The sequence below is a fragment of the Oncorhynchus masou genome, chromosome 12 (assembly GCF_036934945.1).
Source record: "Oncorhynchus masou masou isolate Uvic2021 chromosome 12, UVic_Omas_1.1, whole genome shotgun sequence".
Taxonomy (NCBI): Eukaryota; Metazoa; Chordata; class Actinopteri; order Salmoniformes; family Salmonidae; genus Oncorhynchus; species Oncorhynchus masou.
Genome location: NC_088223.1, coordinates 54,401,692 through 54,668,743, shown reverse-complemented (window position 1 = coordinate 54,668,743; position 267,052 = coordinate 54,401,692). Strand labels below are relative to the sequence as shown.

General features: G+C 43.1%; 1 protein-coding gene across 1 annotated transcript; it reads left to right on the top strand.

The window, feature by feature from the left end:
* The first annotated feature begins 47,047 nt into the window (after positions 1-47,047).
* On the top strand, positions 47,048-198,871 carry LOC135550441 (gamma-aminobutyric acid receptor subunit alpha-3-like). The gene is made up of 10 exons (XM_064981235.1): positions 47,048-47,161; positions 82,989-83,095; positions 107,463-107,584; positions 110,703-110,773; positions 135,156-135,376; positions 160,568-160,650; positions 181,235-181,378; positions 183,855-184,007; positions 189,405-189,610; positions 197,262-198,871. The coding sequence occupies exons 2-10, from the start codon at positions 83,010-83,012 to the stop codon at positions 197,601-197,603; spliced, it is 1,428 nt and encodes a 475-aa protein (XP_064837307.1). The 5' UTR covers positions 47,048-47,161; positions 82,989-83,009; the 3' UTR covers positions 197,604-198,871.
* Positions 198,872-267,052: the final 68,181 nt, after the last annotated feature.

The window sequence follows — 267,052 nt, the reverse complement described above, 5'->3', positions numbered from 1 at the left end:
TGCAACCCATTAGAATGTTGCTAGTACCTTCCGGTGCGTTACATGCATTACCACTTTACCACATAGCCTATTTGAACACACATCAACACTCATAGGGTACTGACTGAAGACAACACACACACACACACACACACACACACACACACACACACACACACACACACACACACACACACACACACACACACACACACACACACACACACACACAATTGAAATGCAGCTAAATGCAGTTCACGTTACATCCATACAGTTGTGTAAGTAGATAAAGAACATACAGGCACTGCTGCAGCCACTTGAGCATATTAGATCAATAACTTCAATAGCATAAAACATTATTCAAGTATTTATTTGAATGATAACACATCACATGGTACAATCAGACAAGATGTGTTTCACACAGAAGAGGAGGCTTTCTGTAAGGATCTATGTGCTATCCAGTTGCTAAGCAACCCAGCGAGCACTGATGCAGTTATGGTGTTTCGAAGGCTATGTGCAAAAGCTCATTGAAAGAACCACTGCCACTACAGTGGCATCATCTGTGGGACAGAGGAGCAGACATTCAGATGTATAGGAACATGTGTGAACCATACTTCCAAATGCTAACATTGAATTAGGGTTCAGTGACGTGATGGGCCTGGAATACCTTTTGAATGATGTGTGTTCTCTTTGTCAGTGTTTTAACAGAGGCAAACTTGTTTTCCCACTGCACAATAATACACGTATTTAGCCTCCCCTGCATTTTAGAGAGACTGAACTCACTGCTATGGTTACACTTTGAATCTCCATATTGTCTCAGCTTGTTTTCAAACCTTACCACGGTCTTGTTATCTTTGTCAGTGTTTTAACAGAGGCAAACTTGTTTTCCCACTGCACAATAATACACGTATATAGCCTCCCCTGCATTTTAGAGAGACTGAACTCACTGCTATGGTTACACTTTGAATCTCCATATTGTCTCAGCTTCTTTTCAAACCTTACCACGGTCTTGTTATCTTTGTAAGTGTCTTAACAGAGACAAACTTGTTTTGCCACTGCATATTAATTCACTTAGTTGGCCTCCCATGTATTTTAGAGAGGACTGAACTTACTGCTATGGCTACACTTTGAATCACCCTGCCTCACCTCATCACCACCATCATCATCATGACAATAATATAGTGTAACACAATCTGGCAAGCTTTGAAATAGAACAAACAGAATAGAACAAACTTACTGTAACTTACTACTGTACACACCAAGTATGAAGAGAGTTTGCTAACACTTTATTTGGATAGTCCATCTCTAGATGCTCTACAGACCGTCTACAGACTATCAGTGACATTTCAACTATCTACTAACGCTAACCTTTATCCTAACCGTAACCATAGCAAGCAGTTGCTTCTCAACAGATAGTTTGTTGATAGCATGACCATCTGTAGAGCATCTACAGACGAACAATCTAGACTATCCAAATAAAGTGAGTGACTGAGAGTGGAGAGTTTGTATTGATCGTCTGTGCTCGAGAGCCAGCCACTCTGTCAGTGGTGCTGGACTGATTGATATTGAGGTCAAACCAGCAACTATTTGGGCTTTCTCTGTATCATGAACTTAATTGGTGATGAAAAAGTACACATTTGTACAAAAAAAGTGTTAAAACAGCTAATCTATAACAGTGGACAGCGCATCGTCAGGCGTGTCAATAGCTGACGCCGATCTTAATCAGTAGCAAGCTTTTATACACTTAAACAGCCTAAATCCACGGCAATATGCCTGGAAACATTTAATTCACTTTTATTCTCTGCCTCTATATTTACATTTTAAAAGTTAATTATATTTGTTGCATGAATAATTTAATTCAAATATACAGTGTTGTAGAGAGCATGATGTTGAATATGTATTTTTGTTATAATTTCATTGAATTAATTAATTTCCTGTATGATAGTAAAAAGACAAACTTAAGATGCATTCTTAAAGAGAAAAAGGGAGAGAGAGCGAGAGAGAGAATTGCATCTCACTGAAGCCAAGGCACTTCTTTTTGCTGACTCAATGAACACAGTCAAGCCTGCTGTTTGGAAATGCAACACTGCAATGGATTGATGGCAACACCCTTTTACTTTGTAAATATCACACATTTTGGTTGTTGAATCTCAAAATTGTATATGTCAAACATTTTCAACAATTGTTCTATTACATTTATTAGTTGCTTACTAGTGTAGGTGTTGGTATATGGTTAGGGCTGGCATACAGTATACACAAAAAGTAAAGATTCTTGTATATTCCACAATATCTTGCAAGAAGATGATTAGTTCATTGATATTGTTCCTGAACCAACAGAAAACGGGATGAAAATGTGGAAAATAGCTAGAGATTTCCCTTTCATTTCCTTTTCAGACAACCCTTAGCTATAGGTCTTCACCAGGGTGGGTTGTGTCAGAGGAAGATCGAGGGTCAGCTTAGCTGGAGCGCTAGCTAGCTGTGGGGAGAGAGACGGAGCGTCTCAGACAGTGTGCCAGATGGGTCCCCCTTAGCACAGTCTCTGAGGGACACAAAATCGACACCTCTGTCCACTTGCCTTTCCCCCCAAAGCCCATCCATGCATGCTGGAACCCTAGTCCCCGGGGTCACCTGAACACAGGACCTGGCTCTAATTGGCTCCTGTGGAAGGCCATCCAAGCCCCTGAGATGTGTGTGCTCCCTGCTCCTTTTTTCCCCTTTGCTCACATGTTGCATAACGCATGCGAGTTATTGGGTCACCCTTACTCCTCTGATATAAATAGTATCACATGCTTAATGCATTGCTGCCTCCCAGTCACTATTTTGCTCTTCTTCTCTAGCTATGGGTGGCAGGTAGCCTAGTGGTTAGAGAGTTGGGCCAGTAACCCAAAGGTAGGTCGATGTTTCCTTGAGCAAGGCACTTAACCCTAATTGCTTCAGGGGGCCGTACTCCTATGGCTGACCCTGTAAAGCAACACATTTCCCTGCACCTATACGCTGAATGTGACATGCCTGGGCACGATGACATACATAAAACCACATTGCACTTCTCTCTCAACATCTCCCTTACTGTGGTGGGTTCATCTATGAACTATGAAATTGCAATGTTTCTGCAGGATTATCTGTGGTGACTGTCACAATAGAAAAAGGTCAGATGGTGAAGGAAACCAACAATGTATAGCAGCGATTGGAGATTCAGCACCATGGACAGCGTCAGAATGGGAATCCCGAAGTTCAGCACCAGAAGACAATGGTCAGCAACCATCTAGGTGCAGCCGAGAATCCCTGGAAATAAATACAGGACTAGGCTACATCTACATCCAGCAAAATCTCATCCTTTACAGAGAAGTCCTTTGGTTATGCTTGATAAATGATAGTGGACATTTCTATTAGTTAAAACATGTAATCATGTGCCTCTCTTTCCTACAAACAGCACAGACTAACTTTAGGTAATGCGCTCATTCAAGCCACTCAGTGATTGCTGTGACATATCTGATTTGGGAGGGTCATATCGGCCCAAAAGTGGGATAGGGAGGATGACAGTGTTGGGTGAAGGGCTCCAGTCCATCTCCCGTGGACCACCAATTGTCTTCCTGTTTTCACCCTCCATAGGAAACAGAGAGGTCCAGCAGACCTCCAGGGAGCAACAGGGCTTGAAAAAGACTGCCTTTTCTCATGTTACACCTGACAACGACTGCATGGGCTAAAGGAAGAAAGGAATGTGAAAATCAATGGTTGTATAACTGATGTATGCTCTGGGCTTTCTGCTAAGGGTACCATCTCACTGATGAGTTTCTACATGCACTCACTCACACTTCTACTCTCTCCCTGGTCACTGTCGCAAGGCCTGATCAAACAGGAGGGGTTCAGTTCACTACATTTAGACAAAACACAAATCGTAACGGCCAGTAACAAACTGTGTGTCGTACGATAGGCAAGCAGGTAAATCCCCCTTACATGATGCTGTTCTCAAGGGGAGTTCATTGTAACTGTAACCCTCACATTTGCTTTGAAGACGTTCAGAATCCGGTCATTTGTTTGAGTGCTACAGTATATGCAATGGTATAGCAAAAGGTATAATGCGAATAAAGAGGAACTGAAGCAAAATGACAATAGAGAGAATTACTTTAGACTTCACAACAACATGACAATTCATAATAAACAACCACAGTGACACATTTCCACAGTGTATCGTAACCGTGTTATATAATACATGCTATGGGATGCTACTTGGGACGTCAAGCGTCATGTACAGTACTGTGAATAGTCTTAACGAGCCAAACAATGTAACTCACGGTTTGGGGGTTCCCATCCGTGTGGATCCACAACTGCCATTAAAAGCTGTGTTTACAGATGAGGGCATTTCAACACAGCCAATTAGGCCACACAATTGGATTACATATAGTTCTAGTCTGTACGTTGTTACTGTCATTATGTTAGGCTTATATTGGTCAGAGAGAGAGAGAGAGAGTTAAGGGGCAGATGAATAAGAAATACAGTAGATCTGAACCAAAATGGATGAGCAAATCTTGACAAAGCATAAACAGAAAGGGTAATGAACAAAACCAACTAACAGCAATGCTGGACGCAGCCAATCATGCGTTATGAGGCCTTTAGATCCCACAGCATTAGTTTGTTCAACTACCATGCTATCTCACTAATTTCAATAGGCTCCAAATGGCAGCAGAAAAACCATGCAGTCATTAAAAGGGTAATGAGTGTGTACTATTTTGCCCAAATAGATACCGGAACAGCAATGAGGCCAAAAAATTGCAATGTACGGACCCCTTGACTTTTTCCACATTTAGTTACGTTACAGCATTATTTTTCCTCATCAGTCTACACACCGTACCCCATAATGACAAAGCAACAAAAAAAAAAAGTAAAAAAAAAAATACTTTGCTGATAAAAAACTGAAATATCAAATTGACATAAGTATTCAGACCATTTACTCAGTGCTTTGTTGAAGCACCTTTGGCACTGATTACAGCCTGGAGTCTTCTTGGGTATAATGCTACAAGCTTGGACCACCTGTATTTGGGGAATTGCTCTGACATAAACTGTCAACAGTGGGACCTTATATAAACAGGTGTGTGCCTTCCCAGCTCATGTCCAATCAGTTGAATTTACAACAGGTTGACTCCAATCAAGTTGTAGAAACATATCAAGGATGATCAATGGAAACAGGATGCAACTGAGCTCAATTTCGAGTCCCATGCAAAGGGTCTGAATACTTATGTAAATAAGGTATTTCTGTTGTAATATTTCATTTGCAAAAATGTATAAAAAACTGTTTTTGCTTTGTCATTACTGTGAATTGTGTGTAGATTTCCGAGGATGTTTTTTAAAATTAATCCATTGTAGAATAAGGCTGTAACGTATCAAAATATGGAAAAAGCCAAGGGGTCTGAAAACTTTCTGAAGGCACTATAGAAGTGCTCCAGTTTGTGAAGATGCTGTCACTACTCACTCTTCCCCACATTCCACAGCACGCTGTACTCCCATATAGAACCACCTCCCTCCAGAACCCACGCTGTACTCCAAGATAGAACCACTACCCTCCAGACACCACGTTGTACACCCCATATAGAACCACCTCCCTCCAGAACCCATGCTGTACTCCCCATATAGAACCATCTCCCTTCAGAACACATGATGTACTCCCCATATAGAACCACCTCCCTTCAGAACACATGATGTACTCCCCATATAGAACCATCTCCCTTCAGAACACATGCTGTACTCCCCATATAGAACCATCTCCCTTCAGAACACATGATGTACTCCCCATATAGAACCACCTCCCTCCAGAACCCATGCTGTACTCCCCATATAGAACCATCTCCCTTCAGAACACATGATGTACTCCCCATATAGAACCACCTCCCTCCAGAACCCATGCTGTGCTCCCCATATAGAACCATCTCCCTCCAGAACCCATGCTGTACTCCAAGATAGAACCATCTCCCTCCACAACCCACGCTGTACTCCAACATAGAACCATCTACCTCCACAACCCACGCTGTACTCCAAGATAGAACCATCTCCCTCCACAACCCATGCTGTACTCCCCATATAGAACCATCTCCCTCAAGAACCCATGCTGTACTACCAATATAGATCCACCTCCCTCCAGAAACCACACTGTACTCCCCATATAGAACCACCTCCCTCCAGACACCACACTGTACTCCCCATATAGAACCACCTCCCTCCAGAAACCACACTGTACTCCTCATATAGAACCACCTCCCTCCAGAAACCACACTGTACTCCCCATATAGAACCACCTCCCTCCAGAAACTACGCTGTACTACCAATGTAGATCCACCTGCCTCCAGAAACAAAGCTGTACTCCCCATATAGAACCACCTCCATCCAGACACCACGCTGTACTACCAATATAGAACCACCTCCCTCCAGACACCATGCTGTACTTCCCATATAGAACCACCTCCCTCCAGACACCACGCTGTACTACCAATATTGAACCACCTGCCTCCAGACACCACGCTGTATTCCCCATATAGAACCACCTCCCTCCAGAAACCACACTGTACTCCTCATATAGAACCACCTCCCTCCAGACACCACACTGTACTCCCCATATAGAACCACCTCCCTCCAGAAACCACAATGTACTCCCGGTATAGAACCACCTCCCTCCAGAAACCACAATGTACTCCTGGTATAGAACCACCTCCCTCCAGACACCACGCTGTACTCCCCATATAGAACCACCTCCCTCCAAACACCACACTGTTAAACTGTACTTGCCCATACCTGACCAGCTCCTTCCAGAAAGCTTACTAACAGACCTTAAACACACAGCTGTCCTCTGAGCCAGGACACTACACATCTCACCGCATCATGTGATATGACCTACTCCAGAAGTTAGCTGGGATATGGCCATGTGGCTCCGCCTTACACTTGATTCATGTTAGTGACAGAGAATGTGTAAGACAATCCAAACGTGCAGAATGTATGTCTGTGTTATCTTCCCTATACTCAATCCTGTTCCCTCTCAATTTATTAACCTTTCGTTATACAGACATGGCATCCATTAATTCAAAACACATGAATAATTAAGTATTTGTAAAGGGCAAACAAAAGGTTAATCTTTGCAATGGTCTATCATTATTGAACCATATTCAGAGAAGTCATTGTTGCAAGTCCAGTCATGTTGCTTCATACACTAGCACATATGCGCAAGCAGGCACATGCAGGCTCAAGTGCAAATTCACGTGTTCACACACAGACACACCTGCTGTACACACACACACACACACACACACACACACACACACACACACACACACACACACACACACACACACACACACACACACACACACACACACACACACACACACACACACACACACACACGTAAGAGTGGCTACTGAGCCAGATGAACAGGCAGGGGACTGATGTCTGTGAAACCTCAGGTGTTGTGTTCACTTACGCCCCCATGTCTTAAGCAATCTGCTGGGTAATCATCAGTGAGGTGTCAGGTGTGTGTGTGTGTGTGTACATACCTATCTGCTTGGGTGCCTGTGTTTTGTGTGTATTTCTCTCTCTCTCCCAGTCTCTCCTCTCTCCCAGTCTCTCCTATCTTACTCCTCTCTCACCTCTCTCTCTCTCCCAGTCTCTCCTCTCTTACTCCTCTCTCACCTCTCTCTCACCTCTCTCTCTCTCCCAGTCTCTCCTCTCTTACTCCTCTCTCACCTCTCACCTCTCTCTCTCCCAGTCTCTCCTCTCTTACTCCTCTCTCTCACCTCTCTCTCTCCTCTTACTCCTCTCTCCTCTCTCTCTATTCTTTATCTCCTCTCTCTCTCTCTCTCTCTCTCGCTCTCACCTCTCTCTCGCTCTGTCTCTCCTCTCTCTCTCACCTCTTTCTCTCTTTCTCTCTCTCTCTTTCTCCTCTCTCTCTCATCTTTCTCTCTCTCTCTCCTCTTTCTCTCCTCTCTCTTCTCTCCCAGTCTCTCCTCTCTTACTCCTCTCTCACCTCTCACCTCTCTCTCTCACCTCTCTCTCTCCCAGTCTCTCCTCTCTCTCACCTCTCTCTCTCCTCTCTTACTCCTCTCTCCTCTCTCTCTATTCTTTATCTCCTCTCTCTCTCTCTCTCTCTCTCTCTCTCTCTCTCACCTCTCTCTCGCTCTCTGTCTCTCCTCTCTCTCTCTCTCACACCTCTTTCTCTTTTTCTCTCTCTCTTTCTCCTCTCTCTCTCATCTTTCTCTCTCTCTCTCCTCTTTCTCTCCTCTCTCTTCTCTCTCTCTCCCAGTCTCTCCTCTCTTACTCCTCCCTCCTCTCTCTCTGTCTCTCCTCTCTCTCTCTCTTCTCTCTCTCTGTCCCTCCTCTCTCTCTCTCTCACCTCTCCCTCGCTCTCTGTCTCTCTCCCCTCTCTCTCTCTGTCTCTCCTCTTTCTCTCTTTCTCTCCTCTCTCTCTCTCTTTCTCCTTGACAAGCTGCACTTCAGCCAGCACTTTGTTTATTATACATTTTGAGCCAATCTCTATCTATATGTGATGTGGACCCAACTTAAAGAGGCAAAGGGCTACATCTGGACATTCTCTTAACCCTCTATTCACAGTTGACATGTTTAACACAGTGTTAGTCTTGATGCACATTTAACCTGGATGGATCATGGGAAATTAAGACCATTCTAATGGATTTTCTTTCCTTTAAATTTAGACTCAATACCCACCTAACAGGCTCTCTTTCTAGCTAGTTTGAATTTGAATAAATTCATCAAGGCTTGTCTATACGAATATCATGTAAATTCATGAAAACTACAGAAGTCAACAAAATGTGCCATGACCAAAAATAAAGCCTGCATGGATTTACTATCATGTATCAAATGTGAGAAGGCTTCCGTAAATAGAAGCATCCCTGCCTGTTTGCCTATATGTATTCTACGTGGGATTTCTGCGCGGAACCCCTGCGAGAAAGGGTTAATGAATTCCTCTCACAGATATATATTGCCATGGAAACAGCAGCGTGACTGCTTGCAGCTTGTATTTGGTACACAGAGGAGGAAAAAAAACAATGGTGCTGGAGGTATTTTGAAATTCAGTGAGCAGAGGCTTTCCAGCATACATAGCTGCATTTAAAAGCATTACCACAAAGAGTGAGGAGTATCCACCTTGCAGCCCCCCCACCCCATCCCCATGTCCTCCTCCCCACTCTCCATCTCTGTCTCTTTCAGATTCAGAGGAGTGCGACAGGGACTGGGGCTGCATGTGGGGATAACCATGGAGATATGAGGTCCAGGCAGTGGAGAAGTAGGGGGGACATAATGCTTTGCTCTATATTCTGTGGGCTTACTATACACTGTGGATTTACAGCGTTCATACACACGACCAATAATAACAGAATACTTGATGGATTCATCCCTTCACGGGATATGGATGAGACGTTACGGAATGTGCCTGGGAGTCAGAGTGAGTGAAGAGGGGAGGAGAGATAGAAGGTTGTGATGACGTTTACACACATCCCTTCTCTGACACACACACACACATACACACACACACGCACGCACACACACACGCACGCACGCACGCACGCACGCACGCACGCACGCACACACACACACACACACACACACACACACACACACACACACATACACACATACACACATACACACAAGCACATACACAATTGTGTTTGTTATTCTTTACTTTGATGGATACTCCTAATGGTTCCATTATCAATGAACAATAGTGGCTACATAATTCAAAAGAGCCATAGGACAATAATATGGAGATGCAAGATAGACCTGCACATAACCAGCTAACCTGGTACCCTCTCTAAGCAGAGTAACATGTTTTTTCTTTGCCATTAAGTACTCTCCATGCCAATGGCAAGTAAATAATATCTAGTGCTGCCCAAATGTACTTTTATGCTTCAGTCTGCAAATCTGGTCCTATAGGTTTTACAACATTCACCATCGCTACAGAACTTAGAAACTGCAGTGATAAATGGATTTGGATTCATACATATTTTGAGATGCATTTTAAAGCTTTTTTAGGTCCATAGGGACTAGTACTGTCTGGCAAAGCATGGGTTTGTGGGTGAGAGAGCGGGGACAGAGCACAGTGTGTTCTGTGTAAAAACCCTTCCCTCTGGTGACTCACAGCACTCCATAGAGGGGCTTTCTGTCCATAAGTGAAGACTAAAAGGGCCTGCTCACCTCTCTAACCCCTCCTATTCCAACCCCGACCCAGGGAATTCACTCTACAGCTCAACCACATTCTTAACCTTCCACCTGATTCTTTGGGAAAATGAAGCCTGCTCTACCTATGTCAAAATGAGAAGGTGTGAACACACACGCACGCACACACACACACACACACACACACACACACACACACACACACACACACACACACACACACACACACACACACACACACACACACACACACACACACACACACACACACACACACACACACACACAGAAATAACACAAAGGACTTAGCTATCATGTTTGTTGTTCTTCTCTCTTTCTTCAGAAAAAAAGTATCAAATATCGATTGCAATCAGCAAAGAAATGTCGCAATTTCACTGTGGATCAGTCGATTCATGACTTGAGCCCAGGCCAGCATGTCAGCTGTGAAATGCTCCATTCTATCCGTTTCTGAGCCGTGTCAGCAGAGGTTAATTAGGAAGGGATGGATTTTAGCATCTGCCTCCAACACACATGGGGGCATAATTACAGAGCTGCAAGCAGGCCACAATGGGTTAATCATTTGCTAGAGTTCCTTTTGGGATCCCATCCTCATGTGGGAATTTCTAATTGACGAGATCGCTCAACTCTACCCTGTGTTACACGATTAGGTGGCTATTGTGGATCATTGCGGAGGTGCTGTGAATAGAGTTGTGCAGCAAACGAGAGAGATGCTCTGTGACATTGTCGGGCAGGCAGAGTATAATGTGATGACCACTAGCCATTATCACAGGGGCCAGAGAAAACAGGGGACCAGAGGTTCCTCCTGTTTGTCTGTAGAGACAGCAGACAGTTTACTGTAGGTTGTAGAGGCCATACAGCCGCTCGTACTGTGATGATGATATATGACTGTGTTTCATGTGTGAAAACCTTTATGGGACAGTTGGGGGATGGTCGGTATGGGAATGTAGAGGTAGGATATGGTCTCAGCACAATGAACAGTTGTTCATTTGATGTCTGGCGGTGCTACAATAGTGCCTTTGGTTTATGGTCATGATACAGTAGGAGAGGGACATTGCATAGTTACAGGTATGTGTGGAATCAAGACCAGCATGCATCACCCGATCAGACATCTGTTGTGGTGGACACGGTCATCCCTCAGGGCAGGCATCCCTCAAGGCAGGCATCCCTCAGGGCAGGCATCCCTCAGGGAAGGCATCCCTGGTCACAGAGGTCAACAGGAATCACACTCACCATCATACAATATATATTCACAAACATTGTAGTGCTTGTAAAATGATTTAGGACAAGATCATTAGGATGGAATCAAATATCAGAGGCGGAGGGGTGACTTCATTGTCCTAGCCATACATTTTAAACGGACACTTAAACCCTTTAGTAGCTGTTTACCAAAAGCAGCCTTGTGCCCAGCAAGGCGACCTCAATACAAAAGGAATCTTATAATGTGTTATGACATCGCCAGAAATTGTAGATCAGGACAATATTCTATTTTCTTCCAGGAAGGCTGTTGGAAATTGCCATCATCATAAAATATCCATCTGGACTTATTTGTTGGTAGATGACTGACAGCATATTGAAATATAATTTTACATATGCCCAAATGCGCTGTATGTCTAGATTTGAGACTTGGTCTTTTATAACAAGGGCAGATGAATGTAAACATTCTACATGGCAGGAGTCCAGTAATCAGTGCTTTACTATAGAATGCAAAGCTCCCATATTCTACGGTTAAATCAGTATGATACAGATACCATTGGTCTCAAATATAATGTCCTCTCCTACAGTAATGCACAATAACTTTGCTTTATGGCTGAATCAATATGGGCTTTGAAGAAAGGACAGCAAATGTGTCATTCCAAGGTCACCATGTCTACATTGAGACTGCTCCATTGGTGCACTAGACATGAGATCAGAGTGTGATGAGTGTAAAACAATCAATCCTGTGGAGCATCTCCTTTTATCGTTGCAAAGCACAGCCCTGTACATCCATCCACGCATCTGCTTCCACTGTGAGCTCAGTTATATTTGGAGATGTTTCTCAGGGATGACACGCTTTTCACATTTCTCCTCAGGCACTGTGGATATGGGGGTGGGGGTGTGAGGTGGAGGGGCAAGGGCTAGTCACCAAGGCTCGTCTAGGTGGACAGCAGAACGGTCAGAGCCACTGTGTTCATCCCTGTGCTGCCACAATGTCTGTTTTGTCAGAAAGGCTCCTAAATGAATTGAGATTGATGTGATTTTAACCTGGCCTATCTACTGTACCGTCTATGCCTCATTGGCCACGTTCATCGCGGTTGGATCAATACATTGATGGGGGGGGGGGGGTAGATTGGGGGGAGGTGGCAGTTAAACAGGCCTCCTTTTCTCCCATAATACCTGATGACTGATGATTCATTAATTTGACAGGCCATGCAGAGCACGGCTGGATTACACAAAACAATCACAGTCTGTGTTGGGCACAGCTAGCATACCGATGAGGAGGGAGTGTATTAAAAAAAAAGATTGGTGGAAGGATCTTCCTTAAAACAACCCTCAAGTGCAGGGTAAAACGACAACAAAGAATGTGAATGAGCAACATATTCCCATAATCAAACTAAAGGCTCTCCAAATGTTGACCCACAGTGTTCACATAGCGATGATGATGGGATTGAAATCCTACTAGAAACAGTTTAGATGACTAATAACGACATCCTCTCATAATGCCATGCACCGGAGCAGATGGAATTTCTTAATCCATCTATGTATTTCTATGTAGGTGTGATATTCAGTTATTATTGGAGGAGGGATAGAAGGCAAGTCCACGCCTTCTCAGTGATCACACTGTGCCTAAGTGTCGTTCTAGCAGAATACAGGAGGATTCTATGCGCATCCTTCCCTCTACATTTCATACAGTCTTGTCCTATGATGGTTTCACTATCATTTCTAGCTAGCTACATTTCAGTCAGTGATCCTCCTTAATGCTGTGGTCAATGGATAAACTAGCTATAAGTTGAACATGACTGGAAATTAAGTAGTTGCCAGTTGTCGTTGCCCATGGTGAAATCATAGCTAACCAGCTGGCTTCTGAAACCTAATGTGCCCATGAACTCTTTGTCTGTGTGCTAACAGGAATTAGCTGGCTAGCATTTTATTAGAAAATGGCTGAGATTACTCAAAACCTCAATTAGCTAGCAAGCCAGCATACTCTAGGTGGTTATGTGAGTAAGGTGCTGGAATGATATAGTAGCAAGGCAAATGTGCCTCAATTATGTGTAATTCCAGTTCCTCTTCCAATTTTGAGCTGATCATGCTTAGCCTAATGTACCTATAAGTTCTGGGTCGAGCTAGCTTGCTAGCATTACAACTTGCCATTTAACATAGGCCATCTGAGCTGTTGTATTAGAAAAAGTCTGAGATGACCCAAAACCTCAACGCAGCTAGCAAAGCTCGCATCTGTGGCGATGCAAGGGAATGTTTATATTAGTCTTTTAACTTTAAGATAAATTACATTGAAGTTTGCGGTTACAGATGCAAAGCGAGGGATACATGTCCACCATGTGTTTTGTATTTGTAACTCAGGGCCCAGAGTTGGCGTGTGCAAGAAGCCCGTATGCCAATTCCCGGTTCTGAGTGACAAAAACAAAAAGCAAAGTGGACATTTCCCTCGCCTAGTACCTGTAACCAGTAGTCACCACCAACTGTTCTCACGGCAAGTTGTCTCACAGAAGTGAAATGGAACAGGAGACGGAGTGGAGGAAGCAGGCAGGCACACCAGTGTCCCAGTCCAGCAGAGCAGCACTGGGGTCCTAGGTGAGAGTGACAGTGACACCCTGCCATGCTTTGCTATGTGAGGCCGAGGTGAGACGTTTCGATGTATAGACTGTATAGAGTCCTCTGAGAGTCCTCAACACACACTGGCCCATCAAGAGATCTGCCACATTAATCTTACTCTTGCTTTGTCCGGGGACTCTGGCACCTTGCAAAAGGTCAACGTTTAAAGTCCCCAAGATAAATCATTCTGCATAATATTGCAATGAAAATAGAAAGGGGGGATGAGGGTGGAGAGGCCTAGGATAGGGGGTAGTTTAGTCACTGTTCATGTTACACAGGCATGTGGGAAATTACACGTGATTTCTCCATGTTTTGACTTACAGTAACTGTTGGATTTTTTGGAGAGGGAGCGAAATTCTCTGTGAAGAACTATAAGGACACTAAGGCGATCTCAGGGGTCTTAATTCAACATAACTATAGAGTATATAAACCATATAGTCTTGTGATATTAAACATTTTGACCAATCAATCTGTTCTTGACTGCAGTATTCAGTAAAGCGACGAAACATTGGCTGCTCTATGTGCTTTGTTTTGCCTTCCTGTTGAGTCTTTACTTTTCATAAAGGCAATATACTGTAGCCTGGTTCTATAAGGTTCTATCGGCAAAAAGATGATTCTGAGATAATTGGCATTAAAATTCCGAACCCTCATTGGTTTGAATGGTGTCAGCGATATTATATACAGTAGGTAGAGAACATGGAACAGAACAAGGCTACGTCAATAACTTAATTTTGACAAAAATGCAGATAGAACCTTATAGTCCCAAGCTCTCGATATCTGACTGCTTCTATTGCATACATTTGAATCTCAAAGGTTAAAAAATGTGTATAACTTTAATCATACACATTCTTACATGTCTGATTTGTAGCCATAGCAGTGATCATAGTATTTTAGAGTGGCAATCTTTGGTATGCATGAACCCAATGGTTCAATTCAAGCAGCGTCTTAGATTCTCTGCAATTACGAAGTACTAAAGTACAGGACCTCTAGAGATTACTGAGTTCCTATTACCTAAAAAAAATGCAGGAAAGAGATGCTGTGGTACCTCCAGCTAGATGTTCCTAGTTTCTTAGGATGTAGGGCCTAATGTTGCATTCCTTTTGGTTTGTCGTCCCCAGGGAGCTCCTATTTGAGTCAAGTATAGGTGCATTTGGGAGCCAGCCTTCAATCAGGTTTTCCAGTATTCAGCTCATACTGTTACGAAATCAAATAACAATATGTTGCAGATAGGAATCACTGATTTGGAAAATAATCTCTGTATGAATGTCACCATAAATTTTGGAAGAAGAACTTGGACTGAGAGGTTTTCTGGTTTTAAATGGCTCATGGGATTGTAATGCAGGAGCACATAACATTCTGAGAACCATCTGTTTCTTAGAGCTTGGTGAGAGCGTGGTTGTCCAATGCTTATTTTGCGTACAACCTTCCCACAACATCCTGGGAATGGCACAGGATACCCAGCTAGCACATAACGTTCTGAGAACCATCTGTTTCTTAGAGCTTGGTAAGAGCGTGGTTGTCCAATGCTTATTTTGCGTACAACCTTCCCACAACATCCTGGGAATGGCACAGGATACCCAGCTAGCACATAACGTTCTGAGAACCATCTGTTTCTTAGAGCTTGGTAAGAGCGTGGTTGTCCAATGCTTATTTTGCATACAACCTTCCCACAGCATCCTGGGAATGGCACAGGATACCCAGCTAGCACATAACGTTCTGAGAACCATATGTTTCTATGTGGGAATTTCAGTAGCATAACTTTTCCTACAGGTTTCCTCATGGTTCAATTTAAAGTCATGTTCTTAAACTTTCCATAAAAACCACAAGAAAACATTAGTATTGTTCAAAGAACGTTCTAATAAAGGTGTTTAAAAACATTCCATTCTCAGCATCAACAAAATTCCATCTATACTCGATCTCAGGGCTCTCCAACCCTGTTCCTGGAGAGCGACCATCCTGTACAGTAGATTTTCACTCCAACCATGATCTAGCTGACCTGATTCTAATAATTAGCTGGTTGATAAGCTGAACCAGGTAGCCCTTCAGGACAGGATTGGAGACCCCTGATCTATCTTATTAAGTGTGTTCAGGTGTGTTGGCCGCCTCAAACTAATTGGCCACACCTTATCTTAATGAGTGCTTGTTTCTTTGAAATGGGGTCTGTTTGAATACACTAAAATGAACAGCTTTGTAAGAGCTTTGTAATTCCATGGATAGAAAACAGAAGCTCATAGGTTTGAATCTCGCTGACGCCGTGCCACAATAAAAAAAAACGTGTTTGCATGATTAATGCCTAAGAAATGAATTTCATGTGTCCTATCTGTGCTTCGAGTTCAAAACAGTTAACCCAAACTAAGCTTTTTGTTTTAGCTAGGTTTTTTTTGTTTATGGAGTAGATCAGCTTTAATATTGCAGACAGATTGTGTCTTCTATCAATATAACTGTCTGCATCATTTCCCAATCCCCCATATATATATGTGACTCGTTTCAGGAAACTAGGCTTCACAGGAGAGCCATTTGAACGTAAACATTTATTTTTGATCAAAATGCATTTTTTTTGGCAGAAATGCCTTCTGGAACATGTCATGTGCCTTATCAACAAATGTGTATTCCATCCATAAATACGAATAGAATTGTTAAATTACGAGCCTAGTTGGATTAGCCATGGAAAAAGAGAGGAACCTTCCCGCTAGCCATGATTGGCTGAGATAATGGATGGTCTGGCCATGGCGGGAGATGCGTTTGGATTGGTCTGCCATGTAGCATGCTTTTGTCTATAACGTGAGCTGTTCACCAGGTGTTGACAGTCCTTTCTACCGTGCCATTTTTGAAAGATATACCGTTAGCCATTGAGGACTACAAAGGTTTTGCTACTTTTCTCAACAACATTGATGCCCTGAATTTAGCAGGCGCTATCGACAGATCAGTGTGAACCGGAGTGACTTGACACAACGCTGGCCAAACAAGATGTAGCTACAAACAAAACAGAGTTAAATGGTTCCAGTCTGCCATGAAGCATTCATCCATTTATATGGGTAAGAGTCTTGCTACATTTTCAGATACAAGTTTCAAATTTTGTCAGAAAGTCATTGTTATTGTTAGTTAGCCAGCAAACGTTAGCTTGCTAGCTCACCAGCTAACGTTGTGTATGATCTGTGTGGTAATATTATTAGAATCAGAAATCTAGCTAACATTGAATCCAGATTATTATCTTTAACTACCTGCAGATTCATACTACAGCTATGCCAATATTTGTATTGGTAGTGGTATGGGATTATGTTGGTTCATTGTTTAGCTAGCTAGCTACATGTCTAAACAAAAGACTCCACTTCGGCCAGATTATTACATGACCCATCAAATTAGCCAGGTGTGTCTGGGGGTGATTACGACCATCTATTGTAATTCATGAACATGTATACATGTCTAGACAATAGTGACCCATCCACTTAGCAAGATGTGGCTGGGGGTGGTTATAGTATTTCCTTCACATGACCCCCCCCACACACACATACACACACACGAGAGAGAGATTCCTCTGAGATGTTCAGTTGAATTTGTCTTGAAGCCTGATTATTCATTCGTCCATAATGCAGCCTTCAGTGGCCACTAAATTAGTTGCAGCACTTTCCCTAGGGCTTATTTTTGCTTTCCTTGGTATATAAACTCCTATATATACAGTTGAAGTGGAAGTTTACATACACCTTAGCCAAATACATTTAAACTCAGTTTTTCACAATTCCTGACATTTAATCCGAGTACAAATTCCCTGTCTTAGGTCAGTTAGGATCACCACTTTATTTTAAGAATGTGAAATGTCAGAATAATAGTAGAGATAATGATTTATTTCAGCTTTTATTTCTTTCATCACATTCCCAGTGGGTCAGACGTTTACATACACCCAATTGGTATTTGGTAGCATTGCCTTTAAATGGTTTAACTTGGATCAAACGATTTTAGGTAGCCTTCCACAAGCTTCCCACAATAAGTTGTCTGAATTTTGGCCAATTCCTCCTGACATAGCTGGTGTAACCGAGTCAGGTTTGTAGGCCTCCTTGCTCTCACAAACTTTCTATAGGATTGAGGTCAGGGCTTTGTGATGGCCACTCCAATACCTTGGACTTTGTTGTCCTTAAGCCATTTTGTCACAACTTTGGAAGTATGCTTGGGGTCATTGTCCATTTGGAACACCCATTTGCGACCAAGCTTTAACTTCCTGACTGATGTCTTGAGATGTTGCTTCAATATATCCACGTAATTTTCCTCCCTAGTGATGCCATCTCTTCTGTGAAGTGCACCAGTCCGTCTTGCCGCAAAGCACCCCCACAACATGATACTGCCACCCCCGTGCTTCACAGTTGGGATGGTGTTTTTCGGCTTGCAAGCCTCCCCCTTTTCCCTCCAAACATAACAATGGTCATTATGGCCAAACAGTTCTATTTTCGTTTCATCACACCAGAGGACATTTCTCTAAAAAGTACGATCTTTGTCCGCATGTGCAGTTGCAAACCGTAGTCTGAATTTTTATGGCGGTTTTGGAGCAGTGGCTTCTTTCTTGCTGAGCGGCCTTTCAGGTTATGTCCGTATAGGACTCGTTTTACTGTGGATATAGATACTTTTGTACCTGTTTCCTCCAGCATCTTCACAAGGTCTTTTGCTGTTGTTCTAGGATTGATTTGCACTTTTCACACCAAAGTACGTTCATCTCTAGGAGACAGAACACGTCTCCTTCCTGAGTGGTATGACGCCTGCGTGGTTCCATGGTGTTTATACTTGCATACTATTGTTTGTAAAGATGAACGTGGTACCTTCAGGCGTTTGGAAATTGTTCCCAATGATGAACCAGACTTGTGGAGGTCTATAATTGTTTTTCTGAGGTTTTGGCTGATTTCTTTTGATTTCCCAATGATGTCAAGCAAAGAGGCACTGAGTTTGAAGGTAGGCCTTGAAATACATCCACAAGTACACCTCCAATTGACTCAAATTATGTCAATTAGCCTATCAGAAGCTTCTAAAGCCATGACATAATTTTCTGGAATTTTCCAAGCTGTTTAAAAGCACAGTCAACTTAATGTATGTAAACTTTCTGAACCACTGGATTTATGATACAGTGAATTATAAGTTAAATAATCTGTCTGTAAACAATTGTTGGAAAAAATACTTGTGTCATGCACAAAGTAGATGTCCTAACCGACTTGCTAAAACTATAGTTTGTTAACAAGACATTTGTGGAGTGGTTGAAAAATGAGTTTTAATGACTCCAACCTAAGTGTATGTAAACTTCTGACTTCAATTGTATATATAGTACCAGTCAAAAGTTTGGACACACTTACTCATTCAAGGGCTTTTTCTTTATTTTTACTATTTCTACATTGTAGAATAATAGTGAAGACATCAAAACTATGAAATAACACATGGAATCATGTAGTGACCAAAAAAGTGTTAAACAAATCCAAATATATGTTATATTTGAGATTCTTCAAAGTAGCCACCCTTTGCCTTCATGACAGCTTTGCACACTCTTGGCATTCTCTCAACCAGCTTCACCTGGAATGCTTTTCCAACAGTCTTGAAGGAGTTCCCACATATACTGAGCACTTATTGGCTGCTTTTCCTTCACTCTGTGGTACAACTCATCGCAAACTATGTCAATTGGGTTGAGGTCTGGTGATTGTGGAGGCCAGGTCATCACTTTATCACTCTCCTTCTTGGCCAAACAGCCCTTACACAGCCTGGAGGTGTTTTGGGTCATTGTCCTGTTGAAAAACAAATGATAGTCCCATTAAGCACAAACCAGATGGGATGGTGTATCGCTGCAGAATGTTGTGGTAGCCATGCTGGTTAAGTGTGCCTTAAATTCTAAATAAATCAGTGATTCACTTTTTTTTTAAAGTGTTATTTATTTATGTATTAGTTTTGATGTCGTCACTATTATTCTACCATGTAGAAATGGTACAAATAAAGAGAAACTCTTGAATGATTAGGTGTGTCCAAACTTTGACTGGTACTGTATATTATCTGACATTTTCAGAGACATGGGTTCTGAACAAATGGGCAGGTCTTGCCGGGTCAGGGTTTGGACCTTCCTCTTCCTGTTAGCAAGGCATTCTTTTACACAGAATACACCAAACCAAAATGCATGCAACACTCCTCAATGCAGGAAACCCCTTCTCCTTGTGGTGTCAAACCAAATGTAAACTAATCTATCAACCTAAATGTGCACAGCTCAGTATTCTGCATGCATGTAAGACCAGCTACTCATACAGTTTATGAAGGAGAGTGGAGATGAGAGCCTAATCAAGGGTCGTGAACACAAAATGGAAGGGAATTAATACAGTATGTACAAGCAGAGTCACAAAGACGAGAGACAGAGAGAGACAGAGACATTCAGTGGGGCAAAAAAGTTATTTAGTCAGCCACCAATTGTGCAAGTTCTCCCACTTAAAAGGATGACAGAGACCTGTAATTGTCATCATAGGTACACTTCAACTATGACAGACAAAATGAGAAAAAAAATCCAGAAAATCAGGAGGATTTTTAACTTATTTATTTGCAAATTATGGTGGAAAATAAACTTTTGTTAATGACCAAATACTTATCTCAATACTTTGTTATATACCCTTTGTTGGCAATGACAGAGGTCAAACGTTTTCTGTAAGTCTTCACAAAGTTCTCACACACTGTTGCTGGTATTTTGGCCCATTCCTCCATGCAGATCTCCTCTTGAGCAGTGATGTTTTGGGGCTGTTGCTGGGCAACACGGACTTTCAACTCCCTCCAAAGATTTTCTATGGGGTTGAGATCTGGAGACTGGCTAGGCCACTCCAGGACCTTGAAATGCTTCTTACGAAGCCACTCCTTCGATGCCCGGGCGGTGTGTTTGGGATCATTGTCATGCTGAAAGACCCAGCCACGTTTCATCTTCAATGCCCTTGCTGATGGAAGGAGGTTTTCACTCAAAATCTCCCGATACATGGCTCCATTCATTCTTTCCTTTACACGGATTAGTAGTCCTGGTCCCTTTGCAGAAAAACAGCCCCAAAGCATGATGTTTCCATCCCCATGCTTCACAGTAGGTATGGTGTTCTTTGGATGCAACTCAGCATTCTTTGTCCTCCAAACACGACGAGTTGAGTTTTTACCAAAAAGTTCTATTTTGGTTTCATCTGACCATATGACATTCTTCCAATCTTCTTCTGGATCATCCAAATGCTCTCTAGCAAACTTCAGACGGGCCTGGACATGTACTGGCTTAAGCAGGGGGACACGTCTGGCACTGCAGTATTTGATTCCCTGGCGGCGTAGTGTGTTACTGATGGTAGGCTTTGTTTCTTTGGTCCCAGCTCTCTGCAGGTCATTCACTAGGTCCCCCCGTGTGGTTCTGGGATTTTTGCTCACCGTTCTTGTGATCATTTTGACCCCATGGGGTGAGATCTTGCGTGGAGCCTCAGATCGAGAGAGATTATCAGTGGTCTTGTATGTCTTCCATTTCCTAATAATTGCTCCCACAGTTGATTTCTTCAAACCAAGCTGCTTACCTATTGCAGATTCAGTCTTCCCAGCCTGGTGCAGGACTACAATTTTGTTTCTGTAGGTGACCAAATACTTATTTTCCACCATAATTTGCCAATAAATTCATTCAAAATCCTACAATGTGATTTTCTGGATATTTTTTTTTTCTCATTTTGTCTGTCATAGTTAAAGTGTACAGGCCTCTCTCATCTTTTTAAGTGGGAGAACTTGCACAATTTGTGGCTGACTAAATACTTTTTTGCCCCACTGTATATAAACTGAGAGAGACATACTGTACAGAGTGGGAGCGACAGAGAGACAAAAATAGGAGAGACATATAGACAGTGAGAGACCAAGTACAGTAGGCTTAGCTCCTGTAAGCTCTAAAGGGGTGGGAGATCTTACTCATCCACAGCAGGACTATTATGAATATCCGACAAGTCTGTTGTTCAGGCCGAAGATAGTCCTATGTCATTTCACATGCCACTCCTACCCTAACAGTGCTGATTTGTGCAGATGAGGACAATCCTAAGGGAGCCCTCTGCACACGCGCTCTATTCATTTCCCAAACAGAGGTTACCTCAGCGACCAGGGGTCAGAGCCGTGTGTCCTTGCATAGCTCTCTATCCTTCTGGGGTGAGAGAAGCAACACAATATCCTGGGAAGACGTGTCACCCGTGTGATGTGTCAACGTGTGGATTTCTGTGATTTCCCCTGACGGATTTATTGCAATATTCATATGACACATACGACAAATGTGATTTTTGTGCAGTGAGAACATCCTATCAAAGCACAGGATGTTCGTAGACATCAGAGAAGACGATACACTACTGTACTAGACCAAACGTATGTGAACACCTGATCATCGAACACCTCATTCCATAATCATGGGCATCCATTTGGAGTTGGTCCCTCCTTTGCTGGTATAACAGCCTCCACTCTTATGGGAAGGCTTTCCATTCGAAGTTGGAACATTGCTGCGGGGACTGTCTTCCATTCAGCCACGAGCATTAGTGAGGTCGGACACTGATGTTGGGCTTGCAGTTGGCGTTCCAAATCATCCCAAAGGTGTTTGATGGGTTTGAGGTCAGGGCTCTGTGCAGGCCAGTCAAGTTCTTCCACACCGATCTCGACAAACCATTTCTGTATGGACCTCGCTTTGTGCATGGAGGTACAGAATTAGCTAGAATGTCATTGTATGCTGTGGCGTTAAGATTTCCTTTCCCTGAAACTAAAAACAGCCCCAGAACATTATTCCTCCTCCACCAAATTTTACAGTTGGCACTAGGGTAGCGTTCTCCTAGCATCCGCCAAACCCAGATTCGTCCGTCGGACTGCCAGATGGTGAAGTATGACTCATCACTCCACAGAACACGTTTCCACTGCTCCAGAGTCCAATGACGGCGAGCTTTACACCACTCCAGCCGACGCTTAGCATTGCACATGGTGATCTTAGGCTTGTGTGCGTTTTCTCAACCATGGAAACGCATTTCATGAAGTTCCCGATGAACATTTCTTGTGCTGACGTTGCTTCCAGAGGCAGTTTGGAACTCGGTAGTGAGTGTTGCAACCGGGGACAGAAGTTTAACTCGCTACGCACTTCAGCACTCGGCAGTCCCGTTCGGTGAGCTTGTGTGGACTGCCACTTTGCAGCTGAGCCATTGTTGCTCCTAGACGTTTTCACTTCGCAATAACAGCACTTTCAGTTGACCGGGACAGCTCTAGCAGGGCCTAAATTTGACAAACTGACTTATTGGAAAGATAGCATCCTATGACAGTGCCACTTTGAAATGAGCTCTTCAGTAAGGCCATTCTACTGTCAATGTTTGTCTATGGAGATTGCATGGTGGTGTGCTCGATTTCATACACCTGTCAGCAACGGGTGTGGCTGAAATAGCCAAATCCACAGTATACCTAGTCTACCTTCATGTTGTATGACATTAAAATAATGCTTAATCCAATGTCGTTTACAAGTCTTGTTTATGCCTGCATTTGTGTTTTGATGTGCTTTTATTCTGCAAGAAATTAGCAGAAGATTCATAGCAGTTTCTATTTGTCCTCTACATACCTGCCCTTGGTGGGGCAACTTGACTGGAAACAGTGAGACTGAAAAGTATCCTGGGCCATCTGAGAGATGTGAGAGATGGTTCAAGTGATGTTTACAGAGTGGGAGAGAGAAGGGACACAGCCTCACATTGGTTCTATTTTCTCTTCAGGTAGAGGGCATCAGAACCCACTAAATCATTCCACACAAACTGCAGCACAGAAGTGACGCACAACTGTCTGTCTCCACATTTATCATGCAATAAAAGCTGAGGGATGGTAAGCAAAGCCAAGAGAGGGTAAAAAGAAAGAATTGTACATTTCACGCCACATGGAATTTATCAATTTTGTCACATAGCAGTACATGAAGTGCTGTTCATTGGTCCAGTAGTTTGGTATCATTCCTTTCTCCATCAAAGCCATTTCCCTGTTCAAAACAAGTCTATATGCCTCTCTGTCTGGTGCATCAATGGTTTATAAAGTGCTGCCTAATAGAAGTTAGTTTCATGCGGGTTCAGCAGTAATGATTTTCTTGGTCTACTGACTTCTGTTCACAATGTCTTTAAAAAAATATGTTTTCCCCCGGAGCCAGGATGCATAATTTTTACAAAACTAATTTGTCCCCAAGCTGCTAACATACAGTATCTGCCTTGTCTTGCCGTTCTAAGTGCTGCGGGACAAGCAGGACCTGAAGGACAGGATTGATTTATGAATCTGCCTCCCTCTGCCCGGAGGTGTGGATAGACCACTCGTCACATCGCTTCTCATTGCCAATATTGATTGGACCGTATTTCAGGATGGTCGGCTGTGACCTCAGACACTGTTACAGATTGCCTGACTGTCACTCACTCCAGTCTGGGGTCGTACCCCCTCACCAAAGCCCATCATGTCGGCCGCATGAGATGCACTCTGTGATTATTCAGGTGCATACTCTCTCTCTCTCTCTCTCTTTCTCTGGACAACAGACTGCAGCCACTTTGCTTTTATTGCATCGTGAATATGTTCTTTTGAAAGGTAGGCAAACACTGAATGCCAACACAATCTTTACACAATGGATTGAACACACATACTGTAGTCTCCCCACATCAAGTAACGTGCTGTAGTGTATACTACTGTGTAATTAACAGCAAATCAATCAAATACCAATAGCTGCCTTAGGTATAGATTCTACATAAGTCATTTTCTGTACACTATAACATATGGTTAGTACATAGACTGCAGTAGTCTCAAAAACCCAATTAGCTGTGAAATCCAACTGGACTCAGCTAGGCCAGCCAATGCCCCCAGATATGCTCTGAGAGATTCTTAGGGAGAACAGTGCTTGTTTCAACCTGGTTCAAGCAGACGCTGGTTCTGTAAACCCTAGCAACCTCAGTTTAAAATGAAGATTTCTGGACATTTGTGTACTTTTGTGCACCATTATGTGTGTGTGCATGCATTTTTGTCTGTAATAGTTCTGGAAGCGTGACAGGTGTGGCAGGTGAAGCCGTTACCCACACAGCTGGCCATGCTGTGTCCACCTGCTCCCTCATTGGCAGGTGACGTGGTGGAGGCTGGCCTTGCTTTGTCCACCTGCTCCCTCATTGGCAGGTGACGTGGTGGGGGCTGGCCGTCGCCATGGAGAACGGAAGGACAGTGACAGGGCCACCTGGCGGCATCCTGGAGGACCACAGGGAGAGCAGGAGGAGAGCGTTTAGTACCCCAGGAGTAGTGAGCTCCGTCAGCAGCACCTCACCATCACATGGGAAGACTGGCACAGGTTGCAACTGATAATTACCTTAATTAATTATCTCACTAGCTTTTAAAAGCCTGCACGTTCACTATTTTTACCACAGGACTCAGTGGTTTGCAGGCCCTGCGAGTGTGTGGGTGTGTGTATGTATGTGTGAGTGTGTGTGTGTGTGTTTGTGTATGTCTACACATGCAGTATAAGCCTCAATGGTCCAGAGTTATTTCTGTCTTGTTTGCTAGCCTTTCATTTGAATGCCTCCTCTGAACCTCCCCCTCTAATGTGTCTATACAGTAATAGCTCCTGTGATTCTGTATGCATCAGTGTGGATATGCTGTTGTGTTTCTAATGCTACACTGAAGCCTCTAGTTATACCATGTTTGTACTGCCAGTCAGCGGCCACAACGTGACTATCAGGATCCCCGCTAGCAGGTACACATACAGGCACTCACTCACTCACTCACTCACTCACTCACTCACCCACACGTATACACGTGCACACCCTCACGCACACTCAGTAGATGGCAGACAACACAAGGACCAGTGGATGACTAATGGCCTAAACCCCAGCAGTAGAGTGACGTGCATGCTGAAGAGAATGCTCCTGACTAAACAAATATCCCGAGGAGGAAGTGGCATTACCTCCTCTCATAGATACGGTATCCAAGCAGAGACACGGTGGTGTACAGCACAGTGCATTTGATCCAATCCACGAGGATGCGGGTGAAAGAGAGGCACTGGATGCACAGTGGCATGTTTCTGCTGAGGGAGGAGGTGTCATGAGACACGGATGTGTCTAAAACCGAGGGAACCCCTGCACGAAGCACACAGAGATGTTCCGTTTCACAAAAGAAGGCCTCACACTGGTCGCAAAATGCATGGCATCCAATCGGATCTTTTGAGTGAGGCGTGGGATAGCGCAGATTTACTCTACAACAGCATGCCCATTGGCTCAGAGAGGAAAAGACAGCTCAATCCCACCCTGGGGGGAAGGGGGTGGTGAGGGGGAACACAGCATGGAGAGAGATGCAGGGGAAAGCATCATAAATTGAAACCGGTATGGCAAAATACTGATCTCCACCAAAGTAACAATTAGAATGGACCAAGAAGGCATAGAAAGCAGAAAAGGGGACCGTATTAGACAGTTAAGGCTTATAATACAGTTGCCATGGAGATGAGCAAATCTCCCAAGCCTCGTCATCTCTCTGACTCCTCCCGTGAACACGGGGATAAAAATAGACGTGGGCAGAGAACAAAGAGCTATTTAAAAAAAGAACTAATTAAGAAGAAAGGATTGGGTTGAAAAGGGGGGACACATGATGGGGGTGTGATGTGTATGGCAAGCGTGACACAGCCATGCTCTGCTTTAAAATGCCGGGTCAGATTGAGTGACAGGGCAGCCTGATTGTCTGGGCAAGGAAATCCCATCATTACCACTTCCATTTATTAAAGCAACAGAGCTGTCTGGGTCTGGTTGGGGTAGCACTGCCTCCTGGGCCCCAGCTGGGCCCACACACACTGGGGTCTGGCTGGGGTAGCACTGCCTCCTGGGCCCCAGCTGGGCCCACACACACTGGGGTCTGGCTGGGGTAGCACTTTCTCCTGGGCCCCAGCTGGGCCCACACACACTAAGATGGAAAGGTTGACTCAATAACTATATGGCACTGATATGGGTCTATAGCATAAACACAATCACTAAATGTATATAGTCCATGATGACTATAGTACCTAGCATACAGTCTCAAACACAGTATATAAAGGGTCATTATGCATAAGACTGTGACATAGACTGTATGAGCCTTCTTAAAGAAGTACTTAATTGATTTCAAAGTGTTTTTACTGGATTTCAAAGTCTAAATCACTGATTCAAAGGGCAGGATGAACATCGGCAGGTTTGAGTCCCTCCAGGAATTTGCTTTGACACCCCTGGTGCAGCTGATACACACTGAGTGTACAAAGTATCAGGACGCCTTCCTAATATTGAGTTGGACCCCCTTGTTCCCTCAGAACAGCCTTAAATTGTTGGTGCTTGGACTCTACAAGGTGTTGAAAGCGTTCCACAGGGATGCTGGCCCATGTTGACTCCCATTGCGTCCCACAGTTGTGTCAAGTTGGCTGGATGTCCTTTGGGTGGTGGACCATTCTTGATACACATAGGAAACTGTTGAGCGTGAAAACCCCAGCAACGTTGCAGCGTTCTCGACACACTCAAACCGTTACACCTGGCACCTACTACCATACCCCATTCAAAGGAGCTTAAATATTTAGTTTTGGTCATTGACCCTCTGAATGGCACACATACACAATCCATGTCTCAATTGTCTCAAGGCTTAAAAATCCTTCTTTACCCTGGCTCCTCCCCTTTCATCTCCACTGATTTGAAGTGGATTTAACAGGTGACATCAATAAGGGATCATCGCGTTGGATTCACCTGGTCAGTCTACGTCATGTTTCTAATTGTTTTGTACACTCAGTGTAAGTAAGCTCACAAAACCCTCAGATAATGCCAGAAGAACACAGAAACGCTAGCCACATTCAATGACATTTTCAGTGGTATGACTCATCAAGAGCTTTACTTTTAATTTATAATATTTAATCTAATTGTGAGATACAGCACTGGACAGTTACATAAAAACATACTGTACCGACGAGTTTGAAGTATGGCATAAAGTTGAAATCCCGCTGCCACGATGTAATATAATGTCAAATTCAGAAACATTCCCATAATAAAGTTCTCCTCACCGCTATGAAGCGGAATGCAGACGTATTCATGTGAAAGGGCAGAGTCTTTGTATTCTGGGATTGGCTGGCGCATGGGGGCTGAGGGGGACTACTCTGAGGGCACTGAACCGCCCTCTCAGAGTCACACAGAGTGGTAGCTGGCTCTGACTGACGGACACTGCTAATGGGATGCCCAAACCCCTTCACTCCTGTCCCCCTGCCTACCCCCTCTCCCTTCCATTCCTGCCCCCCTGTCTACCCCCTCCCCTTCACTCATGTCCCCCTGCATACCCCCCTCACCTTCACTCCTGTCCCCTTGCCTACCCCCCTCCACTCATGTCCCCTTGCCTACCCCCCTTCCCCTCCACTCATGTCCCCTTGCCTACCCCCCTCCCCTTCACTCCTACCCCCTTGTATACCCCCTCCCCTTCACTCATGTCCACTTGCCTACCCCCCTCCCCTTCACTCCTGTCCCCTTGCCTACCCCCTCCCCTTCACTCATGTCCCCTTGCCACCCCCCTCCCCTTCACTCATGTCCCCATGCCTATCCCCCTCCCATTCACTCATGTCCCTTTGCCTACCCCCTCCCCTTTACTCATATCCCCTTGTATACCCAATCCCCTTCACTCCTGTCCCCTTGCCTACCCCCTCCAATTCACTCATGTCCCCTTGACTACCCCCTCTCTGCCTTCCATTCCTGTCCCCCTCCCTGCCCCTTCTCCCTTCCATTCACGTCCCCCCACTCATGTCCCCTTGCCTACCCCCCTCCCCTCCACTCTAGTCCCCTTGCCTACCCCCTCCCCTCCACTCATGTCCCCTTGCCCACCCCCTCCCCTTCACTCCTGTCCCCCATTGTCCCCCTGCCTACCCCCTCCCCTTCCTTGCCTACTCACCCTCCCCTCCACTCATGTCCCCTACCCCCCCCCCCTCCACTCATGTCCCCTTGCCATTCCTGTCCCCCTGCCTGCCCCCTCCCCTTCCATTCATGTCCCCCTGCCTACCCCCCCCCTCCATTCTGTACCTTGCCTACCCCCCCCCCTCCACTCATGTCCCCTTGCCTACCCCCTCCCCTGTCCCCTCCTCCCCCTCCACTCATGTCCCCTTGCCTACCCCCTCCACTTTACTCCTGTCCCCTTGCCTACCCCCTCCCCTTCCACTCCTGTCCCCTTGCCTACCCCCCTCCCCCACTCATGTCCCCTTGCCTACCCCCCCCTTCACTCCTGTCCCCTTGCCTACCCCCTCCCCTTCACTCATGTCCCCTTGCCTACCCCCTCTCTGCCTTCCATTCCTGTCCCCCTCCCTGCCCCCTCTCCCTTCCATTCATGTCCCCCTGCCTACCCCCCCACCATTTCTGTACCTTGCCTACCCCCCTCCCCTCCACTCATGTCCCCTTGCCAACCCCTCCCCTCCACTCATGTCCCCTTGCCTACCCCCTCCCCTCCACTCCTGTCCCCTTGCCTACCCCCTCCCCTTCCACTCCTGTCCCCTTGCCTACCCCCCCCACTCATGTCCCCTTGCCTACCCCCTCCCCTTCACTCCTGTCCCCTTGCCTACCCCCTCCCCTTCACTCATGTCCCCTTGCCACCCCCTCCCCTCCACTCATGTCCCCTTGCCTACCCCCTCTTCCTCCATTCCCCTGTCCCCTTCCCTGCCCCCCACTCTCCCACTTCCATTCATGTCCCCTTGCCTACCCCCTCCCCTTCACTCATGTCCCCTTGCCACCCCCCTCCCCTCCACTCATGTCCCCTTGCCTACCCCCTCCCCTCCACTCATGTCCCCTTGCCTACCCCCTCCCCTTCACTCCTGTCCCCTTGCCTACCCCCTCCCCTTCCACTCCTGTCCCCTTGCCTACCCCCCCACTCATGTCCCCTTGCCTACCCCCCCTCCCCTCCACTCATGTCCCCTTGCCTACCCCCTCCCTTCCACTCCTGTCCCCTTGCCTACCCCCTCCCCTTCACTCCTGTCCCTATGCCTACCCCCCTCACTCATGTCCCCTTGCCTACCCCCCTACTCACTCCTGTCCCCTTGCCTACCCCCCCCCCACTCATGTCCCCTTGCCCACCCCCTCCCCTTCACTCATGTCCCCTTGCCTACCCCCTCTCTGCCTTCCATTCCTGTCCCCCTCCCTGCCCCCTCCCCTTCCACTCATGTCCCCCTGCCTACCCCCCCATTCCTGTACCCTGCCCTCCACCCCCTCCCCTCCACTCATGTCCCCTTGCCTACCCCCTCCCCTCCACTCATGTCCCCTTGCCTACCCCCTCCCCTTCACTCCTGTCCCCTTGCCTACCCCCTCCCCTTCACTCCTGTCCCCTTGCCTACCCCCTCCACTCATGTCCCCTTGCCTACCCCCCCCCCCTGTCCTCCTGTCCCCTTGCCCTTCCCCCTCCCCTTCCTACCCTCCACTCATGTCCCCTTGCCACCCCCTCCCCTTCACTCATGTCCCCTTGCCACCCCCTCCCCTTCACTCATGTCCCCTTGCCTACCCCCTCTCTGCCTTCCATTCCTGTCACCCTCCCTGCCCCCTCTCCCTTCCATTCATGTCACCCTGCCCACCCCCCCCATTCCTGTACCCTGCCTACACCCTCCCCTCCACGCATGTCCCCTTGCCTACCACCCTCTCCTCCACTCCTGTCCCCTTGCCTACCCCCTCCCCTTCACTCCTGTCCCCTTGCCCACCCCCCTTCACTCACTCCCCCTGTCCCCCATTTCTGTACCATGCCCCCCCTCCCCTTCCACTCCTGTCCCCTTGCCTACCCCCCCCCTTCACTCATGTCCCCTTGCCTACCCCCTCCCCTTCACTCATGTCCCCCTGCCCCTCCCCCATTTCTGTACCCTGACTACCCCCCTCCCCTCCACTCCTGTACCCTTGCCTACCCCCTCCACTCATGTCCCCTTGCCCACCCCCTCCCCTCCACTCATGTCCCCTTGCCTACCCCCTCCCCTTCACTCCTGTCCCCTTGCCTACCCCCTCCCCTTCACTCCTGTCCCCTTGCCTACCCTCTCCCACTCATGTCCCCTTGCCTACCCCCCTTCACTCCTGTCCCCTTGCCTACCCCCTCCCCTCATCCTGTCCCCTTGCCTACCCCCCCCCCTTCACTCCTGTCCCCTTGCCTACCCCCTCCCTTCACTCATGTCCCCCTGCCTACCTCCCTTCCATTCCTGTCCCCCTGCCTACCCCCTCCCCTCCACTCATGTCCCCTTGCCTACCCCCATCCACTCATGTCCCCCTGCCCACCCCCTATTCCTTCCATTCCTGTCCCCTTGCCCACCCCCTCCCCTCCACTCATGTCCCCTTGCCTACCCCCCTCCCCTTCACTCCTGTCCCCTTGCCTACCCCCTCCCCTTCACTCCTGTCCCCTTGCCTACCCTCCACTCATGTCCCCTTGCCTACCCCCCTTCACTCCTGTCCCCTTGCCTACCCCCTCCACTCATGTCCCCTTGCCTACCCCCATCCCTTCACTCCTGTCCCCTTGCCTACCCCCTCCCCTTCCATTCCTGTCCCCTTGCCTACCCCCCTCCCCTTCACTCCTGTCCCCTTGCCTACCCCCATCCCTTCACTCATGTCCCCCTGCCTACCTGCTATTCCTTCCATTCCTGTCCCCCTGCCTACCCCCTCCCCTTCACTCATGTCCCCTTGCCCACCCCCTCCACTCATGTCCCCCTGCCCACCCCCCCCTCCTGTCCCCTTGCCTACCCTCCACTGTCCCTTGCCTACCCCCTCCCCTTCACTCATGTCCCCTTGCCACCCCCTCCACCATGTCCCCCTGTTCCCTTCACTCACCCCCTCCCCTTCCACTCATGTCCCCTTGCCTACCCCCTCCCCTTCACTCATGTCCCCTTGCCTCCCTCCACTCATGTCCCCTTGCCTACCCCCCTTCACTCATGTCCCCTTGCCTACCCCCTTCACCATGTCCCCTTGCCTACCCTCCACTCATGTCCCCTTGCCTACCCCCCTTCACTCATGTCCCCTTGCCTACCTCCTATCCCTTCCATTCCTGTTCCCTTGCCTACCCCCTCCCCATTCACTCTGTCCCCTTGCCTAACCCCTCCCCTCCACTCCTGTTCCCTTGCCTCCCCCTTCCCCTTCATTCCTGTCCCCTTTCCTACCCCCTCCCCTCAATTCCTGTCCCCCTGCCCACCCCCCCCCCTCCATTTTTGTCCTCTTTTCTCCCCTCCCTTCCATTCCTGTCCCCCTGCCTATCACACCTCCCCTCCATTCCTGTCCCACTGCCTACCTCCCTCCCCGTCCTGTGCCAACCTCTGTGCAACTGGGATTCCTGAGTTCCCCTCCTACTGCACCACAGTTTTATTTACAGGCACATCCACAATTCTCCAATAACTTTGCTTACTTCCAATACGCCACAAGGCACAGCTAACACATGACCAGCTGGTAGATAGAGTATATCAGTGGGCTAATGAAGCCAGAGCTGGGGGAGAAAAAGACTTCACGTCTAAGCTGCTATAAGTCCACCACCTCCATTTTTCACTATGCCTACTTTATTAGGAAGAGTCAGTAAGCGTGAAGAATGAACGGCACTACAGTGCATCGCCCACAGCAGCACTCAGCCAAGCACTATTTGGCTGATTATCTTGGTGTGGATCTCATGCTCTGAGGTTTGGTGTTGAATGAATTATCATCACTATTGGCAGTTGTTATTTCATTAATGCCCCCTCATTGACAATTTGAGACCAGAATTGTATGTCATTTCTATTTAATCACAAAAAAAAACAGTGTAATTAACAACATTTTACACACTAGATGTGTATTCGTAGTAACAAAAAAATGGTTGTTTCCTCTCTTCAGAAGAGAGAAGAAAAGGCAGTGACTAACCCATGGGGTTTATTTGTGTCAGAAGAGTGCAAACTGTAGTGTCGGTCTGTCTGTCTGTATTCTGTGATGATAAGGTATAGTTCCTCCCCAGAGCAGTAAACACCCTCCCCCCAATTCATAAAGTATCCAACTCCCCTGTAGCCTGTATGACAGCCTCTATTCTCAGCAGCCATCACTCCCTTGTCTGCACGCCAAGTTATGATGATTATCCGAACATTGGTGCATCTCTACTTCCTCATCCCTCCATCCCCGGGAGTCCTACTGCTGCTGCTGAGCTGAGCAGCACATCGATTAAACCTCTGCAGCACCACCTGCTGGATACTGCATTGGCAAAAAAAAAGGAAAAATAATCATCCAGCCCTCATGTTTCTCTGACTGCATGTAGCCTGCAGTACCACCATGGTCCTCTGGAGGGTGTCTCAACCCTCTGTCCTTCACCCTCACCACGAGATTACATTATTTTAGTTTAAACCTGCAGTCAGGCACACAGAACAGCGGGAACGTTTCCCTAGTCAGCGCCATTATTAGTGCAATGCCCTTTAAAGTGTTGCTCTGTGCTACCCAGTGGGGCGGGGTAGGGGTACACCCCCCCTCCTCCTCCCTTCCCCATGGGCTAGGTCCGTCTGCTGTGCGCTGCTCTGCGGCCCGTCCCTTGCCCCCTGCCTTCATGCCTTGAACCTCATGCGCCCACCGCTGTCTCAGAGGATAAAGCTTGAGAACTGCAGGGCAATCCCATTGTGCTGGCCTCTGATTAGAGGTGATTTCCTCTCCACCACGGCCATGTGGTCGCAAATAACTGCAGAGAGAGAGAGCAGAAAATGCCCAAAGCCCCACAGAGAGAGAGAGATCCTTAAGTGAGAGGAGAGAGAGAGAGCTGAATGTACTCTAATCCCGGCCAGTGATTATTTTCACAAGGTTTCTTGACCTACAGAGGGAGAGTCTTTTTTATTGTATTTTTTTGCATTGTGGGATGAAACAGACTCATAGTGTGCCCATAGGGGGTGTTCTACAGTATGAACACCAAAACAACAGCAACATAAAAAGAGTATGATACAGAATATGAGGTCCAGGCATTGGACCATGCTGCATATTCAGGAAGTGGACTAACACCCAAATTATACAGTCAGATATTAGATATGGACATACTCATTATGAAGGGGAACGATTTAGTCGAGTGTTTTCATTTCAAGGGACGTAGCGTCAAGACATCATGCCATTTAACTGCAAGCGAATAATGTTTGGGATTTAATTACAAGTTTGATGTGCGGTACCAGTCAAATGTTTGGACACACCTACTCATACAAGGGATGTTCTTCATTTTTTTTCTACAATGTAGAATAATAGTGAAGACATCAAAACTATGAAATAACACATCAAATCATGTAAAAACCAAAAAAGTGTTAAACAAATCAAAATATATGTTATATTTGAGATTCTTCAAAGTAGCCACCCTTTCCCTTGATGAAACCTTCGCACACTCTTGGCATTCTCTCAACCACATTCACCTGGAATGTATTTCAATTAACAGGTGTGCCTTGTTAAAAGTTAATTTGTGGAATTTATTTCCTTCTGCGTTTGAGCCAATCAGTTGTATTGTGACAAAGTAGGGGTGGTATACAGAACATAGCCCTATTTGGTAAAAGACCAAGTCCATATTACGGCAAGAACAGCTCAAATAAGCAAAGAAAAACAACAGTCCATCATTACTTTAAGACATGAAGGTCAGTCAATCTGGAAAATGTCAAGAACTTTGAAAGTTTCTTCAAGTGTAGTCAGAAAAACCATCAAGCGCTATGATGCAACTGGCTCTCATGAAGACCGCCACAGGAAAGGAAGACCCAGAGTTACCTCTGCTAACTTCATCCCAAATAAATGCTTCACAGAGTTCAAGTAACAGGCACATCTCAACATCAACTGTTCAGAAGAGACTGAGTGAATCAGGCCTTCATGGGAGAATTGCTGCAAAGAAACTACTACTAAGGGACACCAATAAGAAGAAGAGACTTGCTTGGGCCAAGAAACACGAGCAATGGGCATTAGACCGGTGGAACTTTGTCCTTTGGTCTGATGAGATTTTTGGTTCCAACCGTGTCTTTGTGAGGCGCAGAGTAGGTGAACAGATAGTCTCTGCATGTGTGGTTCCCACCGTGAAGCATGGAGGAGGAGGTGTGATGGTGTGGGGTGCATTGATAGTGACACTATCAGTGACTTATTTAGAATTCAAGGCACACTTAACCAGCATGGATACCACAGCATTCTGCAGCGATATGCCATCCCATCTGGTTTGCGCTTAGTGGGACTATCATTTGTTTTTCAACAGGACAATGACCCAAAACACACCTCCAGGCTGTGTAAGGGCTATTTGACCAAGGAGAGTGATGCAGTGCTGCATCAGATGACCTGGCCTCCACAATCATCAGACCTCAACCCAATGGAGATGGTTTGGGATGAGTTGGACCACAGAGTGAAGGAAAAGCAACCAACAAGTGCTCAGCATATGTGGGAACTCCTTCAAGACTGTTGGAAAAGCATTCCTTATGAAGCTGGTTGAGAGAATGCCAAGAGTGTGCGAAGCTGTCATCAAGGCAAAGGGTGGATACTTTAAAGAATGTCAAATATCAAATATATTTTGATTTTTAAACACTTTTTGGTGACTACATGATTGCATACAGTATGTGTTATTTCATGTTTGTGTATGTGTTATTCATATTTTTGATGTCTTCACTATTATTCTACAATGTAGATAATAGTATACATAAAGAAAAACCCTTGAATGAGTAGGTTTGTCCAAACTTTTGACTGGTACTGTACATTAATTAAAAGTATGCATCATCTAATTATATTTAAACATTGATTCTGGAAATAGTTAATAGTAAAGCCAATGGAAACAAGTCCTGGAAATAGTATGGTGAAGCAGTCTTATGTAGCCTATAGCTTTGTAAGTAACCCTGAAACAATATTCTTATCTTATGGAAAGAGAAACAAAAGTAGATTACCTCATTGTCTTGGAAGCAGAAAACAAAGTTAATATATTCAGAAAGTATTCAGACCCCTTGACCTTTTCCACATTTTGTTACGTTACTGCCTTATTCTAAAATGGATTAAACTGTACCCCCCCCCCCCCCTATCAATTGACACACCATAATGACAAGGCAAAAACTGGTTTTTAGAAATGTTAATAAAATATATAGAAAAATAAACTGAAATATCACATTTACATAAGTATTCAGACTCTTTACTTAGTACTTTGTTGAAGCACCTCGAGCAGCGATTACAGCCTCAAGTCTTATTGGGTATGATGCTACAATCTTGGCACACCTGTATTTGGGGAGTTTCTCAAATTGTTCTCTGCAGATCCTCTCAAGCACTGTCAGGTTGGATGGGGAGCGTTGATACACAGCTATTTTCAGGTCTCTCCAAAGACGTTTGATTGGGTTCAAGTCCGGGTTCTGGCTGGGTCACTCAATGACATTCAGAGACTAGTCCCGAACTCCTGCATTGTCTTTGCTGTGTGCTTAGGGACGTTGTCCTGTTGGAAGGTAAACCTTCACCCCAGTCTGAGGTCCTAAGCGCTCTGGAGGTTTTCATCAAGGATCTCTCTGTACTTTGTTTGTTCAATTAATCTTTCACTCGTTCCAGACGTGACACTTGGCATTCAGGCCAAAAAGTTCAATCTTGGTTTCATCAGACCAGAGAATCTTGTTTCTTATGGGCTGGGTATTATAGGTGCTTTTTGGCAAACTCTGAGTGGGCTGTCATGTGCCTTTTTACTGAGGAGTGGCTTCCGTCTGGCCACTCTACCATAAAGGCCTGATTGGTGGAGTGCTGCAGAGATGGTTGTCCTTCTGGGAGGTTCTCCCATATCCACAGAGGAACTCTGGAGCTCTGTCAGAGAGGACATCGGATTCTTGGTCACCTCCTGACCAAGGCTCTTCTCCCCTGATTGCTCAGTTTGGCATGGCGGCCAGCTCTAGGAAGAGTCTTGGTGGGACCTTATATGGACAGGTGTGTGCCTTTTCAAAGCACGTCCAATCAAATGAATTTACCACAAGTGGTAAAGTTGTAGAAACATCTCAAGGAAGATCAATGGAAAAAGGATGCACCTGAGCTCAATTTCGAGTCTCATATCAAGGGGTCTGAATCCTTAATGCAAATTAGGTCTTTATGTTTTTTAGTCATTTTACATTTGCAAACATTTCTAACAACATGTTTTCGCTTTGTCATTATGGAGTATTGTGCATAGATGGATTGAGATTTTTTTTTTAATCCATTTTAGAAAAAGGCTGGTATGTAACAAAATGTGGAAAAAGTCAAGGGGTCAGAATACTTTCTAAATGCACTTTTATGGACATGTTTATTGTTTATTTCTAACACCCCTCAGCATCTGTCTGTCAGACAGCCCACAATAAAAGTCTGTTTCAGGGGTGAACTCCGACAAGAAATAAAAATGATAATTGATCATGAATGAAATGAGTTTCATTTGTGGGCTTCTGGGGTGGTGCCGCGGTCTAAGGCACTGCATCGGAGTGAGGGGTCACTACAGACTCGGGTTTGAGCCCAGGCTTTGTCACAGCCGGCCGTTACCGGGAGACCCATGAGGCGGCGCACAATTGGCCCAATATCATAAGGGTGAGGGGAGGGTTTGGCCGGCCGGGATTTCCTTGTCCCATTGTGGCGGGTCGGGCATCTGCAAGCTGACCCCGGTCGCCAGCTCGACTGTGTTTCCTCCGACACATTGGTGCGGCTGGCCTCTGAGTTAAGCAAGCAGTGCGGCTTGGCAGGGTCACGTTTCGTGGGACGCAGGGCTCTCTGCCGAGGGCTTACAGTGATTTTCCATAGAAGTCTCTCACAAAGAGAAAAACAGAAGAGAAAAACAGACTCTAAAGGTTTCACTCCGACCCAAGTGCCTCCTAAGCATAAGTTAAATTTAAATATATTTTCCTGTCTACAATGAGAATAGTTTATTAGGAAGTGACAAACAAGCATGATAATGTACTGTAGTATAAAGAGCTCACTTTCCTCCCCTCAGAGTCAGTATGAAGGCTGTCTCAGGCGTTGTGGGACCTGGCATCAGAGGGAATGTTTGAGTTGAGTATGACCTGGCTGTGGAGCTCACATCCTGTATTTCCTCCTCCTCAAAATCCAACAGCCACTTCGCTAAATCTACCTGTGTACAGAACTGTAAAACTTCGAGCTACATCCCTGAGCCAGGAGATTTCTCTTTGAGGAATCCCAGGTTTTGAAGTGAATGAAACAGAAAAAAACAAATCCATCCAGGGGAATAAAAGTTTCTGTGAGCGGGTGCTATTTATAGGTCATTCACTTAATTTCACAGCACAGAACATTTTCTTTACATCAGGGGGGATAATTGACTCAGGCCATTTAGGCCAAGGATCGATACTTATTTGGTCATTTTGATTGCATTACTTGGCAAATTAGTGAATTTGAGCTGAATGTGCCAGCGATCAATGAAAAGCTCTGTCAATTGTCAGGAGTAACACACACACACACACACACACACACACACACACACACACACACACACACACACACACACACACACACACACACACACACACACACACACACACACACACACACACACACACACACACACACACTAAAGCTTCCTGGCTCCTCTGCAGTGCTTCCCATCTCAGCTTAGTATTCAGGCTGTATTGGCTCGCATGATTAAATGATCATGTGGGTTGAGCTCCAGCAAGACGATTGGAGATAGTGATAGTGTAGTACGGGCTGAGAAGAGGCAGAGGAGGAGGAGGAGGAAGAAGAAGTAGAAGAGGAGTGGTAAAGTAATGTGAGAAGGAAGAAATAGGCCAAGGCTAATCCCCAACATTAGAGCCCAGCATATGATTAGGTGGAGAGGGAGAAACTGCATAACTAACTAAAATCCCATGAAGTCCTAAATATAATAGGATATTTGTCTGTCCTTTGTGACCTTTTCCACTTTCTCAGAGAAGCGTTTATTTTGGTAAACTGCCAAACATGACTTAAACTTATTCAGACTAAAAGCTTACTAGGACCCACTTGTCTTAACCAATGCTTCATCAATACTCATGGAACTATTATCACGCTCCATGATTACAGTACATGCATATTTATAGATTTTTTTTTTGTTAAAAAAAAATATTTTACTAGGCATGTCCATTAAAAACATATTCTTATTTACAATGACGGCCTACCCTGGCCAAGCCCTAATCCGGACGACGCTGGGCCAATTGTGTGCCGTCCTATGGGACTCCCAATCACTCCCGGTTGTGATACAGCCCAGGATCGAACCAGGGTCTGTAGTGACGCCTCTAGCACTGAGATGCAGTGCCTTAGTCTGCTGCGCCACTCGGTTCTGTGTATGTCTTTTAGAGTGTGTGTGTGTCTTTTAGAGTGTGTGTCTGTGTGCAGATGTCTTTGTTGTGCAGTGAATGCAGAACAACAAGCCAGAAGCAAACCCAACAGGAGAAAAGCCAAAACCCAGCTATCTTGAAGGACTGCGGTATGAAATTATTTGCATAAGCCTCCTTTCATCTGGAAGCTGGGAAGAAGTTTATGAACCCTTTTATATATTTACTATTTCACTGTGCCAAATACCTATTTTTGCTAGAATACAATAGCATCCTAGCTAAATGATTAAACCTTTTTCTGTGGCACACTAACTGAGGCAAAGGGAGTCACTTTGGGCTCATGGGGCTGATTTATACCAAATTCCCAGCATCTCACAGTCCTGCTCACTTAGATCGAATGAGGAGTCCAGGCCCATTTGTCATTGTGGCTGGCCATCGCCGGGGTAAAGGACCTGTATCAGTCTGCTGAACCTGCTCATTACATTCTCCCCCATGTTGTTGGTGCACACACACACACACACACTTCAAAATATTCCCAATAAATGTCTAGCTCTGCTCCACAAAGCATGTTATGGTTTTTGGCACAGGCTTGCATACGAACGGCTGAAAAATATTGATGAGGAAGTGCATGTGTTTCCCATTGTGATTTCTTGTGCAAATGTGCATCAATGTTGCTGTACATGCCTTGCCAAACATGCACTTTGAGGTGGTTCAGAGAGAGAGAGAGAGAGAGAGAGAGAGAGAGAGAGAGAGGGAGAGCTCCTTGGTATAGCTCTAGACCAATAACTCTCCTCCTTCACTGCTACAATCCATTCCCCACCCACCCAAAACCTGTTCAGGTGACTGTTGACAGAGGCTGTATTGGTCCTGTGGTTTCATATCAATACAGGAGATTCCAGAGCTGACATGAATGTGATGAGTGTATCCAAGCCTGTGTGCTTCCCCCTTAATGATGCCTTGGGGGTCCTGATGCTGAACATCCCTGTCAGCCTCTTCCTGTCTGCCACCAAGAAGATCTACCTGGGTTCCAGTTTGAGGAGGAGGCTACATACAAACCTTATTAGGCTGATTACTGCATAAGACCACACCAGTCTCACTGTAGCTCGCAGGTTGACATGAGCTGTCAAAGCAGCCCAAAAATACTGTGCAGCTGGACTGACTACAGCAAATGTTGAGGAGACTGAGTGTTTGCGAAAGAGATGAGACTGAATCCTTCCCACTCTCTGGGTTTGTCTGTGCCAAGCTGGCCAAGATGGCCTGATGTGGTGGGAAGGGCTGGAGGCAGAAGGAAAAGCCATAGCACAATGCCTCACCCCCACCAGCACTCTCAAAGGTGCTACTGCACACTCCGCTATGGGGCAGCTCCATTTCAAAGGACAGCAGTCTAATGCACAGAGAAGGCTCTCATGTACTGTACATGCATACACTTACTATTAGTGCCGTGCAAGCCTATATGTGCCTGCTAGAATTCAGTTTGTACAGATTCTCCATTTATAAGCCTCATCGATCTTTGTCAACTCAGGCCATTTAAGTCCATTAAATAAGGCGTAAAAATGTACCAACTCAATTTCAACCAGATGTCAAATTGGTGCCTGGAATGTGTTTCATTTAGTCATCTGGAAAGGAGGGGGGAAACAAGTCTAAAAAAAAATATCAATATCCATTTGTACACCCGAGGAAGGCAAGTGAGGGATTGGCCCGTTTAAACAGAGACAAATCTACAGGCTAGATTCAGAAATCACAATGTTAACAGAAGATTAAGCTATTCATCAGTCCAAACGCCACACAATGCCATCACACCAGTGTCTCAGTCAGTGGTAGTCTACATTATGAAAACCTTTGGAGAGGGTTAACTTTATTTCCTTCATTACCATCTTGCTGTAAGCTTTCTGCTGTGAACTGCAGGCAATATGAAATTACCCATAAATCATGAAACGCATGAACTGAATCTGCAACAAAGGGGCAGACAATATGTGTGCAATAAATATTGAATAAGGGAAAACACAAAGGAATATGGGCAGAGCGGGATTTTCCAATAACTTCTATTTTAAGTGTATCTGAGATTAAAATATAGGTTATGTGCTATGCAGCACTTGTATCCATTAAAAAGGGACGCTTTTGAGGAAAGAAGTTACGTACAATGTAGTGCACTGAAATTCCTCAAACATTCAAAAGTAAGGATTGTTGCAAATTATGGTATCAATAGTGATAGAAGAAATGTAAAAATCGTAAAATAAAATACAATAAGCAAGCACTGCACATGTGAAATAAACAATCAAATAACGAAGGGACATATTTGCGATGTTTCAACTTGTGACTCCGTACCAGCAACAATCTTACTGTCACGTTCTGACCTTAGTTCTTTTGTTATGTCTTTTTTTTAGTATGGTCAAGGCGTGAGTTGGGTGGGTTGTCTATGTTTGTTTTTCTATGAGTTGGTATTTCTGTGTTTGGCCTGGTATGGTTCTCAATCAGAGGCAGCTGTCAATCGTTGTCCCTGATTGAGAGCCATACTTACGCTGCATGTTTTCACCCTTGATTTGTGGGTGATTATTTTCTGTGTCTGTGTGTTCCACACGGAACTGTTTCGTTTTTTTGTTATTTCACGTTGTTATTTTGTATTTTTCTGTGTTCTATTAAAAGTATCATGAACCCTTACCACGCTGTGCATTGGTCCTCCGATCCTTCCTACTACTCCTCATCAGAGGAGGAAGAAGACCGTTACAACTACACTACAAATGCAGCTAGTTTTGTCTCTAAGCTATTAAAGGCTTAGCTAATTCACTATAGGTCTGTGACATGCTCTGTAAACCAAAAAATAGGTTGTCACTAACATTATTATTCTCCTGGCACTGTGTACAATAGATCACATCCATCTGCTAACTAAATATCGCTAGTGACAGAAGCTTTGATCCACGGACACAGGTTGGCAACTCATCATGACATGTTAGTTTAATTACATTAGAGGTCGACCGATAAATCAGAGTGGCCAATTAATTAGGGCCGATTTAAAAAATATATTTTTAAGTCAGTTAAGAACACATTCTTATTTTTAATGACGGCCTAGGAACGGTGGATTAACTACCTTGTACAGGGGCAGAACGACAGATTTTTACCTTGTCAGCTCAGGGATTCAATCTTGCAACCTTTACGGTTAACTAGTCCAACGCTCTACCCACCTGCCTCACGAGGAGCCTGCCTGTTACGCGAATGCAGTAAGAAGCCAAGGTAAGTTGCTAGCTAGCATTAAACTTATCTTAGAAAAACAATCAATCAGTCAATCAATCATAATCACTAGTTATAACTACACATGGTTTATGATATTACTAGTTTATCTAGCGTGTCCTGCGTTGTATATAATCGATGCGGTGTGCATTCGCGAAAAAGGACTGTCATTGCTCCAACGTGTACCTAACCATAAACATCAATGCCTTTCTTAAAATCAATACACAGAAGTATATATTTTTAAACTTGCATATTTAGCTAAAAGAAAGGTTAGCAGGCATTATTAACCAGATGAAATTGTGTCACTTCTCTTGCGTTCATTGCACGCAGAGTCAGGGTATATGCAACAGTTTAAACCGCCTGGCTCATTGTGAACTAATTTGCCAGAATTTTACGTAATTATGACATAACATTGAAGGTTGTGCAATGTAACAGCAATATTTAGACTTAGGGATGCCATCCGTTAGATAAAATACGGAACAGTTCCGTATTTCACTGAAAGAATAAACGTTTTGTTTTCGAAATTATAGTTTCCGGATTCGACCATATTAATGACCTAAGGCTCGTATTTCTGTGTGTTATTATGTTATAATTAAGTCTATGATTTGATAGAGCAGTCTGACTGAGAGATGGTAGGCACCTACAGGCTCGTAAGCATTCATTCAAACAGCACTTTTGTGTGTTTTGCCAGCAGCTCTTTGCAATGCTTCAAGCATTTCCCTGTTTATGACTTCAAGCCTATCAACTCCCGAGATTAGGCTGGTGTAACCGATGTGAAATGGCTAGCTTGTTAGCGGGGTGAGCGCTAATAGCATTTCAAATGTCACTCGCTCTGAGACTAAGTAGTTGTTCCCCTTGTTCCCCTTGCTCTGTATGGGTAACGCTGCTTCGAGGGTGGCTGTTGTCGATGTGTTCCTGGTTCGAGCCCAGATAGTTATACTATACATCCAATAGTATATGAAATACAAATCGTATAGAGAGAAATAGTCCTATAATTCCTATAATAACTACAACCTAAAACTTCTTACCTGGGAATATGGAAGACTCATGTTAAAAGGAACCACCAGCTTTCATATGTTCTCATGTTCTGAGCAAGGAACTGAAATGTTAGCTTTCTTACATGGCACATATTGCACTTTTACTTTCTTCTCCAACACTTTGTTTTTGCATTATTTAAACCAAATTGAACATGTTTCCTTATTTACTTGAGGCTAAATTGATTTTATTGATGTATTATATTAAGTTAAGATAAGTGTTCATTCAGTATTGTTGTAATTGTCATTATTACAACAACAAAAAAATTGTCTGATTAATCGGCTTCTTTTGGCCCGCCAATAATCGGTATCGGCGTTGAAAAATCATTATCGGTCGACCTCTAAATTACATCTCAGAAAAGCCACTATGTCTTAATAATGGAGGTGTTCATTTTGTGGCTTACTACATGGTAAGCACCTTTGTGGAAACTAACTCTGAATCATGAACAGTGTCTTTCCTGTTCATCGCAAAGCAACCGCCATGTTCTATACTTCTTTCTCTCTCTCTCTCTCTGCCACAGAGACAATGACTGACATTCCCTTTACATCACTGTGCGCTAAATGCATAAATCAATACCTTGCGTCAACTCCTTTCCAGGAAGTCAAATAAGGCTGGACTTTGAGGGAGAGACAACAGTGTATAATGTAATGAGGGTGTGTGTCATCACGTCTATACAAGGCAATCAGCACTTTGCTTGGAACCAGTCTCTTATAAAGGCCAATGATTTATGCTCCAGCATACTGCGATTGAGTTCCCTGTGCATTTAAAAGTGGTCAGAATCAAACACGTTCCTCTTGTCTGTTAGAGCCATCCTTCCTCCTGTCACCTGGCTCTAGCCGTAGACATGTGTTCAGCTCTGATCTCTGCCCAGAGGTGTGCAGCATGAAAAGCAGCCCAGAGAACCCATAGGCAACACACAGGAGGAAAAGCTCCTCTGACCTTTTGAGACAGCAATGTGCTCTTGAAGATTTCGAGGTTTGGATCGAGTCAGTGAGTCGACTCACTTCAGAAAATGACCCCGTCATCTTAAAATCTCACTCTCATGTCACCTCGGCTGTACGATCACCTATTTGCCACTGCTTTGAGTGGAAGGCTCGGTCCGCCATAACTACCTATTGGAAGCCAATGCTATCTGCTGTCCTAAATAGATTTTCAACAGTCCTTTGATTACGCTGAGAAACAAGACCAAACACATGATTAAGCCTTTCAAATCAATGTCAAGAGGAATACGTTTTATTTTTGGAAGTCTGCATCCATCTCATCCCAGTGACAATCTCTTTGATTTGCACTGATCTTTAAAAATTATGTTTGATCAATAAAATGAGAGAGAAACAGCACATCTTGGGTGAACTTCAGCACAATCAGTCTGCAGAACCAAATGTAGTGCCAGGTACAATACATTTCAGAAGTAGTTGACGGGGTTCAAGGGTCTGTAGTAAAATAATGACTAAATAAACAGACTGGAGGCGTACAGAAATATCAACAAAATAGAGCTACAATACAAGTATTTGGCAAATTAGCTAGAAAGTTAAACTCAGTTACTCTAATCAAACCTAGATTCCCTTATACACTCTTAAACTATGAAATAACACCTGGAATCATGTAGTAACCTAGAACGTGTTAAACAAATCAAAATAGATGTCTCAACCAGCTTCACCTGGAATGCTTTTCCAACAGTCTTGAAGGAGTTCCCACATATCCTGAGCACTTGTGGGCTGCTTTTCCTTCACTCTGTCATTCAACTCATCCCAAACCATCTCAATTGGGTAGATGTCGGGTGATTGTGGAGGCCAGGTCATCTGATGCAGCACTCCGTCACTCTCCTTCTTGATCAAATAGCCCTTACACAGCCTAGAGGTGTGTTGGGTAATTGTCCTGTTGAAAGACAAATGATAGTCCCATTAAGCGCAAACCACATTGGATGGCGTATTGCTGCAGAATGCTGTGGTAGCCTTGCTGGTTAAGTGTGCCTTGAATTCTAAATAAATCACATAACAGTGTCACCAGCAAAGCATCCCCACACCATCACACCATCACACCTCCATGCGTCACAGTGGGAACCACTCATGCGGAGATCATTCGTTCACCTGCTCTGCGTCTCACAAAGACAAGGCGATTGAAACCAAAAATCTCAAAATTTGGACTCATCAGACCAAAGGACAGAGTTCCACCGGTCTAATGTCCATTGCTCATGTTTCTTGGCCCAAGCAAGTCTCTTCTTCTTATTGGTGTCCTTTAGTAGTGGTTTCTTTGCAACAATTCGCCCATGAAGGCCTGATTCACGCAGTCTCCTTTGAACAGTTGATGTTGAGATGTGTCAGTTACTTGAAGCATTTATTTGGGCAGCAATCTGAGGTGTAGTTAACTATAATGAACTTATCCTCTGCAGCTGTGGTAACTTTGGGTCTTCCTTTCCTGTGGCGACTGCGCTTGGAGAAACGTTAAAAGTTTGTGAAATTTTCCAGATTGACTGACCTTCATGTCTTACAGTAATGATGGACTGTAGTTTCGCTTTGGATATTTGAGCTGCTCTTGCCATAACATGGACTTGGTCTTTTACCAAATAGGGCTCTCTTCTGTATACCACCCCTGCCTTGTCACAACATAACTGATTGGCACAAACACATTAAGAAGGAAAGAAATTCCACAAATGAACTTTTAACAAGGCACACCTGTTAATTGAAATGCATTCCATGTGACTACCTCATGAAGCTGGTTGAGAGAATGCCAAGAGTGTACAAAGCTGTCATCAAGGCAAAGGGTGGCAACTTTGAAGAATCTCAAATATAAAATATATTTTGATTTGCTTAAAACTTTTTGGGTTACCACATGATTCCATATGTGTTATTTCATAATGATGAAGTATACACTATTATTCTACAATGTAGAAAATAGTAAAAAAAAAATAAAGAAAAACACTTGAATGAGTAGCTGCGTCCAAACTATTGACTGGTATGTAGCCTAACTGGATTTTGTGCATAAGGAAGCAATATGGGACATGGGTCAGGGCAGAACATTGTCTGAGAAAAGTCAATGTACACGCCCGTTTGGACCATATGAAGTTGATGGAGAAGACATAGGCAGTGTGTGGTGGCTGCTTCTAAACTGATGATGAAAGTTAGTTAAAACGCATAGGCTGAAGTGTTTGGTGGCAGCTTAGCTACTTAACCCAAAACATATTTGGCAATAGACATTTTAAAGTTGTTTTGTGACCGTTTTCAATATTCATTTAGGGAACATGTATGGTAGCAACAGTAGTTGAACATGTGCGCAAACAGTGTTTTTGGAAATACGAACCTGCTACTGTAGTGTCAGTTCGAGCATCAGTCTGCATCGAAACAGGTGAGCGAACAGAGCCTACAACCGCCGTGAGCGGCAAACCAGTGTTTATTGGTAACCGGTAGGCTACTCGGGAGCCCTCAGCGGATGTCCACTGTCACCGTGTGTACGTGATGAGGGACGACGGGTTTGAAACACACCTCTGGGGTGGGGGATCTGCTGGTAGCCAGCACCAATCTGAGAAGGGTAGAAGGAGGGGGCGGGAAGGTTAGTTTGAAGAGGGCAGGCTTTCCACGATGACAGCGCTTTCCCTCTCATCATTTCCCCGTAACAAAAAAAAAACCCTTCAAAATCCAGTGGAATAAGAATTGCCGGAGAAATCAGTTGGGCCAAAACAGCGCCGATTGACGGAAAGAAAATCAAAAGTCGGAAGAAAATAAGAGCTGTTTTCTGGTGAGACGGTGTGTTTTGTGTGTGTCTGGTTGTAAATCTGTTGTTGTCCAAGGTTTTGTGTATGTGTCAAGGAGGCATGGAACACCATCGTCGATATGATATACTGCAATGTTTCATTCACAAGCAACAACCTGCTGTTTGTGTTGTGCACATAATTGCATAAGGTAACAGGTCTCCCCTAGCCATAACTGCAGCGGAGAGAAGTGTAGGCTGCCTCGGCGTTGAGGTGTTGCTGATGAGAGAATGCGGTGCTATCATTAAATGAAAAAGGTGTATTTGTTTAAAGTGAGAAAATGCACATTTACCTTGCGGACAAGCCAATGTGTGATGTATTTACTCACCTACGTCGGAATATGTTGGATTGATTTAGCCTACTCAGGACAGTGTATAATGACTGGCAATGCGACAGCAACCCGAAGGCTTATCGTATTGAGAAATTAAACATATCTCAATTCTTTTCAATAGTTTTACATGTATCCAGACTTTCCAGATAGCCTTTTCCATTGTGATTTTGTTAAATTATTGGAAACAACATAGAATCATTGAGCAGGCAGGATAGGCTACATAACCTTGGAATATATCGAAAATATTGCTGTTATCGAGGGTTACTCAGATGTCAGTGATTTATATTTAATCACATTCTGCTCAATCAAACGCCATTATCAACTGGTATATTCACTGAATGGCTACTGTAATGGCATGTAAAAGATAGACCATGCTCTCCAAACTGTTCACGGACGAAAGAAAAGATACATGAATAAGTTATGTCAAAGCGGGATGAAATTGAGTCAAGAGAAAACATATCGAATTTTAATGCAACGTAGATTTTCATCAAAGCACTCTCATCAATATCTGATTCAGAGAACCTACGTGCATCTGCTCACTGTGACTGAACACAAAGCTGTGCTGATTAGTTGCTTTAAAACAGGGTACAAGGCAATGATGCAGTTCATATACTGTGTGTGTGTTTGGGTTTGTGCATGTGTGAGTGCCTGTGTGCACAGTCAACTAAAATAGACAAAGTAAAAAATACAATATTGAATGGGTCAGAAATAGGCCCATGTGATCATTGTAGTTAAACTAAACTGAAGCCCCCAAAATTGGTGAGTGCAGATAAAAAAAATCACATGAAAGATGTATAGTTAAGACTTGCCAGTAAGCAAAATTACACTGAAAAGATATTTTCCAGAAATGACAACACATTAATTTCAGTTGCTGAATGAAAGGTTAGAATACATATTTTCTGGATGTTGATGATGCTTAAAGTAGTTAACATACAGAATAAACCAACAGACCACTTCCACTACAATAACATTCTGAGTAACGGTTACAGATTTTCTCTTGCTATGACTGTGATATGCAGTTGTTCATCAACTTTAGTTGAATGCACTGACTGTAAGTCACTCTGGATAAGAGCGTCTGCTGAATGACCAAAATGTATATGTAAAACCAACACTTGCAAAGCATGATGGTATTATTCAAATGAGCCCCGCCCCCAAACAAGTACAAATTTGGTCGGTGCAGACCAGATCCAAATCTGAACTAATCATAGACGTCTAGAGAAGAATACAGTACAGTACAGTACAGTTTGGTTTAATTCAGTAGAGTACATTAGAGTAAAGTAGGGTACAATACAGTACACTATACTTTACTTTTCTTTACTGTACTGTACTTTAGTGAGCTCTACTGTACTATACTCTACTTTTTTTAAACTTACTGTGTACAGTAATGTACTGTAATCTGCTGTGCTCTACTGTACTGTGCTGTCCAAACTTGTGAATCATAGATGTCTACGATTGGTTCAGATCTGTTTGGGCTAAATCAAGGCCCGGTCCAGACCAAATCTAAACGTCTATGTTTGGGCCAAATGTAGACCGGTTTGGAACGGACCAAAAATGTACTTGAAATCAAGGCCGTCCAGAGGACTAAATAAATACGTCCACAAGATGCTTCCTGACGTCAAACACTTAGTAGATTCACAGGTTTTTTTCTAGGGGGAGGATAATGGGGGTTTGCCTTCTGTAATGAACATGGCAGGTTAAGTGCTCTACAAACGCAGCATAGTAAAATGGGTTGGCAGGCACTATTTCTGTCCAGCTTCAGAGCAGAACTCAGGCCTTACCTCGACCACAGGCCACCTAAGACAGAACACTGACCTCAGAGATGTGTCTGGTTCTGCTGCAGAGCAGAGCTCAGGCCTTACCTCGACCACAGGCCACCTTAGCCAGAACACTGACCTCAGAGATGTGTCTGGTTCTGCTGCAGAGCAGAACACCGGTCTTACCTCGACCACAGGCCACCTTAGCCAGAACACTGACCTCAGAGATGTGTCTGGTTCTGCTGCAGAGCAGAACACCGGTCTTACCTCGACCACAGGCCACCTTAGCCAGAACACTGACCTCAGAGATGTCTGGTTCTGCAGCAGAGCAGAGGAAAGGTTTCAACAGTTTGGAAAAGGCAGGGTAAAAAAATGTATGTCTATATACTTCCTTATGACCTTTTCCCTCCTCCACACCATTCGTATTGTCTGAAGGTTAGAGTGGACTGATGCTGTTAAAGTCCTTTCCTTATGAGGTCACAAGAAGAGGTGCTATACCTCTGACTTTAGTGGATTCGTTTACCGTTCCATCTCCCATCAACTCTACTTCTTTAGGCCCCTTTGCCTGCTCGTGCTGTTGTCTCCTCCCTACAAAGAAAAACCCCTGCAATGCTTCAAATACAGACCGTACATGCTTTCATTGGACACAGACTAGCCTGTGTGTCTGCGCCACTTTCCCCTTCCATCTCTCTATCCTGTGCTCTGCATGAAACAGGGCTCACAACGAGATGACTTCCTCCCTGGACTCTGAGTGTGACCACAGGAAAAACGTCCTGCCTCAGCCAGCTTCTTCATCTGCTCAGACATATGGAGCAAAGAGCCTCCGTCACAGTGCACAGCTAGGCGGTCGAGGAGTGAGACATTCAGATTTACAGGTCCAGCAGGGAACATGGAACTGTATGAGGAGGACAGATTTGAGAGAACAGAGAGTGAGGGAAGTAAGCTCTTTCACTGAGACGCAGCTACTATTCACTGCTCCCTCATGACTCAGCAAGCTTGATCCCACTGAATTGGCATGTTTGGAAGGTCTCTGTGGAATGGTATTTCGCTGGATTTTTTGGGATATGAACAAAATAAACAGGGCACGGGGGATGAGTTAGTCGGGGTAATGAGTTAGAGCCGAGTTTCTGCTCTTTGTTTCTCCCTTTCTCTTTCTCCAAGGCGGATTCTCTATCTATGAAACTCCACCTGTAGGGTATTAGGGGGCGGAACATTGTTTGTGACCTCACAGCCTCCTACAGTGCCCACAGCATTACATGATTTAGTCTGGCATTGAACTGCGTAACCCACATAGTCTAGCAGTCATGTACAATGGATCAAAAGGCATCTTGACTATTTGACACTATTGTCATTGCACTGTTGTCATGGTGCTGTAAACAAATTGCAAACACCAAATGAACACCGCATATTCTCTTCACCGCATATTCTCTTCTCCATAGGCTCCTTTTGGAGATGGGGATGTCACTGTGCGCTTGAATCAAAAATCTATGGCAGCGCCTAACTAGAGGAGGCAATAGTACAAAGAAAATATGATGATGATGACACTTGACAGGAGGTAAACTGGGTGAGCCCTTTCAGCATGGTGATGCTTCATCCCTCAGTTTGTGACTCATGGCAGAGGCTGAGGGGGCAGATACAGTTGAAGTCAGAAGTTTACATACACCTTAATCAAATGCATTTAAACTCAGTTTTTCACAGTTCCTGACATTTAATCCTAGTAGACATTCCCTGTCTTAGGTCAGTTAGGATCACCACTTTATTTTAAGAATGTGAAATGTCAGAAAAACAGTAGAGAGAATGATTTATTTCAGCTTTTATTTCTTTTATTTCTTTCATCACATTCCCAGTGGGTCAGAAGTTTACATACACTCAATTAGTATTTGTTAGCATTGCCTTTAAATTGTTTAACTTTGGTCTTCCACAAGCTTACCACAATACGTTGGGTGAATTATGGCCCATTCCTCCTGACAGAGCTGATGTAACTGAGTCAGGTTTGTAGGGCTTATTGCTCGCACACACTTTTCAGTTCTGCCTACAAATTTTCTATAGGATTGAGGTCAGGGCTTTGTGATGGCCACTCCAATACCTTGGACTTTGTTTTCCTTAAGCCATTTTGTCACAACGTTGGAAGTATGCTTGGGGTCATTGTCCATTTGGAACACCTATTTGCGACCAAGCTTTAACTTCCTGACTGATGTCTTGAGATGTTGCTTCAATGTATCCACATCATTTTCCCTCTCAAGATGCCATCTATTTTGTGAAGTGCACCAGTCCCTCCTGCAGCAAAACACCCCCACAACATCTTTTTATTTTTACCTTTATTTAACTAGGCAAGTCAGTTGTGTTCAGGAACAGAACAACTGATTTTTACCTTGTCAGCTCGGGGATTCGATCTTGCAACCTTTCGGTTACTAGTCCAACACTAACCACTAGGCTAACAGCTGATGTCCCTACATGATGCTGCACCCCCGTCCTTCATGGTTGGGATGGTGTTCTTTGACTTGCAAGCCTCCCCCTTTTTCCACCAAATATAACGATGGTCATTATGGCCAAACAGTTCTATTTTTGTTTCATCACACCAGAGGACATTTCTCCAAAAAGTACGATCTTTATCCCCATGTGCAGTTGCAAACCGTAGTGTCTTTTTTATGGCGGTTTTTGAGCAGTGCTTTCTTCCTTGCTGAGCGGCCTTTCAGGTTATGTCAATATATGACTCGTTTTACTGTGGATATAGATACTTTTGTTTATATTTCCTCCAGTATCTTCACAAGGTCCTATGCTATTGTTCTGGGATTGATTTGGGCTTTTCGCACCAAAGTACGTTAATCTCTAAGAGACAGAACGCGTCTCCTTCCTGAGCGGTATGATGGCTGCTTGATCCCATGGTGTTTATACTTGCATACTATTGTTTGTACAGATGAACGTGGTACCTTCAGGCGTTTGGGAATGGCTCCCAATGATGAACCAGACTTGTGGAGGTCTTCAATTTTTTGGGCTGATTTCTTTTGATTTTCCCATGATGTCAAGCAAATAGGCACTGAGTTTGAAGGCAGGCCTTGAAATACATCCACAGGTACACCTCCAATTGACTCAAATGATGTCAAATAACCTATCAGAAACTTCTAAAGCCATGAAATCATTTTCTGGAATTTTCCAAGCTTTGGAAGGCACAGTCAACTTAGTGTATGTAAACTTCTGACCCACTGGAATTGTGATACAGTGAATTATATGTGAAATAATCTGTCTGTAAACAATCGTTGGAAAAATGACTTGTGTCATGTACAAAGTAGATGTCCTAACCGACTAGCCAAAACTATAGTTTGTTAACAAGAAATTTGTGGAGTGGTTGAAAAATGAGTTTGAATGATTCCAACCTAAGTGTATGTAAACTTCCGACTTCAACTGTACATGCAGACCTGGGGACCTTTGGCAGGGATATGGGAGTGATTGAGGGGTGGGCAGGAGGAGGACGAAGATGAGAAGCCAGGCTCCAGCCCACTAAGACTCAAAGTAGGAGGGACATAGATGAACCAGTCATTCCTTGCTTTCTGTCTCTTGTGTGCTTCACTGCGCGCACACATTGTCTAATTTAGTGCAGGACATAGAAATCACAGACAACTTAAAAGTAATTCACTTTCATTGCGTACAGTGTACAGCATTAAGTTATACTTGTTTGTTTGTCTGTGCGTCTTGAATTAGCATCGAATCGTAGTGCATGGGTCATGTGTGCTAATGAGATCCATGGCATTAGGTCTCTGCTGCTGCTGCTGTTGATATTTCAGTACGTGCAGTTAGTGTTTTCCCAGGAAGTGCTGTAGCTGAATCTGCCACGTAAACACATTTTGGCACACTCCTAATGTGAAGAGTTGTGATGGCTTCAAGTTGTGTGTGTGTCCTACCAACAACTTAGTGCTGAACTGATACTGTATGTACACTAACTAGCTAAACAGCAGGCTGAAAGAATATTCCTATCTTTGTCTCCAGCACGATATAAATGGTCAGGGTTACTCACAGAATATTTCAGCGAAGTGTACCGTGTCTCTCAAAACCAGAAGTGGAATGACAGTTTGCAAATGTAGTTCAGTCAAATAGTGGTATGCTTTTGGGATTAAGAAACAGTGATATCACGCATGGATGGCAGTCCTGTCCAACACTGTACTGTCAGCATGTAGGTTTAGGCTTCTCATCAGGAGAGAAGTCCGTGCACTACAACACAGTGAGATTGTGTCCTGAAGAACACGATATGCTACAGGTGTTTTCACATAGATGAACAGTCGATCTATAGGTTGTTTGATTTGGCGCATTTTATCAAACAGATATTGTTGAATTTTAGAAGAGAGAGAAGTTAAAAACAGTAGTTATGAAAATGGAGTCAAAGTCAAATATGACGGCATGATGTCACAGCTTTGGCTAAATTGATCTTCTCCTGGCTTCTTTCACTCTCCCTTTTTCTCTCTCTCCCTCTCTTCCTCTGCTTCTTGTTGGTCCTAAAGTTTAAATGAGCTGGATCTGTCTTTCAGAGACGCAACATTCTAACCCACCATCCACTTTGGGCTTAAGGGCTCATCGTGCAATGATTAGTGGAGTCCTGGGCCTTTTCTCCATTCAAGTCTTCTCTACGTCTCTCTCTGCACCCCTGTGGTCACAGTACATCTTGTTAACCAAGAGCCGAGAAGTTCAGCCTCATATTTCGGATCTTCCCCTCCAACTACGGGAAAGTGATTAAACCGAGTTCACTTCTTCAACTCTTATTTTCTCTCTTACAGACAGAGGAGTCAATTTGTCGGTATGATTTATTAATCAACATCAGTTTCATCATTTTAAATTCATGCTATGAGGAGAGCTTAATTTCAAACGGTCTGCCAGAATGGTGCCACAAGGTGCCTAACACAAATGATCAAACTTTGAAAAGACAGAAAGTGATCAAATTAGACATACTAAATAGACATCGATATTATCATTTGAGAGTAAACGGCAGGTGGGCCTTATTCAAGTGAGATATGCTGCCCCCACTCTAGAGTGGTGAAACTGATGTTGATTAATAAATCATACCGACAAATTGACTCCTCTGTCTGTAAGAGAGAAAATAAGAGTTGAAGAAGTGAACAGCAATGAGAGCAAAGGTCTGGAGAGAGTACCTGTCATGTTCCTTTATAGGGCATCTCAGTGACAGTAGTAATACGTTGTGACGTGTTGGGGCAGGTGATTGATGGTATTGATAGGCTGGGAGTCCCACCAGAGCCTAAGCAGCTTGTCTCATAGTCTCCCCATTGGTGTCTCCTGCTCATCCATAAGACCTGGCCATGACAGTTCTGGAACGGAATGAGGACTGTTGCTGTATGCTCTCTAGCTCCCTAGTTCCCCAGATCCCCTCTCTCTCCTCCTCCCCCCTCCTCATCCTTGTCCCCTCCCTCCCTCCCTCTAGATCTGTCTCTCCTAGTTCCATTTCAACCTAACTCACTTTCTATGTTTTCTATGGCTTTAATTGTTGTATGGCTACAGTATAGCCTGACATGCTCTGATTTCTAAATCAGCATGTACACTACCGTTCAAAAGTTTGTGGTCACTTAGAAATGTCCGTTTTTTCAAGAAAAGCACATTTGTTGTTCATTAAAATAACATCAAATTGATCAGAAATACAGTGTAGACATTGTTAATGTCTGTTAATTATCAGCAACAATCACTTCTATGTTCCAATGGCATGTTGTGTTAGCTAATCCAAGTTCATAATTTGAAAAGGCTATTGATCATTAGAAAACCCTTTTGCAATTTTGTTAGTGTTGGTCAATTTCTTCAACAGATGATCAGGTCTATATAATTATCAAACATATATATTGGTAGTAGAAAGGAAACACAGACTCTTTGTTTAGGTATTAAAAAGTATCCTGTAGTAATACAATTGTAGGCAGAAGTTGGTACAGAGTACAGTATATGATAGCTCTCCCCAGGTTTTGCAAGGGGTCTAAGACAATCTGCAACTTATAAACTCAACAAAAAAATAAACATTCTCTCACTGTCAACTGTGTTTATTTTCAGCAAACTTAACATGTGTAAATGAACATAACAAGATTCAACAACTGAGACATAAACTGAACAAGTTCCACAGACATGTGACTACCAGAAAAGGAATAATGTGTCCCTGAACAAAGGGGGGGTCAAAATCAAAAGTAACAGTCAGTATCTGGTGTGGCCACCAGCTGCATTAAGTACTGTAGTGCATTTCCTCCTCATGGACTGCACCAGATTTGCCAGTTCTTGCTGTGAGATGTTACCCCACTCTTCCACCATGGCACCTGCAAGTTCCTGGACATTTTTTGGGGGAATGGCCCTAGCCCTCACCCCCCGATCCAACAGGTCCCAGACGTGCTCAATGGGATTGAGATCCGGGCTCTTCGCTGGCCATGGCAGAACACTGACATTCCTGTCTTGCAGGAAATCACTCACAGAACGAGCAGTATGGCTGGTGGCATTGTCATGCTGGAGGGACATGTCAGGTTGAGCCTGCAAGAGGGTACCACCTGAGGGAGGAGGATGTCTTCCCTGTAACGCACAGCATTGAGATTGCCTGCAATGATAACAAGCTCAGTCCGATGATCCTGAGACACACCGCCCCAGACCATGACGGACCCTCCATCTCCAAATCGATCCCGCTCCAGAGTACAGGCCTCGGTGTAACGCTCTTTCCTTCGACGATAAACGTGAATCCGACCATCAGCCCTGGTGAGACAAAACTGTAACTCGTCACTGAAGATAACTTTTTGCCGGGCCTGTCTGGTCCAGCGAAGGTGGGTTTGTGCCCATAGGCTACATTGTTGCCGGTGATGTCTGGTGAGGACCTGCCTTACATACAAAAGGCCTATAAGACCTCAGTCCAGCTTCTCTCAGCCTATTGCGGACACTCTGAGCACACATTCCTGGTGTAACTCGGGCAGTTGTTGTTGCCATCCTGTACCTGGTGTGATGTTCGGATGTACCGATCCTGTGCAGGTGTTGATACACGTGGTCTGCCACTGCGAGGATGATCAGCTGTCCATCCTGTCTCCCTGTAGTGCTGTCTTAGGCGTCTCACAGTACGGACATTGCAATTTTTTGCCCTGGCCACATCTACAGTCCTCATGCCGCCTTGCAGCAGGCCTAAGGCACATTCACGCAAATGAGCAGGGACCCTGGGCATCTTTCTTTTGGTGTTTTTCAGAGTCAGTAGAAAGGCCTCTTTAGTGTCCTAAGTTTTCATAATTGTGACCTTAATTGCCTTCCATCTGTAAGCTGTTATTGTCTTAATGACCATTCCACAGGTGCATGTTCATTAATTCTTTATGGTTCTTTGAACGATCATGGAAACAGTGTTAAACCCTTTACAATGAAGATCTGTGAATTTATTTGGATTTTTTCGAATTATCTTTGAAAGACTGGGTCCTGAAAAAGTGGTTGTTTCATTTTTTGCTGAGTTTATAGCTCAAAAGCATGCTCAACCGTTCCTTTAAATTGCAGAATTTAAAAAGTAATAAAAACTATTGGAACCAAGACTTAAAAAGAACTGATGTTGGCACAAGAATGTAGGAGCATACCTAACAAAATTACAGTTAATGAAAATGTATGCTTAATCCAGTATAAACTAATGTATAGAATGTATTGTACAAGAGACAAAATTCACAAATTCTACAGCACAACGGAAAAGTCTTAAGTGTAAATTGAATAATGACTCAATAATCCGTACTTTCTGGGAATGCTATAAAGTCCAAAAGTTATGGGCAGTGCTAGGAAGTTGGCTGTCAGAAGTATTACAATGTAAACATACTTTTAATCACTCTGTCTGAATTTTTCAAGACACGGTGATGTTGTGAGAGTGTCACGCCCTGATCTGTTTCACTTGTTCCTGTGATTGTCTCCACCCCCTCCAGGTGTTGCTTATTTTCCCCAGTATATTTATACCAGTGTTTCCTGTCTCTCTGTGCCAGTTCATCTTGTATGTTTAGTCAAGCCAACCAGCGTGTTTTTCCTGTGCTCCTTTTCTATTCGTCCCAGTTCTAACCCCTGCCTGACTCTGGACTACTTTCCTGCCTGCGCTGACCTTGATTCTGCCTGCTCCTCGGTACCTATTGGACTCTGATCTGGTTTTGACCTTTTTGCCTGTCCACGACCATTCTCTTGCCTACCACTTTGGATTAATAAACATTGTAAGACTCCAACCATCTGCCTCCTGTGTCTGCTTCTGTGTCTCTCCTTGTGCCTTGATAGAGATACCCAATTGGCTGGACGATTCTCTTCTCGTCAATCACCCTGCCATTAACACAATGGAACATTTTTATGATTTATTACTAAAATATTGAAATAGCATGGGTGATTGAGAACAATTTAAGGTCATGTGGAAAACAGTTATGCAGACAATAGTGATGGAGGTGTGTGTGACGGCTTTCTTCCGTCGAAGGAGAGGTGGACCAAAATGCCTAGTTCGTGTTCAACATGTTTAATAAAAGACGATAACGTGAACACTATACAAATACAAAACAACAAATGTGGCAAAACCCAAAACAGTCCTATCTGGTGCAGAGAACACAAAGACAGTAAACAACCACCCACAAACCCCAACACAAAACAAGCTACCTAAATATGGTTCCCAATCAGAGACAATGACTAACACCTGCCTCTGATTGAGAACCATATCAGGCCATACATAGAAACGGACAAACTAGACACACAACATAGAATGCCCACCCAGCTCACGTCCTGACTAACACTAAAACAAAGAAAACACAAAAGAACTATGGTTAGAACGTGGCAGTGTGAGCATGCGTGTCTGAGCAAAGGAGATGTAGTTATTGTTTGTGTGTATGATTCTACTTGGTATGAAAGAAAAGGAAAAACACAAATAATTGTAAACAATTAGCAAGTTATGCCAAGTCTCAATGGGTCTGGTGTCAGCCTTACAGACCAAGCAGCAGAACATCAGTACAGTGATTGCCCCCCTCTAGTGAGGCTCTGCTCTGTTTGCCACGTTACGTTACACCACCAGTTTTGTAGAGGCTGTCCTCTGAGGACGCCTGATGGAGTGAGCATTTCATAAATGTGCTTGTTGACATTTGAGGCGAGGAGCATTAACCCACAGCCCCCCCCCCCCCCTCCCAGCCTCTTGCCCCCAATCTGTTGTGTTGTCATCCCCTTGCAGGCAGGCGCTGCCCAGAGCTGCAGCTAAAGTTGCTGATGCTGCAGGTTAATGTAAAGGCAAGCTGCAAAATGGAAATGGCATTCCACTATGTACATTTGGGTCTGTTTTATTAAAGCGTTGCCCTTGGAGACCTTTGCCTCATGTTTCGCTCTTTTTAATGGGATTGCAGTTCTTTGCCTCAACGTGAGTGTTGTAAGGCTCTCTTCACCTCTAGCGTGATGTGAATTGAGTGGGTGTTTGGACATTCGATTAACCATCAAAGGGCTAACAAACGACTCAGCTCCTGTATATTTCAAGACTACCATTCATTTGAGTTGGGTTGTCTCAGTTGAAGAACTGTATCCTTTGATTTCGCAGCCAAGAACAAAATGGATAATGTGTGTCATGTAAATACATGGTCAGGCATATCACTCCAACAATACGGCTAGTTAGTCACATCAGTTTATCACTCCTCATCACCCTTTACGTGTACCAACATCCCCTATTAGGCAACATGCTTTTACAGTATTCCTAACTCATGTGAGATAATAGAAAAATCTATAAATCAAAGCATCGATAAATACATTTAAGTGTTGATGTAGTAGTGTCATCTGTGGTATGCTTGGCTAGGAATGTTCTGATGGAATGAAGCTATTTGGATTAGCTGGGGGAGCAACCTGGTCTCAGAGCATTTCCTATTATTCTGTACGTAAATCCGAGACAGTCCATTTAGTATAATATGTTACGTTTGTTATGGTTACAAAATACAGATAGTTACTTAAGTAGGGTGGTTTTCTGGGTGGATGGGTAGGCGTATAACGCAAATGTCTAGCAACCCAAAGTTTGTGAGTTTGAATCTCGTCACGGACAACTTTAGTATTTTAGCTAATTGGCAGCTTTTCAACTACTTTTTTAGCTACTTTGCAACTACTTAGCATGTTAGCTAACCCTTAACCTAACCCTAAAATTAACCCTTTAACCTAACTCCTAAACTTAACCCTAAACCCTAGCCTAGCTAATGTTAACGATCTAGCTAGCATTAGCCACATTTCTCGAATTCGTAACGTATCACATGTTTTGCAAATTCGTATCCTATTGTACATTTTACAAATTCGTACAGATTGTATGTTTTGCAAATTCGGAACGTATTGTAAGTTTTGCAAATTGATAACATAGACCATATTTCATAACATATTGTACGTTTTGCAAATTCATAACATATAATCCGAATTGTAATTTGTCACATATAATACGAAATGGGTGATGGACATCCACAAATTAATACATACAGTACCATACGAAATGTAACATATCATACTATATGAATGGAGTGTCTCGGATTTACGTACAGAATAATATTCAATGCTCTGAGACCAGGTTGGGGGGAGGAATGCTGCAGTTGGAACACAATGAGGGGAATGCTAGTCTAGTGCTGCTGAAGTATGATCCATTAGGTACTTAGGCACTGAAAACGCTACTTATAATGAGATTTTTTTATTCTCCTTCCTGTCCTTGTCTTGAGCAAACAGAGCAATTTCTGATTCCTCCTCAGTACCCCAAGGCTTTTCTCCATCTCTCTGTCTAAGAACTCTTACAAAGGAAACTGTAAAATGTTATAGGAGTGTCGTCTTGGGAAGATATTGCACCTTACTGCAGAGAATCATTACTTTACCATAAAGAATCACTTTTTTTCTATAATGTTTCTGCACTGCAGTGTGGATCTCTTCAATAGTGTTTCATCCACCATATCTGTGTTAGTAGGACACAGACTGATATTGTATGTAAATCCACAGTATTAGTGTCTCCAGTGAGTGGAGCAGGTACCATAGCAGGTACTGTGGTGGAAATATCCCCACCTACCCTCTCATCTCCTGTTCACAACAACAACAACTATCATTGGCCTAATCATTCGCTGCTTGTTTTTCTCATGCTGTTGGAGGTGAGAATGCATAATTTGGGGTTGTTCAATTTCCTTCTTTCCTCTGAATCGCATGATTCTATTGTGCGTTGTTTGCTTTGGCCCATTTACCCCATTGTGTCTAAATAGTGTGAGTTAGAAACTGTCGTCTCAATATGTTCGCCGATTTAAGTTAAGGCAATCAGAACAGTAACATGTAAAAGTCCAGGATTTTAACATGGGACACATTACCCAAGTAGTGGAAAAGGTGGGCTGAATACATGGTGTAACATAGCATTAGGTAATACAACATAGCTGGTGGTGTGCTGAAGAAGAAGCCATTGGTCTTTGGCGGGAACTCTTAATGCTCGGAGACAGATTTTGCCCGGGAGGCAGCCTCCTATCCCACATATAACATCTGCTTTCCAATGGAATGGGGAAAGTATGTTTTTCATTTACTGTTGTGGTGATCTGTGCCATCGCTGTTGCGTTATCCCGCAGGTCTCGAGAAAGACTAATTGTACAGTCACACTCATTTGCATAATGATTCTAAAAGTATGTTATCTTCACAAATCTAGCTATTTAGCTGAGTAACTGTGTGTGTGTGTGGAGGCTTGAGATGTGTATCTGAAGAGATGCACAGGGTGTGATTTCAATATGGTACACAATATTGGAGCCCTTGCCATTATTCTATTGCCCCTTATGAGTGGCTGTATGAGGTTATTCCAAATGGTTAAATGTCTTAACTATCTCGTACCGGTAAGTACCTATTTGAAGGCTAAATGTCTGCAATGTAATTAAAGTTTGTATTGTCACACAGCTATCAGATTATGACTAGTGGGTTGTGCAATATTGTGAAATATATATTTATGTATGGCATATTCCCCACTTGTGCCCTTTTTGGAAATGCATAAGTGGATTGTGTTCACATTCCATGTATTAGTTCTATGGGAATTGTTGTATCTGCAGAGCCGTTCATTTCTGTATTGTACAATTTGCCAATTTTGATAAATGGGTGTCAAATATTGCAGAACAAGCAATATCTCAGAGGAAATGGCCAAATCATGCTTTATCTGAACAAATGTGGGTGGGCATTAGAGATCTTGCCCTTTCCCAAGTTGACAGTTTACAAAAATTAACTTTCAATGGTTTTCTAAAAAATATATCTAGAGTCCATGGTATTTGTTATGATGTTAAGTCAAACACAAGATGTTTCTCTGACAGGACTCCTCCTCATCACACGTGTCAGTGTTACCCTCTCTGCTCTCGCCAAATAGAGAGAGTAAACATTGCTTTGAAGTGGATTATATAGCCCAAGGAGCAGACTTAGACCAGCCCGCCCTGTTCCCACTGCAGCATCCCATATGCTTATCACATTCATATTAAAGCCAAGGTATTTTTGCTCTGCCTCAGTCACAAACCATGCCTTTTTCATGCCTGTTTTTACCCAGTCATTCTTGCTCATGGAGGTGATACAGTATATACTTAATTGGCAGACACCTCTTTCTGCCCCTGTCACGGTCTAGCCCGTCACCCCGTAGTAGAGGCTCCAGAGGAGCCAGGCTGTTAAGAGTCCTTGTTGACCTTGCCTATTCAGCCATTAATGTCAGTTTGATCTCCGCTGTCTGCTCCTGGAGTGTTGCAACTACAGCACTGATATCACAGCATCACACCAATAAAAAAGCTTAATTAAGTTGTCTCCCCTTGCAGTCAGAAGTGACTAAATGTTTTTCCCTTCTGATTTACCTGGGCTGTCAGTCACCGGTGCCTCCCACGAGTGGGCTCCATTCCTGTATGTCGTGGACTGGTAGATTTAGGGTTTGCAAAGACAAAGCTGTCAAATCGTTAGTGCCCTCTCAGCCCCCCAGTCTGTGTGTAAACAGGAGTAGACTTTTTTTTTACACTGTAAAAAAGTTTGCAACCTGGCTGCCTTAAATTTGCAAATCAAATACAATTTGGATTTTGTGTCGAGTTAGCATAACCTAATGTTACTTCAACCTAGTAAAGTAAGTGGAACTGACAAATTTGGATTGAATAACTTGAGTGAACTTTATCTTTTTCGTTAAATCAATGTGCTTCAACTGATTTTCCAGAGATCAAACTGACATTAACTCTAGACTACCTTTACCACCTTTACTCCACACACAGAAATATGTACAAAGCTCTCCCTCGCCCTCTATTTGGCAAATCTGATCATAATTCTATCCCCCTGATTCCTGCTTACAAGCAAAAACTAAAGCAGGAAACACCAGTGACTCGGTCTATAAGAAAGTGGTCAAATGAAGCAGATGCTAAGCTACAGGACTGTTTTGCTAGCACAGACTGGAATATGTTCCCGGGATTCTTCCGATGGCATTGAGGAGTACACCACATCGGTCACTGGCTTCATCAATAAGTGCATCGATGGCGTCGTCCCCACAGTGACCATATGTACATATCCCAAACCAGAAGCCATGGATAACAGGCAACATCTGCACTGAGCTAAAGGGTAGAACTGCCACTTTCAAGGAGCGGGACTTTAACCTGGAAGCTTATAAGAAATCCCGCTATGCCCTCCGACGAACCATCAAACAGGCAAAGCGTCTATACAGAACTAAGATTGAATTGAATTGTACTACACTCGTTGGATGTGGCAGGGCTTGCAAACTATTACAGACTACAAAGGTAAGCAGAGCCGCAAGCTGCCCAGTGTCACGAGGCTACCAGATTAGCTAAATCACTTCTATGCTAGCTTCGAGGCAAGTAACACTGAAGCATGCATGAGAGCATCAACTGTTCCAGATGACTGTGGGACCACGCTCTCCGTAGCTGATGTAAGACCTTTTAACAGGTCAACATTCACAAGGCCGTAGGGCCAGATGGATTACCAGGACGTGTACTCCGAGCATGCGCTGACCAACTGGCAAGTGTCTTCACTGACATTTTCAATACAAACATGTTTCTGTTGGTATTACAGACATGAGTCTGTAATACCAACATGTTTCAAGCAGACCACCATAGTCCCTGTGCCCAAGAACACTAAGGTAACCTGCCCAAATGACTACCGACACGTAGCACTCACGTCTGTAGCCATGAAGTGCTTTGAAAGGCTGGTAATGGCTCACATCAACACCATTATCCCAGAAATCCTCTCTATTGCACTCCACACTGCCCTTTCCCACCTGGACAAAAGGAACACCTATGTGAGAATGCTATTCATTGACTACAGCTCAGTGTTCATCACCATAGTGCCCTCAAAGCTGATCACTAAGCTAAGGATCAACCCTGAGACTAAACACCTCCCTCTGCAACTGGATCCTGGACTTCCTGACGGGCCACCCACAAGTGGTAAGGGTAGGTAACAACACATCTGCCAAGCTGATCCTCAACACGGGAGCCCCTCAGGGGTGCGTGCTCAGTCCCCTCCTGTACTCCCTGTTTACAACATGACTGCATAGCCAGGCATGACTACAACACCAGAATCAAGTTTGCAGATGACACAACAGTGAGGGAGGAGGTCAGAGACCTGGCCGTGTGGTGCCAGGACAACAACCTCTCCCTCAACGTGATCAAGACAAAGTAGATGATTGTGGACTACAGGAAAAGGAGGATCGAGCATGCCCCCATTCTCATCGACGGGGCTGCAGTGGAGCAGGTTGAGAGCTTCAAGTTCCTTGGTGTCCACATCAACAACAAACTATCTTATTCCAAAACACTAAGACAGTCGTAAAGAGGGTACCACAAAGCCTATTCCCCCTCAGGAGACTGAAAAGAAAGGGGCCAAGCTTCCTGCCATCCAGGACCTCTATACCAGGCGGTGTCAGAGGAAGTCCCTAAAAACTGTCAAAGACTCCAGACACCCTAGTCATGGACTGTTCTCTTTGTTACCGCATGGCAAGCGGTACCGGAGTGCCAAGTCGAGGTCCAAAAGGCTTCTTAACAGCTTCTACCCCCAAGCCATAAGACTCCTGAACAGCTAATCAAAGGGCTACACAGACCCCTATTTTACGCTGCTGCTACTCTTTATTGTCTATACATAGTCACTTAACTCCACCTACATGTACATTTTACCTCAATTATCTTGACTAACCGGTGCCCCTGCACATTGACTCTGTACCAGTATGCCATGTATATTGCCCCGCTATTGTTATTTTACTGCTGCTGTTTAATTATTTAATACTTTTATTTTAAATGTTTTACTTTTCAATTTGTTTAACTTTTTCTTAACTTCTTAAAAGCATTGTTGGTTAAGTAAGTAAGCATTTCACTGTAAGGTTGTCAGTTGAAACAACTACTTTGAAAATTACACATCTCTGAACTCACTAACATGTTAGCCAGACCGCTCACAGGAGTGCGTGTGGCATCGCTCGCATGTTGATTTTGTCCACCCACACCAGACGCGATCAGGACACACAGGTTGAAATATCAAATCGAACTCTGAACCAACTATATTAATTTGCAGACAGGTCGAAAAGCATTACACATTTATGGCAATTTAGCTAGCTAGCTTGCTGTTGCTAACTCATTTGTCCTGGGATATGAATATTGGATTGTTATTTTACCTGAAATGCACAAGGTCCTCTACTGCGACAATTAATCCACAGATAAAAGAGTAAACCGAGTTTGCTAGAAACAATCTCTCCTCCTTCTGGCTTCTTTTTCTTCTTCGGACTTTATATGGCAGTTGAAAACTAACTTTAAGGTGCATTACCACTACCGACTGGAGTGTAGACCTCAGCTCATCTTTCAATCATCCATGTGGGTATATGCGCCTAAAAACCAATGAGGAGATGGGAGAGGCGGGACTTGCAGCGTGTCAAGCTTCACAAAAAGAACCAAGTTCTATTTTAGCGCCTGGCAGAGCAGACGCTCGTTGGCGCGCACAAGCAGTGTTGGTGCAATGATTGAATAACATGTATGTGTAAATTCACCACACGCGAGCATTGTGGTCAGCATGTACGTCTTTGAAATTATATAAAGCAGATTCCAATAGGGAAAATTGTGCTCCCATCTGTTTCTTGCTCATGTGTGAGCATTTTCGCCAGATTCCAAAGTGACAGTGTACTCAGTATTATCAACCAACAGACCACTTTAACTACATTTTCCATAACGGTTACAGAAACCTTTCACTTGTTACTTTTTACACGTGGTTGTTTATCGACCATTGTTGAATGGGCTAATTAAAGTCACTCTGGATAAAAGTGTCTGCTAAATGACTAAATTGTAAATGTGAAAATGGACAGTTGCAAAGCATGCTGGGTAATGTTCTAATGAGCTCTGCTCCCCCCCAAAATTAATTGAAGTCACCTGAACTTGATTTAAAAAATAAATAAATACAGCTGTTGTGTTGTTTCAGTTGATTTTACTTTTTGGTTTTGAATTTCTAAGTGTAGTAAACATGTTGATCTTTGTTGATTCTACTTGATTTCATTAGTTATATATATTAACTTTACAATTTTTTTCAATGCAGCGGTTATGTTGCTTCAGTTGATTTGATTTCATGGTTGAATACACTACCGGTCAAAAGTTTTAGAACACCTACTCAATCAAGGGTTTCGCTTTATTTTTACTATTTTAGTCACCTGGAATGCATTTCAATTAACAGGTGTGCCTTCTTAATGCGTTTGAGCCAATCAGTTGTGTTGTGACAAGGTAGGGGGTATACTTGTTGGTGTTTGCTACCGGTCTCCTAAGCAGAATCATTTCTATGATTTACTTGAATCGAATTGCTGTGATCACAATGTATTTGCTGATAGAGAATGTATTCTGCTTGGTGATTTTAATACAACTGTGCAGTTATCACCCAAGAAAAGTACACCAGTAAATGCCCTGTATAACTTTAATCAGTTATTTGGACTCAAACAACTGATTGTTGAGCCAACCCGGGTTTATTGACAGTAAATTGATTTTGATTATTGTATCAGATCAAGAGAACGTCTGTCAGTCAGGAGTCTTAAATATTGGTTTTAGTGATCATATGGTAACCTACTGTAAACGTAAGAAATCAAAAAATGCTTCTAGAGCCAGATAATAAATACATGAAGGTACGGTTTATGAAACAATTGGATTGGTCTCATGTACTAAACTGTGAGGATGTTGATCAAGCTTGTTATCTTTTTAAAGATCTGTTTCTGTCTGCACTCAACTCTCTGGCTGCGATGAAACAAATTAGATTAACAGCGGTCAGGGAAATTGATAATTTCCGCGATCTTAGATCTTATAAGGAAAAAGGGATTGCTACCTGGCCAGATTCAGAATGGAAAATCTACAACAAGATTATGATGGTTAAACTGCAGAAACCAGGCAAGATACAAAATGGATAAGGCCAAATCCGAAAATTATGATTATGATTAAATTAAATTATTATTAACTTACATCAGCCTCGTAAACTGTGGAAAGTTTTAAGAACATTGGCTTAAAAACTCCCCATAAGGAAAAATCCTGTAATATTGGCCTGGATATTGATGATGTTTAATGTCATGACCAGGCAAAGGCTGCAAATTATTTGAACAAATTCTTTACAACTATAGCCTCATCTCTTGGTTCCCGGGTGGTTCCACTCCACAAGAAGAACAGTAAAACAAATGTAGGAAACTACAGGCCTATGTCAATCCTCAGCACCTTATCCAAACTTGTTGGGAGATTTGTTTTTAATCAGCATGAGGGATCCCTTCTTGACCACAAACTTCCTTATGAACTACAATCTGGCTTTAGAACAGCTCATTCCACTGATACTTGCCTTATCTACCTTTTTGACCACATCAAGCAGAAAAGTGAGAAGGGGAACTATACAGGTATGGTCATGTTAGACTTGCAGAAAGCTTTTGACACTGTGGACCATGTTATTCTCCTGATGAAACTGAAATGTATGGTCTAAATTATGTAACAGTGAGTTGGTTTAGGTCTTATCTGACCAACAGAACACAAGTATGTAATGTTGGTGATGTTCTGTCATAGGCCAAAGAAATATCCTGTGGAGTACCGCAGGGATCCATTTTAGGGCCTCTCTTATTCGTTATATACGTTGATGATGTGCCATATACTGTGCAAACTCTTGCTTTATGCTGATGATTCAGCCATACTGGTATCAGGGAAGGATACAGTTTACATAGAGGAGACCCTGAGTAAGGAATTGCATTTTGTTAGAGATTGGTTGTCTGACAACAAATTGTCACTACATTTGGGAAAACTTAAATCGATTTTGTTTGGAACAAAATGTAGATTGCTTAGGGCTGACATGATAACAGTAAACTGTGCAGGCAAGGAGATTTGAATCTAAAACAAGTGAAACTTATCTTGGTGTGTCCCTAGATCAATCCCTTTCTTGAGACATGATTGCTGCTAAAATTCTTTCTAAAATGGCAAACAAATTTAAATGTTTATATCGTAACACTAGATATTTTAGCATTAAAGTTAAGAAACTGCTTGTCTCAACATTGATTCAGTGTCATTTTGATTACTCCTGCTCTGCTTGGTATAGTGGAAAAGCTGAAAAAGAGAATGCAGGTCATGCAATATAATGTTATCAGGTATATGCTGAATGTCCCCCCTAGGATCCACATAGGGGTACTGGTGTTCCGGTAGGTGGGCTTGTTGCCTTTGGAGTCCAGAGTGGACCAACTTAAACTTAATCATATGTTTGACATCTTAAATGATCGTGCCCCAGGTTACATGAAAAACCACATTGATATGGTCTATAACCAACAAAGTCACAATACCAGAGCTAGTGTTATGTCTTGTAAAATCACAAGAGTAAACAGTACTGTGAGGAGCACGTTTTTCCATACAGACATTTGTCTATGGAATAGCTTTAAAAAGCAGGCAAAGTTTTTCATTTGGACAAGGTTGTCTAAGTAAGGAAAATCACTCCATTGCCCCTTGTGCCCCTACTGCTGGTCAGGTGTATTTATTTGAAGGATCAGTATGATGTGCAATTAATAGATTGTTTTAATGTGAAAGGAATATGGTTGATTTTTCAGGTTAGGGAGAAGTGCAGTGAATAGTGCCACTTTTAAGGATGTCAATATAAATGAATGTATTTATGGTTGTTTGTAATTTTGTCTCGACTTTTATTAATGTGTTATTGTTTTTACCATCGAGGACCACTTTGGAAATAAACGTTTAATAAATACTTTCAAGTGACATCCTCTGGGTCCACGTTGTACATTTTGTTGTATATGTCTGTTGTCCAAAATAAATTCAATTCAATCAATACAGAAGATAGTACTTTACCAAATAGGGCTTAGTCCATATTATGGCAAGAAAAGCTCAAATACGCAAAGAGAAATGACAGTCCATCATTACTTTAAGACATGAAAATAGTCTAAATAAAGAAACACCCCTGAGTGAGCAGGTGTTCTAAAACTTTTAACCAGTAGTGTATTTCTAAATTGAGTAAACACTAGAGATGTGTATGATGCACTAACATTTGTTGCATAAACACATTCATTTTCCATTCTAAATTCAAATCTGCTGCTTATGTTGCTCATGAGCTGGGCCTCAGAGCTGGATCGTCTGGATTGACTTCTTGTAGGCCCCATTCAGCAGTTATAGCCCGATTAGAGTTGTGTCTCTGGTAGCTTACTTTTATTCCGGTAAAACACAGTTTTCAACATCGCATAGATAAAAATTACCTAGCAAATTAAATAGGTTGTCATTCAACTAATAAAGCTTATATCACTCAAGCCATTTTAGCATTTTAATGATGAAGGTGCCGCGCAGATGTGTAATATCAGGACCAGGCCGCTTACCTCACGCTGGTCTACGAGCGAAGCTGGGCACAGTGCGCAGTTTGACTAGGTCACTGATATTGCACAGTGCGCAGTTTGACTAGGTCACTGATATTGCACAGTGAGCAGTTTGACAAGGTTATTGTTATTGCCTGGGGTTGTTCGGCATGCAAAGTGACTTGTAGATCAATGACTGTCACCACAGTCACATGCAGTTCGACACTGAAAGAGAACACGCTTCAGTTGTCAGAAACGACGAGAGGTATTTTTGGAAGGTAGAAAAAACGTTATATGAGGGGAAAAAACATTTTGTGAACCGGCGATTCGTAACATTTGAATGGATTTTCTGACAGATGCATGCTACAGTACATTTGGATCGGTTTGTGGTCCATGGACTGATGCACTTGTATCTTAAACATTTGAATCAGGGACCGATGCATATCAGTTAATCTTAGCATCCCTATTAAACACATCGTTTTTGTTAACTCAGCTTGATTTAATGTTTTGGCATTTTGAGTGAGTTGAAGTCAACTTAAAAAAAGTCAGCTCTTCAACTGTTGCTAGATAAAACAAGTCATTTTGGATGAATCTCAATATATTTTTACAGTGTGGTATAGCTGTTGGAGGTTTGGTGTCTCTGTCCATCCTCAAAGTGGTAGGCCTAAACACAAACAGCTGGTGGCTTGGTGGGTACTGTAGTGTTAGCTTGATACTTTATGAATGATGAGGGGAGAGAATATCTATATGCCAATATGCTTATGAAGGAAATTAAGAAATGCCCCAAATACAGTAAAGTAGCTTCATACAACCATCCTCATCTTGCAAGTTTACATCCTCATCTTGCGAGTTTACATTATAGGTAGCGAAACAGAAAGTAATATCACAAGACCAGTATGGTCTTACAAGGCTAAGTCCACAGGGCTAGAATGAATCATTGTAGAGAGGTTAATTCCAGTCCACAAGGCATTTAAATAAGGAGGCACTATGAGTGGCATAAAATATGTGGGGGCACCAGCTCAGAGAGGAGAGGATAGTTGAATTCCTTCTTGCTTGCAGTCCAGTGACGGTGAAAATGTCTGTTTATAACACTTTATGTGGCTCTCTGTCTTACTAGCGACAGTTGGTTTTCAGGATGTTAATCATTTGCTTGTGGAGGAGGCTTTTGAATCTTAGGTATAAGGTATCAACAGCAATATACAAGTAAATATAGTTGCAAGCAGCAATGAATAGGGTTCACAGAACGGTAGATAGGGCCAGGGTTGGGTAGGTTACTTTCTAAATGTAATCCGTTAGTTACTACTTATCTGTCCAAAATTGTAATGTAACTTTTGGATTACCCAGACTCAGTAACATAATCTGATTACATTCAGTTACTATTAGATTACTTTCCCCTTAAGAGGCATCAGAAGAAGACAACAATGTATGTTACCAATTGAATGACATCTACTGCAGGATAAATTTATGTTAAAGTTTACATAGCTGGCCATATATGGACGTTCAATTGTACTTTAAGGGTTGGTTATGTAGGCTTATTCTAACCCATCACTTTCTATCTAAATATAATAATACGGTTAAGTTATATCTTTATATTAAAAACCAAAGTGTATCAGAATTCCAGTCATTCCAATACATGTTATACCCCTTGATCTTCAAGAATAGGACTTGGAAATATGGAAGTATAGATTAGACAAATTATTTTACCTGAGAATAACACCAAAACTAAGGACCTATTAGCCAGCCCTACTCTGTTGTTTATGATTTTGTTTATTGGGCTCATTGATTCGAGTTGAAAAATAAATGCTGCGCTCATGGAATGGCATGCTATGGGCACGACTGAAAAGTGCTATTTACATGTGAAAATGAATGCCATATGCAGCATTTGCTATAGGCCTATTGTTTACCTTTTTGTTGGCGATGCTTTGATATCTTGATAATATGCAGCTGTTTAAAGGGCAAATCTACAGGTGAAACAATAACCAAACGGTTGCCCTGCCTCTATTTTGGTAAAAAGCTGAGGGATGGTCCTGGAGAAATGTAACCACTCTCAGATTAATAGACAGAGCTATGAACGCAAGGACTGACAATCCATGATATCAAAAGCATTGTTTTAACCTTGTTATAACGCTATACAATGTTTGTTTACATTTACAGTGTTTACAAACATTGGAGAAAAACAAGCTTATATTTTGGGTTCTCATGGATTGTGACAGTTGAACTAAGCTCATAAATTATATTCTTCAAGAATCAATGGATATATATATATATATAAATATAAATATACATTTATATAAATATAAATAAATACAGAAATGGATGTAGCAACTACAGATTGCCCCTTTATGTCTATCAAAAGTGTGCAAGTTTGAGCATGTGTCCATTAAGCCTATGGATTTCTTTTTTATCAGCATGAATTAGATTGAGCAAGAAAAGTCCCTCTTTTATTCCACAGGCTGGGATCTGCACTATACAGCTGTTGCAAGAGCACATTTTTCACTGGCTGTCTACTGGTTTCAAAAACAAAGACTCATAGGCAGGTTAAACTTCTTGAATTCAACCATTATTGGGTTCAAATACACATTTAGATTTGTGAACAGTCATCCACAACAACCATAATCTGTAAGGTGCAAATAGTGTAATGAGAGAACAGGAGTGTGATTCACATCAATGCACTATGTAGATATCAATAATAAGGGATATCCGTATCATCGTAGACTACACTGCTGTCATCGTTACCTCCAAGCGTTTAGTCAAGTTGGATCATCTTTGGATGCCGACAGCAGTCGCACCATTGGAAGACATAGCTTGGACTGTAGCCTACAAAAGCCTATTCCTGCTCTTTTCCCATGATCAATCATTCACATTTGGTGTGTCATCATAGTGCTCTCTGATTTATGGTCAGACTCGCTCACAAGGAACAAACTTCAACTGGCACCTTTTTTTCAAAGCTGATTTCAATGTCATTGATAAAACAGAGAAGTGTCCGATTTTTTTTCTGCAAACATCCTTTCTGAATTTAAAAGTAATAAGTAATAATAATAAGTAATAATCTAGTTTTTCAAATGTATCTGTAATCTCATTACAATATTTTGCAGGTAATGTAACAGATTACATTTACCATTTTGTTTAGAATCCCTTACATAGTTCCAACATGATATAGTTCTTGCTATCTTCCCTTATGTTAAGTCTGTGAAAGAATTACCATGTTTATCTGTTAATAGCACAAGGACGACACAAGTTAAATTTAGTCTAGTGCTGTAGGTTGGTTATCTTTGAATGCAGCAGGTAATCATTCTTAAAGTCATTATTTCATGTATTAAGTTTATTGTCCATTTATTGGGTCAATTTAACTAATGGTTTATGTTAGGATTTGTGAAATATTAGTGCATTTGTATATGGTGGTCATCTTTGAATTCTGAGACTTTATTTTGTCTAAATCTGTTTGTGTAAATGACTTAAATCTCAGTTGGTACACTCCACATTAGTCTTCCAAAATACCTCAATACACTCTCACAGCTGTAATACGCTGACTGCGCAATACTAATCACAATATTTCAAATTGTTTCATGCAAATGAATGTTAAATTTAAATGATGCAGACGAATGACTTGATCAATAGTTACTGCTCTAGCATTCTATGGTGCCACCAACTGGTCTGGTGCAGCCATCTATGGTTGCAGTGACTTTATATTCACACAGCTTCTAAGGACAAGTACATAAGGTTTACATACCAAATTTCATGGCCTCATGTCTTTGAGTTCAGTTCCTTTTGCCCTGGTGTGATATGGTGCCATCTAGTGGTGTAGAGTGGCTGACTTTGAACTCATCTGTCATCAATGCAAAGGATGGCTGCTTTGAAGAATCTAAAATATATTTTGATTTGTTTAACACTTTTTTTGGTTACTACATGATTCCATATGTGTTATTTCATAGTTTTGATGTCTTCACTATTATTCGACAATGTAGAAAATAGTACAAATAAAGAAAAACCCTTGAATGAGTAGGAATATCCAAACTTTTGACTTGGACTATATATATATTTACAAATCGTCTTGGATTCCAAGTGTATTGGCCAATCAATCAATCTTAATTCCAACCCAATCCACATACTAACCCATCTTTCCCAGTACACTCCCATTTGACAAATTCCTTTTGCAATACATCCTTCTATTTTACTGTGATGTCTTACGAGGTATTTGTAACATTTCTACAGAGATTGTCCAAAAAAAGCAATACTTTTCCTAAGAGTATAATCCTATTTCCCATTGATTGATTGTCCTAACAGCACTGTTTACAGGTCCATCTGACGTTATGACTTCCACAACCACTCCTGGACCTGAATCCAAAAGCGAGCCACCGACGGAAAGTATCAAACGAGATGATCTATTGATTCTGTTTGCTTGTGGCAGTCTACACAGGGCTGATTGTTCAATACCCCATATATTGAGCATTCTTTTTTGCGCCGATAATTTTATATAATAGTCTAAATTGAAAATAATTCGATTGATGCGTCATTTGTTGTTTTGGATATCAGTTCGTTCAACTGGTGCCATGGTATTGGGACATGACAAATCTGTTCCCAACTATCTTCAATTTTGTGCAAGAAACTTGTCAAACCTCTCAGCCGTAAGTGCAACTGATACATTTTACGATTTATACTAGTCATTTTTAGCCATGCATGGTTTTTCATTGGAGGCAGACAAACCAATTCATTCCTTTCTCTTTTGAGTAATTGCCTCTTCCATTTTTGTGGCAGAGCTGAGATGAGATGGTTATACTTTTATATCTCCATACACCTTTGTTAATTACTTGAGCGACATAATTTGGCCATCCTTATTTACAATGTAATTCATAAACATGGTACCTTCCTCATACATTTTTTGGTCTTTCCTCCATCAGTACATTGGAGTGTGGCCATATTATTTGCTTTAATATTTGTTCTGCCTTTTCTGGAGGATGAAATTGGAATTGTAACCAACTCGGTATGGCTTCTTCATTTAAAAGGGAGGATACTTTAAACAGGGTTCCATTGTCAATACACCAGAAATGGTTGGTATTCATCTGTAAAACGGCAAACAGACCCCTTTTGAACAATGGATGTGCCTCTCTTAGTAGGCTGCTGAAAAGCAAGTTTGGATTTAGAAAGGATTTAAATTGACACGTAAGAAAATCAATAACTCAGCCATCTCTTAATCTCTTAACCAATCCCTATGTACTATGAGCCTACATACCGGTGTTTGGTGTTATTTGGATTCATGAGAATACGTTTTCAAAAGTTTACCAAAATGTCCAAGATGGAGGAAAATCTATCCTGACAGAACTTTTGGGTCCTTGAGGCAAATTTGTTCAGAATGAGAAGACACGTACGAACAAAGTTTCAAGTCTCTCGGTCAAACGGTGCGAAGGTTGAGGTTTTAAGTGAGACTGCTTATAACAGCACCAACTATAAGCCAGTCGGTCCTATTCTTTTTGACCAAGTTATTCATGGCCTATAGTTTCTGTGTGGTGAATTAGAAAAGGTTACCAATCTATGATTGAGTTATTTGACCATGTCAAAATGTATACAGTTGAAGTTGGAAGTTTACATACACTCAGGTTGGAGTCATTAAAACTCGTTTTTCAACCACTCCACACATTTCTTGTGAACAAACTATAGTTTTGGCAAGTCGGTTAGGACATCTACTTTGTGCAATGACACAAGTAATTTTTCCAACAATTGTTTACAGACAGATTGTTTCACTTATAATTCACTGTATCACAATTCCAGTGGGTCAGAAGTTTACATACACTAAGTTGACTGTGCCTTTAAACAGCTTGGAAAATTCCAGAAAATGATGTCATGGCTTTAAAAGGTTCTGATAGGCTAATTGACATCATTTGAGTCAATTGGAGGTGTACCTCAGTGCCTCTTTGCTTGATATCTTGGAAAAATCTAAAGAAATCAGCCAAGACCTCAGAAAAGCAAATGTAGACCTCCACAAGTCTGGTTCACCATTGGGAGAAATTTCGAAATGCCTGAAGGTACCACGTTCATCTGTACAAACAATAGTACGCAAGTATAAACACCATGGGACGAAGCAGCCGTCATACCGCTCAGGAAGTAGACACGTTCTGTCTCCTGGAGATTAACTTCTTTGGTGCGAAAAGTGCAAATCAATCCCAGAACAACAGCAACGGACCTTGTAAAGATGCTGGAGGAAATAGGTACAGAAGTATCTATATCCACATTAAAACGAGTCCTATATCGACATAACCTGAAAGGCCGCTCAGCAAGGAAGAAGCCACGGCTCCAAAACCGCCATAAAAAAGCCGGACTACGGTTTGCAACTGCACATGGGGACAAAGATCGTACTTTTTGGAGAAATGTCCTCTGGTCTGAATAAATAAAAATGGACAATGACCCCAAGCATACTTCCAAAGTTGTGGCAAAATGGCTTAAGGACAACAAAGTCAAGGAATTGGAGTGGCCATCACAAAGCCCTGACCTCAATCGCATAGAACATTTGTAGGCAGAACTGAAAAAGCGTGTGCGAGCAAGGAGGCCTACAAACCTGACTCAGTTACACCAGCTCTGTTAGGAGGATGGGCCAAAATTCACCCAATTTATTGTGGGAAGCTTGTGGAAGGCTACCCGAAACGTTTGACCCAAGTTAAACAATTTAAAGGCAATACACTCAATTAGTTTTTGGTAACATGCAAACTTCTGAACCACTGGGAATGTGATGAAAGAAATAAAGCTGAAATAAATCATTCTGTCTACTATTATTCTGACATTTCACATTCTTAAAATAAAGTGGTGATCCTAACTGACCTAAATAGGGATTAAATGTCAGGAATTGTCAAAAACTGAGTTTAAATGTATTTGGCTAAGGTGTATGTAAACTTCAGACTTCAACTGTATATATATCTTTTGTTTTTACAATTCTGAGAATGACAATACGTTTCAAATCTTTGCTGTGAACCCCTAAATAATGTATAGTCTTGCTTTTTATGTCTGGAAAGGCTTGTCTTAGACTACAGATAAAAATATAAATTACATTTGAGACTCTTCAATATAAATTATGTGAGATGATGACCTCGATGCGAGCAGGACTTGCTTAAATAATCAGCAGTAGATATCATGACATTAGCAGACACAGTTTTCTGTCAGACATTAAAGGGCAGGGAAATGTTATTTCTGGCTCTGGAGGGCTGGCATCTTGCGGCTTTTATGAGTAACATAAAATCTCTGATGGCTAACGATCCAGAATGAGTCGTAATATAGGCCCATTAATTGAAACAAAAACGCTGAGAGAGAGAGAACAATTAAACAAAGTCATTCGGTGGTCAGCTGGAATGAAGATTGGGGACGCCCTTCTGAAGTCTTTCAGCACATGAGGAGTGCAGTCATCAGGAACATAGGCACATGTGGTGAAGGAACAGACCTGAAGAGACGCACTCGTATCATTAACATCTCACGTCTGTTGACCCTTCCTCAGATCGTTTGTGTTCCCTACCCCTCGTAACAGAGAACATTCCTATTTCCTTGAGGAAGATCGGTGTTTGTTCCTCGATCTGTAAAGCGGCGAAGGGATGGGGTGGATGGGATGAGGGTCTCACTATCATCAATGCAAAACGCGGAGAGGCTGGAAACCAAGACACAGCTGCTGTAAGCAGTTAGCTGTATGCGCTCCAGTGACCACCCATAGAGCAGAGCCATGGTGTGAGAACAGGGGTGTGATGCTGACCAGTGACCAGGCCAACACTGACCCACAGAGCAGAGCCTGCATTGTGAGAACCGGGGTGGGATGTCAAACTGTAACCAGACAACTAAGGATCCACACAGCAGAGCCACAGTGAGAGGACAGGGGTCTGATGCCGAAACGCACTGCTTCCTTAATGTTCCCTATCCTCTTAAAGCACCTCAGATGGGATGACACAGTCACAAAAGGCACGTCTTTTAATGACGGGTCGTTTAGATAAACATTTATCTTACTTTGTCCTCTGTACGTGGCCGTGGAGCTCTGAAGGAAAGCCGGCCCCGCTGGTATTTGACTATTGACACGTGGCCATGGAGATAAAGCGAGCTGAGGTTTTTGACCTTTTGCTCTGATGGTTTGACAGGCGCCGGCAGGGAGATGTCTATTTTTTTTTCCGACATGTACTCAAATCAAATCAAATTGTATTTATCACATGCGCCAAATACAACAGGTTGAGACCTTACAGTGAAATGCTTACTTACAAGCCCATAACCAACCATGCTTTAAGAAGTTAAGAAAAACTTTGAAAATAAAATAGAAAATAAAAGTAGCAAATAATTCAACAGCAGCAGTAAAATAACAATAGCGAGGCTATATACATGGGGTACCGGTACAGAGTCAACGTGCCGGGGCACCGGTTAGTCGAGGTAATTGCGGTAATATGTGCACACACACACACACACACACACACACACACGGTTTAGAGAATTGAGCCTTGCCGATATTTGGCAAGATTGCACATACCAAGGCAGATTTGTTCACACCCTCAGAAAATGAAGAGGTGTCAGAAAGCACTCAGTGTTGAATTTTATATATACTTTGTAGAGGAGGTTTGTGACAGTATGTGGCTTCCCTGTTTGCTTTGTCATGAAGGAATATGTCAACAGCTAATCTTATGATCAGAGTTCTGTAGACACAGAACATGAAATATCAGATAAACACTTAACCACCTTCTTAGAAGTCACTTCTTATTTTTACAGTGTAAAGAAGTCTAAAGGCTTTGCACCGGTGCCAGAATCTCAGGGAGAAGAAATTAAAACTAGAACAGATCAATAGGGTAGATGAAGGACTTTGTATTTACCATGCTGCTTCTACCTCCCCCATCTCAAAGAGTAGTAATAACTGCATTGCCCCCCTCCTCTCTGTCTCCACTTCTCCGCCACCCCCTCTCTGTCTCTTTCTCTCTCTCACACACACAGTGATGACTGATGAGATGCATGTAATTTCAAGCTAGAATCTGCTGCATATCCCATCAGTCCCTTTGCTCTGGATAACCTCTTACCTTCGTTGCTTTTGGGTTGTTTTTCAAAAAGACCCACCCGTTTACATTTACCTTGTAAGCAACGCAGTATTTATGTTGTGACATTTATAAAATGGCGTTTCTTGGGATTTTTCAGAGCTATTCCCCAGACTTAGCTTTTTTGTCTTGTTGCCAGGTGCCTCAGTCATTACATTATTTATGTTTGTTCGTACTCTATGCATGTGTGGGTGATTCCAGTATTAATCCTTACAAATCTCCTACACTGTTGGTGTGTCTGAAGAAATGGGCGAATAACAGCAGCTTTAGAAACTAACCTTTGGAGGGGAAAACACAGGAACCGAATGCTGTAACTATCATGTTTCAGGTAAGACCCACATGCAGACTGTGTAGAAGTAACTATGTTTATTACAGCAACAGGGGCAGGCAAACAACAGGTCAAGGCAGGCAGGGGTCGATAATCCAGAGTAGTGGGGCAAAGGTACAGGACGGCAGGCATGCAGGCTAAGGTCAGGTGGAGGTCGGTAATCCAAAGTAGTGGGGCAATGGTACAGGACGTCAGGCAACCTCAGGGTGGGCTGAAAAGGTCAAAACAGGAACAATCAATCGACAGGAACAGAGGGGAAAACACTGGTAGGCTTGACGAAACAAACTGTCAACAGACAACCAGAGAACACAGGTATAAGTACCCAGGGGATAATGGGGAAAATGGGTGACACCTGGAGGGGGGTGGAGACAATCACAAGGACAAGTGAACCAGATCAGGTTGTGACTACCCACTTCCCTCTAGGGATGCCACTTGGCGTCCTACCTGGGCGCATACCTGATTGAGCGTGGTGCCAGCGCTGGGACTCAGAGATGAAGCCTGGGTCCAGGATGTCCCTAGCGAGACCCAACACCTCTCCTCCGGGCCATAACCCTCCCAGTCAACCAGGTACTGGATTTCCCTACTCCGAGGTTGAACCTTCAAGAGACGTCTCACTATGTACACCGGTCAGCCGCCGATGAGAGGGGGGAGAGGGGTGGGCCTGGAAACAGGAGACAAGGGGCAGTAAGACATGGTTTTAACTCTAGACACAAAAGGTAGGAAAAATACAGAGGGTACGGAGCAACAGAGGACGAACAGCATCGGGGCTAATGATCTTGGAGCGGGGAGAAAGGTCTCGGCTTCCAGGGGTGTAACCACAGCACTATAGGGGCATTCCAGTGCCTCAGGCTTCACCTTCGTGGATACCAGTCGGTGCTGAGGAAGCGAAGTGGCCCAGGCCTTACTGAACCCCACCCAGAGGTCCTGGTACTCTGCAGGGCTGGCGGAGAGTTCCGGGGCAATTTCCAAGCTCCCAGGAAGACGTCCCGGGGCAGGCAGAGCTGACTTCAGACAATGAGTGTGGCAGGATGGGCTCAAACCCACGATAGCACCAGTAGCCCAGTCAATAGAGGTATTGTGTCGCTGGAGCCAAGAGAATCCCAATACCACGGGAACCTTCAGAGGCTCAACTAGAAGGAATTGGATCATCTTGCTGTGGTTCCCTGACACTCATATGTTGATGGGGTGGTATGTTGGGTGACCCAGCCTAGAAAGCGCCCGTCCAGCGCTCTAACATCCATAGGAATGGAGAGGGGTTGAGTTGGGATGCCCAGCTCTGAGGTAGGTAACATCTATAAGACACATCGGCGCCCGATTCGATGAGTACCTGGAGAGACTTGGACTGGTCACCCCACAAAAGGGTGGCATGGAGAGGGGGGCGAGTAAGGGGAGAAGAACAATTATCTTTAAGACCCACCAGTGTATTCACTCCAACAAATGAGATAGGTCTCTTGAAGGGACAGGTAGATACAAAATGACCGGCAGTACCGCAATACAGACAACTCTCTTTTTTCACCTCCGCCACTAATACCTCCATACTGAAGCAAACAGCTGACTGTTCCCAAACGGCCGTAACTCAGACGAGGGCCCTCCCGGGCATCAGCGAAGTACGCTATCTTAGAGCGGTCGGAGGGGAAGGAGGAAGGCTGTAGCTCCATGACGAGGAAACACTGAGCGAGAAACGCCCATCAGGAGCCCGATTCTCCATAAAAGCACTCCAGGGGAGGTAAGCGGGGTTCCTGGGAATCCAGGGTGAAGGCACCGCTACCAACCAGGTTACTGAGGGGCTGAGAAGTTACCGTCGTGGTAGGCTGCCTAGTAAGCAACCCACAGACTTGCTCCCGCAAAATGTCTAATGCTCAGCTGTGACATGGGAACTCCTCATACTTACCAATGGTGGCTCCTTGGGAGGAGATGGCATAGCAGAGCTGGTCCAAGTCTGCTGGGTCAGTCATGGCCAGTTCATACTCAGGATTCATGTAAGACCCAAATGCAGACTGTGTAGAAGCAACAATGTTTATTACAGCAACAGGGGCAGGCAAACGACAGGTCAAGGCAGGCAGGGGACGATAATCCAGAGTAGTGGGGCAAAGGTACAGGACGACAGGCAGGCTTAGGGTCAGCGCGTGCAGAAAAGGTCAAAATCAGGAACAATCAAAGACAGGAACAGAGGGGAAACCGCTGGTAGGCTTAACGAAACAAAACGAGTTGGCAACAGACAAACAGAGAATACAGGTATAAGTACCCAGGGGATAATGGGGGGAAATGGGCAACACCTGGAGGGGGGTGGAGACAAGCACAAGGACAGGTGTAACAGATCAGGGTGTGACAGTAGCCTGCTGCCTGGGTGAGAGGAATTGCTCAGTATTTATGCTCCATAGCTGTTGTGCTGCTGCATATTGGGCAGAAAAGCAAATAAATTCCCTTGTCTTCACTGGTTTTGGCTCGCGCAGCAAGGAAACACATTGGACTTGTTTCATCTGTAATTTGAATAATTTGTTGTTGTTGGCGAGTCCATGTTTTACCTCCACTGTCTCCAAGTGCTAAAATATTCATATTAGTTTTGTCTTCATTGCATCTAAAACATGAGTTGCTCAGAGCTGACAGTAAAGATTATGTTTGTCATCAATCTCAGCAGGACTTAGTACCACTGTATTCACAAGCAAGGTGACTACAAAGGTTAAATCCCACTGGGGTAGGTTACTATACCTCTAACCGTTGAAGAGCTTTGGCATTTACCATTGCTTGGGACATAAACATGACGTATACAGTACAATATGGAAAGCCCAAAGCTTCCATTACTAACAACCTATAGTTTCATGATTCAAGATTTTGTTACGTTACAGCCTTACTCTAAAATTGATGAAATACAACATTGATGAGGACAATCTACCCACAATACCCCATAATTAAAAACAGAAATGCATTATTTACATAAGTATTCAGACACTTTGCTATGGGACTCAAAATTGATCTCAGGTGCATCTTGTTTCCATTGATCATCCTTGAGATGTTTCTACAACTTGATTGGAGTCCACCTATGGTACATTAAATTGATTGGACATGATTTGGAAAGGCACACCTATCTATTTACAGTTGACAGTCCATGTCAGAGCAAAAACCAAGCTATGAGGTTGAAGGAATTGTCGATAGAGCTCCAACACAAGATTGTGTCGAGGCACACATCTGGGGAAGGGTACCAAAACAATTCTGCAGCAATGAAGGTCCCCAAGAAAAATGGTTAAATGGAAGAAAAGCTAAGTGGAAGAAGTTTGGAACCACCAAGACTCTTCCTAGAGCTGGCCACCTGGCCAAACTGAGCAATCGGGTGGGAAGGACCTTGGTCAGGGAGATGACCAAGAATCCGATGGTCACTCTGGCAGAGCTCCAGATTTCATCTGTGGGGATGGGAGAACCTTCCAAAAGGACAACCTTCTCTGCAGCACTCCACCAATCAGGCCTTTATGGTAGAGTGGTCAGACGGAAGCCACTCCTCAGTAAAAGGCACACTTTGCCAAAAGGCACCTAAAGGACTCTCAGACCATGAGAAACAAGATTATCTGGTCTGATGAAACCAAGATTTCATCAATTTGGCCTGAATGCCAAGCGTCACGTCTGGAGGAAACCCTGCACCATCCCTATGGTGAAGCATGGTGGTGGTAGCATAAAGGTGTGGGGATGATTTTTAGCAGCAGGAACTGGGAGACTAGTCAGGATCGAGGGAAAGATGATCAGAGCAAAGTACAGAGAGCTCCTTGATGAAAACCTGCTCCAGAGCACTAAGGACCTCCGACTGGGCCATGGTTCACCTTCCACCAGGACAACAACCCTAAGCACACAGCTAAGACAATGCAGGACTGGCTTCGGGAGAAGTCTCCGAATGTCCTTGAACATCGAACATCTCTTGAGAGACCTGGAAATAGCTGTGTGACGCTCCCCCTCCAACCTGACAGAGCTTGGCAGGATCTGCAGAGAATAATGGGAGAAACTCCCCAAATACAGATGTGCCAAGCTTGTAGCGTCATACCCAAGAAGTCTCAGGCTGTAATCATTGCCAAAGGTGCTTCAACAAAGTACTGAGTAAAGGGTCTGAATACTTTATGTAAATGTGATATTTCAGTGTTTATTTTTTATAAATTAGCAAAAATTTCAAAAACACAATTTTTTCTTTGTCATTATGGGGTATTGTGTGTAGATTGACCAGAAAATGTTTTTAAAATACATTTTATAATAAAGCTGTATCGTAACAAAATATGGAAAAAGTCAAGGGGTCAAAATACTTTCGGAATATACTGTATATCAACTCAAAGCATTTTGGCTTACGTCATGTGTGTTCTTCATAGCAGCACACACCCTTATTGTTCTTTAAAGCTGTTTACAGTCTTTTCAACATCTCTCTGTCGTTACGCCCATTGAGGAAAACTGTCTGCCTGTCTGTGTGTCTGTGTGACAAAAGCTAGTCATCGGGCAATCCATTTAGATCCAGGTTCCTTTAGCACACCTGCCAGGGAATGGTGTGTTTATTAGACGGTGCCTTCTGCTTTCCAGGCCTGGAGATGCATATTGATCTGAGGTGTTACTGCATCACCAATCTTTTCTTCTTCCTCTCTTTTCTGCAGGGTTTTGGGCCGTTGTTTGAGATGGCTGCCACTCTCCGGAAACTTACAGTATTTGTGTCAGGCATGTGGATCTGCCTCCTGCTCCTCAACCCCTTTCCACAAACCGGGTAAGATGACTCATAGTTCTCTCCCTTCTCCCCCCCTAGCTCTCTCCCAATTCCAGACACTTGCTCCTCTCCACCTACTTTTTCCTCTCGTCCTCTTCTGTCCCCCATTTTGAAGCTCTAGGGATGTGTTGCAGCTAATGCATTCATTAATAAGGCTTTAGTACTGTAGCCAGGCTTTATGAGCCGCAGAATGCCATTTTGGAGACCCAGTGTAAATCGCTATTGGATTTCTAGTGGCAAAGCGATGCTTAATCAACCTGGAGGAAGGGAAGGCTGGCCTGCCGACAGAGCTTTGGGGAGACCTGAGGGACGGTGAGACAGGGCTTAGCCCAGATTGTTTTGCCATGGTGCCAGTCAGCCCTCGCTGTCTATTAGCAGCACACAGAACTGGTGAATTTCACATTTGTAAAAAGATGTACAGCCAGGAGGTTCTTTCCAAGACATGGCCATACACAAGGCCTAAGATCACTATGGTATTCCTACTGAGTCCACTTCCCCAGTGCAGTGTGCTGCATGCTCTAGCCTTGTGTATCCATTTCAAACCATGGACAAGGCTCCCTAGCCTACCACAAGCTTTTTAGAACTAGTGACTGAACTATTACTCACCACTGTTACTTACCCTTACTGACTCACACAGCAACTAGCATCTACCCATCTCAACTCATTTGTAAACCATCCCCCATTATCAAAGCATTCCCGTTGGTTTGCTACAGAGATGTCGTGACTTTACTTCCATTCATCTGATGACTGGTATATTTATCTAATCAACTAACTATGTTTAATTGTAACCCAATTTAAATTAGTCATGTAACAATTAACTCATTAGGATTTGGGGCACCACGAGAGCGGTTGTTTAAAGAGTCTTCCGAATTAAACTCTAAAGTCTTTACCTATCACATCCATAAAACAGTCAACGTATTAATCACAACCAAGTATCATATCATCATTCTGAACAGTCGTAACCTCCTGCAATCTGCAAAAACCCAAGCCTTACTTATGATTCAGTACTACACCAATCGGTTTAATTATTTATTTACTAGTGTCACGCCCTGACCATAGTTTGCTTTGTATGTTTATATGTTTTGTTTGGTCAGGGTGTGATCTGAGTGGGCATTCTATGTTGGATGTCTAGTTTGTCTGTTTCTGTGTTTTGCCTGATATGGTTCTCAATCAGAGGCAGGTGTTAGTCGTTGTCTCTGATTGGGAACCATGTTTAGGTAGCCTGTTTTGTCATTGTGGGTTGTAGGTGATTGTCTATGTCTATGTTAGTTGCTTGAGTCAGCACATTTTGGTATATGGCTTCACTGTCGTTTTTCGTTTATTGTTTTGTATTCAGTGTTCAGTGCTTTCTTTAATTAAAATATCATCATGAACACACACCACGTTGCATTTTGGTCTGCTTCGTACGAGGATTGTGACATCAAGCTCACTAAATGATAACACAGGATAAACACATATACTTAATACATTAGAAAACAGGTCCCTAGTGGACTGACACAGGGTAACCTAGTGGTTAGCATGTTGAACTAGTAACCACAAGGTACAAATCTGTCGTTCTACCCCTGAACAGGCAGTTAACCCACTGTTCCTAGGCCATCATTGAAAATAACTATTTGTTCTTAACTGACTTACCTAGTTAAATAAGGTAAAAATGTAAAAATATATATATATATATATATGGCAGATACAAGAGACACCGAGAGGGACAGAGACATAATACTTTGGTACATTTAGAACTACTCTCACAGTAATCATATACTTTGCACACGAACCGCCGCCCGTTTGGAGAAAAAAATCATGAATTTATTTACGTGTAAATGCATTGGTTACCGTGTATCGCTGTCGGAACCAGGCCTTCTTAGGAAGGGCGTTGGGCTTTTCCGCTGCAAACTTGGAAGGCTCTGATTGTTCAAAAGGGGTCCCCCTGTCTCTTCTACTGCTCTCCACTGCCATCGCCCGGCATCCGGTGACCCATCGTGTAGTCCTGAACAGAACTACAGAGCCCACAATGCTTCCACTCGCTATGGAAGATTATTCTTTGAAGATAGGCTAACCAGCCGTATCAATGGTTCTCAGTGGGGTGATGAGAGTAGTTGACTACGATGGTTTGAAGAGTAGTAGAATGGCCCCGCTTAAATTCGATTTTCTAGATATTTTTCTTGGGACAGATTTTTCTTCAGCCATAACCAGTGATGGTCCGGGAGGTGACTTTATCGTCTCTATCTCGTGTTGAGATTTCAAATCACTTTGAATGGGAACTGCAGCTACACGCCTCTCTGGTCTGAATGTTAATTTCTTTACCAATCCTTTTATACACTCTGGTCGAAAGGGATTGTTCCATCAGGCTGATACGCTCTCTGACCTCACTCGGGGCGTGGTTACTTACTGTGCAAAGTTTATAGAAAACAAGTTATCTCTGATGGCTCCTAAAATCGCATCCATATCTTAACAAAAATACGTTCATCATATTTTCATATTTCATGTACAACGTAGAGAATGGAGATTTCATACATGTAGTGTATATACTTTAAGTTACAGTATTTCCTTTATAAGATTTTGAATGACATCACAAAATAACAACCCATATAACGTTATTATTCTTTAGATCTCCTTTGACCATCCCCCCCCCCCACGTTCTATGTTAGAAATATTGTTCCAGTATTCGCTTTACCACGTATTAGAGTTTCGACAGAGAAACGTCTGTGAACAAATGCACATTCCTGTGTGAATTTGGAGAGGGAGATATCTGAAAGTTCTAATTCCTGATTTACAACACGTTGTGAACTGTCAACCCCCCACCAGCTCCCCTCACCCTTCCTGTGGGGTAGAGGGGGTCTGGCCGAAGTCATCCACTGAAAAGCTGATCCGACCTATCTGGATCCTCACAGGACAGTCATGACAGAGAGATTTCTCTCCATCCATCAAAGAGAGTCATACAAAGCAATCAACAAGTTTACAGCTATCAAGATTTGGAATTAAAATGTTTCTTAATAAAAACGTTGTGTTGCTGATTGAATAACTTCATTCATCGTTTATTTGGGAATTTCCAGGTAATTCAGAGAATTACAAATACATTTTATCAGATCGATTGTCCAAAATTGTCCCCTCCTTTCCATAAATACAGTATATATCTTGCATGGTAGTGTGCATGGTTTGTTATGCACATCACGTACAACACACTATATGAAAGCACGGCTGTACAATAAGCAGTAATGCAGACAATGTGTTTGATGGTATATTATAGTTGTGTGTGCAGGTGTGTGGTCACAGGCACACACGCATGACGACTGCCTTCATGCTAACACTAAGTCCTACAGTCAGGTATTGATTGAAATGTCCCTATTCAACCCTGTACTGAAGGGACTGGGTGCGCACACACAGGGAATTAGATTTGGGAGTGGAGAAGGAGGAAGAGGGAGTTGGGGGGGAACTAGGTTGCAATCCAATTTGGCACCAAACACACACACACACACACACACAATATTCAAGAGGTGTAATTTAAAAAACCCTTGCTTTCGGTGGAGTAGTGATTCATTTTACACTGTGTCAGCAAATAGTGAAAAAGAAAGATGGACTGGATCTTATTTAATGTGAAAAAACAGACGCTGTTTACGACTATATACAACTTCTCATTCATATACACCCTTCAAGAAAATCCCATCGTTTACAACTATATACGTCTTCTCATTCATATACACCCTTCAAGAAAATCCCATCGTTTACGACTATATAAACTTCTCATTCATATACACCCTTCAAGAAAATCCCATTGTTTGACTATATACGTCTTCTCATTCATATACACCCTTCAAGAAAATCCCATCGTTTACTACTATATACGACTTCTCATTCATATACACCCTTCAAGAAAATCCCATCGTTTACGACTATATGCAACTTCTCATTCATATACACCCTTCAAGAAAATCCCATCGTTTACTACTATATACGTCTTCTCATTCATATACACCCTTCAAGAAAATCCCATCGTTTACGACTATATGCAACTTCTCATTCATATACACCCTTCAAGAAAATCCCATCGTTTACTACTATATACGTCTTCTCATTCATATACACCCTTCAAGAAAATCCCATTGTTTACGCCTCCATTATTTGGTTGATTTGCTCTTTTTGGAAAATGTAGGATGCATTCTTATTTTTCAGACATGCTGACAGTCCAGTCCTGCTTGCAATGCAGATTTTTGCTTTGTGCGTGCAAAGAAAAACAACTAATATCATGTTGATGACAAAAGCTATTACATTTACATGATGATGATGATGAGGAAGATAATAAAGTTGATTATGGTTGATTGCTGTTCTAAACACCAGTAGCTCCGTTATTACCTCTGCATAACAAGTAGTGGCTCTCCCTGTTACTTATGTAAATAATTCAGATGATTAAAAAACAAACAAGCCCAAAGAGAATAAACAAGGCATTTAAAGAGACAAATTGAGGCCTTGGAGGGGCTTGTTTCGTGGCTCTGCTCACTTTGTTTTCCTAAATACATTTCTGGTGACTTAAGTGAGGAACCTAAATAGTCCTTATTATTCCGATGACCCATTTCTCTCCCTCAGTATCAGAACTGAATGTGAAATACTCTGACCTCTGAAAAGCCTCCCTCTCTGATCCCCCTACTCTTTTGTTGCATCGTCTTTCTCCAACTAAGTTGAATTTTGACTTCCCCCTGGGACGTACCAATAAACCCGGGTATTTATTATTACGTCCTAATGCGGTTATGTGGAAATGGATCCTGAAAATAAAAGGGAAAGGAGTGGAGGCATGCAGAGCTTCAGAGCTGGCATTAAGGTTAGTCCTGCTTTGTTAAAAAGAAAAACATGTTCAAGCATGTCTTAGCTGAGATTAGATGTGCTTAACATTATTTAGGTGGCATTGCCTTCATTCGCAAATTGAATCATATGTTTCCAGATTTTAATAAGCGTGAATCGAGAGTGTGCTGCATACTGTGTACTCATTCTGACTCCCCTCTTCTCTTCTGACATCTCAAGGAGGCACAGAAATATAATTCATAACATCATGCTGTACACTGGCTTCTCACACTTCCCCATCTCTCTCTCTCTCTCTCTCTCTCTCTCTCTCTCTCTCTCTCTCTCTCTCTCTCTCTCTCTCTCTCTCTCTCTCTCTCTCTCTCTACTATCTACTATCTACTATCTACTGTGGGTAGCCTAGTTGTTTAAATCATTGGGCCAGTAACCCAAGCTGACTAGGTAAACAAAACAAATCTTGAGCAAGGCACTTAGCCCTAATTGCTCCTGTAAGTTAATCTGGATAAGAGTGTCTGCTAAATGATGTGCATGTATCTCTTGCTAATGGGCTATGTCTTTTGTATTTTAAAATATTAAAGCTGTTCTGTTCACTGTTTTAGCTGTCCATGGGAGCCTCAAATGTGTCTAAATAACTGCACACACTTCCAACCTGACTCCGGAGGCATAGAAATTAGTCTTTTCCTGCTCTTTCTCAAACAATAACAAACATATAATGAACCATCTCTTTTTTTTTGTATGATTTATTTTTCTCAACAATAACAACCATATATCAGTGACATCACACCTGCTCAGACCCACATGTTCCTACCACAACCATACACATCACGTTTGTCCAGTGGCGATTTTAGCATGTAAATCTTGGTGGGGTCAAAAAGAAAAATAAGTGTTAATGCATTCCAGCAAAGTCACAACACAACACTAAACAATACATTAATTGCACTATAACAGTGACAAATGGTCCCCGCAAAGTGTTAGGGCCTACATAAAGCTGTCCCAACAGCAGAGTCCCAACATCTTACCACTGCTACACCTGGCTAACAGCAGAGCCTTGTCTGGCAGCGAAACAGTTCATTCAGCCTCTTTTACTGCCTTTAAAAAAAACATAGCTGATGGCTGACTTGCTTAAACTAATGTGGTTTCTAATGACAATTGAGATGTACGAACTAAGACATAAGGGAACGACAAACGCATAAGAGGCCATCCGTATCATTTGATTTCCAGTTTTTAAGTAGAAGTTTTTTAAAGTCATTGACTAGAAAAGTATGGTCGAGCCTATTGGGTATCTTCACGCACCCTCATATGCCTTGAAATATGCAGATAAACAGATAAATAGTACATTTACATTGTAAAACGTCTGACAGCCAACCTCCTAACGCCGCCCATAACGTTTTGGACTTCATAGAAGGCATGAATTATTGAGTCCTTGTTAGTTTTACACTTAAGACATGACTCTGCCGTTGTGCTGTAGAAGTTGTGAAATCTGTCTTTTTAATAATAAATTCTATACATTAGTTTATACTAGATTAAACTTTCATTTTCGTTAACTGTAATTTTGTTAGTTATGTTCAAAACACAATATCAGTTATTTTTAAGTCTTGATTCCGATCGTTTTTTCTAAGAGATTGTCAGTTGGATTTTAAACGTTACCTATCATTTGAGTATCTTTTTCTGGGGCAAATTGTCACCTGTACTCCCTCTCCGGCCTCTAGGTCACCAGTCTGCTCGGCATGGCGCACACCTGTCACCATCGTAACTCGTAATGACGCATTATGACACTCACCTGGACTCCATCACCTCCTTGATTACCTGTCCTTTATATGTCACTCTTTGGTTTCTTCCCCAGGCGTCATTGTATCTGTCTCATGTTGGTGCACTGTTTGTGTGACGTTGGTTTCATTTATATATTAAATGTATTAAACTCCCTGAACTTGCTTCCCGACTCTCGGCGCACATCATTACACAAATTTGATTCCCTCGACATTGCTCTGATGCCCAAATGCTTTCAGGTCGAAATTTCGTAATATACAACTTTTAAATTGCATATATTTGAAAATGTCTGCATGTGTCAGTCCAAACTTGCTATTTAATTCTGTCATGGAAATAAACGTAGTTCCTGTTACTATGTAATTTACTGTTTCTATGCCTTTAGTTTTCCATGTGGGCCAATTTATCAGTGAATTCTGAAAATCTATTCAAGGATTGTTCCATAAGAGTGAGGTTTTTAGGGAGTGATATTGGTTCTTGTAAAATGCACTTCATTTTCTTCCATGTTGTTATAGTGTTCTTAACTATGAAGTTGTTGAAAACAAACACGTGAAAATATTCTGGGTGTCACTTGTGCTTCCTCTCCAGCCTCTAGGTCACCAGGGTGCTCGTTATGGCTCGTTACACCTGTCACCATCGTTACGCGCACCTGCGCGTCTTCATACTCAGCTGGACTCACTAACCTCCCTGATTACCTTCCCTATATATGTCACTCCCTTTGGTTCCTTCCCCAGGTGTTATTGTTTCTGTTCTAGTGTCATGTCTGTGTGTTGTTCGTGGTTCTTGTTTCGTGTTAAGTTGCGTTTATTTATTAAAACACTCACTCCCTGCACTTGTTTCCCAACTCTCAGCGCACATCGTTGCACTAGGGATGAGCATGCTCGTCTTCAATAGGAATCTATTCTGGGGGACGAGGTAGATTAAGTCAAACCATACTTTCGGTGTATAACAACGAGATGTGCGCAATCATTTGAAAGACGACATAAGGCACATAAGCAGCAGCCTTGCTCTGCGATCTTCACTCAGAGAAGTGTTTTTATTGAAACTTGGGCTATAGTTGAGGGTTTACCTGACTTCCCCCTTTTAGGTAGGTAGTGGAGGGGAGCAGGGCTGGGGGTTATTGTGGTGTGGTATCTGTCTGGAGAAATTTGGATCTGAACCGAAAATGTAAGTGTACAGCCGTACCAGCCATGACCAAGTTTGTAAATAATCCTTTTAGACTTCAGAGTGCTTATACCTCCAGAGTATCTCTCCACATCAGCAAATCTGTCTCTCCCCGAGTCCTGCCGCCTCCCTGATGCCCACTGATACCATCGCCGGGCTCCAAATCGGCTTTGCTACAGTACAGGCAGGAGACTTTGCTAATGGATAAAGTTGTCACAGACAAATCCCCTATATTAGGTTCTGTCACTCTGTGTATCGCTGCAATCCCTTACTGCACACACTCAGTGATAGGCAGGGCTTGATTAAACTATTATTTGCAACAATCCATATTTTACATATGAATGAGCAGCCTGTGTTAATTTCCATTGTACGGAGGTCTTATAACCTTGCCTCCAATCCAGGCCCTCCGCAGCGCAATCACGGGCTAACGAGTGTGAGCAGCCAGACCCGCTTCTGTTGTCTGTTTTGTTTGGAATCGGTTTCAACGCCACCGGCCAAAGTGACACTTAATCAATGGCTATGGGGGGGGGGGGGGGGGGGGGGGGCGCCGTAAGTCTACTCCAGCTATTCCTGCGTATGGATCGCCTCTGAAGTTCCCCGGCTCCTCTCCCCTTCTCACCCCAACTCACATGCATTATTCACAGGACCAAAGGGAAGGGCGTCACTTTGAGATGTGACCTGGTGGACAGAGAACATTCGGTCAATGTTACGGTGGCATTGTCAAGGTTAATGTGTTACAGGGCTGGGCCAGGGTAATGTATTCACTTGTGGTGAGACTCTGTATGCGGTTGGATGACTTGGCTGCCTGTCGTATATTTTATTTTTCAGCATTCAGATGGGAATGGAGCAAATAGGAAGTACGGTAGGCTATACTGTATGTATAAATGTAAAACACAGCAGGTAGCATACTGTAGATCTAGTACCTGTATGTGTCAATATCATGATATGCAACACCAATGATCCTATTACATCTTTACATCGCAAATACTATGGTGACAAGAATTGCCCCATATTTTGTTGCAAGTCAAGAGTTGGGAGTAGAAGGCCGAGCACATCATGCAGAAGCATATCACTGTTAGGCACCACCCACACATTATCAACAGGGAATATTTAAAGGGATTCTCCGGTACCTTTTAGCCAGTAGTTCTGAAGGCAGTGCCCACAAGCCAAAAGTGGTCCCTGATCTGTGCACCACGTCATTGCTTTCTCTCTCGCTCTGATGTGTGTAAATCTTGCTAGCTGTCACTCAAATGGTGAAGGGCTGAATCTCATTGGCTGGATCTCGAATTGCTAGGGGGCTGGCCCACATGGGGGGGGGAAATGTAGGGAAAATGGTGCAGCACCACTTCCAGACAGCAGTCGCTTTCAAACTAGGGTTTTTGCGGCTAATTGAGGCAATACAGTAATTCTGCTCATAGAAGATGTTATATGAACTACACATTGACACATCCAGCACAAGCTGGAGGTTTAAAAATACTTACTAGTCTCCTAAGTACTGGAACATGTCTTTAATTAAGGCCAATGCTGTGAATCCGTAGGTACCCACTCTGTCCCACCCCCCTGGATCCCTTTTACCCAGAGCTGAAGATCCGAATCGCATTCTGTATGTGTTTCTCTACCTTTACTTTACACACGTCTCTTTACCTTCACCCTCCAGTCACATTTCTCACTGCCAATCGTGAAAGGTAATTATTCAGGTTTTACCAGTGAAACGTCCATGCAGCATCTGCACACCAACCATTTGATCTCCGTTTCACGGAGAGATGCTTTAGAACTTCTTGAGTTAAACAGTGTTGTTTTGAAGTAACCTACAGTATTGTTTTGAATTGTGTACAGCCAGAGCAGATGGTTTTAACAAACTGTAGCATACCTGTGTTTAGTTTCAATCAAAGCAGATATTTTGCCTACTTTTGGCCAAAAGAAATGAGCTGGTGTTTTGTCTTACAGTAATGTTATACAACAGGCTACAACATAGATAGGCTGTTTGTAATAGGTGAATTACCGTATGTGAATGCAGCTGTACGAACAGCTGTCTTACCAAAATAATACAAACTAAATGCTGAAAGTAAATAACCTAGTTATTCATGCATGTAAACAAAAATACTGAATAGCAGTTTGGCTTAGAATACCGACAACTGTGAATGAATGAATGTGAAAGAAGAATATAGCGGTACCAAGCAGGCCTAGTAAAGAAAATATCAGATCAATAAAGCATGACACAATCTACATTTAGGCTAGTTACATGAACAGTAAACACACACAGGAAACAAAAGGCAAATGGATATCCAAATAACCAAAACACAGCCTACAGCCTACTACAGTGAGATGCAGACATGCACAACTGTCTTGCCAAATAAACCGGCCTATACAGGTCCGCTTCAAACATAGCAATGAATGCTGCTTGCTCATGAGTACAGAAACACGTTGTGATATGGCACAATTCACTTCTGTGAATCAAATTCGACCCACATAATCAATTAAGCAATGACAGCATACCATAAACACGTTTCCAATAGGTACAGTTCCATTTACAACCACGAAAACCAATAGGCTACCAAGAAAACCATAATAGAATGTAGCTTATCTATTTCTGTGATGAAACATAACCATATGTAGCTATACCAAGGGGTGTCATTTGGGTTTCGCATTGGAATTATATTGAATTCCGCTGATATCACACTATACCACGAAACATAAAAGTTCAAATGCCGAGACCCTTGAGTGCTTTTGACCAAGAAGTGACAGGTTGGCCTGAAATCTCTGCAGTTCTCTATCAGCACCATGACAAACTAAAACAAGTTAAAAAAAACACCACAAACATTATAGACACATTACACCTTGATGATGTTAAGAACAAAATGTAAGAAAATCCCAAAACACAAACAAAACAGAAATATATAAGTCCTCTCAGATACTGTATGCTTGAACACAATTAAAGCATGCCAGTTGAAAACGTAGGCTGGATAAGGAAGTAATTTTGCCATTCCATACCCTAGGTTTTTTGTTGAAATGATGCCACTGGCTATACCACCAATATTTTGATAAAACCCAACCAGCTAGATTGTTTCTTACCTTTTCAGAAGAGTTTGCAGCCTCCTTGATTCTCTGTGGAACTTCCTGAGTAATCGATCATTCCATTCTCCCCGAAGTCATCTTGTAAGAATCCTCCTCCAATGCCACTTGGATTAGTTGATCTTTCCTCGGGTGAAGCATACTTCTTCTGTGCTGACTGAACACAGTTTGTCAAAGTGCAAAATGAGTTCTCCCATATACAGTTGATGTCGGAAGTTTACATACACCTTAGCCAAATACATTTAAATTCAGTTTTTTACAATTCCTGAAATTTAATCTGAGTCAAAATTCCCTGTCTTAGGTCACCACTTTATTTTAAGAATATGAAATGTCAGTATAATAATAGAGAGAATGATTTATTTCAGCTTTTATTTCTTTCATCACATTCCCAGTGGGTCAGAAGTTAACATACACTCAATTTGTATTTTGTAGCATTGCCTTTAAATTGTTTAACTTGGGTCAAATGTTTTGTGTAGCTTTCCACAAGCTTCCCACAGATAGTTGGGTGAATCTTGACCCATTCCTCCTGACAGAGCTGGTGTAACTGAGTCAGGTTTGTAGACCTCCTTGCTTGCACACACTTTTTCAGTTCTGCCCACAAATTGTCACATGGGATGATGCTGGAGAGACGAAGCAGGTACGGGGAGTCAAACATTTAATAAAGATTGGATATGGAACGAGACAGGAACAGCGTCAGCAGACTAGTAATACAAACAAAAAACAATTAATGCAGAAGCAGGGCAACAGAGCTGGGGAACTGACAAATATAGGGGAGGTAATAACAGGTGATGAGTGAGTCCGGGTGAGTCCAATATCGCTGATGCACGTGACGAGGGAAGGCAGGTGTGCGTAATGGATGATAGGAGTGCGTGATGCAGGGCAGCCTGGCGTCCTCAAGCGTCAGGGGCGGGGAAGAGCGGAGCAGACGTGACACAAATTTTCAGTGGGATTGAGGTCAGGGCTTTGTTATGGCCACTCCAATACCTTGACTTTGTTGTCCTTAAGCCATTTTGCCACAAATTTGGAAGTATGCATGGGGTCATTGTCCATTTGTAAGACCGATTTGCGACCAAACTTTAACTTCCTGACTGATGTCTTGAGATGTTGCTTCAATATATCCACATAATTTTCCTTTTCATGATGCCATCTATTTTGTGAAGTGCACCAGTCCCTCCTGCAGCAAAGCACCCCCACAACATGATGCTGCCACCCCCGTGGGATGGTGTTCTTCGGCTTATAAGCCTCTCCCTTTTTTCTCCAAACATAGCGATGGTCATTATGGCCAAACAGTTCTATTTTTGTTTCATCAGACCAGAGAACATTCGTCCAAAATGTATGATCTTTGTCCCTATATGCAGTTGCAAACCGTAGTCTGGCTTTTTTTATGGCGGTTTTGGAGCAGTGGCTGAGCGGCCTTTCAGGTTATGTCGACACAGGACTCGTTTTACTGTAGAAATAGATACTTGTTTACCTGTTTCCTCCAGCATCTTCTACACATTTTTTCTGAGGTCTAGGCCTTGAAATACTTCCACAGGTACACCTCCAATTGACTCAAATGATTTCAATTAGCCTATCAGAAGCTTCTAAAGCCAAATTCCGAAGCTGTTTAAAGGCACAGTCAACATAGTGTATGTAAACTTCTGACCCACTGGAATTGTGATACAGTGAATTATAAGTGAAATAATCTGTCTGTAAATAATTGTTGGAAAAATTACTTGTGTCATGCACAAAGTAGAAAGTCCTAACTGACTTGCCAAAACTATAGTTTGTTAACAAGAAATTTGTGGAGTGGTTGAAAAATGAGTTTTAATGACTCCAACCTAAGTGTATGTAAACTTCCGACCTCAATTGTAGCTGTGTACGCCCCGAAAGCCAGTCCATATTTCAGTGCAGTAAGCACGGTTGGCATAGCAGAGTGAGGTCCAGTGTCACGACTTCCACTGAAGTCGATGCCTCTCCTTGTTCGGGCGGTGTTCAGCGGTCGACGTCGACGGTCTTCTAGCCATCGCCAATCCATTTTTCATTTTCTATTTGTTTTGTCTCATTTTTCCACACACCTGGTTCTCATTTCCCTCATTATGTGTTGTGTATTTAACCCTCTGTTTCCCCCATGTCTTTGTGTGGTATTGTTTATTTGTTTCATGTATGCGCACGTATGTCTGGTTGCGTTGGGTTTTGTCAACCCATATTATATTTTGTGTTCGTTGTGACGTTTTCTTTTGGTTCGCCTAAATAAAAGGCTCCGTTTGCTACCCGCTATCTGCTCTCCTGCGCCTGACTCACTTGCAGGCATTTACGCATACCTGACACCCAGAGAATCGTTTCAAGTGGGGTCCATTTGTCCACATCGGAGCCAGAGCAAGCGATTTCAGTCGGCAAAAACTGGTCAGCTTCCACCAAATCTGATCCAGCAGTGGTTTGACATTTTCACATCTAGAAGGTCATGGCTCTCTTGTTCAAGTGCACTCAGGTTCTCCACCAATTGGCTGTTGCGTTCGCTAAATCGTTCTGACATTTCACCAATGACAGCATCCAACATGCTGAAAAAAAGTATTTTACATTAGTGTCTTCTCTGTCCTGCTGGCCTACTGTACTGTCTGTCCATCGCTTATTGCTGGAGATTTGTACATACATAATGTTGACGTTTGCTTGGCGCTGGTGGTGTGTCATTTGTTTGGAGGATAGAGAAGCCTGAGGATTCTGTGCACCATGTTGGCTGTAAAACTTAAGGCCTGGGTCTATCAATGCCTTCAACAGCCCTGTAGTCTCCAGTCTTACTTCTGCGATTTACGAACACGTGCATTCAATGTCAAGAGAGGAACTTCACAATGCTTTCACAACTAACAATTTTTTACAGCGAGCTAAACTAAACTTTGTAGTGGTGGGGCGTGACGCAGACTCGAGTAAAGCAGCTTCAATGGTAAACCTCGCCCTTAAAAATGAAAAAATTACAGGCGGAGGCGTATCACTTTATTCACTTAGCCTTGCACAGATAAGAAGCGTTTTTCCCGCTTTTGATGGAAACCCAAAGGAGTCATACCTATCCGCCCCAGTGACTTTCCATAGCCCCCCTACACACCATAGTGCATCCTGTCCATTATGCTGACACTGATTCTTTTTGCGCCAACCTGTCTCCCAATCATGGTAACTTTTTTGCTATTTTATCTAGGGACGTAAAAAACAAAAACTGATGGGGCAGAGATTTCAACTGAGGGGGTTAATCCCCCTTTTTCCTCCTCGTGGAAGCGGGCCCTGCTACAATACTATAATATGTGATCTTGCAGACATTGATTCAGCTTTGATCTAACTTTTTTAAACGAGCAGCATTCGCCAGAGTAGCCTGTTCTCTGGACAGCCAAACGAGTAGAGTACAAACTGTGTAAAGTAGAGAATCCAGCACATGCGCAGAAGCTTCGGACCTTTAGTGGTCGCAAAGAGGCGTCCAGAAGAGTCGGATCCAAAGCCACGCCGTTTAATTAACGAGTTCATCAATCTCAAATTCTCTCATATCTCCCCAAGTTCATCGCCCTGCTCACAGTTTATTGATCTCTTGGCTAATTACCTGAATTTCAGATAGGATAACTAACAGCGGCATTGTGTTGATATATATTGAGTAATTGATCTGTCAGCTTCAAAGTTCCTAATTGGTGAACAATCAGATTAGAGCCGGAGTGGATCCCCCAGAGGGTGTGTCTGCACAGCTGCACTGTGGAACACAGAGAACTCAATCCTGCTCCAGAGCAACTGGGGATGGATGTCGGTCTCCTTACTGACCAATGAAGCGAGTTGACTCAATGGATGATTCAACACCTTGTGTGCTGCAGAGAATGGCTGTGCCAGAGTTTACCTATGCCATGTTACACTGCCATGAAGTTGAGCTTCGTTAGTCATTGATCCCAGCTTAATCCGACAACAAATGTTTTCTCCTATAGAGGCATTGTTTTGTGACATTATGTTTTCAGTCGCAACTGGCGAATATTCTCCAATTTCACAGTTTGTTTAATACAAGCCACTCCGCTTTCTTGATGCACTGTGAACTCTTATGTTGGAATTCACAGCTATTGGTATGATCCAGCATACCTCCAGATCCACACGGGCTTGCTGAAATCCTTCCATCTGAAAGCCAGTCAATGAGCCAGTCTGTTGGAGCATGCTCTGCTTGAGAATTATCCTACTGCACCCTGTCTGTTGGTATGCCAACATGCCTCATTGGCTTGAACACAAGGGAATAGCCAAAAATAAGTGAAGCATCAAGATTGAGTGTCTGCAAAGCTGGGAGCTTTAGTAAAGCATGATAAAAGTTCTCTGGGACGCGAGTCAGTTAGACAATGTTCATTTAACAACAGGGGCTGCTCCATAAAAGCTGAAAAGTTTTACTGAAATAATAATGAAGTTGAAAGAGGAGAAACTAATATGAAGAAAGCCCCTAGGAGTTGCATTCTGCCTTAGTAAAACGTTAGTAATAATTATCCCAACAGAAGAAAAAAACATGTTTTATGCATGCTTCTGTATATTTCATTAATTAATACTCTTCTCACTAGATGTTAATTTAGCCAAAGGCGCTAAAACCAAGGACACAAAGCACTTTAATGTTTGAGGGACAAAAATAAACAGATCAGAGTCATTTGTGAGCATACATTTTTTTTTACTTTCCAACCTCCTCGGGATGTTATTTCACCATGCTTGTCACTCTACAGTATGGTTGTAACATCTGTATGTTGTCTGGTTTGACAGGAGCTGGTCCTCTCTTCTTGTTTAGTTGCCTCACAGAGCCTGACTAGGTTTGTCAGTTGAAAGCTTATCCAAGCTCTTGGACCCCAACAAGGGCTACGAAATTTCGTCAGCTGGTGATTGTCAAGCAAATATCTGTCGGTCTCATGGTAATTGACCGTTAATTAACATAAACACACTTAGTGTCTCCTGGCTTCCACACAGTCTACAAGCCACTGATACTGACTTTAGGAACATCTCCATGTTAAAAAGTCTAATAAATCCATGTAGTATAGCCTACACCTTCAAATGAATCCATTATTTATTTTAGACAGGTCTAAAGAAACATGATATGAAGAAAATGTAGTATATTTCAGAAGAACAGAATAGCATCCTCTGAGTTGTCCTTATGTTAGGTCCTGTTGTGGCTATGCCATATGGCTGTGGGCTACACTAGTTCATTTAGCAGACAAGATTTGCTTAGAATTCCATGGCATTATTTTATAGTATGAAGAATACAATTGAACAAAGCTGAATAAAATAGAAAGTTTATTTTCTCCAAACGAGTTGAGGGAGTGAGCACGTGGTTATTCTGTGTTGAGCGGTTAACAAAGAAATAGGTACTCCTATATGATTAATTTAGAGTTATTAATGCAACTTTAGTTGTTCTACTGCATGATGCGTAAGGCTGCATGATGCGTAAGGCTGCATGATGCGTAAGGCTGCATGATGCGTAAGGCTGCATGATGCGTAAGGCTGCATGATGTGACTCTGATCATACCCTGGCACTTCTGGGGAGTGGGGAGCTACTAGAATGGGGTTGTGGGCAGAGGATCTTGTCTGTAATCAAATGGGTGATGTAAATGAGCGGGGTTACATGTTCCTCAGAGGCCCCAGAGTCCAGATCCAGTGTGTTTGACTGCTTGCCAGACCGTGGAGGGCTAGAGGAGCAGCAGCAGCTGCCGGGCAGAGATGTCTCTGGTTTGGCTCAACACTTAGGCATATCCAACAGATAAACCAGGGATTACTACATTGGGTTTGTGCTGAAGGACTCCTGGATCAGTACACTGTTTCTGAGTTGTATATTGGCCAATGGTGTAGTTTAGGGTGCAATCTGCCAGGCACTAAACCACGTTTACTAGATCTGCTCAGTTTTGAGGCCAGAGAACACCACCATTAAACATGCAGAAGACGATTGAAGAGCGTCTTCTAGGAAGTTACATTTACCTGCATTTGGCAGGCTGATCAGATTACATCTGACTCTGTCGTACACAACACTTGCCAAAGCACTCAAACTGTGGTTTATTCTAAAGAGTTATTGATTTATTCCCCAAGTCTATTTGGGATCAACACATTTTAACATTCCCCAGCTCATTCACTTAAACATGCTGTACGAAGAGCTAGATAATTGCATTAAAAGTGCCTTCAACCCACATAGTATGTGCAGTTGAAGTCAGAAGTTTACGTACACCTTAGCCAAATACATTTCAACTCAGTTTTTGACAATTCTTGACATTTAATCCAAGTTAAAATTCCCTGTCTTAGGTCAGTTAGGATCACCACTTTATTTTAAGAATGTGAAATGTCAGTAGAGAGAATGATTTATTTATTTCATCAAATTCCCAGTGGATCAGAAGTTTACATACACTCAATTAGTATTTGCATTGCCTTTAAATTGTTTAACTTTGGTCAAACATTTCAGGTAGCCTTCAAACAAGCTTCCCACAATAAGTTGGGTGAAATTTGGCCCATTCCTCCTGACAGAGCTCGTGTAACTGAGTCAGGTTTGTAGGCCTCCTTGCTCGCACACGCTTTTTCAGTTCTACCCACACATTTTCTATAGGTTTGATTGCCACTCCAATACTTTAACTTTGTTGTCATTAGGCCATTTTGCCACAACTCTGGAAGTATTCTTGGGGTCATTGTCCATTTGGAAGACCCATTTGCAACCAAGCTTCCCATTTGTAACCAAGCTTCCAATTTGCAACCAAACCTCCTGACTGTTCTCTTGAGATGTTGCTTCAATATAACCACATGATCTTTCTCCCTCATGATGCCATCTATTTTGTGAAGTGCACGAGTCCCTCCTACAGCAAAGCACCCCCACAACATGATGCTGCCACCCTTGTGCTTCACGGATGATGTTCTTCGGCTTGCAAGCCTCCCCCTTTTTCCTCCAAACATAACGATGGTCATTATGGCCAAACAGTTCTATTTTTGTTTAATCAAACCAGAGGACATTTCTCCAAATAGTACGAGCTTTGTCCCCATGTGCAGTTGCAAACCGTAGTCTATCTTTTTTTATGGTGGTTTTTGAGCAGTGTTATTTTCCTTGCTGAGCGGCCTTTCAGGTTATGTCGATATAGGATTTGTTTTACTGTGTATACAGATACTTTTGTAACTGTTTCCTCCAGCATCTTCACATGGTCCTTTGTTGTTGTTCTGGGATTGATTTGAACTTTTCGCACCAAAGTATGTTTTTCTCTAGGAGAAAGAACGTGTCTCCATCCTGAGCGGTATGACGGCTGAGTGGTCCCATGGTGTTTATACTTGCTTACTATAGTTTGGACATTACTCCCAAGGATGAACCAGACTTGTGGAGGTCGACAAATTCTTTTCTCTGGTCTTGACTGATTTCTTTTGATTTTCCCATGATGTCAAGCAAAGAGGCACTGAGTTTGAAGGTAGGCCTTGTTTTACAGTTTTTCTCAATTGCTAAAACACTAAAACCCATTGGCTGAACAAAGTTCTCAGTTGCCTGGACTCATGTAGCTAATGATGCAGTCTGTTGTCAATACCTTGAACCATTTCACATGTTAAAACACAATTTGCAGATCTCACTTAGACTTTTCAGCAAAACTCTAAACACATCCTCATTCTCAAAACACATTCTCATTCTCAAAACACTTGGTAAACACAAGTGGCAACAATCAAATACAAATAGAGAACATATGTCATTGATTGAACACAACCACTCAAACTTGATTTAACCTGTTTCAAATGATGCGACACAACCAATATAAGCCAGTTCAGAGAGCAAACAGGTTGTTGAAGGTGGGAAGGAGAAAGTCTGAGAATGGATACTGTAGTACAGTGCATTGTAGGCTGTATACTGTACAATGGATGAATTGTATGGCCCTGAACATTGTGCTTTCCATTTATTAACAGTATTGACTGCTCAATAGATTGTGACTGGTTGCAGGTTCATATCAACAAAGAACAAGAATTACAGTATCACAGAAACAAAGGACAAGTTTGTGAGATGCAGGGTACAGTACTGTAAAAATAGGGGTACAAGGAGGAGGAAGAACAAAAAAGAGCAAAGCAGAGTAGTAATTTCTGATAAATTTTGAGCTACTATGATAGAACATGTTTTCGTTCATCAAAAGACAATGACGGACAAATATGATTTTTTTTTAGATTAAAAATGTACTTCTCCCTGAGAATTGTATGTTTTGAACAATATGTTTTCTATTTTTCGGTGGATTGTTTACTGACTGCTTGAGAGTGTATGAGTGTATGATTTGAGAGCAGTAAAAGTTAAGTAAAACTGTTTTGAGGCGAATGTTTCATTTTGAAGGAGGAGTCAGAGGTTATGTAAATAGTGCTTGAAGATGAGGTTTTGTGTTTAATGTTTTCAGGAAATGGAGCAAGGTTTCAGAAATTGTGTTTTAGCAATTGAGAAATACTGTAATGACTCCGAACTATGTGTATGTAAGAGAAAGTCTCCTTTTCTTTGAGAGAGAGAGAGAGAGAGAGAGAGAGAGAGAGAGAGACTACAAGCTGAGAGTTTCGTCTCTGCAGATCCTCTCAAGCTCTGTCAGGTTGGATGGGGAGCTATTTTCAGGTCTCTCCAGAGATGTTTGATTGGGTTCAAGACTGGGCTCTGGCTGGACCACTCAAGGACATTCAGAGACTTGTCCCAAAGCCACTCCTGTATTGTCTTGGCTTTGGGCCGTTGTCCTGTTGGAAGGTGAACCTTTGGCCTAGTCTGAGGTCCTGAGTGCTCTGGAGCAGGTTTTCATCAAGGATCTCTCTCTACTTTTCTCAGTTCATCTTTCCCTCGATCCCAACTAGTCTCCCAGTCCCTCCCACTGAAAAACATCCCCACAGTATGATGCTGACACCACCATGCTTCACCGTAGGGATGATGCCAGGTTTCCTCCAGATGTGATGCTTGGCATTCAGGCCAAAGAGTCCAATCTTGGTTTTTATCAAATTAGAGAATATGGTTTCTCATGGTCTGAGAGTCCTTTAGGTGCATGTTGGCAAAGTCCAAGCGGACTGTCATATGCCTTTTACTGAGGAGTGGCTTCAGTCTGGCCACTCTACCATAAAGGCCTGATTTTGTGGAGTGCTGCAGAGACGGTTGTCCTTCTGGAAGGTTGTTCTTCTTCTCCCATCTCCACAGAGGAACTCTGGGGAGCTCTGTCAGAGTGACCATCGGGTTCTTGGTCACCTCCCTGACCAAGGCCCTTCTCCCCCGATTGCTCAGTTTGGCCGGGTGGCCAGATCTAGGAAGAGTCTTGTTGATTCCAAACCTCTTCCTTTTTAAGAATGATGGAGGCCACTGTGTTTTTTGGGGACCTTCAATGCCGCAGTACCCTTTCCCAGATCTGTGCCTCAACTCAATCCTGTCTCGGAGCTCTACGGATAATTCCTTCAACCTCATGGCTTGGTTTTTGCTCTGACATGCACTGTCAACTGTGGGACATTATATAGATGGGTGTGTGCCTTTCCAAATCATGTCCAATCAATTGAACTTACACCAAGTAGACTCCAATCAAGTTGTAGAAACATCTCGAGCATGATCAATGGAAGCAGGACACACCTGATCTCAATTATGAGTCTCATAGCAAAGGGTCTGAATACTTATGTTTTTTTTTTTTACATTTGCAAATATTTCTAAAAACCTGTTTTTGCTTTGTCATTATGCAACATTGTGTGTAGAGTGAAATATGTAATACATTTTAGAATAAGGCTGTCACGTACCAACGTGGAAAAGGTCAGAGGGTCCGAATAGTTTGCACTGTATGTTGCCGTCTTATCAGTGAGACTCGGTTGTATGTTCCTGTCACTGACTCACAACATCCCACAGACAAACACATTTGTCCGTTTGGTCATGGCAAGATAAACACATTTGTTAGTTTTTATATAGCTGCTTGTTTGTCAAGGATGTTTGAGAGTGATGCTTGTTCCAGTTTCCTGGATAGCCTTCTAGAAGTCAGCGGAACAGATTTGAAATGGGGGACGATAGGGGCTGCTGTTTCTTTAGCAGCATTTAACCTCTGAAGGAAAGGGAAAAGCTGCTCACTGGTACTGTAGATGTGGTAGCAGAATCTCTACTCATTTTACTCATCTTTTAATTCTCGCCCTCTCCCTCAGGCCTTTTTGTTTTAATAGGACTGTAAACTCTGAGTACTTTTTAAGATTCAGTGTTTGACCATTGCATTTGCCTGCCAGCAAGGCCAGAGATTCTACATGGGCAGAGTGTCGTGAGTACTCCTAATAAAAGTCTGAGCTAAGTTTACTGAGACTTCTTCAAAAGCGCACGCCTAACACGCATCCGTCCCTCATTAGCTTCAATTAGATGAAAGAAGAATGAACAGAAATGTTGGTCATTATTGAGCTGCGACGTGGCATCTGCCCCTGAGTCAATCAATGCTGCATTAGCAACCATTGTTCAACCTGTTCCCTTTCTCTCCTGGAGGCCTTATCTCCTCTGAGCACAGACAATTGGAAGACACGAAAAAGACAAGGCCAACAAAGGAAAATCAGGCATATTGTGAAGCCATTGAATGATAGCAGGTATTTCTTTGTCGGATACAATGTGTCGTGTGATATGCTGCATATTAGTATCAATAGGTTGGTGATGGGCTGGGGCTGAGGAGATGTGTGAGTGGGTTGGCTAGGGAGGGCTTTACCCTTGGTGCTGATGGGTGGCAGTAGGGGGTTGGTTGATTCTGGAATAGAAATGTTGTTAATTAAGAGTTTATTGATGAGGGCATGTACCCCCTCCATGTCATTCATACCCCCCTGTTGGAGGTAGATGGCGGTTGTCTTTCCTTTAATTTCCCCTTGCCATAGTAAGTAAATGAAGCAGGGCCCCTGTAGCTACAGCACGCTGGGGAGAATCATCAGCTTTCAAAATGTCATTTGTAGGCAGCTCCGACCGGGCCCACTAATCCTCTCCATTGGATTCTGGCAGCCTCCGGTACCCAGTAGCAAAACAATGAGGGCGTGGGCCCAGCCACTCCAGCAGTGGACAGATTTTGGGGTCCTTATCAGTCAATCAGTAACAAGCCTCCCTATAAGCCCCCACGGCACACTCCAGAGAGCAGGAGGGAGCGAGAGGAGAGGGGAGGGAGCGAAGGAGGAGGAGAGTTGTGCGGTGGGGGGATTGGAGGAAGCTTTCTGAGGATGCAGGCCCTCTTAAAGCTCAAGGAATTTAATTAGATGTCGGTGGAGTTATACACAGTGCGGCTCTTTTTCCTTCCCTCTCTTTCCCCCTCTCTCCTTCTCTCTCTCCTTCTTTCCTTCTCTCTCTCTCTCTCTCTCTCTCTCTCTCTCTCCTTCTTTCTCTCTCCTTCTCTCATTTTCCCTCATCTCTCTCTCCTCTCCTCTCCTCCCCACCTTCTCTCTCTTTCCCCCTCTCTCCTCTCTCTCCTTTCCTTCTCTCTCTCTCTCTCTCTCTCTCTCTCTCTCTCTCTCTCTCTATCTCTCTCTCTCTCTCCTTCTTTCTCTCTCCTTCTCTCATTTTCCCTCATCTCTCTCTCCTCTCCTCTCCTCCCCACCTTCTCTCTCTTTCTCTCTCACTCTCCTCTCCTTTTCTCTCTTGCTCGCTCTCTTTCTCTCTCACCCTTTCACCTTCTCTCCTTCTCCCCTCTCTCTCCCTCTTCTTCTCTCCTCTCTCTCCCTCTTCTTCTCCTCTCTCTCTCTCTCTCTCTCTCTCTCCCGCTCTCTCCTCTATGTTGCTCTGCTGTGTTTATCACTCAGACCTGATTCATTTTCAGCAGAGGCCCCTTTGGCTTTGACTGGCGTCTGAGATTGGATGTGAAAAACAAATAGTAGTTCATACGTCAAGGTGCCACACACATACACATACGTACAGAAGTGATGTTCTGTCTGTCCTTCCTTTTATGACATTGCCTTAACTGTGCTGTTAGTACTGGTATACTGACAAGGAGATTTTAGATGGACACCTAATGTACTCATCCCTTGAAACATCACCATTTCTAGTCTGTCTTCCAGTTGAGGGCTTGTGTTTGTTTATCCTTATAGTGTACAACGTGAAGGGTAGACATACCTGTATAATGTATTTGAACGCACAGCTGCACATGTAAGGCTGTATGTATTTGTGTTCTTGTGAGAGTGTTTATGGGTGGTGCATGCCTGCGTATATATAAATGACTTTGGCTGCTAGCTATTAATGGCCCTCAGACATTCTTGTTGATAGGGGTAATCTGGAGACAGGTCAGAGGTCAGTCCCTCAGGGGCTCTGAGTTTGATTGAAAATGGCACTCATTAGCTCATCTACGGTGCCCTCTTCGTCTCACCAGCACATTGTTCACTGGGGAACGGTGGCCAGGCCCACAAAGAGATAATTGCTCTGGCATATTTAAGGTAATTAAGGAAGCGGAGGTTGACTGCATATTCAGGACCTCGTTTGTCACTTGTGGGATATTATGCAGAATGAAGGAGGAAAAAACCCTGAGGCAGAGTTTGCAGCAGCTCTGTGACTGAGTTGTCTGTCGGCAGCAGCTCTGTGACTGTGAGTTGTCTGTCGGCAGTAGCTCTGTGACTGTGAGTTGTCTGTCGGCAGTAGCTCTGTGACTGTGAGTTGTCGGTCAGCAGCAGCTCAGTGACTGTGAGTTGTCTGTCGGTGGTATGAATGAGTCGGGAGACAGGCGCAGGAATGCTGCGGCAGCGTAGGACGGACCAGTAACAGTGGCGTCGGACGGACCTGTTGTGGCGATGTCGGACGGCCCAGTTGCAGCTGCCGAAATTGCAGCGGGGCCGGACGGACCAGTCGCAGCGTCGTCGGACGGGCCATTCCCGCTGTCTCCATTTATGGTCGATTATTCTGTCACGTTGGCATGAAGGGACGGGAGATGGACGCAGAAATGCGTAATAGTTTATTAAGCCCATATTACGGCGTGCCGTGTAAAGGCACGGGGATGAAGACCAAACAAACACGTAACAAAAACACTGGATTGAAACCCACACAAAAGAGTGAGGAGAACCTTGAATAAATAACAGTGTTTTGGGCATGAAAGCCCAAAACACACAGCACAAGCACTCACACAACCAACGGACATTATAACAATAATCGACAAGACCATGGAAATCAAAGGCCACATATATACAAATACTAATCAGTGGGAATAGGGGACAGGTGTGCGTGATGAAAGTTCCAGAGGGATCCGTGACAGTCGGCAGCAGCTCTGTGACCGGCAGCAGTTCTGTGACTAATCCTTTTGGACTTCAATCAGTCTTTCCATGTCTGAGAGTGATGTGCTGCCACACGACGCCCAAAATTAAATCCCAACATGTTTGGGTCTCAATCAATGTGGTAGCCAGGACTCTGAAGGTTGAATTAGAAAAAGGTTCAGTTACCCCGACAACTCTCTCAGTGGTTGGAAAAAACAGTGGTTACTCCAATGGTTTGGCCAGATCTCGTTGTAAACAGGAAATTGATAATGAGCACAAAGTGAAGCTGCGGACAGCTTTTTCTATTTAGTGTATTTCCCATGGCTGATCTGAGGAGCCGGAGGAACCAATGCTACAGGAAAGACTCAAAGATGTCTGCTGTGTTCAATCTAACACTTTCTCTCTCTCTCTCTCGCTCTGTCTCTCTCTCACTCTGCAGGGCAGTGGTTGGGCACAGAGAGCCGTTGCCTGACGACAGTAGAGACAACATCACCATTTTCACCCGGATCCTGGACAGACTGTTGGATGGCTACGACAACCGGCTGCGCCCCGGGCTGGGAGGTAGGCTGGTTTGTTGAGCGAAGACACTGCTCGCCCCTCGCTACCTCTAACAGCCAGACACACTGCTTATGGTGCTTTCTGGACTCTGCCGCACACAATGTGTAGGATTCTCTCTAAGCTGCTGAGTCTGCCATCTACCACTTTAATAGAACTGTGTTTGAAACATTCACTATATAGCCATGCTTTGCTTCAACGAGCTCATCAGCTAGCTAGCATATTAGCTTTTTGTAATGTCGAACTGTCTGCTTCTACTACCTTAAACTATTAAAGTAAGCTAGTTTTAACTTGAAGAATCAATCAGCTATTTATAAAGACCTTAATTATCTGAATCAGCTCTGTTAGTGGTGGTCTGGGACAAAAGCTTGAACACATGATATGGCGCACCAGAACCTGGAGTGAAATACAATTATCTACCTAGTTAAAAACAAGCCGCTGGCCACTGCCTCTACTGAAACAGAGAGCACCTGCTCTCCTCTCTCCTTCCTCCCTGCCTCCCCGCGGTGCCAGCCCACGCCCAGCGAGCCAGGCAGCTAGCTGTGGCGTACAGTGATGGATTTGGGGCTGTGACCCCATGATGAATTGGTTCCCTTGTCAGAGTGACCTCCATTGATCCTACAGAGTCTGACAATGGTTTTCATTACCAGCTCAGTTTCCCTGATCACAGTGAGAGTACATCTCTTCAGATGTTGAACAGATTGCTTTTTGGAACAGTGAAATGACTAATCCTCATCACAAGGAGATGCTTATCGCTAGCAGAATGCTACAAAGACCCTATTCAAAACAGCAGCTTCTTGACACTTGGCATGCAAGCCCAGTCTTCAGATCCCAGAGGTCCAGCAGAGCTCTGATTTCCTGCCCACTGGGCACGGCCCGGCCTTGGCGGAGGAAGGCTAATGCTAGATAATCATCAGGGCAGCATTAAGACCGTATGCTAATGATTTTAAGTTCATTGTGTATATTGTTTTAATTGAACTTATTATAAGTCATTTTTTGGATTCTTGGTCAGAGGTCGGTGAGAGTGTGAATATGAAATCCATGTGACGTTTTAAGCTGACATTGTTGATCACCCCCACACTGTTCCACCCCCACTAGGATGTCTGATAAGTGTCACCACATCAGCTATGCCACCTGTGCACTTTCCATGAGTCTCCGACCTTCCAGACAGAGAGATCTCAGGTGCCCTCCAAATGTATTGGACGTGTTCTGTATTCCAAAGACCTCGGCATGTGCATTTTGATTAATGGCTGATGTCATGTTGCCAGGGGAACTCTAAATTCCATAAAGGCAGGTTCCGGAAGCATTCCATTGGTTCCAGTTTGTCTAGGAGCAACGACTGGCAGACAGCCACTCACAGCCTTACATCAAAAGCCCCTCATTTGCACAGAGACATTCATTTACATCCTACAATTGATGAAATCAAAGTTAAGGTCGCGAGGCTCTATTTGGAGACCTTATAACTTCAAGGTGATTCCCCGCACTCCCGTCATCGTATTGAGGATGACTCATGTGCAGCACATTGTCATCTCTCTGTTACATCTCTTGTCTTTTCTTTAACTCTCTTCTGAAACTGCACATTTCACCCAGTTACACCGGAAATGTTGTTTAGCCCAGATAGGAAGCACTTCCAGTTGAAGGATAATGCACAGTAGAAAACCGTAGGATAATGCACAGTAGAAAACAGTAGGATAATGCACAGTAGAAAACCGTAGGATAATGCACAGTAGAAAACCGTAGGATAATGCACAGTAGAAAACCGTAGGATAATGCACAGTAGAAAACCGTAGGATAATGCACAGTGAATAGCATCATCTGACACCAATACAAACAAGTCCCTCTAAACAGGCCTAAATATGATTTGAATGTGGTCCTGCCAACCCTCATTATTCCTGTGATTTCTCATCTCTCATTTATCGCTTCTAATCTCAGTTTGTTTCTAATCTCAGTTTGTTTATAATCTCCGTTTGTGACTTTGATGATGATGATGATGCAAACACTCTCCCTGAAAACAACCCCGATTAAAGTCTGGCTATCTCCATACAGTAGGTTCAGTCTTGTTTTTTTTGGTGTAGAATGTTGAGACATGAAATAGTCATGCCTCTGCCTCTACCATTGGATTTGTAGTTTGGAAAGTGAGCTAAACTTTTCTGAACTGACATTAACAACTAACCTGGAGCAGACAGAGCAGCAATAAGGTCTGGTGGTCAGGGAAAGGACTGGTCAAATCAAATCAATATTTATTTATACGGCACATTACAGACATGGAATGTAAAAGCAATGTGCTTCACAGGAAAATACGGATACATAATAATAGCGGAAATATTTACGACACAACAAACATAAGATAAAAAAACAAAAGAATGTCAAAAACTGGACGACTAAAAAGCTCCCTGAGGAAAACCAAAGCTAAAAAGATGTATTTAAGATCTCTTTTAAATAGTACATCAGTCTTTTCTTGATTTAGCTGGAGGAAGTTGTGAGCCATTCAAGTATTTCAAATCACTAATAAAGACTAATAATTTATCCGTTGAGCTAAAATCCTCTGATGACACAGAAATGTAAAGTTGTGTATCGTCGGCATAGCAGTGAAAATCATTGCTGTGCTTTCTGATAACACTGCCAAAGGGTAACATGTATAAACTGAACAGTACCGAACCCAAAATAGAACATTCTGGAACGCCACATGTGATATGTATTTCCTCTGAGTTATGTTCACCAAGGGTGATAAGAAATGCTCAACTGGTTAAATAGGTCCTAACCCAATTTAGAACTGGACCCGGAGAGGCCAACCCACCTCTCCAATCTGTCCAGACGGACATCATGCTCAACAGTGTCGAATGCAGCACAAAAATCCAAGAGTATAAAGACAGAGAGCGGTTTGGCATCTGTGTTGGCTCTAAGATCATTTACCACTTGAACTAAGGCTGTCTCTGTGCTGTGGTGAGCACGAAAACCAGATTGGAATTTTTCTAAAATATAGTTGCCACCTAAAAACAGTTGTTTGAAAACCAAATTCTCCAGAATTTTGCTTAAGAATGGTAAACATCTGAGATGGAGCACTCCTTTGTAATTTCATAAAGGTACTTAAACTCTGCCTCTTTGTATTCTCTTCGTGTCCAAGCAGAGAGTGTGACGGAGGTGAGGACAAATATCTACGTGACCAGCTTTGGACCGGTGTCAGACACAGATATGGTGAGTATTTTATTATTGCACCGTCATCCAGATCCTCAGAATGTGACCCCTAAAGGACCAGCTTGACCTATCAAATAATTCATGCCAAATATTGTAATATGCAACATTTTGTTTTTGTTATTTATAATATATTTGAGACAAAACTGTTGTAATTATGTCATACTTACAGAAGGAGTGTTAAAGGTAATGTCACATTGGACTACCCTTAACTGCCAAATGAATACTGCAAGCATCTTCTACTGGGCTGTACTGTATGTCAACACAGTAAATCCTATAGTGAGTGACTGACTGAACATGACATCATCGGCTATATGCAAAAAGCCCATTCAGTGCAACAGGAAGTGACACGTTGAACCCTTTGACCACCGAGACGAATGCGAGTCAAAACAATGTTGACTCATCGACACAGTCTAGAGCCTATTGGTTACCTAACAAGTGGAGAATGGCTTTTTATGCAAATACATATTCAGACATCCTTTTCATGTTCAGTGACACATGTCAGCTGCTTTAGAATGGAGTGGGTTCATTTTAGAGATCAGGAAATTGGTTATGGGGCAGGCCTGGAGGAATTGCATGTGTCTCAATCATACACACAATTAGGTTTGGCATGCGAGATGAATGAATCGAGCCATGCAGAGCCACTGCTCATTCTGAATAGGCAGGCTTCCATCTACTAATAGTGAGAAGACAACAGAGAGCAATCGGCTGCATTATATGGAGCGTAAACCGTAATTGAATTACAACGCAATAATTAGCTAGGTTAACATTAACATAATCATCCTTTGAGTATCAAAAGGATTCAGCGAGTTTCTGGAAATGATTTATTAATTACCAAAAAGTAGGACTGTTTAACGCCTGGGAAAACAGATCTAATTAACAGCATATTACGTCATTTCAAAAACAAAATTGGAGGACAACCTATACCCAGGCAACTCACAACTTGGTGTCATCCAGTGATGATCCACAGATCCAGTGGTCTAGTTGCCCATCTGTTGCCACTCCCAGCCAGTCTCAGGAATCCTCGCCCCATTCCCCTACCCCCACCTCCTACCCTCAGGACCATTCATCCTGCCTCCTCACTGGGCCCAATATGCCATGTCTGCTCTAATTTCTCCACCGTCATGAAAGCGGACGAATCAGAGCTAAATTCAGGAAGATATTTTGGGCAAAACTCAAATATCAGGCCAATAACAAGAACACGCAAATCCCGGTCAAAGTATAGAACGCTTACAGTAAGTGTCTATGTGGTCCGCAGATGACTTTAGAGGCTGTCTGTCCAATCCCTTAATTGTGGGTTATCTTGGGGATGGCTTGAGAGGAAGTGAATGTGTTGCTCTCTCATCTCTGTTCCTCTCTCATCTCCCTTATCTCTCTGTTTCTCTCCCTCTCACATTTCCTGTACCTCTCTGTCTTTCCTACTCCTCTCCTGTATCTCTCTCTCCCCTCCTGTCACTCTCTCACTCCTTTCTCTCTTTCTCCTCTCTCCTCTTGTCTCCCTCTCTCTCTCTCTCTCTCTCTCTTTCTCCTCACTCTCTCCTCTTCTGTCTCTCTCTCTTTCCTCTCCTGTATCTCTGGAGGTTTACGTAGCTCCGTCCCAGTTGTTCCTGTGTCTGCGCTGTCGTGGTGTATTCTCCTGTTCTCTGGCGGGCTAGCCTTGACAGGCCTGGTGTGATGAAATTGAGGGCAGTCTAATCTGCCCCAGGTACTGTGTAGAACCCTGCTTGACGAAGATGACAGAACTAGTCCCGGGGCCTGTCTTGATCCCACCAAGCTCTGCTCTCATTTCACAACTCTGTTGTGCTAAAAAAAACACTGGAGACCCGCGGTATCAACACGCTAGCCAGTGGTACGCTGCATGGCCCAGAATGAAGCCGTAAAAAAGCCTTATCGTGCAGGAGATGAATAAAGGCGATATAATTTTCAGTCCCCTGGAGTTATTTTTGCTTGATTATGAAGCATCCGTATACAAGCTAACAGTTTTTTGTTTTACTAAAATGGACTCTTCTTGATCCAAATGGAGTTTAGGAGGTGGACGTTGTGCTTCTCTGTAGCTGGATACATTACTCTGCTCTGGCCCTGCATGCATTAAGCCTTGCCAAAATATGTCACATGTTGGTTTATTATCAACTGGTACAAACCTCTCTCCTTCCCTCTGTAGCCTTTTTGGCCAGACCAGTGAAGTATTCTCTCTCTCTCTCTCTCTCTCTCTCTCTCTCTCTCTCTCTCTCTCTCTCTCTCTCTCGTATTTTTCTCTCTCTCGTATTTTTCTCTCTCTCTCGTATTTTTCTCTCTCTCTCTCTCGTATTTGTCTCTCTCTCTCTCTCTCTCTCTCTCTCTCTTCTCTCTCTCTCTCTCTCATATTTCTCTCTCTCTCTCTGGTATTTGTCTCTCTCTCTCTCTCATATTTTTCTCTCTCTCTCTCGTATTTTTCTCTCTCTCTCTCTCATATTTGTCTCTCTCTCTCTCTCTCTCTCTCTCTCTCTCATATTTTTCTATCTCTCTCTCTCTCTCTCTCTCTCTCTCTCTCATATTTTTCTCTCTCTCTCTCTCTCTCTCTCTCTCTCTCTCTCTCTCTCTCTCTCTCTATTTTTCTCTCTCTCTCTCTCTCTCTCTCTCTCTCTCTCTCTCTCTCTCTCTCTCTCTCTCGTCTCTCTCTCTCTCTCTCTCATATTTTTCTCTCTCTCTCTCGTATTTTTCTCTCTCTCTCGTATTTTTCTCTCTCTCTCTCTCTCTCTCTCTCTCTCTCGTATTTTTCTCTCTCTCTCTCTCTCATATTTTTCTCTCTCTCTCTCTCTCTCTCTCTCTCTCTCTCTCTCTCTCTCTCTCTCTCTCTCTCTCTCTCTCTCGTATTTTTCTCTGCTGTAATTGTTCCCTGTTTCAGACACCAAATTATACTTTCTGTGATGAGGGAAGACAAATAACACTTGGATATGAAAACTTGGGAAGGAACCCTGTACAGTGAATGGTCCTACACATGAACAAATTAGGTAGAGCTGTTTTTCCTGTTGGTGTTTGAGGGTGAATGCATCCATCATCGTGCCCTTGCTCAAGGGGACTCTCACCATATTAGTTCTCTAGCAGGAAAATAAGAAAATAAAGGAAGGTTGTAATAAGGATGGTTAACTGATAATTAAAACTATTGTTTCTGAGTCTCTGGTAAAAAGAAGTGCCCTTCAGGGAAACCCATTGACGTTCACTATAATGGGCTCTCACAATAGTCCTCCATCTTCTCTCCCACCATACCGGCCTTCATTTCGCTCTTTGTCACAATATGATAAACATATATTCAGGGCGGGAATAAGTGTTAAAAGCTTAACGGGCACAGTCTGGAGGAAGACAATTTGCATCCTTAATAGGCCACTTCCATGAGAGTCTGTATTGTGTTGCCATAGTTACAAGTCGTTAAGCCGCTCTCTTAAGTCCATGCTGTGTAATTGCAATGCAACTTATGTCTCCCAAGTATCCCTCATAAACATTTGTTATGCAGTCTCAGAATTGTTTACTGCAGTTGCTCACTCATGCGTGTCAAATGATTATTTCGTCTGACTTTTTGCTTCTACAAACAGTCATGTGAAATCATCTTGATATTGAGAAATGGCTGCACAATATAACACATCATACATACATTCCATATTTTCATCCAAAGGTCATTAGACCAAACAAGATCGAGCCAATTAGAATGCATCAGGGAGAACACACACTAAAAGTTTCTAAAGAAAGTAATGACCCGTGGAGAGGCTGTAATCATCTGGTCTGTTCATAAAAAGGGCCACACCATGATTATGACACAGGAAAATCCCAATGTTCCATGCTGCCTGACACTGCTCTCCGAGGACAGCCTTTCGCATGTCACATAATTGAGATGATAGGAAAACATCAGAGGTGAAGTGGACTATTAGGAAACACTAAATGCTCCAGTGAAGTGGCTTATTGGGAAAACATGCAACATCTACACTATCTAATGTGACAGCATCAGAACATCTCTAAGATGTGTACATGCTTGTCATCATCACTGGGTTTACCTAACTGTGTCTGATGTACGGTAGCAATTTGAGAACATAATGCGATTCATTATATGCGTTGTGTGTCATTATGCAATTATCCACATGAGGAAAATTGCTTTTCATGCGGTGCTAAAACTAGCTACAGTAGTAAGCATGATGTCTAACGGGGGGGACATTGACACATGTAAATTAAGTGTGACCTTGATCAGATCCTCATTGGCTGATCGATACAGGAAATGATTGTGTCATTATCATTTATAATCAAATAGTGTTATCGATCTCAACACCAAAATGATATGGTTGTTGATGTCCATTAAAGCATAATGAGGAAATGTTCAGCTGTGTAAATCATCTATCTATCGCCTGTCCTATACTGAATAGTACCCACACACAGTTTGTATGGAAATGCTGTTGCCTGAACTCTGATTCTTCTGGAACAAATCAGACAGACGTGGTGGCGGCCTGAAACAATCTGTTGCCAAAATGTGTTTCTGCCTCAGAGCCAAATGTGGAGGAGCTGTTGGAACACCAAAGATAATGTGTGATTGACAGCACATCACACATGCACAGGTCAGAATCCCAGCAGGGGCGAACGAGAAAGGAAGTGAGGGAGAAAGAGATTGGACTGGAAAATGAGTGAGAGAGGGGAGAGAGAGAGGAAAAATGACTAGCTGTTAATTAACGAATACATGGGCCAGCTCATCATTACGGAGCTCAGGGAGAGAGTTGGTCTCATGGAACCAGGTTCGCCTCCAGCAACTCGGATTTTGAAGAGAAGGAGGACAGACAATGTTTTTGTAGGAAAATCAAGACTGCCGCAGAACCAGACTGAAAATGAAGTTATTGTTTTCAGTTTGGGAGGCACTGAGGTAAATTCAGGACTACTACTGCATAAAACTCACTAAGAGATTAACTCTTCTTTAGGTACAGTGGGGCAAAAAAGTATTTAGTCAGCCACCAATGGTGCAAGGCTGGGAAGACTGAATCTACATTAGGTAAGCAGCTTGGTTTGAAGAAATCAACTGTGGGAGCAAGTATTAGGAAATGGAAGACAAACAAAACCACTGATAATCTCCCTCGATCTGGGGCTCCACGCAAGATCTCACCCTGTGGGGTCAAAATTATCACAAGAACGGTGAGCAAAAATCCCAGAACCACACGGGGGGACCTAGTGAATGACCTGCAGAGTGCTGGGACCAAAGTAACAAAGCCTACCATCAGTAACACACTACGCCGCCAGGGACTCAAATCCTGCAGTGCCAGACGTGTCTCCCTGCTTAAGCCAGTACATGTCCAGGCCTGTCTGAAGTTTGCTAGAGAGCATTTGGATGATCCAGAAGAAGATTGGGAGAATGTCATATGGTCAGATGAAACCAAAATATAACTTTTTGGTAAAAACTCAACTCGTCATGTTCGGAGGACAAAGAATGCTGAGTTGCATCCAAAGAACACCATACCTACTGTGAAGCATGGGGGTGGAAACATCATGCTTTGGGGCTGTTTTTCTGCAAAGGGACCAGGACGACTGATCCGTGTAAAAGAAAGAATGGGGCAATGATATGCATAAATGAGTGAGATTTTGAGTGAAAACCTCCTTCCATCAGCAAGGGCATTGAAGATGAAACGTGGCTGGGTCTTTCAGCATGACAATGATCCCAAACACACCGCCGGGCAACGAAGGAGTGGTTATGTCAATAGAGGACTCTTTTTACTGTGGAAATAGATACTTTTTTACCCGTTTCCTCCTGCATCTTCACAAGGTCCTTTGCTGTTGTTCTGGGATTGATTTGCACTTTTCGCACCAAAGTACGTTCATCTCTAGGAGACAGAACAAGTTTCCTTCCTGAGCGGTATGATGGCTGCAGGGTCCCATGGTGTTTATACTTGTGTACTATTGTTTGTGTAGATGAACATGGTACCTTCAGGCGTTTGGAAATTTTTCCCAAGGATGAACCGGAGGTCGACAATTTTTTATCTCGACTGATTTATTTAGATATTCCCATGATGTCAGCAAAGAGGCACTGAGTTTGAAATACATCCACATGTACACCTCCAATTGACTCAAATTATGTCAATTAGCCTATCAGAAGTTTTAAAGCCATGACATAATTTTCTGGAATTTTCCAAGCTGTTTAAAGGCACAGTCAACTTAGTGTATGAAAACGTCTGACCCACTGAAATTGTGATGCAGTGAATTATAAGTGAAATAATCTGTTTGTAAACAATTTTTGGAACATTACTTGTCATGCACATAGTAGATGTCCTAACCGACTTGTCAAAACTATAGTTTGTTAACACCAAATTTGTGGAGTGGTTAAAAAAACAAGTTTTAATGACTTCAACCTAAGTGTATGTACACTTCCGACTTCAACTGTACATGTAGGTAGAGTTAAAGTGACTATGCATAAATAATAAACAAAGAGCAGCAACAGCGTAAAAGATGGAGGGGAGGGGGCATGCAAATAGCCATTTGATTAGCTGTTCGGGAGTCTTATGGCTTGGAGGTAGAAGCTGCTAAGAAGTCTTTTGGACCTAGACTTGGTGCTCCGGTACCACAGAGAATACAGTCCATGGCAAGTTTGGCTGGAGTCTTTGACAATTTTTAGTGCCTTCCTTTGAAACCACCTGGTATTGAGGTCCTGGATGGCAGGAAGCTTAGCCCCAGTGATGTACTTGGCCGTACGCACTACCCTCTGTAGTGCCTTGCGGTCGGAGACTGAGCAGTTGCCATACCACGCATTGATGCAACCGGTCAGGATACTCTCGATGGTGCAGCTGTAGAACTTTTTGGATGATCTGAGGACCCATGCCAAATCTTTTCAGTCTCCTGAGGGGAAATAGGCTTTGTCGTGCCCTCTTCACGACTGTCTTGGTGTGTTTGGCCCATGATAGTTTGTTGTTGATGTGGACACCAAGGAACTTGAAGCTCTCAACCTGCTCCAATACAGCCCCATTGATGACAATGGTGGCGTGCTCGGTCCCCCTTTTTCCTGTCGTCCACAATCATCTCCATTGTCTTAATCATGTTGAGGGAGAGGTTGTTGTCCTGGCACAACACAGCCAGGTCTCTGACCTCCTCCCTATATGCTGTCCCATCGTTGTCTGTCATCAGGCTTACCACTGTTTTGTCATCGGCAAACTTATTGATGGTGTTGGCGTCTTGCCTGTTCATGCAGTCATGAGTGAACAGGGAGTACAGGAGGGGACTGAGCATGCACCCCTGAAGGGCCCCGTGTTGAGGATCAACGTGGCGGATGTGTTGTTAGCTACCCTTACCACCTGGGGGTGGCCTGTCAGGAAGTCCAGGATCCAGTTGCAGAAGGAGGTGTTTAGCCCCAGGGTCCTTAGCATCGTGATGAGCTTTGAGGGCACTTGTGGTGAGCTGTAGTCAATGAACACCATTCTCACATAGGTGTTCCTTTTGTCCAAGTGGAAAAGAGCAGTGTGGAGTGCAATAGAGATAGCATAATCTGTGGATGTGTTGGGGCAGTATGCAAATTGGAGTGGGTCTCAAGTTTCTGGGATAATGGTGTTGATGTGAGCTATGACCATAATTTCAAAGCACTTCATGGCTACAGACGTGAGTGCTACGGGTCGGTAGTCATTTAGGCAGGTTACCTTAGTGTTCTTGGGCACAGGGACTATGGTGGTCTGCTTGAAACATGTCGGTATTACTGACTCAGTCAGGGACAGGTTGAAAATGTCAGTGAACACTTGCCAGTTGGTCAGCGATCATCAGAGTATTCGTCCTGGTAATCCGTCTGGCCCTGCGGCTTGCTTAAAGGTCTTGTGATCACACAGTCGTCCGGAACAGCTGATGCTGTCATGCATTTTTTAGTGTTACTTGCCTCGAAGCTAGCATAGAAGTCATTTACCTTGTCTGGTAGGCTCGTGTCACTGGGCAGCTCGCAGCTGTGCTTCTCTTTTGAATTCTGTAATAGTTTGCCAGCCCTGCCACATCCAACAAGCGTCGGAGCCAGTGTATTATGATTCAATCATAGTCCTGTATTGACGCTTTGCCTGTTTGATGGTTCATCAGAGGGCATAGCGGGATTCCTTATAAGCTTCCGGGTTAGTGTCCTGCTCCTTGAAAGCAGCAGCTCTACCCTTTAGCTCAGTGCGGATGTTGCCTGTAATCCATGGCTTCTGGTTGGGGTATGTACGTACAGTCACTGTGGGGACGACGTCATCAATGCACTTATTGATGAAGCCAGTGACTGATGTGGTGTACTCCTCAATGCCATCGGAAGAATCCCGGAACATATTCCAGTCTGTGCTAGCAAAACAGTGCTGTAGTTTAGCATCTGCTTCATCTGACCACTTTTTTATTGACCGAGTTACTGGTGCTTCCTGCTTGAGTTTCTGCTTGTAAGCAGGAATCAGGAGGATAGAATTATGGTCAGATTTGCCAAATGGAGGGCGAAGGAGAGCTTTGTACCTGTCTCTGTGTGTGGAGTAATACTGGTCTAGAGTTTACTGTACTATTCACTGTAGTGCTTTTGGGGACATGACTGTAGTATACTATAGTATTTACTGTAGTGTTTTTGGGGACATGACTGTAGTATACTATAGTATTCACGGTAATGTTTTTGCGGACATGCGTTGGTTCTTCTTATCTACCTATGTACTGACTCCTTTTAATGGTTCTAGAACCTGTCTAACCGGTCTAGTTGTTACAATTGTAATGATGTGTTGTCTGGTCCATTGCATTGCTCAAAACTGTTGACCCAACTCAATAGGTGGCATATCATGAACCTGTGTCTTATGTCCCCCTCATTAAACAATAGGCGTAGTCTGGTAGTTGTGCGATCTTAGCTAACACTAGTCGGCAGGTGTTACTACAATATACAATATACAAAACACTACCGTGAATACTATAGTATACTACAGTCATGTCCGCAAAAACATGACAGTAAATACTACAGTATACTACGATCATGTCCGCAAAAACACTACAGTTTAACACTATAGTATACTGCAGTTATGTCAGCAAAAACACTATAGGGAATACTACACTTTTCACTATAGAGTTTGTGCGGACTTCAGTATACTATAGTATACATCAGTATAAATATACGAATACTACAGTATTTAGACCATAGTACAATATACATTGCTCAAAAAAATAAAGGGAACACTTAAACAGCACAATGTAACTCCAAGTCAATCACACTTCTGTGAAATCAAACTGTCCACTTAGGAAGCAACACTGATTGATTGACAATAAATTTCACATGCTGTTGTGCAAATGGAATAGACAACAGTTGGAAATTATAGGCAATTAGCAAGACACCCCTAATAAAGGAGTGGTTCTGCAGGTGATAACCACAGACCATTTCTCAGTTCCTATGCTTCCTGGCTGATGTTTTGGTCACTTTTGAATGTTGGTGGTGCTTTCACTCGGGTGGTAGCATGAGACTGAGTCTACAACCCACAAAAGTGACTCAGGTAGTGCAGCTCATCCAGGATGGCACATCAATGCAAGCTGTGGCAAGAAGGTTTGCTGTGTCTGTCAGCGTAGTGTCCAGAGCATGGAGGCGCTACCAGGAGACAGGCCAGTACATCAGGAGACATGGATGAGGCCGTAGGAGGGCAACAACCCAGCAGCAGGACCGCTACCTCCGCCTTTGTGCAAGGAGGAGCAGGTGGAGCACTGCCAGAGCCCTGACAGTGAAAATGACCTCCAGCAGGCCACAAATGTGCATGTGTCTGCTCAAACGGTCAGAAACAGACTCCATGAGGGTGGAATGAGGGCCTGACGTCCACAGGTGGGGGTTGTGCTTACAGCCCAACACCGTGCAGGACGTTTGGCATTCGCCAGAGAACACCAAGATTGGCAAATTCGCCACTGGCGCCCTGTGCTCTTCACAGATGAAAGCAGGTTTACACTGAGCACATGTGACAGACGTGACAGTCTGGGGACGCCGTGGAGAATGTTCTGCTGCCTGCAACATCCTCCAACATGACCGGTTTGGCGGTGGGTCAGTCATGGTGTGGGGTGGCATTTCTTTGGGGGCCACACAGCCCTCCATGTGCTCGCCAGAGGTAGCCTGACTACCATTAAGTACCGAGATGAGATCCTCAGACCCCTTGAGAGACCATATGCTGGTGCGGTTGGCCCTGGGTTCCTCCTAATGCAAGTCAATGCTAGACCTCATGTGGCTGGTGTGTGTCAGCAGTTCCTGCAAGAGGAAGGCATTGATGCTATGGACTGGCCCACCCGTTCCCCAGACCTGAATCCAATTGAGCACATCCACCAACGCCACGTTGCACCACAGACTGTCCAGGAGTTGGCGGATGCTTTAGTCCAGGTCTGGGAGGAGATCCCTCAGGAGACCATCCGCCATCTCATCAGGAGCATTCCCAGGCATTGTAGGGAGGTCATACAGGCACATGGAGGCTACACACACTACTGAGCCTCATTTTGACTTGTTTTAGGACATTACATCAAAGTTGGATCAGCCTGTAGTGTGGTTTTCCACTTTAATTTTGAGTGACTCCAAATCCAGACCTCCATGAGTTGATAAATTTGATTTCCATTGATAATGTTTGTGTGATTTTTGTTGTCAGCACATTCAACTATGTAAAGAAAAATGTATTTAATAAGAATATATCATTCATTCAGATCTAAGATGTTATTTTAGTGTTCTCTTTATTTTTTTGAGCAGTGTAGTATTTTTTATACGGGTAAGAGCTCCTGAGGGGCTGAGGATGGACAGGACACTTGATTGGAAGGCTTCTACCTAGAAACAAAACACACACAATCACAGTGAGCTGTGCAGGCACTAGGAAAATAGGAGCGGTGTGTGCTTGCTGGGAGGGAGGGAGTCAGTCTGCCCTGCAGCCGCTGAACATAACCACACCCCCTTAAATGGAGTGCCAGCTTCCGTGGCTGTGGCCTGTGGGATATGATACACTGCCCACGGTCCAGACAGACAGACAGCGAGGGAGAGGAGCAAGGCGAGAGTACAATGGTCCTCTATATCTGTTATCTGCTGCTTGGAGACTGCCGAGGATGTACAGACAAAATGACACATAAAAGAGCAAGCTATGTTGGACTGCAGTGGACTGTAAGCTGAAGTCACATTACAAGAGATACCAGCAGAAAAACATGTTGCCAAACTGTAGAAAATGTGCTGACTTACTGCTATTTCAAGAGTGTTTACATCATATTTATTCTCATGTAATGCCCAATTCTGACTCAGAATTCAATTAAATTAAACAGATCATTTGCCCTGTTAGTGACTTTCCTACCTGAGGTATGTTTGTGTAAAACCAGGCCTGTGTGGAAGACAGGTAAACACGATGATAGCTAACCTCAAGAGCCACTGCTCACAAAGTCAGTTCACATTCAGTCTGAATATCAGTCAGTTGCTTTTTACTCAAATTAAATAATTTATCCTATCTATACTGAACAACAATATGGAGCAACATGCAATCATTTCAATGATTTGACTGAATTACAGTACAGTATGAGGAAATCCTTCAATTTTAATAAATTCATTAGGCACTAATCTATGGATTTCACATGACTGGGAATAGAGATATGCATCTGTTAGTTATATATTTCTTTAAAAATAGGGCCTCACAATAGACCTCAGGATCTTGTCACTCTATTTTTGTGCATTTAAATTACAATTGCAATACGTCCAATTGGCCTCACAAACGCTCGCCCTCACAACGCCATACGCGTGGTTTGTGGTTGTGAGGCCGGTTGAACGTACTGCCAAAATCTCTAAAATTACATTGGAGGCAGCTTATGGTAGAGAAATGAACATTAAATTCTCTGCAACAGATCTGGTGGACATTCCTGCAGTCAGCATGCCAATTGCACGCTCCTTCAAAACGTGAGACATCTGTGGCATTGTGTTGTGTGAGAAAACTGCACATTTTAGAGTGGCCTTTTATTGTCCCCAGCACAAGGTGCATCTGTGTAATGATCATGCTGTTTAATTAGCTTCTTGATATGCCACACCTGTCAGGTGGATGGATTATCTTGGCAAAGGAGAAATACTGACTAACAGGGATGTAGACAAATTTTCGAAAAATAAGCTTTTTGTGCGTATGGAAAATGTCTGGGATCTTTTATTTCAACTCATGAATCATGGGACCTAGACTTTACATTGTGTTGATATTTTTGTTCAGTGTAAATAGAATCATCAAAGTGAAGAAGTCCCTTTCCAGACCATCAGGATTTGTGTATGTTTTTAGTTGTAATGAACAAACAAAAGAATAGAGGAAATGAATGTCCTGACAGACTTCATTAGATGGTAGAATTTTGATGCCTCCTTTTTAATTAATGTGCAATATGCCATAGTGGCCCTTATCACAATTACAAGAGAAGAGAACCTTGGGAAATGTATGATTAATTTGTCATCAAGACCATTCCCATATGAGGAATCCACTTCTTTGGGGTAGACATATCATAGGAAGGAACTGTTCATTTATGTCTCTCTCTATGGGCTTGGTCTTTGTAAATGGACTCTTGATCGTTGTTGCCAATAAACTACAGGGGATCATAGATTGCAGTGTGTCTTTCTTTTATATTTAATCCTGTCTGTTTTTTCATGGTCCCTCATACTGTATACTGGCTTTACTCCTTTAGGACTTTGTTTTATTCGTATATATCTAAACAGAATAGTCCATAACCTATCAAAATATGCTCTCACATCTTATGCCCGCACCACACTAGAGACAGACCGGGCAGTACATATCCCTGGCAATGTGAAATCCTTTCATGAATAAAAAATTCCATGTCAGGTTTTGATGTGTAAACATTCTGACATTTAATTCAGCCCTTGAATCTTTCTGAGTGATCATGCACTCCTAGAGTGCCGTTCCCTCCAGCTGTTTCAACATATGCACGAAGACTTGCATTAACGAAGCCAGGAACATGGCAGGAACCATCAGATACACTACTGTCAGGTTAAGAGGCAACCTTGCGTGTTAGATATAGCATATACAGTCAGAGTCGGGGTTCTACTTAAGCTAGGGCTAGAGTAAAGATTAAAGCAGGCCGCACTGAAAGTCAAGTACATAATTTAAGGCACTTAAGAACATTGGCTGAAAGTCAGGCACAGCTGCACAGACATTTCAGTCGCTAATGGTTGTTTATGTTTTGGCTCAGCATTAGTGATCCATCGTCAGATGCAGCCTCGGAGACCCTAATTAGAGCATACTGTACCAGGCTGGTGCTGTTTGCGAGCCAGGCCCTCCTCCATATGCTCCTATAGGCTGTGGGAGTGGGGGACAGAGAGTGGCACCTGCCCTCTCCTGCTCGTTTGGTTCCTCCTACACACATGTTGAGAATTCGGTCAAGCCCAAGCCACCTCCTATCACTAGGGGAGAATGACGGAGGAGGAGGAAGAAAGGAGAGATGCTCTTCTCTGTCTTCTTCTTTCAATGGTGTCTGCAGATCTCTCTCCTCTCCCCTCTGTAGGATGTTTTTTTTTGTGTGTGTGTTTTCTCCCTGTACTCTGTTGATGAGAAATCAATCACTCCCTCCCTGGAGGAGCACCAGCTGCTCTTTGAATCTGCTGTGCCACTTGGCCCTGATTGGCTCTGCTCTTTTTTTTCTCATTCCTTTTTTATCTTCAAATGAGTTCCCCACCTTGACTCAGTAGCCTATCAGGTCTAAAAGGAAAACAAACAGATGATATCTACGCCCTGCTAAGCCAAACACAACTGGGCTACGTTTATTTATCACATGGGATCTCTGCCTGGGTTGTGTTGGGGGCAGGGGAGAAGTGTGAAGAACGTTAGGGTTTCGATGAAAAAGCTTGGCACAAAAAAAACGGTGGTCCGACATGACCAGAAGGAATCCTTGTGGTTTCGCAGGCAGTGGAGCAGGTGCAACACTTCTACAGTAGGTCCTGAAAGGCCACAATACTCTGAAGTCACCATAAGGCTGTTTAGTCTCGCTCTATTTGTCTCTCTCTGTGTGTTCTCTTTCTATCTTCAAATCTCCCAGCCCCACCTATTACATCTGTGTACACTCCCTGCGTTTTCATTGATTTCTTTTTCGAAGTGGGAAAAGTGCTTCGGTGTTTCCACTGGGTTTCTACTTCAGAATTAACACCCTCCATGTGACATCATTAACACGGATGAATGCCTTAAAAGGGATGGACTAAATTCTTAAAGGAGAGAGGAAAAAAACTGATAGAAGAGAGGGAATAGCTGGCAGAGAGTTGCAGAGAAATTGCAATTAAAACTGGAAAAATGCTTAACATGGGGGAAGTATGGGGAAAAAGAGAAGTGACTTGAACATTCACACTAGAATGCAAACAATTCTTTTACATTTACATTTACATTTAAGTCATTTGGCAGACGCTCTTATCCAGAGCGACTTACAAATTGGTGAATTCACCTTATGACATCCTTTTACAGTGTGTTCCCGCTGTTTGTGCTTTCAAGGTTTTCTCCGTAGAATTACTGGTGTGACTTGGCCAGGGAGACAGAAGTTCAAAGAGTGCGATCCGAATTCCGAGGTCCTGGGTTGGCGTGGTTACACGTGGTCTGCGGTTGTGAGACCGGTTGGACGTATTGCCCAATCCTGTCAGGTGGATGGATTATCTTGGCAAAGGAGAAATGCTCCCTAACAGGGATGTAAACAAATTTGAGAAGAATAAGCTTTTTGTGCGTATGGAAAATGTCTGGGATTTTTTTTTACATGTTGTGTTTATATTTTTGTTCAGTATATATTTGCCTTGCATTAAACACAGACCCTTTCTTGACGTGCTGAAAAAAAGCTACGATCCCCGTGGCTGGAAAAAATAGATTCAACGCAGCGTTTGTTCATTGCTTTCGGCGACTTTCCACACCAAAAGCTTCTCATCTGCTTGTGCAGTTTTTTTCTGTCAGCTTGGCATAACAAGGAGTAGTTTGCTCTTTTGTGAACATGCTTAATGCTACTGAAGGTTGATGGGTGGGAATCATGAATAAAGATGTGACTCTAATTGATCTTTTTATACAAGCATCAGCAAGGAAGGAAATGGAAAGGGTCTGTGTTTTAATTCAATAAATCCATTTGACCACTTTATCTACCTATCTATCTAGAGAGGCGACAGATTCTTCTGTCATTTTTGTTTGTGCGTTTGTTTCTTGGTGTGTTCTGTATATAGCTGAGAGCATTTGGCTAGACAGAATTAGCCCATTTTAAAAGGTTTAATCCTTAATCTCTTATCTTCAATTATCATTTTCAAGACTATGAGTAATCACAGCCTCACATTCTTCTGTCTCTTACATCTACCGTTGGGCCATCCAGATCTCTCCCTCAAGCTTAGGGGGGAGTGGAGTGTGTGTCCCCCCTCTCCCTCTCAATTCAATTCAATTCAAGGGGCTTTATTGGCATGGGAAACATATGTTAACATTGCCAAAGCAAGTGAAGTAGATAATATACAAAAGTGGAATAAAACATTTAAATGAACAGTAAACATTACACTCACAGAAGTTCCAAAAGAATAAAGACATTACAAATGTTGTATTATGTATATGTACTGTACAGTGTTGTAACGGTGTGCAAGTGGTTAAAATACAAAAGGGAAACTAAATAAGCATAAATATTGGTTGTATTTACAATGGTGTTTGTTCTTCACTGGTTGCCCTTTTATTGCGGCAACAGGTCACAAATCTTTCTGCTGTGATGGCACACTGTGTTATTTCACCCAATAGACATGGGAGTTGATCAAAATCGGGTTTGTTTTCTAATTGTTTGTGGATCTGTGTAATCTGAGGGAAATATGCGTTTCTAATATGGTATTACGTTTGGCAGGAGCTTAGGAAGTGCAGCTCAGTTTCCACCTCATTTTGTGGGTAGGGTGCACATAGGCAGACCTGGCTCTCAAGAAAAGACAGGCTACGGCGGCCTTTCTCAATAGCAAAGCTATGCTCACTGAGTCTGTACATAGTCAAAGCTTTCCTTAAGTTTGGGTCAGTCACAGTGATCAGGTATTCTGCCACTGTGTACTCTCTGTTTAGGGTCAAATAGCATTCTAGTTTGCTCTGTTTTTTTGTTAATTCTTTCCAATGTGTCGAGTAATTATCTTTTTTGTTTTCTCATGACTTGGTTGAGTCTAATTGTGTTGATGCCCTGGGGCTCTGTAGGATGCGTTTCTGTTTGTGAACAGAGCCCCAGGACCAGCTTGCTTAGGGGACTCTTCTCCAGGTTCATCTCTCTGTAGGTGATGGCTTTGTTATGGAAGGTTTGGGAATCGCTTCATTTTAGGTGGTTGTAGAGTTTAACAACTCTTCTTGATTTTTATAATTAGTGGGTATCTGCCTAATTCTGCTCTGCATGCATTATTTGGTGTTTTACATTGTACATGGAGGATATTTTTGCAGAATTCTGCATGCAGAGTCTCTATTTGGTGTTTGTCCCATTTTGTGAATTATTGGGTTGGTGAGCAGACCCCAGACCTCACAACCATAAAGGGCAATGGGTTCTATAACTGATTCAAGTATTTTTAGCCAGTTCCTAATTGGTATGTCAAATTTTATGTTCCTTTTGATGGCATAGATGGCCCTTCTTGCCTCGTCTCTCCGATCGTTCACAGCTTTGTGGAAGTGCTGATGTTTAGGCCAATGTATGTGTTGTTTTTTGTGTGCTCTATGGCAATGGTGTCTAGATGGAATTTGTATTTGTGGTCCTGGCAACTGGACCTTTTTTGGAACACCATTATTTTGGTCTTACTGAGATTTACTGTCAGAGGCCAGGTCTGGCAGAGTCTGTGCAGAAGATCTAGATGCTGCATTTATTCATATTATTCAGTTCCTTTGGCTTTAATGCCTCATGATTGACTATTGCTCGGTTCAAGTAGACTGTGATTTTGTTGTTATCTGAAAGTGGGCTGACTGTGAATGCTCTGAGAGACTCTGGGTTGAGGTCATTGATAAAGTAGTCTACAGTACTACTGCCAAGAGATGAGCTATAGGTGTACCTACTGTAGGAGTCCCCTCGAAGCCTATCATTGACTATGTACATACCCAGGTGTTTGTCCCCCTGTGTGCTGAGGGTGTCAGGTTTTTAAAAAATGTTTTTTATTATTAAATCAGTTAAGAACAAATTCTTATTTTTAATGACGGTCTAGGAACAGTGGGTTAACTGCCTGTTCAGGGGTAGAATGACAGATTTGTACCTTGTCAGCTCAGGGATTTGAACTTGCAACCTTCCGGTTACTAGTCCAACGCTCTAACCACTAGGCTGAGTCCCCTTAATGGAGTGAATTAAGTCTGCTCTATACCAAATTAGCATACCCCCTGAGTCTCTTCCCTGTTTCACACCTGGTAGTTTGGTGGACGGGACAACCAGCTCTCTGTAACCTAGAGGGCAACCAGTGGGTCCGTCTCCTCTATACCATGTTTCTTTGTAGGATGACAATGTCCGTATTTACGATTTATTTGATGAAGTCCAGGTTCCTGCTCTTTAGGCCGAAGGCAGATGACCTCAGGCCTTGGATATTCCAGGATGAGATAGTGAAGGCTTTGCGGGGGGGTCCCGCAGGTCTGGGAGAGTGTCTCGCTGGTCTGGGCGGGGTGCCTATTGTTCTATTTCTCCTGTGTGAAGTGTTGGGTCTGTGTTTGAGAGCGATGTCCTTTTGGGTCCGGTCGAAGGTGGGCACTGCTGCCTTGTATAGGTGGACCTGGTCATAGAGGCGGTTCAAGTCCAGGGTAGAGTGGTGGGCCAGGAAAACATTTGGTTTTGAGGCCAAATACTTGCGTTTACTCGCTGTATGGTAGCAGTGTGGACATCTTTTTGTGATAGCAGGGTGGAGATAACCACTTGTGCATTGGGGAAAGTAGAAGAAGCTTTTTCTATCACTCCCTTGAGTGCTGTGGCCACCCTTTCCTGCTGGGCTCTCAGGTCGTTTGTGCCTGTGTGTATTATCAAATCAAATCAAATGTATTTATATAGCCCTTCTTACATCAGCTGATATATCAAAGTGCTGTACAGAAACCCAGCCTAAATCCCCAAACAGCAAGCAATGCAGGTGTAGAAGCACAGTGGTTAGGAAAAACTCTCTAGAAAGGCCAAAACCTAGGAAGAATTATTATTATGTGGCTAGGTGAACCTAGTTGGTCCTCAGATAGAAGGTGCGATGGGTGTTTGGACACCAGAGTTTAGACACAATGTGTTTGGTTAAAAAAAAATTGTTGTATATATTTCCCGTTTGCGGAGTACAATCTGTGTCTTCTGTATGTCCTCAGTGGGTGTGGGGGGGATTGTCAGGAGGGCTATCAGGGTGGCTGACAGGGGGGGGTGCTCAGTTGGGGTGAGATCCACTGGGCTTGGGGTTCTCCATTTGTCTGTCCTGCTGTGATGTCGGGGCTATGACCAGGGTCTGGGGTGGCCTGTTCTGCTGTGGTGTCGAGACTTTTGTTGGGAGCTGAGGTGGGCTGTTCTGCTGGCTTCTCTGCGGGGGTGGCCAGCTCTCTCCAGCTCCACCTGCCTTACCTCCAGCTGGGTAAATGCATCCTTCATTTCAATGAGGGAGTAGTACTCTGTGCTGGGAGGTTGACTTTCCGCTTGGGGTTGCTTGTCCTTGGGGTTATATAATGAAGAGGTCTGGTCTGACCTGCTCGGGGTGGGGGTATCTTTCTCAAGGGAGAGATTCTTCCACTGAGCTAATTATTTGATTAGGTGAAAGTCCAGCTGAAACTATTTGGGATTGCCCTGTACCAATACTGTTCCAGACTTATAGAGATGTATATTAGCTGACTCAGTGTCCTCATTGTCTTGTATCCTGAGTTTCCACCTCTCGGTAACACCCCCCCCCCCCTCTTAACAGAGGGTTAGTGTGTTAATATAGCACTGTGCCATGCCAGGGGATGGTCTGTGTGGAAGATGAGGTTGCTGATGTTCCCATTTTTATAATAATCAGCAAAAAGTGTCTCTTGATTTTCAATAAGGACCTTCATTTTGTACACTTTTCTTATCTTATTATTATTTACACACACAAGGCACTGTATTTTAATTACCTCTGAACAGCGCCAGGCAGCTTCCAAGGCCTCTCAATTGGGTTGGAGTAGACTGTGCGACTCTCCTGCCATTGTTGGGCTAAAGGGCTTTGACATCTCTCACTTGACACGTCAGTGCTAATTGAGGTTGTATCAAGCTTGGCGGCCTTAACTTCTTCTTCTTTATCATTCAGTCCTTATAAAGTAATGTAATGTATTTTCCTTCTTGGCTTTTGGAAATAAAATATAGCTTCAGACTAAACATTACTCACTCAGTTCCAGGTTAGATGGTGTTTTCAGGTTTCTGTTGTTTTCCAGAGCATTTGCTGTATAGTTTAGGAATAATAATTTTTGGTAGTTCCAGGTGATTCCGCAATTCTGTCCGAAATCAGGTTGTAGGTTTGGAGTTTTGATTTTGAGTGAAGGTTATGTTGTAGAGGGTAGCATCCTGTATATGTTCCTGGCAAGAAATCCAAGTTTATCTAACTCTAAATCTATCTTTTTTTTAAGAACATGCTGAAAAATGCTGGACCTTATCTGCTCACTCACTCACTCACTCACTCACTCAGTCACTCACTCACTCACTCACTCACTCACTCACATTGAGTAGAAGATAAAAGACCTGGGCAGGCGGTGGTCTTACTCCCCATGCTAATCCTCTCCAAGGGCATGAGGGCGACCACTGCTCTTTCCATGACATAGACTGACCAGGTCAATCCGGGTGAAAGCTATGACACCTTATTGATGTCACTTGTTAAATCCACTTCAATCAGTGTAGTTGAAGGGGCGGAGACAGATGAACCTTTAATTCAGTGGGCTAAATCAGGGTCACAGTGTTTCTTGGTAGTCTTTAACAAATCTACTTTGAGACAGAAGTGTGCACTTCACACACATAGTTATGGGCTTTAAAAAAAATAAGGCACCTAGACCATGTCAGGTATAGAGTTGAAACGTACTCCATTTTGAGTTTTCATCCTAATATTACACGTTATATACATCACAGAAGACTGAATTTAGGATTTAAATTTTGGATTTAACAGGTGACATCAATAAGGGATCATAGCTCTCACCTTGATTCACATGGTCAGTCAATGTCATGGAAAGACCAGGTGTTTCTAATGTTTTGAACACTCAGTCTAACGCAACCATTTTTAAACAATACATCACCTATGTACATGTGAGTTGAATACATTCAGTTGTATTTCCCTAATATCGTACAACATGTAAGCAGGCAGTCCCTCAATATAAGGCAGGATGAAAACAATGGAATACATCCTGAAGATTTATATCATGATTATTGAAAATAGGTCATTTTCGAAAAACACAAAGCAAATAATATTGGTGCACACAGTGATTATTCAACATACAGCTGAAGTTAGGGGGTTGTTAGAAGTTTGTATTCAGATGGCAGAATACATGTTTGTTTTTTTGGCACTAACCACTGAGTTCTAAACTATGGGTGTGACACGACGCGTCATGCCCATAAAATCAACACAATGTCTTTTTTCGGGTTTTAGAATTGTCAGGGCCTTGGATAGAATTGGGTTCATGTCCACTCAGTAGCCTATATATTAGGTACACCGCCCCGTTCGCGAAAAGGGTTCGCTCCTATAGACAGTGAGTCACGTGGCAGTGGCTTGCTATATAAAGCAGGCAGACAGGCATCGAGGCATTCAGTTACTGTTCAAGTGAACATTAGAATGGGCAAAACATGTGACCCAAGCAACTTTGAACGTGGTATGATCATCGATGCCAGGCTTGACGATTCCAGAATCTAAGAAACTGCCGGCCTCTTGGGCTTTTCATGCACGACAGTATCTAGAGTTTTCCAGAGAATGGTACTACAAACAAAAAACATCCAGTCAGCGGCAGTCCTGTGGTGAAAACAGCTTGTTGATAAGAGGTCGAAGGAGAATGGCAAGAATGGCGCAAGCTTACCGGTGGGCCGCAAACAGGCAAATAACGGCGCAGTACAACAGTGGTATGCGGAATGGCATCTCGGAACGTGCATTTAATTGGTTCTTGTCATGGATGGGCTATTGCAGCAGACGACCACACTGGGTTCCACTCCTATCAGCTAAAAACAAGAGGAAGCGGCTCCAGTGGACCCGCCATCACCAACACTGGACAACTGAGGTGTGGAAAAACATTGCCTGGTCCGACGAATCCCGGTTCCTGTTGCGTCATGCTGATGGCAGAGTCAGGATTTAGTGTAACCAGCATGAGTCCATGGCCCCATCCTGCCTGGTGTCACATCAGGTTCCTTGATACCAATTGAGCAACGTTTCCATGCGCTTAAGAATTCAGGCTGTTTTGGAGGCAAAGGGGGACCGACCCGGTGGTAGATGGGTGTACCTAATAAATTGGTTACTTAGTGTATTCTGAGCTAATGCAGATACAAAAAAAGATTAACAGAGAGCAAGCTACAATATGGCAAACTTACCAAATGAGGCACCCTTATCCGCCAATGACATTTGTTTGTTGCTCCTGCTAGTTTCACTCTATTAATCATGCTTTTTGCGTATTAATATTTCCACTACAGAGGGTCATGTTGGTAAACAGATAGGTTTTTCTGTATTAGTAATGGTTAGAACTTACATACTGTAGCTCTGGTATGTCAGCCAAAGCTATGTCCTGTGTTTTGAGGTAATGCATGTTGCTAAATTGCAGGGGGAATAGCAACGTGACCACGGTGTAAAGTCATGGTATACAGTTACAATTTAAGTATATTTAGGAATATGATGACTATTACCTTAACCCCCTAAGGTCAATGTTCACGCCCAGGTGGAAATCTAATTAACATAATAAAAACATCTGTCAATTTAAACTAGAGATACAGTATCTGTTGTTTTTGCATTGGATGCATCTCAATCCACCACATCTGATTATGTAACACTTCCACACCTGCCTATGTAACACTTCCACACCTGCCTATGTAACACTTCCACATCTACCTATGTAACACTTCCACACCTGTCTATGTAACACCTCCACATTTACCTATGTAATACTTCCACATCTACCTATGTAACACTTCCACACCTGCCTATGTAACACTTCCACACCTGCCTATGTAACACTTCCACATCTGCCTATGTAACACTTCCACATCTGCCTATGTAACACTTCCACATCTACCTATGTAACACTTCCACATCTGCCTATGTAACACCTCCACATCTACCTATGTAACACTTCCACACCTGCCTATGTAACACTTCCACATCTGCCTATGTAACACTTCCACATCTGCCTATGTAACACTTCCACATCTGCCTATGTAACACTTCCACATCTGCCTATGTAACACTTCCACACCTGCCTATGTAACACTTCCACACCTGCCTATGTAACACTTCCACAACTGCCTATGTAACACTTCCACATCTACCTATGTAACACTTCCACGCCTGCCTATGTAACACTTCCACACCTGCCTATGTAACACTTCCACACCTGCCTATGTAACACTTCCACACCTGCCTATGTAACACTTCCACACCTGTCTATGTAACACTTCCACACCTGCCTATGTAACACTTCCACATCTACCTATGTAACACTTCCACACCTGCCTATGTAACACTTCCACACCTGCCTATGTAACACTTCCACACCTGCCTATGTAACACTTCCACACCTGCCTATGTAACACTTCCACATCTGCATCGAAAGGTGACAGTGCTATAGCGATGTTTGTCAGACCATGAGACATCCCGAAAATCAGTCTTCTCACAAAATCGTATGTAGTGTCTGAACTATTATGATCCCTCTATGGAAAGATGAGACTCACAAACATGATGGTGTTCTCCATTTTGCTCTATGACAAGTGTGGGACTCCTCTGAAGTCAGTACTGCCAATCTGCCAACTTCTGTCTATAGCGTCCGAACAGTTTGGGCGACACACTAATATGACCCCTCCGTGTAAAGGTGAGATTCTCATGAACATGTACATGTTTTGCTCTAGGTTGCCCACAGGCCTCGCAATACTCCTCTGAAGGTCCCCCTGTACCAGTCATAAGGTTATGTTTTCTGATCTTTCTTATATCTCTCAGATATATAGTAGGATAGACATTTCAGAACATACTTCCTTTAGATATTTTTGGGGGGACTATCTGTTGTTCCATGTTATGAATCTCTTATTTCTTAATTCCATTATTTTACTTTTATATTTGAGTGTGTTGTTGTGAATTGTTAGATACAACTGCACATTTGGAACTCACACCGGCATTTTGATTCAACCACAATAACATCTGCTGAATATGTGTATGTGACCAGTAAAATTTGATTTGATTTGTTATCCAATGCTAATAGCAGGAAGGCCAAATACATTTTTTTATCGTCAAATTCTTTTTAAATATTTTTTTTATACTTCAAGGGGTCTTAAAATTCTAAATCAAATGGCAAATGATCCTTGGTATGATCTTCTTAAAACAGCTCCATATAGCTTAGTAGACCATCCACCCACTTCAGAATAAACTTGGTAACTTGGAATGACCTTCTTAAAACAATTCCAAATAGCTTGGTAGTACTCCTCCTCCAGCTTAGACAGGGCTTAGACGGTGCATTTCATGCACTTATTTTGTGCCATGAATTGTTGATTGGTGCATAATGGTTTATTTCAGGGTCCTTGTGTATATATACATATATAATATGTGCTTTTCCTGTAGTGGCTGGCAGGGGACAGATTTCTACATTGTTGCTGACAGGCATTATTGTGGCCTGGGTGTAGACTTGATTACTATTATTTGATGTTCCTGTTTGGTCATCGTCCTGTTCATTATGACATGAATTTACAATGAAAAAAATCACTACACCATTTGTTCTAAATATGCTGGGGACCATTTCGTAAAACAGCCAAAGTCTAAATGAAGCTGAAATTATAGGCGATTCGTTTTTTTTATGCCATTTTAATACCTATGGAAAATCCTATCAGAATGGAAGAAAACATCTGAGGAATAGAAGTGTGAGGCCACTCCCCTACTTCACCAGCCGCCACTAACGGCACGAGATTACTCTCTGAACTTAGAGAGGTTTATTGGGGACACTGTCCCTTGTTACGTGTTTGGCAATATGGTCAGAGAGATAACTATTGGAAAAGGCATGTTTTATCCCGCCGGCAACAGCTGTGAAAACGCAATCATTGGAGTATGAACTCTGAAGGACGCCTCGAGGATCCCACATTGACAAGGCTGTTTTCCCCTTCAAATAAAATGCATGATGCATTATTGACGTCTGTGCGTGCTTTTGGGAGGGAACTCAACTCTCTGCTAGTCAAGGCCATGACTGACAATATACTGTACCTACCAGGACAGAGAACAGTCTTTCCATTTGCAGCTCTTACGGGAGATGCTGAATATTACATTCATATTTGATTGAGATAATCTTACCTTATAAACAGACTTATTCTCTCCGTCTTTTCCCAGGAGTACACCATCGATGTGTTCTTCCGTCAAAGCTGGAGGGATGAGAGGCTGAAGTTCGACGGGCCCATGCAGGTCCTGCCTCTTAACAACCTCCTGGCCAGTAAGATCTGGACTCCAGACACCTTCTTCCACAACGGGAAGAAATCTGTGGCCCACAACATGACCACGCCCAACAAACTCCTACGACTGGTGGACAACGGTACCCTGCTTTACACTATGAGGTGAGCCATCTGAAGTCTCCCCGATCACCCTTTATTGACCTATAGTACCAAGATTGGATACTTTAAAAATGATGTTGGCCCATTGCATACTCCCCTCCACCCACCACTACTGTCTGACCAAACACTGCCACCACCACACTCATCCCGTTACTCAGTTGCCACACAAACAAATCTCCTGACAATGCACATTTGGTGGTTGACTGGCTAACAGAGAGGGCATGGTCTCCATCTTGCGTAATGTTATCTGAGTTAGGGGAGTCTGAGGTGGGCGACGGGAGTCTGAGGTGGGCGTGTAGGCCTGAGGCCAGCTAGCGGAATGACCTGCGCACAGAAGTGCTTTGATGAATGAAGGTGATAGTTGAATAGTGGATGTCTGGGCCAGGAGCTATCCAGTGCAATGTGTCTGACTGCCAGGGGACTGAGTGGTCTTTCCCTGAATCCAGTCTGACACCGAACGTGCTTCATGGAGGCAGCCATGGTGTAACTAAGCTCTTCTTTCCAAACTCTTTTGTTCAGAGGATTGTAACTATGATGTTCAAAGTACTCTTTGTCCTGAGAATCAGTAACCACTCTGCCAGTCTACTTGTGCTATGTAGCTGTTTGGACATCCTCAGCAAGCTTGAGTAAAATGTTATTGCTTATTTAAGAAACCTGTAGCAGCAAGAACTGTTTGATCACTTAACTGCCACCACTCTGTCTCCTCATCAAGTATTGCTTCTGAATTTCTTCATATAGAGGGCATTCAGGAAAATATTCAGACCCATTGACTTTTTCCACATTTTGTTACATTACAGCCTTATTCTAAAATTGATAAAATATTTTTTTTCCCTCATCAATCTACACACAATACCCCATAATGTCAAAGCAAAAACAGTTTTAAAAAATATATTTTGCAAATTAATAAAATAACAAAGAATCTGAAATATCACATTTACATAAGTATTGAGAACCTTTACTCAGTACATTGTTGAAGCAGCACCTTAGGCAGCGATTACAGCCTCGAGTCTTCTTGGGTATGACCCTACAAGCTTGGCACAATTGTATTTGGGGAGTTTCTCCCATTCTTCTCTGCAGATCCTCTCAAGCTCTGTCAGTTTGGATGGGGAGCGTCGTGGCACTGCTATTTACAGGTCTCTTCAGAGAAGTTATTCCTGCGTCATCTTGGTTGTGTGCTTAGGGTCGTTGTCCTGTTGGAAGGTGAACCTTCGCCCCAGTCTGAGGTCCTGAGCGCTCTGGAGTAGGGATTCATCAATGATCTCTCTGTACTTTGCTCCATTCTACTTTCCCTCGATCTTAACTAGTCTCACAGTCCCTTCCACTAAAAACATCCCCACAGCGTGATGCTGCTACAACCATGCTTCCCCGTAGGGATGGTGCCAGGTTTCCTCCAGACGCGACGCTTGTCATTCAGGCCAAAGAGTTCAATCTTGGTTTCATCAGACCAGAGAATACTGTTTTTCATTATGGGGTATTGTGTGTAGATTGATGAGGAACAACAATAATGTAATTCATTTTAGAATAAGGCTGTAACATAACAAATAGTTTACGAATGCACTGTATGACCCTTAACATCTGAGTAGAAGTAGGACTCTTCATATAGTAATGACGGTTGTCCATAGGGACTCTGGCCGATAATTAAGGTAGCTCTTATTGGGGTAGTTCATTTACCTGTGAATGTAATGCTGCAGTTGTCACATTGAAAGAGTTATGGAACGCCATTATTTTCCCGGCTGGGTCCCTTATTTTGAGTTCATTTGATGTGACTGTGATTCTCCTGAGGCTAAGAATAACATTTTGATTTGGATTGATTATTAAAGGGCCTGTCACTTCTTCATTTGCAAGCAAAGATAGCATGTTGCAAGACAAGTTGCTATCAAGGGCTTTTTGGCTATTCTAGACACTGCATTAAGGCAAACAAGATACAAAAATACTATTTTATAAATAGTTTCTGGGGCTATTGCACGTGGACATCAGTATACTGTATTAATTGCATTGTATTATTCATTTCATTATTCATTTAAAACAATTTCCAATGTTTTAGGAAACGCCAGGAGCAGGCAATTTAGGGACACTTCGAAAAGTGTTCCAACTCAAAACCATGTTCTCCTCCAACAATCAAAATATTTTCACATGACCCTCTCTTGTACTGTTAAAAAAAAAGAAAAAAAAGAATGAACTGCCACATAAGGATTATCACCACAAATAAAAAATAATTGTAGCAACCATGTGTTTATAAACGTGGATATTTCCTTGACCAAATCTCCTTGGCCACTTCGCCGACCACCACGGACGAGCTCACTCTCCCTGCCATTACACTATGATCAGAGCCAACAGCAAACAATGATCAGCTAGGGGGGAATCAGATTTTCAACATTTTGATGCTATATTTCTAATCATATAAAATATATGCAACAAATGTTCCACCTACATGTTTCTGTACCAATGCACCACACACAACCAACACATAACTGCATACCGATTACCAACTTCGAGCGCTTCATCGTGGTTTACGTTTTCGCACAATTGAATAGAATAGATAAATAGAGTATGTCAATCTCGACAAACAGAAAATACATCCATCCCTACTAAGTATCTAAGACGTGGCTTGACAAACTCTGAATGTCATTTAAAAATGTTGGTGTTTTCTAACAAATGTCTTTTTCCATTCAACGGGGTGGCAGGTAGCCTAGTGTTTGTAAATAAGGTAGACCGTCATTGTAAATAAGAATGTATTCTTAACTGACTTTCCTAGTTAAATATATATGTTTAATCCATTAATTTAATTGACGGATGCCGGTATTAGAGGGAAATTGATTAACGTGTGCAGGTAGCCTACAGGAGCCTAATCAAATTATAACATTGTGACTGGTTTTGTTTATTCCACACTTACTATAAAAAGGTAATACATTTAAAAGGTTAAATTACACATATTTAGGCTATATTGAAGCGTTACGTTCGAGGTCGAGGAATGGTCGCTCGGATCAGAAAGGAGGTAGAGCTGAATAACTGTACCTGCTGTGTGGCCACATTATATAGGGTGACTTGGGAGAATGACGATCGGCAACAGACAGTGCATCAGTATCCGAAGCAAAAATACAGCCAGACTGTCCTGTGCTGTGGCTTTCTACACCTTATCATCTGTCGAGTGCAGACCCACAACTGATCCAAATGGAACGAAACATTCAAATCACAGAGCTTTTGCGCCATTATTCAAATTACATTTTCACTGCAGTTTCCAGCCTAGAGTAGAGTTGTACTCAATTGTACTCACTTTTAAACAATTATGCAATATTCATTAGCCTGCATATTTAAAAAAAATATGTATATATACTGTATAATATATAATGTAAAAATACAAATCATTAAAAAACCAAGGGACCTCACCAAAAGATTTGAGCCTTTTGGTATTCCCACTTCTGACACCAGTGTAGCAAATGGCAGGACAACGAAGTGAATCCAGGTCACTGGCGTGAAAGGCAAGTGCCCTGTGCCAATAGGGTTAACCCACTTGGTAGAACTCATATAGCGAGCATTGTGACAGTATAATGGTTTTGGTTTGACAGTAACAGGGACCAGGGTTTGACTCCTAGTCAGGGTACCCCCCTAATCCACTATATTGGTGTCAGGTGTTTGAGAACACCATTGAAAGCATGTCCCAGCCAAGTTTTCGTCACAGTACATTTGTGTTAGGCTAGAAATGTTTTGAATGGAACACATACACAATCCATGTCTCAATTGTCTAAATGGCTTAAAAATCCTTCTTTATCCTGTCTCCTCCCCTTCATTGACACTGATTGAAGTGGATTTAACAGGTGACATCAATAAGGGATCATAGCTTTCACCTGGATCCACCTGGTCAGTCTACGTCATGGAAAGAGCTCAGTGTATCTTGCCTTTCAGAAGGCAAAACAAGGAAATAGCATCACACATTCTTGCAATGCTGCTACTTATATTCTTACACTGTTCAATCACGATTTTCCCTGCAAATGCTCTGTGTGTTAGAAGTGTCCCCAATCTTTACCACGTCCACCGTACGTGTCGGTGACTCTTGCATATGCACGCTCTGATTTAGAGGGGTTGGGTTAAGTGCGGAAGACACATTTCAGTTAAATGCGTTCAGTTGTACAACTGACTAGGTATCCCCATTTCCCTATCTTAGAACATGCAGTCGTGCTATTGAATATACATCTGATCCGGTGCCATTTACAACATAATGAATCACTTAAGTTGTATAATATGTTTACTTAGCGGGTTGAAAAGTGTCGTTTTGACACATGCAATCTTTCTTTCAGAAAGCATGTTGATGTCATCATTTGTCCCCTTATTGCAGTGTATTGTGGCTGTTTAGTGGTGGCATTGTGTGTTGGCGTTGTGAAAGCAGAGAGAGGGGGTTGAATAATAGATCCTGGACTGGATATTGCTGTTTCTCAGAAGCAGTTTTTTTTCATAGAGTGCCTTGCCCTCCACAGAGCTACCAGTTATGTCTTAAAGACAGGCTGCAGTTGTCTCCAACAGCATTTTATGGAGAGTTCATTATGTTTTCATGAATTAAAGAGTACTGGGTGCAGAAACTGCCTGCGGGTAATGTGACTGATACAAAAGATAGATTACACTTCCATAGCATCCAGCCCTGTGAGCTCATCTGACTCAAATGCATCCTATGACAGAAAACAAAGAGCTCCCTTCCTGTCTTCACAAAGAAAACTGGTGAAATGAGAAGTACTATAAGGTTATGCATTTCCATCTGGTTTGTCGCCCAACTTCTGTTCTTAGTTGTTTTTTATTTTTTTGAGTGGTTGGTTTATGCTGTGTTCTCTCAGATATTCTGTCATGCCATTGTTTGGTCATTTGTAATTCCTTAAACTAGTAAACTAGTGCCAGTCTGTTTATACTCTCTTGCCAAGTCCTATTGGCAAGTTCAGGCTAGGTCTGGTTAGGTCCAAACAAATTCAGGTTCAAGACAAAATAATAATTCCATGTGACAGTGTTTGAAAATAAATAAATTCATTGGACCAGCGCCATTGTTGATCCTACAGGATTTGCATTAAAATCGTGATCCGCAGTCGGGAAATCAAGTAATAAAGTGGCTGTAGATCATTTGAATAACTTTTCAAAGAATAGAATGATAGTAAAACAGTTATGCTATGTGTTTTCTGAGTAGTTAGCTGAAATTCACCACGATTGTGTTTATTTTCCGCTTAATTGGCAAACTTTCTGTACAGCTAACATTCACTTCGTCATTTTCACTCCACCACACCACTGGTCCAATTAATGTGTTTCTTTTCAACTGCTTCTGCATGGAATTGTTACATTGTCTTAATTAACGTTGTTATCTTCTTCCTACGGTCAAGTCAAAGCCATATATATTGTGTTCAGCCAATATTTTTTCTTTTTTTATCCGTTATTTTACCAGGTAAGTTGACTGAGAACACGTTCTCATTTGCAGCATCGACCTGGGGAATAGTTACAGGGGAGAGGAGGAGGGATGAATGAGCCAATTGTAAACTGGGGATTATTCGGTAACCGTGGTGGTTTGAGGGCCAGATTGGGAATTTATCCAGGACACCGGGATTAACACCCCTACTCTTACCATAAGTGCCATGGGATCTTTAATGACCTCAGAAAGTCAGGACACCCGTTTAACGTCCCATCCGAAAGACGGCACCCTACACAGGGCAGTGTCCTGGGGCATTGGGATATTTTTCTTAGACCAGAGGAAAGAGTGCCTCCTACTGACCCTCCAACACCACTTCCAGCAGCATCTGGTCTCCCATTCAGGGACTGACCAGGACCAACCCTGCTTAGCTTCAGAAGAAAGCCAGCAGTGGTATGCAGAGTGGTATGCTGCTGGCAAAGTGTCCTTTCACTTTTATGATGCCATTATGACACACAGCTTGAAGGTTGTCCTTTTTTAATCAGTATAGTGAATTAAGTGAATGTCCCAACCACAGTTTTCTGAAACTGAATCCTACTTTGGGTTATACTTACAAGATGTCGGCCAATTAATCGCAATGGCCGACTAATTAGGGCCGATTTTGCCGATTTAAAAAAAAATGTAATACCTTATTTAACTAGGCAAGTCAGTTAAGAACACATTCTTATTTTCAACGGCCAAGGAACAGTTGGTTAACTGTCTTGTTCAGGGGCAGAACGACAGCTTTTCACCTTGTCAGCTCAGGAGATTGAATCTTGCAACCTTACAGTTAACTAGTCCAACGCTATAACCACCTGCCTCTCGTTGCACTCCACAAGGAGACTGCCTGTTACGTGAATGCAGTAGAAGCCAAAGTAAGTTGCAAGCTAGCATTAAACTTATCTTATAAAAAACAATCAATCAATCATAATCACTAGTTATAACTACACATGGTTGATGATATTACTAGTTTATCTAGCATGTCCTGCGTTGCATATAATCGATGCAACGCTGGGGGATGATTTAACAAAAGCGCATTTGCGAAAAAAGCACAATCGTTGGACGACTGTACCTAACCATAAACACCAATGCCTTTCTTGAAATCAATACACAGAAGTATATACAGTGCCTTGCGAAAGTATTCGGCCCCCTTGAACTTTGCGACCTTTTGCCACATTTCAGGCTTCAAACATAAAGATATAAAACTGTATTTTTTGTGAAGAATCAACAACAAGTGGGACACAATCATGAAGTGGAACGACATTTATTGGATATTTCAAACTTTTTTAACAAATCAAAAACTGAAAAATTGGGTGTGCAAAATTATTCAGCCCCCTTAAGTTAATACTTTGTAGCGCCACCTTTTGCTGCGATTACAGCTGTAGGTTGCTTGGGGTATGTCTCTATCAGTTTTGCACATCGAGAGACTGAATTTTTTTCCCATTCCTCCTTGCAAAACAGCTCGAGCTCAGTGAGGTTGGATGGAGAGCATTTGTGAACAGCAGTTTTCAGTTCTTTCCACAGATTCTCGATTGGATTCAGGTCTGGACTTTGACTTGGCCATTCTAACACCTGGATATGTTTATTTTTGAACCATTCCATTGTAGATTTTGCTTTATGTTTTGGATCATTGTCTTGTTGGAAGACAAATCTCCGTCCCAGTCTCAGGTCTTTTGCAGACTCCATCAGGTTTTCTTCCAGAATGGTCCTGTATTTGGCTCCATCCATCTTCCCATCCATTTTAACCATCTTCCCTGTCCCTGCTGAAGAGAAGCAGGCCCAAACCATGATGCTGCCACCACCATGTTTGACAGTGGGGATGGTGTGGTCAGGGTGATAAGCTGTGTTGCTTTTACGCCAAACATAACGTTTTGCATTGTTGCCAAAAAGTTCAATTTTGGTTTCATCTGACCAGAGCACCTTCTTCCACATGTTTGGTGTGTCTCCCAGGTGGCTTGTGGCAAACCTTAAACCTTAAACCTTTTTATGGATATCTTTAAGAAATGGCTTTCTTCTTGCCACTCTTCCATAAAGGCCAGGTTTGTGCAATATACGACTGATTGTTGTCCTATGGACAGAGTCTCCCACCTCAGCTGTAGATCTCTACAGTTCATCCAGAGTGATCATGGGCCTCTTGGCTGCATCTCTGATCAGTCTTCTCCTTGTATGAGCTGAAAGTTTAGAGGGACAGCCAGGTCTTGGTAGATTTGCAGTGGTCGGATACTCCTTTCATTTCAATATTATCGCTTGCACAGTGCTCCTTGGGATGTTTAAAGCTTGCGAAATCTTTTTGTATCCAAATCCGGCTTTAAACTTCTTCACAACAGTATCTCGGACCTGCCTGGTGTGTTCCTTGTTCTTCATGATGCTCTCTGCGCTTTTAACGGACCTCTGAGACTATCACAGTGCAGGTGCATTTATACGGAGACTTGATTACACACAGGTGGATTGTATTTATCATCATTAGTCATTTAGGTCAACATTGGATCATTCAGAGATCCTCACTGAACTTCTGGAGAGTGTTTGTTGCACTGAAAGTAAAGGGGCTGAATAATTTTGCACGCCCAATTTTTCAGTTTTTGATTTGTTAAAAAAGTTTGAAATATCCAATAAATGTCGTTCCACTTCATGATTGTGTCCCACTTGTTGTTGATTCTTCACAAAAAAATACAGTTTTATATCTTTATGTTTGAAGCCTGAAATGTGGCAAAAGGTCGCAAAGTTCAAGGGGGGCGAATACTTTCGCAAGGCACTGTATTTTTAAACCTGCATATTTAGCTAAAATAAATCCAGGTTAGCAGGCAATATTAACCAGGTGAAATTGTGTCACTTCTCTTGCGTTCATTGCATGCAGAGTCAGGGTATATGCAACAGTTTGGGCAGCCTGGCTCGTTGCGAACTAATTTGTCAGAATTTTACATAATTATGACATAACATTGAAGGTTGTACAATGTAACAGGAATATTTAGACTTAGGGATGCCACCCGTTAGATAAAATACAGAACAGTTCCGTATTTCACTGAAATAATAAACGTTTTGTTTTCGAAATGATAGTTTCCAGATTCAACCATATTAATGACCAAAGGCTCGTATTTCTGTGTGTTATGTTAAAATTAAGTCTGATTTGATAGAGCAGTCTGACTGAGCGATGGTAGGCAGCAGCATGCTCGTAAGCATTCATTCAAACAGCACTTTCGTACGTTTTGCCAGCAGCTCTTCGCAAGCACAGCGCTGTATATGACTTCAAGCCTATCAGCCTAATGGCTGGTATATCCGATGTGAAATGGCTAGCTAGTTACGGAGGTGCGCGCTAATAGCGTTTCAATCGTCACTCGCTCTGAGACTTGGAGTAGTTATTCCCTTTGCACTGCGAGGGCCGCGGCTTTTGTGGAGCGATTGGTAACGCTGCTTCGAGTGTGGCTGTTGTCGATGTGTTCCTGGTTCGAGCCCAGGTCAGGGCGAGGAGAGGGACAGAAACTATACTGTTACACTGGCAATACTATAGTGCCAATAAGAACATCCAATAGTCAAAGGTATATGAAATACAAATGGTATAGAGAGAAATAGTCCTATAAATACTATATTAACTACAACCTAAAACCTCTTACCTTGGAAATTTGAAGTCTCATGTTAAAGGAACCACCAACTTCACATGTTCTCATGTTCTGAGCAAGGAACTCAAACGTTAGCTTTTTTACATGGCACATATTGCACTTTTACTTCTCCAACACTTTGTTTTTGCATTATTTAAACCAAATTGAACATCATTATTTATTTGAGGTTAAATGGATTTTTATTTATGTATTATATTAAGTTAAAATAAGTGTTCATTCAGTTTTGTTGTAATTGTCATTATTACAAATAAAATAAAATAAAAATCGGCTGATTAATCGGCATCTGCTTTTTTGGTCTTCAAATAATCGGTATCGGTATCGGCGTTGAAAAATCATAATCAGTCGACCTCTACTAGTTACTACAGTTCTTCCTATTTCCATAGTAGCATTTCATCAAACACATTTCTTGTCCTGACACAAACGGTACTAGAGCTTCTAAAAACAAAACAGGCAGATTCTGCAGCAGTAAGCATTTCAGCAGTAGAGGCAGGGGCAGGCAGCGCGCCGAGAGACAGAGAGAGATTACAGGGTGGATCAATATGCCAAGACACAAGAAGAACAAGAGACACACTGATTGTGGTTTTGTTTGGTGAAACAGACAGTGTGGTGCAGTCTTATCAAAGGCCGGACCAAAGCCACAGTGCTTATTATGAGGTTGGCTTCAGCCTTCCCACACAGTCAGGCCGTCACTGGCCTGATTCAGCCCCGATTGGCTCCACGAGGACAGGTATTGGCTGGAGGCAGTCAACACTGCTGCCTTTGTGACCTGTCTGTCTATATGTTGTCTATTGGGGATGGGATGGTGCAGAGTAAAACGAAAGTAAATAGGGGAGCTCTGACCCTCCCACGAGCCAGCAGTAGAGAGGAGAGCTGTGTCTCCATTTACACCCCCCCATCTCACACCCACAATGACCTCTTCTTCCTCCAGTACTGTCTCATCTGTCCCAGACATCTCACTGTTCCAATCTGTAATCATGTAGGGAAGCAATGAATGTGTGCATAGTTACAATTAAGTCACATCTGTCTATTTAGATGATCAGTCCAAGGCCCTTGTCATTTTTGCCAAGGATAATGTCCATTTTAACAATGATGATGTTGATGATGATGGTTTTGATGGGGCTAAAATATGTGTCGGTTCCTTTTTGTAATTTATCACTACCCTGCATTCTTTATTTTGTTGTTCAAACTTACAAAAAGTAGAGAGAAGACGATAACGATGCAGCTGCAACCCCATGAGCAGCCAGTCGCCGTTGTCAGGTTTCTGCAGATGTGCACGTGTAATGGATGTGCTTGAGGGAGCTCCATACATTATGGAGGATAGCCTGGGCTGACAGCATGGGGAACACACTTACAGCCCACATGCTGCAGGTATCACATAACATTACCAGACATAAGTTTGGACACACCTACTCATTCAAGGGTTTTTCTAGATTTTTACTATTTTCTACAATGTAGAATAATAGTGAATACATCAAAACTATGAAATAACACATGGAATCATATACTAACCAAAAAACTGTTAATCAAATTATATTTTATATTTGAGATTCTTCAAAGTAGCCATCCTTTTGCCTTGATGACAGCTTTGCACACTCTTGGCATTCTCTCAACCAGCTTCACCTGGAATGATTTTCCAACAGTCTTGAAGGAGTTCCCACATAGTATGCTGAGCACTTGTTGTCTGCTTTTCCTTCACTCTGCGGTTCAACTCATCCCAAACCATCTCAATAGGGTTGGAGTCTGATGATAGTGGAGGCCAGGTCATCTGATGCAGCACTCCATAACTCTCCTTCTTGGTCAAATACCCCTTACACAGCTTGGAGGTGTGTTGGGTCATTGTCCTGTTGATAAACAAATTGATAGTCCCCACTAAGCGCAAACCAGATGGGATGGCGTGTTTCTGCAGAATGCTGTGGTAGCCATGCTGATTAAGTGTGCCTTGAATTCTAAATCAATCACATGACCGTGTCACCTGCAAAGCACCCTCACACTATCACACCTCCTCCTCCATGCTTCAGGGTGGGAACCACACATGCGGAGATCATTCACCTACTCTGTGTCTCACAAAGACACAGCGGTTGGAACCAAAAATCTAAAATATGGAGTCATCAGACCAAAGGACATATTTCCACCGGTCTAATATCCATTGCTCGTGTTTCTTGGCCCAAGCAAGTCTCTTCTTCTTATCGGTGTCCTTTAGTAGTGGTTTCTTTGCAAGAATTAGACAATGAAGGCCTGATTCACACAGTCTCCTCTGAACAGTTGATGTTGAGATGTGTCTGTTACTTGAACTCTGTGAAGCATTTATTTGGGCTGCAATCTGAGGTGCAGTTAACTGTAATGAACTTGTCCTCTGAAGCAGAGGTAACTCTGGGTCTTTCTTTCCTGTGGCGGTCCTCATGAGAGTCAGTTTCATCATAGCGCTTGATGGTTTTTGCGACTGCACTTGAAGAAACTTTAAAAGTTCTTGAAACGTTCCAGATTGACTGACCTTCATATCTTGAAGTAATGATGGACTGTAATTTCTCTGCTTATTTGAGCTGTTCTTGCCATAATATGGACTTAGTCTTTTACTAAATAGGGCTATCTTCTGTATACCACCCCTACCTTGTCACAAAACAATTGATTGGCACAAACGAAGGAAGGAAATTCTACAAATTTAACAAGGCACACCTGTTAATTGAAATGCATTGCAGGTGACTACCTCATTGTGCAAAGCTGTCATCAAGGCAAAGGGTGAAAAATATTTGTTTAACACTTTTTTTGCTTACTACATGATTCCATATGTGATAATTCATAGTTTTGATGTATTCGCTATTATTCTACACTGTAGAAAATAGTGAAAAATAAAGAAAAACCCTTGAATGAGTAGGTGTGTCCAAACTTTTGACTGGTACTGTATGTTCCATGTTGACTGGATGGATTACGCTCCCTCTGGGGGACTGACACTTCATCTAGGGCCCTCTCACTGTTTCAAGGAGTACTTTTTCCTTAGGAGTTTCTTGACATATGCAGATTGAGTTCTGTGGATTTCTTACTAAATGAAAAAGTACAGTCACTCGTTCATCTGCCTTCAAGTATATAATGACCATCGTCAATATATTTTGCACCTAATGCTCTCAAATTCTGTCACGCCCTGGCCACAGAGAGGCTTTTATTCTCTATTTTGGCTTGGCCAGGGTGTGACTAGGGTGGGCATTCTAGTTTCTTTATTTCTATGTTTTGACCGGGTATGTTTCTCAATCAGGGACAGCTGTCTATCGTTGTCTCTGATTGGGAAACATACTTAGGCAGCCTTTTTCAAAGCTGTGTTTTGTGGGTAGTTATTTTCTGTTTAGCTGCCTGACAGAACTGTGCGCTTTCGCTTTTCTACTTTGTTATTTTGTTGCGGTGTTCAGTTTAATAAATATCATGAACGCCTACCACGCTGCACTTTGGTCTCCTTCTTCAACCCACGAGAGTCGTGACAAATTCTTATTTAAAACGTTGAAGGACAGAATTTCCTGAGAGTATAATGCAATTACCATCATTCTCTGTGCTTTTAAATTTTTCCTCAATATTTTCCTGTGAATTTTAAAAATGTATTACACAGTACATTATAGAGCCATGTCAACACTAAATGGAAACATTACATGAGATTCGTACAGCCCTTCTCGATGTTACTTTGCAAGGTATAAAAGGTATTCTCCCCCTCCCTATATATTCTCCCCCTCCCTCCCGCACTCTCTAGGTTATTCTAAGTGGTGGTATGCCCAGGAGCCCTGTTCAACCTGGCCCTTACTACCTGTCCTTGTCTCTGTCCCCTCCACAGCCCCTCAGCCTTCCCCTGACCCTGGCCCAGCACTTGATATGGGAGCAGCAGCGGATAGGATTTAATTGCTCATTCAGAGCTATAACAGGTACTCGGTTTAGCTGCCTGTTGGCAAAGTCTTGTCACAGAGACAAAAGTTATGTCTTCACCATCTCAGACCAGACAGAAGAGGTGTTAAGACAACCGTAGGGGCAGATGAGGGGTTAGATAGTCTAAGGGCAGGCATGGATTTCTAGTCATTTAAGCTTGCTGGCGTAATACACGTATGGAGATATACAGTTGAAGTCGGAAGTTTACATACACCTTAGCCAACTATATTTAAACTCAGGTTTTCACAATTCCTGACATTTAATCCCAGTAAAAAGTCCCTGTTGAATGGTCAGTTAGGATCAGCACTTTATTTTAATGTGAAATGTCAGAATAATAGTAGAGAGAATGAGTTATTTCAGCTTTTATTTCTTTCATCACATTCCCAGTGGGTCAGAAGTTTACATACACTCAAATAGTATTTGGTAGCATTTCCTTTAAACTGTTTAATGTGGGTCAAATGTTTCAGGTAGCCTTCCACAAGCTTCCCTCAATAAGTTGGGTGAATTTTGGCCCATTCCTCCTGACAGAGCTGGTGTAACTGAGTCAGGTTTGTAGACCTCCTTGCTCGCACACTCTTTTCCAGTTCTGCCCACAAATTTTCTATGGGATTGAGGTCAGGGCTTTGTGATGGCCACTCCAATACCTTGTCTTTGTTGTCCTTAAGCCATTTTGCCACAACTTTGGAAGTATGCTTGGGTCATTGTCCATTTGGAAGACCCATTTGCGACCAAGCTTTAACTTCCTGACAGATGTCTTGAGATGTTGCTTCATTATATTCACATAATTTTTCTCCTCATGATGCCATCTATTTTGTGAAGTGCACTTCCAGGTTATGTCGATATAGGACTCGTTTTACTGTGGATATAGATACTTTTGTACCTGTTTCCTCCAGCATCTTAACAAGGTCCTTTGCTGTTGTTCTGGGATTGATTTGCACTTTTCGCACCAAAGTATGTTAATCTCTAGGAGACAGAACGCATCTCCTTCCTGAGCAGTATGACGGCTGCGTGGTCCCATGGTGTTTATACTTGCAAACTATTGTTTGTACAGATGAACGTGGTACCTTCAGGCGTTTGGACACTGCTCCCAAGGATGAACCAGACTTGTGGAGGTCTACAATTTGTTTCTGAAGTCTTGGCTGATTTCTTTTGATTTTGCCATGATGTCAAGTAAAGAGGCATTGAGTTTGATGTTAGGCCTTGAAATACATCCACAGGTACACCTCCAATTGACTCAAATTATGTCAATTATTATATCAGAAGCTTCTAAAACCATGACATCATTTTCTGGAATTTTCCAAGCTGTTTAAAGGCACTGTCAACTCAGTGTATGTAAACGTCTGACCCACTGGAAATGTGATACAGTGAATTATAAGTGAAATAATCTGTCTGGAAACAATTGTTGGAAAAATGACTTGTGTCATGCACAAAGTAGATGTCCTAACCGACTTGCCAAAATTATAGTATGTTAACAAGAATTTTGTGGAGTGATTAAAAAACGAGTTTTAATGACTCAACCTAAGTGTATGTAAACTTCCGACTTCAACTATAGCTATTAATTACTGTCTGTGAGTAATTGTTGCACATGGAGGTCCTAAGGTTACCTCTACAGTGCTGCCTTGGAATGTCAGATGGAATTGGAGGGCGGGTACTGTTTGTTGCCTCTCTCAGTGCGTGCCAGCTACACACTTTACAGTTATCCCTGTTGATTTAGCCACTTGCAATTGACACCTCACCAGGGTCAGCAGTATGAAGCGGTAGCCAGGCGGGGACGGGGGGTTTGTAACAGGCATTATCACTCCGGCCTTCCTGCCATCTGCTCCTTCTCTACTGAGTACAATGGTTCAGAAAGGGTTCAGAAAGTGCTCCGAAAGGGCTCCGAAAGGGCTCCGAAAGGGTTCAGAAAGGGATCAGAAAGGGTTCAGAAAGAGCGCCGAAAGGGTTCAGAAAGGGTTCAGAAAGGGTTCAGAAAGGACTCCAAAAGGGTTCAGAAAGGGTTCAGAAAGGGTTCAGAAAGGGATCAGAAAGGGTTCAGAAAGAGATCAGAAAGGGATCAGAAAGGGATCAGAAAGGGATCAGAAAGGAATCAGAAAGGGCTCCGAAAGGGTGAGTCATTAAAAGTAAAAGTTCAAGTACAAAGATTCAGCGCACGGTTTAAATAATGTACAGAAATTGCATGATCAGAAAAGGGAAGGAAGTGGTGCATAACCAGAGACTGGGGCCTATAGCGTAGCTCCCAGCATATATCCTGTTATGGCCATAGATATCTTTTATTACTTACTTTAAGTACTGTAAACAATATATTCCACTGGTTGTCTCATTAGGAACAATGGTAGTACTTGTGTCTGAACCTAGATTCATGCTTATAACTAATGAAATCTTCCATGTTTTCTTCTCCTGTATCGTGCATAATTATAATGAGTATATCATATGAGATGAGAGAGGGAGAAATACAAACAAAGAATTGCCTCGAACTAAACAAACAATGTTGGAATTGAAATACAAAACACTGCTGATAATTGTGACGTGTTTTCTCCTCCGAAACAATTTGTGTGCATCCTTGTGAACGACTGACAACACAGTCATGTAGTGCCAGATATCGCTGAGTCAGCTGGCTTCCAAGTAATGATTTTGTATCTACTCTTGTCCCGGGGGAGACAATTGTTTAATAGACATTTAAAGGGCCTTTTTACTGACGGCTTTTAAGGCTGCTAGAATTCTCCTTTTAACAGCCTATAATAAGCATACATATGCTGAGAAGAAAGAAAGTGCTTGTATTGATTTCAGAGTGGAGTTTAGGGCCATACAAATACAAATATTATTTTCTGTCCGACCTTCTCTCCTCTGTGTTTGCTGCATGTGATTGGATTAGGAGTTTTTGCGCCGGGTAAATACGGTAGTTCATCTTTTGTTTTCACACCGATTCAGGTTGAATTACTTTCTCGTACTCTAACTGATGTCAAGCATCTCTGGGTCCATAAAACAGATTCTCAGTGGCGTTTTCAAGTCCTGCAAAATGGTGAAAATAATATTAAACACTGCTGCCATAGCATCCTCCTCCTAGGAGTGTTGTCTAATTGGAGCCCAGGGGTCCATTTTAATGATGTTTGTACACCGAAGCATAGAGCTCATGCATCCTATTTATGTTTCATAGTCACCATCACCAATAGGAGCAATGGACTCACACAAACACACAAGGACCCACTAAATGTTTCTGAACCTGTACAAGGGCATGTTCATTGAGACATGTGATGTGACAATATTGCGGCCAAAGAGCCAGGTAGAGCATTTAACCTTTACTTCAGTGGGCTAAATCAGGGTCAGTGTTTCTTGGTTCCCTTTAACAAATCTACTTTGAAACATAACTATACACCTCACACACATAATTATGGGCTTAAAAAAAGAAGACACCTGTATCATGTCAGGTATAGAGTTGAAACGTACTCCATTTTGAGTTGTCATCCTAATATTACACTTTAAATACATCACAGAAGACTGAAATATAACAAAACCGTTTGACATGGAAATGCCAGATTTTCTGTTGATTATATTTTTTAAAAAATGAATTATGGAACTATGAAAAATATTACTAACATTCCACCCATGAGGCCACTAGAGGGTGATTTGGCCAATTGTCTGCAGAAAGGGGCTACATAGAGAGGAACAGTGACAGGAGGCTTTGGCTTAGCTGCTGCAGTACAGCTTGGCTGCTTGAATGTGTAACCTTGACACATATGGAAATAGTCAAATTCAACTGTCTCTACTGTGTTCCAGCCTGCCTTCTAATTGACACACCTCCGGACGTTTAGTGGGATATTGGTAGGGGCTAATGAGGCCATTCAGGGAGGGGAGCGCTGTGCATGGAGGACATGGGATGGGGAGGGTTGGTTCCCACGTCGCCACTCATTTGGCCACAGCGGTGACTGACACATATTGTAACGGGACATTTCACGCTTTGTTAGCTGCTCGGCCACCTCATAATTAGGGTGGCATGTGCTCAAGCTCAGCTCAGCCTGATTTTAGATTCTCAAGATACTAAAAAGATCATCAAGGAGCTTTTTGTTCTGATCTCTTCTGTTTTTTTGTTGTTGCCGTTGGTTTAAATCAAATTGTATTGTTAACTCACGTACACATACACTGACTGTACAAAACATTAGCAACACCTTCCTAATATTGAGTTGCACCCCTTTTTACCCTCAGAACAGCCTCAATTTGTGAGAGGCGGTGGCCCGCATCGGCGGCTCTATGTTTTCCTCGAAGCGTGCGAAGAAGGTGTTTAACTTTGCCAGGAGCGAGGCATTTGTGTCCACGATGTGGCTGGCTTTCCCTTTATAATTTGTGATTCTCTGGAGTCACTGGCACCAACGGTCGTCTTGTGTCTGAGCTGTTGAATTACGACTCACTTTGTCCCTGTATTTGCCTCTTTGACTGCCTTACGGAGGGCATAGCTGGTCTGTTTGTACACGTCCATGTTCCCAGTCACTTTGCAGAGGTTAAATGTGACACTTTGTGATTTCAGTATTGTGCGGATGCTCCCATCTATCCACAGTTTTTGGTGGTCCAGAGTTCTCGATGTGCGAGTAGAACAGGAGATGTGTTGATATAATTTTGGTAGTGTTTTCCTCAGATTTCCTTTATTAAAGTCCCCAGCTACAATAATTGCAGCCTCAAGATATGCGGTTTCCAGTTTGCACAAAGTCCTGTGTAGCTCCTTGAGAAAATTCTCTAGGGAGGTATTGCGGTTGGCATTTGATGGTGAGGTATTCCAGATCGGGAGAACAAAAGGACTGGAGTTCCTATAAGTTACCACAATCACACCATGAGTAATTTATCCTGAAACATACACCTCCGCCTTTCATTTTCCCGGAGAGTTTCTGTCCGCGCAAAGGACGGAGAACCCCGCTGGCTGAATGGACGGGGACAGTATATCCAGAGAAAGCCAAGATTCCGTAAAACAAAGTATGATACAGTCCCTGATGTCTCTCTGGAAGGAGATCCTCGCCTTGGCTAATCTAATTTCTTGTTCAGAGACTGAGTGTAAGCGAGTAATATACTCTGAACTGGTGGATGGTATGCATGCCTCCTGAGTCTGACTAGGAGCCCAGACCTTATTCCTCTTCTCCGGTGACGGCATCTTGGAGCAACCCCAGGATGAATGGAATTGCCTGGGTGAGTTCAAATAAAGGACCCATTTCAGGAAAGTCAAAATTATTGTCTAAATCCTGGTGAGGTACCACCGATCTAATATCCAAAAGTTGTTTTCGGCTGTAGGTAATAATGCAAGAAACGTTCTGAGCCAATAATGTAAGAAATAATAACAACAATAAAGAATTACTGCAAAGTTGGCAAGGAGCTAGAAACATGGCGACCATGTCTGTTGGCGCCATCTTTTAAGTATTAACTGGAAAGTTATGCCCTGTAAGAAGGAGGCTGGGATGTTTTCTCTGCTCTCAATATCATCTTTTTACCTTGCTGTGTAATTTATGTGAGGAAACGTACCAGCTGAGCCAATGATACTTGTAAAGCTTTGTCTTAAAACCATCCAGAAACTCTACTGTAGTTCAACAGAATACTGTGAGTCTGAAGTCATCTCTAGTTTGAATCTCTTTTCTAAACACTGATACAGAGAGCTATTTTGGATGGCCTTTTGCTCTGGCCTTTTGCTCCTGTTCAGAGTAGTCGGTTGTGAAGGGGGCTGATGTGAACACTTGCAGTTCACCAGAGCTGACAATAGTTACGGAATAGACTCTGTTCATTCAGGGCTTCATGTCCCTGCAAGTCATGTCAGCATGAGCTTGTTATACCACTGGCCAGAAGAAAATGGTTTCCTCTTTTAGACATCTGGTTGTATAACTGTACAAAATGTGTTTTATATGTTCTCCAGTGTACAACATGTTCAAGGGCATGAATTGCAATAACATTTGCTGAGAATTTTGGTTTTAATGGGTTAATGAAGTCTTATTGTGTTCTTCCTCTGGCCTCCAGTACAGAAAGGTAATCATGGCAGAGAGAGCAAGGCATTTATGTTTTCAATGAAGCACAATAGTAAAGGACAATCATGTTGCTAAAGTGGACAAAAAATACGGCCCTATCGCAGGTTTCTAGGCAACCAGGCCCTGACGCACACCAACACAATTACATAGGAGCTCTTTGAGCTAGCCGGCCATTACTACCTACCCTACCCTTGCTGAGACTGAATTCTGTGTTCGCAGTCGGGGTTGTATGTTAATTACCACCATAGTTACCACCATAATGCTTTACAGCTACCTCTCTATTTCAGTATGCATATTCCATAATATGATGTCGCCTAATGTAGCAGTACATTAATTGTGGGGTACGAGAGTAGTACTGTGCGATTCTGAGCGTTTCTGCAAGTCATTGTTGATAACGGTAATTACGGAGATTTTCTCTTTTAGCTAATTGCCGTGTGGTGTTAAAAACTGTGAGAGCTTGTGATCTAGACACACCCCAGCACCACCAGGCATCAGAACCCAAGGAATAGCACTGTGGTAAAAAATATATATACTTGTCTGGATAGTAATATTGTGAGCCTTGACTGCAGCTTTAAAGCCAAGAGAAGAACTGTAAAATTTTAATGGCTTCAGTAGAAATTACACTCTGGTTATGTATACTCTGGGGCAGAATATTTAGGATATGTTGACCTTGATAAAAGGTCAATTCTCCATTCTGCTGCATTTGACCGGTTGAATGTCACCTTGACAGATGACAGCCTTCCATATAACTTCATAGCTCGTTTATATTCTGCCTCTTTCTTGTCCGCCCCCCTCCTCCTCCTCCTCTCCCAAGGGTGTCTTCCTTAAGGGGAGATGGAGTAGGTGGGGTATGGTTCTCCCCGGATTTAGGAGAAGGTGTCATCATTAGAGTAGCGTATGTTCTCACCAGGGATTCCCACCAGGAGAGGGAGACTCATTGATCATGATCCAGAGTCCCCAAATATGGTGATAAGTGTGATGAACGAGCCGCCCTGGACCTGACAGTAGATTTCTCACTCATCACACGGAGGGGGAAGAGGCGGAGGTATATGTCTCTCAACGCCAGGCAAAGGTCCAGTGTCAGCATGTGACTTGACCATTTGTTCTCTGTGAGGTGTATATGTCAAGGTGAAACCTTATTATTACAAAGAGAGCGGAAGTGATAGATTGACAGGCTGAGTCTGAAAGTCCTCCAGAAGCTGGGAATCAGCCAAACAGACCACTAGCTAGAAATGCAATAGAGTTCCATCAATACAGACTCATCTACTCCACCGGACAGATTACAGTGTATAATGGGAGAAGTTTTCAGGAGCTGGTGAGGTATGGAGGAGAACTTTAAAATAAAGGGGGGTTGGGGTAGGCGGAGTGGAACACACAGCTCCTTCTAAGGCCCCCCTGGAGCTCCGACAGAGACAAGGTACTACAGGCTCTGGCGATGGCACTGCGATCGATGCAGCTGTTTTTTCGGGAGGTGGAGGCGGAAACAAGAGAAAGAGGGGTTGGCCCCGTGAGGCCATTTTTGCTGTGGTTCCCTGGGCTGACAGTCACACACACACACACACACACACACACACACACACACACACACACACACACACACACACACACACACACACACACACACACACAGGAAGGACATTAATTAACGTCAGCAGTAGTGTTCTTCTTCATCCGAGTGCAGTTATTTTGCAAGGCCAAGAACATCATAACCATTAGGGTTGAAGATTACCCAGGAGGTAAAAAGCTTTATCTCATTAAACACTTAAGAGTGGTGGTACGATGTAGACTTTGTAAAATATTGCTGACATCTTGATGGCGGGGGAGGTAAGGGCCATTGCTCAACAACTAGACTCTAGTGTAAAGATGTATTTAATCCATAAGATGTCTTGCCATGCAGGCTCTGAGTTTCTTGGGTCAAGGGGTTAATTGAAAGATTGAACCGCTGCATTTTAGTGAAAGTTGAAGAGAACACAAAATAGAAATCAATGGGTTTTATGGTTTTAACAATGTTGGGGAATACATTGGAGCTGTGCTGTGTTGATCTATTGCTACCATTATGGGGGTGGTGAAAAAATATGTTGTTGTTATTCTCAGGGTTACTATTTCCCAGAATGCATTTCTGCATATTGTATTCCAAAAGCAAATGACAGTACAAAACAAGAATATCTCAATTCCAAATATACTGTAGGTAACTGGAAAAATAAAGGAATCACTTGAGTAAATGAGGGATACAAAGTACAGTTGAAGTCGGAAGTTTACATGCACCTTAGCCAAGTACATGTAACCTCTTGAAACTCCCCATCCCGGATCCGGGATTGTGACTAAGCCTCAGGCTCATTAGCATAACGCAACGTTAACGATTTCTGAAAATCGCAAATAAAATTAAAATAATGCGTTTGCTCTCAAGCTTAGCCTTTTCTTAACAACACTGTCATCTCAGATTTTCAAAATATGCTTTTGAACCATAGAAATTGACTAATTTGTGTAAGAGTATGCAAAGCTAGCATAGCATTTTGTGTAGCATGTAGCACGCAACATTTTCACAAAAGCCAGATAACCAAATAAATAAAATCATTTACCTTTGAAGAGCTTCTGATGTTTTCAATGAGGAGACTCTCAGCCACATACCAGATGCGCAGTGTTTCCTGAAAGCGTCTGTGTGTAGGAGAAATCGTTCCGTTTTCTACATTGCGCCTGGCTACCGAAACGAACCGAAAATGCAGTCACCTACAACGTGAAACTTTTTCCGGATTAACTACATAATATCGACCGAAACATGGCAAACGTTGTTTGGAATCAATCCTCAAGGTGTTTTTTCACATATCTCTTCATTGACATGCAGTTCGTGGAAGCTTGCTTCTCTCTCTGTGCCCCATGGAAAAATACTGGCAGGTGACTTTTGCGCACCAATTTCGGCGCAGGACACCGGGCGGACACGTGGTAAATGTGGTCTCTTATGGTCAATCTTCCAATGATCTGCCTACAAATACGTCACAATGCTGCAGACACCTTGGGGAAACGACAGAAAGGGCAGACTCATTCCTCTTGCGTTCACAGCCATATAAGGAGATCATGAAAGACAGAGCCTCAAAAATCCTTGTCATTTCCTGGATGCCAAGTCATCTTGGTTTTGCCTGAAGCTCACGTTAAAGGGCACACACAGAGAAGATATTTGTATTTCTGGACACGTCAGAGTGTTTTCTTTCGAACAGTAGCAATTATATGCATAGTCAAGCATCTTTTTGTGACAAAATATCTTGTTTAAAACGGGAACGTTTTTCTTCCAAAAATGAAATAGCGCCACCATAGGTGTAAGAGGTTAAACTCGGTTTTTCACAATTCCTGACTTTTAATCCTGGTAAAAAAAATCCTTGTCTTAGGTCAGTTAGGATCACCACTTTATTTTAAGAATGTGTAATGTCAGAATAATAGTAGAGAGAATTATTTATTATCAGCTTTTATTTATTTCATCACATTCCCAGGGGGTCAGAAGTTAACATACACTCAATTAGTATTTGGTAGCATTGCTTTCAAATTCTTTAACTTGGGTCAAACGTTTCAGGTAGCCTTCCACAAGCTTCCCATAATATATTGGGTGAATTTTGGCCCATTCCTCCTGACAGAGCTGGTGTAACTGAGCCAGGTTTGTAGGCGTCCTTGCTCGCACACGCGTTTTCAGTTCTGCCCACAAATATTCTATGGGATTGAGGTCAGGGCTTTGTGATGGCCACTCCAATACCTTGACTTTGTTGTCCTTAAGCCATTTTGCCACAACTTTGGATGTATGCTTGGTATCATTGTCCATTTGGAAGACCCATTTTCAACCAAGCTTTAACTTCCTGTCTGAGATCTTGAGATGTAGCTTCAATATATCCACATAAATTTCCTGCCTCATGTAGCCATCTATTTTGTGAAATGCACCAGTCCCTCCTGCAGCAAAGCACCCCCACAACATGATGCTGCCACCCCCGTGCTTTACAGTTGGGATGGTGTTCTTCGGCTTGCAAGCCTCCTCCTTTTCCTCCAAACATAACGATGGTCATTATGCCAAACAGTTCTATTTTTGTTTCATCAGACCAGAGGACATTTCTCCAAAAAGTACGATCTTTGTCCCCATGTGTAGTTGTAAACCGTAGTCTGGCTTTTTTATGGCGGTTTTGGCAGTTTTGGAGCAGTGGCTTCTTCCTTGCTGAGCGGCCTTTCAGGTTATGTCGATATAGGACTAATTTTACTGTGGATATAGATACTTTTGTTCCTGTTTCCTCCAGCATCTTCACAAGGTCCTTTGCTGTTGTTCTGGGATTGATTTGCACTTTTTGCACCAAAGTACGTTCATCTCTAGGAGACAGAACGTGTCTACTTCCTGAGTGGTATGACAGCTGCGTGGTCCCATGGTGTTTATACTTGCATACTATTGTTTGTACAGATGAACGTGATACCTTCAGGTGTTTGGAAATTGCTCCCAAGGATGAACCAGACTTGTTGAGGTCTATGATGTCTTGGCTGATTTCTTTTGATTTTCCCATGATGTCAAGCAAAGAGGCACTGAGTTTGAAGTTAGGCCTTGAAATTCATCCACAGGTACACCTTCAAGTGACTCAAATGATGTCAACTAGCCTTTCATCTAAAGCCATGACATCATTTTCTGGAATTTTCCAAGCGGTTTAAAGGCACAGTCAACCATATACCATGGCCGTCTCAGTCACCAGATCTCAACCAAATCGAACACTTATGGGAGATACTGCAGCAGTGCCTGAGACAGTGTTTTCCACCACCATCAACAAAACACCAATTGATGGAATCGCACTCTTCCAATAGAGTTCCAGACACTTGTATAATCTGTTCCAAGGTGCATTGAAGCAGTTCTGGCTCGTTTTGGCCCAACGCCTTATTAAGACACTTTATGTTGGTGTTTCCTTTATTTGGGCAGTTACCTGTACATTTCTATACAAATGCCTATACTTATGCCATTGCTCAGGAAGAAGTATGTTCTGTTTCTTAGTCACGATGAGGTCCCATAAGGCTCATAGTTGTATTTCCACCACTGTCTAATGGAGGTCCCGGTAGAATGAACTATGGACCCAGATAGTGTCATTGACATGCCATTCTGAAGTAATGCTCAATGTCCACCATTATTAATGTCATGTGGAATGGCAAAAGGGACTCAGTAAGGAGAATGGTACAGTACTGGTTCTGTCGTTGTGTGTTGTGAGATGTGATCTCCCAGGCAGATGCCTGTCTCCTCCCGTCACTGCAGCTTGATTTGCAGAGCTCCCTCCATCAGGAGTGGAGTAGGTGATGTGCCGAGGATCAGCGGGTCAATATCTAATCAACTGGATGAGGAGGCTACAGGAGACCACATAGCTCAGGGGACTAGCTGACTGTCTGGCTGCTCCACAGGTCTGCAGAGCTGTCTGTCTGGCTGGACCTGGCCTTAGTAGTGGGGGGAGGGAGTGGGAGGTTTGAGCTATGCTGATGGGAAAACTGACAAATCACTGGCTACCAAGACATACTGTAGTAGCCCTCAACAGGCACATTGATGGCTAGACGCACTACAGTATGTAACTGCACATGCTGACTGTTCCCCTCACTCACATCAACCCCCCCTCTCCTTTCAACAAAACCCAAATGTCGGGGAAGTCTCAGAACAGCAGATTATCTCTGGCAAACCATCATATTAATTATTTAGGTTGGTGCTTATTTTTGTCCTGCTTCACATGTGTAAATATGCCTGTGTGAACTGGAAATTTGTTTTTTTTACATATCCCAACTCCCCTTGAGAGGCAACTCTAGGGTAATTAGGGTTAAGTGCCTTGCTCAAGGGCACATCAACAGATTTTTCCCTTTGTCAACTCGTGGATTCAAACTAGCAACCTTTAGGTCACTGGCCCAACGCTCTAAACTCTAGGCTACCTGCCACCCCTATTCCCCTGCCATTGGGGGCAGGGCAACCTTGGGTGACCCAAAGGAGGCGTGGTGTATGCTTACTGTATTCAGATACAGAGGAAAATGACTAAGGCCCTGAAGCTCTGCGTGACAGGTTGAGAGACTAAGAATGATGCAGAATGGTGTGCAGTAGAAGTTATTGAAGTGGGCGAGCCACTGCTTTGGCCTTTAGAAAGATACTGAACAGGATCTGGCAAATTAAAAGGATGTCTCAACACATAAAGCTTTAACGTACAGAATGTGTTGGTGCCATGTGACAGGTGTCATGGAGTGTTTAAGGCCTGTCACTAACATGTGTTTGTTGTTTTTCTCCCTCTCTGACCAGGCTGACCATCCATGCTGAGTGTCCCATGCACTTGGAGGATTTCCCCATGGATACACACGCCTGTCCTCTGAAGTTTGGAAGCTGTAAGTCTCTCGAGATACACATCTGTATCAGGTCCACATAGCTGACATCACAGAAATGGAGGTCATAGATCAAATCGGACATCTACGTGTAAAGTAATGGTCCGTTGTTCTTCGCCAACTTGCCATGGACCGTGTGAATTGCATGTAACGTTCAAGTATAATAGAGGCCTTTACCATCCGTTCTATCTCCATCCCTGTCACTCTCCTCCTCAACCAGACTCATATGTTTCACCGCGTATAGAACTGGGAGATGTTATTTCATAAGTTAATGATCCAAGATAATAAAAACTCTGCCATTATTAAAAGTCAGAGTGATGTGGTCAGAACATTGTGAATAAAGTCCTGTGTGGCTCAGTCGGTAGAGCATGGCGCTTGCAACGCCAAGCGTCGTGGGTTCGATTCCCACTGGGGCCACCCATATGCAAAAGTAGTGGCCCCAGCTGACTTGTAAGTCGCTTTGGACAAAAGCGTCTGCTAAATGGGATATATATATATATATATTTAATAAAACCGCATCCGGCCAATACTACAAAAGGAGTCCTTTCAGGGACATTTGTTCCGTCAGCAAACAGGTCTCTTATTGGCAGACTCACAATGCTCCCTTCGGCACGGCTCCTCCTCTAATCTGTATCCACAGTTGAAGTCGTAAGTATACATACACTTAGGTTGGAGTCATTAAAGCTCATTTTTCAACCACTCCACAAATTTCTTGTTAACAAACTATAGTTCTGAGGGCGGAGCTATCATGTCAGAGTGAACGGCTGTTTGTGAGAGGCTCCTGCAACTTTTTTGCTAAATAATCTAACTTAACCTACTTTATGGCACTTTTTTCAACAAACGTTTATTTCTAATACAATATTGTAACTTTCTATGTGAAAATACAGAGTAATAAGCGACCAAAGGACAAAAAATCCACAGCGGAGGCCTACTCCCCACTAAACAACGAGACAGACATGGCGGAAGGCACAGGCAACTACGTGACATTCACAGAACTTACCCGGGCTTTCTGGGAGCTACGTGTTGCTTTAGCTGAGGATCTTCAGGCTACTATTGCTGAACTGGACACCGAAATCGAGAGCATCATTCAAACGATCGCTTCGCAGGGCCAGAGTATTGTGGACCTTGAGAAGGCTTCTGAATTTAACGCTGGTCTGATCGACTAGTTAGAGAAGCTATTGCTGGATAGTGTGCAGAGGCTTTCTGTGAAAGTGGTCGACCTGGAGGGCCGATCCAGATGTAATAACCTTTGCGCCGTTGGTCTGGCAGAGGGGGTGGAGGCGGGCTCTCGCCCCACCGACTTCTTTGTTAAGCTATTGAAGGATGCAATGGGATCGGATGTTTTGGCTTCGGATCCCCAGCTGGACCGTGCACATCGCTCCCTTGTCCCAGTGCCTGGACCGGGCCAATATCCTCGCCCAGTAATCATCTGTTGTCACAGTTTCACAACCAAGGATCTTATCCTGCGCGAAGCTCCAATGAGGGGCAACCTGTTACATAAAGGGCACCCCTTCCGTGTCTCTGAGGATTATGCACCCGATGTGGCAAAGCACCGCGCCGGCTACAGAGATGTCATGACCAAACTCTACAAACTCCATCTTCGCCCAGCCTTGCTCTTCCCTGCAAGACTAAGAATTACCCCACCTTCCGGTGAGAAGATTTGGTTCTCCTCGGTTTTGGACGCAGAGAAGTTAATCCGGGAATATACGCCAATCCCCCGTACAGGTTAGAGTGCCTTGTCATTGTGTGTTAGGGTCTGCTCATGGACTCGAATCCATACTATACCATAACGGGTGAAACAGTATTAAACTGTCTCAGCAAGGGCTACCGAACATGTAAGACGCTGTGCCGATGAATGGATGGCGGTCAGAGCTCTCATTTAACATTAAATTCACTTTCATTCCGGCTGTGTTCAGAGCGATGCCTATTTGTGAGGCCTTCCAGGTTTGATCATTGACACTTTCGGATGGATATACTTATATTCCCCCATTATTGTTTTGTTTCGTTATTTATTGCTTGCAGGGGACTGGGGGTAATGGTTGGGTAGGGGCAGACGCAGACACCTGGTTAGCAAGTTGATGTTTTGTGCCGTTCTGCCTTTGTCTAGCCGTGGGCCTCTCTCCCGACTAGATTCCCACTAGCCCTCTGTAGTGCTTGTGTCTGTGTAGGTGTGAGTACACAAAATTATTATTTGTACTTTGTTATTATTTTCTCTTAGCATTTTAGTATTATGTATGTGTATATTTTAAATTAGTGTAGATTATCATTCGTGTGTGTGTGTGTGTGTGTGTGTGTGTGTGTGTGTGTGTGTATATTTTTTAAATATATATTGTTATATATGTCTTTTTTTGTATGTGTGTGTGTGTATATGTATGGATTTTGCTAAATTAATCTTTAAAAATTAATCTTTAAAATCTTAATCTTAAAAAAAAAACATATATATTATTTTATTTTATTTTATTTTTTGTTGTTGATTGGGGGGTACGTTTAATTTAGCAAAATCCTTGTTCTGATCTCCTAACACACAATATGTAAATATACTGCTGTGTATGTCGGTTGCTGATGGTTTATGTTTAGACCGGCATTGCTTAGCAATATAATCGTGTGATGCTATATGTTGCTTATTAACTCAGAGATTGACCCAAGACGGCCCTTAAGTGCGCAATATGTTTACATTGCAGCTTATTCTGTTTAGGTTTATTAGATGCTTATTGAACACTTTATTCGCGGGAGCCTCCTCAGTTCATATGTTAGTAGAAGTTCTAGGATAGTGAGGTGAACGTATAGTTGGGATTTTATTTTTGTTTTAATTCTTGTTCGAGGTCGGACCGTGCCTTTTTGGCATCGGCCAGACAATGTTTATTATTTGTATTTTTCTATTTTTTTTCTCTCCTATTTGTGTATACCTGTTAAATGTGGGATGATGGGGGGGGGGGGTGTAAGTGTTGGGGAAGGTAGGGGAACAGGGTGGGAAGTAAAGGTGCTTGCAGGGGGAGGGGTGGGTTGGATACTGCTCAGGTGTAGGTGCTACATATGCTAATCGTGATGGTTTGGTGCGCCTTCTTACCTTTTTAGTGAGTTACATGTTATGCAGACCACCATAGGAACGACAAATGAGAGGAGGGCGGGGCTTACATTCACTTCCTGGAATGTCAAGGGTTTAAACGAACCAATTAAGAGAGGCAAGGTCCTAGCCCACTTGAAAACACTCTCGTCTGATATTATATTTTTGCAAGAAACCCATCTGAAAAATCCTTCTCATAGCAGACTTAATTGTAGGTGGGTGGGGCAAGTGTATCACTCTAACTTCTCTGCCAAAACAAGAGGCACAGCGATTCTGGTACGGAAAGGAATTCCTTTTCTACATACAGTGGGGCAAAAAAGTATTTAGTCATCCACCAATTGTTTAGTCATCCACCAAAGTTCTCCCACTTAAAAATATGAGAGAGACCTGTCATTTTCATCATAGGTACACTTCAACTATGACAGAGAAAATGAGAAAAAATATCCAGAAAATCACATTGTAGGATTTTAAATTTATTTATTTGCAAATTATGGTGGAAAATAAGTATTTGGTCACCTACAAACAAGCAAGATTTCTGTATCTCACAGACCTGCAACTTCTTCTTTAAGAGGCTCCTCTGTCCTCCACTCGTTACCTGTATTAATGGCACCTGTTTGAACTTGTTATCAGTATAAAAGACCACAACCTCAAACACTTTTTTTTGCCCCACTGTAAAACCACTATTGGGGATAAAGAGGGTCGTTATGTGATCGTAATAGGAGAGATCCACTCTACGTCAGTAACTCTACTAAATATCTATGGGCCAAACATTGATGACCCCTCTTTTTTCAAAAGAGTCCATGCCCTGATTCCAGATATCTCCCATACTAACCTGGTCATTGGAGGGGACCTTAACTGTGTGCTAGACCAATATTTGAATAGATCCTCTACCCAGCGAACCCCTACCTCCTATTCAAGCGAATTCTTGAAAACCTACATAAAAAATTCTAACTTATTTGATATATGGAGGATCGCTAGCCCTACCGGTAGGGAATACTCCTTTTACTCTCATGTTCACAATGTTTATACTCGAATTGACTACTTTTTGGTTGATGCTAATCTACTCCCCTATACCTGTAATGTTAGGTATCATGATATTATAATCTCGGACCACAGTCCACTCACCTTCTCCCTGAGATTGGGTGACATCGTACCAAACGAGAGGGTCTGTGGGTTGAATCCTCAGGAGTAGGCAAAACAGAGGAAAACTGGAGGGACAAATTCACATACTGGATAGGGAGAATGCTAGCCATCCATCTATGGAGAAGCATAAAAAATTACCTTATTTAAAATTTGAATATAATCTGATTTTCTCAGCTAAAATTGCTAAATCTTTTCTCTATGCCAAGCAAAAATATTTTGTTTTTGGTGACAAAGCACACAAATTACTCACCAGACAACTTTGAAAAAATGTGAGTGACCGAATGATTCACAAAGTTAAATCTGCATCTGGGGAATTACTCTCTTCCCCCAAAGACATCAATGACAGATTCCGTCAGTTTTATGAGACTCTATATACATCTAAATCCTAACCCGTTAATTATGCAAAATGTTTTGGAGGACTGTAATCTTCCTGCCCTGAACCAGGAAGATTCTAACTTCCTGAATAAGGAAATATCTCTTGAAGAAATTTGATAAACAATTAAATCTCTAAAGAGTGGCAAGACCCCGCCCGGGCCCAGATGGATACCCTGGTGAATTCTATAAAACATTCAGCAACATGCTCTCTCCCTACCTGCACAAAATGTTGGTTCAGGCCAATGAGGATGGAGCTCTCCTATCTACTTTGGATGAAGCATTCATTACAGTTATACATAAGAAGGGTAAAGATCCAGAAGAGGTAGGGTCATACGGACCCATATCTATCCTTAATTCAGACCAAAGGTTTTAGCAAAAACTATGGCTAAAGGCCACTCAGCAAGGAAGAAGCCACTGCTCCAGACCCGCCATAAAAAGCCAAACTACTGTTTGTAACTGCACATCATACTATTTGAATAAATGTCCTCTGGTCTGATGAAACAAAAAATAGAACTGTTTGGCTATAATGACCATCGTTATGTTTGGAGGAAAAAGGCGGAGGCTTGCAAGCTGAAGAACACCATCCCAACCATGAAGCACAGGGGTGGCAACACCATGTTGTGGGGGCGCTTTGCTGCAGGAGGGACTGGTGCACTTCACAAAATAGATGGTATCATAAGGGGGGAACATTATGAGGATATATTGAAGCAACATCTCAGGACATCAGTCAGGAAGTTAAAGCTTGGTCAAAATGGGCCTTCCAAATGGACAATGACCCCAAGCATACTTCCAAAAATGTGGCAAAATGGCTTAAGGACAGTAAAGTAAAGGTATTGGAGTGGCCATCACAAAGCTCTGACGTCAAACCCATAGAACAATTGTGGGCAGAACTGAAAAAGCATGTGTGAGCAAGGAGGCCTACAAACCTGACTCAGTTACACCAGCTCTGTCAGGAGGAATGGGTCAAAATTCACCCAATTTATTGTGGGATGCTTGTGGAAGGCTACCTGAAACGTTTGACCCAAGTTAGGCAATGCTACCAATTACTAATTGAGTGTATGTAAACTTCTGGCCCACTGCAAATGTGATGAAAGAAAGAAATGCTCGAAAAATTATTCTCTCTACTATTACTCTGACATTTCACAGTCTTAAAATAAAGTGGTGATCCTAACTGACCTAAAACAGGGAATTTTTACTAGGATTAAATGTCAGGAATTGTGAAAAACTGAGTTTAATTGTAGTTGGCTAAGGTGCATGTAAACTTCCGACTTCAACTGTATGTCAATGGAAATCCGCTGCAAAGACCAAGAACAATCGTCTCCTTAGCGCAACGGCACATGGTTGGCATGTAATTAGCGGCCTTTGTTTAGGCCTGCCGTGTTACAGCACTTGCTCGCCCCACTCACCGCTATTATACATTTGATTTTATTTGGATCCCAATTAGCTTTAGCGGAAGCAGCAGCTACTCTTCCTAGTTCCCAGAAGAAACACAAAACATGACAAGTAACAAAACACTGATATACTGGTAGACATGGACAGTAACACAGAAATTTAAAAAACCAACAATATACAAATTATACAACAAAAAAATTATACACACTAGGGCTGACCCCATTTAGTTGACTGGTCAATTGTTTGGTCTATTGGTGGTTGACCGCGATTTATTTAAAGCAGCCACATTTTTTTGTATTTTTTTCATGGTGCATAAGACACCTGTCTGATTCGTACCTGTCTCGGGGGTGGCACAGTCCATCACTGTAAGACATGTGATACTGATATTTTATATGGTTATATTATGTAAAAATAAGAATTTCACTGTAAGATTGGCGCCTTTCCCTGTGTTGCTATGTGCATAATAGCAAAATTAACCAGCATATTGAGAACGATGCAGCAGAGGACAAGGAAACAGCCCTTGCCTTAAGCCCTCTTCAAATGGGATTAGTTTTACTGGGGGTGGTCCGGTAATGTAATTACAGACTTGCTCAAACCCTTACAACTCATTGTAAGGGTACCAATCATGTATACTTGCATGCCTTTGGTACGTCATAGAATACATTTTAATTTTTTATTTCACCTTTATTTAACCAGGCAAGTCAGTTAAGAACAAATTCTTATTTTCAATGATGGCCTGGGAACAGTGGGTTAACTGCCTGTTCAGGGGCAGAACGACAGATTTGTACCTTGTCAGCTCGGGGGTTTGAACTCACTCCCTTCCGGTTACTAGTCCAACGCTCTAACCACTAGGCTACCCTGCCGCCCCAAAGCAAAGAAGCTGTGAAAAGAGATTCATTATTGCTTATTCTACAAAGATATTCTAAATGGCCTGGACATATTTGTTGGTACCCTTTTAGAAAAGATAATAAATAATTGGATTATAGTGATATTTCAAACTAATTCGTTTCTTTAATTAGTATCACATATGCCTCCAATCTTGTGATCAGTCATTCAGTCTATTTAAATGGAGAAAAGTAGTCACTGAGCTGTTTGGTATCATTGTGTGCACAACACTGAACACGGACCAGAGAAAGCAAAGGAGAGAGATGTCTGAGGAGATCAGAAAGACAATAATAGACAAGCATGGTAAAGGTAAAGACTACAAGACCATATCCAAGCAGCTTGATGTTCCTGTGACAACAGTTGCAAATATTATTAAGAAGTTTAAGGTCCAAGGAACTGTAGCCAACCTCCCTGGGCGCGGCCGCAAGAGGAAAATCAACCCCAGATTGAACAGAAGGATAGTATGAATGGTAGAAAAAGAACCAAGGATAACTGCCAAAGAGACACAAGCAGAACTCCAAGGTGAAGGCACGTCAGTTTCTGATCGGACCATTAGTCTCTTTTTGAGCGAAAGTGGGCTCCATGGAAGAAGACCCAGGGGGACTCCACTTTTGAAAGAGAAACATAAAAGCTAGACTGGATTTTGCTAAAATGCATATTGACAAGCCACAATCCTTCTGGGAGAATGTCCTTTGGACAGATGAGTCAAAACTGGAGCTTTTTAGCAAGTCACAGCTCTATGTTCACAGATTAAAAAATGAAGCTTTCAAAGAAAAGAACACCATACCTACAGTGAAACATGGAGGAGGCTCAGTTCTGTTTTGGGGCTGCTTTGCTGCACCTGGCACAGGGTGCCTTGAATCTGTGCAGGGCACAATGAATCTCAAGACTATGAAGGCATTTTTGAGTGATACGTACTGCCCAGTGTCAGAAAGCTCTATCTCAGTTACAGGTCATGGGTCCTCCAACAGGATAATGACCCAAAACACAAAGCTAAAAGCACCCAAGAATGGATAAGAACAAAACATTGGACTGATCTGAATCGAACATCAATGGAAAGAGCTGAAACTTGCAGTCTGGAGAAGGCACCCATCAAACCTGAGACAGCTGGAGCAGTTTGCTCAGGAAGAGTGGGCCAAACTATCTGTTAATTGATCGCAAAGCAGCATACAACTGACCTAAACGTTTGGAAATGATAAGTTCACTTTCGCATGCAAAGCCTTAAAACGCATCTCAAGTGCAAGTGCACTGTTTAGCTCACATCTGAATATCCTAATGATTATGATCACACTTCCTCAATTAAAATATTATGGTGACACTATAGCAAATATGGTTTGGTATGGTTTAGAAACTTGGGAACCAAGCTCGAATTATCAGTGTAGCCCTGTTATAGCTTGAACTTGTTGAAATACTGTATATTCACGCCTAGAAAAAACCTCCAGGCTTACGTCATAACTGTCAAATTATAGAAAAAAGAAAGAACTACAGGGGGCAGTTTGGAACAAACGAATCCCCTCTGAATCTTCCTCTGGAATAACGGATATTCTGGGGTAATAATAATAATATAATATATCCCATTTAGCAGACACTTTTGTCCAAGGCGACTTACAAGTCGGCTGGGGCCACTACTTTTACATATGGGTGGCCCTAGCGGGAATCGAACCCACGACGCTTGGCGTTGCAAGCGCCATGCTCTACCGACTGAGCCACACAGGACCCCTAATTACATAACCAATGTTCTCTAGTAATATTAGTCCCGTGCGAATAGAGTTTAGCCTAATTGTCTAAGAAAGCAAACCCCAACTTAATTAGATCTCAAATCAATAGCCTAACTGTTAAATGTGCCTGACTTTATAAATCATCAATATATATCTACATAAATAAAACAGATCTTGCTTCTGTTGCCTGTTTGAGTGTTTGTTTAATAGCCTACTGATTCTGTGAGCACCAAGCCTCATGCAACGGCAAAATGTCAGACAAAGCAACTGCAGAGATTTGGCTGTTTTTAATCTTTGCTATGCTGTAATAAAGGCTTTACACTTTTCTTCATTTAGAGCAGACTGGTGTTACTTAAAATTATTCAGTGTTGTTTACTCTGTTCCAAACAGGCAGAAAAGGTATCTAACAGCACCTGTTTGTCACACATACTATGCCCGTACCTCTTGCTCCTGCTCCTATACCCTCCCTTTTTCTTGATCTCCTTCTCACTGATATTATTACAATTATTATTATGATCATTATAATAATAAGTAATGTCGTTATCATTAGTGGGCTTGGTATAGTATCCTTCTATTACTTCCATTGAGCTGTAGGCCTAAGAGCGCATCCTGTTTTGTCTTAATTTTTCTTTTGGAAAAGTTTTATTGGTACAATTCCTTTAAAAACAGCTCATACATTTTTTTACATCATTTATACACATAAAAACGGCAAAAAGGCATAAAACACAGCATTTGAAAGTTACATTTAAATTTGTTAAAAAGTACATGTTGTTAAAACCAATGAAAACAACTACGAATAAAAGTACTTTCCTTGTAAAAACATCAAATCTGTAAAAGCCATTTAAAATGTGTACTAATGATCTAACAAAGGTAAAACATTTTTAAGACATGTTAAAAAGCCAGTTTGTTAAAAGGCTGTCTTCAGTCCCTTGTACAGGAGCGGGGTGAGTCTTTATCAAGCTCACCTCATCCTGCTCTTCTGAATAGATCATCGTCTCGTCCTTCGGGGCCCAGAGGGGATCCCTCCCCTAGGCGCATCGCCCTAGGCGCCGCAGCGCTGTCAGGCCGTGGCCGCCGGGACCTAGGGTGTTGTGGGGGACCCTTCGCTTGGGGTCGAGGCCCCCTTTCTTCCGTACCACCCCAGGGCTTCCGTGGCTACCATGGCCACTGCCTGGGGGGTGGTCTCTACGTTTTTCGCTACCAGCAGGTTACGGGAGGACCACAGTGCTTCCTTCAGGCACATGAGGGTGGACCAGAGCTTGGTGAAGGTCTTCGATGGAATGGGCCTTCGGCCCACCCCATACAGCACGAGCTGAGGTGTTAGGTCCTCCCCTGCTGGCAGACACGAGGTGATCAGGGGGCCTGCTTCCTTCCACAGGTCCCTGGCGGCTCTGCACTCCCAGAGCATGTGCCTCACCGACTCTTCTTGGCCACAGCCTGGTCGGGGGCACGCGGATATCCTCGCCATGCCCCGTGAGTGCATAACGGCCCTGACCGGGAGGATCTCGTGGGCGACCATCCAGGACAGGTCCCGATGCCGATTCAGGAGAGCAGGATGGGCCACGTTGCGCCAAACCGTTGTGGGCTCACCTATAGCGAGCCCGCGCACTGGACATACTGGTTCCCGACCCTGCACAAGAGAGAGAAGAGAGCGGTGTTTTGTTAAAACCATGACTGTTTCTTTTTCCAGTTTAAAATGTCTTAAAAACTTCTGGAGCTGGACGTAGGGCGGGGGTAGCAGGAAAGAGACTGGGGCTCGCAGGTCGACCTGTTTTGTCTTAATACCATACCTTACTTAGGCCTATATTTCATTATATAGGCTACTGTATCAATCAATCATTCATTCGTTCATGCCATCACACAGCATATGAGACTTTCATGGTTTGAAATGCAATCAAGCATTTTAGTTTTAAAATTAAATAACAAAGCTTTGAATATTTAGCCTAAACTATAAATAAACCGCAATTCAGGAATGCATGCAATTGTTTACACTGTTCCAAATGGTCAGAAAAAATATAGTTTTGTAATCTAACAGCAACTGTTGGGCACACATAATACTGAATGCTGAATACTGAATACTGAATAATACTGAATGCTTGCTCCTACAGTATACCCTCTTTTTTCTGGATCTCCAGTAGTTTCCACAACTGACTTCCCCTTTACGTCCTGAGCAACCAGTAAACATTCACCCATTTTGAGTTTCTTCACATCCTGCTTATCCATTTTGCTGTTGACATTATTGTTTTCGGACATTATTTATGTGATTAGGCTATAGGTCAGGCCCTATTGGTCACATGCATGCGATGTTTACATGTTTCACGTAAAGAGAGCAAGTGTTGAGGGAATAGGGAATGTTCTTCCAAAACAATTGAGGGATTTTGGTAACAGAACATTTCAGTCAGAAACCAATAAGAAACTAAATGGCTGTAATGATGTGGTAGCTTCAGCACGGACAGCACAATCAACACTTGTTGTGGTACCTTTTCATTGCAGTAGGGAGGAGAGAGAGAGAAGTGTGCCAGCCACACAGGCACTTGCTTTTTAACACAGTGTGACCATCGGGCTCTTTCTTGAGTCATTTGTTTATCTTAATTATTTCATCGAACAGTGTGCTTAACCCTTGTGTTGTCTTTAGGGTCATCAATGACCCGCCACTATGTTTAACAGCAGAGAAAAAATACTAAATTATATTTTTTCAATTTGAAATGTGATTACTTTTCCTAGAGTGATCTTAACATTAGAACAAGTTAAACATCGCCTTTGCTCATATTTCCATGAAAGCTGTACACCACCAGGGTACAAAGATTGTCTTAGGGTCATTTTTGACCCGGCAGTTACAAAATCATTTCCACAACACAAAAACCACAGACACACACACACACACACACACAATGCGAAATTGAGATTATGTGTGCTACTGATTGAACTCAGACAACTAAAACTGTCTTGTGCATGTGCAGAATCTCCCTACCATGACCCCACACGACTCAAATTCACAGAATAAAAACCATTTCTAACCAAATAAACAACATTTCAGACAAAATAAACATTTCTTGAAAGCATTGTTTACTATTGGGGAATGCAGTCAGAGGCTATAAAGGTGCTGCAGATGACAGTCCCCCCAGTTCTCTCTTTGCTGAAGCCATGAGTGCACATTTCAGTGCCCAACAGGTCGTAGATCTGATTTTTGTCAGATATCCAGGAGGAACAAGAGAACAATTATTTAGAAGAGGAGGAGGTATCTGAAGAAGAAGACAGGGGACAATACAGCCCAGAGAACAATGCCTCATCTTCAGATGAAGAAGAAATTCCCCAAGCTGAAAGAGAGACATTTTTATCAAAGAACAGCAAAATAACATGGTCCTTGTCACCATATAACATCCAGGGCTCAATGGCAGCACAAAATGTCATTAGGATGACCCCAGGGCCCACAAGACATGAAGTTGCACATGCCCAGGACATCGCCTCAACATTATACATGTTCATCACATCAGCCAATGAAAAAATCATCCTGGAGATAACAAATTTGGAGGATTTCCGTAAAATATGGAGACAACTGGAAAAGGATGGATGAGTTTGACCTGCGTGCCTACACAGGGCTGCTAATCTTAGCGGGTGTGTATAGGTCCTGAGGTGAGGCTACATGTAGTCTCTGGGATGAAGAGAGCGGAAGGGTGATTTTCCATGCCACGATGCCATTGAAAGTCTTTCATACTTTCTCAAGAATGCTATGATTTGACAACCGTGAGTCAAGACCTGCAAGACAGAGACAAACTGGCGGCCATAAGAGAGGTCTGGGAGAAGTGGGTGGAGCGTCTGGCACACCTCTACAACCCTGGGCCTGAAGTAACAGTGGAGGAGCAACTGGTTCCATTCAGAGGTACATTTTTATATTCATATCTGTACTGTAAGTGATTTTCACTGTTAATTGTATTATATATTGCTGTAATATCATTGATTTATGTGATTGTTTTCTGTGACACTGATACTAATTACTGATAGTAATCCCTTTTGTCAAAAGGTTGCTGTCCTTTCCGGCAGTATATGCCCAGCAAGCCAGCAAAGTATGGCATCAAGATATGGTTTGCCTGTGACGCACAATCCAGCTACGCTTGGAAGATGCAAGTCCAGTGGAGGCCTGGAGAAGGACCAGGGGATGCGGGTTGTGCTTGATGTGACAGATGGACTGATGGAGGCACAATGTCACGTGTGGCAATTTCTTCACCTCTTATGAACTCAGCCAGCAGCTACTGAAGAGGAAGATCCCCATGTTTGGCACAGTTAGAGAGAACAAGCCTGAGCCCCCTGCACTCCTCGCAACAAGTGGGAGAGAGGCCTTCTCATAAAAGTTTGCCTTCACCCCCACCACCATTCTAGTTTCTTACCTGCCAAAGAGGAACAAGAATGTGGTCCTCCTGAGCACACTGCACAAAACGGCTGAGATCAGTGATCGTGAGGACAGGAAGACAGCCATAATCCTGGACTACAACCACAACAAAGGAGATGTGGACAACCTGGACAAGGTGATTGGAACTTACAGCTGCAGAAGGATGACCCCTGGCCCCTGGTCATCTTCCATAACATAATTGATGTGTCCTCATACAATGCCTTCGGGATATGGAACAAGATCAACCCTACAGTTGAAGTTGGAAGTTTACATACACCTTAGCCAAATACATTTAAACTCAGTTTTTCACAATTCCTGACATTTAATCAGAGTAATAATTCCCTGTCTTAGGTCAGTTAGGATCACCACTTTATTTTAAGAATGTGAAATGTCAGAATAATAGTAGAGGGAATTATTTATTTCAGCTTTTTTTTCATCACATTCCCAGTGGGTCAGAAGTTTACATACACTCAATTAATATTCGGTAGCATTACCTTTAAATTGTTTAACTTGGGTCAAATATTTCTGGTAGCCTTCCACAAGCTTCCCACAATAAGTTGGGTGAATGTTGGCCCATTCCTCCTGGCAGAGCTGAGCCAGGTCTGTAGGCCTCTTTGCTCGTGCATGCTTTTTTAGTTCTGCCCACAAATATTCTATAGGATTGAGGTCAGGGCTTTGTGATGGCCACTCCAATACCTTGGCTTTTTATGTCCTTAAGCCATTTTGCCACAACTTTGGAAGTATGCTTGGGGTCATTGTCCATTTGGAAGACCCGTTTGCGACCAAGCTTTAACTTCCTGACTGATGTCTTGAGATGTTGCTTCAATATATCCACATAATCTTCCTTCCTCATGAAGCCATCTATTTTGTGAAGTGCACCGGTCTCTCCTGCAGCAAAACACACCCAAAACATGATGCTGCCACCCCCGTGCTTCACAGTTGGGATGGTGTTCTTCGGCTTGCAAGCCTCCCCCTTTTTCCTCCAAACATGGTCATTATGGCCAACAGTTCTATTTTTGTTTCATCAGACCAGAGAACATTTCTCCAGAAAGTATGATTTTTGTCCCCATGTGCAGTTGCAAACCGTAGTCTGGCTTTTTTATGGTGGTTTTGAGCAGTGGCCTTTCAGGTTATGTCGATATAGGACTTGTTTTACTGTGGATATAGATACTTTTCGCACCAAGGTACGTTCATCTCTAGGAGACAGAATGCATCTCCATCCTCAGCAGTATGATGGCTGCGTGGTCCCATGGTGTTTATACTTACATACTGTTGTTTGTACAGATGAACGTAGTACCTTCAGGCGTTTGGAAATTGCTCCCAAGGATGAACCAGACTTGTGGAGGACTACATTTTTTTCTGAGGTCTTGGCTGATTTATTTAGATTTTCCCATGATGTCAGGCAAAGAGGCACTGAGTTTGAAGGTGGGCTTTGAAATACATCCACAGGTACACCTCCAATTGACTCAAATTATCTAACTTAGCCTATCAGAAGCTTCTAAAGCCATAACATAATTTTCTGGAATTTACCAAGCTATTTAAAGGCACAGTCAACTTAGTGTATGTAAACTTCTGACCCACTGGAATTGTGATACAGTGAATGATAAGTGAAATAATCTGTCTATAAATATTGTTGTAAAAATTACTTGTGTCATGCACAAAGTAGATGTCCTAACCGTCTTGCCAAAACTAGAGTTTGTTAACACGAAATTTGTGGAGTGGTTGACAAACGAGTTTTAATGACTCCAACCTAAGTGTATGTAAAGCTCCGACTTCAACTGTACCTGGATGCCTGATAAGCGGAACAAGAGGAGGGTGTTCCTGGAGCAGATGGGAAAGACACTTGTAACCCCACACATTCAAAGAAGGGAGCAATTCCCCTGCACAGCAGCCTCTGTAGCGCATGAGAAAGCTATTCAAGGGGCTGAATCTTGTCCTGATCCACTTGAGGCTGCATCTGGAGCAGGCAAGAGGAGGAGATGCCAATTCTGCCCCCCAAAGAAGGACTGTAAAACAAATACTATGTGCTGCACATGTGAGAAATACATCTGCACAGTCCATGCACACACACTTGCATACTGTCCTACATGTGCTAATTAGAGTTGGTTGATTTATGTTTTTCACATTTTTGTTTTGTATCTATTATCGAATTTTATTATTTCTTATTGTTGATATTTATACACCTTATGGGTGGGGGCAATGGTTAAAAAAATGGAAGAAGACTAGTATTTTGTAGTTGAATTCCTCATTGTACAGTGTATAAGAATATACAGTGCCTTGCGAAAGTATTCGGCCCCCTTGAACTTTGCGACCTTTTGCCACATTTCAGGCTTCAAACAAAAAGATATAAAACTGTATTTTTTTGTGAAGAATCAACAACAAGTGGGACACAATCATGAAGTGGAATGACATTTATTGGATATTTCAAACTTTTTTAACAAATCAAAAACTGAAAAATTGGGCGTGCAAAATTATTCAGCCCCCTTAAGTTAATACTTTGTAGCGCCACCTTTTGCTGCGATTACAGCTGTAAGTCGCTTGGGGTATGTCTCTATCAGTTTTGCACATCGAGAGACTGAAATTTTTTCCCATTCCTCCTTGCAAAACAGCTCGAGCCCAGTGAGGTTGGATGGAGAGCATTTGTGAACAGCAGTTTTCAGTTCTTTCCACAGATTCTCGATTGGATTCAGGTCTGGACTTTGACTTGGCCATTCTAACACCTGGATATGTTTATTTTTGAACCATTCCATTGTAGATTTTGCTTTATGTTTTGGATCATTGTCTTGTTGGAAGACAAATCTCCGTCCCAGTCTCAGGTCTTTTGCAGACTCCATCAGGTTTTCTTCCAGAATGGTCCTGTATTTGGCTCCATCCATCTTCCCATCAATTTTAACCATCTTCCCTGTCCCTGCTGAAGAAAAGCAGGCCCAAACCATGATGCTCCCACCACCATGTTTGACAGTGGGGATGGTAGGGTCAGGGTGATGAGCTGTGTTGCTTTTACGCCAAACATAACGTTTTGCATTGTTGCCAAAAAGTTCAATTTTGGTTTCATCTAACCTTCTTCCACATGTTTGGTGTGTCTCCCAGGTGGCTTTGTGGCAAACTTTAAACAACACTTTTTATGGATATCTTTAAGAAATGGCTTTCTTCTTGCCACTCTTCCATAAAGGCCAGATTTGTGAAATATACGATTGATTGTTGTCCTATGGACAGAGTCTCCCACCTCAGCTGTAGATCTCTGCAGTTCATCCAGAGTGATCATGGGCCTCTTGGCTGCATCTCTGATCAGTCTTCTCCTTGTATGAGCTGAAAGTTTAGAGGGACGGCCAGGTCTTGGTAGATTTGCAGTGGTCTGATACTCCTTCCATTTCAATAGTATCGCTTGCACAGTGCTCCTTGGGATGTTTAAAGCTTGGGAAACCTTTTTGTATCCAAATCCGGCTTTAAACTTCTTCACAACAGTATCTCGGGCCTGCCTGGTGTGTTCCTTGTTCTTCATGATGCTCTCTGCGCTTTTAACGGACCTCTGAGACTATCACAGTGCAGGTGCATTTATACTTAGACTTGATTACACACAAGTGGATTGTATTTATCATCATTAGTCATTTAGGTCAACATTGGATCATTCAGAGATCCTCACTGAACTTCTGGAGAGAGTTTGCTGCACTGAAAGTAAAGGGGCTGAATAATTTTGCACGCCCAATTTTTCAGTTTTTGATTTGTTAAAAAAGTTTGAAATATCCAATAAATGTTGTTCCACTTCATGATTGTGTCCCACTTGTTGTTGATTCTTCACAAAAAAATACAGTTTTATATCTTTATGTTTGAAGCCTGAAATGTGGCAAAAGGTCACAAAGTTCAAGGGGGCCGAATACTTTCGCAAGGCACTGTATCACTATGTTGCCAAAAAAGTTCAAGACTTATTGTTTCTCTTCAATAAAATGCATTCAAAACTATTTTCTGCACATTTCTGCTACTTTCTTAGGCTATTCCAAGTGTTATTTCTTGCTAAAAAAAATGTACGTTTAAACCTATGCAATACCTTCAGCAATAATAATAATAAACCTCTACTTTAGTATAGAAAACAATTATGACAGGTGTGTTGTAATAAAAATGAGTGGTGTCCACTAATTAAATGTAGTCTTTCTGCATTGTGAAAAGGGAAAACACAGATATTTACAAAGTTTGTGATGAATGACAGGTTGTTTCTTCATGCAAACTAGATTTGGGTTTTAAAATTCAATTAAGCTGCTTTATTTTAAGTGTTTAGTGAAGGCATGTCATTTTTTACCCTTAGGACAAGGGGAGTATATAGAATGCCAAGACTACACAAGGGTTAAAGCATCAGACATGCTCAGTGCATATATAGTTGTTGTGTCCGCTTTGGGTTGTGTGTGTCTATATATGGAAAAATAAGTTTAAACATATTCGAAAGAACAGGATGACTCTCGGTCAACCAAGATTATAGTCGGGGACAGCCCTAATACAAAGAAATACAAGAAAAAATGTGTGTTTCTGTGTGTGCGTGTGTTTCTGTGTCCCCTCACAGTCCCTGACTTTCTATGAGATGTTGTTTAATCCGTTTTTAAATGGTAATTAAGCTGATGCTTGAGCAATTGGAGATGGAAGGAGTTCCATGCGATCATGGCTCTGTATAATACTGAGCATTGCCTTGAATTTATTGTGGACTTTGGGACTGTGATGAGACCCCTGGTGGCATGTCTTGTGGGTATGTATGGGTGTCTGAAGAGACCCCTGGTTGCATATCTTGTGGGGTATGTATGGGTGTCTGAGCTGAATGTTATTTGATCATGCAGACAATCTGGACTATGTCACAGTCATTTTTCTCATAATAACTAAAAGAGAAGCAGTTAATCTTTCGTCAACCAGGAAAGACTGGAGTGCATGTTGTTGATGTTAGTTCTGTAGTTGCAGTTAAGGGCAAAGATGCTGCTCTGTTTTGAACCAGCAACAGCTTTGCTAGGTCTCGCTTTGCTGCACTTGACCATATTAACAGACAGTAATCAAGATGGGACAGGACCAGTGCCTGACATTTTATTTATTTTCATTGCAAATGCCATGTCACAAACATAATGTATACTGAACAAAAATAGAAACACAACATGCCACAATTTCAAAGATTTTACTGAGTTAAAGTTCATATGCGAATTTGTTTTGGATTTGGGGACTGTGAATGGACCCCTGGTGGCATGTCTTGTGGGGTATGTATGGGTGTCTGAAGAGACCCCTGATGGCATGTCTTGTGGGGTATGTATGGGTGTCTGAGCTGAATGTTATTTGATTATGCAGACAATCTGGAATTTTCGTCACAGCAATATTTCTCATAAAAACTAGAAGAGAAGCAGTTAATCTCTTCAGATTAATTAGTCAATTTAAATTCATTAATTAGGCCCTAATCTATGGATTTCACATGACTGGGAATAACAGATATGCATCTGTTGGTCACAAATACCTTAAAAATAAGGTACAGAGGTGGATCAGAAAACCAGTCAGTATCTGGTGTGACCACCATTTGCCTCATGCAGCGTGACACATCTCCTTCGCATAGAGTTGACCAGGCTGTTGATTGTGGCCTGTGGAATGTTGCCCCACTCCTCTTCAATGGCTGAGCAAAGTTGCTGGAACTGGAACACGCTGTCGTACACGTTGATCTAGAGCATCCCAAACATGCTCAATGGGTGACATGTCTGGTGAGTATGCAGGCCATGGAAGAACAGTGACATTTTCAGCTTCCTGGAATTGTGTACAGATCCTTGCGACTTGGGGCTGTGTATTATCATGCTGAAACATGAGGTGATGGCGGCGTATGAATGGCATGACAATGGGCCTCAGGATCTCATCATGGTATCTCTGTGCTTTTAAATTGCCATCGATAAAATGCAATTATGTTCGTTGTCCGTAGCTTATGCCTGCCCATACCATAACCCCACCGCCACTGTGGGGCACTCTGTTCAAAACAATGACGTCAGCAAACCGCTCGCCCACACGAGTCCATACACATGGTCCACGGTTGGACGTACTGCCAAATTCTCTAAAACGATGTTGGAGGCAGCTTATGGTCCAGAAATAACCATTAAATTATCTGGCAAAATCGTGTTGTGTGACAAAAGTGCACATTTTAGAGTGGCCCTTTATTGTTCCCAGAACAATGATCGTGCTTTTTAATAGCTAAATGATATACCACACCTGTCAGGTGGATGGATTATATTGGCAATGGAGAAATGCTCACTAACAGGGATGTAAACACATTTCTGCACAACATTTTAGAGAAATACGTTTTTTTGTGCATATGGAACATTTCTGGGATCTTTTATTTCAGCTCATGAAACATGGGACAACACTTTACATGTTGCATTTATATTTTTGTTCAGTGTACATACCTTTTATTCTCCCTCCCTTCGAGCTCTGAACCTTTCATATTTTCACATTCTGAACATCGTATTTGTTTTGTCTCTCCAGAATAAAAAATAAAAAATAATAATTTGGCTGAAGATATATGACGCTATACTCTGCATAAAGTGGATCTCAGAGCCAGACAGGTTGCCATGCAGATGTAACTACAACATTTACATGCAGTTTTACTCATTTCAATTTCTATAGTTTCCTGTCATGGCGCCCTTGTCATGTTGTTTTCTTTAGGATTGTATTGAGCAGCGATATTTAGGTATGCTGCATTATCCTTGCAACTGGTTATGGAGACTTGTATTCTTGACATTATGCAGCCATGCAATTCTGCATGTACTGTGCATCCAGAGAGAAGTGAAAGATTGTAGTGAACGATTTCAAAAGCCTTGAATAACAATGGAAGTGTTTGACATAGTTGACCTTCTCTGGTGAGCGAAGCTAGGAGTCTGACCACACCGAGTAGCTCCTTTACAAACACACAGAGCCATAGAGGACACACACGATGACAGAATAATACCTTTCATTACCAATTACAATTGTAATAGATGAAGACACATACAAGTAGATGAATTAACTATTATAATTAATAGTCTCCCATGAGAATAAAACTATAACTTCTCTGTGGCTATCAAAATGTAATTAGCAAACCTCAGGCTGATGTATGAATCATGTTATTGGGCTCAGCTGGGGGTCTCTTCTACTGTAAAGTGTGTGTGTGTGTGTGTGTGTGTGTGTGTGTGTGTGTGTGTGTGTGTGTGTGTGTGTGTGTGTGTTTCTTTAATGCTTTTTAACCTCCTTTCCCTAAATTTGACCTTGTGGATTTCAAAGCCTATTTATGACATTATTCCTCATGCGGATGTACCTTGAGTTCAAGGTGCCAAATTTATAAACTGATCAAAACACTGCCTGCTTTTATTAAACTCTCATTGACATGCATTTATTCAGATCAATGCCGCCCCCCCCCCCCCCTTCTTATAATCTTTGTTTGATGCCATCATCAGAATCAGCCAATGGTAGCACTGCTGAATTATGGAAAAGAGTGTTGTTCACTCATTGGAAACTGCCATTTAGTACTGTCATTCTTTGTCTCTGCCTCTACCCGTGTGTGTGTATATTTGTCCATCTGCACCCTGTATATCTGTCCATCTGCTCTTTCCCTCTCGCTCCCTCGCTCTCTCTCTCTTTCTCTCTCAGATGCGTATACCAACAATGAAGTTGTCTATATCTGGACCAAAGGAGACGAAGATTCTGTAGTCGTAGCGAAGGATGGTTCAAGGCTAAACCAGTATGATCTACTAGGCCACGATATTGGGAAAGAATCCATGAGTTCCAGCACAGGTACACTTACAACCTGCCACTTTTCATAGTAACATGCAGTTCCAGCACAAGTTCTATTATGCCATATGATCAAGGCATTGACACTGAGACAACATCAGAACAAAGGTTATAACTAATGGAACATCTGCTTTGAATTTCTTAAGAAAGTCTCTCTTTTCAGCTGCTGGCATGCATGACAATTTGGATGAATTAATTTATCTCCCTTTTCCATTTTCCTTTGTACACCGTTGGCATTTACTTACAGATTCCATTTGTGTCTTTTTGTTAAGTAATTTATCTGAGTTGCTGTACAAGTGGCTGCCTCATCGATTGGTCTCTGCTAGTGTTATTGGGGTCAGTGAGGTCTCACCACTGAAAGGAAGACTTGCTGAGTTTGGGGGAAGGAGGGGCCCGCTGATCACTGAATGCAGTGGCTTTCTTATAGGCTGGTGGAGAGAGACTGACAAACTGTCCTGTTATCCAACACTTCGCCTGTGAACAAAATGTGAAAATTCAGGGTAGATGAAGTGGCGCCTCCAATTTACATGGTATTTAATCTAAGAAGACACAGGCACCCTGATTTCAGATTGAACACACATTTGATCTGCACAGTTTTAGCAAGTATTTTAAATGGTAGCCAAGAGCAAAAATGTTCAACTTGTTCAGCGGTAAGATAACAATTCTGCAGTAGTAGAGAGATAAGGAGCCTTGGAGCAGGAGGGAGAACTCCACTTTTCCTCTGATTGAGCTCTGGTCTGGAGTCCATTTGAATTGGCACTAAATTATAGGAAATTCTGTCGGCCAGCACAGTTGATCAGCCATTCATTTGATCTTATTCTGATTTCCATAGCAGCTGTGAAATCCCTTTATCTACAACACCCACAATTTTTACAGTTTTGTCTCTCTCCTCTAAGAGAAGTGTCAACCTGTTTTTACCAGGCACAGACTGCTATTCAAATCAGGGAAGTCATTTAAGTGGCCTGCTTTCTAAAAAGGCAGGTCCCCGTGAGAGACAGATAATGACTAACCTCTACTTAGTCACTGTGATGCATTAGGTCCCTTTGTTTTACTACTGTCACTGTCTCAGTCTGGTTTCATGGCTGCAGTGATAGAGGCAGGCAGGGTGAGGCCGATAGGAACTGATAGGGTTGTACCCTGTGCATAGCCCCAACAGAGTAGGTTGTGTTGGAACAGTCCTTTGTGCACATTCCTTGTGACACCACAGAGACGCCTCATACTGACTCACATTAGTGACACATCACTGACTCACGTTACTGCCTTCAACCACAGAATGTGAGATCAATCTGAGATACCACAATGAATCTTGTACCACAGGGTTTTCTCAGTATTTGTGGTACATACTGGACATACAGGCTTCAGGATAGGGAATATTGGTTATTTTAGCGCTATTTACTTTTCCTGTCTTACCATGTCAATAAGCATAGTGTCCATGTGTCACCTCATCTCAGCATGTACTGTAGGAGTGTATCTGTCATCCAGGAAAGGTTCTCAGCACATTGGTGGCTGTGGATCAAGGCAATGTTTTTAAAACACAGTAGTCGCGAGATGACATATTTAATAGCCTGTCATACTGTATCACATATTTCTCTTCCTAAGGAGCTGAAGCCACACAGGTACAGTAGGTGTGCTACTCTCAGCCCTATCACACACACACTAGCTCTTTTTGTCGGCGTATTACTGCTGCCAAGGGCAACAGATCTAATCCGGACCAACAGTGGTGGGAAAACCAATCTTTGCCTTTAACAACCTAGTCTCGCGTGGCCATACGTCGTTCAGTTGGAGGTCTGGACAATTTTCTATTAGCCAAAATAGTTTGAATGGTCTGCTGGCTCCCAACGGCAAGATTTTGATTGGATGTTGCATTTCAAGAACCCTCCCCCACATGGCCGTTGGTGCTGCGTGTAATGTTCGTTACTGTTTTCAAACCGGGTAGGAGACATTTTGCAGAGATTTGTTACCTATGATAGTTTGTAACGTTGCAGAAGATGGCAGAAAACCTGGAGGAAAACGTAATTATGTTTTGCCAGAAGTGGGCTCTATATTCAAAATCGGCATACATAGGTTCCTACCCCTATTTAGCTATTTTTCTACCATGGACTTCCCCGGGAAGCCTGGTTTTTGACGAGGCCGTTATCAACCAGACACTGTGGTACACAAGCTATCAGTTAACATCCACTCACAAAAAGACACTCGGCTTCCCACACTCGGCTTCCCACACTCGGCTTCCCACACTCGGCTTCCCACACTCAGCTTCCCTTTGCTAGCATGCATGCCACTGTATTAAAAGGTTCCCAGTGCTGTGCTAGCATGTATTCAACTGTATTTACTTTCATAAATATGGTTCTGAATATTTCAGCAGGGTGCTTGTGTTTATCTGGACTGAACATGAGCTGTATTAATAATTCATGTCCTCTGCATCTTTCTCTCTCTCTCCCCCTCTCTCTCTCTGTCTCTACCTCTCTCTCTTCCCCCTCAGGAGAATATGTAGTGATGACAACGTATTTCCATTTGAAAAGGAAAATTGGCTATTTTGTGATTCAAACCTACCTCCCGTGCATCATGACTGTCATCCTGTCTCAGGTCTCCTTCTGGCTAAACAGAGAGTCGGTTCCCGCCCGCACTGTATTCGGTGAGTGTCTTCCACTATCTTCTTAACCGTATTCGTTGAGTGACTTCCCCTTAACCGTATTCGCTGAGTGACTTCCCCTATCTCCTTAACCGTATTCGCTGAGTGACTTCCCCTATCTCCTTAACCGTATTCGCTGAGTGACTTCCCCTATCTCCTTAACCGTATTCGCTGAGTGACTTCCCCTATCTTCTTAACCGTATTTGTTGAATGACTTCCCCTATCTCCTTAACTGTATTCGCTGAGTTACTTCCCCTATCTTCTTAACCGTATTTGTTGAATGACTTCCCCTATCTCCTTAACTGTATTCGCTGAGTGACTTCCCCTATCTCCTTAACCGTATTCGCTGAGTGACTTCCCCTATCTCCTTAACCCCAAAATGCACTTAGCAAGTAACTGAACCATTCCGACAGTTTGGAGTGCTGTTGTTTAAATTATGAAGCTACATCAAAACAAGTGTTCAGCAGCGGCAGCTTACGCATTTGTGGAGCTGCTTTTGTTCACATCATCAGATGCATTCAGTAAATTGGCGTGCCAGGGGAGGGTATAAAAAGTTAATCTTTGAGAAGTTGTGGTTCACACAGCGAAGTGTAAAAAACAGCTTGGTGCCCATGTTGGCTCTGTTGAGTCTTGGACAGTGATTCATTTGGGTTTAAAACTGTTCTTGGATCACAGGATTGACCTGTAATTAACTTGGCCACCGCAAAACCACCTAATTAATTACAGATTAGCGCCAGCAAACTTGGAAAGGAATTAACTTGGAGAAAGTGAGGCTGTTCACCTCCAGGGACGGAGTGATACAAAGAAATGATGCAGTTGCATCTCTCGCGTCGGAATATTGAACGTGCTTTGCAGAAAATTTAAGCCAGCCAAGTTTTAAGACATTATTGCTTATTGAGCTCTTGCTAACTTTGGCAAGGTGTCTGGCTTTGTCAACACTTTTTGTGGGGCAGACGTATCAGGTGCAAAGCACAGCTGATCCTGCCAACATCGCTATGGAGACTTAGGAAGGGTGAGATCCTGCTTCCTCTCTGATGGAGCAGAATGAAACATGAGCTCTGACAAATTGAGTTGGTAGACTAGAAAGAAATGGCAGCCTATTCACGCTTCCTGGAAATGATAGTAACAGAAAAGTTGTGCTCAGCCCTCCAAAGCAATGTCGAGGTAAATAATGAAAACAGTCAAACCTCCAGTTGGAGAAAACATTTCCCAATCTAGGCCTAAAACTTTCAAATTGTAACTGAAGCTCAAGAAACACCAAGAAAATGAAGTATATTATGGTCTGCTGACACATACTGTATTATTGTAGGCTAGTAGTATAACAGTTTGACTTCAAATTATGCAGAAGAATTGGCAAAGACATTTTGTTTGTTGTTACAGCTAGCATATGCAACTTTAATGCACAGACCCACACAAACATGAGTCACTAACACACCTACAAATGTATCTGTGTGTCAATCATACAGCTTTGATATTTGACAGGTTTCACCACAGCTGATCTTGTGGATGACACCCGGCCACTAGCTATTTAAACTGTGACTAACCGTTCTGGAAACATGACTAATTGGACAAATGGAGTCATTGAAAAACATGAATCTCACTACCTAGCGCCTTTCATGTAAAGAGGTCAGCCAGCATATGTTTCTTCTAATCAGTTTACCCCACACTCCAAAATAAGAGCGTGCGGCACATTGTTCCCCCTCCACTCTCTCCTCGTTTATGGAGACCCACGGCTTCACCTCTCAGCCTGCCATGAGGACTGTGTCATGGCAACCCAAAGTGCCTCCCCTGCAGTAAGAGCAGGCCTCCGTTTGGCAGCTAATTAGTGTTTGAGATGAGAGCAAGGCAGGGCATGCAGTGAAACGCAGTGGAGAAATACACTGGCTAGCCACTATGATTTGGTTTGATTTGCTTTGCATGTAAGGTGAAAAAAAAGAGGAGTTCACATACTTACAGCCATGTGAAAATGATCTGGTAAATGTCTCTGTCACAGTCCCCTCGCCTCAGATTCTCCATTCTCACAGTCCCAAACTCTCACTTGTTATGGAAGTGCACAAAGGCACAAAATTGTTTAAAGGACAGGTGTGGAGTTAATGAAAGTGAGAATGGCCTCAGGGCACAGGACTGGTCCAGGTAAACAGGGGTCCTGCTGTTAGCTGGGAGGAGGTTTCAGATTGAGACTGTCCTCCCTGACTGGACAGTCACTTTGACTGCTTTTCACAACCCGCCTCTGATAACCTCCTGCTCTCTGAGCCATCCACAGGGCTTTAAAACTGTCTAAATGTTTTAGGAAAAACTGGTGACTTGTCTCTTATGAAGAGCAGCCAATTCTCCAACCTACATTTATGAGTATGAGCGGCTCCCGGGCACTGTTCGAAAGATGATATTTAATCAATAATTTGTTCCCTTGCGGGTGGCCTGGTTGGAGGATCTGGCTGAAATGACCTGATATTTTTTTGTGGACAATCCCGTTTGTAATTTTCTCCTTCACCCAAGTGTAATGTATGATTTATGGTGTGAGCGGACGTATTACACAGTGGACACAATACAATCTCCAGTGACGATGGACATTGGTCCATTTATATTTTTTAATTGCCTGATCTTTTTTTAATATGGGGAGATTGGATTTGCCAATTGTCTTCAATTTTCTTCAACTTTAGCACTGACTAATTATTAAATGATGCCATATTTTACTCATTGACGATGCACATTAAGTATAAGCAATTCAGGGCAGTCTCAATCCTACCGATTCATAACAGTTTTTAAATGTAGTCACCTAACAAACATAGTAATGGGGCTAGTTATACCTTCTGCATAAATCAACAGTAAGACCGTAAGTTCACGTTTCTTATTTAGAAGGTGGGGAAATGAGTTGACCTCTTCAACTGCGCAATGTCCATTTTCTGAGCCTATATTTTCTTCTAACAGATGCGGCAAGTGGGAACAGCTGAAGTGGAATGATTGCTTATATCGGCTTTGATGGACACCCATTCTCTGCTCTCATCTCATTTCGTTCTTTAAATTCCCGGAGACGTAGAATACAAAAGCCAGTGGGCACAATGACCTATAAAAGATTCACATTTCACACAGCAATTGATTTATCCTCTAAAATCTTTTCCTGTATTGTAATTCAAATCTACATTGGGCCTGACACACAGTAAGAGTATTGCACAGCCACATGTGGAATGTTTCTGTGCTATGTCTTCTAGCTGCTGGTCTAGATGGACAAATCTAATCAGTGTCTTGGTCTCAGTGTTTCTGTTTCAACATTTTGATTGCCTGTGTAATGACATCCGTGGTGGCAGGGGATTTTTCCTCAAAGCTTTTAAGTGTCAAACAATGCCAGGAAAGTTCAATTAAATCTCATTGTGGATATGATGGCTGTGTCACACTGTCAGACATGATGGAGGTGGTCAATACAGCCTCCAACACAATGGATGTGGTCAATGGAGGAGGTCTGTCCAATTACTTAACGCCTACAGCCTCTGGTAGGTTTCTCCCCTACCCACCATCATGGACATTGTGGTAGTTGGCATCCCTTTCCAGCTGCAGGTCACAGTGTGCTCCTCACATTTCCACGAGGTGATCAGCCAGCAGGGTTTCCATATCAAGTGCAGCACCACTCTGCCAGGCTGCTGCATCTGTTCCAAAGCAGTCCCTTCTCTCTCCCATCCACCCATGGCTCCTCTTCCCCCTATGAAGTGGCTGCTCCATGTTTCTGCAGACAGATGGCAGGGGACTGCCTAGCTGCCTGCGCTGTATCAATACAGGGATTACAGTGTATCGTCAGACAAGCTCAGCGGAGCTCTCCTGTGGGGCGACTCCAATCCGCGGCTCTGTGAGACTTAGGGAGGCGGTGTAGTAGAGGGCATGGACAGATGTTAGGCAGCTCTGGAGCCACGGATGGAGAGGTTAGATTGTAGCTGCATCTGAAACACTAACTCTGTTATCTGAATTGGGAATAAAAAACATTTTTACAATCAGGTTTTTATTATTTTTTTAAGGATATACCTATGGAGAACTGTAAAAATGTTGCTACAGCCCTGAATTTAACTGGTGTTATCGACAAAAGCTCAGTGGGAGAAAGTTCAAGACTACTTTCTGGAGGACAATCCTACTTGTCTCCTAAGTGGGAAAACACGTTTATCAACTTTCAAAGCAACATAACTTCCCCCCAAACTGTAGTGTATGATATAGCCGTTTTAAACTCTGTGTCTGTACTTTTATAAAAATGTAAATACAGCTCTGGAAAAAATGCAAAATAATTAGTTTCTCTGGTTTTACTACTTATAGATATTTGTTCGGGTAAAATTAACATTTTTGTTTTATTCTATAAACTACTGACAACATTTCTCCCAAATTCCAAATCAAAATATTGTCATTTAGAGCATTTATTTGCAGAAAATGACCACTGGTCAAAATAACCAAAAAGATGCAGTGTTGTCAGACCTCGAATAATGCAAAGATAATAATACAAAAGTTCATATTCATAAAAAAAAAATAATACTCATGTTTTAACTTAGGAAGAGTTCAGAAATCAATATTTGTTGGAATAACCCTGATTTTCAATCACAGCTGACATGCATCTTGGCATGCTCTCCACCAGTCTTTCACATTGATGTTGGGTAACTTTATGCCACTCCTGAGCAAAAATTCAAGCAGCTCTGCTTTGTTTGATGGCTTGTGACCATCCATCTTCCTCTTGATCACATTCCAGAGGTTTTCAATGGGGTTCAGGTCTGGAAATTGAGCTGACCATGACAGAGGCTTGATCTGGTGGTCCTCCGTCCACACCTTGATTGACCTGGCTGTGTGGCATGGAGCATTGTCCTGCTGGAAAAAACTATCCTCAGAGTTGGGGAACATTGTCAGAACAGAAGGAAGCAAGTTTTCTTCCAGGACAACCTTGTACGTGGTTTGATTCATGCATCCTTCACAAAGACAAATCTGCCTGATTCCAGCCTTGCTGAAGCACCGTGGGGGGTGTCATCACCGATCCTCCGCAAAATTTCACAGTGCGTGCGAGACCTGGAGAGGCGTACAAGCCATTCTCCCAAAACCATCTTTCCTCCCTTCCCCATGCATTGCCCTGGCTTTTAAATATACACTATATATTCAAAAGTATGTGGACACCCCTTCAAATGAGTGGATTCAGCTATTACAACAAAAATGTGGAATAAGTCAAGGGGTATGAATACTTTCTGAAGTATGTCAGGACACCCTGTGACACCATGTACTGAATGTTCAAGGATGATGCTCTTTCTTTCCATGACACACAGTTATGTTTACTGTTGTTCAGCCCAATTGGGTCTGTGTGTACTGTACGTGTGTGTGTACAAAGTATGTTTGTCAATTAATACACTCTCTCTTTCCTTTTGCTTCTGTTATTTTTGTCCCCAGGGGTCACAACAGTTCTGACCATGACAACCCTGAGTATCAGTGCCAGGAACTCCCTGCCCAAGGTGGCCTATGCTACAGCTATGGACTGGTTCATGGCAGTATGCTATGCCTTTGTCTTCTCCGCCCTGATAGAGTTTGCCACAGTTAACTACTTCACCAAGCGCAGCTGGGCATGGGATGGGAAGAAGGAGGCCCAGGAGATGAGGGTGAGTTCTGTAGCTATGGTATGCCTTTGTCTTCTCCGCCCTGATAGAGTTTGCCACAGTAAACTACTTCACCAAGCACAGCTGGGCATGGGATGGGAAGAAGGAGGCCCAGGAGATGAGGGTGAGTTCTGTAGCTATGGTATGCCTTTGTCTTCTCCGCCCTGATAGAGTTCGCCACAGTTAACTACTTCACCAAGCGCAGCTGGGCATGGGATGGCAAGAAGGAGGCCCAGGAGATGAGGGTGAGTTCTGTAGCGATGGTATGCCTTTGTCTTCTCCGCCCTGATAGAGTTCGCCACAGTTAACTACTTCACCAAGCGCAGCTGGGCATGGGATGGCAAGAAGGAGGCCCAGGAGATGAGGGTGAGTTCTGTAGCTATGGTATGCCTACAGTACATGGAGGTCGTTTCAGTACTTCAAAGGTTAAAACAGGATAATGTAACTGCTCACACATCCCGTAAAAGCCCTGCTCCCTCTTTGTGTGCTTTGCTGTTGTTGTGGAGAAGTAGCTAATCACAACTGTCTCCATCCTCATTAATCTGCTATATGTTTATTTGTCTCCTGCTTGGCTCGCTCCTCGGGTTGCTCTCTCTCTCTCACTCTCTCCCTCTCTAGAGTGGAGTGGCATTTTGCTCATTCTAGATTATATGCTCTCTATCTATCCTCTACTGATAACCTCCTGAAAAATGAGCGTATTCAGAGCTAATTGCTCAGAGATACGGCGAGGGATGCTGGTCAGAGCTCTCATATTGTTTTGTAGTGGGAATGAGGAGAAACACTGAAAGAAGGTTCTATCCCAGCCTCCTGGCGATTGCAGCCCTGGGTAATCTGTAAAGAGATACTTTATTTATTCATTAACAACCCCACAGAGGAGGATCTCTGTTCCTGGACACAACAGAGTGTGCAGCAGGGGTGGGGGAGGACAACTTCCAGAGCAGGTATCCTGAGCACAGAAAAATCATTGTATATCACACACATACAGTGCATTCGGAAAGTATTCAGACCCTTTCACTTTTTTAACATTTCGTTACGTTACAGCCTTTTTGTAAAATGGACAGGATTTTAGAAATGTTTGCACTGAAAAATAATTTACATAAGTATTCAGACCTTTTGCTATGAGACTCAAAATGTTGCTCAGGTGCATCCTGTTTCCATTGATCATCAGTCCACCTGTGGTAAATTCAATTGATTGGACATGATTTGGAAAGACACACACCTGTCTATATAAGGTCCCACAGTTGACCGTGCATGCTAGAGAAAAAACCAAGTGGAGTTTGCCAAAAGGCACCTAAAGGACTCTCAGATCATGAGAAACAAGATTCTCTGGTCTGATGAAACCAAGATTGAACTCTTTGGCCTGAATGCCAAGCAACACGTCTGGAGTAAACCTGACACCATCACTACAGTGAATCATGGTGGTGGCAGCATCATGCTGTGGGGATGTTTTTCAGCGACATGGACTGAGAGACTAGTCAGGATCGAGGAAAATATGAACGGAGCAAAGTACAGAGAGATCCTTGATGAAAACCTGCTCCAGGGCACACAGGACCTCAGACTGGGGCGAAGGTTCACCTTCCAACAGGACAACAACCCTAAAGCACACAGCCAAGACAAACCAGGAGTGGCTTTGGGACAAGTCTAAAATTCTATGATTGGCCCAGCCAGAGCCCGGACTTGAACCCGATTGAACATCTCTGGAGAGACCTGAAAATAGCTGTGCAGCGACGCTCCCCATCCAAACTGACATGAGAGAAACTCCCCAAATACAGGTGTGCCAAGCTTGTAGCGTCATACCCAAGAAGACTCGAGGCTGTAATCACTGCCAAAGGTGCTTCAACAAAGTATTGAGTAAAGGGTCTGAATACTTAGATTTTTTTTATCATTTGCAAAAAATTCTACAAAGCTGTTTTTGCTTTGTCATTATGGGGTATTGTGTGTGGATTGATGAGAAGAAGAAAAAAACATTTCATCCATTTTAGAATATGGCTGTAAGGTAACAAAATGTTAAAAAAGTAATGGGGTCTGAATACTTTCTGATTTCACTGTACAAATTAAAACAGTGAGAATCATACATAGTCACACTGTATCTCATACACAGAGACACGTACAGCACATAAACCCCAGTGTAACTCACACACACAGACACACTGAGAGAGACAGTGCGAGATAGTGATAATTAAGGCATGGGGTTATATGAGGATCTCATTAAACATTGTGATTTTGACACTCAGGGTCCGCAAAAATGCTAGTAGGCATTTTGATGCTAGAAAAGTTAGGAAAGTTTGGGTGCAATCAGGTGATGTGTTTCATGTGAACAGCTGTTAGGATATTAAAGGGATATTTCAGGATTTTGGCAATAAAGCCCTTTATCTACTTCCCCATTTTTTTGTCTCTGTGAGCAGTTTCAAGGAAGTTGAGAACTAGCGTAGCCCAATTGCTAACTGCCGTTAGTGCAATGACTGGAACTCTGATAACTGCTAGCATGCTAGTAGATACCAAAGCCTTCCTGTCATTGCGTTAATGTTAGATAGTATTGGCTCCTGAAACGACCTCTAACTTCGTTCATACTGGATGCAGAGACATGAAAATGGTATCCATTTGTTCATCTGACTCTTGCCAAAATCCCGAAATATCCCTTTAAAAGTAAGTGGTGAACTCCTGGGAAGTTTTTAAAATGGAATATCTGAGACTCGATTGACAAGTCTAAAGTCTACTATTTAATGTGCTTCTGTCAACCCAAGTCAATATTAGTAGAAATATCTTAGGCTTTCAGTCACTGCAACAGACGTTTACCGTGTCACAAATCTATTTTATAATATGCGGAGTATGAAGGACTCACAACCATCAGTTAAACACTCTTAAGTTCTTTGTAAGTTGACTGGATGACAGACACCATGGCGTATTGCTGACATGAAACCTTTCTGTAGTCACTGAGCGACAGATGGTTATGTGAATTACAATGCAGTAAGTGGAGGAAGATTTGTCTTTGTTGCTTTGTCTTAAAGGCAGCAGCAGCAGGATGTCTGTCCTGTTTTCTCTGGGCTGTGCTGAACAGGCAGTTTGCGGTGATGGATACGTGAGGGTAGGGGTCACTCAGGGAGCAATAGCACACCCATCACAATCCCTCACTAATAAAAGCTTCAGGAGAGCTGCTGGATGAAACTCTTTTCTTGATCCTCGTTTAAGCTTCACAGGGGAAGATGTGTGTATGAAGCGAGTGTAATCAAAAGGCCGTTCCTCAGAGAGAGTGGAAGGTCTCTTGGCTGAGTGTCCTGTTGGGAGTAGCACCCCTGTTCATCAGAGGCTGTGGCTGCAGCCTTCTCCTGATGGGGCCAGATGGTGACCCTATTGGCATGGGGCCCTGAGAAGAGCCTCTGAGAGGCTGTGTCTCAGTTGAAGCGGGGAGTGAGGAGCCAGAGGAGGGTCGATGTTAGGTAATTTACCTCAGTGGCAGTGGAGCTCCTCTGACTCTCAATGCTGCCCTTTTTAGTCCGATGTGTCCTGTGAGACATGCCAGCCATGTGGGCCTGGACGGCAGTAGCAGCAGCACCATTCATGCAACCTAATGAGGTTTCTCTCTGAGAAATGAGACCCAGGGCGTGATAGTCACGGGTACAGGCACAGACAAGTTAGTCAGCTTTCTGTGATTATTGACTCATTGAATTACAAAACATATATTGGGTTGGATTTCCATGACATGATAACATTTTGGGCATTAGCGCAGGGGGGAAGCAGAGCTGACCTTGATTAGGGATTTGAAAGCCTGTTTAATTAATGCTGGCTGACAGACAGACTGTAGCACACACTGCAGTGATGAGGCTGCGCTGCAGTCAGGTCTATGTGGGGACCAGCCACCTCTACAGCTGTCATCGTTCCCAGCAAGCCAGGCCACCTGCGCGGACACACACAAATACACACACATATACATACACCTACGGTATACTGTACTCTCACACACGCACATGCAAACACGGACACACACAGATAGACACTTTTTCCCCAAGCCATGTCCATGCACACACGTCTACTCTAACTCCAAAAACTTTTGTCACATACTCACACACACATTGGGACACACTTATAGCCCCAATATGTGCTGTCACACCCAAGCACAAAGGCTGCACGTACAGACACGTACAGTACACACACAGAGCGCAGAGACATGTATTGGTACTCTTAGCCATAACCCATAAGGCACCTGCTCTCCGAACACAGACACAGAGAGACACTGTAAGACACAACCGACTCTGTTACCCCTGCATACACTCACATTGGACACAAACACCCCCACACACTCACATACACACACAAATGCACAGGCAATGTCTCCCGACACTCAACACTCAGGGCCAAGGGGCACTCATATACACACACACACAAACACACTAAGGAGTCTTCATGCCCCAAGCTAGCCGAAAGCATTAATATAATCACACAAAGTTTGTCTGCCCTCAAGCAATTTTGGTGTACTCTTGTGTATAGTGGCACACAATGTTTTGAAGAACATTACTTTCTAAACAAAGCCCCATACTATGGTTGCCTCTGCCTGTATCTCAGACTACGTAAGTCAAAATGATATTATGGAGTCCCTCGCCACTAAGCTGATTGGCAGGTGTGTACTAGCAGGGCCTTGTATGTCAGGGTGGTAGGCTGAGAGCAGACCTGATGCCAGGGATAAATGAGCTTAGGTAGCTGTGGTAAAGGTCATGAGACGCTTGTTAATAGTTATCCCTTACTCATGCTGATCTAAGCTGTGATATAAGGGGCCCGGGGTGTTGTTGGATCAGGAGGAATCAATACCCTGTGAAAGCCTCAGGGCGTCCAGGGGGCAGCAGTCATCACCACTAAAAGACTCCCTCTCCACTGATATTGGCATGAGATAGAGCCAGAGTGCATGCCCAGCCTGGGCAAACAGAGCCCTGGCCCAGCACTGGCAAACAGAGCCCTGGCCCAGCACTGGCAAACAGAGCCCTGGCCCTGCCCTGGGAAACAGAGCCCTGGCCCTGCCCGGGGAAACAGAGCCCTGGCCCTGCCCGGGGAAACAGAGCCCTGGCCCAGCCCGGGGAAACAGAGCCCTGGCCCAGCCCGGGGAAACAGAGCCCTGGCCCTGCCCGGGGAAACAGAGCCCTGGCCCAGCCTGGGGAAACAGAGCCCTGGCCCTGCCTGGGGAAACAGAGCCCTGGCCCAGCCCGGGGAAACAGAGCCCTGGCCCTGCCCGGGGAAACAGAGCCCTGGCCCTGCCCGGGGAAACAGAGCCCTGGCCCTGCCCGGGGAAACAGAGCCCTGGCCCTGCCCGGGGAAACAGAGCCCTGGCCCAGCCCGGGGAAACAGAGCCCTGGCCCTGCCCGGGGAAACAGAGCCCTGGCCCAGCCTGGGGAAACAGAGCCCTGGCCCTGCCCGGGGAAACAGAGCCCTGGCCCAGCCCGGGAAACAGAGCCCTGGCCCTGCCCGGGGAAACAGAGCCCTGGCCCAGCCCGAGCAAACAGAGCCCTGGCCCAGCCCGGGGAAACAGAGCCCTGGCCCTGCCCGGGGAAACAGAGCCCTGGCCCAGCCCGGGGAAACAGAGCCCTGGCCCTGCCCGGGGAAACAGAGCCCTGGCCCTGCCCGGGGAAACAGAGCCCTGGCCCAGCCCGGGGAAACAGAGCCCGGCCCAGCCCGGGGAAACAGAGCCCTGGCCCAGCCCGGGGAAACAGAGCCCTGGCCCTGCCCGGGGAAACAGAGCCCTGGCCCAGCCCGGGGAAACAGAGCCCTGGCCCAGCCCGGGGAAACAGAGCCCTGGCCCTGCCCGGGGAAACAGAGCCCTGGCCCAGCCTGGGGAAACAGAGCCCTGGCCCTGCCTGGGGAAACAGAGCCCTGGCCCAGCCCGGGGAAACAGAGCCCTGGCCCTGCCCGGGGAAACAGAGCCCTGGCCCTGCCCGGGGAAACAGAGCCCTGGCCCTGCCCGGGGAAACAGAGCCCTGGCCCTGCCCGGGGAAACAGAGCCCTGGCCCAGCCCGGGGAAACAGAGCCCTGGCCCTGCCCGGGGAAACAGAGCCCTGGCCCTGCCCGGGGAAACAGAGCCCTGGCCCAGCCCGGGGAAACAGAGCCCTGGCCCAGCCCGGGGAAACAGAGCCGGGGAAACAGAGCCCGGGCCCAGCCCGAGCAAACAGAGCCCTGGCCCAGCCCGGGGAAACAGAGCCCTGGCCCTGCCCGGGGAAACAGAGCCCTGGCCCAGCCCGGGGAAACAGAGCCCTGGCCCTGCCCGGGGAAACAGAGCCCTGGCCCTGCCCGGGAAACAGAGCCCTGGCCCAGCCCGGGAAACAGAGCCCGGCCCAGCCCGGGGAAACAGAGCCCTGGCCCAGCCCGGGGAAACAGAGCCCTGGCCCAGCCCGGGGAAACAGAGCCGGGGAAACAGAGCCCGGGCCCAGCCCGAGCAAACAGAGCCCAGACCAAGCCCGGGCAAACAGAGCTCTGGCCCAGCCCTGGCAAAGAGAGCTCTGGCCCAGCTTTGGAAAACAGAGCCCTGGCCCCGCCCGGGCAAACAGAGCCCTGGCCCAGCCCTGGCAAACAGAGCTCTGGCCCAGCCCTGGCAAACAGAGCCCTGGCCCAGCTTTGGAAAACAGAGCTCTGGCCCAGCCCTGGCAAACAGAGCCCTGGCCCAGCTTTGGAAAACAGAGCCTTGGCCCAGCCCAGGCCAATAGAGCCCTGGCCCAGCCCAGGCAGGATCACAGACAGACAGACAGACAGACAGACAGACACCAAACAAAACCAAACCAAACCATTAACCCCTGTGTTAGCCCCCCCTGACTGGCCTGCTTATCCAATTGGATTGGCCAGTTCTCCTTGATGTTGTGGTTTAAGACAAAAACACATCATAGAACCCTGGTTGTTCTATCCCATTTGCCCTATTAATACATGAATCAGCACCTTGTTGATGCAAGTCTGGCCATACTAATGTAATTCAGCATATGAATGTCTCAGCTGTAGGTATATTTCTGACATATGAAAAATGATCTAAGAATTTCCTGAGGTAGGATTTTGAGACCTAAAACTGTTCCCAGCCCATCTGTTTTATATCCCCTTGGCTTCATTCCTAATCTATGGCCTATATACAGTACAGCCCCAGTCCTCAGAGGGTAGTTTGTCAGGTCTGTTCACAGGTGAATTGATTCATCCTGCTCTGCTCTTATCCTACCTCTAATTCTCCAGTGCCACCAGCCTAGACAAACCCTGCCCACTACTCTGCTCTGCCCCATTTCTTTCAGTGGTTCAGAAAATAACAAGCCTCTCTGAAATTAAACCATAATATTGCCCATAAACCTCTGACCTGTGTAGGCCATGCCCTGGGGTGATCCTATTCTCACTGTGATGTATGCATATTTTGTCAGGGAGTCTCATGTGATTTGCCACTTATTGGAGCGTAGATGCGTAATGTTCTATGACCCTGGCTGGTAGGGCGACAGCCCCGATCCCTACACTAGGGCCTTGAGTTCTTTCAGCTTAGCTCCCAATGGTGCAAAATATGGATGTTATTATGTTCCCATCATGCATCTTGAGCATCATTGCACCCCCAGTCAAAACAGTCTGAGGTAATGTTGCCATTTTGAAAACAAGGCCTTTGTTAGGTTTAATGATCCAGCCCTGATTCTCGCAGTTTCTCTTCTCTTTACAGAGAAGAGAATCTGCCTCCCTTTCCAAAAAGGCCAATAACACATTCAACATTGTCGGAACTACCTACACCATCAACGTGGTAAAGGACCCAGGTTTAACCACCGTCTCAAGGAGTGCCACCAGAGCGACACACCACCACCACCACCACAGCCACAAAGTCCCGAAAATGGACGACTCATACGTTGAAGCCATAAAGTCCTACAACCGCGTCAGCAGAGTGGACAAGATCTCACGCATCATCTTCCCGGTGCTGTTCTTCATCTTCAACCTGGTCTATTGGGCCACGTACATCAACAGCAAGCCGCGCGCCATCCTCTCCCCCAGGTCCACCACCCACAATTAGAGTCTCCCCGACAAACTATGAGGCTGAGGTGGCAGGAGGCCAAGAGATCCACGACATTTTATTGTATCATTGTTTTGGACTTCATTTTGATATTTGCAAGTCTCAATAGGTCAAAGACAAACATTCTCTTAGATTTGTATGTACATAGTCAAACTATAAATGCTCATTTGTTGTTTCCTGATTATATGTTTCTTTGATAGAATAGACGGATGGTGTTTTGGATATGCTTTCTCTTCACTCTGGCATGATAAGGGGGGAGCATGTGTTTGAATCCTTCATGTTAGCTCATTACAGAGGATCAGGCCCTGGTGCATCACACACACACACACACACCATTCACTCTGAATTGTCTCAGAATGCAGCAAGGAGAGCCATTGGCTTATTGTCGCTATGGTGGGCTCTTATAGCCAGGGGCAGCCTGTACAGTTCCATTGGAACATCATTAATAATCCTCAGTGTCTGCCCTTCTGCTAGCGCTGAATCTCAACAGACCCAACGCAATATCATCTGGAATTGCTTTTGTGTCCTATGGGCCTGCCTGTGCATTTTCCAGTCCAGTGACTTTTATTGTTTTAACAGGCTGAGTATGCTCAAAGAGAAAGAAGCCGTGTGCCTTTTTGAATACCCACATCTTTAAGATAAAGCTTTTGGCACACGCAAACACACACACACACACACACAAGCACACTGGTGTCCATATGGTTTGGTCCTGTGTGCGGAAGCTCCCCCTTCTCTTCCTCCTCGTACAGCCCATGGTCACCGGTGGACATGGTCAGCGAGGGTAAAATCTCTAAAGCTTGGATGAAACATAATCATAATATGACTGATGCAGCATTATAACATTTTCTCTGTGTACATTGTCATGTATTGGCTTACAGTGGTCAGCCTCTGTCATAGTATTCGGACACCATTACCTCAGACTGAAGTCTAATATAGATAACAGTTCATTTGTATAGTAAGGCATTCATTGGGTAATTTATTCAACCATGTTCTATCTATAGTAAATATTCTTGACTTTTCAGTTAATAATGGATGTTTTCTGATGAAAGCTTTGACCCTTGTGCCTGTTCGTGTTGTTTTTTTCTCTCCATGGGATTATGATACAAGTTTGAGGCCCCGTTTAGAAAAAGACAACTTGTTTTTTAAGATACCGTTTTTTTCCATGTTGTCATTCCCATTCTATATATTTGGTTTTATTTGTGTGTACAGGGATGGGCAAAAATAAAATAAAAATACAATTGCATAATACATTTTCAAAATACCATAAAGATCAATGTATCTTAAACTACAAAATACTTCAATTTTTTTTATGTATTTAATTAAAATACATGTATTTTGTATTTTAAAATAAAGAAATATATTTGCAAGTAGTTGGCCCGAAGAGCAATAACATTCTCAGTAACGATTACAGAAACATTTTACTTGCTATAACTGTAATATGTTGTTGTTACCTTAGTTGAATACACTGACTGTAAGTCACTCTGGATAAGAATGTCTGCTAAATGACCAAAATGTATTTATGAAAATGAACATGTCAAACGGAACTGCAAAGCACACTAGGTATTATTATTATCCTTGTGTTGGGCGGAGCTCATTATAATAATACTCAGCATGCTTTTCAATTGTCCATTTTTACATTTACAATTATATTTAGTTCATTTAGCAGATGCACTTATCACACCATAGTGCCATCAGACTTCTGATACCAATTCAGGGGAGAAGGGGCTACAACATTGTGAACCGCTATAAAAAAAAAATGGTATAGAAAAGTATTTTGAACTTAGAAAATACATATTACAGCTCTCAAAAGTAACTTCTTACAAAATACATTGTAGAGTAGTTCAGCCCAGTGTAATACAAATGACAAAATACTCAGAAGTGTTAAGGTAAAATATGTTGTGCTCAAATCATACAGCCTGTACATGGCGATGATAATAGCCGCTGTGAAAGTAATGACGTTGCACAGGACTTTTCCCATGGGCTTCCAGGGAGTTCTGTGAGTGCTAAGCAGATGACTTTTCCAGAACCCCAAATATGATCTCAACCATCTCTCAAACCAAGACTATGTTCAAAGGAGAAACGCCTTTCAAATGGATAGAATGCGAACTATTTTATTGTGACTTCTCTGAAAGTGTGTTAAAAACACAAACCATGTACAATGTATCAAACATATGCATGACAATCTGTACATGTGGAAGTCTGCAACCTCCAGTAATGCTGTTTGTCATATTGAACTGTAAGGCCTTAGTATCAGTGTTTCAGTTGCTAACTAAGATACTGTGTAGTATTCCATCTCTGTTGGAGCTGGGGGTTTGTCCTTCTAGCAGGGCCAGGGGTTGATAGCTACAGGAAGGACACTTATCATCATGAAATCGGATATGGAATATATTTATATATGAATACATACATAGTAAATATATTTATGCTAATTAACACATGCAATATAAGACATTATATACACGTTATATATGGTATAGCCTATACAGTATCGTGGGTAGAAAGCAGTAGAGAAACAAATAGACACATGAATACAATATTTAAACTAAGGGCAAATACTTTAATTACAACACAAAATAGTAATTTGTGAATTTTGTAGATTGTGTGAATCCAACTGTAATAGAGCGTTTGTGAAATATAATTAAGTCAGGTTTCCTATTGATCAGTATTGCAGTCTTACTGTACATTCAGCTCTAAAACACCATCAATGCTATGGGAGATTGACGTTGGTGTAGCCCAAAGGCCGGCAGATGGCGATATTGAGTCGTTTTATCTTAACGTCCAAAGGGAATGTATGCAGCCGGTTCTATACTCGTATCCCTCGTGGACCGGTTCGAACATAAAACATTCTCCATTCAGGCTGCAAACTTGATTTAATGACAAGAAGGCGGGATTAAAACATGGAAAAATGTGCATACTTTATGAAATACCATTTTCCAACACCATGCTACTTCCTGCGATCAGACCAAGGGTAAACAACAGATTGCTGCAACTTGATTGGCTGAGCACTTTGGGCTAACATGGGTGATGCTTGGCGTCTGACATCTTGGCTTCTTAGCAAGATGAATACTTTGCATGCCCTTTTCATACCTAACTGAACGAGCAGATGCCTTGTCTACAAGTGTTGCTGCTCTACACCCTGTACTCTGTTCTCCATTCTAACTGCAGGGAGTGGAGACCTCCACAAAGAGAGCTCCCGGATCACTATGGACTCTGGAAGTAGCTCTCTTTACTGGTCATGCTAGTCGTTGCAATCCCATGTTGAAGTGTCTCTCCCCTGCCTCTCAATGACAGGACCCTGGGTGTTGGAGAGCCATTTCTGTATATTGTCTACTCGCCGCTTGGCAAATAACAAATAGCAGTTGGGATTTCAAGGACATTGCATGTGGACACAAAAAAAGTTTAGGGAAATAATCTGCCCAAGAAAAATCCACCCAAGTAATTTGGTTTGTTTTGACATGTGGATCATTGAAACATCAATCTTGTGCCTCTTGGTAGTTACCTCTGTCATGTGGGAAGTGCTCTAGCGCATGCTAGTAATTTTGTTTGCAGTGTTGACACTGCGATTCAATGCAAAAAGGTTGCACGACGGAACGAGGAAATCCTATAGGGGACAGGGCACGGCCTGCACAATCTGTGTTGCAATGCTTGATAGCACCAAGGAACAGTCAACTGAAACTTGGAGTGTCATTTCTGTGAGGTATTTCATACAAATGCAAGGACAGCAGATGCAGTTTATAGACATGATTCAGTAGTGTCCACACTTTTTATTTAGTGGAGAATGTAGGGGGTCATAGTGAAATAAAATATAGTCATGATCCACTGGGCAAAAACTGGGTGAATCAACGTTGTTTCAAAGTAATTTGTCAACGTAATTTGTCAGCGTATTGTGACGTGAAAAATACATTGGATTTCAAAAAAGTACCGTTTTCATCTCATTTCAACCAGCTTAGGTAAACATTGAAATTAGGGTAAAACTTCAATTTAAATACTTTAACTTATCTGACTAACAGGTTGTTACATCAATGTAATTTCACCGTAATCATCAGAACTATGTATAGATTAAAATTGCATTGAAAATATTTTTCATCCTATATTAAATATATTGAGTGGTTGAATTACATATTTGATTAGACATATTCAATTTGACCTTGTTTCAATAGTAAAATGGTATGTTTGAATAAACATAATTAACCAAAATAAAGAACGACCTGTATATTGAAATAAAAGGTGAAGCCACAGTCTGCCTGAACAGTGCCTCCTAGTGGTGTACGAGAGGTAATACAGTTCAGAGGGAACAAGTCTACCATCCAGATGCCCATCTCTGTGTACGCTGCTTAGCTTTGGAAACAAGCTATGCTCTGTTCAGCTGAGCTATCATGTCAACACATTCAGACCTCGATCAACTTCTATACTCATTTGTGTAGACTACCTCAATGATATTGACTAGTTGAAAGGTAGTCCTTTAACTTTTATTACACGAGCTGTATGCGAAAGTAAATTCGGAGTGAGGTGCCCAAAGGACATTTAAAAATGTATTTAAAGGACATTTAAAGATGTATTTAAAGTGCATTTAAAGATTGATTTCATTCCAGTGCTAATCTTTAACTTAGATTTTATGGTTGAGATGGAGAAGTGAATCCAACATATCAGTCGTTAATTTGAAGACAAACTGGATGTTGAATTGTCCACACAACCAAATGTAAACATTTGAAGGACAGTATCTTCTACATGGATAGTATATATTATGAAAAACATATATACAAGACCATATCCAAAGGTAAAAGTTTATTATTAATTAATCCTATTTAAAGGGCTAATGGTAACTACTTCTAAACTTCCAAAGATCCAATCAACCATGGAAGAATAATGGTATAAGCTTCACGTTGACAACTAGGTAGCTAGCTACACACACTCGATCGGTGAGCGCATCTCCCAAGCCATGCATGTTTGGATACCAAGTGCACAATCTCTGTGCAGGGCAGACTAGGTAAAAGGCTCATCTGGATGCGTGCAAGCTGCGTACAGGGCAGATCAACAGGTGCAAACAACAGACGGGGTGGACGTGTGCAAGCTGCGTACAGGGCAGATCAACAGGTGCAAACAACAGACGAGGGTGGACGTGTGCAAGCTGCGTACAGGGCAGATCAACAGGTGCAAACAACAGACGAGGGTGGACGTGTGCAAGCTGCGTACAGGGCAGATCAACAGGTGCAAACAACAGACGAGGGTGGACGTGTGCAAGCTGCGTACAGGGCAGATCAACAGGTGGAAACAACAGACGGGGTGGACGTGTGCAAGCTGCATACAGGGCAGATCAACAGGTGCAAACAACAGACGGGGTGGACGTGTGCAAGCTGCGTACAGGGCAGATCAACAGGTGCAAACAACAGACGGGGTGGACGTGTGCAAGCTGCGTACAGGGCAGATCAACAGGTGCAAACAACAGACGAGGGTGGACGTGTGCAAGCTGCGTACAGGGCACATCAACAGGTGCAAACAACAGACGAGGGTGGACGTGTGCAAGCTGCGTACAGGGCAGATCAACAGGTGCAAACAACAGACGGGGTGGACATGTGCAAGCTGCATACAGGGCAGATCAACAGGTGCAAACAACAGACGGGGTGGAAAGTGGCGAACTTGACGACGACTTGCGGGTAGTGGATTCCAAACAACAATGACTTAAAAAATGATAATTTGTGGGGAATTTATACCACCACCGAATAAGGCACTTTGGAGACTGGAAGGGAAAAGGGGCGTGTGCTTTGCACAGGTAGAGCTCAAGCTGTATACGTGCCTGTGTACCAGTAGGAGTCACTGTTCCGGCAGGAATTTTTAGGCTGTGGCTTCACATTTTATTTCAATATACCTCATTATTTAGGTTGATGGCATGACGTTGAAACAATCACGTTGATTCAAACATACCATTTTACTATCAACATTGAAACAAGGTCAAATAAAATCTGGCTTATCAAATCTGAAATTCAACATCATTTTAACCACCCAATATATAGTATGAAAAATATCTTTAACATTTCTATGTGAAATCTTCAATGGAATTTCAATTTATATGCTACATAGTTCTGATGATTATGTTGAAATTAGATTGATGTAACAACCAGTTAGTCAGGTTAAGTCAATCTATTTAAGTTGAAGTTTGGTCCTAATTTCAATGTTTTACTATGCTGGTTGAAATGAGATGAAAACAGTACTGGTTGATTACTTTTTTCAAAAACAATGTATTTTTCACGTTGGTCACACATCACAATACGTTGACAAATGACATTGAAACAATGTTGATTCAACCAGCGTTTGACCAGTTGGTGGGCAATAGGACCAGAATGTAGAGGTCTGCCTAAATATGTACTGTTTAACAATTTTTTGCCTCTGCCATACAGTATGTCTCCATTATTTTCAGATTATTTGCTGTGCCAAATGACCTTTTCGAAAAAAGAGTAAAGAAATCATGTGCCCAAGGATATTGCATGGTTTCATGTTTTGCTCTCAGAGAGATTGAGTTTGGCATTGAAAATGTCTGAAGGGCGTTGATTAAGACACAATTTGATGAAGCAGGCGTGTTGTGTGGGAGATTACATTTTGTATAGACAGAGCCTGACCCGTTTAACATGCATCGTGGTGATGATGGACATTTTCCATATGATGCTGCAACAGCTGACCCATTCGCCTGATTTAATGTCAGGACCAAAACACTATTCAATATTGCATCACTTGAGATGCTCAGCTAGACCACTTGCTGTATCAGAAAATTGCTTAGGATATTCAAGTGACTCTACCATGCATCCTGCTGTAGGAGCCGTATACCACAGTTTGGAACTGGGCACAAACAGTAGTTTGTCAGTCAAGACAAACAGAACATCAATGTCATTCTATGGTGGTTCACTTCCTGTTTAGTATTGAATAGTATAAAGAGGTGGACTGTGTAGTCCATTATATTTAGAGCCAAATAACATCTTTTTTTTCTCTGTCAGCATTAGAGAAAATTAGAATGTGTGAAAAATGGTCCCATGAATATTTGAGGTTATAGCCTAGAATAGTTTTGACTTTAAATTGGTTAGGTTGCTTGTGCCTGCTACGTTAAAATATTTATAATATTTATACATTTAGCATACGAGTTTTATTCATAACCACTGTTCTCTGAGTGTACTAAGTTTTAAATTGGTGTGCTGCACTGTGGATGCTGCACTAGCTCTGTGAATCCAAAGTTAATAAAGCCAAACACATTTGACAACTTTCATCACAGTAGCCTAGTTTCAGGAATCAGTGCGCTTTGCATATTTAACCTGTGTGGAAACCTGCGGCTTCTGTGGAAGCTTCTGTTGCACTGTGCTCTGTCCTGCGGTACTTAACGATACACTTATCAAATATAGAATTACACAAATGATCAGCACCCAGCATATCTGATGGGATCTGATCATATTGTTCATTTTGAAGGCAGCGTGTCTGCGAGGAGGTTTATTTCACCTTTCGCTGTTTTAAAGACTATGGTGTAATGATGACGTCAATCTGTCAGAGATGGGTTTTTTGTTGTTGTTGTAGAAACCTGACTTTGAAAGTGTTCATTTTTCTCTCTGTTGTGAAAGTTTGTTTGTGGGGCTGATGACAATACAGAAATGTTGTTTTAAACCTCCCTTTGTCTAGGTTTTGCTGTTCTTTACGTTAAATAAAGGTACAGTACTTTCATTTGCTGCTTGCTTTTCAGTTGTCTTTGTGAAAGTGATTGAATAAACGATTGAATGCTGCAACCCCATTCTCCTTTTCAGCTGTTGACATTAGTATTAATTGGTGACTATGTACTTTCATATAGGCATAATGCATTGGTTATGAAGTGTCTATGCAATCCTCACAATGGGCCCTTAACTGAGGGATTCTCCATGTTTTCTGTTGGGAAGAAGTGTTTGAGTGTCTAGACTGATGAAATATGTATTATTGCGATGTCCTATTCTTTTTGAGCCCAGTGTGTGCACTGCCTTCACAATGAGCAGCATTGAGGATCTGTGTGCTTGGGTGTATATGGACCGCATCCATCTTTAAAAAGGTGTGGACCTTCTGAAGCCTCTCTGCCCATCACTCACCTCAAATAAATTCTACTAAACATAAAAGCAGTAGCAATGTCTGACTGTTTTTGTAAGGCACGTTCAATACCAATTTAGATATTAACTTTGTGCTTCCTTCTCAACCAGATGATGCCCAGTCTGAATTTTCATAATTAAAAGAGAAACACAAATGCTCATACATGAGGTTTAGTTGGGAGAAAACATATACCTGTACAGTGTTTATATTTCCTAACATAGACTGTGTGATGTACAGAATGATTGTGAGATACTATATTTAAGCAATAAGCACTAGGGGGTGTGGTGTATGGCCAATATACTACGGCTAAGGGCTGTTCTTAGGCACGACTCAGTCCTTCGCCATGGTATATTTGCCATATACCACAAACCCCCAAGGTGCCTTATTGCTATTATGAACTGGTTACCAATGTAATTAAAGCAGTAAAAATAAATGTTTTGTCATACCCGTGGTATACTTTCAGGGTTGGGTAGGTTACTTTCTAAATGTAATCCGTTACAGTTACTAGTTACCTGTCCAAAATTGTAATCAGTACCGTAACTGTTCGATTACCCAACTCAGTAATGTAATCTGATTACATTCAGTTACTTTTAGATTACTTTCCCCTTAAGAGGCATTAGAAGAAGACAAAAATGTATGTTACCAATTGATCTACTGCAGGATAAATTAATGTTAAAGTTTACATAGCTGGCCATATATGGATGTTCAATTTTACTTTAAGGGTTGGTATGTAGGCTTCTTCTAACCCATCACTTTCTGCTACATATAATAATATGATTCAATTATATCTTTACATTAAAAGCCAAAGTCTATCAGAATTTCAGTCATTCCAATATATGTTATACCCCTTGATCTTCAAGAATAGGACTTGGAAATATGGAAGTAGAGATCAGACAAATTATTTTACCTCAGAATAACACCAAAACAAAGGATTTATTATACAGCTCTACTCTGTTGTTTATGATGTTGTCATGGAGGACTGATTGGGCTCATTGATTTGAGTTGAAAAATAAAGGCTGCACTCATGAGGCAAATCCACAGATGAAACAATAACAAAATCGGTGCCCCACCTCTGTTTTGGTAAAAAGCTGAGGGATGGGCCTGAGCTCATGAGACATTTAGAAATTATATTCTTCAAGAATCAATGGATATATACATAATTTACAAGTAATAAAATGGATGTAGCAACTACAGATTGCCCCTTTATGTCTATCAAAAGTGTGCAAGTTTGAGCATGTGTCCATTAAGCCTATGGATTTCTTTTTTATCAGCATGAATTAGATTGAGCAAGAAAAGTCCCTCTTTTATGCCACAGGCTGGGATCTGCACTATACAGCTGTTGCAAGAGCACGTTTTTCACTGGCTATCTACTGGTTTCAAAAACAAAGACTCATAGGCAGGTTAAACTTCTTGAATTCAACCATTTTTGGGTTCAAATACACATTTAGATTTGTGAACAGTCATCCACAACAACCATAATCTGTAAGGCGCGAATAGTGTAATGAGAGAGCAGCAGTGTGATTCACATCAATGCACTATGTAGATATCAATAATAAGGGATATCCGTATCATCGTAGACTACACTGCTGTCATCGTTACCTCCAAGCGTTTAGTCAAGTTGGATCATCTTTGGATGCCGACAGCAGTCGCACCCTTGGAAGACATAGCTTGGACTGTAGCCTACAAAAGCCTATTCCTGCTCTGTTCCCTCAATTTATCAGACACATCTGACGTGTCATCATAGTGGTCTCTGATTTATGGTCAGACTTGCTCACGTGGAAAAAACTTCAACTGATACTTTTTCAATGCTGATTTGAATGTCATTGAGAAAACAGAGAAGTGTTAAGGATTTATTTTCGCAAACATCCTTTCTGAATTTAAAAGTAATCCTTGAAGTAGTCATCTAGTTTTTCAGAAGTATCTGTAATCTGATTACAATATTTTAGCTGGTAACGTAACCGATTACAGTTAACGTTTTTTTGCAATCCCTTACATGTAACGGCTCCTTATATGTAATCCATTACCTCCCAACCCTGTATACGGTCTGATATACCACGTCTGTCAGCCAATAAGCATTCAGGGCTCGAACCACCCAGTTTATAGTCCTCTTTATAAATTGGTGGGGTTCGAGCCCTGAACGCTGATTGGCTGACGGCCGAGGTATATCAGACCGTATACCACGGGTATGACAAAACATTTATTTTTACTGATCTAATTACGTTGATAACCAGTTTAAAATAGCAATGAGGCACCTGAGGTGTTTGTGGTGTTGGCCATATACCACACCCCCTCTGGCCTTATTGATTAAATATTCTCTTCTTCAAAAGCAGGTGAGATTGTGTTTCAGTATTTTGTTATGAAAAACCATTAGAAACTATACCCAGTATATCTAGGGATGGGGAAGCACCAGATTCCTGAGTGTCTGTGTCTTCATCATGCATGTCTCTATGGGAGCATGTGTGTGTCTTTGTACACTTTTTGTGGGTAGGACTGTTTGTCTGCAGGCTTTGTCCTCTGGGACGGTCGGTTACATCATCACGGGACCAGTGGTCAACACACTAGGAATCTCACAGCTTCTCCTCTCCTCTGCTCTGGGGAGGCCAGGGCTATGGACATACTGTAGAAGGGTCAATATGGAGCCGTTTGTTACGGATCAAATCTTAGTCGGCTGGCTTACTGTTCCAATAACTCTAAAGGTCAATGGGGGGTCAGGAGGTACAGGACTTTTAGCTTTATGGACATCAGACATGTTTAAAACTCCATCCACATCCTACTCTCTCTTTTCTCCCCTCTGCCTTCTGAGATTTACAGACTAATACAGCCCTGTGGGCAGGATCCCATATATATATATACACGAGTAGTTTATGAGCCTGTGGCACACCATGAAGAACAATGGAAATACAGCAAAGAAGGGACTGGATCGGTGTTTAGTTGTTATCTTATTGCCAGCAAACTCTGTCTATCTTACCGTGAGGGTGTATGGGAGACTAATGGCCATTTTTACGTTATCCAGGGGATTAATGAGACACCTGATGACGTGAAGGCTAAGGTGAAATCCCTAGTTACCTTAATCCCTCCACTGGATCAGAGGGGAGGGCCCTACGCTCCGAGCCTCCAAGCAGGGCCCTGAAACAGGGGGAGCCAGGTAATGGAGGGGGTGGAGATGAATGTGTTGCCGCTGCTACACCTGACAAGTACAGTCCTCACTGCTGTGGAGCTCCGAGCACAACATGTCTTTGTATCCGCTCACAGGCTCGCTTCGACCCCTACATTACCATCACCTCAACCCCAGGAAGGAAGGAAGCCTGTCAGATGAATTGATAGGTGAAAAGAAAAAAGGAAGATTAAACTGTATGGAGCTTGATCGTCTTTATTATAATGGGATCTGCCTCATCAGTGAAATCGGGAAAGGCTAGAGAGGATTACAAAATGCAATATGCAATGTGTTTACATACACACAAACATGTACACTTCATAAAACGGCATTCTCTGCATATGCACTCTGACTCAGGGAATGTGGCCACCAATGTTTCTTATAAATTATTTTTCACAGCAGGGGATATTGATACCATAACCTTAAACGGTTGTCTAGTTTAGTGATATCCGGACATATTTTAATCACTGGAACCATTAAATATTCTTGATTAGTCTGCTTTCACTCATTCCTCCGCTATGGAAGACCACATTACTTGTATGATACAGTTCAGTACGGTGACATTCTTACATTTGTTGGACAGTTAAATCCGTATGGAACCCTGTAGTGTTGGTTCTATTTGTCGGATCCAGCGAGGAATGGAAACAGGTCGTGTCCATAACATGATGAAGCCACATGCCACTGGTTATATGGCCAGTCTTTCTTCATGTTCCCAATAGCTATTTTTTCTAATGTGGCCATCCCACACTGCTCATTACATGGTCATCTCAACATGGTCACTGATCATGATGGCATGACATGCTGCTGTCACATATGGTATATGTGACCGACCGGCTTGGTTCGGTCTTATGTAGCAAAATTCTAAATTGTGTTTTTTACTTTGGATATAAGTCGAGACTCGGAGCTAGAAAATGGTACATGGCTCGCGGGAAGGTTCCTGTATTTTTCCATGTCTAAACCAACTAGGCACGTAATTTAACAATTGTATTCGCATTTATAGACGGCATACAAGTTTTTTATTAAGGCACATGAAAGTTCACATGTTTCAGAAGGCATTTCTACCAAAAAACGCATGTATTTTTTATTGTTTTAATGTTTACGTTCAAATGGCTCTCCTTTGAGGTAGTGACGCACGACATATGCCTAGTTTCCTGAAACGAATCACACATGCCCCCTTCAACGTAGACTACACACACACACACACACACACACACACACACACACACACACTGAAGGAGGAGAATAAACTCTCCCTCAAAACACATCACTCTCATTTTCTCTGGCATCACACCCCACCCCAGCTCTGTAACACTGTAAGAACTAGAGAAGATCAGAATCTAATTACAGCAGGCCTGGTTGTCATAAGGACATGAGGTAGGAGAGATATGCAGAGAGCTCCTAGGTGTACTCTGGTACACAGTGCGAAGAGAGAGGTGGCATGGGTAATTTTGGGTCCATCCTCCCATTTGACATTCCACCCAGTGCCCCAGAGAGTGACAGGGCCAGTTGAGCAGCTGCCAGTCTATGTGCCACTTTGCCAGCCAGCCTTGGTCACCTGGGTTTGACCTCCAAGGAGCACTCTTCCCAGTCAGAACAAAAAATACATTGAGACGAGCTGAATAATTCATACTTAACGTGAACATCCCTGCCACGGCCTGGAGAAGTACTTGTTTAGTAATATTACATTATTTTCTTCTCTTCTTGGACAACTCTCAATCCCTCAGGGACCATGCAGGAGGTCAACAAATCACTGCTGCCAAATGTTCCATATCTCCCCAGTGCCCTGCCATGGTGTCAAACTTCAAACTGCTGTTCATCTATCCCCGCACAGGAAGAGGATGTAACCCAATTAAGACTTGACCCTTGCCAGAATGTCTAATCAAGACTCTTTGTCAGAGCAGAGAGACATTCCTTGATTAACATTCTGTACCCCTGTTCCGCCCTCTGAAAACACTCCTTCCACTATGCTGCGGAGGAGATGCTCCCGCTTGTCATCAGCTTTCCGTTTGACTGCATGTGCTGTCACCTCGCCAGCTCCAGTTTTAAAGTGACAGAGACCAAAACCTTGCTGAATGCCGACAGTACACAGCCTCCTGCCCTCTGCAGTGGGCACCTGAGTTAACACCCGAGTACAGTACTCTACACTGCCCAAGCCTAGGCTGCCATTAGACTACATACATTCACTTAGAATGAAAATCTCAATGTCTCCTGACACTGTAACCTCCACAGAGAAACAAAGTCATAATAATGTAGGCTGGCCGATCCAGGTTCCTAGTAGGTTCAGTACTTCTCTGCCCCCCGGGGCAAACTTCTATACTGTTTATAGGCAGAGATGGCCCAATTACCCTGTCAGTTCATGACAGTGCAGACTCCTGCCGACCTCTTTAAAGCAGAGAAGACGCATGAGACAGAGAGAACTTGACACCCCCAGGGTTCGCCTCAGGTGCTGGAGATGAGCAAAGAGGCCGCCAATAAGCAGTGAGCAATGCTCGAATACTCTACTCTGGTAAAGTAATGTGTCTACTACATCATGAGAACATGACCTGGAACACAAAATAGAATACTTTTTTCACTTCCGTGTGTTCCATGTTTTTCCAGCATCATCAGGTTAGATGTCCTTAGTTCTAAATGAGAGATACAATGCAATAATAATAATTTTGTTGGTGACATCGGTCGAGAAGGTGGATGCCCACAAACGCTTAACAGAGGGCATAGGGCATTGGAGACACAGCATTCAATATAGGTCGATAAGACAGAGGTAAAGAAAAGTACCAACCTGGCATAACCTTACACATTACACCCGCCCATTCTTCTCCATCAAGCAGGTTCCTGTATCCCTCAAGGCTCCGTTTCCACATGGTTTAGTTTAATCGTGCCATTTCTAATGATAAGAACATCGCTCACTCACCTCTCTTGGCAAGGCTACATTACGCTGGGAAGGTAAAAGTGATTCTGTCCAAATTAGTTCCGGCCGGCTGGGTAGCCTCCTGGATTTAAGGTACAAATGACTTGAAGTGATGTCTCGACTCCGGTAAAAGATGATGGCCCAGAAACATCAAGTCAGGGGAGGATTGTATTGGCTTCAACGTAATGTGAGACGAGTGTTAAAGTTCAGTGTCTGTTAACGTCAGATGTTTCTCAGGAGGAGAAACTCAAAAAGTCCTTCATCTAAAGTGTGAGTCATTACACCTATAGAAATATAACACATAGAATTGACAACTGTTGTTTTAAATGATTAGCTATATGTGACCGTAGACAATATAACAAAATGGCAACCCAAATGATTTGGTAAGCATGATACTGGTTGGGCTTAGTTAATAACACTTACTAGCTCAACAGTATGCCCATAACCATCGATTTGTGTGGACTTGTAGACTATCACTATTCACTAACCATTCATCATGCCACATTAGAGAAACTGTCTGTACTTCAGGGAATCTGTTCACTTTGTCTGGCTCATCTGACAGAGTGCGTGTGGCAGAGATGTGTAACACCAAGTGGCCTTGCACATCAAATTTCCCCCTTGGGTAGACAAATAAACATTGTTTTTACACAGATGTTAGGAGTAAGGCGAGTGTGGAGAAGAACCTGTTCTAGTCACAACAAATAAATAGATTTAGAGTCATGCAGAAAATTAAACATGGGTTTTTTCATTTGCAAAAACATGAATATGGGCTACTGAGGAAATACAAAAGCTGCTTTGTTGTGCTGTATAATTGTATGTGATTCACACACCATGTACCCAGCAATCCAAAGTGTCATGACAAGAGGAACTCGAACAGACACACATTGTTTGGTTTTGGGATGGAGAAATAGACAGGAGCATGGGGGTTGGGGGGGGGGTTACTTGCGTTGTGGGTGACGAGCAGCAGAGGGACATAAAACACTGAGGAGGCCACTGTCTCCATGCAGTATCTTAGCAACAACAGCATCACACCTTAACACTGCACACGAGCCAGTAGGCTGCTGGATAGTATAAGAGCTCCTCTAGGGGAAGCTCAGGCATATGTTAAGATCCACATCATTGCCAGAGATTGGTGCATATTTATGTCTGTTCTCTCACTCTCCCTCCTTTCCTCTCTCCATTCTAACTATGCATTCTAGGGAGTTTTTCCTAGCCACCTTGCTTTTACACCTGCATTGCTTGCTGTTTGGGGTTTTAGGATGGGTTTCTGTACAGCACTTTGTGACATCAGCCGATGTAAGAAGGGCTTTATAAATACATCTGTGCATGGATTTATCAGTTGAATTGTGATACCTTATCATAGTAGAGGTATTTACATTTGAGTCATTTAGCACAGTTTCCCAAAAAGGGGTGCAGATTTTGTTTTTTCCCCTAGTACCACACAGCTGATTCAAATAACCAACTCATCATCGAGTTTTAATTATTTGAATCAGCTGTGTAGCCTTAGGGGAAAAAAGTGAACGTGCACCCTTTGGAGTCCCCAGGACAGAGTTCTGGAAACCCTGATTTAGGAGATGCTCTTATCCAGAGCAACTTACAGTCAGTGCGTTTATCTTAAGATAGATATGTGGTTGTCCCAACTAGCTTTGTCATAGTAAGTATATTTTTCCTCAATAAAGTAGCTATCAGCAAAGTGTGAGTGTTAGTTCACGAAATGCAAGCTTGTTGTTGTTTTTTTGGTGTAGGGTGAGGGGTAGGGGGGAGCTGTGGGATTACTTAATATACTCTTTGAATAGGTAGGGTTTCAAATATTTTCAGAAGATGGCCAGGGACTCTGCTGTCCTAGCTTCAGGGGGACTTCTCTCATATCTGTAAAACACTGTTCCATCTCTCTTCTTTGCCTCTCCGGGAGAAATCTATACCGGGAGGTTCAAATTGCATTTCAACATACCACTATAGCCAGAAGTCCACTTGTGTCTGTAATGGAATCACTGCAAACTGATTCCCCCTCAGTGACACACAAACCTCTGCTAAAATGGAGTTACAAACGACTGCCAGCTGCTAGTATTGCCAGTAGAGATTATAGCATCCTGTTGCTGGTGGCTGAGACTAGTGCTCAGAGAGGAGTTTCTCTCTGGGGGCCCCGTGGGACTGGGGGCCCTGTGGGAAGGAGAGTCTCCCTGTGTTAGTGTAAATGGTTCAGTCACTATTTGGCCATTGGGCCATGTTTCATAACATACCTCCATGCTCTCATCTAAGGGTGACAGGTAGCCTAGTCGTTAGAGCATTGGGCCAGTAACTGAAAGGATGATGGATCAAACCCCCAAGCTGGTAAAAATCTGTCGTTCTCCCCCTAAGCAAGGCAATTAACCCACTGTTCCCGGGTGCTGTGGATGTTGATTGAGGCAGCCCCCTGCACCTCTCTGATTCAGAGGGGTTGGGATAAATGCAGGATATGCATTTGTGGTCGCCGCATATGTGGGAACTCCTTCAAGACAGTTGGAAAAGCATTCCAGGTGAAGCTGGTTGAGAAAATGCCAAGCAGTGTACAAAGCTGTTATCAAGGCAAAGGGTGGCTACTTTGAATGATATTTTTTTGGTTACTACATGATTCCATATGTGTTATTTCATAGTTTTGATGTCTTCACTATTATACAGTGTAGAAAATAGTTTTTTTAAATTGGAATGAGTAGGTGTGTCCAAACTTTGGACTGGTACTGTATATATGTGGGTTTGGAAATGATACAGACAATTACATTGATAGAAGCCACATTTTATCTGCAATATTAAAGCTGATCTACCCCCCCCCCCCCCCCCCCATATTAAAGTAAATAAAAAGTGTGGTATATAGAGGCTGTTGCATGCTGAGGCTCTAGAAATCTTGCTGGTTTGCATGTTGTTGGTGTTCCCCCGAGACATAGTCAATGACTTCCAAAATAGGTAAAAGGATTATAGAGTAGGAAAACATAGATGTCTGTATTTTCATCAATACTGTAGCATGGACACAAACGTATCCAACGTGATGTTCGAGGTTACAGAGTTCATCTGTAACTGTATATTTGCCAAAGCTGTATCAGTATGAAATCTGTATGGTCAGAGTGTGACTAACACTCTCACCGGAGTCCATTTCACCACCCTCTTGTGCATACTTCTTCCAACCAGCTGCAACTCCTTCCTCATTACACTGCAGGATGGTCCCCTCCCACACGCTCACCTTCAACTTCCTGTTCATTAGTTCCAGTGGGCGAAGAGGGAGGAGTCTGAATGGTGGAGGTGAAATGGTACACTCACCCTCCCAGGAAGCTAACGTCATGTTGTGTCGCCAGCTGCCAGCTAATAGTCCCTGTCACCAGTGATTGATTCTACCGCACTGGAAAAGATGGCAGTCTCATTTCTATTGAAGTGAGTGTCAAAGAAGATTCTAGGAAATTGGTAAGAGAAGGTCAAGATGTAACTCCCCAACCCAAACTCACAAATCCCCACCCCCCTCCAATTTCCCTTAGAAGAAAATGATTGAGATGCTATCCCCCAATCTGATTCTTATTCACTTAACATGTTGCATTCTTCGTGGCAGATACAGGAGCTGTGCGAGTGACAGATGTCTCTGTCCAGACTAGCTGGATTGATGTTGACAAGTGAAAAACAGCTCAGCAGTCAATCTGCTCCTCAGCACCCCAGCATGAGCTGCTCAGCAATGAGGCAGCTGGATATGCAGCGGGAATACAGGGTACGGCCTTTGATAAGGTTGCGTAAAGGAAAATAATTTGTTGTTGTTCTGTCTTGCCAGACTCCAAGACAACGTAGGAGCAACAGACAAGACACAGTAACGAGCCCCAGAACCACAGGGGTGGTTGGCAATATTAGGTCATTTGTATAGTTATGTTAATTGCCACATGAATAGTCTGATACAGATATACACTTAATTATAAAGCATAGCAGCATACAAAAAAAGCTCATCAAATTAATTTGTGTTTTAGAGTTCCAGAATGACTTGCATTAAATTTGCTCTCCCTCTTAAATAAGACTAGTGAATTCTGTGAGAGGGTTCATGACTAGTAGGCAGGACATGCCAGATACAGACTCCTTCCATGAATAATATCAGAAATATCAATAACTGCAATAACTGCAGTATATTGCTACATATACCTCATATACACACTGATTGTATTATAGATAAAGAAGTGTACATGGAGGATCAATTCTAGTTCCCATGAGAGTGTTCAGTCTTGCACACAAATTAATGAATGTATATCTCTATGTGTGATGTATGAGGCCCGGTGGTATCAAAGGTGAAGTGCCATAGTATTCCTCTCCTTTCTCTCTCTGTGTTCTCTCTGCTGAGTCAGCTGCTTCTCTCTCTGTGTGTCAGAGGAAATCAGAAGATGCCGCAGATATCTCTAAAGTCTGTTTGGCACAGATAAGACATGACTACTACTCATTGGTTGACTTGCCATTTCATGTACCAAACCGAGGAGTGTTTCAGCCTCTGTCACTGCAATAGGACAAACACATTTATACTCCCACGTTCAATCTTCATAAATAAAACAAAACATTTTCCATTTTCTACTTTTCATCACTTTATAGTGCAATGCTCATTGCTGACTTGACAGGTTTTTGGGACAAAAGTCAACAAAGACCTGCATCACCAGGGGCCTCATTTATAAAATGTGCATACTTACAAAATACCGTAGAGCCCAAACTGTGTGTGACAGTTATCACGCAAAAGTTGGCAAAACTTGACGTGTAAGGGTTTTCCTCCTCCTCTTCGTCTGAGGAGGAGAAGCGAGAAGGATCGGAGGACCAATGCGCAGCGTGGTAAGAGTCCATGGTTGTTTATTTTAAAAACATAAACTGAACACTATGAATACAAAAACATTAAACGTGAAACAAACGAAAACCGAAACAGTACCGTGTGGGGAACAACACAGACACGGAAACAAACACCCACAAACAAACAGTGAAACCCAGGCTATTCTCAATCAAAGACAACTAACAACACCTGCCTCTGATTGAGAACCATACTAGGCCGAAACATAGAAATCCCCAAATCATAGAAAAACAAACATAGACTGCCCGCCCTGACCATACTAAATAACGACAAAACAAAGGAAATAAAGGTCAGAACGTTACAGTACCCAGCCCCAAAGGTGCGGACTCCGGCCGCAAAACCTGAACCCATAGGGGAGGGTCTGGGTGGGTGTCTGTCTGCGGTTGCGGCTCTGCCGCGGGACGTGGACCCCACTTCACCACAGTCTTTCTCCGCCTCATTGACCCTAGAAATGGGTCCCGAATGGACGGGAGATTCCGGCAGCGCCGGACAGGCGGGGAAAGGTCAGAACGTGAAATAAAGGTCAGAACGTGACATGACGTGAGAATGTGCTCATCTCCCCGCAAACTATAGACCATGCAAATGCACATCTGCTAGTGGTTGAAATATTGTATTGCAAGTTGGCAAGGAAGTGTTTTATGGCAATGAGGGCTATGAGGAAGAGTTTCATCAAAGACAAAAAAACAAGAAAACATATTAAAGGAAAACTCCAGCCAAAAAACGATCTTTTGATATTTGTTTAATTAGTCCATTGTTGATATACTGTAGTCCCAAAATGTTTTTCATGTCAGCAATTAAGTTTTTTAATATATCTAACTTTCAAAATACAGAAATACATTCTGCATCATATGATCATACCGGCTGTATTTCTGTATTTTGAACAAGAATGTAGCCATTTTCCATTAGTGAGAAGAGCGAAAAGGTATGTTTTATTTTTGGAATGTTAAATCATTAGATATAGGAATCTTTTTCTCATTTATATTGTTTTCGTAAGCATTGGAGAATAAATTACTCTCCTTTTCTGGCCATGATGGGTTCATAAAGCTAAAGTAGCCATACAAAAATTTACCGTACACATTTCTCATTTCATTGTACTTAGTAGTCTAGTAAATAGATAAGCTGAATGTTTCAAGTTTTCCTATACCATACACATAGAATTTACAGTTGAATTTAACAGGTGAACTGTTGATATTTTACATTGAAGTAGTTCTGTTTGCTACTGTAAGTACTGTAATTGCATTTTTTTTTTTGCCTGCCCTAGACATTGTTTCATAATTCAGAGGCAGCCCATCATTATTTAGGTTGGGGGGAAAGTCGATGCTAAATATTTTTGAATTCAAACGTTCTGCTCTCAGGTCCACAACAATTTGTCATTGCCTTTTCTTTCAGAGGCTGACACAGTCCTTTGCCCGATACAGTATAAGTTCCTGCAAAAATATTTGATAAAATTTTACATTGCTCTTTCTTTTATAGACCCGCTTGCCCTTATTCCAAAAATTCCAAATTATACAGCAAATACAGGGCATTATTGTCACGATAAAAGGATAATGGAGGGCATCATAATGCTTGTTATAATGTTTGTTCATGCAAGCACAGTTTACGATGGGTCTGGAAAACATGCGCATGTATGGTGCTTGTCAAGTTTAGAAATCTCAATATTCTTTATACGTAAATATCCATTTCAGAAATGATGCACGCAGATATTTTGTGTGGAATCTCCGCAACGGTTATAAATGAGGCCCCTGAGGCACATACCATACCTGTTCACAGGACTCACTGGTGTCTTTTTAAATTCCTCTCAGGGTGAACATTGCTGATAGTAGACAGAGCTGTACATTTAAACAGACAGAGCTCTACATAAAAACAGATAGCGCTGTACGTAAAAACAGACAGAGCTGTACATAAAAACAGACAGAGCTGTACATAAAAACAGACAGAGCTGTACATAAAAACAGACAGAGCTGTACATAAAAACAGACAGAGCTGTACATAAACACAGATAGAGCTGTACATAAAAACAGACAGAGCTGTACATAAAAACAGACAGAGCTGTACATAAAAACAGACAGAGCTGTACATAAAAACAGACAGAGCTGTACATAAACACAGATAGAGCTGTACATAAAGATAGAGCTGTACATAAACACAGACAGAGCTGTACATAAAAACAGACAGAGCTGTACATAAAAACAGATAGAGCTGTACATAAAAACAGACAGAGCTGTACATAAAAACAGACAGAGCTGTACATAAAGACAGACTGAGGTGGCGAAAATCAATGCGGTTCTCTCTTGCACTCCATTTATGTACAGATGCCTTCTTTCCAACATATGACTGGGCTATTTCTGTATTGTACTGTAGCTTTTGCAAACAACTGTAATATACAGGGCAGACTCCAGGAGGATACTCCTGTCTCGGAGGCAAGGAGTGGTAGACTAAATTGTTCTTATTTTACTTGTCACACATCTTTCTCTATTTTCTGGTTAAGGCATGTGTGTGTGTGTGTGTGTGTGTGTGTGTGTGTGTGTGTGTGTGTGTGTGTGTGTGTGTGTGTGTGTGTGTGTGTGTGTGTATGTGTGTGCGTGCGTGCACATGTATGTTTGTGTGTGCATACACATGTTCTCAAGTACATAGGCCAATAAATTGCCATTAGCCGCAGTTATGATGTTAGCCGATCCAAGCCTCTCCAATGTACACCTCATCCTTTAATTTCTCTAAGGTTTCACAGAGGAATAGCGGATTTATCGGCTGCAATATTGTCTCTAATGGCCATATTGTAGATTATTATAAAAGTGAAAAATCATGTAGATGTGGCTTTTGGGTGACAGCCTGAGTGTGACTAAACAAAAACACAGCCGTCAAAGTCACAAATCACAATTTGCCAATAATGTTGCCTCCCCAGAGGGTGAAAAACTTTACAATAGTTATTGTGCCGCCAGTTTCTGAGGTACCTGAGAGACGATAAGAAAAGGGTTATTGATGGCACCATGGCACTGATAACAGCTCCACCCTGACATTAATGTCCTCCAATTACATTTCTCCTCACTTGATGGGATCTATCTTTTGTGGAACACATGGTGCTCTTGCCCCACCACCGGGTGGGTGATGGAGAGTAAATGGGAACCCTGTTCCTTAAAAAAAAGAATTTTTTAAAACCTTAAGAGCTTCCAGAGTACATCCAAATTGAGGAGACTGAATTGTAAGTAACACTTATCCAATGGACAGTTTCACAAAGCACTGAATGCGTGAATGCACGGTTCACAGCAAAGAAACGCTTAGCCCTGGTCTGTATTAAAAGTTGTCTGAGTCAAACCTCTGACATCTTAAGAGATACAGAACATGTTTATCACTGCCACGTAGGTAATAGCTAGGAACTCCAGTTGACTAAAACCTGTAGTTCTCCTGTTTTTGCACAATCTCTTACTGCTCTTCAAACCGTAGCCCTCTAGACTAAATTATTGAAGAATGTCCCAATAAAGACCTGAAAATAGAAGGGTAGGTAAGGCTGACAGCTAGTAGATTTGCTCTGCAATGGATAGATTTGTTTGTATAATAATGGGAACAATTAAATTAAATACAAAGCACATCCATCTACTTTCCATTGTTATTCCCACAGCCTTTTACATAGTGTCCTAAAACATGTCAGTTCCATTAAACCATGAACAGCGTATGTCATTTTGTTGGCACTGGATGCAGTGTAGCATATCCAGATAGCACTTATGTATTTAGCACTACAGTATGTAGGAACACATAGATTTCTAGATGGGGGCAGAATGAACAGTGCAGTGTTCCTTCCAAAAGCCTTGTGTGTTAATTTAAGACCTTTATGTCTAAAGTGGATGTTGGGGTCTGCATAACTCACACTCCCATGGTTATCTGGAGTGCACACCACAGTATGCGTACAAATGTCTTTGGGTGGAAAGAGAGAGGTAAAGGAAGTCATGGAAGACTAATTCAAATGTGCTGCTGTTTCTGCCCCTACATGCTTTGGGTGGCATGTATCTGTCAAGGCATGATTAATAATGAAACGCATCAGAAACGAGTCTGAAACCAGCCGCTTCTCAGCCCAAACAGATGTTGTGGGGGGGCTGGATGCCCCTTTATTTAAGTTGGCATCTCCACAGAGTTCCTGAGGGGAAAGATGGGAGGTGGGAGAGGAGCAGGGAAAAAGAGAGGAGGGGGGCAGATAGCAGTGTAGTGCTTCAGGGAATCATATCTTCAAGGTTAAAGAGGCTGAACAGCTGGTCAGAGTTTAACTAACCTGGCTGAATGACAGTCCAGTGACCAGGCAATGCCACCACACGTTGCCCAGCAGCCATGAGCAGCCATGGGTAACCAGACAGTAGCCGCGTCTTCAGAGCATGTGCAGACCAGCTGGCTGGTGTCCAATCGCTCCCTGTCCCAGTCTGTTGTCCCGACTTCAAGATGTCTGCCAGTGTTCCTGTACCCAAGAAAGCAAAGGTAGCTGAACTAAATTACTATCGCCCCGTTGCACTCAATTCTGTAATCATGAAGTGCTTTGAGAGGCTAGTTAAGGACCCTGTCATCTTACCCGACAACCTAGACCCACTACAATGTGCATACATGTACCCACTACAATGTGCATACACCCCTCCACCCCCCCCTCAACAGATCCACGTTGACACAATCGCCATCGCTCTGTACACTGCCCTGTCCCATGTGGCCAAGAGCTATACCTTAAGAATGCTATTCATCGACTACAGCTCAACCTTCAACACCATAGTGCCCTTCAAACTCATCACTAAGCTCCGGGCCCTGGGTCTGATTTTCAAAAAATGAAAATGTCGCCGGAGGAGATGGCCGCCGATTTATGGTCTCCTAACCAATTGTGCTATTATGTGTTTTTTTTTTGCTACGGGACTCTAACCCGGAAGCTTAGAAGAAATCATGCTATGCCCTGCGACGAACCATCAAACAGGCAAAGCGTCAATACAGGGATAAGATTGAATCATACTACACCGGCTCTGACGCTCGTTGGACGTGGCAGGGCTTGCAAACTATTACAGACTACAAAGGGAAGCACAGCCACGAGCTGCCCAGTGACACGAGCCTACCAGACAAGCTAAATCACTTCTATGCTCGCTTCGAGGCGAGAAACACTGAGGCATGCATGAGAGCATCAGCTGTTCCGGACGACTGTGTGATCACGCTCTCCGTAGCCGACGTGAGTAAGACCTTTAAACAGGTCAACATACACAAGGCTGCGGGGCCAGACGGATTAACCCCCCCCCCACCCCTCTTTTAGGCTGCTACTACTCTCTGTTTATCTTATACGCATAGTCACTTTAACTATACATTAATGTACATACTACCTAAATTGGCTTGACCAACCAGTGCTCCCACACATTGGCTAACCTGGCCTTCTGCAGTGTGTCCCACCACCCGCCAGCCCCTCTTTTTACGCTTCTACTACTCTCTGTTCATCATATATGCATAGTCACTTTAACGATACCTACATGTACAGTGGGGCAAAAAAGTATTTAGTCAGCCACCAATTGTGCAAGTTCTCCCACTTAAAAAGATGAGAGAGGCCAGTAATTTTCATCACAGGTACACTTCAACTATGACAGACAAAATTAGAAAAAAAATCCAGAAAATCACATTGTAGGATTTTTAATGAATTTATTTGCAAATTATGGTGTCCAGAGGGGGCGGAGGGACCTCCGGAACCTCACCGTCCTGCAGGGGACCAGCTACCACCTGCCTGAGGAGAGACACATGTTAATACGATAATTGGAAGCGAGTTGTAATCGATAACACACCTCGTTTATCCTCCTCAGGACTTTGAAGGGCCCCACACACTGCGGCCCCAGCTTCCGGCAGGGCAAGCGGAGGGGTAGGTTTTGGGTCAAGAGCCAGACCCTGTCCCCCTCAAATGCCAAGGTGCCAGGACCGGCTGGTAGCCCAACACACACTGAAACGGTGATAGGTTCGTCGAGGAGTGACGGAGTGAGTTTTGGTACAACTCCGCCCATGGGACGCACCTAGACCGCTCCCTGGGCCGGTCCTGGCAATACGACCGCAGAAACCTACCCACCTCCTGATTCACTCTCTCCACCTGCCCATTACTCTCGGGGTGATAACCGGAGGTCAGGCTGACCGAGACCCCCAGACGCTCCATGAACGCCCTCCATACCCGGGACGTGAACGAGGGACCCCGATCAGAAACGATGTCCTCGTGGGTGAATGTCCTCGTGGAGTTATTTACATGGGTAAATAACGCCTCCGCAGTCTGTAGGGCTGTAGGGAGACCGGGCAACGGGAGGAGACGGCAGGACTTAGAAAACCGATCCACAACCACCAAAACCATAGTGTTCCCCTGAGACCGGGGGAGATCGGTCAGAAAATCCACTGATAAGTGAGACCATGGCCGTTGTGGAACGGGGAGGGGTTGTAACTTCCCTCGAGGAAGGTTCCTAGGAGCCTTACTCTGGGCGCACACCGAGCTGGAAGAGACATAAACCCTAATGTCCCTAGCCAAGGTGGGCCACCAATACTTCCCCCGGAGGCCCCACACTGTCCTTGCCACCCCAGGATGACCCGAGGAGGGTGGTCCCGAACACCAAGCGGCACGTACTTATGCCCAGCCGGACACTGAGGAGGCGCAGGCTCCCCGCCCGTAACGCCGCTCGATGTCCGAGTCCACCTCCAATACCACTGGTGCCATCAGCCTCGAGGCTGGAAGGATGGGAGTAGGCTCGGTGGACCGATCCTCTGTGTCATAGAGACGGGACAGCATGTCAACCTTTATGTTCAGAGAGCCTGGTCTATAAGACAGAGTGAACCTAAATTGTGTGAAGAGCATGGCCCACCTTGCCTGACGCAGATTCAGTCTCCTAGCTGCCCGAATATACTCCAGATTCTGGTGGTCGGTCCAGATGAGAAAGGGGTGCTTAGCCCCCTCAAGCCAGTGTCTCCACACCCTCAGGGCCTTGACCACCGCTAACAACTCCCGGTCCCCCACATCATAGTTACACTCCGTCAGACTGAGCTTCCTTGAAAATAAAGCGCAGGGGCAGAGTTTTGGTGGCGTACCCGAGCGCTGTGATAGCACGGCACCCTCCCCAGCCTCGGACGCGTCCACCTCCACTATGAATGCTAGAGAGGAGTCTGGGTGCGCCAACACGGGTGCATCCGTGAACAGCGCCTTCAACCTATTGAAGGCTCTGTCCGCCTCTGCCTACCACTGCAAATGCACCGGTCCCCCCTTCAGCAGTGAGGTAATGGAGGCCACTACCTGGCCAAAACCCCAGATAAACCTCCGGTAGTAATTGGCAAACCCCAAAAACCGCTGCACCTCCTTCACCGTGATAGGAGTTGGCCAATTACGCACGGCCTTAATGCGGTCACACTCCATCACCACCCCCCCGAGGTGGAAATGCGATAACCCAGGAAGGAGACGGCTCGTTTGGAGAACACACACTTCTCAGCCTTGACGTATAGGTCATGCTTCAGCAGTCTACCAAGCACCCTGCGTACCAGAGACACATGCGCGGGTTGCGGAATAGATCAGAATAACATCGATGTAGACAACCACGCCCTGCCCGTGCAGGTCCCTGAGAATCTCGTCTACAAAGGATTGAAAGACATCTGGAGCATTCTTTAACCCATACGGCATGACGAGGTACTCATAGTGGCCCGATGTGGTACTAACGCGGTTTTCCACTCGTCTCCATCCCGAATACGCATCAGACTATACGTTTTGTGAAAAACTGTGCTCCGTGAAATGATTCCACTGCCGTAGCGATGAGAGGTGGTGGGTAACTAAACCCCACTGGGATGCCTTTTAGACCTCTATAATCAATGCACGGACTCAGACCTCCCTCCTTTTTCTTCACAAAACAGAAACTCGAGGAGACGGGTGAGATGGAGGGCTGAATGTACCCCTGCCCCAGAGATTCCGTGACATATGTCTCTATAGCCAACGTCTTGGGAAGCACAGCTTTTACCTGGAGATTTATCGCACAGTCCCCCTGTCGATGAGGTGGTAATTTAGTCGCTCTCTTCTTACTGAAAGTGATTGCCAAATCGGCATATTCAGGGGGGATACGCACCATGTAATCCTGGTCTGGACTCTCCACCGACGTGGCACCGTTGGAAACTCCCAGACACCTTCCAGAACACACCTCTGACCACCCCTGAAGAATCCCCTGTCTCCACGAAATCTTAGGATTGTGACTAGCCAGCCAGGGAATCCCCAGCACCACTGGAAACGCAGGCGAATCGATAATGAACAGACTAATTCGCTCCCTATGATTCCCCTGCATCACCATGTCCAGTGGAACGGTGGCCTCCCTGACCAACCCTGACCCTAATGGCCGGCTGTCTAGGGAGTGCACGGGGAAGGGAGAATCTATCGGCACGAGCGGAACCCCCAGCTTGATGGCGAGTCCGAATCCATAAAGTTCCCAGCTGCACCTGAATCGACTAGCGCCTTATGCTGGCAGGCGGGCGGGCCGGCTGGTAAATAAAGCCCAACCAATTATCCTAAACTAAACACAGGTGCAACTAATAGACAGAAAAGGGGGAAAGGGATCAGTGGCAGCTAGTAGGCCAGTGACGACAACCACCGAGAGCCACCCAAACAGGAGGGGGAGCCACCTTTGGTAGGAGTTGTGACAAGCCTCTTCAAACCTCTACAGAAGCATCATTCAGAGCATCCTGTCGGGCTGTATCACCGCCTGGTACGGCAACTGCACTTTCTGCAACTGCAGGGCTCTCCAGAGGGTGGTGTGGTCAGCCCTACGCATCACTGGGGGAACACTGCCTGCCTCACAGAAAGGCCAAGAAGATCATCAAGGACCTCAGCCTCCCAAACCACGGACTGTTCACCCCTCTACCATCTAGAAGGTGGAGACAGAACACTGAGACTGAAACAACAGCATCTATCTCCAGGCCATCAGACTGTTAAATAGTCACCACTAACCGACCTCTGCACAGTACCCTGCCCTAATCTATTATATACTGTCCATAATGTCTATTCACACCATCATATACATATTTATATTCTGGACTCAGACATTGCTCGTTCTAATATTTCTATATTTCTTAATTTTTGGTTGTGCGTGTATTGTTTTGTATTGTTAGGTATTACTGCACTGTTGGAGCTATGAACATCTGCTAAATGTGTTTTATTTGATTTAATGACAAAAACAGCAGAGAATACATTTATTTGGGGGAACGGGAGAAATGTCCATAGACTGGAGAAAGAGTGATTAAGGTGCAATCATAATATTTTAGGTCAATCGTTTTTGCAGTGAAATAGACCTAATCCAATAATAATACGAACTTGTGGTCAGTGAAACATTTCTCCTGTCATAGTGGGTGTTGGTTGATAATGCTCCCTGAAATTGAATTGTGACTGGGACAAGTTGGTGGCTGTGTCTTTCTGTTTTTTGAATGCTTGTTTACAGCAGTTTGATTGTGAATGAATACCAAAAGAGATGCTTTCTGTTTGATCCTATCATTGCGTCGTTATCTATTCATCAGTTCTACCACAAATTGAACTGACTTCGAACTGCTGGGTCTGAGTAGATCCACTTCCCTCGTCACTGAGCTGAAGAAAGAGGAACTATTTCATGTAAAGTTCTAAGATCTCGAGGAAAATGCCCAATTCAATTTTTTCGGTCCCGCTAAAAGATTAACCATGAAATCCATCTGGTGTCCCCCTCGGTGAATTTGGGACACTTTTCATTGATTCAACACAACGCTCAGGTTTCAATTGACTCTCCTCTTTTACTCTTTTTTACTCTCCTCTTGACTCTGACTCTCCTCTTTCTACTAGTTGTATGTATGTATGTATGTATGTATGTATGTATGTATAAGTAAAACAATATCCAATGATTTGGAATAAAGGCTATTGGAGATTGCCTTGAGATGCAATTGTGGTTGTTGATCAGGGGTGCTTTTCATGAAATTGATTTTTTTCTCATTTTTCTACTGTTACTGTGTAGTTAAAGCATTGCTTCATGTAAATGTTGAGTTGAAAACAAAACACCGTGCCAAGCACTGTGTCCAGGGAGCTCGTGATTATTGAATCAAAAGTGGATTGTGAGTGTGAGAAAATGCATTTTTACAGAGGGGTGGAGTGCAGTTCTGTTTTATTCAATAACTGTCGGCTTTTGTAGTTTCAAGGTTTGTCACAATCCTATATGTTTCAATTCATTTGATTGATTACTTTTGTGGGTGAGAAGCCTCTGATCATTTCCATGTTGCTGTTGGTCACTAGTGTTGGACACAAGCATGACTCCTGGTCACCTCATTTTGTGTCCAGCCATGCAACTCTATTCTACATTGCAAAGTATTTGTAATCTTAGAGAGAGCATTAAACTTTTCATTCTGTAAAAGAATGTCAATATAATCAGGCATGAATTGCTCAATTAATGATTCATTGATTGGATTTACAGTATATCGTTAGCACTTTTCTACCAATTTAAAGCACTTTATATAGTAGGGGGAAACTCACCTCAGCCACCTGGGTGATGCACGGTAGCCATTTTGTCCCAGAACACTCACCACACATCCACAATCAGGTGGAGCAATATCTGCCAATTAGGGGGATGATTAGGTGGCCAAGATGGAATGGGGCCAGGTTGAGAATTTAGCAATGACACCGGGGTTGACATCCCTACTCTTACGATAAGTGCCATGGGATTTTTTTTAATGACCACAGAGAGTGAGGGCACCCATTTAACATCCCATCTGAAAGACAGCACCCCACACAAGGCAATGTCTCCTTCACTGCCCTTGTGATCTCCTTAGACCAGAGGGAAGAGAGCCCCCTACTGGCCCTCCAACACTACTTCCATCTGGTCTCCCATCCAGTGACCAACCAGCACCAATCCTGCTTGGCTTCAGAGGCAAGCCAGCAGTGGGATGCAGGGTGGTATGCTGCTGGCATGATACTTCTTTAAGGCCCCAGTGACTGTTGTGATAAATGGACCATACTTACAACGCATTTTATGGATTAGGATCCTTTGGGAAAGCATTCCCATGTTCTCCCAGTTTGAGCCTGCAGAGTACCTTTATTGATTGGGGAGACTGCTACTGTTTAAACAAATGAATATATTGATGCTCTTCTCTGCGCTCTGCACTGTACTTTAATTATGTACAGAGCATGTGTAAAACAGGTTCTCTCTCCCCAGCGTCTTTTACGTTGCCTCCCACAGATCATTACCTTGTGACTCCCCCTTTAAATGACCAAGGATAGATTGATCATCATGGTTCATAGGGTAAACTTACTGCAAACCAATCTACATTCAAGATGGGGATGGTGTTGTAATTCTCATCACTCTCACAAGTTCCGATGTCAATGTGCGATCACAACATCCCACTTTACAACATCCTACTTTATATTGTGTTACAGTCCATGTTAAGACTACTATGCAACATTTTGTTTCCCATGTTTCTAAATGCAGGGGTTTATTCTGTTTAGGGAAAACAGTGCATACACACGTGCATATCTGTGTGTTGAGTGACAGCCATGGAATCCAAAGTCCAAGGACAAATGTATTATTTTCTGTGTTTTGCACTAACTTTCAAAACACAAATTGAGGTAGAGAGAAAAAGTCAACCTTGGGGAATGTTGTTTTGTCAGTATATTCTCCGTGCCCAAGAGGAGGGCTTAGCTCTCCATACTGCTGTCTGGAAACTCTGGGCCTTGACTGTGGAATTGGGCGGCTGAGGTGGCAGTAAATTGTCGCTGAGTGACAGCTCTCTTTGAGAGGCCAAGGACAGGTGTGGAAGTCAGTGTATTGTTCGCCTGCTTGCCTTCCAAGTGCCACTAAACAATCACCAAGGCTGAATAGTCACAGCATTGTTTATTAAACTAGTCTTATATACTTTGTTTGGGTTGTTCTTGGGGTTAGAGGTATAGAGAAGTCTCAATGAGCAGACTCACAGGCGAGGTGCTGTAGAACTATAGCTTAATCAGAGATCTCATCTACAGAGTACTTTCACAGGGGTTCTCCCTAACTTCCTAATTGATTTGTTCTGTACTTTCTCAAAGTACATGCTCGTGAAACATCTCAGGTGATAAGTGACGGTAGGAGATGCACCAAGCAGAATGATGGGAAAGTCTGTCACGCCTAAAGGATATAGGTTGCCTTATCTGAATCCTGAGCAGTTTTCCCAGACTGCACTGCTGCACTAGCCAGGGCCCTTTCCGAACGCATTAGGGTAACAGGTGAGCAGGGGAGCAAACAGATCAGTGTGAATGCCTCAGAGATTCTGCAGGGTGACTGGTGAACTGATCCGAGAACATTTTAAAGGCCCCCTCCAGAGCTGACACCATGAAAAAATGTAATGTAAAGTTAGATATCCACAGCTGGGTTGAACCATGCTGCATGTTCACTCCCATTCTCAGCTATGCATGTTAGGCAGGAATCTCTTCTGGTTAATAGTCTTTTTTTAAAGATCAAGATGTTTGTATGCAAATGTAATCAGATGTTACGCACGCCTCTATGAAGAGGGACCGCAACACCCTGCTACAACTAAACTCTCCGTGAAGTGAAAAAGGTATGGACTGTAGGTGCGAGTAAGGATAACAGACAGAATGTGGTACCGTTTACAAGGACTTTATTCCTTCACACGGTAATATGGGGAAAAGGGGCTGGACGGAACCAAAGCAAATCTTACCTGCCTAACCAATACTTACCTAATTTAGCACCACCTGGTGCCCTAACCAAAATACAGGGGGTGGTCCGCCCAGGTCTTACCTATTGTGCCTAGACAGTGAATATACTACGGGTATATGTATGCCCGCGGGCCTCTTGCCTAAGCACTCCCTAGGTGCCTTCCCCTTCCCCCCTGGGAACAAATGAAACAGGAGAACAAATAATTTAACAAACTAAGAAACAAAGGACATCAAATAAGCTCTGAGCAACAAACTCACTGAACATACCAACTGCTACCAACAACGTCAATTATCCACAGCCATCAGCCTGCTCTCTCAGCAATGATTCTCTATCATATTCAATCTCTCTGCAATGACCTCCCAGCAATGACCTCCTGAACAGAACACTGGCTTTTATATAGCTTCAGAATGAATGTGTAACTGGAGACAGCTGTGTCTTGATGAGGGGGCGGGGTCAGCTCTCCAATTAGCCATGGAGTCGACCAATCAGCTGCTTGAGGGATTTCAGGAAGCCATTTCCTGAAATAAACACATGCAAATACACAAACTACAACACAAACTGGGGAACGTAACATCAGAGTACTGTATGTTAATTGTTAGTATATTAGAAGATTATGCCACAAGTCCTCTGTGTGGTAACCAAACCATGACTGTAGTCAAAGTCCACCATCTTTGATTTGTTTTCCAATTTCAGCCTTTCCAATCTTATCAACTTGTTTTATAGTACACCAACCATAGTGCCAGACATTCCTGTTGTTTGGCAGTGGGCCCATAAATGATGGCTATGACCCAGAGACATGTTATGCATTGCAGACAACTCTCTTTGAAGGAAGGGACATTCATAACCTGAACTCTACACTGAGGACATTGTGTGGGCTAATATTCTCGGATGGGTATGTTGCACCTTCCAATCTACAAGATAAGCAGCAATGACATTTAAACATGCAGCATCAGTTAACAGGGACTTCTGAAAAATCATACACTGTAGTTCTTCCCCTTAAATCCATCTCACTTAGAACTTCATTATCATGTTCTTGTGAATATTGTTTAACATTTGGAAAATGTCTCTGGTTAATGGGAATGAATTTGTTAGAATGATTTGTCATAAAAAAATATGCATTTCCTTGGAAAGCCAGTGATCCTGCATAATGTGTACTTTTTAATGCAGTGACTTAAATGTGTGGAAATTCAGCATGTTTTGGATGAATTTTCACTGCCAGAATGTGATTATTCTTGGAGACTCTTCAATGATGGATTCCTAATTAAAGGCCAGAATTGAGATTACACGGCACTCACAACCACACCAGAATTACTCTGCTCTATTTGAAAGATCACATCCATGTATTAACTATTCATCTATTAGCATATTAACAAGATATTTGAAAGGGGCTATGGTAAAATGTATACAGTTATTTGCCGGAAAGGAAATAAAAATGTTGAAGCAGAACATTGGCTCCGTTTTAGTAGCAGATCTGCTATAGGGCTGTGTAAAAAGCTGCTGCTACAGGGACTCATTACCAGCCGATAAGGTAGAACAGACTTGTTTTCTGGTCCTCCTAATCTAACCGTCCACTTCTGCCCTACCGAACTGAAGGTTTGGACTTCATCAGTTGCCTTATCAAGCCACAATGTTAGAATGTGTGACACAGCTTCCACACTGCTCATCAGAGCTACCTTGAACAGAACTGATATGTAGCTTTCATCAAGTTCATTCACTCATTGAGTCATGAAGATCAGTCATCTGGATGATTCAGTAAGTACCATATGGTTCAACCAAACTGGATTATTTGAAGAAATATGCACAGTTTATGTCCCCTGTCAATCCCCCCTTCTGCATGCAATGGTAAAAATCAGGTATCATTACGATTATGTGAGCATTTAGAATCAGCCATAACAAAGGACATTGACTCCTGGACAGTGTTTGATCTTCCGTCTTCACTCTTTTCTCTTGGAAATTATTAGTACAGAATTTCAAATTTTATAAGAGGATACGTGCAACATGAGTGTCGAAAAAGTCATCATCGTTAGAGGAGGAGAGCAGTTGCCATGGTTACATTTCACTGACAGGATGCTTGTCAACTTCACTCTGCCCAGCCACCCCATGCTAACCTCATGATGTTCTACAATGTCCAAACATGGGCCAGAACAACAGAATGCAATGGTCACTATGACACCAATGGTAACATGTTAACTCAATCAAGTCAGAAATGATCACTGCTATATGTGAAAGAGTTCTTATGGATTCTTTATTCATGTTGGGCTTGAGCAGGGAATACCAGCTGGCCCTCACTATGTGTTCATTATTTTTGATTGATCTATTAATTGTTTGGTGATAGGGGGGTGACATTTTGTCGCTGAAGCTCCCAATAAAACAATTGAATTCTGAAATGGCTTCTTGCAACAGCAAGATTACATGTCATTAATATCAATAAATAGTTGATAAACATATTGATTAAACACAAGTTATATATTGTTTTATTGTGCTGAACTGGCAAAAGATGACTGATATTGCAAGCCCCTGGGGTAGAGGAGTGAGGTGGAGCATCTGTGCAGCAAGGCAGAGGCAATGAGACATTTAGCTGAATGGGGGCCTCAGGGGGAATGGAATGAGAGGCAGCACAGCGGGTAGATGATATCATCATTAACAATAGATTTTAGTAAGTGTGGTCATTTTTTAGATGTCTTTGGAGCTGCCATGATTTTAATTCAGTGTGCAAGACTTTGTTGAATCCATTCAGCCTCTCTCTCTCGCTCGACATCAGCCGAGGTCAAAATTTAGAGGACTTAGAGACCTGACCGTTTATTATGATTCAGCACATTTTAAAAATAACCTGCCGTCTGGCAAAAACTGAAACTGAAAGTGAATTGTCACTTTTAATGCAATTGTAACTATTTTCTGTTTACTGTATTAAGTGTGTTGGTTAAAGGCAATATTTTTGCACCCCTGCTATGACAACCAAACGACATCCCAGGAAGACGATTTGGTCCTGCTTAAAATTATGTTCAGCTTATAAAGGCTTCATAATGCCTTCATAAGCACTACATATATGTGTCACGAGGTATCTATAACCGTATGTCATCCTTTATAAAAGGATTGTAAATGCGGCATAACTGCGTGACATAACCCACTATGTCGAATATGATATAATGTGCTTTATAAAGGGTGCTTTATAAAGGGTGACATGTTGGGTCGAAGGATTGGAATACACTCTAAAGGGAAGTCATGTTAGTTACATAATCACATTATGTCCTTCCTAGACACTTCCGCCCAAATGTGCGGAAGGTCTGGTGGACCAACGCATTAAACTTGGCCTTCATTAGTTAGTGTTAGGCTTAAAATCACATTTTAAGAAGAAACATTGTGGAAATGGGAAGGGTTTGGACATAATTATGACCTTTTTACTGCGTTAACTAGCGACGATGACAAATACTTTACTCCGCTAGGTCACTCCTATATAATTCTATGGTCAGTCCCATTAAGGCCAACTTTGAATGGTTGATATCCCAGGCTTCTATGTGCTGTGCGTTCAATAGCCTGGGAAGGACGTTACACCAAGAAGCACTTACACCTTGATGAAAGCCCCCAACATAAGGAAATTGAAAGTGGCCAGCTGAAACCAAGTTACATGTTCCTCAGGACACAAACAACAAAAACTAGCCGTCGTTGGGACCATCAGTTCTTTGACACATTCACCCACTCTCCCGCTGAAAGATCAGCCACAAAATGTTGGCACCATTGTAACAGGTTATCAAGCCCTGGTCTCCAGCATGGGAAGAGAAGAGGAATACCTGGTGTGGTGCAGTAGTCACAGGTTGGGCTACTCCAAATCATCTTGGTTCTGACACACACACACACACACACACACACACACACACACACACACACACACACACACACACACACACACACACACACACACACACACACACACACACACACACACACACACACACACACAAATGGGTCCATCAACCCATTTAAATACCTCTCACACCCTACAATAACCTGTGGATCATGAGAAAACCTTCATAAATCAGCAGAATGTTATTAACCTTTTTATTGACACTTTATGTAGTAACCTGTAATACGTCCTTCATAACACATCCATAAAGACTCCATATTGCATGACGCTGTACTTCACTTAAAGTTAGACCCATTTGCTACTGTAATTCATAACACATGCCTAAAGGCTTCATGATATAAACACAAATGTATTGACACTTAAGGAATTATCACTAACAGCAAAAACAAATAAACATAAAAGACATGTTTAAACCATGAATGTAATTTTATTTGTATTTTTTTTTTAACAATACAAATACATTAGGTTTCAAAAAGTCCAGCAATGCAATTCATTAGACATTACACAGGACTATGAATAGAGTTGCTTGTCCCTAAGCTGGCGGACAAATGGTTCTTGCCTCTCTGCCTGCTGGAGGTGCTGCATGTTGGATCCAACCTTAAATTATTATATTCATTATTATATTATTATATTATTATATTCATCTTTCATTTACAAATCTCATGACGTGATGTTTCGAAGATGTGGATCTTATTTCAGCTGAGCCTGCTAGCTAGCTATCTAAATTTTGTCTAGCTAGCAATTGCTGTAAAGTCACCATTTAAAAAAAAAATGGCTGAGTTCGCTACAGTATGTAATCTAACTCAACACTTAACGACTACTAACTAATTGAAATTACAATAATAAAGGCTAATTTACATGTTTCTCACTGTCAGGTAGGCACCACAATTGGGCATTTGATTTGCAAACTCATCACATAATCAGTGTCCTCTCACAACACGAAAAAAGTACTTCCAGGTCACAGAATTTCTGAAATGTTCTAAATAAAAGTATCCCACGTAATAGTATATGTCCAAACATTAACAATGATTCATATTTGTTAATATTTAAGTGACATTTGCATTACATTGATCCAATGTCATATAAATGACCACAATGCAAATCACTGTATATGGCTTACAGAGCAAAAACTGACCTGGGTGCCGCAGTAAAGGTATATACAGTATGGTGTAATTTCATGGGGCTGTGAATAATACGGAGTGTTGCTGGCCTTTTACTCCATCCATTCCATTGGTGGCCACAATGCGAATCACTATGAAATACATAATCATCACGTGAGATTACTGCACACAAAATATTCTAACCGAACAACAGTGCTGGGCATGTGCACTGAATTTAAGGGCAACTACAACTCTAAGTTTCTTAGATTTTTCACACACCTCAAAAGTCATCTCCTGATGTGGTTGAAGCTTTGTTGTGAACACAGAACATCAAATGTTGTTTTTCTATTTTAGAAAAGTGGAAGAAATGGGGTGAAACCTGAAAAAAATGGGAAATCCAAAACCAGGAAAAACTAAATGGAATTTGGGGGTGAAAATGACAGAAGTAGGCAAAAAATACAAACTGATTTTAAAAGGCCCTCCCAAAGTTTTTAGCTGTGCATGACTGCACTTTAGAGGGTGTGTCATCCTGCAGCACAGCATTCTGGGGGAGTTGAGGTCAGGTCCAATATTGACTATGTACCCAAGAGGGAAAGTAGTTGGGTCATCCTAGAAATATTTTAGAGTAATATAATATATATAATTTAGCAGACACTTTTATCGAAAGTGACAAAGTAATGTGTGAATACAGTACATTTTTACATATCGTGTCCCTCGGAATCGAACCCACTATCCTGGCATTGCAATGCTCTACCAAGATACATAACATGGTTATAAATGCTTTGTGAAGCCTCAATTTGATATGATTTATAAGGCCTTTATTAAGTGCTTATGCCACCCTTGAAAAAAACACAGATTATTGTCATATTTGACAAAGTGAGTTATGTCACATTTGATATTTAAGTGAAAATGCCCGAGAAGCCGGTGTTTGGAGGATATATTGGCACGGGTGGTGTTAGGCCCGAGATGAAGTCGAGGGCTGGCAAACCGTGCCAATATATCCTCCAAACAAGGGCTTCTCTGGCATTATCACTTTTATACAAAGGGTTAGCAACATATTCAAATAATGATTGACATATTTTCATTAAAAGCATTATTTTGGACAGGGTCGCCAGTTGTACGGTGTTTCCTCGGACACATTGGTGCGGCCGGGTTAAGCAAGCAGTGTGTCAAGAAGCAGTGCGGCTTGGCAGGGTCATGTTTCAGAGGACACATGGCTCTTGACCTTCGTCTCTCCCAAGTCCATAAGGGAGTTGCAGCGATGGGACAAGACTATAACAACCAATTGGATTTCACAAAATTTGGGAGAAAAATGGGTTTAAAACAAATATATATATATTGATGAATTTATTCATATTATTTTATCCTTCCACAAGATATTGTCCCGATCCAAGCCAGCTGGTCATTCATTCTATTGGTTCGATTGCCAGAGACGCGACCCAGTCGCTCAGTCTTTTTGTTCTGTATCTATAGAAGCAACCCCGTCGTTCGTTCTAAATGTTCCATTTCCATACTGCCTGTCAACGAACTTATCCCTTGATTGCTAGCTAGCCAACTACGGCTAATTGACAGTAACATCAAACAGTGCAGACAGAATAACAACAATAGCTGCATTTGCATTTGCATTTGTTTAGGCTGTTTTTCTAGTGACTTTTATTTGGATACATTCATAACAATGGGCTAATGAGGCGCATTTATGCCTGGATTAGAACATGTGTTCACTCGTCAGCTAGCCAACAACACAGCTAACACAATCACTTCAAAATGAAGCTGGAAAGACTGCAAACTATCTGCATTTTGTTTTTTATTTTACCTTTTTCAATTTCTTTGTATATATCCTTAAAAATTATGCCAGATGATACATTATTTTGACTGGCTGAGAAACGCTGCCTGCCTGTCTGTCCTGACTCCCAACATGTTCATTACTATGGGACAGCTGGAGGTCAAATTTGAATATTGAAACAATGTTGCAAATGTTGGAGAGACAGACATCAAGGTTTATACAAATTTCAGCTGTTGAAAACTAAATGTCAGTCTAAAAGAAATGTAAGATAATGTCTACATGTTTTATAGTGGAGATCAAGTTTATAAGCTGGATGTCTGGAATGATGGGACAGTGAATTGCGCAGTTAGATGGAACAGAGTAAATAGGCATTTTAACGTCATAGATTTAGCCGGTGGTAATTTGTAGAATAGACACCGATTCGAATGCAGTTTTAACCAATCAACATTCAGGATTAGACCCACCTGTTGGATAATGGTGGTTATGTCACACAGTTTTGCCACATTTATTAACTCTTTATAAAGCATAACATACGGTTATAGATGATTTGTAACACATTTATGTAGTGTTTATGAAGGCTTTATGAAGGCATCATGAATTCTTTATAAGATGCACGTAATTTAAAGAGGGACAACTCGGTCAGATGGTCATTGTACACAGGATGGTGGCATCTTATTCATGAGACTAATGAGACAATGTGTCAGTCTCTTCTCCCACTGATGAAATCCTCTCATTTGATTGGGTGGCAGACTGTTGAGCCATCTGGACCAGTCTTCACTGTGTCAAAACTGGGAGGACCCTCAAAATAGAACTGCCAGTCAGAATTCCCAATGACAAGATTGGGAGAAGAACCAGGGTGGGGGAATGTATTTTGCTAACAAGCTTCCAATCAAATTTGGCATCTGTTCTAAAGGGGAGTGTGGGGGCTGACGTTAACTGCCCTGGTGCACATCGCCTGCATGCTGATGCTGTTTGCAATAGACTCCTCAGAATACTCCTCCTTAGCCTAGATTCAGAACAGCATGTACTATGTTATCTACATATTTTAGATTGGACACTCAGTATTATCACAGTACTTGAATAAACAGTAAACAACATGAAGCGATCTGAAGTCATTCTGGTGCTTTGGCTGGGCCAGACATACAGCCAATGGAAACCCTGCTCTGAGTTGTCCTGCAGACCCAACGCTTCCTCCCGCAGCCTTTCTGGTAAAGCACCAGTCAACGTCTAACTGGTTTCATTAATATATTAGTAGCAGTGATGTTTGCTGAAACCTCAGAGCAATGATGTTATCCAGCCCCCTCCCTCGTGCTCCTTGTTTGCCATGGCAACATTTCACTCAAGACAGATATGATTTGTTTCCCAGCATGCTTTTGGATATGACTATGTGCTCGCTACTCAATGTGTGTTCTGCGTTAAGGGTCGTTCCATGTCATTTCATCAAGCCATGACACCCACTATCTCAGATTGTTCTGAAATCGTTTCTGTCGTTCGAAACAGATAAGATCAGAATTCCTGCAACATTATTTTGTTGAAGTATAATTTGATCTCTGAGAAATTAAGCTAATTGATTGCACCCAAATTGGCCTTTTTAATGATTCATAGAATATTCAATAAATATAGTACTTAACAACCGATTTGTACCAAACATTTTTCTAACAGTGAGTAAGACATGAGGAATTCAAAGCAATAGTCAAAAGCCACCTACAGACACCCCATAAGTTAGCTTAATTTCTCAGAGAACAAACTATATTTCAACAAAAAATAATGTTGCAGGAATGCTAACCTTATCGGTTTCTAACAACGGAGATGATTTCAGAACAATGTGAGATGGTGGGTATCATTTTGATCCTCTTTGTGCTTTTTGAGGAAGATAACCCTTCATGAAAACCCATGGTGAATAGAATTTATGATGCCTAATGTCAGTGGAATTAATATCGCTAGCTGTTGGTAAAAGACTCAATCTAGTCCTCTATGTAGTCTATTCTCCTGTGCTCTATTATCTCTCCAGACTTCTTCCCACTATTTCCTGTTTATATTTCCTCCGGCTCAAGATCACATGGAAACATGAACCTCTTTAACAATGTCCTTATGCTGTGAGGTATGGTCCTCAAATGATCTGAATTGCACATTGCTTTGTTCATACAGAGGAGTGTAGTTTCTTGCTGCATTTACTGTGTGGTTCCATGAATTGTGATTCACTCTTAAGAATGACTTGAATCACGTTACAGAAACTGTGTGACCTACATACATAGAATGTAATGATTACGGTGATAAGTTAGATTGCAAATGTAGACAGTATACCCAGAAAACCAAAACTGATTCTGTGAGTGTTCCCAGAACATTTAATTCAGTTGTTGGAAAGGTGTAAGAACATTCCTCCTAAAAGATCTAGTAACACAGTCTGTCCAGTTGTGTTGATGATTGTACGATGTTGGTATTAGGGTGGAAAAAACATTCCTCTGATGAATATTAACAGTTCCCAAAACATTTCATTATGTCTAGTTGTGATTACATTCTTACAATGTTTGTAAGAGGGGGCACAAAACCTTCCCTCAATGTTTTTAGAGTGTTTTTCTATGTTCCTAAAATGGTAAAATGACATTTTGAACAGTCCATGGATTTTATTTCATGTTTTAATGCTATTTTACAGTTGAGGAATTTGTTTGTAACAACAATTCATGACAGTTGATGTGACAGTTTATTAGACGTTGATTGTACAAACATAGTTTTAATGTATTTTGTATGATAGTCGCAAGCGTGGATTGAACCTGGGAGATTTGGAGGGTTACCCCTGGAATTAATCAACTTGTCACGCCCTGGCCTTAGTATTTTGGGTTTTCTTTATTATTGTGGTTAGGCCAGGGTGTGACATGGGTGATTATGTGTTTGTCTTGTCTATGGGTTTTGTAGATTGATGGGGTTGTGTTTAGTATAGTAGTCTAGGAAAGTCTATGGTTGCCTAGAGTGGTTCTCAATCAGAGGCAGGTGTTTAACGTTGTCTCTGATTGGGAACCATATTTAGGCAGCCATATTCTTTGGGTATTTTGTGGGTGATTGTTCCTGTCTCTGTGTTTTGCACCAGTTAGGACTGTTTTGGTTTTTCATGGTTTCTTATTTTGTATTATACATTGTACAAGTTATCATCTTTATTAAAGATGTTTATAAATAACTACGCTGCGTTTTGGTCTGCCTTTCCTTCACCAGAAGAAAATTGTAACACAACTGCACCACTTACACAAACATAAAGCTGTTCACACTTTTACTATGACTTCCAGATTGTTGTCTTTGTCTTTGCAGAGATGGAATATCCTTTTGGTTACTAGTCCAACACTCTAACCACTAAAAAAAATGAAGATGTCTTGATTGTGTAAGTCTTCACACCCCAGAGGTAATACTTGGTGGAAGCACATTTAGCAGCCATTACAGCTATGAATCATTTTGAATAAGATTTGACCAACTTTGCACATATCGTAGGGCAACATTTATAAATATTTTTTGTCAAAATTGCTCAAGCTCATTAATTGACAGCAATATTCAAACCTTGTCGATCATTTTCAAGCCCATTTAAGTCAGAACTGAGACTGAACATACCCATAACATGATGCTGCCAGTGCCACCACAACACTTGAAAATACAGAGGGTTTCACTCTGTGTTGTGTTTTATTAGATTTGATCCAAGCCTGTAGTTTTGAAGTTAATTTATTTGCAGTCTTACTTAGCGGCCTTGGTGCAAACAGAATGGATGATTTTATTTTACACAGGCTTTCTTCTTTTCACTTTGTCATACAGGCCAGTAATGTGGAGTGAATGTTGTTGATCATCCGTATTTTCAAGTTTTGTGGTGGCAGCATCATGTTATGGGTATTCTTGTCACCGGCAGGGACTTAAATCTACTTGAAAATGGCCTATGTGGCATCGATATGAGTTAGAAACATTTATTCTAGTGTCAAAATTGACAACGATGTGTAAATAGGATAATTTTGGTTATGAAGTTAGTCTCGTCCAAAACAGAGATCTGCAAGATGATAGGGGGGAAAATGATGGCCCAGAATGTGTACTGTAGCAGTTTTCTATGGCTTGGGTTTATTTGAATCCTGCCCACATGTCCACAGCTGGCTGCACCATAGTAATCATACATTCTGAGCACATTTGGTTTAACTTTGGATATCCCTATGGGGCTAGTTAGGGACTGTCAGCAAATTACACAACGTACATGGGACAATATTTTAAAAGGTCAAACTGTAGTCCCAAATTTCAATGACTTAAAAAACTCAAACCAGCTATAAATTGTAGAAATTCATATACAAATATTGAAAAGTATTTAAAAGATTTGAAACATGAAAATATTGTCCCACTTACTTGTAAAGTTTTTATTTGCTTTGTTGGTGGGGTTACCACTCTTAGTTTATACCACATGTGGAGAAAACCACTCTAAAGAAAAAAATAGAATAAATACAGAGAAATTATCATATTGATCACACATGATTTTGTAATAACAAAATTGGTAAAGACAAACTCCCCATCCCATCCCATTCCCCCAGCCCAACATGTCTCTATCAATTTTGGTGTATGTTCTAATAACAATAACAATGTGTTATTACATTCCCCCATGAGAACCTTAAGGGAATGTTCTGTGGGAGTTGTTACAGATGTTGTGTGAACAACATTTTCGTGAATGTTAGGAAAAGATTCCACAGCCTGGTCTCATAGATAGATAGACATAGTAAAACATAGTAAACATAAACACAGGACACTCAAATTAATATCATATGTTACGTTTGGTATGGTTACAGAAGGTTACTTAAGGGAGAAATGAAAGGGGGGTGGTTGATTTTGGGTGGACTGGTGTGTGTATAACACAAACTTCTAGCAACCTAAAGATTGCGTGTTCGGATCTCATCACGGACAACTTAAGCATTTTAGCAAATTAACAACTTTGCAACTACTTACTACTTTTTAGACACTTTGTAACTACTTAGCGTGCTAACTAACCCTTCCCCTAACCCTAACCTTAACCCTTTAACCTAACTCCTAACCCTAACCTTAACCCTAACCATAACTGCTAGCCTAGCTAATGTCAGCCACCTAGCTACCTCGCTAATGTTAACATTAACAACCTAGCCACCTAGCTAATGTTAACATTAACCACCTAGCCACCTAGCTAATGCTAACATTAACCACCTAGCCACCTAGCTTATGTCAAGCACATCAAATTGGAATTTGTAAAACATCAAATGTATTGAAAATCCGGAACATAGTGTACAAATTGCAATTCGTAACATACCATACGAATTGTAATTTCTAGTATATCATACAAAAGGGATGATGGACATCCACAAATGAATATATACCATATGAAACATAGCATATCATACTAAATGGACAAAGACATATTTACATTTACTATGTTACGTCTACCCCTGAGTTCAGGTTGCATTCCAAGGAGATTTATTTTTTATTTTTTTAATGTTCTTAAAACTTTTTTGGGGTGATCAACGTTTTTTTTTTATGTTTGTGGGATGTTATCATCCTAATATTAACTACAACCTATTAGGAATATTAGCTAATATCCTGAGAATGTTCTCGGTTTGCTGGGTACATATTAGATCTGATAATATGGAACAGTGCAGTAGTTTCACTACAATTCTGCATTTCTTTTTTTTCTAATTTGGGATCGTTTTGTGAGTTTCAGCACAATGGACGTCTCCACATATGTCACTTTCCATGGAAGTGATTTCAGCACCATGGACATTACCACCAATGCAGCTTTTCATGACAAAAGTCAATGGCACATGTTTTCTTTATTCATCAAACTCTTTATCACTTATTACAACATACTTTACTGAATATAGAGTCATCTGTCATTGTGTGTTTATTTGTTTTTGTTTCACATTTGAGTGGTTCATTATAGAGTCTAATGTCTAATGTCATTTTGAGTATTCATCTCAAACCATATGTTACACAATCATCGGTTAAGCCTGTTTAGTCGCAGCAAATAGATTAGCTTGTCAAGCCACACCACACCAAAGATGTTAATATAAATTAATTATGATAATTTGTCGATCAGCGATCTATATCATGTCATGGCAGACACTAAGGCACAATAGTATAGATAACTGAAAATCCATATGAACTTGTGAAACAGAAAATCTGTCAGATGTATCTGTAAATCCTCATATTGACAGTCTTCCCAGCAGCACGCCAATGTTCTACCAAAAGCAAATGAGTTATTCCTTAGAGGAGCTTATTTTGTCATTTGTCAGGAAGATTCAGCCTGCTTGTCAATACAGCCTTGCAGCTTCAAAGCTCGCGATTATGATGAAAAAAATATGTAATGAATGTGTAATTGATGGACTCGCCGATATATTTTTCATGTCCAGGTGATATTAAGCCTGTCTACAGACCAATTGAAGGGGTATTTCATATCCAAAGTGAAATAATGGCTAATGAGTTCTGGAATGTAGTAGCTCTCACTCTGACGTCTTACCTTCCTGAACTGAATAATTCATTTGAAGCATCTAAAATGAGTCTTTATATTAAGACACATATTGTATTCCTGGTACAGCTGAAAAAATATTGTCTATGTGAGTGAAATTACATCCAATTTCGGGGTCAAACACACAAGCAAACATTTGTGTTTGACTTTCATAATGATTTAAATGATTTTTTTTATAGAGCTTGAACATGCTTTGAGGCTGATTTGAGTCATTCATGGAAAATATCCCTTCCGCCTTCCTCTGTTTTGTCTCAATTTGAATACAGAACAAAAACAAGGCGACTTTTGATATGAGGACCAATAGTGCATCAGAAGAAGCCCTGCACAACCTTTTCCGCTTACACTTCATTTGGATAGTCCTTATTTTACATCTGTAGATGCTCTGACGATGGTCATACTATCAACAAACTGATAAGCAACTGCTTGCTAAGGTCAGGGTTAGGTTTAGAATACAGGTAAAGGTTAAGGTTAGGATTAGGTTTAGGATTCGAATAAGGTTTAAGGTTAGGGATAGGGTTACTAGATAGTTAGTTGAAATTATAGTCTGTAGAGCAACTACAGAAGGACTGTCCAAATATACATTTTCCTGGCTGTGATCACAGTAAATTGCAATTTTTTGCGTCTTGGTCATTACTTTTACCTTGAGATACTACCTGGACTACATACAGTGTCACAATCCGTCAAAACACACAACTGGGTGTGCAATGAAGCAAGTCTGCAAGTAAGTAGATGTGTTAGCACCCCTCCCTCCTTGTTGCTGGTTTCTGTCCTGCTGTGCTACAGCAACACATCACACTTTAGTAATTGCCCAAAAGGGTGAGAAAATGTATGCCTGTTGAACTTGGGTATTTAGGTGCTAGACAACAGTTGGCTTAATCACTCGTTTCATTACTTCTTCTCATGTTTCCTTTTGAACTTGCAGGAACTTAGAGAGAACTTATTCCCTTCACTAATCCTCCACAACTATACTCCTAAGAAGAGGTCTTCGTTCAGCAGCGCTCCATGGGCCTGCAGACTTGGAGCGTCTCCTCTCGACCCCACTGGAAGTGTGCAAGGATATTTGCACTGACCCAGATTTGTCATTTCTGATTTATTGAGTGGAATCACTTAACAGCAATCATGTCATCTTTTAAGAGGTGGGGGGGGGGGTATTTCAATGAAATGACGTTGAACCAAAATGGAATAGATGTTGAATTGACGTCTGTGCTCAGTGAGATGTGAATTTGGTATTGAAGGGCCAGGAGAGGAGAGGAAGCTCTGCTGATTGGATAACTAGCACATTTAATCTTTACCCCTCAAGCACTTAAAGCCAAACCTATTCTTCCACACTGAGCATGGAAGATTAAGCCCAGTCCATGGACCTCCGCTGGCCAGAAGGGCAAGAAGCTGAGCTCAATCAGATGAGCTAATGTTAAATCACTTTTTAAAGTTTAGGAGTTAAAAGTACTTCTCTCTCTCCATTCACACGGTTAATGTGCTTGGGTTGCTCAACAAAGTGGTTCTCTCTGTGCAGTTTTTAATGGTCCCTCAGGGCCCACTGCATTTATTTTGAAAGCCGACTGAAACAGAAATTGACAAACAGCTCTAAGTTTGTGGTTTGTTTGCTTTTTTTGCTATACAACATTTCCCCAATTCTTTTTCAGCCCAAGACTTAGGCCACAATCAGTGTTGATTCATTATCTGACTGGATTGAGGCTATAACTGCTCTCCGTCTCTCCTCCTCATCAGGGTGCCTCTGTGTTCACACCCCGTCTCAATCACTTCTGAATTTCCCCCCTAAAAGCTCCTCTTCTCTTTTTCAATAAACTCTGCTCCCTGTTGGGTCAGAGAACAACTGTATCATGATGTTTTTATAAAGGGAGAGAGGGAGTGCCTATGCAGTATTACCATCCGGACGTAGTAATGAAATGAAATGTAAACAAGTAGCCTCCTTGAATCATATGCTCTTTAATGAGTCATAATACATTCTGTAAAGATTGGTAAAGATCTCTTTTGACTACATACTGTACAGTGTCTATGAAATCCGTTGTAAATTCTGTTATGAGCTGCTATGATATGTATGTTTGTAAGCAAGCTGTTGCGGCTGGCGTCCATGATAGTACCTCTATCTTGGATTAGCTGTGGGGCGGAAGTCTTACCACGAGCTCCTCCTCGCCACCAACCTAGAGAGAGAGGGACAGAGATCGGGACAAAGAGATGAACAGAGGGGCAGAGAAAGAGATTTTTAAAAAGAGAGCAAGAGGGTGGGATTTATGGTACAAAAACATTCCAACGGTTAACTGCAGTCAAAACAAATGTATTTTTGCTGCTTTGCTGATCACTAATTTCTTATTGGACCATAATCTTGTTGTCAGATCTGACTAAAGCTTTGGTGATACCGATTATAGCAAGGCTCAGTGAAATTGGCATAAAATTAACTTCTAATAACGACAGTCTCCTGGGTGCGTGTTGCATTGTCTGTGTACTTGGAGTCTGTCCAGTACCCCCTCCTTCTCACATCCTCCATCTCCCCCAAGACCACCTACCCCCCTCGGGATCTGCACGGATGATCGAGCTCATTCTCCTCGCTGGCAGTTCCCCATGCATGACTGATGTTCGGTTGGATATCCTTGACTGAGTCCTGTTCTGCAGTGAGGAAGTGTGTCAGAGCACAGCCATCCCCCAGCACCCCATAGATGTAAGCACAATCATGACCACCAGATACTGGGGGGGGCTGTCCACTTGGGCCTAGGAGTAGACACTTGCCCTGCTAAAACTAAGATGTCTCTGTCCTCCTCTGCCCTCTTCATGGGAAATTCCAATGCCAAGGAGGAATGTGATGTACGTACCAGTATGTATATTTTGGACACAGCTACTCATTCAAGAGTTTTTCTTTATTTTTAGAATAATAGTGAAGACATCAAAACTATCACTTAGTAACTATCATGTAGTAACCAAAAAAGTGTTGAACAAATCCAAATATGTTTTAAATGAGATTCTTCAAAGTAGACACCCTTTGCCTTGATGACAGATTTGCACACTCTTGGTTATTGTCGAGAGAGAGAGAGAGAGAGAGAGAGAGAGAGAGAGAGAGAGAGAGAGAGAGAGAGAGAGAGACTTTGCATTTTTTTGCATGTTTTTTCAAAAAGTTAGAATTTGATCAACTTGGATTTTTCGGCAAGGACACATACAGGATACTAACCTCCACAAAATAACCTCCACTCCAAATCAAATCTCCAAACCTACAACCTGATTTTGGACAGGCAACCTGGAAGCATTCCTACTACCAAAGATTCTTATTTCCAAGCTATACAACAAATGCTCTGGCAAACAAACAACAGAAACCTGAAAACACCATCCAACCTGGAACTGAGTGAGTAATGTTTAGTATGAAGCTATTTTTAAAGCCAAGAAGAAAAATACATTACAATGATAGATTTTACTTTATAAGAAATTAATGCTAAGTTAAGGCTACCAAGCTTGCTAGGACAGAACATATCTGACTGCAACTTCAATTAGACATGATGTGTGAAGTGAGAGGTGTCAATGCCCTTCAGCCCAACAATCGCAGGAGAGTTTCAAAGCCTACCCCACCCAAATGCAGAAGCCTTTGAAGCCCCCTCCCACTTTTCAGAGGTCATTACTGTACAGTACCCTCTGGATGTAAAAAAAAATGATAAGTCACGAAAAAAGTACAAAAACAACGCCTTATGGAAAATCAAGAGACACTTTTTGCTGACAATTAGTGTTAGCGATGGGTAGAAACTCAGGATAATAGACAAGGAGTCAGCCAATGTCAACCTGTACAAGTCTGGAACAGTAATGGTACAGGGCAAGCCCAAACAGTTTCAGCTGGACTTTCACATAATCAAAGAGATAGCTGAGCAGGATAAGCTCTCTCTGGAGAAAGATACCCCCACCCAGAGGTTGTCAGACCAGACATCTTCATTATACAACCCCACAGATGAGCAACCCCAAGCAGAAAGTAAACAGTGAAAACAATGTACTGACCAAATGTCAAATTGGCTTTTGACCAAATTACCGTACGACAGACCACCTATTCACCCTGCACACCCTAATTGACAAACAAACAAAAGAAAGGCAAAGTCTTCTCATGCTTTTTCTGATTTCAAAAAAGCTTTTGACTCAATTTGGCATGAGGGTCTGCTATACAAATGGATGGAAAGTGGTGTTGGGGGGAAAACATATAACATTATCAAATCCATGTGTACAAACAACAACTGTGTGTACAAACAACAATTTTATTTTGCTCCTTTGCACCCCAGTATCTCTACCTGCACATTCATCTTCTGCCGATCTACCATTCCAGTGTTTAATTGCTATATTGTAATTACTTCGCCAACATGGCCTATTTATTTCCTTAACTTACCTCATTTGCACTCACTGTATATAGACTTTTTGTTTTCTTTTGTTCTACTGTATTATTGACTGTATGTTTTGTTTATTCCATGTGTAACTCTGTGTTGTTGTAGGTGTCGAATTGCTACGCTTTATCTTGGCCAGGTCGCAGTTGCAAATGAGAACTTGTTCTCATCTAGCCTACCTGGTTAAATAAAGGTTAAATAAAAAAATATATAAAAAAATATATATATATCCACATAATTGTCCTTCCTCACGATGCCATCTATTTTGTGAAGTGCACCAAAGTAAGTTCATCTCTAGGAGACAGAACACGTCTCCTTCCTGAGCGGTATGACGGCTGTGTGGTCCTATGGTGTTTATACTTGCGTACTATTGTTTGTACAGATAAACGTGATACCTTCAGGCGTTTGGAAACTGGACGAACCAGACTGGTCTACAATTTTCTTTCTGAGGTCTTGGCTGATTTCTTTTGATTTTCCCATGATGTCAAGCAAAGAGGCACTGAGTTTGAAGGTAGGCCTTGAAATACATCCACAAGTACTGTCAGGATTTGGCCAGGGTTGTTCCGGGTTTTGGTCAGTAGATGTCCCCATTGTGCTTTTTGTCCCTATGTTTTTCCCTTGATCCCCATTATTATTTGCACCTGTGTCTCGTTTCCCCTGATTGTATTTAAACCCTTTGTTTCCCTCAGTTCTGTGCTCTGTGTTTGTATGTTAGCACCCTGCCCTAGTGTTCTGTGTGCTCTTGTCGATTCCGGGTGAAGTTCTTGTGGTATTCTGTTTTTTGTTTTTGTTTATTTTTTGGTGAGTTTCTTTTGAGGTCTTTTTGTGTTTTTCCTACCACCTTTTGGATTTGCCATTTTTTGCATTTTAGGATTTTTTCTTTATTAAATACACCGTCTTAAGTACTGCTGTGTCTGCCTCATCTTCTGGGTTCTGCTGTCTATTCGTGGCTCAGTTGGTTAAGTGACTGTTTCTCACTCCGGAGACCCAGGTTCGAAACCGGGTCCTGACAGAAACACAGAGCCAAAAATGAACCCAGAAGCCAGTTCCCAGGACCTTTTTGCCACGCTGTCCCAACCAGGAGACTGTCCAACGCCACGAAGCCGCCCTGGTTCAGCAAGAGGCCTTAATGGCTAGACATTCTCATCTTCTGTCGGAGATGCTGACTTCCATTAAGCAAATATCTGATCGACTTACCCCGGCAACAGTTTCCGTCCCAGTACCTCAGGTTCACGTACCCATGGCAGTTAACCCCCTGGCTGAACCTCGTCTTCCACCTCCCCAACGGTTCTCAGGTGATCCAAGTGCTTGTAAAGGCTTTCTCACTCAATGTTCTCTCTCCTTTGAGCTGCAACCCTCGTCGTTTCCCACCGACCGGTCTAAGATCGCATATATCATCACCCTGCTGTCGGAAAAAGCCCTGGCCTGGGCTACTGCTGTGTGGGATGCCCATAGTTCCTGCTGTGCCAGCTACTCTGCCTTTGCTGAGGAATTCAAACGAGTGTTTCAAGGCCCAAGCAGTGGTTCTGACTCAGCCAAACAGCTCCTGACTCTCCATCAAGGTTGGCGCAGCGTGACGGACTATGCCATCCAGTTCCGCACGGTGGCAGCAGCGAGTGGCTGGAACAACGAGGCGCTCACGGTGTGCTTTCTGAAAGGCCTTTCCGACACTATCCAAGATGAACTGGCCACTCAAACCACCGGACAATCTCGAGTCCCTGATCAAGTTGGCCTCACGCATTGACCAGCGTCTGAGAGAGAGAGAACTCAACCGTAGACCTCTAGCCCCTATCAGTCCCAGCTCCGAGTCCCCACCTTTATCATCGCTGGCTCACCGGAACCCATGCAGATTGGACGCATCTCCCAGGCTGAGAGAGACCGCCGGATGAGGAGCGACGCTGTCTATATTGCGGCAAACCGGGCCATTTCCGTTCCACGTGTCCCGGGCTCCAGGGAAACGCTCTGTCCCGTACAGACCGGGGGAACTGTAATGGGAAACATAACCTCCTCCCATCCGTCCAACTCCCGTCTGCTCATTCCAGTCACCCTCTCCTGGGACAACCACAAGCTTCACCTTCAAGCCTTGGTAGACTCTGGAGCCGCAGGTAACTTCATGGATGGTGTCTGGGCGAAGGAGAATGGCGTTCCCTCTGAACCTCTAAGTGACCCCATGAGGGTTACTACATTGGATGGAAGCCCTTTGGGATCTGGACTTGTCACTCATGTCACTACCTCCTTGAGACTTTCAGTTTCACAACACCAGGAATTGATGAACTTTCATTTGATCTCCTGTTCCGAGTTCCCTCTCGTCCTTGGATACCCCTGGCTTCACAGCCATAACCCTCACATCGACTGGTCTGTGGGCACTATCAAGCAGTGGGGTCCTACGTGCCAAGCTACTTGTATTTTCCAGAATTCCCAAGTCTTTAGAATCCATCGACCTGACCCGAGTTCCCGAGTGTTACCATGACCTCAAACTGGTGTTTAGCAAACAGAGGGCCACCATGCTACCACCCCATAGATCTTACGATTGCCCCATCGACCTGTTTCCGGGCACAACATCTCCACCCGAACGAGCTGCTATGGATACCTACATCAAGGACTCTCTGGAAGCAGGCCTCATGCGTCCATCAACCTCCCGGCGGGAGCAGGGTTTTTCTTTGTGGCCAAGAAAGATGGTGGATTACGTCCTTGCATCGACTACCGGGGACTCAATGACATAACCGTCCGTAACCGTTACCCGCTACCCCTTATGGCCACAGCCTTCGAGCTGCTCCAGGAAGCAGTTGTTTTCACTAAGCTTGACCTGCGGAACGCATACCATCTTGTGCGGATCAGACCTGGTGACGAGTGGAAGACCGCTTTCAACACGCCTACTGGTCACTATGAATACTTGGTGATGCCCTTCGGCCTGACCAACGCCCTGTGGTGTTCCAAGCGCTCATAAACGATGTGCTTAGGGATATGCTTAACATATTTGTGTTCGTTTACTTGGATGACATCCTCATCTTTTCGAGCTCCCTTCAAGAACACACTAAGCATGTCAGACAAGTACTCAAACGCCTCCTGGACAGCCATCTGTACGTTAAGTGTGAATTCCATTCATCCCGAGTACAATTCCTGGGATTTGTAGTGGAACCCGGTCGAAAAATGGACCCTAGGAAGGTAGGGGCGGTAGCGGATTGGCCCACCCCAAATCCGTTAAGGATGTTCAGCGTTTCCTGGGCTTCAAAACTTTTACCACAAGTTCATCAAGAACTTCAGTTTGGTGGCAGCTCCTCTCTCAGCTTTAACCAAAGGTGGCAATGCAAGGTTTTTGTGGGGAAGAGAAGCTGAGACGGCCTTCCAAGGACTCAAGCAGCGCGTCCTCTCTGCTCCCATCCTGATACTACCGACCTGGATGAACCATTTGTGGTGGAGGTAGACGCAAGAGGTTGGTGTTGGAGCTGTCCTGTCTCAGAGGGGTGAAGACAAGAAGCTTCATCCGTGCGCTTTCTTCTCACACCGGCTTACCCCGACTGAGAGGAACTACGATGTGGGGGATCGTGAACTCCTAGCGGTTAAGATGGCATTGAAGGAATGGAGACACTGGCTCGACTTCTCACCCGTTTCAAGTGCTTACGGACCACAAAAATCTGGAGTATATCCAGCAGGCGAAGCGATTGAACTCTAGACAAGCTAGATGGTCTCTTTTCTTCAATCGATTCCAGTTTATCCTCACCTATCGGCCCGGGTCGAAGAATCTCAAACCGGATGCCCTGTCCCGAGTCTACGCTCCTGCCATTCGAGATGACACGGACATGCCTGTCCTTCCTGCTGCTAAGATTGTGGCTCCGATCTCGTGGCAAGTTGAGGATACCGTGAGACGTGCTCAAGCTAGCGAACCGGACCATAAAGGAGGCCCTGCCAATCGGTTGTTTGTCCCCAAGGCAGTGAGGACTCAGGTCCTTCTGTGGGGGCACTCCTCTCGCCTCACCTGTCATCCGGGCGTAGGTCGCACCTTGGAGTTCATCCAGCGTAAGTTCTGGTGGCCTACCATAAGAGAAGACGTTGCCACTTTCGTCAATGCCTGCCCCGTGTGCTGCCAGGGCAAATCTTCTCACCTCCGCCCTCAAGGACTCCTTCACCCTTTACCTGTTCCCCACAGACCCTGGTCCCATATCTCATTGGACTTTATTACTGGACTTCCTCCATCCCATGGCAATACTACTATCCTAGTCATAATCGACAGGTTTTCAAAGGCGGCCAGGTTCGTCCCTCTGACTAAGTTACCTTCTGCCAAGGAAACGGCTGAGTTGGTAATTAATCATGTGTTCCGAGTCTTCGGCATTCCTCAAGATGTGGTTTCTGACAGAGGTCCCCAGTTCGCCTCAAGGTTTTGGAAGGCCTTCTGCCAACTCATGGGGGCTTCTGCCAGTCTATCTTCAGGGTACCATCCGGAGTCCAACGGCCAAACAGAGAGGAATACGCTTTGTTGATACGCGCACAACACCTTGCGCTCCTCCTCCACTGGTATGTCCCCGCACGAGTGTCAGTTTGGCTATGCTCCTCCATTGTTCCCGGACCAGGAGGCAGAAGTCAGAGTGCCTTCAGCCTTGAGGTTCGTGGAGGAAGACCCGTCTTAATCTGATGCGTTCCTCACAGAGGTATCAACAACAAGCCAACAGACGTCGCCGTCCCGGGCCTACCCTGCGCCCCGGCCAGAGAGTCTGGCTTTCCACAAGAGACTTACCTCTACGGGTGGAGTCTCGCAAGCTGTCCCAAAAATACATCGGTCCCTTCAAGGTTGCCAGGAGAGTTAACCCAGTTTCTTATCGCCTACACTTACCCAGATCCCTTAAGATTAATCCCACATTTCATGTGTCATTGTTAAAACCTGTTGTTTTTTCTCCCCTTGTCCCGGCAGACAGACCTCCCCCTCCGCCTCGTGTCATTGGAGGCCAGCTGGCTTATATGGATTCCCGCCGGGTGCAGCGGTCCTGGCAGTATCTGGTGGACTGGGAAGGCTACGGTCCTGAGGAGTGCTCCTAGGTTCCTGCCAAAGACATCCTGGACCCTGACCTCATTCGTCAGTTCAGGGTCCTCCACCCTGAGAGAGCTGGTAGGAACGTCAGGCCGTTCCTAGGGGGGATTCTGTCAGGATTTGGCCAGGGTTGTTCCGGGTTTTGGTCAGTAGATGTCCCCATTGTGCTTTTGTCCCTATGTTTTTCCCTTGATCCCCATTATTATTTGCACCTGTGTCTCGTTTTCCCTGATTGTATTTAAACCCTTTGTTTCCCTCAGTTCTGTGCTCTGTGTTTGTATGTTAGCACCCTGCCCTAGTGTTCTGTGTGCTCTTGTCGATTCCGGGTGAAGTTCTTGTGGTATTCTGTTTTTTGTTTTTGTTTATTTTTTGGTGAGTTTCTTTTGAGGTCTTTTTGTGTTTTTCCTACCACCTTTTGGATTTGCCATTTTTTGCATTTTAGGATTTTTTCTTTATTAAATACACCGTCTTAAGTACTGCTGTGTCTGCCTCATCTTCTGGGTTCTGCTGTCTATTCGTGGCTCAGTTGGTTAAGTGACTGTTTCTCACTCCGGAGACCCAGGTTCGAAACCGGGTCCTGACACAAACACAGAGCACAGAACTGAGGGAAACAAAGGGTTTAAATACAATCAGGGGAAACGAGACACAGGTGCAAATAATAATGGGGATCAAGGGAAAAACATAGGGACAAAAAGCACAATGGGGACATCTACTTACCAAAACCCGGAACAACCCTCCAAATCCTGACAAGTACACCTCCAATTGACTCAAATGATGTCAATTAGCCTATCAGAAGCTTCACCAGCTATGACATAATTTTCTGGAATTTTCCAAGCTGTTTAAAGGCGCAGTCAACTTAGTGTATGTAAACATCTGACCCACTGGAATTGTAATACAGTGAAATAATCTGTCTGTAAACAATTGTTGGAAAAATTACTTGGATCATGCACAAAGTAGATGTCCTAACCGACTTGCCAAAACTATAGTTTGTTAACAAGATATTTGTGGAGTGGTTGCAAAACGAGTTTCAATGACTCCAACCTAAGTGTATGTAAACTTCCAACTTCAACTGTAGATCTTCTGCACAGATTCTGTCAGACCTTGGCCCTGACAGTAAATCTCAGTAAGACAAAAATAATGGTGTTCCAAAAAAGGTCCAGTTGCCAGGACCACAAATACAAATTCCATCTTGACACCGTTGCACACAAAAAACTATACCTACCTCGGCCTAAACATGACAAAGCTGTGTACAATATGAGAGACAAGGCAAGAAGGTCTGACTATGCCATCAAAAGGTAGATAAAATTCGACATACCAATTAGGATCTGGTAAAAAAAAATAAGGGCAACCAGTGAAGAACAAACACCATTGTAAATACAACCCATATTTATGCTTATTTATTTTCCCTTTTGTATTTTAACCACTTGCACACCGTTACAACACTGTACAGTACATATACATAATACGATATTTGTAATGTCTTTATTCTTTTGGAACTTCTGTGAGTGTAACAATTTCTGAAACCTCCATTTCCTGAAAACACTCAACACAAAACCTAATCGTCAAGCACTATTTACATAACCTCTGACTCCTCTTGCAAAATGAAACATTCGCCTCTTAACAGTTTTACCTGTGTTCAAAATCAAACACGGCTCTCAAATCTTAAACAAAGTGATCAAAATGATATACACTCTCGAGCAGTCAGGGAACAATACACCGAAAAATAGAAAACACATTGTTCAAAACATACAATTCTCAGGGAGAAGTACATTTTAAATCTAAAAAAAATATTCATATTTTTCCGTCATTGTCTTTTGATGAACGAAAACATGTTTTATCATAGTAGCTCAAAATTGATCAGAAATTACTACTCTGCTTCACTCTTTGCAATTTTGTTTTCTGTTCTTCCTCCTCCTTGTACCCCTATTTTTACAGTACTGTACCCTGAATCTCACAAACTTGTCCTTTGTCTCTGTGATAATGTAATTCTTGTTCTTTGTTGATATGAACCTGCAACCAGTCAAAATCTATTGAGCAGTCAATACTGTTAATAAATGGAAAGCACAATGTTCAGGGCCATACAATTCATCCATTGTACAGTATACAGCCTACAATGCACTCTACTACAGTATCCATTCTCAGACTTTCTCCTTCTCACCTTCAACAACCTGTTTGCTCTCTGAACTGGCTTATATTGGTTGTGTCGCATCATTTGAAACAGGTTAAATCAATTTGGAGTGATTGTGTTCAATCAATGACATACAGTGCCTTGCGAAAGTATTCGGCCCCCTTGAACTTTGCGACCTTTTGCCACATTTCAGGCTTCAAACATAAAGATAAAAACTGTATTTTTTTGTGAAGAATCAACAACAAGTGGGACACAATCATGAAGTGGAACGACATTTATTGGATATTTCAAACTTTTTTAACAAATCAAAAACTGAAAAATTGGGCGTGCAAAATTATTCAGCCCCTTTACTTTCAGTGCAGCAAACTCTCTCCAGAAGTTCAGTGAGGATCTCTGAATGATCCAATGTTGATAAATACAATCCACCTGTGTGTAATCAAGTCTCCGTATAAATGCACCTGCACTGTGATAGTCTCAGAGGTCCGTTAAAAGCGCAGAGAGCATCGTGAAGAACAAGGAACACACCGGGCAGGTCCGAGATACTGTTGTGAAGAAGTTTAAAGCCGGATTTGGATACAAAAAGATTTATATCTTTATGTTTGAAGCCTAAAATGTGGCAAAAGGTCGCAAAGTTCAAGGGGGGCGAATACTTTCGCAAGGCACTGTATATTCTCTATTTGTATTTGATTGTTGCCACTTGTGTTTACCAGTATGGATGACATGTGCATTAGACTGCAGAATGTGTTTTGAGAATGAGAATGTGTTTAGAGTTTTGCTGAAAAGTCTAAGTGAGATCTGCAAATTGTGTTTTACCATGTGAAATGGTTTAAGGTATTGACAACAGACTGTGTTTTACCATGTGAAATGGTTTAAGGTATTGACAACAGACTGTGTTTTACCATGTGAAATGGTTGAAGGTATTGACAACAGACTGTGTTTTACCATGTGAAATGGTTGAAGGTATTGACAACAGACTGCATAATTAGATAAATGAGTCCAGGCAACTGAGAACTTTGTTCAGCCACTGGTTTTTAGTGTATTAACAATTGAGAAAAACGGTATTATCTACTTCACTTGCTTTGGCAATGTTCAAAAATGCAGTGGGGAAATGAAATGCAGTGGGGAAATGAAATGCAGTGGGGAAATGAAATGCAGTGGGGAAAGACAGAGGGTTGAGTAACACTACAAATTAAAAGACAGTTTACATTCCTATACTCAAGGGAGCCAAAAACATAGACTGTTATTTTACTATTGGTCTCTGCCGACTCCCCAACAACCGGATGTTCCGGTTTTCAGGAGAAATGGAAAGAGAGAATGTGATGTGACTTCCGCTTTTGGGCATTAACAAGGTGACACTCTATCTTAACTTGTCCTCCACATTTACTGGATTGGTTGAAACACTGTAGAAGAGAACCTCCCCCGACAGTTTTTTTTTCTTCTCATCAAGACCAGTATGTAGGGGATCTAGTTTCAGGAGTTTATTTTTACGCCTGCTACATTCATTTTACTATTAAACTCAATGCTGCTATTGTTTTTAATTTCGTAAAACAGCTTGTGTTTCTTAACCAGGCATTGGGTAGCTAAGTAAGAGAGTCGCCTGTGTGAAGTGTATAATTGGAGCCGGAGCCGGAGCAGAGCATGTCTGCCTGTCTGCCCACACTCATCGCTTGCTCCCCCGCAGCTCACCAGCTGATGTAGGCTGTGTGTGCCAGGTGTGGCGTGTCCTTCCCACTGCTGAACTGAACTGCACTGTGCATCTGCAATGCTAATTCTAAAAACCTCTCAATCTCTCAAACACGGTTGTTCAGTCCACTTAGTAGTCAGATTTTAGTCACAGAGATCATTTAGTCTTTTCTCATTTTATTCTCGTTTTAGTCAACTGAAATAAAAAATCTTTTTCGTTTAGTAATATTTTTTGGAGGGGTCTAGATACTCAATTATAGTCTCGTCAATTTCCACAGAAAAATAGGTGACAAATTAATATTTTCATCACTATTTTTTAAAACTAAATTAACACTGACGAATAACAGATAGTTGGCTGGTTACCCTGTGAGGATGCCATTCATTTCTCTGAGCACTCCTCTGACACAGAGCATCAAAACAAACACAGGCCAATGAACCACAGAAAACAAAAGATCAATGGATGGACCAGAAGAAGAAGAGGGGAATGTCTGGATGCTGTGGTCCTGCCAGATTGTCATGTTCTTCACTCCTATTTACATGACAAAGCGACACAAGAAAAAGAGGAGCAGGTTGGTTGTATGTTTGGACCGAGAGCAACAGCAACATCTTCTGGTGAGATATAATAGTAGTGAGCACTGATAACAGAATATTGACGGATGATACCATTCTGCTCTGCACATACCTGCCCTTATTTTCAAATTCCCACTCGAAAATAATGTCCATGTGTTTTACACCACTCAGCACACAAAAAAACAAGCAAGTGTTGTTCCTTGAAAAATAAGTGTTGTTTCTTCTTTAAAATACCACATGGAAATAATAACCATTGTATAAGCTATGGCCAACAAAAAGAGCAATATTTTTTCATCAAAACTGAAGAAAATGAGCTGTTGTCAGTTGGGTCACACAACTAGCTCTGCCTCAAATGCCCAGTCACCGTGAAGTGGAGCTTCTAATGTAATCAGAATGACTGGATGTGATCCACTGACCTTAAATATGTTGTTTATCAACCAATATGCAATTACTCTCACATCCTGACATTCTCTGTTGGCAACCATAATCACTGCACCGTTTGTCAATGAATACCTGCTGTCATACATGCAGTACCATCAGCTATACACCACTGCATACCACACATCACGCTTAAATAATGCATTGCAGGTGCTGTATGATTGTGTTTCACTTAGTTCCCTACAATAGCTCCTTTCCAGGGGAGCCTTGACCTGCAAGCCTGTAACATCTGTGGCACCCCCGGGGGTAGCAGGTTCGTCATGGCATCAATAAGAGTCAAGGCCCTCTATCCTGCTGAACAAGCTGCAGCACAAGCACATAGCCGAGAGGTCGCAACCTCTTAGCGAGGTAGCGCCTTGGGGGTCGCACTGCTAATGTGGCATCTCTCCTGGGGTCACTCTCACAAGGACTCCCAGTCCCACACTGCACAGCGCTAAAAGCTCCACATGCCTCTCTCAAATACCAAATCAATTCACACATCACCAATCACTCACGCTCTCTAAACCATGAGCTCAGCAACTCTCAGCTACTGAGCCTATTTTCTGTTTTGAGGAATATAACTTCCTGAAATAAGCATAATGAATCACATGTTGTGTGTCACGGCAATATGCTCAGAGTACCAGACACTGTCTGAAAATGTGTCAGCAGGAGGTGGGAGCTCCATGTGGAAAACGGGTCTGTCCTCATTACCAGTTCAATACAGCAGAATGGAAAGCCATTCTCACCTGGTCGGCAGTAGCTTCTGGGGATGGAAAGATCCACCCATCTGTAAAACTTCTCTCCTCCATTGGTAAACCATGAATGCACTTCAGCACGACAGAGCCGTGTTATTCCTCCTTACATACTTTCAAGCCTCATTGACAAGAGATCAAGAGACCATGCCTGGGCTGCTGGCCAGACGGCAGGGATTACCAACAACGACGAGACAGCCTACAGGGAGGAGGTGAGGGCACTCGGAGTGTGGTGTCAGGAAAACAACCTCTCACTCAACGTCAACAAAACAAAGGAGATGATTGTGGACTTCAGGAAACAGCAGAGGAAGCACGCCCTATCCACACCGAAGGGACAGCAGTGGAGAAGGTGGAAAGTTTTAAGTTCCTCGGCGTACGCATCACAGACAAACTGAAATGATCCACCCACACAGACGGTGTGGTGAAGAAGGCGCAACAACGCCTCTTCAACCTCAGGAGGCTGAAGAAATTTGTCTTGTCACATAAAACCCTGACAAACCTTCACAGATGCACAATCGAGAGCATCCTGTATCACAGCCTGGTACGGCAACTGACCCGCCCTCAACCACAGGGCTCTCCAGGGGGTGGTGCGGTCTGCACAACACATCACCGGGGGCAAACTACCAGCCCTCCATGACACCTACAGTATCCGATGTCACAGGAAGGCCAAAAAGATCATCAAGGACAACAACCACCCGAGCCACTGCCTGTTCACACCGTTACCATCCAGAAGGCGAGGTCCGTACAGGTGCATCAAAGCTGGGACCGAGAGACCAAAAAACATATTTTATCTCAAGGCCATCAGACTATATTTATATGTACATATTCTCATTCACCCCTTTAGATTTGTGTGTATTGGGTAGTTGTTGGGAAATTGTTAGATTACTTGTTAGATATTACTGCACGGTCAGAACTAGAAGCACAAGCATTTCGCTACCCTCGCATTAACATCTGCTAACCACATGTATGTGACCAATAAAATTTGATTTGAGATAATAGAGGATAGAAAGAAATTCACCAGTTCACCAACTCCTTTTTGCCTCGCTCCCCCTCCCATTCTCCCCCTCCCATTCTGTCTTCCTCACTTGAGAGACCTTTAAATCAAGAAGATGAGGAGCTCAATGGAGTGTATCTGAGTCACGTCCTGCACAGGGTACCTATGGAGGTGTAAGGGGGCTAGCCTTCACGCAGGCCCTCCTCTTAGATTTATGCTTCCCGCTCACATGATTTTAATCTCTACAATGGCCGTAGCTCTCGTCATGAGTTGACAAATAAAGACTCGTGGCCCAGTCTCCCACCAAGTGACTGTCCCTCACAGATTACACCAATGGAACACAACAGAAGAGAATGCATTGAAATGGTTTAAAGAACATTCACTATTCCATTGTCAAAATCCTTACTTGGTATGCAAAGGTCCTCTGTAATCCATATGTACACTGACATTTTTCCACCTTTAATATTTGTATAATTATGTTATACCACTGCTGTCCATGAATGCCAACAAACGAGTAACTGCTATAATTTCATGCATAATAGTGTCTTGTTAGCAGAACAACGTTTGGAATCAGAAAATGTGAAGGTGTGCATGTTTTCATGTGAGAAATAACATACCGTAGGTGTGCATGTGGGGGATTCCACATAAACTGGGGAACTTAAATAACAGCGAGCAAACTAAAGAGCAGGACACAGAGCAGAGGGATGGGGGGAAATGTGGAGAAAGTACAGAAATGGTTCCACAGATAGCAGAGAGGTGGGGGGAAATGTGGAGAAAGTACAGAAATGGTTCCACAGAGCGCAGAAAGGTGGGGGGAAATGTGGAGAAAGTACAGAAATGGTTCCACAGATAGCAGAGAGGTGGGGGGAAATGTGGAGAAAGTACAGAAATGGTTCCACAGATAGCAGAGAGGTGGGTGGAAATGTGGAGAAAGTACAGAAATGGTTCCGTAGATAGCAGAGAGGTGGGGGGAAATGTGGAGAAAGTACAGAAATGGTTCCACAGATAGCAGAGAGGTGGGGGGAATTGTGGAGAAAGTACAGAAATGGTTCCACAGATAGCAGAGAGGTGGGGGGAAATGTGGAGAAAGTACAGAAACGGTTCCACAGATAGCAGAGAGGTGGGGGAAATGTGGAGAAAGTACAGAAATGGTTCCACAGATAGCAGAGAGGTGGGGGGAAATGTGGAGAAAGTACAGAAATGGTTCCACAGATAGCAGAGGGATGGGGGGAAATGTGGAGAAAGTACAGAAATGGTTCCATAGATAGCAGAGAGGTGGGGGAAATGTGGAGAAAGTACAGAAATGGTTCCACAGATAGCAGAGAGGTGGGGGGAAATGTGGAGAAAGTACAGAAATGGTTCCACAGAGCGCAGAAAGGTGGGGGGAAATGTGGAGAAAGTACAGAAATGGTTCCACAGATAGCAGAGAGGTGGGGGGAAATGTGGAGAAAGTACAGAAATGGTTCCACAGATAGCAGAGAGGTGGGGGGAAATGTGGAGAAAGTACAGAAATGGTTCCACAGATAGCAGAGAGGTGGGGGGAAATGTGGAGAAAGTACAGAAATGATTCCACAGATAGCAGAGAGGTGGGGGGAACGTGTGGAGAACATACAGAAATGATTCCACAGATAGCAGAGAGGTGGGGGAAAGTGTGGAGAAAGTACCAAAATGGTTCCACAGATAGCAGAGAGGTGAGGGGAACGTGTGGAGAAAGTACAGAAATGGTTCCACAGATAGCAGAGAGGTGGGGGGAACGTGTGGAGAAAGTACAGAAATGGTTCCACAGATAGCAGAGAGGTGGGGGGAAATGTGGAGAAAGTACAGAAATGGTTCCACAGATAGCAGAGAGGTGGGTGGAAATGTGGAGAAAGTACAGAAATGGTTCCACAGATAGCAGAGAGGTGGGGGGAAATGTGGAGAAAGTACAGAAATGGTTCCACAGATAGCAGAGAGGTGGGGGGAAATGTGGAGAAAGTACAGAAATGATTCCACAGATAGCAGAGAGGTGGGGGAAAGTGTGGAGAAAGTACCAAAATGGTTCCACAGATAGCAGAGAGGTGAGGGGAACGTGTGGAGAAAGTACAGAAATGGTTCCACAGATAGCAGAGAGGTGGGGGGAACGTGTGGAGAAAGTACAGAAATGGTTCCACAGATAGCAGAGAGACTCCAGGGAGCAGTGAGGGAGAAAAGGTACAATCTGGTTTCCCAGCGACTGCCTCTAACTTCTCCCTCTGATTGCAGAGTGGGTCCGGAACAGCCGTCAGAAGAGATATGAGACACAAAGATGAACAGTGTGTACTTTAATGTGATTGTGGGCAAAAAGCCAGTTTGAGGAGATGCGTAAGCATTGCAGGGGGAAAATCCCACCATACTTGTTCTATTCCTGTTATCTTCCTCTCTTTTCTGGTAGAACTGTTGCAATTGGGATTTCCAGTTGGAAGCCTTGTATAATATGTTACTTCTTACTGCTCTGAGTTCCTGGTATGGAGGGAAATGTTTCACAAGTAAAACCTCAACATCAAACATTTAAGAGGGGGCGGAGGTACGGTATATCATAGAAAGAGTATATGGATTTTGACATGTTTAGGTCAGGGTGGTTCAGTGGTTTGTCTTATTGGACAGGTGTTATTAATAGTTCTAATGATACGTTGCGGGTGGCAGAGAGGGGAGAGGCTGGGAACGATGGAGTGTGGAAGTGGAGCATCATGCTGCAGCAGCTCATAGAGCCCAGGACTCTCTCTGTCTCATCACTGCTGCCTCCTGAGGAGCAGACAGAGGGAACCAGGAACAGGCCGTTCCGCTGTATTGACTTTAATTTGTTGAAAGTGCCTGATACAGCAAAACATATTTTATTTATTTGCTTGGTAAAGCCCCCCCCCCCCCCCCTCCCCCCATCAAATGAACCACTGAACCTGAGAATAGCCTGCCAGACGCTCCTTAAATCTCTCCCGTTCCGTTTTTTATTTCCACGAGTCGCCTTTTCCTCTCTTTTGTCTTCAAGGAGAGGCTTTTGGACAACAGGAAATGGAACATGATTAGCAGCTCTAATTCCTTATTTTACATGCAGGCATCATTGGTGATACAGCATTCTCTTTGTTATTAGACTGCAACCAGTAGGTGTCTTCATTTGGATAGATTCCACAATGACATGTTTTAGGTGAACTAAAGCATTACATCCTAGACAATTACATTCAACTTTGCATACCATAGCATGTACCATGGTATTTTTGACCCACACTCTTTCATGGCCCAAACAGGGAAATGGCATCGCCACAATGCTCTTCCGACCCTGGAATCTCAATTGGTGGTGTTTGGTATTAACCCAACAGAGGCAGACAAAGATCCTGCCAGAGTGGGGGGGGGCGACACACGACTGTTTCTCCTACATCTTTGGTATGATCTCTTTAGCTGCGGCTCGGTGAAGCGACCACCATATCGAACAAGGCCAAACACTACCTGGCTGTCAATACAAAAACACAAGGCTGACTGAGGCATGTAAGTGAGGTCGGGAGCGAGTGCCCTGTCGACTCATACTGATGGCACTGTAGCACTGCACAGTTCATTCTGAAACTCACAAATCCGAGATCTCTCAGTAGAACAGTGATGTCGCTTAACTTGTCCATTGCAAACAAACACATTGGTCATGCAAGGAACAATTAGGAGCAAAAGATTCTAAGGAGCAGAGATTGTGATCTACAGTGATATGGGTCAGAGGTCAAGTATCTCATATCCTGTCTCTCCAGATGAAGAGGAGTCTGTGACGGCCTCTCATTTCCTGTTCCAGCTCACATCACTCAATGGATTGACCATGCATGATGTGCTTCCCTTGCGGCCTGTAGTAGACTAATAGGGGATTGCCACCAGATCTAGTTTAGCTGCTACACGATGAGTATAGTGGCACAGGACAGAAATAGAAGGAGCGATAATTGAAAGAATCGATATTGCACCGTGCCATTATGTGGAGTGCTGTTCACATTGCGTGGCCGATCAAATGACATATTCAATATTTGCTGTAGATAACCATGCCAACGATAAGCTTTGAGTTGTTCTTCCCAGAGGAGAAATGGAGTCTGTGGCTACTGGCTGGTGATGTCATATGTCCTGTCCATCTTCAGGGTTAGAAATCTCTTTACATCATATCAGTTCAAGTCAAAAAGCCTCTCTAATTCCAGGGCATCCAAGAGACAGTACACTACCCATCCGCCCATGGGAAGGCACACATCCCATCCCTCTCACAGACGGAAATATAAATCAACTTGTCTTATCACGCACACAGTCATACTGGTCTCACATCAAGAAATGACTTTGATTTAAACTAAAGACCTCTTGTTACAGTGGCCTATATGTTCTAACCCACTTCCGGGCCATTTGTTTTTTGTGTGGGGTGATGGGGACCTAATTCAAAGCGACACCCCGTCTTCGTGACACAGGAAGTGCAGTTACAGTGGCACGCTTGGGGCTCAGTGGTTGCCTTGCAGAGTTCACAAAAGGCTCTTCTACCTCTCTCTGTTATTCGGGACAATTTGATCTGTGTAAGAGGGCTGAAAGGCACTTCTGCTTCATCTGTTGACAAAATGTTTGCATGGTGTTGTTTAGTCACAATCACAGTAATGGCATCTGCAGTTATAATGTAATTTCTCCTTCATCATGATGAAGTGGGTTGACTGGGCTGTGACAGGACATCTTAAACACATGCGGGGAGAGAGTTACTAAAGTTAAGATTTTCCCACTTGATGATTCAGCAAAAGTGTTTCTGAGAGTTCTTGTAGACTCAGAGCATACTGTTGACGCTTTCCTCACAGATTGGCAGCCGCCATAGAGAGAGCAAAAGAGGTCAACATGTAGATTGAGCTGCTATTAAAATGTTCACTGCCACCAGAGAAGAAATAGATCTCCCTCTCTATACTTGAGACAGACACACAGACAAACACACACAGGGGCGTTATGCATCCATTATTTTAGAGGAGGCATTAAGTGCATGAGGATCATGAGGAGGGAGTTCAGGAATTCAGAGAATTTAGCATTTTTTTAACACCGGAAACACACTTTGTCCTGCAATCAAGAGCCATAATCATTACGGCTAATTGTATGTAAAAAAAATATATGTATATTTTTCTGCATAGGTTATCTAAGCATAACTCTTCACCTGTTCAATTGTCATTTTATTGAATGATATTGGTTCTTTAAGAAGTGTTATGCCTTGAGTACAACTGCCACAAAGGTATATAGTATACCATAACCCAATAATTAAAGGCCCACCTCAGAGGAAGTTGCCGCACTTATTTCGAATAATTCCTGTCTTCACATGCACCTCGAAATAAGATTAAGCAATTAGCCCATTACATTAATTATCTGACTCCATAAAGATAAATTGCAATATGCAAGACTATAGTTGAGTTGCTGGACTTGAAATGCCTGAGAATTCATTCTAAATAAAAATGTATTTAATTACTTTGTCAAATGAATGGATTCACATACAAGTCATAAAGCCTAAGTTACAAAGCATTACCATGCATTTACAAGGCATTATTTTAAGCATGATCAGAGAGAGAGACAAAGAAACTGGGGCTTGAGCCATGGCCCATAGCTCATGGGAGAGGGAGAGAGAAAGTAAGGGTGTAGGAATCTCACCACCGCAGACCAGGAACAAAAAAAGAGAACGAGACAATGAAGATAAGACCCTTTTATCATATCTGAGTTGTTTGGACTCCAAATCTGAGTTGTTGACGAATAGCATTACTGTAAAGTGAACTTCCAATCAGACATCAGACCTACAAAACCTTTAGACAACAGATCCTCTGCTACCCAGAGGTGTGACAATGGGGGTTGGTAAAATAACAAGGCATTCCTAAGACAACACAGAGAGTGCTGAGTTCCTAAGACAACACAGAGAGTGCTGAGTTCCTAAGACAACACAGAGAGTGCTGAGTTCCTAAGACAACACAGAGAGTGCTGAATTCCTAAGACAACACAGAGAGTGCTGAGTTCCTAAGACAACACAGAGAGTGCTGAGTTCCTAAGACAACACAGAGAGTGCTGAGTTCCTAAGACAACACAGAGAGTGCTGAGTTCCTAAGACAACACAGAGAGTGCTGAGTTCCTAAGACAACACAGAGAGTGCTGAGTTCCTAAGACAACACAGAGAGTGCTGAATTCCTAAGACAACACAGAGAGTGCTGAATTCCTAAGACAACACAGAGAGTGCTGAGTTCCTAAGACAACACAGAGAGTGCTGAGTTCCTAAGACAACACAGAGAGTGCTGAGTTCCTAAGACAACACAGAGAGTGCTGAGTTCCAACACAGAGAGTAAAGACAACACAGAGAGTGCTGAGTTCCTAAGACAACACAGAGAGTGCTGAGTTCCTAAGACAACACAGAGAGTGCTAGGTTCCTAAGACAACACAGAAAAATTAATCCATGCTTTTGTCACTTCTAGGTTAGACTACTGCAATGCTCTACTTTCCGGCTACCCGGATAAAGCACTAAATAAACTTCAGTTAGTGCTAAATACGGCTGCTAGAATCCTGACTAGAACCAAAAAATTTGATCATATTACTCCAGTGCTAGCCTCCCTACACTGGCTTCCTGTCAAAGCAAGGGCTGATTTCAAGGTTTTACTGCTAACCTACAAAGCATTGCATGGGCTTGCTCCTACCTATCTCTCTGATTTGGTCCTGCCGTACATACCTACACGTACGCTACGGTCACAAGACGCAGGCCTCCTAATTGTCCCTAGAATTTCTAAGCAAACAGCTGGAGGCAGGGCTTTCTCCTATAGAGCTCCATTTTTATGGAACGGTCTGCCTACCCATGTCAGAGACGCAAACTCGGTCTCAACCTTTAAGTCTTTACTGAAGACTCATCTCTTCAGTGGGTCATATGATTGAGTGTAGTCTGGCCCAGGAGTGGGAAGGTGAACGGAAAGGCTCTGGAGCAACGAACCACCCTTGCTGTCTCTGCCTGGCCGGTTCCCCTCTTTCCACTGGGATTCTCTGCCTCTAACCCTATTACAGGGGCTGAGTCACTGGCTTGCTGGGGCTCTCTCATGCCGTCCCTGGAGGGGGTGCGTCACCTGAGTGGGTTGATTCACTGATGTGGTCATCCTGTCTGGGTTGGCGCCCCCCCTTGGGTTGTGCCGTGGCGGAGATCTTTGCGGGCTATACTCAGCTTTGTCTCAGGATGGTAAGTTGGTGGTTGAAGATATCCCTCCAGTGGTGTGGGGGCTGTGCTTTGGCAAAGTGGGTGGGGTTATATCCTTCCTGTTTGGCCCTGTCCGGGGTGTCCTCGGGTGGGGCCACAGTGTCTCCTGACCCCTCCTGTCTCAGCCTCCAGTATTTATGCTGCAGTAGTTTATGTGTCGGGGGCTGGGGTCAGTTTGTTATATCTGGAGTACTTCTCCTGTCCAATTCGGTGTCCTGTGTGAATCTAAGTGTGCGTTCTCTAATTCTCTCCTTCTCTCTCTCGGAGGACCTGAGCCCTAGGACCATGCCCCAGGACTACCTGACATGATGACTCCTTGCTGTCCCCAGTCCACCTGGCCGTGCTGCTGCTCCAGTTTCAACTGACCTGAGCCCTAGGACCATGCCCCAGGACTACTTGACATGATGACTCCTTGCTGTCCCCAGTCCACCTGGCCGTGCTGCTGCTCCAGTTTCAACTGTTCTGCCTTATTATTATTCGACCATGCTGGTCATTTATGAACATTTGAACATCTTGGCCATGTTCTGTTATAATCTCTACCCGGCACAGCCAGAAGAGGACTGGCCACCCCACATAGCCTGGTTCCTCTCTAGGTTTCTTCCTAGGTTTTGGCTTTTCTAGGGAGTTTTTCCTAGCCACCGTGCTTCTACACCTGCATTGCTTGCTGTTTGGGGTTTTAGGCTGGGTTTCTGTACAGCACTTTGAGATATCAGCTGATGTACGAAGGGCTATATAAATAAATTTGATTTGATTTGATTTGAACACAGAGAGTGCTGAGTTCCTAAGACAACACAGAGAGTGCTGAGTTCCTAAGACAACACAGAGGAAATTCTTGCATACAGAGTAAAGAGACACTTCGGGGTATGCCCTACAAAAATGATTATTTCAGACAAAGACTGCCAGCCTACCTGTCAAGCGATGAGTCTCAGCTAAACCATGCATATACAAGCTGTTGACATGTTGAGGGTTGACGTTTGTCTGACTCTTGCCGTTAATTCCAGTGAAACCGTGTCGGATTCCAGACATCATTAATATTTGGACATGCACACTGACATGATCAAATAGCTCTATTCTTTTTTCTCTCTGTTATCATTTCAGCAAGCTAGCAAGCTATATATCAATGCATTATTTAAATTGTGCAGCTATACACACCCTGTTCAAAACATTAGGAACACCTTCCTCATATTGAGATGCACCTCCTTTTCCCCTCAGAACAGCCTAAGTACATCAGGGCACTGACTACAAGGTGTATAAAGTGTTCCACAGGGATGCTGGCCCACATCCTTGCTGTCTCTGCCTGGCCGGCTCCCCTCTCTCCACTGTGATTCTCCGCCTCTGACCCTATTACGGGAGCTGAGTCACTGGCTTGCTTGCACTCTGCCATCCTTCCTATCCTCTGGCTTGTGCGGTGGGGGAGATCTTCGTGGGCTATACTCAGCCTT

What these genes read in the sequence shown, in the direction of transcription:
- LOC135550441 (XM_064981235.1), top strand. Translation starts at nt 83,010, where the DNA reads ATGGCTGCCACTCTCCGGAAACTTACAGTATTTGTGTCAGGCATGTGG. An exon ending in CGGTGTCAGACACAGATATG is followed by an intron (nt 110,774 to 135,155) that starts GTGAGTATTTTA and finishes GTCTTTTCCCAG; the next exon opens with GAGTACACCATCGATGTGTT. An exon ending in TCCCGCCCGCACTGTATTCG is followed by an intron (nt 184,008 to 189,404) that starts GTGAGTGTCTTC and finishes TTTTGTCCCCAG; the next exon opens with GGGTCACAACAGTTCTGACC.